General features: G+C 42.4%; 5 protein-coding genes across 28 annotated transcripts in view; 2 read left to right on the forward strand and 3 right to left on the reverse strand.

Annotated features, from left to right (window-relative positions):
- The first annotated feature begins 1,339 nt into the window (after nt 1-1,339).
- THRB (thyroid hormone receptor beta) lies at nt 1,340-165,378 on the forward strand. 12 transcript variants are annotated; one of them, XM_076331173.1, is made up of 10 exons: nt 1,354-1,383; nt 33,715-33,744; nt 76,435-76,505; nt 113,080-113,144; nt 143,784-143,884; nt 147,858-148,005; nt 149,810-150,015; nt 153,232-153,378; nt 157,969-158,227; nt 159,705-165,378. In XM_076331173.1, the coding sequence occupies exons 4-10, from the start codon at nt 113,138-113,140 to the stop codon at nt 159,944-159,946; spliced, it is 1,110 nt and encodes a 369-aa protein (XP_076187288.1). In that variant the 5' UTR covers nt 1,354-1,383; nt 33,715-33,744; nt 76,435-76,505; nt 113,080-113,137; the 3' UTR covers nt 159,947-165,378. The 12 variants fall into 12 exon arrangements, with proteins under 12 accessions (XP_076187292.1, XP_076187288.1, XP_076187285.1 ...); XM_076331170.1 differs by lacking the exon at nt 76,435-76,505; XM_076331169.1 differs by lacking the exons at nt 1,354-1,383; nt 76,435-76,505 and adding an exon at nt 1,541-1,593.
- A 37,097-nt stretch (nt 165,379-202,475) lies between these two features.
- Nucleotides 202,476-227,097, reverse strand: NR1D2 (nuclear receptor subfamily 1 group D member 2). Of its 2 annotated transcripts, none has more exons than XM_076331182.1 (8): nt 226,840-227,097; nt 223,153-223,413; nt 221,084-221,172; nt 219,982-220,126; nt 217,794-218,410; nt 214,158-214,343; nt 210,039-210,249; nt 202,476-205,583 (listed from the first exon to the last, which is right to left on the reverse strand). In XM_076331182.1, the coding sequence occupies exons 1-8, from the start codon at nt 226,853-226,855 to the stop codon at nt 205,387-205,389; spliced, it is 1,722 nt and encodes a 573-aa protein (XP_076187297.1). In that variant the 5' UTR covers nt 226,856-227,097; the 3' UTR covers nt 202,476-205,386. The 2 variants fall into 2 exon arrangements, with proteins under 2 accessions (XP_076187297.1, XP_076187295.1); XM_076331180.1 differs by lacking the exon at nt 226,840-227,097 and adding an exon at nt 224,644-225,750.
- A 16,011-nt stretch (nt 227,098-243,108) lies between these two features.
- Nucleotides 243,109-248,429, reverse strand: RPL15 (ribosomal protein L15). Of its 2 annotated transcripts, none has more exons than XM_076331184.1 (4): nt 248,362-248,429; nt 247,186-247,367; nt 245,995-246,131; nt 243,109-243,838 (listed from the first exon to the last, which is right to left on the reverse strand). In XM_076331184.1, exons 2-4 carry the CDS (start codon nt 247,355-247,357, stop codon nt 243,533-243,535), a joined length of 615 nt encoding a protein of 204 aa, XP_076187299.1. In that variant the 5' UTR covers nt 247,358-247,367; nt 248,362-248,429; the 3' UTR covers nt 243,109-243,532. The 2 variants fall into 2 exon arrangements, with proteins under 2 accessions (XP_076187299.1, XP_076187298.1); XM_076331183.1 differs by having other exon boundaries at nt 247,186-247,370; nt 248,362-248,417.
- A 136-nt stretch (nt 248,430-248,565) lies between these two features.
- On the forward strand, nt 248,566-265,177 carry NKIRAS1 (NFKB inhibitor interacting Ras like 1). 8 transcript variants are annotated; one of them, XM_076331185.1, is made up of 6 exons: nt 248,566-248,607; nt 249,468-249,560; nt 249,784-250,050; nt 250,264-250,390; nt 257,413-257,654; nt 260,477-265,177. In XM_076331185.1, exons 3-6 carry the CDS (start codon nt 249,832-249,834, stop codon nt 260,714-260,716), a joined length of 828 nt encoding a protein of 275 aa, XP_076187300.1. In that variant the 5' UTR covers nt 248,566-248,607; nt 249,468-249,560; nt 249,784-249,831; the 3' UTR covers nt 260,717-265,177. The 8 variants fall into 8 exon arrangements, with proteins under 8 accessions (XP_076187300.1, XP_076187302.1, XP_076187303.1 ...); XM_076331187.1 differs by having other exon boundaries at nt 249,861-249,916; XM_076331186.1 differs by lacking the exon at nt 248,566-248,607 and adding an exon at nt 249,168-249,270.
- Nucleotides 265,178-265,563: 386 nt separating this feature from the next.
- LOC143156936 (ubiquitin-conjugating enzyme E2 E1) overlaps nt 265,564-288,358 on the reverse strand; it is a 45,824-nt gene continuing 23,029 nt past the window's right edge. For all 4 annotated transcript variants that reach the window (XM_076331195.1, XM_076331194.1, XM_076331197.1 and 1 more), the window contains 3 exons: nt 273,044-273,176; nt 266,732-266,879; nt 265,564-265,715 (listed from right to left, as the gene is read on the reverse strand). In XM_076331195.1, coding sequence (XP_076187310.1) covers nt 265,618-265,715; nt 266,732-266,879; nt 273,044-273,176 — 379 coding nt within the window. In that variant the 3' untranslated portion in view covers nt 265,564-265,617. The remainder of the gene's footprint in view (nt 265,716-266,731; nt 266,880-273,043; nt 273,177-288,358) is intronic.

Here is a 288,358-nt window from a genome sequence, read left to right on the forward strand (position 1 = left end):
TGAGCCTGTAAAAATTCTGTTTGGATTAAATGATTTGCATTAAATGATTTATAACTGCAAGAGGGTTTAATATTCCTGTAATTCCTTAAGGAAAAACAAACCGATCTTATTCTTTCAAGTAGCTATTGCTTTCACGCCTGTTACTTCAGACGCCATCTTACTCGCTCAAGCTGATAGCTGTTAATGAGACTGTGGGTACTTCTTCCCTGCTTTCCCTGCCTCATGAATTAGAGATGGGTGGTTGGGATGCACCGTCATCTGAGCGTGACTGAAGGCCAGGGAGCGTACGGCCTCCCAAAACTGCCTGCCTTGCGATGAGCAAGAAGCAGCATTTGTCCTGGGCTGAGGCACAGCAATCGCGTTTCTGAGACTCAATTTCCCCCAGTTTTGTAGGTCGGAGGCCCGTCACCCTTCGTTTTGCTGTCAGAGTGGGTGTGCTGGTTATAGCCCACCTCATCCCTGCTGACTCCTGCACAGGTCAGCTGTCTGTAGGGCCGGTGGCCTGTCCACCTGCCCTCACGCCCAGCCCCAGGGCTGGGCTGGTTCCCTGGACCCAGAGATATGGGGGCAAAGGGAGAGCCCCCACTGGGCATCCCTGCAGAGATGGGACCTCCAGACGCCTGTGCCCACCGGGGCTGCCTGCACCCTTGTGAAGGAGGCCTCGTGGCGTGGCGTGCCTGTGAAAGCCTGTTTGGGAAAGACACGTGGTAATAACCGGGACAGCCCGGCAGGATGCAGGAGGTGAAATCAAAAAGCCCTTTGACTGTGTGCGCAAAGCCGCGGCTGGCCTGGGTGCCTGCTTCCAGAGGCTGAGGCACGGCCTTCTGTGCCTGCGGCGAAGTTGCTAACGGAGGCCGCTGCCTTCAGCCTCTCACCACGGGGGAGTCCTCGTCCTCCTCCGCCCATGCCCGTGCCCCTCTGTCAGGGTGATCCACGGGCGCACGTTGCGGCGTCACCGCCGCGGGATTTTAATTTCCGTGGCAGAAAAGCGCCGCGGGTCCCCCCCGCAGCCCCGTCGGCGGCTCCCACCACAGCCCGCAGCCCCGTCCCCGCACCCCGCCGCCCGGGCCCTTGAGGAAAAGGGCTGACTCGCCGACGCCCCGGGGCCCGCCCTGCCCGGGCGCCGCCCGCCGTGCCGCGGCGCAGCCGGGGGGATCCCGGCCGCTTGCGGGCGCCAGCCCCAGCGGCTCTACAAGTGGCCGTCGGGGGCGGTTTCGGCTCCGGCTCCGCCGCGGTTTCCCTCCGCCCCGCGCCCGCCTCCCGGCGACCCTCTCCGCGGAGCGGAGGGGCCGCGGGGCGCGTTGCGTAACGCTGCGCTCCGCTCCGCTCCGCCGCGCGTCGCTCGGGGCGGCGAGGAGGCGAGGCGGGTCGCCGCGGCCGGAGGTGAGCGGCGGCAGCGGCGGCGGCGGGGCGGGCGGGCGCAGCGCGGCGTGCGCGCGGCCCCGCGGGAGGCGGCGGCGGCGCAGGCGGGGGGAATCCAGGTCACGTCCGCAGCCAGACGGCGGCTGGCGGGAGGGACGCGGCGAGAGGCACCGCGCCGCGCCCGGGCGGGCGGCGAGGGGCGCGGGGCAGGCGGGCCGCTCCGCTCCGCCGGTAAGTCACTCGGGCTCCCGCTCGGCGAGGGGTGGGGGGCAGCGGGCCGCGGGCGTGGGCGGGTGCTCCGGCGGCGGGCAGGGGGTGCCGGCTCCGCAGGTTGGCGTCCCGGGGCGCCCCTGGGGCACGCCGCGCTGCCCCCCTGTCGTGGCCGTTGCCCCATCCCGCGGAGACTGCGGGGGAGGCACGCCGCGCTCCCCGGCCGCTCGCTATATTTAGCCGTCACCGGCGGAGAGAGCGGCGGCAGCGGCGCGCAAACGCTGTCGGAGAGAGGGGGATCCGCCGGCCCGTCGGGGCGCCGGCCGCCCGCCCGCAGCATCCGGGGGCGGCGGGGGTGGAGTGGCGGCCCGGCCCGGCGGGGAGGGCAGGGAGGGGATCCGCGGCACCCGCCGGTATTCATCACCGCGGGGGTCGGCGGTGCCGGGGAGGTGGAGGGGGGAGCGGGCGGTGTGCGTGTCTGCCGGCGTTTCCTTATTTATTTACGTTTGCAGCATAGGTGGTATTTCCCCGTTAAGAGTTTATCCATTGAAGTTTTATTTGACTTTCTAAAGCAACAACAACAACAGAAATCCGTGAAGTTAAAAAGCCAAATGTGTTAATTGTTAACTGAATATAGAAGAGGAAGGCTTGAAAGCTGTTGTGGGTGGATTGATCAGGCAGCATATGAGTAAGGAGGAAAAGGGAAAATTGTCAGCCTTAAGGAGCCATTTGCCGGTAGAAACGATCGCACCTGTTCTGGTGAGTGGCGGGAGCCCGATAGATCCGTGGTCCCCAGAAACCTTGTTTGCACTCTTATGATCCAGGCGGTGGAAGAGAAACACCGGTTAAAAGTGCTGTAATAGACACCAGCTCTGACTCAGGAGGGTGAATGAGACTTTTTTCCTACAGTATACACGTGTTCCTTTTATTATTTTAGCACGAAATTCATACATTCAGACTGAGCCATCTGCTAGTTATAGTAATATATTTAGCTTTTATTTACAAAACTTAGTCTGTTGTAAATATATGTTTGTATAATTGATAGACTGTGGATCTTTTTGTAAAAAGGTTTGTTTTCCTTTTACAGTTCAGTATGACTTGTGTGTTGAGACAATTTACTAGATTTTCTGGTTCCTGTTTGCCCAGCTCCAACTTCTGAATAAACATTTGAGGGGAAAAAAACCCCAACAGAGCAAAGGGTTTGTTCTTTATAAGAAATTTCTGTAGTAAAAAGGTAATTTTTAGGAGACTATTATAATCAATGCAATTGCGTTAGTTAGCAGTATTGCCTTACAGTGAGAGGCTTGAGTTCTTTCCCTTACTTCGGACTGTAAATAATGTAACTATTTAAATGTATAGCCTTTTTTAAAGTGAAGAAGCTGGACTAAGTCATGTGGAAGGTATAGCCCTTCATTTTCTCATAGAACAGCTGTTTAAGGCACAATAACAACAGAAGTTTTGTGAAACTAGATATGCCTACTTCTTTCCTCACAGGACTTTTTTTTTCTTTTCTACGAACTGGCTCAAAATCACCCTTCGTATTAGTCCTGGGACCCGTAAATTAGTCTCGGCCTTCCTTCAATCTATTTGAATTGGTGACCTTTGGATGAGCTGGTGTGTTCCATTGTTACTTGCTAATGATGGAATAATCTAGTCCTGATGTACCACTTGTGGAACTGAGAGTGCTGCTGCCGGATGGTCCTGAGGAAATTTAAACGTTTGATGGCTCCATGTTGGAAGAGGGAGGATTTAGCTGTGGTTTGCATCAGCTTTTAACTGTGTGGACTCTGATGTTCAGAGCTTGAAAGGGCTTAAACCAAAGTCTGTTAGAGGCAATGGAAAATAGCCCATTGATTTTTAGTGGTTTTGGATCAAGTCTTGTATGAGCTAGTGTTGAGCACATCACAGCTATTCCAAATTGTTCAGTGCTTTTGAAATTCTTTGCATATCCAAGTCATTATGTAAAGTCAAATTTATTGTGCTGTGTCCTTCTCCTGTGTGGGAATATTCTTTTGCTGAGTAGAAAGTGGTGGTGGTGTTTTTGTTCTCTCTTTTATATGCTACAGCATTAATTTTGTTATCTGATCTTTTTCTGTTACGTGAGGACAACATGTATGCTTTTTCCAAATTCCCCCCAAAATGGGGGGTTTTTGGAAAAAGTGAATCTGCTTTCACTGAAGGCTGCTTACCCTGCAGACAGGTTTCTTCAGGTATTTTTCAAAGAGTTTATGGTAGTGGGACATCTGAGGTCGTAAGATATGCTTTCTCTGATGTGCATATTGTACTTTGCTTGTTCAGTATATGGTTGTTTGCTGCTATTTTTTTTTTTTTTAAGGTGAAGGGGAGAAAGTTGTAAGTGATAACAGATACTGGTGTTCCATAAAGAAGCTTGCAGAATAACACATACCTGTGGTAGGCATATATCCTCTCCTGGCTTCCCTGTTGTTGATGATGAACAGGATTTTTCCTCTTGGCTATATGTAAAAACCCAGCCAAGAGAAAAGTAGGGAGGAGAAGGATTACTAAACTTAAATCATGGAAGTTTGTCAGTGTTTATTGTCTAGTGTAGCCTGTCTTGAAATTTGATTCTATTTGGAAGGGAATCAAGAGATGAAACCTCAAAAAACCCACCTGATTTGAGGCAGGACATCCTCCAGCAAGAATCTCATTTGCTACCGGAAGGGTGAGACCAGGAATTTTGGCTCCTTGGAAAAGGAAATTCTGGAGCTCATTATCTCTCCTCCATCATATTCTAGTTTACTGATTTGGGGTTTGCTTATTACTAAAAGTTGAAGAAGGCAAAAGAGGCATGCATATGAAAGAAGCTCAGGTAAATAGCCTGAGATGAGGGAGGGCATGAGAAGGAAGGTAGCACAATTTCTGTGAGCCCTTGTGTCTTGGATTTCCTTCTGTGACTTGGGAAGTGCTAATTGTTCCAGCCAAACTAATTTGCTCTTTAATAGGAGATGGCTGTCATGGCAGAAGGCAGAGCTGTCCTGCAGGACGCATGGTAGCAATGCAGAGCTGTGTATTTCCTCTGTATTGTCCTTTCTCATCCTGGATTTCCAAAACACATGAGAATCTGGCATCTGGAGGAAGGGAGGGGATACTGCTGGGGCACTGTCCACCTACCTGCAGGGAACGAGGCAGCACATCCATGCCATGGGTTTCTAGAGAGTATGGTCAGGATCTAAATTTGTGAATTTTCTGTCAGACAGGATCAGAGGACCGATCAGGAAAGGTTTTCTTAGTATTTCCCCACTTTGTCTTTCTTCCCTCCTTTCCAAATTTCAGAAGTGGCTACGTATACAGTCCTAGATTACCTCGTGCATGGGCCTATTCAAATAAATAACTAAATGCCGTTCAGTAGCTCTTCAGGTTTAGGCCAGCAGAATTCTGCTAAGTCATGAAGGTACTCTCCTTCTTCTATCTGCTTAACTGAAGTAAGGCCTCTGAGTGGTTGAAGAAGTCTGTACTGGAAAATGCAGTATAGGTATGTTAGTCCAGGGGCCTGCTTGGGTTAATTTATCCCATCAAAGAAATGAGTAGAATAATTCACGTGGCCATTAGTGTGGCAGTACTGCTTCTGATGCTTTCTAAACTTGTCATTGTGCAGTGGAGAAATACCCTGTCTTCTCAGGGATGAGCTAGTTTTTTACATATTTTACACGGACAGCTAAACAAGCAATGCATGTATTATGAGAACCTTTGTTATGAAAATCAAGGGCAGACTATGCACAAACTTAATTTCTGTGTAAAGGTTAAAGAATTGTATTTCTTCAGTACTCTGTTATTTCATCGGTTGTATGTGGTCCAAGAGGACGTTTTGAATAAAGTAATTGAATCTTGCATAAGTTGTTTCTCTTGTTTAATTCACAACATGTGAATGAGATCGTTTCCATTACTCATCACAACTACTTTACTTTAAACACGGTTATGGTAGGGGGACAATGCAAGTAAAAAGATTGGTTGGAAAAGTTGGTTCTGTTGTTAACCTTTTCAGTTTATGGTCACACTGTCAAAGTGCATGTAACAGCCTGCAACTAGACAGGATGAAATTATAAGCAAATAAAATGCCTTTTTGAAATATGAAAATTAAATTGTGTATTCAGTTCTGAATGCTTTTGGTCATAAAAAGTCTCATTTTACTCTGACCTTTTGTAGCTTATTAGAAATTAAAGGTCCTGTGAAACTTAAACCAATAAATTAGTCAAAGAATAAAGGAATAAACTACAGTTTTAAAAAAATTACTGTATGTCCTCAAGTGTCTTAAATATACAGAATTGTAATAATTTTTACTGATGAACTCAAACGGCAAATACTCTTATGTTATAATTAGATTATACGCATGAAAGCAGTGTGATCATTCTAGATTACAGAACTGTTCTGTGTCCTCTGGTGAACCTAACCCAATAAATTAGGGTTCTGTTTTCCATTGGAAGAAATAAAAGGACTGATTGTTAAGCTGCCTGATAGCAAGGTAGAAAACAGAGCAAGAAGATCAATGTCTCTTCAAGTGAATTTAAAGTCAAAATGTAAGTCTTTCCTTTGCTGGATGAGGAAGGAGTGAAGTTGGTGCATGTAGAACCAAATTACTTATATGTATGCATACACAATGCGTACTTTTCTTTCTTGGATAGAAGATCATTAATTCTGCTCACCTGCTAAATATTTTTGCCTCTTCTAACACTGATGTTTGAATGCCTTCTGGATTACTTCATGGGAGTTGGTAGGAATGAAGTGTAATCCACAGGTACAGCACCAGTGTTGCTTGACTGTAGGATGTGCTTTGGAACAGCTGTGGTGTAGGAGAATAAAGGAGCTCTTTGAAGAAAATTAAAAGTACTTTTCAACTACATAAGTAGTTGGGTCATTGGACAATTGCTCAGTATTGCTGGTATCTTAGTGACATGCATACGGATGAACCATTTTTAAAATATTCACAAGAAAAATACACTGTGAGTAAGAACAGCTGCTTTCATCCCCATTGCAAGTCGGCTTCCTTGAGTCACGTGTCATGTTTGCTTTCATTATCTACATCTGTACAATGTTCTTGAACTCTGGGCCTTTTCCTTTCTCGTGCTTCATGGATTTGCAGACCTTCACATCCTTCTTCCACTGCCTTGGCCTTGCACCTTGGCCTCCTTTATTATACTGTTAACTCTGTACCTTCCACCCATGACTTTGCGTTCTTTCCTTCGACTCAGCTATGCCAGCTACTTGCCACGTGCTCCAGCCAAGCTGTATGGAGTGCTGCTGCTACTGCTTCTTGGTTCCTACCTATAGAAAGAATGAGCACTAATAAATTGAAGATATTTCTTCTTTAGCATTGTTTTTACCTCTGGCCTTTAGCACAGTCTTATCATTCCTGGTCCATTTGCCTACCTCCGCAACTCTTGACTGGGAGGATTGCCTTCATGTGACGCCATACCATCTGTTTTCTAGCTTTACATTAAAATAATTTTATTTCCATGGTTTATTAAATTATCCCTGGCCCCCTTTTTTTTTTTAGTATTTCAGACATCTTTCAAAAAAATGGGTATGTTTGTGTGCAAGGTGCTTCAAAGTGTAATTAGGAGCTGTAGCATTTATGTATAAGGCTTAGAATAACTTTGTTCATGGCTTCAGGAAATGGAAGGGTTTATCTTCAGCCTTCTTTTTTAAGTTAGGTGTCTTACTTTCTATATTGCATTTATTCTCCTAAAAAAGATAAGGTGAAACACATTATCCAGTCAGATGAACAGGGAAAGATTCTGTACAGAGTTGTATCCGTGTAAACCCAGAATATACATGCCCATGCACATATGCATTAAAAGAGTATTAGCCTATAAAATATTTGTGACAGATTTCATTTTTAAAGCCAAATAATTACTTCCATTAAATATTAAAGTATAATTTTATTTCTACAAATATAGAGAAAATTATATCTGGAACTCAGAGTACTTCCTGTGCCACATTGAACTCCATGTATTTTATGTTGTATCTGTTTCACTGGTGTGACTTACTGAAGTGATTAGGTTTACTGAAGTGCTCTATGTGACCGGAATAAAACAGCTTAGTTGGGCCAGAGGGCTTGGATCAACTGTTTAACTGCATAAGTTGTTTGATCATTAAAGTTATAACGTCAAGCACTAAGGAAAAGAAATACCAGAATTAAGGTTGATTATGCAGCCTTATTTTGGATATCTTTGAGCATATGCAGATAAACTAAGGTTTAGAGTCCTTGGATGGTACTGCTTCACTTTTCAGGGTGCATAGCATTATGTAGTAATAGCCATGTTTGAAAACTACGGCTCCTATTAACTTCATTTGAAACTATGAAACTTCTGAATGTCTGATCCCAGGGAATGCCATTGGTTATGTAGAATATGGGGAGCCTGTGGTCCCTGCCTGTAAACTGTACACATGTAATAGTAATTTGTTCCTGGTTATTGTGATTTTTTTAGTTGAAAATCACTTAGCTCTGCACCATGAAGGGATCAAACCTGATTATCCACCTTAGCATTCAACTGCTCTCTTTTTTTTCCTTTCCTTTTTTTTTCCACCCCAAAGTCCCCTGCCTCAGATACTTCACACTTTTCTCCTTTGCCAGAAATAGGACGGGGATGCTAGAGACATTTTCTTTCCTTGAAGAGTCCTGTGCATGGAGATGGCATCCTCAACCTCATTTCCCCATAGAATGTCCTGTCAGTTGCCCTGGTTGCTGAATCTGGCAGATGTTGAAGGCAGCTGCCACACTTCCGCTGTTGGCAGAGTGGGTTGCACTGTCCTTGGAGTCTGCTGCCTGGTTCCCTCTGACAGGGTCTTCTTGCCACCAAAAGGGATAAGTCAATGACAAGAGTCCTGCTTGCCATTGTGTTGACCAGACCCTATGCTTTTGTCTTCTCATCTTTCTGTGTTACTGAGTGTTGGGTTCTTTGGTGGTGGTGGTGGGGTTTGTCCCCAGTCCCTGGATGCCTTTTGGCATCTCCGTCCCTTGCCCCCCCCCCCCCCGACTTGGGAGTTCTGCTGCATATGTATGTGACCACTGGCACGTGCTGTGAGACTTTGGCAAAAATGGTGATAGCCTCTGAAATGTGTGAAGCCTTCTTTCTTGCCAAGTAGGTTGCTGCACAAGGTACTGTCCTGATGGCAGCTGTCTTCATTTCCACTGAACTCTGGGAGAACCCAGAGACTACTCTGATAGTCAGGCCTCCTGGGAAGCCCTTTTGCTTTCATCCTCTGCCCAGGGAAGATGGATCTTGCCCACTGTCGCTCTCCCAGTAGGATGCAGGGCATGTGCTTGCAGCCATTCTGGCCATGCCTTTCCAGTCAGTGGATGGTGGGAGTGTGTTTTGCGAGGCAGAAGGATCTTCTACTGTGACCTGTTCAAGAGGCCTCATGTCAAAACACTCTTCAGTTTTGCGAAGGTAGAAGTGCTTTCTCTGCTAGGAGGTTAGGCGTGGGTGGGAATGATGTGGCCTGGGGCAGGGAAGTGTTGGATTCCCTAATTCCCGAGCGAGAGAGGGCTGTGGTCATACCCTCTATAGAGCTAGCCCTCCTGGTCTCCTCATCCTACCTGCAGTGATGTGGATAAGACGGCTTGCTTTGGCATAGGATACTTGGGAGGGGGACAGCTAGGCTAGGGTGCTTCCCTTCCTCTGCTGCTTCCATCTCCTTCTCTCTTCTGCCTTACTTTCTCTTTAGGGCAGATTGCCCATTTCATACATGGGCCTATAGGTGTTTGCCTTCAGCCCTCCTTTTGCGGCACAGCTCTGAGTGCTGTCAGTGTTCACTGTTTATGGTCAAACCTGGTTATGATCAAACATGTCAGCAGTGGTTGTGGAGTGTTCCAGCATTTTTCCCTCACCTGCCTGATAAATCCTTTATTATCAAGCCCTTCTTTTGCCTTCTTCATGAGAGACAGAAGGGGTTAGTGCCCAGCGGCCAGGCTTTGGCATCTGTTGGTGAGGAGCTTTCATAGCTCCGAACCAGAGGATGTGGAGTGGACAGAATCTTGCCAGCCCGTCCATATCATGGTTCTGGTCTGATGACTGGAAGAGGAGGGACAAGCAGGCTTTCCCCGAACTGCCCCAGACCGAGGGTTGATGTGCCAGGCAACTGCTCTCCCTTGGCTTCTCCTCCTTTGCCCCAGTCCGTCTCGGTTTGCCGGACTGCAGTCCGAGGAGCAAGGGGCAGGCACCGTGGACAGCTGGCTGGCAAGGGGCTGAACTTCTGTAGGCTCACTGGGCTCTCTTAGGGGAGAGGGCAGACCTGGCCACGCTTGTTTCTGCAGCCAGGACCATACCTCTGGCCTTCAGGCTCCGCACTGGCTTCTTTACAGTGCCTTTTTCCTGGCGTGGAGCTATGCATATAGAGAAACGTATGCATGCTTCCTTCTGTTTTCAGATTTCTTCAGATCTTCTGAAATACCTGATAGCTGGTAAATTCAAGAATCTGAATGAAACAAGTTTTTTTTTTCCAAATACTATAAAAATTTTTGTGGAGCACAAATAAACTTAGGCAAGCCCCTCTCCCCCATTTTCCCTTTCTAACTGGATTTTCACAGGGACAGCAGGATTAATTCTTGTCATAACGGCCTTGCTTGCCAAATTACAGGTTCTGTTCCAAGGAGTAGGAGAACTCAAGTAGTTGAAAGAAAGAGAGTCTAAAGTTTTGCATATAGGAAAATGAAAAACATTTCCTTCGGCTACTTGTGCAGAAATAGCAAGACCATTTTGACTGATTGTACACCAGCACAGGTTGCCCAGCGAGGTTGTGGCATCTCCATCCTCGGAGATACTAAAACCCCAGGTGGACGTGGTCCTGAGCAACCTGCTCTAGGTGACCCTGCTTGAGCAGGGGATGGACTAGACAGTCTCCAGAGGTGCCTTCCAGCCTCAGCCATTCTGTGACTGAAACTTTCTGAAAAAGTTCATCTTGAAATGGGCAGTCTGATATGAGGAATTGCAGTTCACTAGGTTAGAGATGAGTGAAGTAAAAAATAATTTAAGATAGATTCATTTAATGGGAAGTGTAGAGCACACTTTAAAAATAAGCTGGTCTGTCAGGCTTGCCCATAATAAATTCAGGGGAGTCAATATAAATATTATGAATTCATACCAAAATAACAGAGAGCAAATCTTACTACTTCTGTCTACACAAACAACTTAAGCTGCTCTGTAACTTTAAAAAGTGCCCTAAATGCACTTTCCATGCAAGTTGTGAGCTTACTTAAAACTTAGAACCAGAATTTGTGCTCTCACCTTTGCGCATAAGGGGCCAGTGCTCAGGATCATTGCCTTTGATCCCATAGAACGAGTCATATGGGCATAAAAGGTAGCCAGGGCTTGGCTGCTGTTTAGGAGTCATTTTCTGATCATGCTTTGCTCTAGGAATGTAAGTGTAAAAAGCCAAATTTGCTTAAGCAAACTACTCTATGAACCCTTGCCCTCCCCTCTCCCTTGACCTTTGCTGCCCAGTTTGGCTCCCAGAGCTTTTCCAGAGATCTCTTTCTTGGGTTACGTGTCTCTCCAGTGAGAAACCCAAGTTCTGAAAGCAAGAAAGTGGTGGAATTGCAGCCACAAAACCTGAACTCAAGCAGACCATCTTCCCTCTCCCATTACTACTACACCTACTCATGAGGCAGCCCTGTGGGGACCAGCGTGGACGCTGGCTGGCAGCCAAGGCGTGTATCAGACATCTCCTTACCTTTGCTCGTAGCTCGAGCTCATCCACAAATGGCAGCTGAAAATTCATGCCCATAATACAAGTTCACAGCAGTTTAACCCGTGTTTTGCAACAACACTGCAGGCTGCCTTTTTTCTAAAAGCTTTCTATTTCTCAATATTTTTTACATATTTTATTTCCTCAGCTTAGGAGGACTAGCAGGAAGGCTTGTCAGCAATTTACCTTGGATATAGAAGGCAAAGGGGAAGTGGATTGCTGACAGGATATTGCTCACTGTCCAGGCAAGCATAACGTGCAATAAGACGAAAAGCTTGGACTCCCCTTTGTGATGTTCAACTCCAAGCCAAGTTATAACTTGAGCTCAGTCTCTTTAAAGCACGTCTGTGTAGATAATAGCTGTAGTCCATTTTGATGATCATAAATCTGCAGGTGAATTAATTAAATGATGGTGCAAGAAAGATATTTAGGGGCAGACCTTTACCACTCATAAGTCCAGATCTACGAGATCAAATCTACGGTCTGACTTTTTAATAATGTTTTGTTGCTAAGGGTTTCCTGATACATCATGCCTAATCTTGTCAATATTTCTTTAGGTCTTGCTCCTTTAAATAGCTTTGGATGACTGGATCATCCTGTACTTTTGCAAAGATCTCCTGAAGTCAGTGAAAGCCATTTGTGAACATGGGCAGCTGAAAGAAGCAAATGCATTGTGTGCCCTGCACAGTTGCAAGCCAGTCTGTGTTTGGGAAATGAGAGTAGTACAGTATTACTATGTTTGCTTTGGAAAGTAATCTAATCTAAAAGAGCTTGAAACAATTTGCAAATTAGGATTGTGAAAACCTCAATATCATTTTTTCTTCTTTAAGAGAAAAAATATTTAAACCCAAAAAGAGCATTACGCATGAAGAATTTGAGAGCTTCACCTTGGCAGATGTTGCAAGGCATGGGATAGAATAGGACTAAGCTTTACCTATTGCTGTGTGAAGGTTAAGAGCTGCAATCTCTGTTAGGAGATCCAAATTTCACAACACTCGGGTGATGGTGTAACAGGAAGAAGGGTGTGGGCAAAACTACACAGCGACATATGAGTAATTCAAGACCTCACCTGTTTTCCCATCTGGAGAGCAGGGCTAAGTGGGGAAAGCAGATGGGCAGATCAGAAGTTACAGTTTGAATGCTTACTTTTGCTGAGCTTATCTGTATTGAGGATAATCTTTGGGGATTCGTGTTTGTTGCGTGCTTTTTGGATTTTTGGATGGATGTTTTTTAATTGAGTCAGAAAAAATGATGTCTGGTGTTACTCCTTTTATATACAATATCAGAATGGCAGATCTGAGCTACTAGGATATAGCCAGCAGATGCCAGCAGTCTTTGTGATACTTTACTGTTAATTTACTTAGGATGTGTTTTCTTCAATAATGTTCCTAGTGGTGAATGAGCTACCTTTTTAATAGTGTCAAAGGGGTGGAATTACTGTCTCATTTGCATGTGAAAAAGTCTCGATGAGTATCAAAGGCAGATTATGACCTTAAGTAGTGCCCAGAAGTGATATGTCAGAAAAAAAAAGTTACGATCCCAACAATGATTTTTGAAATTCAGTCAACATTATGTATTTTTCATAAAAACACATCTTCCTGCAATGTTTGAAATCAGGGGTCGGGACTCCAAAATTAAACTTAGTATAAGTACAGCTGAGATTGGCTTCAGTGGTTATTACTGCCTGAGAAATGAGAAAGGCAAGAATAAAGGCAGGTGATACAAGCTTAATATTTTCCAAAGTTTGACACTTCTGTGAGCAAAATGATCTGCTTACAGTGTGTTTTTAAGATAGAAATAATTTTATCTCCAGTACTAAATTTGGAATCAGTATACCCAGCCATCTGCATCTGTATATGTCAAGCCTAATATCTAGATTTAGGGATTAAATTTATACCCTGCTCGTTTGTTTTTCTTCAGGCTTTTGCTGTATCACTTGGGTTTTTTTCTGATATAATGTGGAATCTCATTGGTGAATTTTGTAGTATTTCTTGTTTACTGGTATCTTTATGAAAAACTTTGCAAAAGTTTGTAAAAACTCAGTGTAAGAGTCCTTATACCTTTATACATCAGTTAGCCAGTGGTATTAATATTTAAACCAATTAATGCTCTTCCCTTTTTTATCCAAGCTAATGTCTTCTAATCAACATTATGTAATTCAACAAATATAACAAAACCTACCGAATTAAGATACTGTACTCTTTTGTTATGTCTGGATGCGCAGCATAGCACATATCTTTGTATCTTTTGAACATTTTGTAGATCAGTAACTGAATTTCTGGTAGTAAATTCATTATATTTTTGAGTCAATAAATTTAATTTTCTGTCAACACTTACCTTCAAGTTATGTTTCTGCTGAGTTACCCATTGTTAATTAAGAATAATTTTATCTCTTTGGTTAACATATGAAATTGGGACATTATTAGGGTGTTGGCCTTGATGTTTCCGTAACAGGTTAGCTGCTTTGATCTGGCTGTGTTGACAGTAAAATTGGGTCTTCTGCTTGGACGTGTAGGAGAAATACGTGTTCGGTTAGACCGTTATCAAATTGGAGGAAGTAACTAGAATTGGTAAAGCAAAGACAGGCACAGTAATAATAAAAAAAGAGAGAAAAAATTAAGCAATACGGGGTCATGCAGAACAGTGTCACTTTGCTGATATAATTTATGGCTGTAAACAGAGGTTATGACGTCACTCTGCAGCAATCCCAGCTCTTCTCAGCTTTGTACCATTTTCCTATGGCTCACATAGGACCAGTCCTAGAACACTGTGTTCCCTTTTGTGTACCCCTTGTTATTTATTATTTTTTCTAACTAGAAGAGATTAAACAGAAGAGAGTTCAGGGAGGAGTTGGAAAAATAATAGAGGGAGTGAAAGGAAAATGACATTAGCAAAGACTGCAAGGTGTCTGCGTACGTATATTGAGGACGCATATCTGAATTGTCTGAAAGTAATTGTAAAGGGTAACTAAAAAGTGACAGTGTTTTTTTTAACTTTAACAAAGGGATCACTTATTGGAAGGGATGGATCTAAGCCTTTGGTCTGTGTGTGATGGTGTTATCCCCTTGGAAGTGATCGGTAGGAATCTAAGTTGTGTAAAGCACCAGCAACTGTATAATATGGAATGATGCAACTTTGGCAGGATGAGGGATAGGCAGCTACTGAAGTCTCCTCTTGTGTGATCATTTTTGATAGTTGTGACATGTTCTGGTTTTGAACACTAAATAATGCCTTGACCTAATTTGACTCTAGTATAACAACATTGAGAATATGGACCATTTACATCATGAAAAGAAAAAAGGAAAATACTCACATATAAGTATTTCCTATTTTTAGCATAATATTTTTTCTTAATCATACATTTGCAATAATATGAAGCAAAATACAGCAAAAATAGGAATCTGTTATTTTTGCCTAACGTAGGCGTATATAATCTTGTAAGTGCCACATGACATTTTAGATTTTATTTCATTTTCCCTTTAAGCTTCAGACTGGCAGTTAAAGTGCCCTAAAGGGGTCTTTATTCTAGTTGAAGTGTTCCGATTGCACTCATCTTTTCCTCCTTTTCCTTATCTTTATGGTAGCGTGTTAAGTTTTGAGGATTGTTGGGGAAGAAGTGCCATCTTTTCTATTATGATCATTGGCAGCTAAAGCTACTCGGTGCCTTTTCAGTGATCTTAACAATCATCAGTCAGTCAAAAAATGAGGAGTACCTCGTAGAATTGCAGGTTATGTGTACATGTGACCCTGATTCAGAAAGGTAAGTGTCTGTAATTTAAGAAACTTGTAGGACAGGTTGTGTGGTTGGCCATCTCACTAGCTGTCTGGTTCTTCTCTAAAAAATGCTATTTAGAATGTTAAGACAGTTTTTTAGAATCTTGTGATTTAAAGTCACATAATCTCAAAAAACCTGAACTGTGAGTAACTACATGGAGGTTGTAGATTGGTCAAAGCACGAGAGATTACATTTCAAGACCAGTATGCTAGGAGAAATACACAGGGAAGAAAGGGGAAAAAGCCCCCCGTCTCCATGTCAGAACTACCAGGTTTGGTATATGTTCCCCTAGTTGGTTGGTACCCCAGCTGGGCAGCCCTCCCCAAAATATGGTGGTTGTACCCAGCCTTGAACGGAGGTGTCATGGTAAAACTTTAGTGCTTTTCCCAGCTTCCCAAAGAAATCTAACGTGACTATTTCATCCTCATGAATTTTTCAAATATATCCTGGCTTCCTTAATTTCAGAATGTAGCATGTCAAGTAAAGAGCATTAGTCCTAACATTTGGACAACGTCCATTTCAACTTTCAATCTAGATCTTTTTCTAACACAGCAGCATTCACAAAGAAAGCAGGTTAGGTGCATGTTTTTTCCTGTGTTCACATAGTTCCTTACTGTCCTTAAATTTGATTGTCCTTAAATACTTCTTTTTTTTCTTTTTTTAGAGTCCAGGTTGTTCTGCTGTAGTCCTTGCAAGTAAACATTTCAGAAGGTTATATGAAAAGGCGCAGTTACAGTAGAGTATGTTTATGGTCTTTAACTCTTGCTGTCACTCCAGAGCCACCACTCTCAGCTGCTGAGATGTCACAAGGATCACTAGCTTCCATTTCAATTTTCTTTTAAAAGTGCTGATGAGCTTCACAGGTGTCTGGGAGGCTGTGCAGAATGGCTGGGAGCAAACTGTTGCAGGCAAAGTCCTTACAGACAAATGGTGCTTTGAATGGACATGGTATAAGCATATTTTTCATAATCTTCGTTCTCCCTTCATACTCCCCAGAGGAGCTTTTGGAGCCTAACAGTGAACTTAGAAATGTATGAGGTAGCATTAGAAATAAGATGCATGTGGAAGTAGCGATAATGAAGGGGAGAGTATTTCACCACAGTCAGTGATTGTCTGGAGATGAATTCCCCAGCAGTAAATTCTCAAAGTGCTCGGAAGTCATCTGATAACATCTAGTAAAAATGAGCCGTTTACCTGCATGTTGTAATTACAGTGTTAGATTTGCAGTACTGATTCCTGCCTGATTGCCAATACGTAGCATTTCAATGGTCTGCATTGTTTGTCAGGTAGTACAGTAACCCATCAAGAATGACAAAATTACCATGGTGTGTTTGTGTTGTGTCATCCAAATAAAAATGCCTCTTTCATTTGTTCCTGCATATATTTAAGATTGTATTTACCTGTTTGTATGTCCGTAAATGGTGCTTTACAGACATATGAAGAGAGATACAGTCTTTCCAAGCTCTTCTAATTCATTTTTATCTAGATATGGCTATTTTCTATAGCTTTCCTAATTTTTAACACTTTATTAGGAAAAAATGCACCTAAGTGATTCAATTTTCAGTGCTCTCTGTTTACCCATGTTAGAAATTATTCTTTAACTCTGTGTGTTTGCTTTTTTAAGGATATCATGACTCATTATTTACTCATGGGTAATCATCTTTAGTAAATAGTACATCTTGTGAGAGCTAATACAGAGCTTCGTGTGTATCAGTTAGAGAGACCCTTCGATTCAAAAGCTCCTGCCAGCTGTCACCCCCACAGCTAATATCACCTCATAATATAGAGCTAGTTACAAAATACCAAAAATAATGTTTGTGTTTAGAGAAGCAGGAAAGCTTGCGAATAAACCGGAACTCAATAACATGTATGGCTTCAGGGCTGCAGCAAAATATACTCGGGCATATAATACTACAGATTTCTATTTTGTATCTGATATCTTCCTACTATGTTTGGTTGGTATTTTATACTTTTTCAATTAATGAAAGCAAAAAAATGGCATAAAATAATTTAATCCTGTCCTTTTTCTGTTATGAGGAGGAAATATACTTTGTCTCTATTACCAGTTACTTTCCTTAAAATGATACTCTAGGTTTAGATTTTGAATCATTCCCTGGCTGACTAAGTGATGACTCTCTCATTTTGTCTCCTATTTATAAAAGAAGTGAAAAGATTTAGCTCATGAATTTTTCATACAGACTACAGACATACTGTTTGGGGCCAAACGCTGTCCTCGGTTACAAGTCAGTGTCGCCGGTTAGCTGTCTGAGTCAATGGCAGCTTTGTGAATGTATTTCAGCATAGTACTGAGACTTAAATGTTTTGTTTCTATCATGCATATGGGGGTAAGAATTAAGCAGATGATAGATAAACTGATTATAAAAATAGATAGGAAATAGAGGTTCATTTTCCAGTCCAACATGCTGCTGCCAGTACTGAAGCAAGAGTAAAACCATTACTCACTGCCCTGCGGGTGCTGCACCCTGCAATGAATGAGTACCATATTTTTAGATACCTAGTAACATCATGAAAAACTGAAGTTGAAGCAGAAGTTCAGATCTTAATTAGTGAAACTGCCTTTCCTTCTGCGGTGCTGCCAGCCAGAAAATCTGATTATATTTTAAACTTTCTGAAACGGACTTTGCCTTTTTACTTCTTAGGATCTGTCTGTGAAACCAAGAGTGAGGAAAGGTGTAGTACGGGAGGCAGGTTTACGTGCCTTCATCAACTGGTTTCAGGTTGGTAACATCCCTTCGAAGTTTTACTTTCAGGGCAGCCCTTACCCCTGTATTCTTTTGGCCTCCAAGATTTTCTGTACTTTGAAGTTAAAAACCAAGTTAACCTTTGACCAAGAATTTCAAAATCACCTGATAGAAAGCCCTTCCCTTTCTGCTGCCTGATAAATGAAAAACTCTCGTCTGCTTATAGGACTCAAAACGCCTCTGCAGAAAAGACCTGAGGCTTTATTAATTCTGAACTGCAGTTTTTCTGGATCATTCTTTTTAGGAGGAGGCATCCCTGTTAAGTGTTTGAAGCTCTTTGCTTTTTGACATGGAGAATAGAAAACTGGGCAAAAATAATTAGAGGGAAAAATGTTAGTAGCGCTACCGTGATGTGAGGACCTTACCCACAGCTGGGGTCTGCCAGGTAAATACGAGATTGCTCTCAGCCTTACTAGCTTGAGACCTGTCTGAAATAAAAGAAGAAAGTAAACCCAAAGAAAACTAAATGGAAATACAGCCTCCCCCTGTGTTTTTTGTGCTGTAATGAGGAAAAAATTCCCTTTGCGCTGAGACAGCTTAAGGGTTTTTTTTCCCATTCCTTGTCTCATTCAGCATCTGTGTTCTGAAAAAGGGCAGAGCATCGGCTGTTGCTGGTTTTGCAGTCCTCTCCAGCCGGTGGGCATAGGCAGCCTTCTCAGCCCCTGTACAAAATCTCAGTGGAAGACAGAGAGCGTTGTCTGGTTTAGGGTAGATGGTGTATTTTATATTTGAAATTCCAGTCACTGCTCCCTGCATGAGCGTCATGAGGTTTCTGAGTGAGTTTGTTAGCGGTTTCATGGATTTCTGTCCTCCTCGTGTAATGCTTTTCCAAACTGTCTTCGGATCCTGTCGTTGGGGAGCTCACAGGTGCGCTCATGTGCTCTGCTCTGTCTCCGGGAGGGTTTTTTGTCAGGGGAGAGCTGGGCATCAGTACCACCTAGGTAAGCCACCCTGGCGTGCTCGGTGAGCTAGCAGAGCGGCTGCCGCTGTCATACATCCACCTCAGTGCTCCTGCCAGAAGGCTTCTCACAGAGGCGGCTTTCCGTCAGATGCACGTGGTAGCATCAGCAGCATGGTTCAGCAAATGTGCAGTTTTTTGAGAGAAAGGGAGATTTCCAGGCTGCATCCCGGTCTGCAGAGCTGGTCGAGTGGTCGGCGTCTCTCTTCCACCCATAGGTAGTCCAGCAAGCTCTGCAGCGCCGTCTGTGTTTATATGCTGTATGCTTGTGCCTCAGATTGGGAAAGTCAGAGATTTCTGCTCATGATCTGGCTCTGAAAGCATCAGAGTAGGACATTTTTAGTACCCTTTCAGGAGGTGATATGTACCTGGAAGGGACATTCTGTCTAATGCAGGCAGCGTTGGTTTTTTGTGGGATACAAAGCGTGGGAAGGCAGGCGTGACACGAACTACCTGTTGCTATCAGGATAATGCAAGATCGGTCTTTTAAGAGAAATCATAAACATGTTTGGCATATATACACAATAAAGTGTCTCCTGTAAGACTCATTCTTCCAGTGTTGCCTAATCAATTTGGTACGTTGTTTTTGAAGGTTTGATTTCTTTTATGCCTTGCATCTCCTTCTGGTACTCAGATGTCTGGCTGATGAGGTCTTTTGATGCTGTGTGCTGTATTTATAGCCCTTATGAACTCGACTTGCAAGATCACTAGATTTTAATCACGCGCTCCTTTGAGTACTGAATCCTAAATATGCAGACTTGTTAGCACTTAAAGAGCTTTATTTGTCTATCAAAATACATTAAAAACAAGTCAGTCTATCAGAGCTGGCTATCTTGAAAGGGTTAGGATTAAGATATCAGCTTTACCCAGTGGCAGCACTGAGATGAATAACAGTAGATAGATGGACAGAAAGATTGGGAAAGAATTAACTATTAATTTAAGTATCTTGCAGTTATAAACTGATGTTTTACCAGAGCAGGTCTGTCATTATCTGTTTTGCTCTTTCTGCAGGCAGAATTTCTGCTGCTGAATTCCATTTTGAAAATCTTTTCAAGGATAATTGCTGCCGCGAAGGTAGATATTCTCACGTTCACTATGACGCCTGGGTTATAAAAATGGTGATGTCTCTAACTACCCATTTCCTTGCTTTTTCACTTTTTTCCTGAAATTTAGAAAAAGAGGTGTTAGGGAATGACACTGGTAAAATGGATTGACTATCCTCGCTTTTTGAAATCCCCACTTTTCTTTGTGGAATTCCCTGGATTTTTCCTCATCTTTTAAGTTATTTTATGTGGAGAGTTAAACTTCCTAGAGAGGTTGTTAGACATAGAATATGAGCCATGCTAACTAAACAAATAACAGTTCCTATTGAAGCCTGTCTGAATTGATGTCTGTGTGGCAACATAAACACAGAATGGAAGAAAACAGGAGTTTTAGAAGGAATCTCAAGAATCTGATAAGTCCCCCCTCTTTTGCTAGTAAAATATCTTAAAATGGAGAGAAAGCTGATAGGCGTTCTGTTAGAGAGAGGCAATATAATGTATAAAAGCAAAAGGTTAGCTTTTGGCTTACATAATATAGACAGGGGAAAATGTCACTGCAGATTATACTAGTTGCACTGAATGCTTGTCTGTTAAAAGCAATTGAGTTTTTTTCCTGCTGTGCTGGCATATAAAGCTGCTGTCTTCTGTGCTGTAGCGTTAAACCAACACAATTTCAGCTACATTGAATATTTTTTTTCCCGAAAGTCTGTGTCTGTCAGTCACTTTACAGAACTGGCTAGGAATTACGAATATAAAAGTTGTGCGGCAAGGAAGCAGGCTGCTGTCCCACCGGTCTCTGCTTTTCAGTGTCTTTTCACATGAATGCAGGATTTTGTGCTGTGCAACAGAAGCAATCGTACGTAAACTCAGGGCAAAGCAGAATTTAAGAGTTTTGACATGTCAATTCTTCAAGCCTTGTGCAGGCAAACTGCTACTTATGATAGTTTTGCTGGGTAAATTTTTTTGGATTTTGACCTTAGCATTTATATTCAGTGGTAGAAACACGATATGTTTGGTTTAAACTCTTAGAGGCACAGTGCTTGAAATGGGCTGATGTGGCATACATGCCAACACGTCAAAAAAGTAGACAAGCTTTTGTTACCGCTATTTTGATTTTTCTTCTAAAATACAGGCAGAAGTTGTTTAATTTGTGAGAAATCTAGAATATGATTTTTTTTCCCCCATTTAAGAAAGAAGCTTATTTTTGTGCGTTTTTTTTTTTTTTTTTTAAACTTGTCAGTTGAAAATCTTTGCTGTGGTGTTTTGCTTTGTTTTGTTTTAGGAAAGAAACCAACCAAAGTGGGCTTTTCATTTTCTCCAAATTATGGTGCTACTCTGATAACAGTTAAGGAATTTATTTTTTGCTGGTTTTTGATACTAGATACAGGATCTTAAATTTTCAAAAATGACTCATGATTTGGCATAAGGCCATTTTAGAGTGCATAACCTAAAACATCTGAAAGATGGTATTCAGTTCTTACTGGAAACAAGGTTCCATTAAAGACATTTCAGTTTGTCAGCGAAATGCCCAGGCATCCAAAATCACCACTTGTGTGTGCAAATACAGCTTATTAGATTTCCTTTCAGACTGTGATTGAAAGCTTTTCATAATTTGAAAAAGTTAGAAGATTAAAAGCGAACAAATTTTTAACATCTATCTGTAATTACATAATACAATGTAATGTGATATTATAATTTATTATATAATGTAATTTATTAGAAAACAATTGTATTACTGCCTGTCTTCTTGCAAAGGGAAGGCAAGCAGGACTAACTGATGGCTAGACAGCGTGTTAGGTTTTGCTAATTTGTATACTGCAGTCAGGCAGATGGTGTAGTTGCATAGCTATAAGCTATTATGATCTTGGTTTCCTAAACTCTAGACAATTCTAGCTGTAATTTTCTCTTTACAGTCCTTACAACACTGACTGTTTCAGTGGCTATTTCTCCTTTTTTGCTTTTAGTTGGTGATGGAGCTGCTACAAACAGGGGATTAGGCAACAGCAAACATCAGTTTGTCAGTCTGTGATTCCTTGGGGCTGTAGCGGGGGGAGGCAGCAGGAAAGAGGTCGCTGAGTGGCCTGACATAAAAGAAATTGGTAAATCTTACAGAGCAAGATGTAAAACCTAGCAAGGGTTCTCAAAACAGTGGCACCAAAATCAAAAGTGCCATTGAATGACAATTTATATATATCGGTAGGAAAAAGCGGAGTGCTGTGTTTATTCCTGCCAAGGAGACATTGTTCAGATTTTTGTCATCAGTAAATACCTATGAGGATAACCTGAATGAGTACCTTGTCACCAAAATACATCTACGAAGACAGTCCGTAAGCATGAGCTGCTTGGTGTGTTTCATTCCCAAACACTGGCTGTTTCTCTTCACTGCTAAAACAATGGGAAAAATCATTTGAACATCATAAATAAAAAGGTCTGATTTCAAATAGATGAGACTATCATAGTAATCTTTTGTGTTTACAGCATCACTTTCAGCATAGCATAAAATAAGAAATTAAAAAATTATTTAGGAGTTCACCATGGATGCATCCTATGGGACAGGTTTACAGTTCATTATTGTTTTGAGTGAAGAAGCCTGGTAAAAAACGCAAGGAAATCTAAAATGGTTCCATGAAACAGGCAGATGTTCATCAGAATAACCATAATCATAATAACTGTCAGCATTCGGTGGAAGACATGTTCATAGTTAATAATTTTGATTCTTCGTCGGTGAGGAAACCACAGAATATTCTGTCCAAGTTGTTAAAGATGCCATCCAAAATGCCGTCCAAGATTCTGATTAGAACAGAGTATGCCTTTTGCACAATGAGATGTTATGGCTGGATCTAATTAACGATGAACAATTGGAACCATGGGAGAACAAAATAAAATAATGATTCAGATAAGTTATAGAGCTTTTCCATTACATAGTCCATAGGACTGATCCCAAATACAAAAATCATAGGTTATGTCTGAAATAAAAAAAAAAAAAAACAACAATGTTGAAATATTATATGGAACAAAAGCTTTTCTGGTTTGTAAAATGAAAAATGCAGATTTCTACCCCATTGTAACTTAGCTGCAATATTCAGTTGCTTTGTCATATTATACTTCTGATGCATTTGGAGAATATAATTCCTTCCTTATAACCAGGAAGCAAAACAAGTATGAAAGCCTTTTCTGAACGAATTAGAGAAAAGAGAAGGTAGGGTATTTTGTGTCTAATATTGCCTATGGACATGGAATCACGCATCAGAGTGATCAGGCTGGAAGACTCCAAACCTCTGCCTCTCTCCCGTATTCTCTCTGAGTTGCTTCTCTGCCCCTCTTCTCTACCAGCAGGCTTTGAGCATCTCCTTTCGCCACCAGCTCTACGCTGATGTGGAAGGATCGTGGAGGTGATGTTACCCATTCCTCCCTCCTGTCAAATCAGGACCACTCAGCCCCCTTGTGCCGTGGGTTTGCTGCACATGCCACTTCATTTCTCCCTGTGCATTCCTGTCGCACAGCCTTCCTGCAGCCCTGTCTGGTTGAGGGATCTGTGCCAGAAGTCAAAACATTATAATTAATATATTTTAAAAAAAGTTCTACATGGGAGACCTATTACTCAGGGTATTGATGTCTGTTGCATTGGATGTGGATTTCTCTTGACCATCTATTTAATTGTAGTGCCTGTCTCCATCAAAGCAATTAGTAATAAACTAGTGTATTTTTTGGCATATATAGCACTAGTAACTGTTTCAGCATGTTGAAGGGTAACCTTAAAAATCCAATACGTAACTCTGCATGCTACTGCCCACCAATAATTATTTATTTACAAAACTTAAACCATGGTAATGAGTCACTGGTCTTAGAGAAGAGGTTTGGGAAAGTGAGTCCAGTTTTATTTACTGTAGTTTCCTGACTAATAGTCAGATTCTCCCATTTTAGTTTAACAATAAGCCAGTAGGATCAAAAGGACCTCAGGATAACTTTATACAAAATGTTTTGACTTTGTGATTTCCAGCTCAATGTTTTGTTGTGAGGAGATGTAGAAATCTTCCTGACTTAACAAGAACAGAAATTGTGGTAGCCATCAATAACTAAATGAAGAATGTGCACTATATTGTAAAATAACTTCTTGGCTAGATTCTGCTCATGGAATATGTCAAAGTGAAACTTAACATCCTCTTTAGTTCAGACAGAGGTATGCTGAAGTCATCTGATTTTGCATTTCTGTAGTCTTGGAACTAGCTGGCTGGCAGTTTGCTTCAGAGCATCCTCAGACACTGCTGTAACTGGTATGGGTCCCCCGGGGAATGTCGTGCAGCCAGCCAGAGGTCTCTGGTGCACAGGGAGTGCCTGTCCTCAGGAGGCTGCTGGTGAAACAGGAGATCCGAAATACTGGCTGCATCCGCCATGGGTTGGGGCATCCCACTCTTGTGTGTCCAGGTGCCTTTCTTGATCAGATGGACCAGCGCAAAGGCAAGAACGTGATCTTTGTCCTTGGCGGTGTGTTACTCAACTGATGCATTGTTGTTCATGTGCCGGGGGCACTTAGTGTCGGCAGGCTGATCTGTAGCCGGAGCGGGCTCATTGATCAGTTGTTCTGCTCGTGCTTGTCGTGCAACCATGTGGCTGCTCGGCGGCGGCTGGTGGGGGCTGCAGGCACCACCTTTTGGTCTCTGCTCCCATTTCACTGCCAAGACTTGCAGCAGCTGACATGCTTTGGCTGGTTGCTGGAGTACAACATCCGCCTTTAGTGTGGTTTACTGCTTTGGGCTCAAAGTTTGCTCTGCTCCTCTGTCATCATTTGCTAACCGTAAAACAGGTATATGCTACCAACTTCAGCCTACGTAGGAGAGCTTGGCAGAGACTGCGGGCATCCTTTAGGGATGACACACATTTAAAATCCCTTTTATGGTAACGTTATAAAAAGGTCCTTAGCGTAAATGGTGATAATGATTTTTCTTTAAAAAAAAATATTTTGCCTGTAGTATTTCTTTTAATATATCCTTATGCATAAACCCTCTGTGGTGGGTTGACCTTGGCTGGATGCCAGGGTCCCACCAAAGCCGCTCTATCACTCCCCTTCCTCAGCTGGGCACGGGAGAGAAAGTACAATGAAGAGCTCGTGGGTCGAGATAAGGGCAGGGAGAGATCACTCACCAGTTACCATCATGGGCAAAACAGACTTGACTTGGGGAAATTAGTTTAATTTATTACTAATCAAATCAGAGTAGGATAATGAGAAATAAAACCAAATCTTAAAAACAGCTTCCCTCCACCCCTCCCTTCTTCCTGAGCACACCTTCACTCCCAATTTTCTCTACCGCCTCCCCCACAAGTGGCGCAGGGGGACGGGGAATGAGGGTTGTGGTCAGTTCATCACACGTTGTCTCTGCCGCTCCTTCCTCCTCAGGGGAAGGACTCCTCACACTCTTCCCCTGCTCAGCGTGGGGTCCCTCCCATGGGAGACAGCTCTCCACGAACTTCTCCAACGTGAGTCCTTCCCATGGGCTGCAGTTCTTCATGAACTGCTCCAGTGTGGGTGCCTTCCATGGGGTGCAGTCCTTCAGGAACAGACTGCTCCAGGGTGGGTCCCCCACAGGGTCACAAGTCCTGCCAGCAAACCTGCTCCAGCGTGGGCTCCTCTCTCCACGGGTCCACAGGTCCTGCCAGGAGCCTGCTCCAGCACGGGCTTCCCATGGGGTCACAGCCTCCTTTGGGTATCCGCCTACTCCACCATGGACTGCCATGGGCTGCAGGGGGACGGCGAGCCTCACCATGGTCTTCACCACGGGCTGCAGGGGAATCTCTGCTCTGGTGCCTGGCGCACCTCCTCCCCCTCCTTCTTCACTGCCTTGGTGTCTGCAGAGTTGTTTCTCTTGCGTCTCACTCCTCTCTCCAGTGCTGTTGCACAGGGTTTTTCCCCCCCCCTTCTTAAATACGTTATCACAGAGGTGCTACCACCATCGCTGATGGGCTTGGCCTTGGCCAGTGGTGTTTGTCTTGGAGCCGGCTGGCATTGGCTGTATCAGACATGGGGGAAGCTTCTAGCAGCTTCTCACAGAAGCCACCCCTGTAGCCCCCCTGCTACCAAAACCTTGCCATGCAAACCCAATACACCCTCTCAGTATAATTACAGCTTTGTAATTCCCCATTATTTGTTCTCTATTTGTAACAAAGGATTTTTCCATTGAGTTACAACTGCAAATACCTCATAAACCCAGCAGCTGAGTATTATCTGTGATATACTGGGGGGAAAAAACAAGCAAATACCACTGTCTTTCTAAAAATACAGAAGTGTAAATGAAGCCTTTTTTATGGAGCATGCAAAATGGGGAAAATGCCACTTTCTCCTTTCCTGCTAGTTGTGCATTCAGAAGTTTTCAATGTGCATGATTGCAGTTTTGAATTTGAGTACTTTGATAGATTTTTTCCTGATCTCCTTTGGTAGAGATAAACATAAAAGGCAATTGCAACAGATTGGCTTTGATACTTTACTACCTAGTTACTAAACAAATGTCTAAATCTGTCAGTTTGTCTCTTAATCGGAGTTTAGCCCAATGCCACCTTTCAAAAAACCCTGGAGCTTCAGCATGCTTGACCTTTTAGCTCCAGAAAATAAAGCAAATATCATTTCTTAAGGCTTTTATCCTGTTAGCTTAGCCAGAAAATCTTGATGCAACAATATTTTGAATTTAGTCATAGTTGGTTATCACTAGCAAATGATGTCATTGTCACTAGCAGTGTTTAGCACCACCTCTCCACAAATGATGAAGACAAGTTAGGCAGCTGCAGAGACTAATTAAACGTAACTGTGTTTCAGTGAAGATTTGTATGTGCTGTATATACTGAGCATAGGGAGACATTTTCTGAAGCCCTTCTTAGAAATATCTGGTTTTGTTTCATTGTCTATTTCTCATATAGACAACCAAACCTGCCATTTGAAAAACACTTCTGAGCAGAATTGCTGGCCTGATGATTATACCGGGTTGTTGTACAGTGCTCCTTAAAATCTTCACTGTACCATAAATAAGAAGAAATTACTCCTCTCTCTAAGCTTGCTTTGCGTTGGCTTTCAAATGGCAGATTCCCATTTTATTTATTCATAGGGTATTTTTCATAGCTTTCAAAATGTAGGCAGAGCTTAAGGACATATTTCTTGCTCAAATCATGCAGTCTGTGCCACAGTTCTGAACTGCATTGGGACGATTTAGTGGGACATGTGCTATACGTGGGACTTAAATGAGGGCACATGCCATACAGGTAGAAAAAAAATAGAAGAAAGAAATATGACAAAAAAAGATCTTAAAAGTCAAAGATAAAGCAGTTAATGTACTATGGACTAGTTCACTATAATATTTTTTTTTTACTAGATGCATGTGTTAAACCTCTGCTTTCGTAGAACTTTCTTGCTTTAATTTTGGATGGGTATTACCATGAGAGCTGCATTCCAGTGTGCAGGTGTGATGGGTGTCGTCTGCCATCCCAAGGAGAATGTGGCACTACCAACTTAGTTATTAGAAAAAGTATTGGGGAAAAAATAATGCGTTCCAGATGTATCATGAGTTGGAGGCAGCCAGACTTTAAGCTCTGGGATGTGTTGGGTTGGGACTGGCACCCTGAAAAGGATAACATAACAAAGTCTGTCATGTTTTATTCCAAGGCTCAATAATGACATTCAGTGGCTGGGGATATTGTGCAGCAATATTTACTGTACATTCATCCTTGAAGATACTAGCCTTTTTAGTTCTGCCATCCCATAGAAGACAAACTAGGGGCAATTATGGCAACCAAAATCGTTCTCATGTCAGCAGGGTGATTATAAGCAGAAAAATACGTGCTTTCTGATACAAGGTTTGAAGGTCCAAGTCTTATCTCTGCTGTAGTTTATGCTTACTCAGACATACAGACAATGATTAAAATCAGGCATCTGGTGTAAAACAGTCTGAATCTAAGGGTGAAGTGTCTCACCTTGTTTTGGCTGTCCTAGCTTGTCTGCTTGCTGTTCCTCTTCAGTAAGCTGAAGGAGGAGAGGAGAAAATTCCAGGGTGCTGTTTGCACCACCGATCTCAGAAGTGGTAACTTCCACCCATAACTGCAGGATATGGTGAAACACATGTGGGATGAATATCCCTAAGGCCCCAAAACTTTCCATTTCACCACCTTCATATGTTGCGTTTAAAGCTTGAAAGTTCCCCTCAGATTTGACTATTGTTAGTTTTTTGTGAAGTTTTGGGCAATACTCAGAAAAGTGATGAACATTGATAGTTCAAAAATATATATGAAGGCTTCTTTTCAACATCTGGATGCCTTTCGTAATTGGGTTCTTGATCTTAGGCAAGGTTTTCAATTTAAGGTGAACAGAAGGTTTCTCATTGACTTAAATGTGAATTGTTGCACTTTTGGTGGCACTGGGCTGGACCCTGCAGAGATGACACCCTTTAATACCTTTCAGAGGGAGAAAAGAATTGGTTTTAGGGCATATGATTATGTTATGCACAGAGAGAATAGCTGCCTTTTTCTGAGATCTGCTTAGCTCTCTTGAATTTTATGAATCCCTATGTTAGAATAATACATTAGCTTTTCGTTTTAATGGTAGAAATATAATTTTAAAAAGGAGTAAAGAATTAAGTTTGTGGATTTGAAAAAATTATTTTTGGCACAGTTTCTATTTTAAAAGTAAATCAATTTATCTTTGTCCTTTTTTCTTAAGTCAAAGAAAATTGTGACATTAACTTTATAATATAATATACTGTAGTAGAAATTGAAGGTCTACTAGCCAAAGTATATTTTAATCTTGTTAATTCTTCATTAAAACAGAGATTTGTAATGGAAATGCTGGCAAAACAGGGCTATAGATATTACTGTCTGTGGACTCACCATTTACTGGAGAGGATAATAGCGTCTGGACAGTGTATTCGTAGCATTTTCAGTAAAGCAGCTGTGAGTTTTCAGCTCTTTAGGATGGACCCAATGAATATACAACAGGAGCAATGGTGATTTTTGTTTCCTCAATAAAAACTCTGAACAGTTAGGTCAAGCTACCTGGCTGAAATTTAAGACTTCTTAGACTCAGGAGGAGGACTAGCTTGCAAAAAATCATTGAACTTTATGATTTATATGACAGCCAGACATCAAGAGCAATAATAAATGGTGAGTGAAGAAAGAGGAACGTGCCTGCACATTCAGCACTTCCTTGGGGAGAAAGACAGACTTGAAGCAGTAGCTCTGTGACCGGTCATGCTGGTGGGGCAGCAGAACATGGACCACATATTCCTCCTGCAGTTGGCAGTTATGTGTGGGCATGTATAGCTGTGGGTGGGGTTATATGCAGTTTTTTGGCAATGATGGTTAAATTTTAATCTGTACATATGCCTTATATGGAGCTATTTTATGTGTTTTCTGCCTTCCAGCTATGATCTTGTCTTTGCTGTTCAATCTAAACATGGGCTTTCTTCTAGCCTTTTATCCTGCAGAGGGCATATACCCGTGATAATTACGATTAGCATTGATTAGGTAGTAAACATTCTCAGGATGCATCTGTAGGTCCTGGAGTTTAGGCTGTGCACACAGGCATATCTACAGCCTCCCCGCACCCGCAGAGACTGAGTCTCCGTAAGGAAGCACCAAACAATCCAAGGCACGCTGTGTAGAGTTTCAGAAATGAAAATGCTTGTCACAGTTTAGACTTTGGCATGCTGCAGTCATGGCTTTTCACTCTACAACGTGCATGGCACAACTTGCTAACTACCGCAAGTGCTGGAACTGTGAAATCAAATGGCCTTGAGTCAAGACTGGTGGAGCAGGAAGAATTAAATTACGTTTCTGTGCCAGCAGAGTTCCTTGCATCTTGAGGAAGAACTTTTCTGAGGGAGGTCAGTGAGATTTTCCCTGTTGTGGTTTTTTTTTCCCTGAGTTTTTTGGTTTTTTTACTGACGTGTTTTAATTCTTACTGGGAGCTGCTGAACAGCAGAACTGAAAGCCAAACTTATTGGAGTGGCTTTAGGAACGAATTTATCTCCTGGTCAGGATTCTTGGTCCCCCACCCCTTTCTTTTTCCTTCCTCGGCTCTGGCGGAGTGAGAACTTGGTGGCCTTTCCAGGCCTGGTTGGCTTTCTGTGATCTTCTGTGAAAAAGGAAATCGTAGTTGCTTTGCTCGGTCAGTCTCCTTGTGGACCTCTGAACATCAGAGCATCCTGCGGGGACTACAAAAGTAAACAGAAGCAACTTCTGGGATGATGGTGAATCTATCTAGAAGACTGAAAAGATTTGCATCTTTTTGTAACTTTAAAGAATTTCCCCCTAGTTGTTTCTTTCTCACTGAAGAGGTCTGTGAAGGATTTCAGGAGCCTAAAAGTAATTTTTAATAGGATTAATAGGATGTTCTTGGATAATAATATATGTAGAAGAAGAAGAGTAGTGCCCTCATCCCTATTATGATATCTGTTCAAAGACCTAGGCAGAATATGTCATTTATATCTAAATTTTGTGAAGTGCACCTGGATGCCTTTTCTCCTTCTGAATACTCGATAAGTGCTGAATCATTTGGAAAGAACTTGTTTTAGCTAATTGGGTGTATTCATTACAGGGATCAAACCCATGTTTTGGTTAATGGCAAGATATGTTGCTTTATCTTCAGCCTTGCAATTTCTGCTAAAAAACATGCAACAGAAAAGATGAAATAATAATGACTGAAGCTAAAAGGAACGCTTTTATGTGTACAACTTCTTGCAGTCCCAAATTTTCTAAGTCTGGTAAAGGAGGAAATTTTCATCTACATCTATTCTGCTGTCTAAATCGATTGGCAGTTTTAGTTTTCTGTGGTTCAACTGGAGTCGGTACTGATGAACAGCATCAGTAGCAAGGTACATTTTTAAAACAATCTCTGTCAGTAGGTTCTTTTCGTGTTAGTTTTAGTGTTTATAAAACATTCATAAGGAGTTGTTCTGAAAAAGATGGAGCTTGCAAAAAGATTTATGATTTTTTTGTATCTGAGTTGAAAGGATAATGTCAAATACCTTGTTGAAATTACAGAGCCTTTTGTCACCGAGTGTGGACAGTTGTCTGCTTAGTTTAACTTAATTGTATTGATGTGCTTTTGAGGCAGTCTGCTAGAATCCCTCCAGAGTGCATCCAAAGTTAACACATTTGGTGACTGGCAACAAGTACCATTTTTACTGTAAAGAGGCAGATGCTTAGAAATATGACACATCTGAATATTGCAATGAAAATGTCCTTTTTTTGTAGAGATCTTCCCCTCCATCTAAGCAAGGAGGTCATTAAGCATGAAAGCAGTGCAGGCAGTTAACAGGAAATGTTGTATTTTTATGTGAAAGCGAGGAGCCCATGTGAAACTCTTTGCCAAGGTGTTGGAGGCAAGTAAGGCAGGAAGCCTGACAAGTCTTCTGGAGGGGTTGTTGAAAACTCGGAGCCTCACTTACCCAGTGTGGTTTTGGGCATGCTGGGGTGGAGGTTATCTCCACTTGGGTACAAGCCATATCATCTGAAGATAGAGAGAAGCTTCCTGCTACCTGATGGAGAACAATAATGGGCCCTTCTTTCTCTAGGACGTGGTCCTCTTGGACAAATATCTACTGAGACCATCAAGCTAGGCAGGCAGCAGGGCCCATGAGAACCTTGTGATGGGAGGTGCTCATGGCCCCCATTATAGCTTGTCCTGTTATCAACAGCTAGATCAGATAAGGAAAGTGTATGCAAAGTGTTTCTTTAAGCATGCTAGGATTTTTTTTTCTGGGAGTCATAACTCCTGCCAAAGTCAGCTTTCATTCTTCTTTTAAAAGTACGTAGGATGAGTTAAATATGCTTCAAAGCAGCCTGTGCTGTGAGTGTTTCTAGCATACTTCGCTTCAGAAGCTGTGGATCTTGTCACAAGTCCAGGATGACTTTTAGTCATCTTCAGACTTGCCTCTGTACCTGCTCTGTGGTTAAAATAGCCTGTTCCCACAAAGAACCATTCTGGTCCCATAAACTTTGTGCTGTGGACCGCTGTAGTATTGGGACAGGTGAGTAATAAAGAATCAGAGACATAATATGTCCTCAGTTAGCTCTGGCTAGCTTCAATGGGTGTTTTGCATGAGAAAAGTACGAAGGATTTGGCTCGTGCTGTAATACATCCCACTCAATCCTATTGAAACCCTGTGTAGCATCCAGTGATACAATACCTACTGGTTCTGTCCCTTGATTACTGCATGCAAAACCTTTCTTAAGTTACCTCTCGTGGGTGACGCACACCTAAAGCCAGACGGGTAAATGTGAAGTAATATGGTGCTGATGCATGTTTTAATAGCTGATTATCAGAAAGAGCTGTAGAAAACTAAACCTATGAGGTTTGTATATATTTTACTAAGTAATGAAATGACCTTATAGTTATTCCTCTTCCTTTAAAGGTATACATGTGCAGGTACTCTGCTGTGGGAAATCAGGCATTGCAAATGTCAGCTCTGATGAGCTGATTCATAAAAATGACGTCTCATGCCTTTTCCCAAAATGGTTGATTAATCTAATGAATTTCTGCACTTCAGGAATGTCTCTTTTCAAGTTTACCTGTTCCATTTCTGAAATAGGCTCATTTCATAGGTCTCTCATAAAATACCAGGTGAACATACTCTAAATTAAGGGAGGAGGCACTTCTACTATTCACTTAAGCCTTGCTTCACTCAGATTGACAGTCACAGCCATTCCTAGAAGACTCTGTTATTAACCCCTTTTCCCCTCCAAAACACAGTATTTTCATTGTAGAGCAGAGAATTCATTTCTTCAACCACTGCACTGATCACATGCTTTGAGGCCAAGCTTCGAATTCGTCCTTGACAAAGATGAACAAGGTCTCTCCTTGTTTTCCCTTCATCTGTAAATTTCTAACCATACTGACTGATGGCTAATGAAGTGTACAGAAGGTGCTAGAGGTTGAGATGCTTTGCCTGTGACTCAGCATGATTTCCTCTGCTTTTCAACAAATACCAATAATAATTGTCAGGTTTTATTAGACTTGGCTTTTTGTTTTCTATTTCATGCTGTGTATTATGCTAATTCAGAAAGTAAAATAAGATAAAGTGTGATTCTGTTCTTGCATATATTAGTGGCAAAAAATTCCCATTTACTTCAGAGTTACCAGAATCCAATTCCCAATTATAATGCTGATGCCTGCAAATAGTTCTCCTCAGTTGTAAAGGACTGAACAAAAGTCACAAAGAAATGAAAAGGTAATTAATATTTTTGCAGGCCTTAAAATTCATTCATTGAGTCATGCCGGAACTTTTTGAGAATAGTCTTAAAGCTTTTTTGTTTTTCGGATTTCATGATGTATGTTGGTAAGCTATTGGCAAATGTGCCATTTAGAATTGGCTTAGTTGAAGCAGATGTTTAATGAAATGGCTCGATGCTTTCATTCTTCTACAACCACCACTGACCCTACCTGTTTTGGGATTGAGCAGAAAATAGCTGCTTTTAAAAAACCTTCCGGGCTGGGAAACTCTTTGAATGGGCATACTGCAGTGCAAGTCCATCTTATAATAGAAAATATCAGGTGTCCAATAAAAATAATAGCAATACAAATTCTGGTCATAAAAGACTGCTTGCAGTGAAAATAAACCTAAAAAGTGTGCCTAATCAGCCTGCAGTTTAGGTGATGAATTGACTAGATCAGTTGTTTGTATTGATATTTCCAAAGCATTTGACATGTTTGTTCAGAAGAGCTAGTTAAGATAGTAAATAAATAAAGGCCTCCGCCCCAGAGTGTTGAGAATGATTAACTCTCCAAAATAACGGAAATTTATTTCGGTTATGTAAAAAGAACCCCGTAGTTTTGGTGTTAATTGAAGTGAAACTAAAATAATAACTTCAGAAAGTACTTTTTACCAAATGGATCTTTAATACAGATTTCTTTACTCTTTTCAGTGAAAGAACAGAAAATGAAGCTCTAATAAGGTAAGATTTTTTTATTCCATGTTAGTAAGATATTCAAGTTAATTGGAGGTAATTTTTAACAAATATGCTCAGCATTTCCGAGTAGATCCTAGACATAGCATGGGTCAGTATGTCAAAACACAAAAAGCAAAGGAGACAGTATTGCAGAATGAGTGTAACAACATTTGACTATTTTTTATTGTTACTAAGCCACTATTTGTTTTTTTAATCAAAATAAGATACCTGCGTGGATTTGGCAACTTCTTTTGGCCTACAAGGAATTTACAGGTAATTATTTTTCAGCAGACTCTATAGTTTTCACTACTCAGTCAATTAAATTCTTCACTTATAAGGAGAACTTTTTTGCACTTTGAAAATTAAATATTAGAGTATATGCTGATAAAATAAGTAGCTTTCTAGTAGATTCTTGGGTTTTGAGATGCGGTGGTGGGAGTTTATGAATTACATAGTTAAATAAATGTATCTGTAGAGAAGGAGTGAACTTTCCTAGGAGTATTTCCTCTTCTTCTATGTAGCATGATTCAGGCTGCTGCATTCTGGAAATGGATTCTCTATGCATCTGCTAGATAAGCCAAAGGCAGAATAAGGTCTTTCAATACATTACCAACAACAAGGGGTGTTAAAAAAGGGGGGGTTATCTTTTTATTTCTTTCATTGCTAGCGAGGATGCTGACATTCATGTGCTGTGTTATCTAGAAAATGAAGCAGTTATGTCAAATAACATAACCAGGTGTACGATAGCAAGTTGTTCTGGCAGGCAGCTGCAGTATGAACCTGTTCAGAGCATTACAGAAATATATAATTACTTTTCAGTCACAGGTAATAGTTTCAATTTTAATAGCCATTCACAGGATACCGAGGAAGGGAACTGTTGTTGGTTACTGTTTTCCTTTCCTCCCATATTTGCCTGGTTTGGTTTTTATCGGTGGCTAAAGTAAAAGCTTGCAGTGTTGTTACCTGGATTTCACGCACCTATTTCAAGTCAAACGCCTTCCAAATGGAAGTATGATTAAAAGGAATGTTTTTTACACCTGCTGAGATCTTAAACTAGTAAAAGTTGATACATCCACATAAACTGTGTTCCTGATTTGCAGTGGGGCGTCCTTGGAATAGGGAAGAGGGAGGCTAAAAAAAAAAAAATCAGTTAAGCTGTGCAAAATGTAAACTGTTTGAAACCAGAAGTGAGTAGAAATGTGAAATATTAATGGAAAAACCAGAAGTGTTGTGAAAAAGTAATGAGGCGTCATATCACATTTTTTTGTTGTGGAAAATTTTAAAACGATGTTGTAAATAGCAGACACTCTAGCTTTGCATATTGTTGCTCTGTATTAGTATATGGAGAGTATGTGCACGTATTTGCAGTTACAAAGGTGTGTGCATATATAACATATCTCTGAGACAGCAAGATGCTGCTGTTCTGCACCAAATCAGTGTGAAGGACAGAAAGCCCTTCTGGAATAGGGCTAAGGATGCTAAGGAACTTCATAATGTGTTGAGAATCACTGGGTAGTACAGGGATTTAGTAAATGCCAGAAGAAATTCTAGTTCTGAGCAGTCTTTGTACACTGATCTCATCAGCGTCCATGATCCAGGGAGGATACAAGTCCTCCTTCTGTCTCCTTACCAGGATTCAGCCATACAAGAACTGGGCAAACGTTGCAAAAACGAATTAAGCTCGCTCTGTTCGTAGTTGATCACCTAACACAAGAGAGCCTTATGTGGAGCCTCTGAATGCTACAGTAACACAAATCTCTAAGTAATATGCCTAAGTAATACAGCATGACAGCGGTAGTGGAAATTTACTCATTTTGTTTCGCAGGGTCACAACTGGAAGTATTTTAGGGTACATATTGCTCACTCCTGGATTTCTGCCTTGGCAGTGCCTGCAGAAGTACTGGGTCATTCTGTTAGCAGGTTTTTTATGTGATTTTGACATGTAAGTAGTAGAAAACCACCTGCCATCAGCCATTTATTTCTTCCTGAGTTAACTATAGTATTTAATAACTACCGATCCAGTTTGAGCTAGAATTTATCAGTTAAGTTAAAAATGAAACTCTGCTGATTGCAGTGCTATTTATCCCAAATTTCCAGGTCTTACAAGTGGGTGACTGCTATGAAAGCTGGAAAAGCTTGTTAAAGAAGATGCTCAGTGCCTTCCCCTCGCACTTGAATTGACTTTTCTCTTTTAGTCTCTATAGTCAAAAGCTAGCTATAATACCACCGCAGCTGCTGTGCGTTGGATTCAGGAATCCATGTTTTGATTTGCCAAAGAGGCAAACTGTTTATCTCGGGTAAGAGAATTTTGAGGTGTGATGCGGTTAGTATCTAAAAATATCTGTGTAGGGAGATAGGATAGGGCTCCAACAGACAAAAACACAGCAAGATAAGCAAGAGGAGTTCACGTTGGAAATACGATACCATAGGTGTAATTAACCATTGGAAAGGCTTAGAAAGGAATGTGGTAGATCACTTGGAGTAATTAAATCAAGATTAGATCTCCTTTTGAAATATCTTCTAGTAGAGTTACAAGTTCTTGTGCTTTGTAAAGAAATTGCTGCGTGAGGTATTACGGCCTGTGCCAGGCAGGAAGTCAGACCAGATTATCCTAAGAGTTCCTTCAGGCCTTTTAAATCCACATCTCCACCGACAAAGGCTCTTATGTGGTACAGGCAGCCACAGGATTTCCAAAATCAGAGCTGGAGCAGGTCACTCTTGTTTCAGTGGTGAAAGGTGGAAAAGTCTTTGAGCAGATCCTTGAAGAAATGCAGTGGTGGGTACAGCGCCGCTGAGCTTGCAGGTTTTGTGTGCTGCGGTCATGCGTACTAGTACTGAGCCAATTTCTGCTCTTGTCTGATCAGTCCATAGGCACATCTTTCTGCATAAACTTCTAATATTTCACCTGACTGACTCAGTAGCTTGCATTTTGTATTGAGAGCACTGAAAAGTAATAATTTATGATGTTTATTGAGTCCCTTCTGTGATATAACTAAAATCCTGACTGAATTCAGCATTTCCTACAGTTCTTCTGTGAGCATAATGACATCACCTTGAGCACAGGATTTTCTATAGCCAAATGCTAGATCTGAAATGTTATTATCCATAAGAGTAGAAAGGGCAGGTTAAATTTTTAGCAGATTATGTACAATTCCTAATATAAAATAATCTGCTTTCCCCAAAACTGAAAATGAAATAACTTGTATGTTTGCTCTGGGGCCTGCATGGGGTACTGGGAGAGTGTGGAGGATACTCATCTTTCAGTTCTCATCAGCTGCAGGGAAGTGCATCCTTGTTTTACCGGGTAAGAGGCAGCAGATCCTTCCATAGAAAATACATAAAAATGGTTGATCAAAAAAGCAATTTTTTTGCTAGAAGAAGCATGAAACACTGTGTTGAACAAGAATAGCCCTGACTCCTTTTTGTTACTTTGATAAGCTCATTAATTTCAACATCCAAAATTAATCGGGAGTTACTGTGCAAAATCTTGCAAATGGAAAAACCTATCAACTCAGAATTATGTCATCCTAACTGCACTTACGTAGCATAACTTCTGTTACAGGAATGTACAATGTAACTCCACAGTAGTATGAGAGGAGCAATAGCTAAGAGTTGTGCTGGCCGTATGTGTGCATAAAAAATTATTCAGGAGAGTTTTCATGGAATTCTCGCTCTGTTGAAAGACCTGTGAAAAGCTCTTCCGTAAAACTTTAAGAAACTAGAGCTATCCAGGGTAATTCGAGGGTGAGCCCAGGCATATCCGAGGATTTTGTGTTCCAGAATACCTGATACCCAACCTGCCAGCAGGTGGTGGGGACTTGGTACCTGGCTTGTCGTTCCTGTACTCTGACCATCCCTACTGCTCTCCCTCCCTGGACTGACATGTACATATGGTTTACACATGGCAGTCTAAACCTGAATTGGGAAAATTATTAGACTAAACCAACAGGAAAACTAAAGCAGAGAAGAGAAATACCCTTGTGTTTGATAACCCAAAGTAAGGTGGCTGAGATAAGTAAGTCTGTGTCCCTGCACATCGAGGCTACGCCTGCTTTCATGGACATCCAAGAAAAAGAGAAAGGTGAGGGGGGGCAAAAGATTGGAAAAGGATAAAAAAAGGTTAATTACCCTTGCTAGTATGTAAGGGATTCGCGGCTGTGGTGAAGTAGAAAGGAGAGAAGACTTTGGTTAGTCAGGAGTCAAACATGTTTGGCTGGTTGCTGTGCAGTAACAGTTGTGATTTTTTAGTATGAAGTTTCTTATGCACCGTCTCTCTTGAAAATATATTACATACCTATGGTTTTCACAAATTCCTGATAGCCATAATACTGACTGTGGAGAGTATTTAAAAACAAACTTCAGGATGTCTTTTTTTCACATGTTTTTGCTACCACTGAGTCACTCTTAATGGATACTTCAGTTCTGAAAAGGAGTGGAGGAGGCTGTGCCACGGAAGAAAATTGCTGTCTCCATTAGGAAATGTATTTGAGCCATCAAATTGCTGGTGTTTCTTCTGTGTGAAAGCTTGTGACTAAGCCATTTAATGTAAAGGAAAACAGTCTTTTGTACCACAGAAGAAACACCTCTACTGGACAGTGGTACACAAGGCTGCAAAATTGATTTTGATTATCGCTGGGAGATTCCATGGTATTTCTTTTCTGTTCAGGCAACGCTGTAAAAGCACTCCAGATGACAAAAAGGAGGAGTTGTGCTGAGGTCTGGGGAGTTCCTTTGGCTCTTTTCCAATGCATTGCTAGTCCCGAATTTGTTACTTATATTGAAGAACTGCACTTGCTTTAAAAGCTCAGTTTTACTGCATTTAAAAGCTATTGAATCTTGTTTCATGCACTTTCATTACTTAATAACCCCTATACAAGAATCCATGATTTTGCCTGAGTAACTTGCTGTTCTCTTCCAAGAAATAAATATACCTTTTTTTTTTATTTTTTAAATTCACATGCTGGGTTGGAGCACAGTTCGGTGTAAAGAAGTACCCTGATGCTTATACTGTGCTCGCAATGTCTGCTCAGATGAGAGTGAAGCGTGCTGTGCTCACTGTTACATAACTTTGCAAAAAGTGTCGATTCAGGGAAATTCTGCTGCTGTGAGAGAATGGGAGCATCGGGAATGTTCTCTCCCCCTCAACGGAAATGTGGCTTTTGGTGACTAGTACATTTAAAAAATAGCAGATTGTGTGTATGCGCTCATTGACGGAGTCCAGCTTGAACATCACGATGATGTTCAGGGCAGCAGGTCCTGCTGTTTGCTGCAGCCCTGGGAGGACAGATGTGGCTCCAGTAGCAGCAGGCTGGTACAGCACATGTGTGGCTGCTACCAGAAGGGACTTGCAGCCGGACAGTGTTTTGTTTTGAGTAACCTTTAGAAGACTGCTTCTGAAAAATTGCCAAGTTGGCCAAACAGATCAATTCCCACCAGCGGGAGAGACAGCCGTTCGTTTGGCTACATCTGCTTCATTTGGCTGTGTGGGTTGTCCTGCTGAATGGAGTGGGCTCCTAGGACCTACCTGTGGAGAAGAGGGGCAGGTAGGACAAGGTGCACTGTGTCAGAAATTCTGTTCATTTTTTGGCATTATGGAAATGGTCTTGCCTTCTCAACGTGGTGGAAGGGTAGGTTGCTAGTCTAATTCTTCTACCTTTGTCATTTCACACAGTAGCCCCTCTATTTCAGCCCAGAGGGATCCTGTTTACTACAGAATATTTCAGATTACTGTACCCTGCTACTTACACTAGCCAAAGCCTTTCCTCCCCCAAAATATATATTACTGTGAAAGTGTATGAGAATGTGACATGCACTCTGAAATATCCATGCAAATTTACAGCTAATTACAGACATATGGACAACAAGGTGAATTAAAGGTTGGGAAAGTCAATGTTCACTGAAAATCATTAGCCCTAGTCTCTCTAAGCAACATGTACCCATTCTCTACCTTTTTGCTCACTTTAAGGGTCTGAGACCCCATAGAAAGCCTGTCTAGAAGCTGCTAGAGGTCTAAATGGTGTTAGCTAGATTTGCTTCTAGGTCATTCTCATTCAGCAGCGTCCTCAGAGCAAGCTTTGGTTCTGTTGTTTCAATTTCCTCGTCCGTGGCTTTAATCCAGTGCTCTTTCTCTAATCACATCCTATATACACTTGTCCTTTGAGTCCCACAGCTCTCCCTCTCTGCAAGTTGAGGGTCTGAGTTGTTTGCACTGTTGTGCAGGAGACTCTGTGAATGATTTAATTTTGTCAATTGAGGTAAACAGACAGTAAAAACATATGCTGCAGCACAAAATGTTCTCTAATCACTTATTTGACAAGAGCAGTTTAATTATTTAGCATAGCTTGTAAAAGTAATGAAGTAACATGAGACTTAACACTCTCCTATTAATTTTTCCCTGAGAGGTGGGAAAAGACTCCTATATTTTTGTGTGCAAACTGAGAGCGTACAAACTCATGAGATTCGACTGAGAATATGTAAAAGGGGCTGGAACCTTTCAGTGCTTCTTAATAGTTTCGCTAATAGGTAGTAAATCCAAGAGCATCCCACAGTTAGACAAGATTCTGCCTGTGTTGGCAAACCAGAATGCCGTCTGATGCTTTGCCAAAACAAAACAGAGTTTTCTTGGCCCGGCTGTATTTTTATTGAATGTGTAACTTAGTAAGAGGAAAAGCCGTAAGTCACAGCCTTGCTGAAGAGGTATCGTTCAAAATAATTTTCTGTAGCATGATAGATTTCATGTTGCTACAAAATAAATATTTAATCAGCGCTAATATTTTTGGTTCCCTCAGGCAGTGAGAGATGTAGAAGTTCTAACTTTTTACTCAAGTAAGTGCAAATGCAATCTAGCAGGAAGTTCAAAGTAAAATGTGTGTATATCCTAGAGGGTTTTTTTAAATGGATTTTAGGTGCAGCCAGCCAGGATTGATAGCTAATTTTATTCCTGACAGAGAACAGTTTATCTCTAAGTTAAAAAGCCCCTCTCCCCCCCAAAAAAGGAAAAGAACCCAAAAAGATAAATGTAAACCAAACTGCAAGCCAGCATGCCTGTTTGATTGATTTGAGTTGTATGGTGAACTAGATCAGTTAAAATTACATTGGAAAAAAAGAAGAAATACAGCCTCAAACGCTTTGCTTTTCAGTCGCAAAGCTGCCTCAGCCATGCCAGCCCAACTCGATAACTGAAGGGGACGGTCTCATGACTCTCCAGAGCTGCACTTACTGGTTAGCTTCTAATTCCTTGATCTTATGTGGTATACTGGGCTCTTTATTCAGGGGCTTCACTTGTGTAGTACAAAAGGATATTGTGCGCAGGGAATATTTCTTATCTGAGCTGCTCTGTGAAGAGCAGTGGCAGAGTTTGGCCCTTGGAGGGTATAAGCTCTCTGTGGGCTTGGTGCCGCTGAAGTCGGAGTGCGGTTGCGAGGTCAGACAGCTTCCTACAAAAGCCGCAGCTCCCGCTGTCCTCATCAGACAGGAGGATGGGAGATGAGGACTTACATTTCTTGCTCCTTCTGTGTTTTCACTTGGAGTGATTTTGTTTGCAGAGGGAGCAAGGACTAAATGGAGTCTACTGTATTTCTCCTTCAAATGTGAACTACTGACTGAGGCTCCTTCTGCTGTTTTCCCTTTCTGCTCAAGAGTCAGTAAGAGCTCTTCCCCGGTACCGTGACAGGCAGACCTGTATTTGTAATGAATCAGTCTTGAGACAGTTGTGCTTGCATTTAAGAAAACTTTCAGGACACATCTGCTCATTAATGCTCTCTCTCTTTTGATCTGTTAGAAACTCGTTCACATCCTTCTAGCCATCAGCATCTTTCATTGTCCTTTCACAAATTAACTTAAAAACCAATCATCCCTTCTTTGATTCAATAATCACAGGAAAAAAAAAGCAGAGGTAAAGGTAAAATAATAAAATTTCAGGGAGGGGAATTGTACGTTCTGAACTTAGACTTGAAGTGTATGTGCACCTCAAAGAAAGGCAGCAGGTTTCCATAAAGCTCACCCAGAAACCAAGGAAAATGTTCTCTGCCACGTCTGACTGTCACCACGGAAAAGAAGTACTGAATTTTTGCTGACTGTGAGGCTGTCAGGTTAAAATGTGTCCTTTAGTTAGAGTGGATGTGTAGTACTGAGAGAGAATCCTATTGAGCAGTTATGACAAGTTTTGACATTTCTGACTTCCTTTATATTAAGATGCTAACCGTACACACCATTAGTGTCACCCCCTGATTGGGGCTGATGCAGAGCGCCTTACTTGTCACAGTTACGGAGCAGGTTTGTAAAATGTAAAGACATACAGGATAGTAAAAAATTCATTGTAGAGCCACTTTAAAATAGACGTGTAGATGAGGCGCTTAGGGACATGGTTTAGTGGGCATGGTGGTGTTGGGTTGACGGTTGGACTCGATGATCTTAGAGGTCTTTTCCAACCTCAATGATTCTATGATTCTATGATTCTATGACAGTATTGACCCATCAAGATTTCTGGGTAAGTAGCCGCAATGCAGGTGTTCACTAGCTCTGAATTTCTTGAGATATAGGAAGTTGTGTTTTTTCTGGCCAAAATTCCATTTCTGAAAATGAACTGATTGGAAAATACTGGAATTTATGGGAAGAGCTACAGCTTGGCTGGCAGCCAAAGGTAAGTGAAAATGGCAGGGAGCGCTCACTTCTTTCAGCAACCTGTCTTCAGTGGGAAAATGGCAGGCTGACCATGGTGGGTTCCCGTTCTGCGTGGGTGGATTCGATGTTCTGTGTTTCCAAAAGTTGTCTAAAGGTAAAGCTTTCACATAAAGGAAGAGACAGAGGTTAAACACAAGATTGCTGTAAAATGTATTAGCATTCATAATTCTGTTTAAATTTTATTATTCCTTGCTTCCTTGAAATAAAATTAAAACAGAACCTGCAGTGATTTCTTGTTCTTATGGGATCCTAAATACTGGTTCTGATTGGCATAGTATCACACTCATTGTATCAAAACCTTTTAGATTCTCTTAACTTTTTCTGCCTTCCTTAGAATGCCAGCACAGTTTGCTCCAGCTAATTCTTAAATTAAGTGGAAATTACACAAATAGGAGTTACTTGAAGCTGCAGAATGATTTTACACTCATGCTTATACAATGAGCTGCACAGCTGACCAGAAAACAGTCCTTAATTCACAATTCCAGCCTGTTTTTCACTTTTTAAACTTCCCTCTAGTCTTTATGCATCGTTTTATGTGGTTTAACTGAAATTCTGAGAAGAGAAAGGAAAATGAACCATGGACATGAAGAAATGTGCAGGGGCAGATGAAGAGAGAGGTTTCATGTAGGAGAGGGGCATGGAGAAAGCAGTGCTATAAGAATGGTTTGATCAAAATGCTTGGGATGGTAAAGTGGCATATAGGAAGAATTAGAGTAACTGAGAAAGAATGCATGTCAGGAGCAATGCGATTTATTGAACTGGAAAAGTCTTCCTCAAGGACAGCAAGTGGCATAATTTTCCAAAGAAAGTGTCTCTATTCTTTGGGAATTGAAAACGTGATTGAATAAATGCTAGAAAACCTGCGCTGCTGGAGGTGAGCACTCTCTGAGCAGAAAGCCTTTTCTACCTCCGTATTCTGATTTGCTTGAGACAGCTCCATGAGTCTGGTTCAGACTTGGGATAAAACCATAAGGTATGTTTTCTCTCCTCTCTCCCTTTTCCCCCTAAATGTTATTATACTGCAGCTTGGCTCTGTCCGCATAGGCTGGAGCAGACTGTGTTGTAACTTGCTTTAGCCGCCTCTGAATTTAACAGCTTTTGGCTTTGTAAGCAATGCCTTAGGAGAACTCTTGCTCATCCGTTCCCTGAGCCAAAGGAAAACTCCTCCAGTAGCTTTCCCCGTGTTTTCTCTGGCTGGAACACATAGTTACCAATTGCTAGGTGAAGATACACTATCTTCAATCATCTTTTATTTTTGTATTTTTGGTTTGTCCAGCTGACATATTCTAAGACATCCACTTTGATTAGAAGGGTGAAAGAGCCCTTTCACAATGGATTTTTTTTTTCTTTTCACTGTACCCCATGTAATTAAATTCTCCTACTGGTGGGAAAAATGCTTTTCCTTGATGTAAATGTGTGGCAAGTAGTCGAATACTGAACCAGTCAGTATTAACGTTTCCCTGTTAAGCATACTTCTTCGAATATTTTTCATAACAAAAGGATTTATCTTTGGAATCTTGTTCAGAAATTTCTTTACGTGGGTTTCCTAGCCCTTCACGATTGGCTCTCAGGAAATCTGATCCTATTGGCATTTAATCCATTGCTAGAAATATGTCTACTGGGAACTTCTTAAATAGGATAGCAATAAACATTTGGATTATATTTTGCAAGTACAAATCACTAGCAGATATTTGCATATTTATTTGTTGAATTTCAACTTTCACTTCAGGTTAGATGAGACGTAAACAATTATATGCACCTCTGGCAAAGAATTAGTCTAAAAAGCAAGGCAAAGCAACACTGGGAATTCAGAGGAAGATTTCTGAAGTTTTAGAATGAACTGTGAAAGGCTTGCGCTTTGTTTTATCTCCATAAATTTTGTATCAAGTATGGAATTAATGTTTTAGGCTTTTACTCTGATAAATCTTTTTTTGTTGTTTTACTCTAATACATCTTTCTAAAAAATATTCATGGCAGCACTGGTCAGAGGCAGGGACTACACCTTCATCTGCATCGTCAAGGGAGAAAATGATCCCAATTTAAAGCCAGCTAAAAGAGTCCTGTTTTTTTGCCAGGGTCCATGGATAAGTCTCTGCATTGTACTTTGTAACAGAGGCCACAGATAAATGTGATCTGCCAGAAAGGTGTTAATATGTTTTCTGCAACTAGTTCAGGTGAAGCTGGTGCAGTCAGGTGAAGTGTGAGACTCCCTATACCGCCAACCTGACTGGTGGTGGTACACAGTTAGAGACTCAGGGACATCTTCTGGCAAGAAATGTCTAGCAGTTTCAGACTTCATGGTGGTTTTATGATGATTCGAAGGGAAAAAAACCCTTCAAACTCATTTTCACTTATGTCCTAAATCAGTTTTAGGCAGAGGTCTCCCAAGGTCAGTAGGCCAGGTACAACAGCATGCTTCGGTGACCTAGTGGAGGAAATACCTGTTTGGATGTATTCTTGGCCTGCTTCGTTTTAGGAAAATCACTGCGGAAATTATGAGAGAAAATTAATGTAATTAATTATAATTAGTATAGTGTTTATAGTGGATACACGTTCCAAATCTGTAACAACAGTGAAGGAGACTTCATAGCTTTCAGGAACTGTAGATTTACAGGAGCAATTAGATCACCTAGGCCAACCTCAAATATCTTTTGTACTTGGCATTTACTGTCCATTTGCATCTTTGAAAATCCTCCCAGTTATTGACAATTAAATTTCATGCCTGGATGCTTGTTTACATGAAAGCAATCGGCATACTCTTTCTGTTTGTGTCTCAGCGTGCCTTATTTATTTAGCAGCATTACTGGATTTTAAGTTCTGGAGATAAACCAAAGCATTAAGGGCATAAGGCTTTCCTGCAGTTCATTGCTTGTCCTTTCTTGCACATGTGGATATGCAGGAAAGCCTTGCACTGAAAGTGAAACTGATAAACTCCCAATTCTCAAAACAAAGTGCTATTTTTATTTTATAATAAAAAAGTTCAGATGATACTCTGCTTTGTACTCTGTTCCTACACATCCACATGTCCTTTGAAGATCTCTTCTTATTATTTGTCCCATAAAATCTGTGTTGTTTCAAGGGAAAAAAACAATGAAGTGCAGTTTAGATTGTATGATCCAACTCCTTAATATGGTTTCACACTTCGATGGGAATAATGAAGGAGTCTGTATTTTGATTTGCAAAAAGTTATCCTTGTTAAATCCTTGAACTGTATTTTCTTTTTAGCCCCATGCTTCTGCAATCATTTCCAATTTTGCAGAAAACTCCAATAATTATGTTCTGTATCTGAGGTTCATGTAAAGTTTTTTTTTCCTATTTCACAAGCATGAGGAGTTATCTCTTAGTACCTAGCCTCTTATCAGAAGATGAAGATTACTCAAACTAGGCTTACTGATCTCTGACATGAAATTCCTCCCACTACTTCTTTCATTTTCTTCTATTTAGGTAGGCATCCATTTTTCTTTAAGTTGTAGTAAAGCTTCATTTATGAGAATTCCTGCCCTCCATTGTAATTACTCTTTCTTCTTTTCCTTTCTCTGGTGTTTGCAGGACCTATTTGCAGTTGTCAGTGGATTAAACTTCTTGTAGCTGAAGTACATGAAGGAGGTTTTCTGCCTTTGGTCACAACGGAAACCTTTCACCTAAGAGAGCTTAGTTTAGACCGGGCAGATAACTGCCTTTCAGATGTTGCCAAAAATTTAAAAAGTCAGTGGCCAGAGGAGCCAGTAGAGTCTGGATGGGTTTTGTCTGGGCTGTTTATTTTTCCTTGAAGGCAGAGACAAGGAAGGATGTGCAGTGATGCAGCACTGAATGAAGGATAGCAGAGAAGACACTGAGACTGGATGCAGGAACAGAACGAGATTTACTTTCTTCAGTGTTACCTGCTAGGATCTATTTTTACATAGAAATGTCACCTGACAAAAGTCAGGAGAGAGCATATCCAAGGAGTTTAGATGCAGCTAGAGGCAGGGAGCTAAAGACATGAGGGAAGAGAAGAAGCAGTTGAGGTGATCTGAATGCACAGCTGTATGTAAAAATAGTAGTTGGAAGGGAGAGGTCTTTGAGGAAGCTGACCGCAGATGCATGTGGCTATAATCACAGCGTAGAGGCTGGCGCTAATTGGTAGTGGAGAAATCAAGTGAAAGACTGATTTGTTATGATGGAGAACTCAGGAGAAAAAGGGAGAAACGGATGACACCAAAGAAGAGTGGCACCAGAAAAAAGGAGGGTGAGGTGGAGATAACTAGAGACTTGAGGCTGAGGAGGAACAAAGATGCGATTAAAGAACTGGGGAGAGAAATTAGAAGATAGTTGGGCAGCAGCAGGGGAAAAAGGAAAAAAAAAATCCATGAAGATCTGGGATTCCTAGCGATATGAGGAAGACGCAGATGTGTGTGTCTGAAGACTCCTTTTCTTTAGGTGGAAAGACACATCCGTTAGCAGAGCTTAGCTAGGGGAAAGAGCAGTGTTTTGTCTTCCAGGAGCAAAGAAACGTCATACGAACATAAAGCTGAAAATGGCCCTGAAGAAGAAACTTGAGACAAAGATCTCAGCGTCACCATTGGAACAAAACAAAGATTAATATGTCAAGCCAGAGAAAAGTCTCCTAAAAGCTGTGGCGGGTGTGGTATCAGTAGAATTATTTTGATCTCTGAGAAGGAAGGTGAGAGAATGACAAGCTAATGAAGATCTACAAAGAGTCATGAAGAACTCGGGGTCATGCAGGCATTAAGCGGTCTTCATGCAATGGGCATGTCTGTACTAGTAAATTAAATGGTGCTAGGAAGCATTCCCAGGCCCTGGATATCAATTGTCTCTACTGTTAACTGTCCCTGGCCTAGTTTTGGTTTATATTTACTGGAACTCACCTGAACTATTCCCAGGTAAAGTCTGAGAGTTATCTTGGGATTATTCCAAACAGGCAGTTTGGAAGCAGCTACCCTGTTTTGGAGGGTGAGAGAGTTTAATAGCATGGCACCTTTCTGTGCCAGTTGGCCTCAACAGTCTTGGGCATGTTTATTTTGCTTGTAGAAATACAGCTGTAAATGGCTCAGTAGATGCAATCCCTTGGAAACTCAGGACACCGACTGTCTTGAGTGCAAGCTGTGACAGGCAGTGAATATGATTTCTTCTTAAAAAAGGTTACTGAACTGAGATGTTGATGTGCTCTCCCAGATTTCGTTTTGATGTAGCATGAGGACATTATAGAAGAGTTGGTTATACAAAATAAGCTTGGATGAAGCATGCATTTAATTGTTTACATTTAAATTTAATACAAGCATAAGCAAACGTAGGTCCATAAATAAGGCTCACTCTCACAGAATAACAGGCTGTGAAATTAAGGACACAGGGTAGTGAGGTTGGTAGGTAGTTAAGTTGGCTGGACTAAAAAGCCTAGACATTTAAAAGTAGAGAAAATATTTTCAAAAGTACTTGAAACTTGTATCAAAACAAGGGAAATCTCCAGACCTAAATGGATAAGTAATATGGCCCCTGGAAAGATAAATATGGATCTAGAATGGAATAGGGGTAATGTGAAGGTGATGGAGGCATGGAAATTTTATGATCATTGAAAAAAAATGTACAAAATGAAATTTCATGTGTTGTACTGTATATAATTCTGGGTTTTGAATTCAAGAACGATTTGAACTAGAACAGGTACAGAAAGAAAAGCGTTTCTGAGATCCTGTATCTTAGCAGAATAGGCTAGCAAAGTAAAACCTGAGGCATGATAAGATAGTCCTTAATAAATACATCAGGGAAAGGACTGCTAGAGAGGAAAGCTAGTTAATTAAGCTAAACAGTGTTGACACATGAGCAAAGCTAATAACAGATTTCAATTTTAGCAGAAAGCAGTCAATTGACTCTGAAACTAAGTTAGATCATCTGGGTTACTAGAGAAGCAGCATGCATCTTAACTCGCATTTTCTAAATGGGTTCATGAATGTGATCTGTTCTTAACCAGACTCACAGTTGGTGTTTTCTGAGGAACTTCAGAGTTGTGCAAGAGGAGTTGCACTTTCCTTTCAAATGCCTTAGCTTCTGAAGAGCCAAATGCAACATTTTTGGAAAGGACTGTGCAGGCTATTTCAGTGGTTCTCCTCCAGCGTATTTCCAGTCTTTCACCAGTCATCCCAGTCACGGATCCTTTCCTCTTCAGTTCTGCCCTTTAGATTTGCTCTGTCATGAGTTGATGTTGTATAGGTTCTTCATGACCCTGCCATCACAGGTGCTGCACTGGTGTCTTGAATGACATCAAGTGGTCAGCTCTTTGGGAAATCAAGCCCACAGAGCAAGTTTATCTGAAAGAGCTTATCTCCAGGCAATATAAGTTGTGTCAGACCATGTCAAACTGTTGCATGAGTTTTTTCACGGTGTGCTGTGTTGCTTGAGCGGAATTTCATGGAGAGCATTCGAAATGTGTAGCAGTGTAGTGTTGGGAAATGTTTTGTTTATGTGTGGCTGAACCTGAATGTGAAGTGATAATAATAACCCCAAATTGTGACAAATTAATTTTAATGTCTTTTTTATTTCTGTTGGCTTTTACATGTTTCTATAAATACTGTGTAGTTGAATGAATACCAGACTGATGAATGTGGAAGCCCGCCTGTCAGTGTCTCAAAGGGAAAGCTTTCAAATATAAATAGCCTTAAAAGTATAAATAGCGAAACCTCTATACTGTATTTATCACTGCCCACTTTCTTTTTTCCTTTCATTGCGTCTCCCATTTTATTTTTAGTGATGCTTACTTAAAATAGTTTCCCTGCTTTCCTGCTGGCGATTAGAAGGCCACTCTGGAATCCAGGTGATTTCTAAGCCAGATGGTGAGGAAAGTGTTCTTTACTTGAGCAGTGTGAGCTTGAAGTCTTGTCTGTCCAGGCCTTCTTTACTGAAGCATCAGTGTAAAATGAAACACATTTCATCCCAGCTTTGTCTGGTTGATTTCACGTACATATTCTTGAGTCAGTTTCAAGATGTGATTCCAGCATTGTTCAGGACCTCCAGTTCTTACATTGATGTTATTCCATGTCCCCCTAAGTTTGTAGCTCTGATTTTAGCTAACTTACTAGAGTCAATACTTTTCACTAATGTCACTATGTTGGTAGCCACAACGGGTTTTTTAATTTTTTTTTTTTTTTTAATTCCACAAATTCTAGAATGTGCATATGCTAGCGAACACCTCAGCTGCACACAAAGTGATGTGAGAAAGTTAAAGTTTTGATGTCTCTTGGGCCTTAGCTTGACTTCACTGTTGCAACCGCAGCCTACTGTCCACTTACCATTTGTGCTGTTACATCTTTTTCCTCTTTTGTGTGTGTTAATAAATATATAGTTGTAAAGTAGGGTTGAATCTAGCATAAGCCACACTGCTGTTCAGTAGGGTTTGCAGGCCAAAGCTGATCTTCCAACACTACTTGCTTGAAGAGGCCGCAAATGCATAACTTGGTTCTTTTCTCCTGAACTATCTCAAGGAAGGTAAATAAGTCTCATCAAGGACCAGCTTGTTATCTGTGCACTGCTTTAACCATTTCTGCCTCAAAATGGCAGGACAAGATGAAGTAGTTATGTGGGAGCTTCACACAGGAGTGATGTTTACCAGACAGCAGCATGGTCAGCCCAGTAGCTGGGAGTGAGGATCCACGCTGGAGCATTCCTAGAAAAGGGCCGTATGGAGGGCCTGGGGTCTTGGACCACAGCAGGACTGTGCCTGCTGCTTGTAGCTCTGCTGCACGGTCAGCCAGCAGCAGCTCCTGATGAGCATGAGACCAAGTGCAGGGTCACCCAGATTCCTTACTGGGGTGCTTTGAAGGTGTCGTCAGGGTCTAAGGTTCCCGCAGGAGAATCTGCTGTGCCCCAGGCTGCCTGGGCACTGTGACTGGACAGTGCAGAAATGCAGTTATTGAAGGCAAATAAGGTCACAGTTGGTCCCTTGTATCTCTGACTGAATGCTTTGGTCTCAACCTGAAACACTGCCATGGGAAGGAAGAGGAAGGAAGCAAGATGGGAAGTCTTATGGCAGAGAAGTAGGAAGCAAGTGGACTGTTTTGTGTCCACGTCAACAGCAGCAACAGGCTCCCCTGGCACTTCAGTGGCAGCAGCCATTCCCTCTCATACCAAGAGAAATGCCTTCTCCCATGTCACCTTACTGCAGCAGCCAGGAGGTATATATATGGATGGATGAGCCCCGCGGGCCCAGTGTGCACGTCAGCCATGCCAAGGTCTTTGCTTCTGTTTCTTGTGGTATTGGTGGAGTCCCAAGAGCAGTGGATCTGGGACCTAAAAGTCATTAGGATGAAAGGTGACGTTCCTGTCTCTCAGTAGAGAGACAGTAGTAGCCTTTGCTACTGTAGTCACCCCCATGAGACGACTTGTACCTTGAACTTCTTGCAGCTGTGGAGAGGCAAAGAAAGGAGCAGAAATGTGTTCTGCAGCTGCCTTTGAGAGGTGCAGGAGGCATTGCCTTTAGTCAGTTAGGAAATCTCTGAAATGGCCAGCTGCTGCTCATAGACTAAAGCAGTTTTCCTGCCCTCGTCAGGGGGAATATTTTTCCTGCCAGTAGGCCGTCATGGAGATGCCTCAGCTTTACATCTGAGCAGATTGCTAATGCATCCAGGCAATGACAGGTAAAATGGTCTGTGTTCATGTGGCTCCAAGACTTTGGGGAATCATGGAATCATTTAATCATCGATCTTTGTATTTATGCTTCAAGGCATGCCAGTGTCGGCAAGCTTTTTGTTAGTTTTAAATGTGATTTGTGTAGTCTTATTTTTATACAGTGCCTTGGGATGCTTACTGTAGAAGGCTCTTAAAATAGGTGTAACTTAATGTGCTGTTCAGACTTCTCATTAATCTGCTTGTCTTCATTCTTACCCAGAGGTAAAATACAAAGCCTACAGAGTGAGAAGTTTGGAATAAAATGATAGAAAATGGGGCTCTGAAATAAAGACATTTAGCACTGAGGACTCAGACTGGTGGTGGAGGAAACAGAACAGGATGTTCAGAAAGTCCAGGCCCTTTGGCATGAGTTAAGGAGCTTGGAAAATAAGAAGGGCTACAGTGAATTTGTGAAACAATGTTTGTCTCCCTAAACTGAATGCTGGAAAGCATCCATTTCACACTTCGCCTTTGCCAGCGCCCTGATATCTTTTGTAGCACTCATCTTCTGGCCTCTTTATTTTCAGAGAAATATTTGACTTTGTGTTTAGAAGTTATTTGTGCTTCCCGCTTTCTTGTGGTGCGAACATGATCGTGTTGTGGCTAAGGGACTAAAATTTGGAGTCTTAGTCTTTGGTCCTGCTGTACCGCACTGTTTCTGATGTTTGTATTTTGACTACAGCAATGGGCTTGAAAGACTCCACTTCCACTTTGCTTCACCAAGGCTGGGTCTACATTGGTAAATTAATCAGGGCCAGGACTTGTATATTATGATTGTCCATATTGTTTAATTTCTAGCACATTCCATTACATGATTTTGGCCCACGCCAGCTAGCACACTCCCAGATGACACCTGTGGCATGATGGCATGGGAGAGGGACTGTTCTCAGCGGGCATTATTGAACAGGTAACCGTGTCTTGCACAGAAAAAGAGTGTAGAGATGCAGATTTGAGCTGCCTGTGCCATTTCCCCCTGAGCCTCTGGATCCTGGTGCATTTTATACACTAGACCAGTCACTCTCGGGCTTAGCATGTGAGGAGGATGCTGAAATACAAGCTTTTGCTTCCTGAGTGCATCGCTAGCACTGTTATCTGCAACAATATAAAGCCACCTCCTCCTCCTCCTCCCCATGGGCCATCTGCTCAGGCTTACAGCACTTCCATAGTGCTAAGATCTTTTCTCTTTGACTAAGAGTCAGGTTAGGGGCACAACTCAAGTTTTAACGTCAAGCTAGCAACACAAAACCAAACCCTGTGAGCTTGAGTGAGCTTTCTATAGTGGTCTTCCATCGTGCAGCTCATTTGCAAGCACAGGTACAACAGTAGCTCACAAAGCCAGTGTTGTCACAGGCCCACAACAGCAAGTTAGAGAAATAATTACTGTTCTCATATGTATATATTTACTTACCACACAGGGCCACGGTAATTGCACATACAGATCATACATTTGCTTACACACATGGATTTTTTTTAACTTCACACCTGTAGTTCACTCTTCAGGCTTCGTTGGTAACACTTTACTTGAAAATAGGTAGTGTTTACTTGCCCCTGGGATTTCTAGTTTGTAAAGCCCTCTGCAGTTCTCTGTTGGAAGGGATCACTGAATTCCTGCGTGCTGCTGATGCTTTGGCTGAATGTGTTCTTCCAAAATGTGTTTGTGTAAGATATACCTATATATGTAATATTATTTATAATCCTTGGTTGCTTTCTTTCTGACCTTGTTTTCTGTTGTCTGAGTTTTTAGTTGCAAATGGAGACGTTATTAAAACCATGGTCTTCCTCACACACTCACCATTGAAAGTATTTTTTCATTTAGGGAGTACATGGTGTAGTACTAGGATGTACATCACTAGTAGCTGTAGGCTGTACAGACTTGTTTTTTTGTCTTGAAAATGATAGGATTGGCTGCACAGTGACCGTGTATTTAGCATCAAGATTTAAGCTCCTGAGCCGGTTCCATTGCTCTGGAGCAGCAATGGAAGAAACCACCACTGAGTCATTGGATTAACCAGTATAGCTTTTCTTCATCATGACGCTCTGTGTACAGCGCTGTTATCGTGAGGATTGGAAACACTGAGCAAAAAGGATTTTGTTGTCAGTGCTAGGTGAAATGATGTATTTACAAGCTGGTTTGGTGGGCAGTTTTCTTTTGAGACTAGTGAGGACCATGATGGTAACAGTCACGCAGAAATTGTTATGAAAAAGAAAAGGCTTAGGGAGGTGCAGAGCCTCATATATAAACTATGTTTACAATTGTTGCCAGTCTATGCACTGATCTCAGTATTTATTAGCTGAAGAGGCTGAAAAGTCAATCTGGAAGGGATTGTGCTGACTACCAGTTTTTGTAGCTTTTGGTTGTGCCAGCTGCAAAAATAGGCAAATCTGGCTGCAGTGGAAGGGCGTGATGGGGCAGCTCCAGCCCAACTGCTACCCTGGGGGCGTTTTGGAGGCTTTGGCTGGGAGCCGAAATGCATCTCCCTGGGGAGGACTGCATTGCAAACAGACCTTGCCCTTCCCTATCAGTGAATTCCTTTGGCAGCAGGCTGGCACCAGAACACCTAAAAATATTTATCATAAAGCTGCAATCATTTTTCCCCTCTTTGAGATGGGGATGGGGTTTGCATTATGTTCATTGATTCATATCTCACATATGACTCTTTCAAAAGGTCTCGTTATAGCAGCCACTCATTAGTGGTGGCACTGTACCTGGCTGAAGGCCAGGTAAAAACATGTTTCTCAATTTCTCACTCTTACATGGCCTAAACCAAACACTATAACAGCTCCCCATTGACTTAAGTGGCTGTTAGTTGGATCAAGCCACTCTGTTGTAGGAAGCAGGACTGGAGGAGTAGCTCCTGTTTTTCCTTGGAGTTTAGCTTTCTCAAAGAGCAGAAGGAGAAGAACTGAAGGGTCCCCTGCACCCCAACCCAATAGAATACCTTTGAAATAGGATATGTGTTTTACACGTATGAAGAGATTAGCATTAGAAGTAACTTAGGGGTAATAAAATAAGCCTTCATGAATGCTTCAGAGCACTTTCTCTTTTCCCATGGAATTATGGTCCTTGGCAGCTTCGTCGACTCATTGTGTAGGAAATGTCTTTGTGGGAAGGGGTTAATGCACAGGGAGAGGAGTCTGCTAAACAAAGCAAGCTTTCTGCTGCAAATTAAGAGTTTAAAAAAATTAAAATTACTTTATCTGTCATCCTTTTGCACTTTCTTAAATTGAGTTCATCTTTTGAAGTGAATAATTAATCTTTCCTGTCATTTTATTTACTTACTTTACATAGGAAGGGGAAAATGTTGGGATCATAAATAAGAAGTCTCAATAAGAGACGGTCTCTGCTTCAGGCAGGAATTGGACCACAGCAAATGTAGGTAGGCCAGTGTTAGTTCACATGAGCTATAATGATACATAAATTGTTGCTGAACTAAGTATGCAGGTCAATGTGTAGGTCTCTCCATCCCATACGGGATCTTACACTGCTGTATGTTTTACTGCTTTTAGGACCTGCATTAGCAAAATTAAAGTCAGTGCTGCTTTGCCTACCTAGCTCCTTCCTGAATGCAGGGGAAAAATACTTGTGAAATCCTGAGCACACAGAAAACGATGAGAGATCCACACTCCTCTTGTTGCAGTGATTTTTGGGCTTTTCTGCTCTTCCCTGTGGAACAAATTGCTGTGTTGCCTCAGTTTCATTAGTGTTGTTCAGACATCAGTTATCCAGTCCCTACCCTTGCACAAGTGCCAAAAATCACAGATGTGAAAATCTTGGACACTGTGATTTTTCACAGTGTTCATGACAAAAAGGCAGTTGGCTTCAGAGATCAGAGGCATCTTTGAATATGAAAAACTCTTTAAGTGTATGCTTTTTTTGTAAAGGCAATTGCTCATTCAGAAGACCACAGTCAAGTGCAAGTACCCTCAGCTGGAACCCTCATCCCTCTGCTGCAGCGTGGTCTTGCTCCTGTTTAGAGTCAATGGGGTTGTTTGAGCCACCGCAGTTCATTACCCAGGGTTTTCATCAGCTACTGAATTTTATTTGTTTTCTGGAGTTTGCTCCCTTAAAAATATGGTAGCCATCAGTAGAAAAACAACTGAAATAAGAAGTGTCGGACTTGTCTTCTTTTTTAGGTACTATATGGTTCTATAACAAATAAAGGGTATAGATTATTTATTTTTATTCAAACAAATAATTTGCAACAGCTGGAAAGGTACGGGAACAGCCATGAGCTGAAAATAAAATTTACAGTGCAATTCCATGTACATTGTTGGGGAATCATTCCCATGCAACCCAGCAATGGCACAGAGATTTCAGGGATTATGTTCAGATTAAATGTCAACAAGAGCTGAGCCTTGGCAGTATCCCAGGAAGGTCATATGAGGAAAGTCCCGAATTTTTACACTCAAATAAAAATGTGTTCTGCTTAATACCCATAATATGCTGCAAATGTTAACACAGCTAATGACCTGGGTTAAGAAATCTCATCATAACTTGATTTTTTAAATTATTTTTAAAATTTAAATTTGGGACTTTTTGCTGCTTTTTGGTATTTTAAGACTTTGTCAGCAATTTTATTTGGGGGTTATGCCTCTACTGTAGAATTTTTTTCTTAGTAGCACGACGTAAAGAAACATTAGTCTAAAACTTCTACAGCTCTTTAAAATTTCCATTTTCAAGTCACACAAAAATGGAATGATAACCCGCTAATACTTCCACAAGGATTATTACTGCACAGAAACATCCTTGTTATTTGTAAGATGAAATCCAAGATGCTACAATTCCACGGCATTTATGGGAGAATACTTTATTATTGGGAGGGAATGAAAAAATAGATACAGATAAATAGTTGGGAATTGTTCTTTCTTTTTTTAAACTGTGGTTGGTCTGTGCCATTCCAGAATACCCGTGGAATTATGAAGGAACATGCTGACAGTCTCATACTGCATTGAGAACGTCTTCTTTTGGTTTAATTTGATCTCTGTTTACAGTAGATTGATTTTAACTAGAACAGGACATTCTTACTCTGAGGGATATCTACACATGCAGTTGTATGGCCTTAGCTATACTACTTGAAATAAACACTATTAATCTACTTGCCATCTCTGAAAGAACTGAAACTATTTTAAAATTGATTTATGAAATCTCTCTAGTACTCTAAATGTGATCCTACCACTGGATGCAGTCAAGGGTATACAATGCTTTTTTATGCATCATTTCATTTGCTCCCTCGTACTAAACCCTGCAGTGGTGTGAGCACACCTTCCTGATGCCCCTCATGGGCATTGAGTTTTACTGCGAGAATTTTCATGAGACTTTTTTTGGATGCGACCAACATACTGAATCAAACCACAGCTGTTGGATTTGGTTTGCCAGTGAGCTTCAATATATGCTGCTTTGCTCCGGAATTGCCTCATGTGAACGGGAGCAAATCTTGGGAGTAATTAACCAAAGCAGCTGATGATTCTGTGGATTCAGGACTCCACCTTTCATTTCTAGTTATCTATACATCCCATATTTGTAAACCGGATTTTAGGTATACTGTATACACGTAGATACATATTTATATACACACGTATGCATGTGTGTGTAAACATATGTATGTATGTGCATGCTGAAGTTTATTTTCCCCTTCCTCCTGCTGTCTTTCCCCTCCTTGCCTGCTGCAGTGAGGCACCAGGGAGGGGAGAAAACTAGCTGGCAGAGGCCAACATCGCCATGGGAGGATCTACAAACTGATCTGCAGTTTATTAAAGATGGAAGTTGGGAGATAACAATTAGAACTGTCAGATTCTGGAGAGTGTCCCAGTGGTAATGGTGGGGTCAAAAATCAAACTGAAAAGTACCACGAGACGTGGCTGGCTGCAGGAGCAGGGCAGGAGGCTGGGTGACCAGGGTCCTGAGGCAGAGGTGCTGCTGAGTTTTGCAGTTAAAACTAACTGATTCAATCCGTTTGTTGTTTATGAAGGATACGGTATGCAACCCTCAACATGTCAACACTTCTTTAAAGTGCAGATTTAAGAAATTGCGGTTTAGAAGTCAGTCCTTTATTAAAATAATTTATGAATTTACTTTATTCATTTATATTATTTAAAGTTAAACACCTTAATGTTGTACCACTTATTGTTCTGAATTATGAAATTGGTAGGGTTTTTTCCATTACTTTTACTAGACCTTTATTTAAACTACAGTCAGTGGAATTTTGCCATCCTACAGCCTGAGACACACAGTAATAAATCAACCCTTATTTCCTTATTTGTTTGAAGCTAATGTGACAACAAATAGTCTGTTAGCATACATTATTTCTTTGTACTACAAAATATGCAAATATTTCAATGATTATACTTTTATCTCTATAATATTTTAAAAACATGACACAACGTGTTTCTCCAATAAATTGAGTTACATAAAAGCAGCTTCGTATCTACATAATGCTTTTGCAAAACACTCCCTCTATTTCAAGTTAAAATATGTGTTCAGCTTGGGAATATGTTCATAAAGAAACTTAATTTACCTTATTAAGAAAGACTTGTGTATTCTGTTAAGTTTCAGATTTACTTTCTTTTAAATAATCATTTTACCGCTTTCTGGACTCTCCTGCCTGCCCAAACTGCCTGGGGCTGGCAAAGATTTGGTAGTTACGGTGCTGCTGAGTTCTGCAGTTAAATTGAGTTGGTTTCTTGTTTATGAAGGATGCAGTTTGACTCCCTTGCACTTCTTTTTTCCCTTCTGTGAATTTTTTCTGTAACTGGATGTTTGTTTTCTACTATTAATCCTTAGTGGCTTGACAATGACACTTTTTCCCTCTAAAGCCTGTAGAACCATCAAAACTGGCGTTACCCCAGCGGGGTTCATCCAGCTTTGTACCTGTGCAGCGCTGTGTCGCCAGCATTTATTTAAGCAGGAATGTTTTAAGGGACTGCGAGGTCTTCTGGCTGGGCAGCCACACGAACACGGTGCAGCCTCACTCTGCATGTCTTGCTGCATGCCGGTACCTTGCTCAGAAAGGTGGGTGTCGCGGCACCCGTGGTGTTCACGAGGACCGCGAAGGCAGATGCGCCGCTCGGTACCTGTGTGCTGGGGCAGATGCGGGTGACCCGTGCGTGCTGGCCACCCAGCTTGGGTTTCTCGGGGCACAGGTCAGTGCTAGTTGAGTATTGAGTACTTAGGGCTGCGTAAGGTGGTATCGGTTGTGTCCTGAATTATTTGAAGTGTTTTATCCTAATGTGAAAAGCGAAGTATGCTAGGGAGGAGTGGGTATGTCTCCCCCTTTCCCAAAGAAGGGAAAGAAAACACATAATGATAGAGGAATTAATTTCCTCTTAACTCTGCAGCTCTGGCTGTACTGTCTCAAGGGTTTCTCTTTATAAAACCACATAGCATTACTAAGCATCTATTTACTGGGTGAAATAGCCAGGTGTGCTTTGTGTATAAGCAAGTGATTGTAGCCTGAAACATTGCTTCAGATGCTTCATGAGTCAGATCATTCATGGTTGCAATAATGAGATGATTTGTGGTAGGCTCCTCGTTGTGACAATGGTCCTTTGTTTGAAGTCTGTGTTGCATATGTGTTATACTTCCGATTTGCAGATTGTTTCTCTGCTAGAAAACAACATTGCAGGAGGGAACCGAAAGTGAAGGTCAGTGCTGCTAAATTCAGGATGTTACTCAGTGCTGGAACTAATTGGGAAGGCTCATAGTTGAGTTAAAAGCTTTTATCAAGACTTTCATTGAGATGATACTGCTTCCTATTGTTCCTGAGGTTGGTTTTTTTTATTTGTTTTTTACTGTGTTGTCCTTTGGTTTTGTTTGTTTGTTTTTTAACTCTATCTGCTGATTAGAACCGGGTAAATACTGCCAAGAGCATTTCGTTAGTCATGACCATGTAAGAGGTGTTCTCTCTTGATAGTGATGGTCCTTTATTTTGTTTAAGGAAGAAAACCCCAGCATTTCTTTAGTGTTTGGATTCAACTTAATTTTAACATTTACCTGTAATCTTAATTTTTTGATAAAATTATGTTTATTTCCATAAAATAACTGCTATCAAGTCCCTACGTTACAAGGTGATTGTCTCCCATGGCAAGGTGATTACACTTTGTGGTGGAAGCGTGACCAGACTGTTTTAGGCTTAGGTAGTGTTTTCTACTAGTCTATGGCTGGGATTTGTCTCCTGTACAAATGGGTGGTCAGGCTGAAACCAAGGCTTGTTGTGCTCCAGACCTTTCCCCCGAGGGGAGCGTCCCTGTGTGATCTTCCTCTGCCTTATGCGCAGAGCAGCTGGTGCGCTCATCTCTGGCGAGGCAGGCTGGGGAGCAGTTGCTACCGAAGTCTTCCTCCTCTCGCGGCATCCCCCAAAGTTTGCAGGCAGGCCTGGTGGCTGCATGGAGAGGAGGCAACCTCTGCCACCTCTAGAAGGATGATGATGATGAGTCAGTGGCGATGGCTGTATGTACGCAGTATTCCTGCTTCCCTTTGGGAAAAGGGAGAGGCCATCCCAGCCTTGGGCCAGCACTTCAGGGGAAATCGCCAGAGCTGTTTGCTGCAGTAGGAGTCTAAAATAATCGTGTTTCCCACGGAGGGTGTCAGCAGCTTGTAACGAAAACACAGAGCAAGCTTGGTTCCTGAAAAGCACATCTGAAACTAAAATAGTCCTTTTGTTTTTAATTCTTTGATGCCAGATTTTATCCTTGGAGCTCAGAGATTTCCTGATGTTTTCATTTGAAACTGTACTGCTTCATGCAAGGTGAACACGGTCTAAAATAAATCCGGTGCAAGCAATGCAGGGACTCTGTCCTGTGCCTGGGCATGTGATTTCCCCCCCCCCCCCCCAATTAATTACTTAATATATTCTACAGGGGAAGATTGTTTAGGTTATCTATGTTAGCTATGAATTTTCAGCCCCAGTGTAAATTTGAATTCCAGGTCATTTTGTTGCAAGTTAGCATAATATTTATACACTCACTTTCAGTGATAAAAAAGCAGCAGTTAATTGTTTGACAGGAAGAATAAAGCATTTGACTATTCTGTATTGTGTGGGGCGTTATGACAGATTTCTTTTCATTGTGCGGCATTCAAATTATACATCAGTAAGGTAACATCACATTATGTTATCTGTCTGCACTTCTACAAGCAATTTCATTATTTTAATAAAAATTTACAATGATCTGAAAGCCACTTTTATATATATCTAGTAATAAATATGCACATAGGATTTTGTATACTGTTATACAGATCTACGTTTTCTGCATCCTATAGCGAGAGATAGACTAATATTACTCTTGAGATACTTGCCAGGTAATTGAATACAAAAATTGCATTTTTTGCTGAAGGTTTTGGTGATCTCTGAAGGTATTCAGATTTTAGCCATTTCAGTTGCAGCTGGCAAAAATGCTTTCACTGAAACGGAGATCAATTTTTTGAGACTTATTTATTTACAAATGACATTAAATGGGAACACGACTTAATAATGTTGTTTGCCCTAAAGAGTTAAAGGGTCAGCATTTGCTGATTACCTTTTCCATACACGTAGATCAGGGCTGTTGAAATTGCAGGCTTTCATCTAGATTTGGACCGTGATTATGTTTGATCTTGCTATGACTACATGAAGTTTCTCAGATGTTGTTGGAAATGTGGCACTTCTTGCTGGTTTTTCCAGTATCTTGGAGAGTGGATTCACCATTCCTAGTTGTCAAGATTGTGCACGACTCTTGGATGGCCAAGAAGATGCAGATTGAGTGTACTACAAATAGCTGAACAGACCTTAGTAAATTAATTGAGTAATGCAGATTAATATAGTGTTATCCTGTTATTTAGTGCAAAAGATTATTTTTTGAATGAAAGGCAAAAAAATTTAAACTGTAGGATCCTGTTCTTGGTGAACTCCTTGATATGGCAGTTTTATTTAAAAAAAAAAATCCTGGTGTATTTCAGGAGAAATAATTTCTATGAAAGTGTATCAAACCTTTGTTTGATCAGAATTTAGTTACTTAGTTTAATAGGTATTCATTTATTTTTTACTATGCTATGCTTGAGGAAGCCCTAAGGATCTTATGTTGGTTGTAAGCATTATGAATGTCAGAAAATATATTGGGAGTCAGGGGTACTGACTTCTGACATTGCCCCCCCATTTTTAAAAGTGCAAAATAAGCAGTATTGTATGATATGTGTAAGCTGTAACTGTAGAGATAGGAAAAGATCTCCTTGGAGTTACTAAGTATCAAATTTCAGTTGTCTTATTTCTTCTTATGTTTTGAGAAGTTCACAGATTTGCATTTGCAGTTTTATAGCAAATACCAGATTTGAAACTCTCTTCAGCGGGACCATTGACACCATTACTGCATGTTCACAACAGAGCAAAAATCTTGAAAAGAAATCCCTTCCATTTCCAGTTTCCGTGAAACTCTTGAAGGGAACAGTTACATGAAAATATTTTCTTAAAATTCTTCAACAATTCCATTCAAAAATGACATTGTTAGCCTACTTGTTATCCTACTTGTTAGCTGAAGCACTACCAGATAATGATAATTCTTAGACCTGTGATTATTCATCACTAAATTTATTAATAATGCTACTATTTTATTCTCGTACTGTAGCTCTCCTAAGCAATCTGTGTATTGCAAGGCAGTCTGCTCAGGTTTTCTCTTTTACCATCATAGTGTGCTGCCTTTTTTTTTTTTTTTTTTTTTTAAATTATCGTATGGAAATGACATGAAATTTTAATACACAGCCTTAGCGTAAGGAGGAGAGTAAGATAAATGAGCCCTAAAAGCAAAAGGCAAAATGAAGTCTAAAATCTAAGTAAAGCTCTTAACTGAACTGAACTTTGAAATATTTATCTAGATCAGTAATGATTTCCTCTTTGAGCACTGTAAAAAAAGAAAATCTGGAATTATTTGCCTAAGGTCGAAGCATATCATTACTAGAGAGACGTCACTGCTATCTGTGGGTCATTCAGTGGTCAATATGTAACAACCATCTTATTCTTTATAGTGGTCATCTTATTTGTATCAAAATTTGCTCCTAAGAGCTTTACAAACACTGAGGAAAGAGGGATTTTTTTTAATGTGGTGGAATTAAAAAAAATAAAAAAGCACTACCACTAAAACTTTTTTAGTATACTTTTAGAAGAGCTTTCTTACACGCATGCTTTTAGCAATGCTTTGCCCAAAAGCATCTTTTCCACTTCTCTCATTTTTTGTCAATGTCCTGCAATAACTATACCTCAAGGGTGTCTTCACTTCCTTCCTACCTTCTCCTGGGTTTGCGGTTATTCCTCCCATACACAGAGACACCAAAATATTTGTCTACTGAAGTGTTTGTTCTCAAGACCTCTGGAAATCAGTCTTGCCTTGAGACTGAATTGGTCCATTGTTCCGCTTAGCACTAAATAAACAAAACATCTTCATGCTTAGTAGGAATGGAGATGTATTTCCATGCTCATGAACTTCTACAGAGAAATCCATTTGCTCAGTCTTCAATTATAACAACATTGTTGACACAATTTCTGGATCTCTAGCATCATTGTTTGCCATTACCAGGAGAATTTGGAATGCATGTAGAAAAGGCCATTACACCACACCATAATAAGGCTGTATTTCCCTGTATTCCCCTATCTGAATAATTCTAACTTTGAACAAGTGACAGTACCATATTTCTGTACCATACTGGTGAAATATTTAAACAAAGTTACAAATGTGAAGAGGGGCTGTTCCAACTAGTTTGGCCAGAAGACAACATTGTTAAGTCTTCTGCATGTACACACCCTTCTTAATCACTGAAAATTTCATAAGGAATTTTTGGCTTGCTGTGAGAGCTTGGCTGTGGAGCTGGAGTAACTGACCTTCAGAGCTGAAGAAGACCTTGAAGTCTATCTGGAGGATTATCTTCTGTACACAATAGAGATGGCCTCAATCAAAACTTCACCTGTCAGCAGGTTTCAGAACAACGAGTAAAGCAAACTGAATGCAGTTTTTGAACTTCTAGTCTTGATTTATTTTATTAAACTATTCCACTTGGAAAGATACTGGCCAGTCCATTTACAACAGCACCAAAGTGTGCATTGATCAAGGCAGATATCTCGGTAGGTAGAGTCACAGAAACCTTTTGGAAGCATTCTTTCATCTAGTGGTGCGGCGTGCGTGGAATCCCCCAGAGATTGCTGTCATTAACTACTCCCATGAGACTCCTAATGGAGAAGGCTTTTCAACACCAAGCCTGAATCACGAAGCGTGCTTTTGGTTGATTGCAGTCTCATGATGGGGAATGTAACTAACGTCTCGGTTCAGCTGCCAACACGCTGATGTCCAGTGATATTTGAGATGTCACAGAGGGTGACACTTGGCCTACAGCAGTGGCTCTAGAATGATGTCTCCTGTGGAAGATACCCCCCAATGAATGTTGGGATGGTAGCTGAAAACAGAGAGTAGAGTGTGATAAGCCTTGTGTTATTTAAATTCATCTAAGAATTTGGGTTTTTTTCTGTTTTCATCCTTGTGCCTTTGACTTTTTCCTCCATTAAAAATAAGACTTAAATGTTTATTTAAAAGGGGACCAGACTGATAGCAAAGATATCAACCACTTTTAACAAGAAATATAGTGTTAGTCTTGGTCTTCATCTCATGTAATACCGGCCAAATGACCAAAGCTTAGTATTTTTCCCTTAGTCTTTTTGATGTGGAGATCAGCAAATGATAAAATGCCTTTTACTTTGGCCGGTGATCTCCTCATTGTAAAATTGAAGACTTCTTAGGGCAGTTCAGCAAAGCTTGGCAATGCATTTCCTCTTGGATGAGAGCCAGAGGATTCCAGCATGGTCATTCTGGCACAGTTGGTATGTTTTATAAACCAGGTGTCTACATGTGTGTAATAAATCTAGTTATGCTGATAAATCCGAACAGATGTCCTGGTTTCGGCTGGGATAGAGTTAATTTTTTTCCTAGTAGCTGGTATAATGCCGTGTTTTGGATTTAGTATGAGAATAATGTTGATAACACACCGATGTTTTAGCTGTTGCTGAGCAGTGCTTACACTAAGTCAAGGACTTTTCAGCTTCTCATACTGCCCTGCCAGCAAGGAGGCTGGAGGTGCACAAGAAGCTGGGAGGGAGCACAGCCAGGACAGCTGACCCAAACTGGCCAAAGGGATATTCCGTACCATATGACATCATGCTGAACAAAAAAACTGGGGAGAGTTGGTGGGGGGGGCATGGCCGCTGCTTGGGAACTGGCTGGGCATCGGTTAGCGGGTGATGAGCAATTGCATTGTGCATCACTTGTTTTGTATAGTCTTTTATCATCATTATTATTATATTCCCTTCCTTTTCCATGCTGTTAAACTGTCTTTATCTCAACCCACGAGTTTTACCTTTTTTCCGATTCTCTCCCCCTTCCCACTGGGAGGGGAGTAAGCAAACGGCTGTGTGGTGTTTAGCTGCCTGCCAGGTTAAACCATGACACAGATAATTTAAAAGTATGTGTTACAGTGAACTAGACTGGTAATTTACCTTGTCAATAAAACAAAATACAAGCAGCATTTCTGTAATGTGTGTAACGTACAGTAATTCTGTAATGTAATGGCTCCGTTGTGTGAGCCACTTTTAAATTCCAGTTCAAGATGTTCTTGATCCAGATGTTTGTATGTTTTCTTTTATCACTAGCTGTCTTTCAGTTAAAATCTGCAAAACTGATTCTCATTCACAGTGCTACCAGTCAGTCGGGTTAACCAACAACAGCGCATGACTAAGGGTATAAAATTAGTGAGGAAACGGAGAGCTGAATCACACATAAAAAATATATGTAGTAAACTAAAATCATCAGTAGGGTTACATTACCAAAGAGTCACTATTCCAGGTGATGTTCCAGCCTATTCTTTGAAATCAAGAAAGTTTTTTGATCCTACTCATATCACATCAGACTGTTGCTAGTTAAGTTCCTAAGATTCAGCAATGTCTTAGGTATTCTGGAAATCTTAGAGAAAGAGACTGTCCATTTTACTGCAATGAGTTTCATCACTAGCATTGTGAGTTTTGGGGGTTTTTTTACACATTTTCTTCCAAAGTTTTAAAGTCTCACTCCTTATTTCAGATTAATGCTCTATATGAATGACCTAATTACCACCATATTCATTTGGAGTCCCATGACCTCCAGAGAAAGTTCTTCAATGTTCTGTAAACCTCATGAACAGCTGAAAAAAATTTAAGCTCAAATGCTGTAACCTCCATGTTTACTGTTACTGTGTTGAAAAATGAGGCTTTACAAGGAGACAGTTGTATGGCATTTACTAGTTAGCAAAAGTTCTTCTGAGACCCAAAGGGTGTGCTGTAGTTTGGACTCTGTTCCTCAAGTGCCTGAGGCACTCCAAGGGTTGCCTCCAACTCTGGGAAGAGCTAGCAGCTGTGACCAAAAATTTCAGAGATGCAGAGAGAACCACCACAGAAAGCCCTGGATTCTCCATCGCTTTGGGGTTTTCCTGGCTGGATGCCTTTAAGGAGAAAGTGTGCTGAAGTTGAAGATCCGTTAGTCAGGATCTGTAGATGAGTATCTATACAGTATAATTATATGTATATAGTATATCTATATTGTATCTGTATATTCACGGTCTATATATGAGTTGATTATTTAAGAGGTGTGGCCTGCGTAACACATTAAAGGATAATCCAATTCCTCTTTCTTTTAAATGCGAAATTTGGAAAAGTCCAACATCCCAAAGAGGCCACCTGGATGTGAGCTGAAAACTGGGATTGTAGCAGGCTCTTTTCCCCTCTGTAGGATGGTTTATCTTTGCACATGAGCCCTGAGAATATGTCTGACCCTGAGCAGACTTCTCCCAAGTGTCTTTGCACAGAGAGCGTATACGTTGCTCCTGTTGCCTCCCTTCCTCCTGCTCAGGATACCCAGCTAGAGCTAAGGCTAGCTTAGGTGAACTAACAGCTTTTTCACTTTATTTTCAGACTATTTTGATCACCCTAAGTTTAGGAGCGTAAATTCCCCTTGGAGTCTGTCTGAGCTGCCGGATGAGAGTGAGGCAGCTGTTCAATGCATCGTCTGAAAAAGTAGATGTATGAATCCTCTTCAAACTGGGAATACCATTTCAAGTAAAGCACTTCTTTTATGTGTCCTGATGCAATGACAGTCGGTTAATTGTAGAATCTAGTTGTCTTAGCTGTGTATTGTGAGGAGTCTGCAGATCTAAATTCAAACTTCTAAAGAGCATTAGGATCTATAGATAAAAGGCTCAATGCCCATGCAAAATACTGTGAGAACAAGTGGTGTATTGTGCTTAGATTCAGCTGTAATTACATTTTGTGACCAAGAGGAGGAAAGAAGCATGATTTACAGTGTTGGGATCTGTGATGCTTTTCATTTTGCCATGTTTTGGCATTGCAGCAGTTGTGGGGCTCTTTCATTGTGTACTGCAAATCTTTCCTAGATGAGAGTAATAAGGATGAAAGCAAGAAAACCATGATATTGATGACCGTGCTTGTAAGAGAGTTGTGTGATAATCCATTCTAAATCAAATGATGATGTACAATATACAAACACTTACCACAAAGAAAAAAGCATTGGGATGTCTACATTTGGGTGAAAAATAAAAGTCAAATACCCATTCAGTGATACTGCATTTCCCTTGATTGTCATATGTATAAATTGAAAATAATTGCACCAAAATCAGTGGAATTATATTACAACTCAACAAAAGATGGGAATTAACTCCTGCTACTTGTTTACTGGAGACCTGAAAAGTTCCAGTACACGTTTTGAAGGCAGTGTATGTTGTGGTCTCACCATACCTGGCATTAATGTGAATAGTTAAGAAATTGAAATTAATAGGAAGTGTCTACATAGCAATGAGTTACAGATCTGATGAGAAGGAAGAGAGTTCATGTGAATTAGGTTCTTGCACTGGGAGATGTAGGGTTACCAGTCTTTGGACATACGTGGGTGATAGTTCTGAGAACAGGTTCCAGTTTAAAGCAAACACTGGCATAGAGGTAATCTTTGTCTGATGGCTCCATCCTTTCCACCTGGTAACAGAAAGTAGTACATTTAGACAAGCAGTTATTTGTCATAGTTTTTATGTGTTACATGCACAGAATGGTTTAGACTTTTATATATAAAATATGTGTAAATCAAATAACGTAGAAGTTCGTGTATATGTTCTTGGTTTTTTTGTGAAATCTAAAGAAGTACCAAGATATAAAACTATTATAACATTTTTTCTTGCAGAATTAATGTTAAATTTTATGTAGAATAAAGGAAACATTCATAAAAACATTCTGCTTACCATTCCTATACTCAGAAAACTTTGAGTTTTTATTGTCTCTCTTGGCCAATGTGTAATGACCCAGCATTTCCACTGATGATACTAATTAATCTACCTGAGCTGTTTTCCTGAGTCTCTGCCCGGTCAGTGTGGTGTTGACGTGGGGTTAGGTGACCAAGCCTTAGGTGCCTGAACTTCTTGCAGTAAAGCTCAAGAGCATGCACATTGTGCATCAGAACATGGGCGCAATATGCAGTGGGTGTTATGCTTGTAGTATCTTGGACCTTATTTGAATAAAAATGTGGAGACTTTACGCCTTACAGACTGAAAATGAGTGGAATGAATGAAGAATTGGACCAGAGTTTAATTAATTGTTCAAACACCAGCTTTCAAGTGAGGCTGGATTGAAATTACCCTGCTTCTGATGTAGAATTGGAAGAGTTTTTAGAAAGCGAAATAAAACCGAAACAGGATCGAAAGTTACCATCTGGTTCATGGAGAACAATCCAGTGCTTTTGGCAACATCCACTGTGTATATTCTCCATAGTAATCTGATCAATGTAAAAATAGTTTGTCACCATATATTAATAATGTCTTGTGCTTGCAGGGATACAACCTCTAGGCTGCAGGTACATGGCATCTGTAAAACAGTGACACAGACAGTAAATATGACACAGACCAGATTAAGGAAGGAACAAAACAGGTTTTATTGATGATACGGTGCAGTTCTTTCTGAATACTGGAGGTTTTTTTGTCGCTGTGGAATACATGCAATACTAGCAAGCCCCTTCATGGTCGCCTTGCCTTGTGATATTTTTCAGTGATGATGAAACCCTTCCTCTTTCGTACCGGAAGGGAAAGAAGCTAATTAAGTCCTTTTACAAATACACGTGAAATATGCAATAAATAAAATCTTGTGAGAGTGCTGCTTAAGGTTATAGTGTTCATCTATTAGCCTCAGATGAAAATTCCAATTATAATCCCAGTGCTATGAGTGGTTTATGTTATGTGTGTAGCACAGGTGTCATAATAGTTTTCCTTCTCTTGATATATTGGTAATTTACTGAATAGTGGCATGAGGTACTGATTTGTTTTATGGCTGTCTGCGAACATTGTATAGTGTTAATGCTCCATATTCTTCAGACTGAAATGGTTTGGATGCCTTCTGTGTTTTATTGAGGTCTAGTGCTATATTTAAATGTGTTTTACTTTACTGATTTATCAGCTTTTCATAACCATATCTGAATTGTCTCAAATACTCTCCTATCCCAAATCATTCAGTCTGTGTTACAGTCCCTCAGACACCAAGTCCTGACAGCTGCCTGTCCTGTATGATCGTCTGTGCTTTTATTCTCTGATGGAAAGGGTAGAGAACAATGATTTAGCTTTTGGGTTGACATACACTTCAGACTTACTACAATACTATTCTCTTTTCATCTGCTGCTGTCATCCAAGTATTACAAATATCTCTTATTTCTCTCCAGTTAACCTCCCAGCTCTCTCAGAGGTGGGATGCTGTGTCCATTAGCCATATAAAAACTTGTTTTCTAGGAGGGGAAAAGAAGAGTTATTTCTCTTAGTCAGCCTAGTGTGGGAATTTGGAGAGGCAGAATATAATTAATTATTGAGCTTGAATTTTGGCCAAGGCTCTATTAGACTGAGAGTTACAGTTTATGAATTTCCTTCCTTCTTGTGGTGATAGGAGGAGCAGGAGGGAGACAAGAGAGTGGGATTTTATGCTAACATAGAGAGTTTCGACTCTTGCTGTGGCAATGTGTTTCAGTTGTCACTGTGTTAAGCTGGACTGCTTTATGTGGCTGTGAGAGGAGGATGGGGGGTAAAAATGATAGCACAGCTTCAAATGAAATTATTTGCAGGGAAAAAAATGGTTAATTATACATAAATCAAGCTCACAAAAAACAACCAGAGCGTGAAAGAGCTACAGTGCATGCCCTCTACCTTTCAAAGACCGTTTCCAATTCACTTGGTGCTTTGTGTTGCTTTTCTGAGGCAATTCTTTTCACTTTATGTGCATCAACATGCATTTTGTCATAATTTGTTGATGGTAACTTTTGGGCCAGATCTAGCAAGTCTCTAGTAGGCTGTTTAGCAATTAGATCAAATATTAATCAAGAAGTTGCAGTATAAGTTATAATATATTTTATTTGATTTCCCTGCTAGCTCTAGAGTTAATTTTTGTAGGGAAGAAATAAAGACAGTGACAAGTGTTAAGACTGAATGCATCCAGAATTGGGGGGGAGGAGAAGCTATGTATCCACCGAGGCCACTCTTCTACCACGTTACTGGGAGCATATGCCACATAAGCCAGTGCTAATGGGAATGGTTTTACACAATGGAGAAATGGGACTGGGGAGCAGAAGATCTGTCTTTGACAAATACATCTCTTGTGAGGTTTCAGTTGTGTTCCTTTTCATCACCAAAATTCTTCAAATGTTATCTAATAGTTTACATTAAAATGATGGAAGAAAATTATTCAAGGTCCCAACTTTTCTTGAATACCTTGTTTTTATGTATTTGTCTTCTTAATGCATGGTATGCAAAGTCCCAATACGTTTCTGTTCTTAAATAATAAGAAAAATAATAATTCAGAGAATTAGATCTGTTTTTCTTCTATCTCTAAGAAAATGCTTGCATTCTGAAAAGGTTGTAGCGCTGTGCTGTGTAATGGTTCTGCCGTCCTTGTAAAACGAGATGTACTTTGTCCTGTTAAAATTAGAACTACTTAAGAGACACCACAATTATTATGAAATTGCAAATCATCTCTCTCCTGGGAGTAGGTGATTTTCTTTGCTGAAGGAAAGTTGGCATTAATAAGCACATAATCAATGAAAATAGTGTTGTCATAATGGGTACTGAAGTTTATATCTGTGGGAATAAATTACATTGTATAGGGTAGGAAGAGAAGAAGGGTCCAACTTCTTGGACCAAGGGTACAGCCAGCATTCCTTTTCATCTTCTGCCTTTTAGACTAATTCATCGTATATCCAGCTAGTTGTGGAAAAGTGGAATTCACTGCTGAAAGGAGAACAGGTGAATGACATAGAAAGTGAGCTGAAGATTGGGAAAAAAAATATAATCAGTAGTTTAAATGAATACATTTCTTTGTATATTTCTAAGTACAATCTCTGGGTACAGCCTTGAGCCTCCAGTCACAGAAAGTTTTCTGCCTTATTTCATTCCATTTTGATTCTGGACCATGGTGTAGTTGCATGCGCAATGCCCGCTCTGTATTGAGCAACCAACACAAGAAGGGTAAATGATTAACCAATGCTTGCGGTTCCTTTCTGGCTGTTGCTCAAAAATCACTGCAGAAATCAGTGAAAACCTTCAGAAATTCTCCTGCGCTAAGACAGAGTATCTGTCCCGCTTGCCTGCCTGCAGAGGACAGCAGTTCAGGAGTTCCCTGTCTTTGCCACTGCCTTCTGGCAGGGTGACCTTGGGTGCACAGGCATGTCAGCGGCCGTGGTGGAGCAAACACGCTGGAGCTGGGTCTGAGCTGTGGCTGCTCCGAAGGCAGGGGCACAGGGATTTTGCCCGCACCGACTCTGTGCTGCTACTGCGGCTGGGTAGTAGGTGGCTAAGGAGGTGTGTGCTGGGCTACACAGTAGCTCTAGAGTAAACACACTGTTTGTCTTTCCAAAGGGTTTTGTTTAACATTTTGTTCTCAGTCGTGATTGGTAGCTCCAGCGTCCTCTCCCCAGGACTGCTGAAATGAAGTTGTCTATAGTTGGATTTGTAAGGAAACAGGGAAGATTTTCAAAGGCATAAATTTCCTTAAAAACCTCAGTAAGAGCTATCCTCCTGATTGCCACTTGAGGTACTTCAAATATTCGTTCTCATTTTTTGTAGGTAGGTTTCTAATCATGGAAATGGGGGTGTAAGTTGATAAACCCTTTAAAAAGAGCAATCTTCTCCTGATAAACAGAGGTTTATTTCTGACTGCAGTTATGGGGATGCTTAGAGTCTAAATAACAGGATACCTGCACGGAGGTGCCTAGATATTTAGGAGCAGCATGTTATAGCGGGTATCTGAGAATGTTAGCTTTGCGTTGTCCATTTCTGAGTTACCATGTTAGGATATCCTTTTAAGTGCATTTTAGTTTTAGTTCAGTGCTGTACACACACAACACAGAGTTTGCAAAGTGAAGTGCTCTACCCTACCCGTGACCCTGTCTAGCTGTTTCTTTTCGTCATAAACTCATTATCCAAGTCACTTCAGTCACCTAATTAAATCCTCTTCTTTTTAACCTCTTCTTCAGGGGATGCTACTCTCTGTTCTCTGCCCAAGTAGTCTATATGGGCCAGATATACCTTCTTTCTTCTCCTCTTTTCAGCAGGTTTTCCCCCTGGGAGCGTGGGTGAGCCTGGTCCTGCTCTCGGCCCCACCTGACCTCCATCCCAGGCTGCAGCACAGGCAGCAGCAATGGCAGGGAAGGCATCTCACCTTCCTCTCCTCATGTGAGGATGGTGCTTGTCACTGGTACCCGGCGTTAAACCCCATATCCAGCACCTCTCACAAGTTTGCAGAGGTTTGGAGTGTCATCAGATTTGAACTGGTTTTAACTGGCCTGGCAAAAGCCACTTCCCTGAATAAAAAGCACCTTCTGCCTGTTTAAAACAAGAAGGATATTTGAATTCTTGAAGGAGGAGCTACCAGATATTATTTTCTCACTGTAAAACAATGTCTTTTTTTCCTGGCTTTTATCTTGGAAATCATTGAACGGTTTTGGCTGATGTAAGAAAAAAATAGCCTGAGGCACACATCCAACATGGGAAGTTTCAGCCCAGACAATTAGTCTGGCAAAATTATAAGCAAATCGGATCTTATGGGAAGTATTGGATAATCCTTAGTAACAGGCTGTGTGACAGTTCCCACCTATGTGGGAATTTGCAAGTACACTTTCTTTTCAACATACATGCAATTTGCACACACTCTTATCCAGTGCATTCTGCTGAAATGCATATCACTTAAATAATCCACTTAACATGCATAAGAATCGCTCTATCTTAATATGACGGCAGCTATTTGCATGTGTTGGTAAACCTGTTAATTGCTTATCATCTATTTGCCTAGTTTGAGTTTTATAACAGCAAACCGAGGACCAAATGCTCAGTGTCCTTTATAACTACTACTAGTACTAGGCATATTAGGATAATTATAAAATTTTTGTCCATCCTCAAATGGTACAGTAAATTTATCATATAAAAGGTCAATAATTGAAATGCTATTGTGGCATAGAAAGCTGTCTTGCAATTAATGATTCAGGGAAACAATAACGTAGCGGAAAGCCTTCAGTCTTCATTCTTCTAATACATAATTTTGGTTATTTCCATATTGCGTTGTTCTCAGTGGGAGTCAGAAGAAGGCTTTGGCTGAATATCCTCTACCCCTAGCTAAGGGACTCTGTTGTGTTTTCATTACGTTTGCCTCACATAATCACTCACTGTTAACTTCAAAAAGCCTTTGATATTTGTGTCTGTGTGTGTCCTAAACAATAAGGTGATCCAAAATTGTGATTTATTGCCTTCTGACCTTACACATAGCTTTTCCTTGTGGAAAACTGAATATGAATATGTATATGAATCCGGATGTTAACTACAGCACAGATTACTTTCCTCCTGTGTATGGTGCCTGCATTCCTAGGCAAGGTCCGTGATCTGGTCAAGTGAGGCTTTTTTGTTTGGATGGCCTCTCTTGCCCACATTCCTTATAATAATTTTTTTCCTATATTCAGGTATGCTTCCCAAACCAACTCAATCTTTGTGGAGAGGCCTTGGTATTTACTGTGGCTACGGGTTGACGATGCGTTGCATCTAGCCTCAGTACTCCTAGGACCAGATTGAAAATGCCAGGGTGCTATGGCAGAAGCAGCAGTAAGCATGAACGCCTTTCCTTCAGCTTGTTTGTTCTGATAGGTTCACATTGTGCCACTGGGACAAGTCTGGTGTTGGGGATGCTGGGGCAGGAAGGCTGAAACCTGCCGGGGAAACTTAGAGAAGAAAGGTGGTGTGCAGAGAACACTGCCTTAAAGCTTATAATTTTCAGAGGAGCTGTCTGCAGGAATGCTGTAGGTGTGGAGGAACGATGAACTCAGGAGAAGGCTCTGGCTGCACCCTGGGATGTATACCCATTTATGGGAAGAGTCTTCCTCACAACATTATAGGTAGAGCTGTATAAATCTGGGTGCCTAACTGAACCCAGAAAATCATTGCCCAGCATTAAACAGTTTGATTCTGGGATTTTGAGTCCAGGAACCTCTGCTATTTAGTTCTCTGGTAGACGTAGTAGATACTTGCTGCTCTAAGGCACGCAGAAGGAGAAGGATTAAAAGACAAAAAGTAAGCAAAGCATTTGGAAATTCAGCGTATGCACGGCACATACAATCAAAGCCTGCTAGAAACCCTTCATAAGAGAAAGGATGTGCAGTTAAAATGGTAATTTGTTGTTTGGACAAGTTGTTTTGGGAGAAGGAGGGTGGTTCACTGAATCTTCAGATGGTCATGGCGAGAGTGGTGGTTACTTTTCTGGTTTTGCTCACTGTCCTGACACATGATCCTGTTTTGGCCAAGTTCTTCCTCCTCTGCTAGTCTTTTCAAGGTGGGCAGAGCCCGGGATCATTTTTCCTCAGGCACCATGCCTTGCAGTCAATCCTAGTGTGAGGGGAAATGATGGAAGAAAGGAGGCGGTGGCGGGGCAGGGAGAGAAGAAGAGAAAGTACAGTGGTACTGTACTGTTTTGTGGGAATGAATGATCATATGTCAGGGGAGAAGCTGGCTCTCGTGTGCATTGAGATCTGCACCACACATGCTGATGTGCTGATCGTGGCCAGTGACCTCATCCATGTGCAGGTCTGGATATCGCAGTGGTTGAGGTTTGCCAGCCAAGGACTGACTCTCTGGAGGAAAGTGAAGACTGACTGGTTTTGGCAGAGAATCCCTGCTCCTTGCAGAGTCACTTGGAGACCATGAGACTCTGTTACAGGGCTTTAAAGGTGGATGGCAGATGGAATAAGTTTCATTCCTCAACTAAACCTGCTTTCTATTTGTGCCTGTGTGAACTCATTCATTTGCATTGCCATACTGCTCTCTCTTTTTTCTTTTATTTTTCCTGGACTGTCTTATTACAGAGACCCCAAAATCCAATATCAGACTTCTAAGTCCGTTCAGACACAGAGGAGTCGTGATAACCTGTTCCACATGTAGGCTGCTGAGAATGTCGGTGCTCCCATGGAAAGCATCATGACAGTCTGGATCAGCTATTTTAAGTCTAGGCTGAAGCCTCTGTCCCTGCAGGTGCTCTCAGCTGGGTGCAGGGTCGTCGAGACGTCTTATCTGAACTAGGACTTTGTCCCTAGCTCAGCCTTTCCGTGCGGGGAAAGGCATGCTGACAGGAACCAAATGGATCACTCTTTCCTGGCAGCGCTACCCAGCCCTGCCCAGGATGTGCCAAGGCCTCATAAACATCTTGGGCCTTCTCTTAACGTAGTTCTGGGATGGCAGCAGTTGGTATTTTCATTTAGAGTGACTGATTTTTAGGTTCCTTTAATAGTTCTGCATCTAGCAGTTCTTGCTATAGTTTATTGTAATATATATGAAACTTCCTTGTGGTCCCCACAGCTCTTCAGTGAAGGTAGAACTGTCGACCCCAAGAGATAGAGCATTTTCCCATAAATTCTTTGCCCCATCTGTTTTCAAATCAACTGATGATGGAGGAGGGGGAGGATGAAGGGAAAGAATAGAATAATAAAACTCTTCTGTTGCATCACTTACAGTTCTCAAAGAACGTTTGTAAAAATCGATGTTGCTTTTCTTCAGGCTGCTGGGGGGCACAAGTCTTTAGTCAATTAAATCCTCATTTTTTGATTTTTTTTTTTCCTAGCAAGGCTTCTTAAATGTCTTTGTGCTGTTAATGTGTGTCTGGTGTCATTTTAAATGTCTGATATTAAAATAATCAGACAGGTCTTGTGTCTTTTTAGGTATATACTAGATAAGCAAATAGTAATGGAAAACATGAAAGTATTGTTCAAATTAGGAATTAAAAGTTGATGTAATCTGAATGTGAGCCACATAAGTCTGAATTGTCTGACTAGTTTAGATCATGCAATTGAGAAAATAATGGAAAGGAAACCCAAGTACATGTTAAATACCTTCCAATACTACATTTGGTTATTCTGGATAAAGCAGAATATTATCTAAAATTCTGTAGTCCTTTTTGTGATCAACCTTTCCAGTCTTATGAGGGCAATCAAGATAAAATCAGATCTGTGGGCTGCTGTTTTCCCCACTAGCTGTAAAAAAGTTATTCTGGTAATTTGTTCTTGAGCAGGTGAATGTGGCTGTTCTTATTGTAGTCCTAATTTTCATTTTGAGTAGAGATATTAATCAGGCAAGCTGTACTTGATTTGTGTTTCAAAAAAACCCCAACAACTGGTGGGATATCTATAGGCCAGATAGATATAATTTAATCTAAAGATACTAGCTCCTTTAATACTAAGTCATCCTTCTTCTCAGTGTAGTTTATCCCACTACTTCTTTCTTCCTTTTCAACTCCACTGAGGGCTGGTATCCTGAGAAGACCTCCATTCCTTGCGCTTTGTGTCTGACCTCCCAACAGTAGTACTTGTTTACCTAGAGAGATAATTGTTTTCTGGAGAGCATCCAGCTGATAACTTACTTTTTCATTAGACCCCTTTTTCTTATTAGTTATCTCCTGTTAGTTGATCTGTGTCATTTGATAAAACTAATTAGGTAATAAAAGACTGCTTCTGAACTCCTCCCTTTAATTTTGGCATGGTGAAATGTACTTCTTGGCACCTCGCTCTTTCCTCATAAAGACAGCCTTCAGTTGACAAACAACATTAATCCAAAAGAAAACAAGCCAGTTCATGCATCCTCTCTTGATATATCCCTGTGCCAGAACAAAATAGTTCCTAACAAATTATTTGTACCAAAGATAGTGACATAACCCTGGCTCTGTTTTAGAGTTTTGCAAATGTTTGCAGAGCATCTCAAGAGGCCAGGCTAAAAATACTCAATGAAACCATTCAGCATTCTACTAAAAGCATTTTGTTTCCTAGGACTTTCCTCCCTTCTGAAAATGCCCTCCCACAGCTGCATTACATTTATTAGAAGGTGATGCAGGCATAAGGTAGGAACGTCACATTTTATATTTTATTTTAAAATTTAGCCTAATTTTCACGTTTACTTTTTAGATTACGTACTTGTTAAAAAGAAATCTCAATGGAAGGAAAGTTTATTATTAGCTTCAAGTTGAAGTATACTCATCCAATGAGAAAGAGGCTGATAAGATTATCCTTCACAGAAGTTTTCCGTTTGAAAGTTTGAGGTGTCATGATATGCAGCATTTCAAAGACAAATAGCAAAGAATTGCCATTTCTATATGGCCAATGGCCTCTGCTACATCGTAATGAGGTAAAAATTGCCTGAGGACGCTGGTGGATTTTTTCTTGATTGCTGCATGTGTGCACCCTGGGAGAAGGAAGGTCTCAAAGCTTCCTTTGAGAAGAATACGGAATATGCTCTGCTCAGATGTGAGATCTGTAGAAATCACGGTAGTCATCTTCTGTTTGTGGTACTCCAGAACCTGGAGGAGAAATATGTCCAAGATCCTCAAAAGTCCAAACACTCAGCCCACCAGAAATTGGAGGGAAACAATTGTCCAGGTTTCAGATGTTTTAGAAACAGCAGTCGGTTCATGGAGGGATGATGAAAGGTAGGCATCTAGCTTGGCTGATGCTACACGTGACCTACCCAGACTCATACGGGGTCTGGAGCAGCCGGTGGAGGCCAGGCAGGATACCTGAGGTCATGTGTGGACAACTGAACTGAAGTCTTACCTAGCCTCGGTCTCTATCACAGCATGATTTCAGCCTAGAGAAAATCTGTCAAAGCCAGTGAAATGAAACCAACAGAAGGATCTCATGAGAATCTGGCCTGTGTTTTACACTCAGAAATGTCATCTCTCTTAAAGAGTGGCTTCTGCCTGTTCATTATTCAATGTTAAATGCAACCAGCACTTTGGTCAGGTCTGAAGAAGTGTTTTGATATTAGTTGCCTATTTACTGTGTGCTGGATTTACTTCCATGTCAGAAAGATGTACCGTGGGGATGTTCAGAATCCATTGTGCTCGCAGAGATTTGGAGTACTACATCTTCAGGGATGCAAGAGCCCCCAAATAGCAGCATATGAAATTTTAAGATCAGTAGTATGATAAACTCGGATAGTACCAGGGTGTGTTTATAAGTGAATCATGATAAATAAATTATGGGAGTGATAGTGAGATGCAGTTATAGCAATAAGAAGTGACTGCTTTAAAATGAAAGAAAAATTGAAGTTTGTACTTTCGTTTGTCCTAATTAGATTCAGAAAAAGTTTTGACTTCCTTTCTGCCCCTGAATATTTTTTCATATCTTCTCTAGGTGCACTTCCAGGCAGCTGTGACTCACGGGCATTTAGCTAAGATGCCTGAAATCGTTATTATCCTCTGGAGCTGCTGCTTTTCCTATCAGGAACACTCCTGAGCTATTGCAGTTTATAACCTACCGTAATGTCAGCTAAAATTTTTGGCTATTTTGACTAACATATCTTGTATCTCAGGCAGATTTGGTTCTGCATTTCTAGCATTGAACATAAAAGCTTTCCAAGCAAATGCCAGTTACCACTGCTAGTGAATTGAAAGCGTGAACTAGCCTGCCATTGTGTCAAATCTGATAATTGCTTTTTACTCATAAGCAGCTCTGGAAATCCAAACAACCAAGCCTGTTTGTCCTGTGTGCTTTCATTTAATGTACTGTTCATTTTCACTTCAGGTAGTTTCTCAGCCCTCCTGGATGAAATTCAGTGCCACGAGAAGACCCTATCAAAGCCTTGCATGAATTGTTGCAGTGCTGTGCTTAGTGGTGCATCAGTGAATTGAATCCTGTGTGGCGTGACTTAGAGCTTACTGTGAACAAATTCTCCGGGATTATAGATTTGCTAACAGGTAGTGTTGTGAGTCTCTGTATTTATAGGCAGCTCTGTGGTGCACAGCAGCATGACACCCATTCCGCCCAGGATCCCTTCCCCGTCTGGGCTGTGTGCTGCCCGCCTCTGCCGTAAGTGAGGATGTGGAGCAGTGCCAGAGGTGCTCTTGCCAGCAGGGTTATGGGCTCTTTCTGGCCTGACCCCAAAACAAGGGCACAGATAAGGAGCAGAGGAGGCTACAGCCTGGTTTTGAATGGAGTTGCTGTTGGTTTCCCTTCCTTGGCTCAAAGTTTAGCCGTGGCCTCTGCAGCGCTGTCAAGATCAGGTCCATGGGAAGGGAGAGAGGCTGCTCGGCTTTTACAGCTGCAGTCCTGTCCGAGGCACCGCAAAAATAAGCGAAGAGGTGCTGTTGAGCAGGAGCGCTGCTCTGGGTGTCCTGGCAGGAGACAGCATAGCACCTCTGCTGCTTTTTTGGCTGGACAGGACGAGAGAGCTCCCCTACCCGCTGCCTGTTTGTGCTGCTGACAGATGCTGCCTGTACAACTGATGAGATAAGCAAACCTCTCCATCCCCACCAAGCTCACGTGCAAAGGCAATGCACTTTAATATAACATGTCCTTTTCATTGCATATGAAAATTAAGCTGTTAACGTATTGTGGATTAAACCATTAACATCCACATTTTCACTCATATAGGGTCCACAAACACTATCTGTGTACAGGATTAAGAGTGCATAGCTGAAGGTGTTACCAGTGAACAAGGAGAGCTGTGTCCTTACTAGCTAGCAGCCGTGCAGCTTCTTCTGAATTCATGAGAAATCCTTCCACGGTGTGTAAGTAGTTGCAGTGACTTGTGCAGGATTTCTTCTGTAGTAGGGATTGCTGTTGTGACATTAGATTCCTTTCAGGTTTGACCAAGTTGTGCTTAGGTCAGGCAATTACTGTAATTTTTTTCTGAATGAACAAATCGGAGAAATGCCTAAACCTATTACAAGATTTTAAGGGGAAAACCCACCCTATTTCACTGTCGCGCTAGTGTGAGCTTTGCTGACAATTCAGCAGTGGATGACATTTTGCAGTGCTTTCGTCTGATGCTGAAAAAAAGCTTTCCGATGTATGCCAAAGTTACATGAAATACATGTAAGAGCTAAAATTGAGCACACCTCTTGCAAAGGCACATTAAAATTGGATGGAAAATATCCTAAATTGAGGTGCAAGTGAGATGTGGCAGTGACTTTCTTCTATGCAAAATTTAAGCTAGAAGGCAAAAAATGCTAAAAGCTAAATAATAGCTAGCAGTAGTAAACAGTATTTGTCTTCAAAGGGCCATAGGGATTTTCATGAAGTTCAAAAGATCCATAGAGGGAAGGGATGATTTGCCTTGGCTTACAGATACTGCAGCCGAAGCAAAGAAGTTAAGTAACTGTCCATAGCAGAGCCAAAATGAAATTTGACTCAGGTATTCCTGGTTTCTCGCCTTGTTCTCCGGTTGCTTGACTGTCAAGGTAGACTGACACCAAAATGTCAGGAAGGTCTACAAGTTCTTCATGATTTTTTGTTTTTAACTCGTTTAGCAACTTTGGTTCTCCGTAACAGACATCATTTGTACCACAGATGCATAAAAGTGGTTTGAGCATGTCCGCTTCCAAATATGTTTTATTTTTAGAAACGGCAGAATTTTCCCCTGTTCTTACCATTTCCTGTGGTTTTACTCTGGAGCATGATGGATGAAGAAGGCTGTTTGTGTGATTAAGGTATGAGAATAGAAATTGTATGTCCTGGGTTTACAGATGCAAGTCAGTATGGGATGGTCAGTCCCTTAAGCATACTAACAACAAGTGAACTTCCTCATCTGTAAAAGAATACTTGTCGTCTTAGAAGCATGCAGGAGAAGTGAGGCTGCGTTGAGATTTGTAAAGCCCTGTGGGATCCGTGTAGGAAAGTGTCCGTAAAAGTGATGTTAAATCAGTGAGAGGGTAGAAACAGCATGTTCGCCTGTAGTAAGCAGTGAGAGAATTAAGCTAAACAGGAACAAGACACACTGGAATGAGTGTTGACACATGGAGTTAATCGAGAACAATTAAGTCTGTGTGTAGACAAGATCTACATAGTCCATTTGAACTGCATGGTATTATATGAGTAAAGGGTGCAGGATTAGACCCATTGTTTACAGATTTACCTAATGCTTTAAACTATTTGGATGAATGGTGTTACACAAATGTTAGTCATAATTATTATTTAATTATGACCACATGTTTACTTTGAACGTAGTCCTATGCTTAATATGTAGGAAGGCCGGGATAATATTGCAGCTTCAGTGTGTGAGCTACTGTTTGCCAAGCAGCGTTTCGCTAATGGCTTCTCCTTTCGTGTGATGAAGATGCCTCCCTGGACTGTGAAGTTGCACTGGTTGTGGTATGTAATGGGCAAATAGCTTTCATAAAAATACCTTCAGCTAGAACATTTTGAAACAGATGCATCTGAGATAGAATGCTAACTTATTAAAATTAATGCTATTAAATGTGCTGCTTGTGTATCATTTAAAAATATCTGAGATGCCAGTATTTCATTCTGGTTACATTGAGAGTGCAGAAAGCAAATGTCATAGTATGATTCATAAGATCAGGAGTGCTACAGAATTTCTGTAGTTCATGTGTTGCTACTTGCATTTGCATTTAAATGTTTAAAGTGTTTAATCTAGTTTTTTTCACTTCTAAGCAGAATGAAGTTTTCCTTCTTTCACTCTGTGTTTTGAAGTTTTCCTTTGCTCAGATCTTCCATTTCAGATACTCTGGAAAGCTTAAGATAAGTTTGTGAGTGGCTACAGATATAAGCAAGGAAAAGAGCTTAGTGATTTTTTTTTTTATCTTTTCATTTTGTTCTTTTTTTAAGGAATCTGATAATAAATATAATTCTGAGGGTGTATAGTATGTCCTAGGTTACAAGAGATGGGATGCTGTTCTAGCCTTTTTACTGAAATAATGCTTTTTAAAGTGACTAAAGATAACGGAGAACGTTAGCCTTTTTTTTAGAATGCTTTTAGTGCTTTGAACGGAGACACCTCAGTCCCTCCACGCGTGGCATTTTACAATGATTGTCGGTGCTACTGAGAGGGGGAGAAAGACCTCTTCTGAGCATAGGCTGTGCACATGGACTTCCGTGAGGGACAACCTGGTTGATTCAAGAAATATTAGTCTTTCCTTTAACCCAATACAGGAATCTTCCGATTCCTGACTCTCTCAGTTCCTGAATCTCATATAGTGACTGCAGACCATATTTTTCTCATTGTTGAAGGCACTTGTTTTTCCCTGTGGGCCTCCCCTGACACACTTGCCCCTCGGTAGACCAGCTTGTGAACCCTACTCACCAGCATGTAGAAGACCCGTGAGTCTCCTGACCACGGCAGGCTTGAGGTGACCTGACACTTACCATGTTCACAAAAAAATCATGTGCTGCTTCTATGTTTCTGTACCTCAGTGGCCAGCATGGATTCAGGATTGTCCTGAATGCCTGTTCGCTTTGGGGGTAGATGACTTTTCCAATGCATTTTAAAAAAATAAAATATTCCATCATTTAAAAGTGTGCGTTTTCTAGGGGGAAGAGGGGAGACATGCTGATTCCTGTAGGAGAGAAGAAACTTTTTTAAAAGTCCTAGGTGTTCAAAGTTTACTTAAACTTTATTTCACACGAAAAGACATTCTGTTCTAGATGACTGTTTCTACTTGAAAACAAAGTATTTCGGTAGAGGTACTTCACGTTTTATTTGAAAAGATTTCTGAAAGGAAGCTTGGTTTTAAGAAACCATTTTGCCTCTTCAATTTATTAGTTTGGTGCAGAAATGAAGGTAAAAATAATTTGTGAATGCAGTTTCCTTGCAAGGGCTTGAGTTTCTGCCCAAGGCTCAAGCATTCCTTTGCCTTCCTCTGTGTTTTTCCAGCCCTGCCATACGATTGAATGTTTGAATATTGTAGTGTCAACAGCTCCTTGTATTTTCACTTGATACATTTGAGCAAAAGTTTTGACATTCAGCTGAAATGTTTGAGGAGCCATCACCAGCATAATTCTGCTTCTTAAGTAAATCTCATCTTGGTGCTTGAAATCTAAATGGATTAATATTTTTAATGTCTTGTTTACAATGCTGCCTATGAAAGCCTGTATTTGTCTACTTGCCAACCTTCCTTCTTGGCCAGGAACCGTTCTGGCGTGAATCTCCACACTGGGCTCCCATCCATTTTCCTTGAGTCTCTCTGGTTCCCTCCCTTTTCCTCAGGGGCTCTCTGGAATATTGTCAGAAGGGCTTTAATTTCTTGAGCAAGTCAGCTTTTTTTGACTCTAAATATTTCTGCCCCAGCCCTGAATTTCAGAGTTCGCCAGCCAACCACAGATAGCTTGCCCTGGTGGTGTTACAAAAAAACAGATCTTTTCTCAGGTTTTGATGAAAACAAACCTAAAAACAAGCCAGTGTTAGCTTTGTGAGTGGGCAGAAAAAGATGGTTAAGAAAAAAAGAAGCTTGCACTGTGTGTGTGTGTGTCTGTGTGTGTGTCTTGACAAAGTGCCCAGCCGTCATGATGGAGTAAAGGTGGGCTAGTAGATAACTCCTAGTGTAGATTATATACATTATAGCATGCATGCTACAGTATTTCGCCTGCAGAGCCATATGGGCTGGGAATGCAAAAACAAACAAACAAAAAACCTCCACAAAAAAACCCAAACCAAACTTGTGCAGTCTGGTGGCACTGGCTTAGATATGATTACTGAGGGTCTTCAGGGGTAGGCAGGCTCTTAGAGGAGAGTCAGGAGGCTTGCTGAGTGTGACATAAGCCCAAGTGCTAAAGCAGCAAGTAAGTTATTAGAAAGTAGAAACCAGGGGTGTATGATATCAGACTACATTACAGTAAAATTATGCAGCTGTAGGTATGGTGAATCCTCACTTCTGAGCAGGCCAGCAAATCCTCACTAGTGGTTATTTTGATATGTGATACCCTGATGCTAATCTAAGAAGTTGAATGCAAAGAAACCCCAGCAACAATAACAACCCTTAGCTGAGTGAGGAGCGCTTGGCAGTGCTCACTGCCTTCTTAGAAACGGAGAGTGAGCATGAGCTAACTCAGTGACAGGGTGCAAGGTTCGCATAGAGGGATGGACGGGTCTTTGCACAGTCCCCTCAATTGGGTACACGTGGAAGGAAGAGGTAGTGTCTCCGCATCGCAAGACTGAGACCGGTAATCAAACAGCCCCCCCAAATTGACAAAAATTTCTGCTTGGTCTGTCTTCAAATAAGGTCGGGGTTTGCTGCCTGGTCTGGTGTTAGAGGGGAGTGCAGCAGGGTGGCAGCCCTGGAGCAAAGCCTGGCCGGATCCCCGTTTCGCCTGCCTGCCCCTGCCCTCGGACGGGCAGGAGCCACCACGACCCCACGGTGGAGGAGCAGCCACGTTGCCCCTGCCATCAGCACGGCACCGGCCTGCCTCCTGCCTGTCCCCTGTCTCAGGAGCTGGACTCGAGCCTCCCGGGAGGGTCCCCCTGTGCTGGAGGTGAAGACGAAGGCGCTGATGAGAGGAGACAGCTGAAACCCCCATGTTCCTGACCACGAGGGACTTCAGACAGGGGACGGCCATACCCCAGGAGTGAGTGAGTGAACACGTGTTGGTGCGTGTAAGATGCTGATTTCCAAAGAGATTTTAATTTCTGGTTCTTAACATGCCATTTAGTTTTGAAAACATGGTATTACTCAAAATGAGATGGATTGATGAGACAAAATAATATTGACAATCTTTCATTACAGATATACAAGATATATGAGTATCCTTAATGTTTTATAGATTAGCGTGTCTGGCACTAAAAAATTATAGTAGTGCTAAAGAAGTATAAATAGCAGGGATAAGGAAAAAGGAAATTTGGATTTAATATGTGAAGCAGCCAAGTGTTTGACTACCCTTTATCAATTATTGGTCATTCTCTCTGCTGTTCAGAAATTATTTGGAGTTGGGGATTGTCAGGATTTTATTTAAAAAAAAAGTCTCCTTGCCTTTTTCAGACATCAGGATTACAAGATGAAAGTGCAAACATGAGTGTGTGAGTCAGGAAACATGCCAGCGGAGGTGGCTGCGTGAGCTAGTCTGTAGGTAAACAGAAATAAAGTTAATTAGCAGTTTTCTTGTATAGCACAGGCAGCTGAAGTCCTTCTCACTGGAAGAAATTTTCTTTTCCCATTATCCTTCAGCATTCTCTTGGAGGGATTGTCTCAAGGGAAGTGAGTGAGTCAGAAAATATGCCAAGTTCATGTCACGGCTGTTTCGGCATTTCTTTCTCTTGCTGGCCTCCAGGAGCTTTATTGGCAAGTGTTTTTAAAGGAAATGTTGGCACAGGAAGGCCTTATTGTTTATGTCATGAAAGTCTCTTGGCGTCTTCTGCCTTGTTATTTTCTCCCTTAAATGGGGAAATTAGGAGTGGGGGGGGACTGAGAAAGGAAAAGAGGAGAGAAGCAGAGTATTAACTTCCAGACTGTTGAGGGTTGCTACTAAAACTGTTCTCCCTACGTCAGGATGTATCTTGGTGAGTCCTCTCTTTTCTTTTTGTCCGTTGCTGCTTTGCAGGCTCTGCTGCAGCCAGTGGATCAATTTCTAAATGTATGTTTCCTCTTCATGCTTTTCAAGATGTGGCATTTAGAGAGCTTTTTGAAAGAAAGATGCCAGCAGTTTTCTGGTGGGCTCTCCTCTGCCAGAACAAGGCAGGGAGAGGCAAACGCAGAGCCCAGCCGGGGTCAGATCACTGCCACCTTCTCACATGTGAAGCAGGGCTCTGTGATGGGCTGTCGAGGACATTTCATTAAATTCTTTTCAGTTCTGTGTAAGGTTTGCATACAAAATACAACATGATTTACAGAAAAAAAAAATTGGGAAGTTCTGTGGAGCAGATGCGGTGGGTACGGACAGGAACAATAGCGAGACACTGCATGGTCAGAAATGCTGCTTGTTGGAAACCAAAGCAGAAAGCGAAAGCATTCATTTAAATATATACACATTCTTAAAAAAAAAAAAAACCAAACCCCACACTAAACTTATTCATATGCACTTAGGCAATTTTGGCATAACATAAAAGCACACAAAAAAAGAATTATGTCCAGTGCAGCAATAAAAGTTGCTGTAACCTATTACCCTCAAATTAGGTAAGAGTTGTGAAGTCTCTTGAGGATGCTATTAAAGAATTAAATGTTAACATTTAAAAAAAAAGTTTCAGTATTTAATATTTTGTGATTTGGAAAGTAAACTCTCTGCTTCTGATACGTCATGGCAGAAAGTCTGTTTCTAAACCAGGTTCGTTTTTATCTATGATATTTGCCTTTCTGATATTTATGTGTGCAGCTCAAAGATACAGGATGAAAAATTCTTTCAGGATAACATAGCAAAGATATACATTGAGATGTACAAAAAGAGCAAAACCCTATTTCTTCTGGATTTGTTACCAGCAGCAGAAAAAAAAAATATTAAGGCAAATGCCTATTTTTGTGAGCTCAACATACAGAAAGTGACACCTAAACCACTTTTCTTTGTACCCAGTTAAACTAAGGATTGTCTGTGGGATTAAATATCTATTTCAAGGCTGTGATGCAGTTTTTATGACGTCTCTTCAAACACTAAGTACTTGTTGGTACATAATACATCTTTTTATTGTGGCGTCTTACTTGCATTTTGGTGATGCTTTTTTGGAATGCTCTTTTTCAAAGGAAAGGGAGAGGGTTAATCTTGACTCTTAAAACCTACATTGTTTCACTTTTCAACTCTTTTATGTGTTTTTGTTTTCTGACCTACCTATTTGTGGGTCTATGCAAAATTCTGTAGTTTATAATAGTTTAATTTGTGGAAGCTTCTCCCTCCCTGCTGCTTCCAATTTTGCACTTTGATGTCCTCAGACCTTGCCTTCACTTTCAATGTATATACAATTGAAGAAGGTTACTTTAGAGTAAAAGTTCTCCCGGAACATGCATTTCTAGACCTGAATATTCTTAGAGATTGTTATTTTTTCAGATTTGGGATCTTGTTCAGTCTGTTACAGAAGAAGTAACTGGCTGCCAGCATTAGAATCCAGGGAACTGGAACCTGGATTTTGCTTGGAAAACATCTTTAGGAGAGGTGGCTGTGGCTCTTATATTCCTGCTTTCAAGTATTCTTACCAAGATGGATCCATAAGAATTATTTTGTAAAATTACAATCGTAAAGCCAGGAAAAAATACCCCTGCTAGTAAGCATTAGCTGATTTGTTTATAATTTCTTTGGATGTACATGAATCTGTAACAATAAAGTCACTTTTAAAAGGACATCCTAGTTGCATGTAGTATGTTGCAAGTGAACCATTTTCCGTATGTTGCAATTGTTATCTAGAATAAGACATAAGCTTTTTCTGTTTTTCTCTGTGTCTACACGTATATCTGTATCTATGAATATATTCGAATAGTTATAAGTATCTCAAAAGGTAAGCGCTGTAATACTTACGGGAATGTCACCATGGATTTTTCTTCTGTGTTAGGAATCCTGCATTTCTCTGTTCTAGCAGGTAGAAACCTTTGTGCTGTGTTCCTTGCATCTCATGTCATAACATGAGAAAAACCAAACCTTAAAACAGGGTGTGAATAACTGTACTTTGGCCTTTGTCTGCTATCCGCTTTACCAGCCAGCCAAAATTCTTTAGACATGACAGTAAAAGCGCAATATTAAATCATCAGCCTGTACCTACCGCTCTGATGTCAGATACACTGTGACAATATTGCTTTATTGCTATGCGGGAGCACAAAGTGAGCTCTGTTAACAGAGTGTCACAATGACATTTTAAATGGAAAATTACAATTTTCTGAATGAAAAGTTCAATTCAAAACCTCTTGGGTTAGGTAAGCCTGTGCTAGACCCAGGGGACAGTTCCCTGATGACCCTGTTTTCATCCTGGCAGACTGCTCTGTAGTGAGGTGCCTGGTGTTGCCTAAGCCAAGCGGGTAGGACGTGCTCCCCGACTGCCGGGAGCCAGTGGCCCTGCAGCCCTTGGCTGTGCCTGGATATCCCGGGGTCCCTGGCTGCACCTACGTTTCAGCTTCTCTGAGAGGCTGCAGGTCCAGGGGGTGCACAACCCCGGTTCCCCAAACCAGGTTTTCTTAAAACTTTGGCTAACAAGACATCAGCAACAAACACAACATCAGCAGGAAGGATTTTTGTCAGATGTGGAGAGAAACTACGCACAAAATCACCAAATGGTGCACTGTGCCCCATTCCCTCTTGGCTGTGCTGCGGGTCACCCCAGGCTGGGTGCTGCCACAGTGTCCTCTGGCTCCTCCTCTGAGTGCCTGGCCGCAGCCGGCCAGTGCTCCGCTCCTCCTGGCTTCCCACTCGAGGGAGGCACCACCGGCTTCTCTTCCCTCGCGTCCAGCTCCCACCTTGCCGTGGTGCTTGCTAGAACCTGTAGGTTTTTCAGACTTCGGTGTCCCTGTCGAGCTGGGTGAAAGCCATCCCACGGGCAGAAGGTATGGGGCAGACAGAGGGAAGGTGATGGTGGAGTGGCGCACAGCCACTCCAATAAATCTTACTTCCTTAGGGAATTGCATTGGAAATGTCCTTCTCCTCTGTCCCCTGAAGCTTTGAAGTCACCTGTGAGCTTGGAAGTCCTCAATTTGGGCTACTCCATTGGTATTGGGCTTGTTGGTTTCCTTTGCAATGAACTCTAAGCAAGCTACCTTCTCCATTTCGAGAGCTTTCTCCTCGCTCCCACACCTCCATTCATTTTTATTGCATTGGAGAAAGAAGGAAAGAAAAAACGGATATGGGAAATAACGATCCTGTAAAAAATTTTTTTTCCATAATTCATAACCATTCATCTTCTGACAGCCAAACTCTGTCACATGTGCGTAAAGAGCTGATCGATATGATAAGTGCTATCAAACCACAGCTACAGCTCAGCACTGCAGCATGGAATGAGTGGGAACAGGGAGTCAGTGATAATTTAGGACTGTGGTGTTCATTGTGCAGGCTAAACAGCATGGCTTAACAGGGAGAGGTCAAAATTCACAAGTCTACCCAGTTCTCCAAGGGAGGCAATGATTTGGGGAAAAAATGTGATCCAGTTATAATCTACCTGGATTTCCAAAAGTTTTCAATAGGGTTCTTTCCTGAAGGCTTATAAAGAATTAAAGCTGCCGTGCAATGAAAGGGAAACTCCTGTCGTGAACTAATAGCAGGTTAAAAGGTAGGAAGCAACGGGGAGTAAATGGTCAAGTTTTACAATGGAGGGAAGTCACCAATGGAGTCCTGTAGGCATCAGTCCAAGCGTCTGGGTGGTTCAACATATGGAAAAGGGGGGTGATACTGAAGTAATAAAGCCTGCTGACAGTGCTAGAGTCAACTGGGAAGAGTTGCAGAAGGATCTGGCAGTAGTGAGTGCGACGGAGTAATAAGATGGCAGGGGAAATTCAGTGATAGTAAATGTTAAGATTTTTTACATGGAGGAAAATTGCAGTGATAGTGGACTAGCGAGCACTCAGGAAAAAAGTGCTAGTGTTTAATAGATGCTTTTGTAAAGATAACAGCTGAATGCCCATCAGAAGTCAAAAACAAATGTTGGGAATTTTTAGGAAAGGGACAGAGAAAAATGCCATATCCTTCATGTTTCACTCTACATAGGACTGCATCCAAGTGATGCGATCTTTGTTCTGACCTGTGAGATTTTCATGTCTGTAATGTTAGAGCACATGCAACAGCACAGTATTTTCCATCCTTAGATGCATCTTCTTCTGGCATGATCTAGAACCCCTGTAATACTGAAGATAGACTCTGAATTTTATTCCTTTCTATGTTTTCAATATTAATGCCTATTAATATTGTAACGCTTTCATGGAAGGATCTAGCAGTTAATCTTACTGGTAATTAAGAAAGAAAAACATGAAGAACGTATCTGAAAAACAAAAAGAGTAAAGCCCTATCTGTATGAAATCTCATGCTGGGAAGAATTACAAATGTGAGTAGCTTTATGCCAAACAGAAGCCCTCCTTAATAAATAAGGATAGTTATGTGTACTTTGCTGTAGCGTGCCTGTCTTCCATTATGTTTTATTCCAGGATGTGTTAGTCTCAAAGGACTTTTTGAATGGGTGGATTCAGATGTATGTGCATACAACTGTTATACCTATCAAATCCCGTATTTATTCCTGAGTAATTTTACCCAGCAAAACTTGTGCCTGTAGGTATTAAGCACCAGTATTATGTCCATAAATATGTAAAATTAAGCACTTTGCCATAGTTGCTTTGCAGGTACAATAACTATTACATATTTTGTATATATTTCAGTTGTTCTCTTGGTTTCAAACTTGCACATTAAGTGTGATGCGCATACTGCACTTAATGATTTCCACTTTTCCCTCCCCATCCATCTGAAGATTTCAGATCTTTAATAGGAGAAAAAATATTCTAATCATGCTTTTATGAAGTCATTGGTCTTTGGATCATTTCGCTTACGGTTTTATGTTTTATATGATGTTAAAAGTTCCCAATTTCTAATAAAACAAATCTGCAAAATTCTTTATCACCTACAAAAGGCTCAAGATTATACTGACCAGACTGCTCTTCAGAATTATGTAGTTGCATTCAAATAGCTTAAACGATTATTATTGCTTCCCTGGTACAAAAAAAGATAGGGTATGATAATGTGGTTTTAACGTTCATTTAATATATATATAGAAGTAATAAGTAATTTTACAATTTACGTATATACTCCAATTTAAATAGAAAAAGATTGAAGTTGAAGAAAAGCAGAATAAACTTTGATTGATAATCAGTGTGTTTTTTCATGGAAAAAGTAATGCAAAGATTGCCACTGTATAAATAGATTGTGCATAATGAAAGAAAATGTTATTTCTGCATTACTTAATTTCTCATTTTCCTCCCTGACATTTTGAATCAAGTGTTAGTGTAGAACAGATTCAAAATATCAGAGGTAAAACAAAAAGCTAAACTTTGTCTCCAGGATCTAGTTTCATTAACTTGATTGGGCGTTACTCGGAGCGGATCCATTTTTAGCATATTGCATTTGCATACTGGCCTTTTCTGCGCTGTGAATGAAAATTGCTGCTGTGATGTGTTGATTTATCCCGTAAAATAACATTTAAGACTTAATTTAAATATATTCTTAGGTGAACAATAATGACATCTAATCCCTTACAATAATAAAAATGTCCATTACAGTAATAAATATAGATAGCTTCTAGATAGCTGAAAAAGATGGTGTTGCAAAGCTAAGTCTTATTTGCAGAAATGCTGACTGATATTCTCCTTCTGTCTTTGGCAGCTGTCACCAAAGTGCAGAACTGTTGAAAGTTTAACCATCTTATGCAGGATAGATCTAGACATTAAGTCTGAAACGGGGGAATGCATACATTTGCGTGTGTGCACATACTGACAACATTAATCTGGAAAAAAGTCAGCTAAAAACCTGAGATGGAGTAGCTACTCCAGGTGAGCTACATAAATGGACACTTTTATTCCTCTTTCAGTGTGATCTCCACATAGTTTAATTTAAACTGAAAGCAGACTTACTCCAGAGGAAATACTCTGGAATAGTTAATGTGTAGATTGCCCTAAGTAATGACTGAAACATATGTACATAACTATGTTGTCCTGCTGAGGTCCCAGGTGGATTGCATTGCAGGAGAGAGAACGAGCAACAGGAGTCTAGACGAGAGTAGTAAGAAATACCAAAGGCTTAGGAAGCTTGAGTTCTAAGTAGAGGTTTAGCGAAGCACAGCTGCGTAGTTTTGCAAAAAGATGATTGGGAAGACCGTGATAATAGTTCTCAGGAAATGCATAAAAGTTAGGTGTGAAGAAGAGGGAAAGCCAGCATTGCTTGTGGATATAGCAGGACACCGGGTGTTGAATTTGCAGTAAGAGAACTCTGTATTGGCAAAAATGCTCTTTAAAGGAAGAGATGAGCAATAGAAGAGGTCACTTAGGGTAGGTATGGCGTTTGAAGCTAGTGTAAATGGATCTGGATTTACAGGGGACATACACCAACTAGCAATCTCCTTCGGTCCAGCGTGGTGAGGTGTACGCTTCGTCTCATGCAAGACATGCTATAGTAGTTCCAATAGGTAACCTGTAGTGTACCAGAATTTATATAACACCATATAAGATGAAAACCCTTTCAAACTTCTCTGTCCTGCCCTACTTCACCCTGCACTTATTGCAAATCCTGCTCATGAATTACAGCAGTACCCACCGTGCTAGCCTGTCCATATGGACAGACTAAGTAGATCCACCGCTGGATTGGAGCCGATGCCTGCATTGAAAGAATGGACTTCAGACTTGTCGAAATGCTAAAAGCCCGTTGAAAGCTGCAATTAAGTTCTTAACGCAAGGCTTAAGGATGTTACATTGCTATACACAAATTGGGAAAATACATGCAGATTGTACTATTTCATAGAGGTTATTCGGTGTTTAACTTTCTGCTGTGTTTCTTGGAAAGAGGAAGCACGCTTTCCGTCCTTCACACTCGAACGTTCATTCTGAATGCCGTTTGCTGCACAGCCTACTGTGGCACCTTCTTTAATTAGCACTTGCTGCTTTTCTTCTTCTGAAGAGAATTGTGATAGCGGCAGACTTTGTGTCTTTACTACCAGCGAGAAGGGAAGGGCTCCTGTAACTTTTATAACTGATCAGCTGAGACAGTCTGGTTGCCCATGGTTCCTAATGAGCAGCACATGACACAGTGCAGAGTATTGGCAAGATTAATGAACCCAGATTTCCTTACCAGCAGACTGACTTGTGATAGCAACATAGAGAAGGAGTGAGAGCGTTAGACATACTCAGTAATATAGCATTATACTGAAATGAAAATCCTTTGCAACCAGCTGCAGAAATATGCAAAAAACCTAAGGTTTATATTTGCAAATCAGAATTCATGCAAGTGGTTGTGGACTGACCATTGCTAAAAGACTGAAGCCCTAAAGGGGGAATCCCCTATTGACCTTCTTTTGGGAAAGTATTCCCGGTCAGGAAAACAGAGCAGAATATGCTCCCCTCCAAAAATGTTCCCAGTTCTCTTGGCAACATCCAAGGACATTTTTTCTTAGTTAAAGTCCCTGACAGTACTTTTGTGACATCTTTAACAGTCCCCCTCATTTTTTAACAAGAAATTATTATCACATAAAACCCCTGAATTAAATAATAGTAATTCTGATGTCTCTTATCAATGGATTGCTGCTAAGCTTTCCTCCTTATTGGTGAAATTGTTTTCTACGTGCTATTGTTTGGAAAGCTAATGACACTTGCTACGGTTTCTGACTAAGAATTTGCAAATACCAGATTTTCATTTGAAGTTTCTGATTCGGTGGTACAAACAGCTCTAAAGAAGTGTAATCTTTTGGGTAATCTTTAAATGGTGAGGACACAGAGAGACTCATTTGAGTTGAAACACATATTATAACCATTCAAGTCATACTTTGGCAACTAAAGCGCTTAAAAACACCTCCTGATTTCTTTATATTTCCTCACTCTTATGGAAGACCAGAAAGATGAAACTTTAGGCGTCTATATGAAGGCGGAATGAAAGAAGCCTAGCAAACAGAATATGGGCTTTATCCTACGTTCCTTCAAGGAGCTGAGCACCTGCACACTGGAGGGACCAGTGACTTTGGAGATCAAAATGCTAAGCGCAGTACAGGAGTCCTTTGTAGGTAAATGCATGAAGGTTTTGCTTTGTGACACCCATTTCTCAGAGTCTGAAGGTTGGTTTGGTTCTTGAGGTTCCTTATGGCACTTTTACATGAACCTGCTCCAGCTGCCCATAGTGGGAGATGCCTTGGAGAGGAGTGGAAGCCTTGGAGAGGAATGAAAGCTAAGTCCCACCCCTAAGCTAGTCAGTTTGGGCTGGCAGCTCACACATCTGGAGCCAGGCAAGTCAGATCCGTCCCTGTCTCCCGAAAGCAGGAGGAAGTGCCCTATGCACAACAGATCATGTTTGCAGCACTGAGGCTTTCCTATTCCTGTCTCTCGTCTTCTCTAATTTGATCTCCAGCTCTGTGCCTCCTTGCTAGGTAGGTAGCATTTGCCACGGTGGGGGTCCCTCAGTGTCCCTGCTGAAGCTGTTCTTTTTGTATAAAATATTTAAATATGCCCTGAAACCACAGAAAGAAAAATGTCAGTCTCTTCTGGGAGAAATCTGTGCAGCGTGGAACTGAAATCAGCCTGGAGTTGTTATACGTGGATTTAAAAAACAGAACAAAACAAAATACCCATCAGCTGTGAAAGAATACTGAGAGAAACATATATTCCCCAGCATCAAGTGAGGGTTTATTTGGTGAATACGTAAAAACGTAAATTTCTTCAGGAGGTGAGTTACATGGTAATACAAATTTTGTAAGACGGAAGAATATTTCAGAAATCAGCTATTGAGTTCCAGAGCAGCTGAGACTTATAAACAATGTGTTCTCATAGCCTGGTAAAATTTCAGCTGAAGCCCTTGGTCTCAATCAGTGCATCTGAGTTGTGAGACGGTGTACTAGTGAGGGCTGTGGAATTGCAAATGAGCACCACGCTCCATCTTCTCCTGGATGGTGTAGGCAGCTTTCTGCTCTAGGCTGCTGCCTACCTTGCCTGCTGCCTTGAGCTCTCTCTGCTTTTCTGTGAAAGAATATAAGCAGTGGGTAGAAGTTCTCTTGAGTTAAATGGGAACAGGATCAGGCTATGATTCAGGATGAGACTGCTTGTTGGTTTTTTGCTTTTGCAAAGTATTTCAGTTGGGAATCTCATCTTTATCCAAGCCATCTGACACAGGGAACTGATGATCATTGTAAAGAGGAGCTTCACTTGTGATCGTTCCTGTGTACAGCTACCAAATGTTATACCTGGGTCCCAAATAAATTCTGAGTTTTAGATCAAAAACCTGGAGAAGTGTGATCACTGTTGCTAAGAATTATGGAAGGGCATTCACCCATATATTCGTCTTGGTTTTTTTAAATGAAATCAGTGCAAGTTCTTTCCACCTGATATCATTAATTTAAAAATCTGCTGGAAATTCAGTATTTTCTAATAAGAAACAGAAATCATTCTATCTGCATGTCAGAAGTTTTCCCCACAGTGCAGTAACAAAACAAAACAAAACAAAACAAAAGGCATGCAGGTTATTTTATCTTAATTAGCTTGTAAATATGATTTTTGACACTGCATGTAGGTTGATCTACTTCCAAACTATTGGCTATTTCAGTGATGCACAAATCCTAACAAATAGAGCTGCTTCTTTAGCAGCTTAAAATCTTATTTGTATTAAAAAATGCACTGTGTATAAAATATCTCTCTTCATGAGCAAGCGTTAAAAAAGAACGTATGTTATTGTTAAATATTCTAGTGGGCTGCTAAACCAAACAAAACACTGGCAACGGCTAACATCCCAAATCCCAGATTCCTCCTAGGAGTGCCTGGATTCTCCAGTGTTACACTGCTTTGTGCAACTCTTTGCATTTGTAGCATTTAACAGTGCTTTGCTCAGCTGTAAATGTGCTACGAACGCAGGAGGTGCTATTCAGTGGAGATTCAGTCACTGTCTCTGAGAAAATGGAACAGTTTTTCATTTAAAAAATCTTGTAGTGAGTAAGAGGCAATATATTTAGTGAAGTTTCTGGGTTTATATCCACTGTAGATGTCTTGGTGTGGAGCCAGTCAGATTTCTTTCTGCAAGCTGGTCTCTGGATTTTATTAAGTCTTCTTAATGAACAAGCCCCTTTTTCTTCTTCTTGTCTGTCTCCAGCTGAGAGATGTAGGACTCCCCCTTTTTATTTTTGAGGATATTGACTCTCGTAGACGAATTCTTTTTCCTCTCCGGTATCTCACTTCATATTTGAAGCAAACTTCAGAAGCCTAGCTGGCACCCGAAGGCAGCACATCTGTCTGCTGTGAAACTAAGCCTTAGTTATTTCACCCACCAGCATCAGTAGTCTGCACTCTGAGTGGGGGTATTTGGATTTGTTTATCACTGAGGATAATATGCTACATACTCTTTTTAAGGGTAATTTGTGTGGTATCTAAAGACGGTAATACTTACAAGGAAAACTCTGTCTGTATGAAACTAACTGAAAAAAGATCTAAGAGTTATTTTAGAAAAGTGCCAGTAGAAAAAACAATTTGAAAGGAAGAGACTTCTGTTTTCACCTAGTCCCTATTGTCACAAAAATAATGCTTTCAATGTAAGAACACAGTAATTTTATGTAGCATTTTTCTGAAGAAATATGGGCACTTCAGTTTTCATTACCCACTCTGCCCCTCATTGAATTTGAAGGCGTTAACTCCTTCTTTGGGACGAGGCAAGCAGTAAAGTGACTTCGGATGATTTTGCCAGCATACATATGTTGCGTAGAGGCACATAAAAATAATCGTCCCCTCCTAGCCAGTGAAATTATCCTGGCAAAGCCCCTAATACATATGAAGCTATGCCAATGAAAAAGTGCCATTGCCTCTGTCGGTTTAGCTGAAACCCTGTGGGGACATGATGCCGCGTTGGTGGGAGAGAGTTTCCTTCTGCTGGGGTGCGCGTGAGGAGGAGGAGGTCGGGAAGAGGCTGACGCTGTCACGCCTGGCACGGGCACCACCACGGCAACACCGGATACTCGATTCATCCGCCTCGGATGTTCCCCTGTGCCTATCCCACCCAGTCCTCCTGACCGTGCCAGGAGGTTGGCGCACACGGTGTGCTCAGGACAACAGGCTTGTTTGGTTGTTCTGATTTGGGACAACAGGCTGCAGTGGTCAAGGGCATTGCAGCCTGACAGATACCCCCAAGCAGCCCCGGTTGATGTTATTTGCATCTCCTATTATCCCATTTCTTGACTCTCCTTTTTGCTGCCCTTGTACCTTTTTTCTACACCCCATCATCCTCCCAAATAAACAACCTGCCCGTAATTGCTTTTCCCCCCCTTGATCCCATTTTTTCCACATCCATCCCAACTTGTTATACACCATTGCCTAGGGAATCCTGGCCGTAGGTGACATGATAGGTCCCGCTGGCCCCGCAGGGTTGTATTCCCCAGCAGGTCCTCTGCCCTCCCCTTCCCTCGTCTGCCACACTCGGCCATTTCTCACCAAGCTCCCCTTCACCCATCTGTGAAAGCTTTTGTTAGCAGCATTGGCAGCATCGCTCTGCCCGCGTGGCGTCTCCCCCAGGGGTAGGGGTTCCCACCCAGACTCCACAGGTGGGTTGGGATCAACATCTCAGATCCTACAGGAAGTTTTCAGCGTCGGAAAGAAAGCAGACCTTGGACACTGCCGTGGAAGCGGGAGAGTGGTAGCTGGAGCATCGCCGGCATGGCAAGATGTCAAAGGGGAGCTGGGCTCCGGCACTCGGCAGGCAAACCGTTTTGTCCCTAAAGATAACGTCCCTAAATGATGTATTCCCATGGGCAAATATTTTGGGCCCGATTTTGAAAAAGCCATCTCGTTGCCAGTGTTATTGCTTCCAAAGGGTAAGTGTCCAACAAAGGACCAAGCTCTTTGAACCTGGTGAAGGAAGTACAGTAAATAAGAGGGTGAAGCGAAGGAATAAACTCATAGAGGCAGAGGAAAAGGCTTTCCTTTGTAAAATATGAAGGTCTGGCCCCTTGCCCAGACAGACTGCATAAAGTAAGGTAAAAGTTGTATAAAGGTTGCAGGAATGACAGTCCCAGTAGACTTTATTGAGCCTGCTCAATAAAAATGAGCACACATGAAGTACAGAATTTGGCATGAGAAGCTCTTCTTTGTGTCCTAATCCATGCTAGAGGAACGTGGTACAAAATAGCTGACGCCAATAGAAAGACTCCCTCTGCTTCAGTGGGCCTTAGTGCAGACCTTTATCTTTTCTCTTACTATCTTAATGCTGGCAGAATGACTAATACAGACAGATATCCTAATGCTGACAATGACATCTTAAATCTGTCCTGGAGGATCGAACAGAATATTTATTTCTACAGCTGCACGGGGTTTTCATGAATTGTAGCCCATAACTGTACAAAAAAGTGTAAGGATGAATAAAACCAAAATGAAGAAATACATGTAAAATATAGGAAAAGGATATATGATTTAAAAAGAGAACTGGAAGAGAGACACATATTTTGGCTATAGCTGTTGACCACAATAGTTCAGAAATAAAGCCCAGCGTGGTTGTGAATTCCAGCAAATTGATGGATTGTAGTGATGTCAGTTTGTTCAGGAGAGAAGAAGGGTCTGTGTTACTAAAGCATTTCCAATGATCCAGTACTGTCAACTTCAGGCACTCAGGAACTGTGAGTCAGGTCATTACTGGCAACTCTGCTTTTTCATTCTGAATTTTTAAGACTTTTTTTGTTTCATTTTATTGTCTGTATGTGAGCAAGGACAGCACTTTATAGTCCGCTGTACCCTGGACTATAAAGCTGTAGTTTTTGTGTCTGTTCAGAAAATCCTAATAGTATACCAGTCTCACTTTGGAGAGATCTACAAAGATGTTTTTCAAAAAACAAGCAGCTGGTTTTAAAACATACCTCATCCTGTTTCACAAATCTTTTTTTCTATAATTTGGTTAGGATACCTCAAAGAAAATTCTAATTTTAAGTCATTATAAATAACTTCTTATGTAAGATTCTTCAACAACTTCACAGATACTAAAAAATAAGCCCTCTTCAGAAGCTAGTACATTTTGTGCTTCCCTTATAATCAAACTGCTTTATCGTTCAGACCAAAGTCTCTTAGTTAGTGGATGGCAGAACATGAAAATAAATCTGGGAATCCTGTTCTGATAAAGTTTTCCCATAAAAAGCACAGTTGGTTGCAAATACCTTCCATGGACAATATGAGGTGTTCTCTCATTCTGTTAATATCTTCAGAGTTTTTCTAATTAATCTATTTATCTGCTTTTCATAGTAAGGATAATTGGTTTGACTCCCACAAAAGAACAACTCGGAAACCTCCATGCTGTATTTTTTTTTCCACAGAAATTTCACTGTGAGCTTTTGCAATCTCCACATATTGTATCTTGGCACAAAACACTACCTCTGCTTATGGTTTGCATCATTAAATATCAGATTGGCTGCTCACTGTGTTTATAGGATACAACAAGAAATAGCCTGTTAAATCTGGCTGGTTGGTAAAACTGGTGTTTGTTGAATCATTGCGCTACTGTGTTCCCACATCATACAGAGAACAAAATCCCATAAAACTAATAAGCTGTAAAACAGAATTAACGTCAATGGCAAAGAATATGCCCAAATGCAGTAAATAGAGAATAACTTTTCTGAAGTTTAAATAAGTGATCCCCAAAACACTGAGAGTAGACCAGAAACGCAATCTATAAAACTGTTCTGAAGTAAAAAATGCACGCCCAGCATACATAATATTAATAATAGCAATTCTGATGGCTTATCTGTAGATCTTACTGGCATACTGTTGGAACTGAGATGAGTATTATCATCTCCACCTTATGGATGAGGAAGCTGGGTTACCGTAAGAATAAATTTTCAACACGGAACATGAGGTAGTGCTGACTCCAATTCCCATTGCAACTCCCAGCTTTAATTATTTTTCTGTGAGCTTCGTTTGTTTCTCTTCATTGTACAGAACTTGTTCTTTCAGCACAAGGTAATTTGGATAACATTGAATGTAGATTAGTTCCATATATTAATACTTACGAAACTTATTAATTCTAAAATTGCTCTGATAGATTAGCTCCTTCCCCATCACTGGATGGGAAGATGGCTACATCCTTAATTTAGGTTGGTGTGTTGCTTTTGACACTTTTAATGTTTTACTGCTCAAGACACTATGGAAAGCAACAGGAAAAGGATGTCTCAGATGCTTTTTTATCAGGTTTCCAGATAAGCCTGGTGGGAAATACCTGGAATATCACTTGTGGGATCGTGTATTTCCACTGTCCTTTTCAATATCCATGTGATGCGCCTGAGATAAATCATGGGAAGCCTCAGTATCAGCAGTGCAGAGATGACATCCCATTCTGCTTCTCTTGATGCGAGGGGCATAAAAGCTGTCTCTGAGCATCTGGCTAAAATCAAACTGCATATTAGATAAATAGAGGTGACACTAAATGCCAGAATGAAATCCACTGAAAAAGTAGCGATTTCCATCTTGTCTTGTGTTCAGGACTCATTTTGCTTGTGGCTTCTCCCTTGGCTCTCTTTGGCTTCTTTATTGTCTGCATTTTCAGGGCAATTTTTCCTGAGATAAGCAGAGAGAACTCATCTGGTAACTTGACTTGCATAATCCTCATGTTTGTGCCTTCCATCCCTTACTAGCGCAGTGCATTTACATAGAGCTTTAGAACAGAAAACTCTCAATTTCTTTGAATCTCTCTGTCGTGGTTTAACCTCAGTCGGCAACTCAGCACCGCACAGCCGCTCGCTTACTCCCCCCGCCCCCGGTGGGATGGGGGAGAGAATCGGAAGAGTGAAAGTGAGAAAACTCATGGGTTGAGATAAAAACAGTTTAATAATTGAAATAAAATAAAATACTACTAATAATAGTAACAATAATAAGAAGAATATACAAAGCAAGTGATGCACAGTGCAATTGCTCACCACCTGCTGACCGATGCCCAGCCAGTCCCCGAGCAGCGGCCCCCCCAGCCAGCTTTCCCCCAGTTTATGTACTGAGCATGACATCATATGGTATGGAATGTCCCTTTGGCCAGTTTGGGTCAGCTGTCCTGGCTGTGCCCCCTCCCAGCTCCTTGTGCACCTCCAGCCTTCTCAGTCGGTAGAGCATGGGAAGCTGAAAAGTCCTTGACTAGTGTAAGCACTGCTCAGCAACAACTAAAACATCGGTGTGTTATCAACATTATTCTCATACTAAACCCAAAACAGAGCACTGTACCAGCTACTAGGAAGAAAATTAACTCTATCCCAGCCGAAACCAGGACACTCTCCAATATGCTGCACCGCTGGGGGCACACCCCATTTTATCGCTGTCTTTCCCCTGGGGCTCCATACCGGGTCAGATTCAGTATCTTCCTGCTAACCTTTGAAGTCACCTGTGCTGGGTGTCTTAAAACAAAGTTTTCTTTGAATGGTGATTGCCCCTCCTCACAGCTACGTTCCTCAAGGATCTGTTCTTCATATGGCAGACACACAGGAGCAGAAGACAAAGATTGAGTCATTAGGGACGTGGCTTTGGCGTTTGGCAGTGGAGCCCCCGGATCTGATATCCTCAGGAATGAAATGCAGCATCCAGTTTTCCTGTTACACATTCACACAAACAAAATCAGAAACTAGAACGGAGAGAGAGATTAATTGGAAAATTGGCAAATTGGAGGAGGAGAGAATTATGTTTTAAAAGAAAAACGTGGCCCCTCCCACTAACTCAGGAGAGCAAAGAAACTTGGATTGATACCCTGGTGTTACCTTCGTCATATAGCCGTCATGAAGCACTGGGGCAGTATAGTATTAAGAGTTTAATGAACTTAATAAAGGGAGTGGATAAGATTCCACCATGTAATTTTTGGTGTGCTCTCTGGGGAAAGTGTGTCTGCTCATACTGGGGTTTTGCTCAGGACACTGGGAGGATGCTGCTTCCATACTTACCTACCTCTGTTAGGAGTTGAATGCAGGCAATGGTGGAACTGGAAAGATCTGGGGGTACCAAGTCAACAACTGGCAAACCAGGGAAGGTGAAAGAGCTGCAAATGTCCAACTCAAACCTCAAGCAAAGCAGGCAATGCAGAACAGGGCTTTACAATTGAATTTCCACGGCTAGTTCTTTCCCTGCCCTTCTCCTGGGGGCTTGGGCTGCTTGTGTGTTGTCTCCAGCGTGGATCTCTGTCTCAGTGCTCTTCCAGTAGTTTGGTTTTCTCTGTCAGTCTAAGCTTCTAGAATGCCTGCTCAGAGCCTCATCATCTCAAGATGGGTCATATTAAGATGGGACATACAATATTAAAGCATATTCAGAATAAAGCTGTTAGGAATATCTTTCTGAGCCAGTTCCATTGCTGCGTCTTTGCCCCCTTCTCCTTTTCTAAGCAAACGTAAGCTTTCTGATTGCATCTTTCCTCTCTATACAACAGATATATCCATTTACCAAGCTTTTGATGGCTTCTCTTCGACAGGCGGCGCTGTCCCTGAAGGCCATCCATAGGCCCCTCATTAAAAATTTAAGTCACCGCTTTGTCTCCTGTTCTCCTTTGCATCTTTCTGCAGTCCCTCATCTTCTTCCTCCGCACCTGTAAGCCTTGTCTTGCAGTCCAAGTGCTAGCAAAGTGAATGCAGAGATCGAGTGCTCTGCTGAAGTATGGTGCAAAGATGAACAAAGACGGGGGGGTGGCAAGGTGAGCTCCCCAAGCACACTGCCCATGGAGGTGTGGAGTTACTGAGATCAGCGAGGAAGGTGTCGGGATGAATGCAGCAATAGAAATCTGGCAGCAATGAAATGCCACACCAGAATCTTCTAGCCGTGCACCATGTCTTGGTAGCCCGTATCCAAAGGTACAATGCATAGATGACATAGCAAGCTGAAAAGGTTAATTACAGCTTCCTCACTGGACAGACAGACTGTCTTTTGGAAGGGTTACGTAGGTCTTACTAAGGTGTGCTCCGTAAACCCCTGTAATTTTATACACTTCCTTTTTTCTGGTAGGAGCAGGGAAGAAAATATTTAACATCTAGGCTAATCTTGGATTTTAGTATTGTTAATGAATTCTCAGAATAAAGTCTATGTGGGAAGTTCAGCTTGCTAAATCTGTCAGCTTTCATAGGTGTGGTCTTTATTTATTGTTTATTTGACCCATAGTTAAGTTCAGGTAACTTAGCAAAGATGTGGACTTGGGTTCATGCTGGAAATTTATTCTCACGTCTCATCAATACTAGATTCTTGAGTTTATTTAGTACTAAAGGGAAGGCTGACCTTACCAATTCATTTTGCTGTTCTCTAGAACATATAGCAAGCACTTTTTAGTGCCTTTCTTCAGTGTATAAGGGTCTAAATATGAAAAAAGTTATAATGAGTTGTGTTGTCTTTAGGGATTTTTTACCCCCAGTACAAGATTTATAATCTTTAGAGATGTTTCAGAAACCTTCAGAAATTATTTTAACAATTAAAAGGTAATTTCAATGCACAGAGTCATAAATACCCTAGTTTATTACAAAAGGCATAAACCCGTACTGTGTTCCTCCACGGTGCCATTTTATGAGACAGGGTGAACCTCATCTCCCCCCCGCTTCCCTCCTTGCAGCTGTGGGCTCCTGCCGTGCCAGCTGCGGTGCTTGCCAGCCACCTTGCGGGGCTGATTCAACTCACTAACCCAGCTCAAAACTAACCCAGCAAAAAAGTGAGTATATTTTCTGCAGGGTCAGTGAAGCGAGGGGAAGAAGGGGGGCTGTGCTACAGAGAACAAAATCTTTTATGTCTGTCCTCAGTTTTTATGGTGTTTTATATGAAGATATTAAAGCGTGTTGACTGTTAGCCCCATACTTAAAACTCCCCATGTCCCATGTGTTAGATTGTCTCTATTCTCTTTATTTAAAGTTCAGCTGTTAATATTGTTGTTCAATATTCAATATTGAACAATATTCAATGTTGTTGCTCTATTCTACTGTTAATAAAGTTGTGTTGCATTTCACAGAGTTTTACTATACAGCAAAGTAAGCATTGTGGTGATAGGCATTTTCTAGAACTACTAGCACAGTTATTCCTTTATTAAAAATTACTTCAAGAAACAAAATAATGCCCAATGTGATCTATATACAAGGAATAAAAAATGCCCTCCCATATTTGCAGTAAACTTTCATTCATTAGAAATACGCCATTAGACATGAAAATCACATCCCCTAAGGAAAGCAGCTTAACTCTTCTTTATCTTCAGCAGCTTCAGCAGTTTTGCAGAGAGCCACCTGTAACTCAGAGTGGTTCAACAGCTCCCCACTCATGACCCCATACAATCATACCAGGAACGAAATAAACCCTACTTACTAGCAATTAAAGTGATTTAATTTCAAACACAATGACAGATGCATAATGGGTTAATTACAAAATAAGTAATTAGCAAATAGGATGGAAAAGGTTAAAAGGTTGTGGACTTTTGTTGTTTGCTTGGAAGAGATAGCGAAATCATCAGCCATTAAACTTTTTCTTTTAATTTCTGGGCCTGATTCTATTATTGTTAGCTGTAAATGAGGCAGCAAACAAGAAGAGAGTTTAAAAAAAAAAAAAAAAGAAGAAATCACTGCTTTATCGGACATACTGAAAGGCCATTGTTAACACTGAGGCTATGTGGTTTATTTCCAGCCTGCACCCAAAAGTAGGTTTGCATCTATAATGTTTCTACTTAACATTAGGATATAAGCTTCTTCTGAGAAGAAGTAGTCATCCTCTCCACTCTCCGCACTGGGACCCCAATGAGGTCAGGAAAAGGGGTAGAAGGAGTGGTAGAGGTTAGAGCACACCTCTTAGGAAACTGCCTGCCTTAAAGAGTAAATGAGTGAATTATTTAGTTGGGAATATGCCGTAATGTGTTTGTTCTCAAAAAAAAAAAAAAGAGGATAAAAAGGAATAGAACATTGAACAGGGTAACTTCTGAGCTGTGAAAATCCTCAGCTGAAATCCAGTTAACTTCATGCAGTGCTGCTCATATAGACAGAGCCATTACAGAGGGTGCAAGCAATTTTCTGTTAAAATAAGCAAAATAAGAGCTTCTACTTCATTTTCACAACTGTTATTCCTTCTCTCCATGACTCCTGTCTGCCCAAAACCATAAGCGAATGGGCGTTTAGATAGTTTTAATACAGTCATATTTTATGACCACCAGCTTATTGCCAGGTAGCTTGAAACTCTTTATTTATAATAATTATAAATATATTTATGTGTCTATAAAACATGTGGTTTGTATTTTGAAATTTCAGAGGGGATGTTTGCAGAAAGCTTTCTCCAACTTGAGCCTAATTGTTACTGAAGTCATTGAACTTTTTCTTTTGAAAAACAAGCTTTTGGGTAAACCTCAGAAATAGCAATATGGGCTTCGCCATTTCAAAATATCAATTAAAACCAGGCAGGAATTCTCCTTTTTAAATATAGCTGCCCTCTAACCTAATTACAGGTCCACCAGTAACCATTAGCATAATTTAACCAAATTTCCCATAACAGTCACATTCTTCCATCATCCCTTGCTCTCTTTTGAGCATGGTTATCACGTGCTCACTGTCCTGTCACTTTGCCAAGCCATAGTTAACTCTCAACTGATATATGTCTGTCCAGCCCCTTAATCATTTAACTTTACTTGTCTGCCCCTCCTTTTTTATTACTCATACTTTTTTGTGTCTCTGGTATGCCTTCATCATGCCTCCAGGGACGTTACCTGCCTTCCTGCTTGACATAAGGCCTGGACCTACACATCCAGAAATGTGCTGTCCCCTTTTGGTGCGTATCACACTGTCAACGTCTGTCTGATGCCCGTTTCCCTTCAGCTGCTTCTGCGGTGGCAGGCGAACGCTCCAGGGCCACCAGTTCAACTTGTAGAAAGGATCTGCGCAGATTTTTAGCTAGTCTTTATCCCCCTACCATAGGTTTTGCTGGCTAGGGATACAGATTTCAGAAAACAACTAACTTCTTGTTCCGGTCCGTCACCTTAATTTTGTTGAAAATAAGCTTCTTCAAAGTTCTCCCCCAATTATAATTGAATTTAAGCCATACATTTCAGGTCTGGAATCTGTGTTGAACATTTCAGAATTCAGTGGTTTTGCAATTCAGCTATCAGTTTTTAGGACAAATAGATTCAGGTTTGGAAACTCATCAAGTCACACAATATGCAAAACCCATGAGGCTAAATCCATAGCTGTAACAGCATCTCTTGTTTTCTTTTCCAAAGGTTTCTGCAAATTTCTGTATCTTTGCACACTGGAACTCAAGGCCTGCAATATAGACAACGATTTTTCAGTATTTAGAATTTAGTTTTTAAACTAAGTGGTGACTCTCTGAAGCTCTGGTTAAGAAAAGCAGAAAGCCTAAAGCTGCATTAATTCTGCTGTTCATATCTGAACCCCTGAAAATAGCTCAAACAAATGCCAGTACCAATCTTTAGGGTAATACTTATCCCTATTCAGAGTGACATTTGTAGTTTAGAACATACTCATTTCTGCTCCGCTGATTTTCTGGGCACAGCGCATATAAGATGCATTGACAAAATTCATTTTTGTTAACAAGATTCATCCAGGTGCCTCCCTTCCTGACATTTAGAAAACATTCTTTTTCTTAATCTATTTCATCATGAGGGTGGAAAATCACCAGTTTCAATAAAAGTCTTTGAAATTTAGTATCTTTGGGATTATCTCATGTTAGTCAGTTGTAGAGATTTACTGGGTAATTCAAGACAGCCTTCATCTAATACGTGCTTCGCAGTGAGTAATAAGAGAAATTAGCATCGAAGATAAACTGTCCCTTGTTGAAATTTCAGGGAGAGCTAATGTTTCCTGAGCTGACAGAACAAACAAGAAAAGTTTTACGTCAAAGCTGTTGTCTGAATGAAACTCCCATAGGCCGGAGAACGAACACGTAAGCCATGAAGTGTCTCAAAGGCTCTTCAAAAAACACAGGAATAGTCTCTTAAATACGATGTCTTTTGTATTATCCCTTTTGATTTTCTATCATCCTTGGCCCTCCAGGATCCTTGCTCAACTGGACATTTATGCAAGTAGGTAGGGGTCTTTCTGAATTCAGGTCTAAATCTCTAATGATATAAATGTCTCTTAATGCACAGTTACAGATCAGCTACTCTTTGGCAAATCTGGCTAGCTTGCACTGTAATGCTTCATGTTAAGAAAGTCCCCTACAGGGAATAAAACGCTGCTTATCAAAATAGTGGCTAAACAGGGCTGCTTCCAGTTCTGTGCTCCTCTCATGCCCTCCTGTGTACATATGTAGTAGGCCGAAGCAAAGAGCTAGAGAGCTGACATTTCTGCAAGGGGATGAAGTAAAGCAAAGAGAAGGCTATGGTCCGCTATGCTGACAGGGTTTTAAGCTGAATATAAGCAGATTTCTTAGAGCCTTTACATCTTAGGACCAGTCAACAGCTCCACACCATGATTATAAGTGATTTGAGATACTCTGTAAGTCAGATAACGTTACTCATTTCTGTAAGTACAGAGCGAGAGAAGTGTTATGTATTCAGTTTTCTGCTGGATGCCCAGGTGGTTTAAAGGTAATGTTACAGTCTCCCCCTGCGTACTTTCGTTACCTATGAGACTGCCTTTCTAGCGCATTCAGGCTACCGGGAAAACAGATGGAAATACTAAAACTCTTCTCTTCTTGGTTACAATGGAATCAATTATTATATTTTCCACTAGCTTATAAAAGGATACATTTACCCAAATACAGGAAGACATTAAGTTCTGATGAAATCATAAAAACAACTTTCATCTTGCTTTTATCTTGCAATATTACATTTTGTGGTGCTCTGTCTATTTTCTGTAGATACTGCATTGAACACAACAGCTTTATCTTTCAGCCTGACCTGCAAACTGTATGTTAGAACCAAAGTCTCACCAGTGTGGGACTACAAGAGGAATTACTTTGTCCATCTCAATTAACGTTGTTCATCCTGCAGTTCTGCTTATTGAAACACAAGTGCTTTCAAAAACCTGTAAAGCAGTGAGGTTACTGTTATGATTTATCAGGCTTATTGTCTGCATATAATAATATTCTAGCTTTCATGCTGTAAAATAGCTGCTGATGCCTGCACAGAGCTGAGCACGTATCATATTATGGTCTGATCCTGACTGATGCAGAGCATCCATAATCTTCACTTGTTAGTGCTTAGCAATTTTTAGAGTATTTAAGAAGCAAGTTAAAATCAGAAATTCTGAGCCGAAGAGGTAAACCCAGTACCCTATTCTAAAGAGCGCGTGTTGAGAGTCTCGTCTCTGTGGTGAGGAGGAAAGAACAGGATTACACAGAACTACTGGATGTCCATACTAGAAAGCTCAGTAGCTCCTTGCCTTTCGATCAAGCGTTTCACGATAGACTGCGAATGTTTATATAGATAATGCACTGTGGTTTTGATTTTCTGCTTTACTGCAAGTTTTTATGTCATGAGTAGAACTAGACTAGCAATAAAGAGCACGATTCAAAGTCCACTTCTGAGCTTGGGCCTACAAGTCACTTCTGATGGGGGCTTTTAATTAAACCTATCTAGAAAACTAGATAGATTTTTATTTCTCATACGATGCACAGTTGTTTAGTATGTTTTATAAGGGAGAGAATACTGCTTGCTCATTATATAGTTATCATGCACCATAAGCCATAGCCTAGTACATTTTTCATTGAATATGTATTAGTACAAAATCCTCTGTATAACTCTGCTCTAAAATACTAATCATACTTTGCTGTTAAATATTGAAATACTAAATATTGAAAAAAAATTAAAAGTTCAGTTAGGCATCAATACAGCCTATAAGCTACCTTGTCATTTTTCCTGACGTGGAGTTACTTCTTTGGATTTTTCACTGAAGGTTAAGTTAAAAGTGAGAGCAACTTTTGCGGAGGGAGTTTCCAGAACAAAATGTTCAGATGACATGTCCCATAATTCATCACCCCCAAGCCAAGGTAGCCCCCAAGAAAAACAAAAGTGCCATAACTTGTGCCAGGGCAGAGTGTGAGGGGCCGGCATCCTGGGGCGCTCGGTCTGACTGTGCAGGAGCTTTCCCCTGCGCCCCATTACAAAACCTATGTGCTCTGCTATCCCGCTCTGCACCCTCGCTTGCTCCCTGCTGCATCCCAGGACCGGGGCAAGATCCCACCTGCCCCTGGGTCTGCCAGCACCCCTCCCCTCTTCTCGGCACAAGGCTTCTCTCCCTGGAGGCAGCCCAGCTCCCAGCAAGCGTTGTGTAAGAGTGTTGTATAAGGGTGCCGGGGATGAGCCAGAGATATGAGGTGTTGCAGGTAGGGTTACAGGAGGGACTTGTGCAGATAAGCCAGGTCACCCTGTGGCCCTCCCTCTGGCTTTTAAAAGGGGATGTGAAGGGCAAGGAGCCGGGTGGCTTGCCAGTGCTTCTGAAAGGTGCAAAATCCCTTTTCCCACCTTGAGAAGAGACAGGAGGCAGCAGTGCTGGTCCCCCCGTGCTGCCTGAGGCAGCCCCTTGATGAGTGGGAAGGGAAGCCTGAGGCTCACCAGGAAGCATGCGGTTCATGATGCGGACAGGGACTGGGATTAAAACCACAAAATTACTGTGCCCCCAGCCTAGGGGAGACTGGCAGCCACCATCTAAACCTGAAGCAACAGAATAAGGTCAAAAGCACCCTCATCCCCAGAGCAGTGCAACCCTTGCATATACCCATTGGTTAATCCGATGCATTTGTGTGAAGGAGGAGGCACTTGGTGAGAGTGGGAGAATGCTTAACCACATTGATTAATGTTAATTGGTTAATCGCCTTTCATTATGGGAAAAGAAAGTAAGTGCAGTAATTGGCAATATGGCTTGACAGTGTTTCTAGTTTGGAGACCAAAGCCTGAGAATTAATTCCAAACATCACCTTTTCAGGCTACAGGAGATAAAGATCCCAAAGATGTCTTTTTATTTGGGGCAGAATAGGAATATTCTTTTCCTGGTGCAGGGCTGTAGATCTGAAACACAACTCAGTATCAGAATGGAAGGAGCATTTTGCTACTTTTGTTTGAGGTATCCAGTATGAATGTGAGGACTACCTTGTTAAAAAAAAAACAGAAAAAGTAAGGTTGAACTCGAGTGACGGAGAAAGAGCACGTTGCCCGGTCTGCTGCCTTGGCTCTCTGGCGGGGAGATCATACGGGATGTGAGATAGCAACCTCTGAAGTTCGTGCTGCGTGCTCAGGGCTTGTGACTCAGAGCCATGAGACCTCGGCTAGCTCTTTGTGGGCAGATGAGTGCTCAACACACGAAAGATAATCTAATGAAGCCTGCTCCCTGTGATGTTAGCAAAGCTGAAACATAAAAATTGTGTCACTTTTGGCAAGAAAGGAACTTATGCTGCAGTGTCCGTGAAGACTCCCAGACATTACTGGCCTGATATGGTGGGGCCTCGCCTGTGATTCATCTGCATCCTTCCCATTTGTGCCTGTTCATGTACTTTTTAGTTGTAGCCTCTGAAAAAGAATCCGATTTTCTCCAGGATCTTCAGCATCTGTGCCTTGAAGAGGAACTTGCTATAATTCATGTAGACACCACTTACTCTTGTTGCTCATGTAAAGTAGCAACTGTGCTGGGCCTTCAGAAGACAGTCAAGGTTTGGGGTGCCAGAATGGGTTAAATAGCGCTGTACTTTCACAACATGTCCATCCACATGCCACATTCTTTAGAAGGAAAAATAGGAAATTACTTCTGGCATATAAAGTGCAGGATAAAAGCATCCTTTTCAAAACATTTCCGATACGTTTGGAAAGATTATTAAAATCGCCATCAGGTACAAAGCAGGTATTACAAACGGGCTCGATTACTATGTATCTTTTGGTAGTTGCTAAATCGACCTATTGGAGATGCTAGATGGGCAAGATGCTGTACATTCACACAGCAACACCAAGACCTGCTCCGGCAAGCTTATTTTCTAGACAGGTAAGAGGAGAAAAAGAGGATGGACACTCTCCATTTTAAACTATGGGACACAGGAAGACTGTGCCAAAGCCAGATACGTTAGTATAATGCTTTAAACAAAAGACTATCTTTTCCTACAGTCATTTCATAATTAGTTTTTTTACACAAGTGACAGCTGCCTTCATGCCAAGTGCTGGTCTCATCAGGGAAAATGGCAAAGCTCCCAAGATAGCTAGAATTTTTCTCTTTATACAGAATCCATTGAAGAACTTTGTTATGTCTCCCTTTTTTTTTTTTTCCTCCTTTTTAATAGATTGGCACAAAACCAATAATTTTAGGATTAGTAACTAATTATTTACAGGAGCGGCAGAATTTTTATTTAAAACACTCAACTGTTTACTTCAAGAGCACTTGTGTGTCACTGAGTCACCAAACCACAATTAAATTCTGGGAAATGGCTTATTGTTGAGGTTCACGGGGTCCCATGACATGGTGGGATGGGTCAGAGTCTGATTTTAATTGGAGGCCTGATCTAAATTTGTATCCTTTTTAATCTTTTGATTGACAGACTGTGAAAAATTTTGAAGTTCCACAAGATGTCAGTAGCAAAAGAAAGATCTCGTATCGTCGCCTCTGGTTGTGGTGTTTGTGCATGGCAAATATCAAGCAGAGTACTTGCTTTTCCCTTAAGAGTTTAAGGAGATGATACTGTCTTTTCTGAGAAGAGCCCAGACGGAGTCTCGGGTGGTTTGCTTGGAAGAAAAGACAAGGAGATAAAAATACATTGTAACATGTATGCTGGAGGATATTTTACCAGTTCGTGCTCTAAAACTTTCAGTAGGCTTTGCTTTGCACTTGCTTTACAAATACAGTAAACATTATGGGGTTGGGTTTTTTCCCCTTTTTTCTTGTTTGTTTGTTTGTTTGTTTTTTCTGGGGTGGTGGTGGTTTTGTTTTGTTTTGTTTTGTTTTGTTGAATCATGAAGCAATTCTGAATCTTGGAGTAGCAATTAATTTAGTTTAAAGATTTACCAGATATGCCCGGTTAATGTAATGAGGCATAAAGTGATGACAAAGATAGGGAATACGTTACGGAGAAGACAATAGAGCTGTTAATTCAGAAGGTCGAGATTTGCATGGAAAGACACCCCACCCCACCCCACCCCAGTGCTGCAGTGCAGACGTGGGTCCGGCGTGCAGCGCGGGGAGCCTGCCGCCCCGCGCCGCGCCCGGCGCTTCGGGCTCTCCCGCTCCCCTCCGGGCTGCTCCCGCTCGCCGCCAGGGGGCGCCGCCGCACTGCACTGCGCCGCACCGCGCTGCGCGGCGCGGCGCGGCGCGGCGGGGCCGGCCCGGGGGGCGAGGGTCGGGGGGTGTTCGCGAGAAAAAGCCCCCGGCGGGGGAGCGTCGCTCCCGCCGGCCGTTTTGGCGGTGCGTACAGGCCGCGGCTCTCCCTGCGCCTCACGGGCGGGCAGCCGGCCTTTCCTGGGCGCGGGGGAAGGCTCTGGCTTCCGCCCCGTCTCGAGTAGCGGGACGCGAAGCGGCGCCCGGGGCGAGGGGCCGGGGCGGTGCGGGGCCCGCAGAGCGCGGCGGGGGCGTCCCGCTGCCATCTTGTGGAGCCTTTGAAGGGTGATTGCAAAGCCTCGGGTGACGGAGCTCCCGGGAGGGTTTTCAGCCCTCGCCGGTGTAGTGCTGGGGGGGTTGATGAGCTTAGGTGAAACGACGACCCAGATACATTAATTACGCGGTACATGAGATTGCTGCAGTTCACCTGCTTTCTCATTCTGGTGTTGTTGTCTGTGCCTAAATAGGGCAGATGCACTCGATGTCCTTTTAGCCTGCTGTTGGTGAAGAATATTTATTTCAAGGACAAGGAAGGGAAACGCTCCCCGTGTGAGGAGACTGGCTGAGAGGAAGTACAGACAGAGCTGTGGCGCTGAATGGATGGAGAGAAATAAAACCCAGAAGTTCGTTAACAAAGTAAAGCCCAAGGGACAGTTTCTTAACATAAAATGTCAATCAGGACAATCTAAGAGAGGTTGTACTTCCCCTATAAAACGTCACTTGCATGCTAACATTACAAGATACATGCTTCCTAATGATCAAGACAGCGTGACTGATCCCAGGCTAGTTTTCCATTGGCATTAGTGGGGTCAGTTGTAGGCCTGGGATTTCTTATTTAAAAATTCTAATAAGATCTTGTCTCTGTTCTGGAGTAATGCCTTTAGGATTGTTGCTGCTCGGGTTGGATTGTTGGTGCTTAAACTAGGGAGCAAGCGAGCCGGGATCATCCAACTGGGCACCGTGTTTTGGGCTGGGATGGCTGAACGAGGGTATGCTGCCTGTGATCCCTCTGTTTGAAAAATGTTATGGCTAGTATAAATACAGATACTGCTGAAGGATGATGCCGTAACTGGTATCAGTGACTTTCTCTCCGGACACAAAATTAGCTTGCAGGGCTTCGGTCTTGGCTACCAGACAGAAAAGGAGTATAGTTAATATGTCAGTGCGTATGTATGGACATATGAATGGGGGAGGCAATCTAAATATGAAAACCACGACTTTAGGATGCCAAATCCAGTTCCTTACAGCCGCAGTTATCTCCTTAATAAAATAGAGGATGCCATTGTTCAAAACTTAAAGTAATAAGTACATATAAATTAGTTTTCTACCAAATGAGTAAAATTACTATTTACATCTCCAAACTTTGTAAAAGTTGATAGACTTCTGAGTTTCAAATGATTAAAGAAGAATCAGTGTAACTGTAGACAGAGAATTTCTAATTCCTTTGAATCTTCTCTTCTTACTGAACCTGAGAGTAATGGGCATATATAATTAGAAACTGTAAAGTAAAAAACAATTAGCTCCTAAAGTTACATATTAGACCTAAAGGAACTTCTGCAAAAAATTAAGGGAAAGTGTTCCATGAAGTGGGCAGAAGCATTTTTTTTTCTGCGTCAGTAGCCGCCAGCTTTTTGACCTTGCTTCCAAATCCCTGTTACCCACAGCTCCTCCAGTCCACCAGGTTTTGGACCTGACTTGCATTCATTGCCTCATGCAGTTCAGCAAGGTGCATTGAATTTAATGTATTAAGCCATCAAACGTGGACTGTGGTATTCAAGATCCAAAATGTTCCATCCTGTTTAAATGTTAATGGTATTCTGCAGATTTGCATTTATGGACGTATTACATGGGGTTTTTTTTCCTTTTTTTGGCAGGTGACATTGGTGACGGAAGAAGAACAAGAATGATTACATATCCATAACTCCCAGCAGTATGTCAGGTAATCATATTTCACAGGAGCATCTATGCAATATTTCTTGCTTTGCTGGAGTGATTATTATTAAATGTTCACTGCAAAATACTGCTTTAACAAGTTCTGAATACATTGGTGCTGGGAATTGAAATCTTTCCTCTACCCAGAGCGTAGAGATGTGGGGCACATAGTAATCTTCCCCAACAGTTTTCCGCTAAAACTCTTATTCTCCTTGGTTTTCCTTCAGAAACAAAGTTGTGTTTTGTTCTAAACGCACATTCCAACTTCAGCATTTCTGCTGAAACTGCCAGTACAGTGGCAGTTTCTGCTGAGTATGTTGGCCTAAGTTATTTTGTAACATGGATATATCCCCTGAGGTTCAAAGTGAGACAGTCAAATTCATTTTACATAGATTACCAAGTACTCTTCAGATAATAATTGACTAGGTCTGCAGGTGGGCTGAAGATCCAGAGTTGAAATGACCATTAACCATTTTAAGCCCACTTAGTTAAGCCCTGCCAGTTGCAAGCATTTGAATGCTATACATAAATTAGCTGTGTCAAAAACCCCATATATTCTAATCCCAGAACAGGTTGACTAAAAAGATGTACTTATTAGGTGGAGGTCATATAGAAAGCCAGAGAATTTCAGACTTCCAGAATTTGTTTTAGTATTCATCAAATTGCATAAGAAAAGAAAACGTTCTGCTGATGCCGTTTGTCAATGCATATTTCAAGAGCCAAATGCCATAAATGGAACCTTTTAAAAGCCTGTTAGTAAAATGCAGCATGTGCTACATAGGGAAAATCGTAACAAACAAGACTGAATTCCTGGTGTTATGCTCAAGGGACAGTTTATTTTTACTGACTGGGCAGATCAAATAACCTTTGCTTTCCTCTAGAAGGCTCCCATCCTTTTGTGTTGGCCAGCAAGGGCCACAACTGGTCTTTTAAGTTTAGGGTCCTAGATAGGAGGTAGAGAGTAAAGTTCATGGGGAGAAACAGAGTATTATTTAAATGCATTCTCTCATAGTAAAATGTGTTATTTAATAATATGCAAAGATGTGTCATTTGACTTCTGTTTTTACGGTTTCTTTGCTGTCCATTGAAGCAGAGGTTAGGCACGGATGCATGTAAGATGGAGGTAGAGGGCATCGAGGCTTTTTGTGGAATAAAGTGGAATACTTGACCCCTGGTTGGTGTGTCAGGCTCTGGGTTAGCATCACTGCCACATGAGTATCAGGAAGGAGTTAGTATCCTTAGGCTACATTGGCAGGGCCCCCTAGAGTGTTTCTGCATTCTTCTGCAGGCATTCTAGGCGTGATAATTTCATTTAGCAAATACCTGTTTTGGAAGAATTTAAAGCATTGACATGTAACTCGGTCTTTCCAGCTCTCTGTTGTGCTCTCTTCTGTCTCACGTTAAACTGTGGTTTTTGACCTTTTACCACAGGGCTTGATTTTGCTGTGGTTTTGCAGGAGCAATTAGTAGCTTGTGCTGTGTGATGGCAAGAGATGGGGAAGGAAATGCAGTGTACCCACTTTACCCTCACCTTATCTGTTCGGGGTGTAGCTTCCTATGGAGGGGGGTTTTGTGGAGAATTCCCACTAGCACTCTAAACAGACTGGTCTCACTGGACTGCCCCCTGGCAGGGCAGCTCTGCTAGGCTCAGTGAAACACAAAGCCTAATCGGGAGGACCTGCATTTTCTGCATTTCTTTTGAAAGAAGTGAGCAGAACAAATACGTGCAAAGAAAATGATCGCCAGGTGAAAAAAAAGGTTCGTTGCAGAAGACGACTATTGGTACAGCTGTAGATGTCCAGCACTTTTCATTATAAGCAGTTTATATTTTCTGTTTCTCATTATAGGGATGAAATTCCCTACATGAGTGTGAATGTGAAAAGAAGCATGGATGAAATAAAAATCTTTCAAACTCTATAGGAACTGCATAAATACCACCATCCAGAGCCAGACAGGACACCTTTCCTAATAAATGAAAATGAAAGCTTAGATTCTGTTACTGAGTCACTGGGATACAAGAGCGGAATCTAATCCAAAACCAGTTGGATTAGTTGCCTAAAATAATAGGCTGTATTATTCTGATTTTTTGATAGATAATTTCTCTGCCCATATGTTACATTTTTACTGCAGTAAGAGTTTTCCTCTTGTAGGCACTGCCCAAAAACCTACAGTTTCTAGTGGAATCTAGAGAAGTTTTTCTGACAGAAGATTGTAGAATTTGGCCTTTGGTAGTAAAGCTAGGCTTTACCACATTTTGCAGTTGCCGTAGGAAAAATATTTTGAATATTTTGACATCTCAGCTTTAAAAACATACACTGGTGTGATTATTTTATGGCACACGTCTATAATTGTATGTGCTTATAGCTTTTAATAAAGAGAGAGTTCAAGTTTTCTGAAAATATTTTGGGAACTTCAAAGTTACGGGTAACATGGAAGGATTGGAGAAGTGTGGAAGCCCTTACTTAAAAGTGAATAAAATGAAAAATAAAAAGCAAAATGAATGCACCAAGTACAATTTTTGCATGCAAAAAGATAAACTGAAAGGCAAATGTTGAGTTAATGAAGTCCAAACTACTCTTCCTTTTTCTTAGAATGCAGTCAAAATAGACTTCACACAGCAATACAGGTGGAGTTAATGAACACCTAATATTGGGTACTTGATGACATTAGAAGCTGACAAGTGAAAAGCTGGACCTACAGGTTTTGTAAACACTGTGCTTGTCAGTATACTTTTGCGACTATGCCAGTTCTAAGTGTCAAAACTTGCCTAACCAGTTTCACGTACACATAACTCAGATGATGACCAAACATGGAGATAAAGGGATGCTTCTGGGGAGATGCAGAGCTGGACATAATACGTCTTGCAGTTGAGTACTGTCTGAGACAGACTCATTCTGTTCTCATAAACTGAAGCTTGGTACATCCCTAAAATAAATAGTTTTCAGATGAGTGATCACATACATAAACGTAACAAAGCAAATCTGAAAGGTTAGCTTTCCTGTTTTGAAATGTGATTTTTTTAAAATGTTTATTGTCTTTTATGATAAATGCTGCAGCAGATCTGATGCTTTTAAAGAACAACATCAAAAATGCATTTAGGGAATGTAAGTAAAATATGTTTGGGGTTTTTTTTAATAGAAATAAGTGGAAAATGACTGATTGGATGCTTCCCCATAGTTTATCAGCAGCTTTACAGTTGGCACCAGCAATTACTGTCCACAGAGTAATACCTGGAAAAAAAAATCATAAGCATTTTAAAAATTAGTACTATCTTAGCAATAACTACAGGTCTTTCTGCCATACATTAGCACAAGAGAATAGGAAAATTAAAAAGTTGGAAAGTATTATTTTCTCATTGAGAAGATAATGCTTTCAAATAAATAAGTATGTAACATAGTTCATTAAAAAATTCTTGCTGTTTAAATACTGTAGTGAAGCTTCTGGCTTTAGCATCAGTATTCACTGGCGATAATCATTATTCACTGGCAATAATCTGTCACTGAAGGCTTCCTTCTGTAACATTTTCTCCCAAAATGCAGGACAAGCCCTGAGACAGATCTTTATCTTACTTCATTTACTGGAGTGAGAACTGAAGAAGGAATTCAAGAATGGGTTCTAAAAACCAGAAAATAATATTTGTAGAATACAGCAAATGTCATTAATTTCACCTGCATGGCAGATGAAGATCGAATGTAAAGAATGTAATAGCGGTGTCAGTGAAGTCTGCAGCAGCTCTTTCACTGACTTCAATAAGGCCAGGATTTTACTCTGCTTTTACTTGGAGTTTCATAATCGACTCAGACATTGTGCTTCTACTCTCAAATATTCACACTGTTCTATTTGGTAATGACTGTAAAGTTAGATCAAGATAGGGATTATAATAAAATTAAGTGCTTATATAATATAATATAATTTAAATGTCAAAAATGCATATTTTCAGTGAGTAGAATTTAATATGCAGCATTTCTTGTAACAGGTCACTCATTTGGAGAAGAAAATTAATCCGCTTTTGTGCAACAAATCCATTTGAAAACCAGTGTCTCCAAGGGTGTTGCATGTAGTTTCCAAGAACTGGGAAAAGTAATAGGATAGGAAAGGTACCACCTTTTCTTCATGAGTCTTTCCACTGTAATGCTCATTACCCTGTAAACTTGCCATTAATTCAGATGGAGAATAGTTTATTGTGTAACATCAGTTGAGAAATTATTTCTCCTGAATTTCTATGATGATTTTCCTAGGATAATTTAATTTGACATACATCACTGTCTGACACTTCTTGTCTGCCAGACCATGATAAAATCCAACTAACTCACGTGTATTATTTCTTTTAAGTAATGGACTTTTTAAAAGGACAGTAAATACTTTAATATAAGGTTTTGTTATGCCAGGATTCAGCAGCTTTGTAATGAGCTTTTGGGGATTTTCAAAAGGTTAACAAGATTTATGTTGTGGGATGTTTTTGCATGAAGCTATGAATCACTCCATGATGGCTCTTATTACTTAGAAGCATATTTTTGAATATGCAGTTAAAAATATCACACTTGGTAAGTTCTAGGTTACAGACATTCTGGTTTAATTTTAACTTTTTTGTTTTAAACTTTAGTATTTTAAAAAGTGCTTTCAAAAAGTGCTATATAAATACAAAAGTTTCAAAAGGTAAGTAGTCTGTATAACATTTTGGAATGTTTCAATTTTTTATGCAATTCTTTAATAATGTGTTGGGGTTTTCTTTCCGATCATGGGGGGAAAAAAGGCTCTCTAAAGAGTGTTTTTTTCTTTAGAAGAAACATGAAGATCTTATGTCTCTGTGTTTCTAAAGGTGTTTTAAGTTTGGTATTTACAACTCATGGATACCTGCTATATTTTCCAGATAAGATACACACATTTTTCAAAAAATTTGAATCTGGTTAGATTTCACAAAGAACAGAGAAAACACACACATATTTTTTTAGCTTTGCAACATCTGCTAGCCATTTTCTTAAGTATGTTTCATTATGTTAGTGCTGATATTTTTTTCCTTTTCTTTTTTTTTTCAATAATCCATCAGTATACTTAGTCCCTTTCTATAGTAATTTATTTAAACCAGAGGTGCTTCTTTTTGTTAACTTGTCTTTCTGAAATTTATTTCTGATGGGAGCAGACTGTTGTGTTTGAAATTTTGAGTATCGTTCTTAGACTGTGTAACACCGTGTTTCACTGCTGCCATCGGTTAGAAGGAGTGCATAGTGTTGACAATATAAAACATACTTTTTAATTTTGCAGGCAAAAACCTTTTAAAATAGTTAATGAAAAAACCCAAAATGTCCTTGTGTTTCTTCTAAGTCTTCTCCACTAGCCTATAGAATAAAACACTTTCCTTTGCTGTGCTTGCCACAGGAGTTGCAGCCTGCCATTTTATGGTCTTCATAAGCCTGACCACAGACTGCTGCTCAGTTCTTCTGATGACTGTATGTCAGAGCAATGAACTTACACTATTTGTCCTTGATATGCAGTCCTATATGCAGAGAGGACTGTAATTTTTTTTGTGCCAAATGTAAAGCTGTCGATGGACTATAGGAAAGCTACTATCCAATCAGGCACTTTCCAGTTATTTCCACATAAACAAAATACCTTTACATTCCCTAAATGCATTTCTGATGATGTTGTTCAAAAGCATCAGATTTGCTACAGCACTTACCATAAAAGAAAACAAATGTTTAAGGAAATGTTTAAAGGTTGCAAAACATGAAGGCCAGACTTTCAGATCTGCATTGTTACGTATGTGATCACGTGTCTGAAAACTCTTTAGACCTGTACCAAGCTTCAGTTTATTACAAGTTTTAAAGAATTCTCTCCTCACATCCCAGTTTGCCTGTCTTTCTGAAGAAGCCTTTGACTGCATTATTTGGGCAAACTTTATTTGTTTATTTATTGGTTTTTGTCTTTCACAAATTATATGTTTGTCAAGACTGCTAGTTTTAGTACCTCTTTTTTTACCTGGCCATTGCTCAAACCTCAGTCCTTGAACAGGAGGTGTTATTTCAAGATACAGGGTATCTCTTTAAGCACTTCTAGAACTAAAATAGCTTCAACTGTTTCATCATCTTGAAAAAACAGGAGAGCTTCAATTATGTGCACATATCCCCAGGATTTGCTGTTAGTAAACAGTGGCCAAATACACTGTCCATTCCTCAGTGGGGAGGGGTGGAAGGTCTAATGTGGGATTGAGGAAAGACCATGTGAACTGATTGGAAAGCTCACGGCAAAAGCAGTACTCAGAATCAAGATTTAACAGAATGGTGGTAGTGATTTGAAGTGATTTGTGGAAGTGATTTCTCAAATGGTTTCACTGTAACTTACATGTTTTTAAAGATCTATTTTATGGTATTTTGATCCATAATCTGGAAATGGTGTTTTGGCTTCTCACTTTTATTTTAGTAGGTTCCCAGGCATTAAAAGAATTGCCTAACACAATATGAAGAGAGTAAAAATCCATTAACATTCCCATATTCACACAAGCAGTAGTCCGCAAAATAAGTCCTGGAGAGGTGGATCGCTGTCTGTTGGGCATCAAATTCATCTTGGTTTAAAACAAACAGAGGGAGGTGGTTCTGCACATTAAAGAGAGACAGATACTGGAACTCCTTGCCAAAGGGTGTTCTGAATGCAAGAAGTGTACGCAAGAGGAGACTGAGCTGCACTTCAAAGAGAGATCCCTTGCTACAGTTTAGATAGGCTACAGGGGCTCAGGCAATCCCTTGGGCTGACAAGTAGCTGGGGATTGGGAGACTATTGGTGGGAGCTCTCATATATGCTTGCTTTGTTCTTACTCTTCCCCGGGTATCTGCTTATGGCTCCTGTTGGAGAACTGTAACCAGGTGAGCCCTGTGGTTTGAACAGAGCTGCCGTGCTCAGGTATACCTTGTTCTCAGAAAAACTCTCTCCAATGTGTTGTACAGAACTACGAGAGGGTCAAATGCATTTAGCATCTATGTGACTGTATTGGTTAATGTCACCTTTCTAGTTCCATTGTGTATCCCAGTATCTTACTGCTTTTTCCCATATACCTTTGGTCATTCGTTTCTTTCAGTATTTTTATTGTATCTGTAGCTGTCACAAGATTCCATATTCGGGTACACAACTCCTGTTCATTTCTCTAAGGAAAGGGTTTCAGATAGCTCTTTACATACCAAAACCCTGAACCATTTGCTTCTCTGTGCTCAGAACCTGCCTCTGGTTAACTTACAGATAAGCTGTCACGTTCTTCTGGATAGTCTTTTCCTCTGATTAATTTTTTCTTATGTTTAGAAATTTGAGCATAATGTCAAGCCCAGGTTCTTGATGAGATAAGTATCTCTCTCGTACTACTTTAATAGTTAATAGAAATTCAGTGTGTTTTTAAAAAACAATTACACCGGTTCACACTGAGGAGCTCATTAAGATATCTGTCAGCAAGAACAAGGATAAAGCTATTACATTGTATATTGCAAGTTTCTTAATGTTACCTTTTTTTACACATTAAAACTCTTTACAAAGTTTATTGTAATATCTGCGCACTTTTCTTTCATGATGATGTAATCTTTGTCCAAAAGATTGTTTGAAAATACTGAAATTTAATTTATATTGAAAGCCATATTCTAAAATGTAATATTTAAACATTTTATAATATTGCCACTGTTAAAGTGACAGTCCTGGATTAAATAATCCTGGCTCTGTTTACTTCCACAACCATACACATACACACGTTTCTGAAATACTGGAAACCACCTAGTGGTTCCAGTAGACCACTAGTTCCACCTGCTAGAGTCCTTTTCTCTCATTGTACAATTTTTTCTTATAGTCACTGTCATTTTTACATTTTAAAATTTAGGAAAGAAATCACATGTTCTCAAAGGTTTTATTTAGCACATTATGTGAAGGCAGGGTTTGCATATTTATAAAGAAGAATCTGGCTAGTCTGTATTAGCTGTGCTCCATCCTTCTGCTTATTTAAAGATCACAAGAACCTAGTTTAAAAGTTGAGAAACTCCGTTGTGAAGTGTTTCCCTGTTTGAGAAGGAAGAATAAGAAGAAAATGCTGTGGTACTATTTGGGAGAAAAGGGGAGGAAGGGAAGGGAGAAAGGGGAGGGGAAGAGGAGAGGAGAAGCAAAAAAATAAAGGAAAGAAAATAAAATGCTGTGAACTGACAGCAACATTAATAAGAAATGAAATCTTAGCCTTGTCTGGCACAGATGGTTTTATCATTCCCAGCACAAACATATGAAAACTTTACATGCTTTTACTTATAGTTACTTTGTGTGCTTTAAAATGCTTGTACAAAATATGAATTGGGTTTTAATTTTGCTGGGGAGATGTCCTTTAATTGTAGCTTGCTTGCTTTTTTTTCTGAAGTCATTAAGTAAAAATCCTCTAGTGTTATTGGACTGGGTCCATACAAAGCTAGGCTGCTTGATCAACCTACTATGCACCCCTCAGTCCTAATCCTGATTACATTTGCCTTAGCTGATCTCTCTGAAGCCAACCCACTTCAGTGTCCTTAGATGCTTGCGTACTTCAGTGTTTTAAAAAAAAAAAACAAACCAGTAAAGTGCTGTTGCCCTTGCTGCTCTGTTTTCAGGAAAGTTCAAATATGAGAAGAGGCAAAACTTTATATAAGAATCGTTTTGTCAATCTTTTGTTTTGCAATCAAGTAAGTTAATGACAATTCAGAGACTGCTAATATATTCACCTACTGCTACTATTTTGATCAGCTACAAGTTGAAATTCTTACAGGCTGTGAGCAGTCTTGGAATGTAAAATAACTTTTTGTTGTGAGAGGAAGTGTCTTTGTAACTGTAAAAATAGCAATCCTCTGACATCCCAGAACTGTTGATTTACCTTTTGCCTCACAACTAAGTGCTAGCCTGTTGCTGAGGGTGAAAAAGAAATGTTTGCGCTCCCCAAAAAAAGTGTGAGCAATATAGTCTCTGAGGAGCAGGGACTGATTGCCTGTGTGGTCGCACAGCAGCTTTCATCACCAATGGATCTAGCTGTCAACTGGAGCTACTGCGGTATAAAGCAGTAATAGTAATAACTAGTAATAATGCAAATACCAGCCTTGGGTGTAACAGGGCAGATCCTGAACGAGGAAAAATGGGTGTAGCTCTCAGGGCACGGCAGGGAGGATTTAATACGGTGCCTCTAGGGTTGTTGTGAGCACAGGGAACAGGCAGTCTTTTCAGAGTGCTTTTTGGTCCTATGCTGTGCACCCTGAGTTTTTGTCAGGATCAAAGTTCCGGATAGGTACACAGCTCATTCCAGCAAGAAACGCTGTCCTCCTGGCTGGCTGGCTACCACCTCCCATCTTTCTGGAAGAAACAAGTTACAACTCCCTTCTCTTGAGATGTACTGAAGAAGGGAGAGGCTTTTTGTATCTCTTCCTTTACCACTATCGGCAGATACTAGCAGAGAAGTAGGAGAAAAAGCATATAACTAAGATGAAAACAAATTAATTGTTCCATTGTTTTTATAGCCCTTTATATACTGACATTCAGATAACACTGCATATCTGAGAACAGGCCAACCTTTACAATCACCCATTAGGAGTCTTTGTCTTGGCCTGTAATAAACAATTTCTGAGGGATTCTCCTCGCCTGTCCTTTTAGTTTAGCTCAATGGGCACTTCATCTACTGAAACTTTTCTGCTTCTATAAAACAAACTTACCTTTAAAGACACTCTGATGGGAACTTGAGAAAGTCTTTTGAACTGTTGACTGCTCAGATGCCAATTATTGCTACGATGTGCTGCTTTTATATCTCTGAAATTACTTGATGATTCCTTTACTTATGTTGACAAGAAGAGCTCTAGGCCCTTCTTATTAGTCCCTCTTTACTCTGAAATAGGGCCTGTGGTTTCAGTCATGATTCATCCCAGTAGGCTGTACCGCTTTCTGCCTTGATTATAGCCATTTTAACAGTAGCTAGAGGGAGAGAGAGAGATGCTTCTCCTACAATTAGGGAGCTCAAGCAAAATTACATTATCATCCTTTATCAAGGGTTTTGGTTTGACAAAACGAAGAGCAGATGTAGGAGATTTAAACTTCATTTTCTGTTGCAATACAAAAAAAAGAAAAAAGCTTTTGAGAAATTCAGGCAAGATATGTTAAAACAAAAGGAGTAGAACAAATAATGTAGTCCTGTGGTGAAACTGTAATTTAACATTTTAATAAGTTGAATGGTAATTTAGGACATACATATCTGCTGCACCACAGTGTAGGAAGTATAAGAAAAGGAGACAAAATATGAGACCCCTCAGTGGTAGTTCCTTACAACTTAATCTTCATCTACCAAAATTTGAATGTCAAATGTCCCTGGTGACTGAAGGGAATTTGTGAAATAAAGTGGAAGCTTGTAAAATTAAATAAACTGTAGCTAGCATAGGAGTCAAAATAGTGAGACAAATTTCTGAGGAAACTAAAGGAAAAGAGAGGATAAAGCTGCTTGATGTTGGGTTAGCCTTTGTGAACTCTGCCTGGGCAAATTCCAGATGATGGAAGCTGTAATAGAATCAGTTTCTTCTCATAGTTCAAATGTGTCTAGAATGATATTTTAAAATCCCACAGATGTTTTGCAAACAGAGAAATTGGAAAAATAAGTTTTAATTTTATTTTTTAAGTTAAGGAGGGTTTTAGAGTCCCTTGCTAAACTTAAAAATCTGTAAGCCTTGTGTGACGTCCCCTCTGAATCCTTGGGGAACAAAAGTTCTACCATTGCGATGAGTGTATGTTTTCTAATTAAAATCAAACGTAAAGCAAATCCGCATAAAATAGGCTAAAAGGCAGCAAAGATGGCCTTTAATATCAAAGATAAATTTGGGAAAAAGATAGAGAAATTTTTACCTAACAAGATTGAACAGCCTGGATTATAAATCACTGATCTCATTTCCAGGACTAATAGCAAGAACTGAGTAACTGAGGATATAACTGACTTTTTTAAACATGGTCGAGAATTGTGTGGGGTCAGTGGTCTGCTCAAGAAATCGACAAAACATAGAAGGATCTATTTATGAGTGAATAGTAGAAATGCCTATCTTTTTAATATATATATTGCACATGCCTGACTCTCGCATTTATATAAAGATGCAATATTATCCATGCAGGGAGATAACTAGAACGTGAAGGAAGACAAGGAAGAGGAGAGTAGCCTTGTACTGAAGGGTACGTTATCTGAGGTTACACAAAACCTGGTGGAAGGGTGGGTTATAGTGCACAGTTCCTCTCCATGCCAACAAGAGTGAAGTGGCCAAGTTTGGTTCAGATCTTACAGGGAAGTTCTGTGCAGCTCCCGGAGGGTCTTACCAGAACAATCCAGTCTCTCCCTCTGAGCTTAAATTTTTTATGAAGTCTAGAAGATAATAAAAGTGTTCAAATTATGAGAAAAAAAAAGGTCTATATTCTGTTATTTTAATTTTTTTAAATTGCCTAGTATTTTCTGGGTTACTTTCACTATTCTATTTTATTATTCTCCTACAAGTGATATTCTCTTGCCATATTACCTGCATTTAGAGTTAGTTTTTAATTTTACTAAGAAAACCAAGTCTGAACTAAGAGCAGATCTATAAAGCCAGAAGTAAGTAGGTAAGTGCAAATTCTGTAGTTAACTTACCTATGCATTCAAGTCTCTGATGCCAGATAGTTTCTCACAGAAATTCGTGTTACTGATGTCCAGCTGAGATACAGTGAGTAGAAGGAATGGACTTTTAACTTCAAATATCAGGTGAGCTTACACTCCCAGCAAAAAAAAAGGTATGCATTTGCATTTAAAATTAAATAAGATATTGAGGAAAGCTATATATACTATCAGGGATTAACACCGGATAACAGTATTTCATACTAACCATAATCAAGTCTTCTGAATATATCCTATATTAGCAATGTTCCACTTAACAGAAGTCTTAAGACAAAACTTTCAGAAAGAGCAACAGTATGACAGGTCTGGTAACTGAAATCCAAAGTTATCTGTAATAATTTTTGTCAGGAAATTACCGACGTAGTATGCACTTGTTCACTAATATGTGTACGGATTACTTTACTGAGTGAAATGTATGTAAAATTAACTCTTCTGTCCATTAAAATAGCAGAATCTTACTCTGATTAAAACCACAGTGATATCAGTCATCAAATGTCTGGAATTTGCTATTTTCTATATGCAAGTTAAAAAGCTATTTTGTATTTGAATATTGATACATATAAAATAAAATAATTTCTTTAAATGTGGAATACCATCTCTGATGTGTCATTTCTATAGCATTTAGGTTTGCTACCCCAAAATAGAAAATGGGCTATATTTAGTTTTACAGATTTATCAATTAGTGGTATCTCAGTTTCTTCTGTATCAATAAATAAATTTGCCTAATCATTATGACTAATTAGATCAAATCAGGCAGCTTTAGTGTTGTTCATTATCTACACTGGACCCAAATGTCCAAACTCCTGTGATAAAATTAGCGTCTCTGATAGTCCACTGTGACCACAACTAGAGAAAGGCAGTAGGTAGCAAAAGCGGAACTGCTAAGCATGCCCACATAAGAATGTCACACTTAGGTAACAGAGTGTCCCTCAGGTCAGCCTACGATAAGAGCAAAGTCAAACAAGGCTGAATCCTTGATGTTTTGTGTTTTAAGTATCTGAAAATTGTTCACGACCAGCCTCGACCTACAAGACCTCAAATGATCATATGAGCAAGGCAATAAATTGGTGGTAACTTGCCCTGAGGCCCATGTTGTAGTTGTGATGTTGTGAAAGTTACATCTAGTGTTAGCCTGTACACCTAGATCTGCCTACTTGTTCAGGCTTCACAGACGGGAAAATTTTATATTTGCTTGTACCGAAGGGGAGCTATGGTGGCTGAATGGGCATGGCTGAAAGGCTCTGCGTCGTATCAGTGCGGTCAAGTGGAGATGCACGGGAATACCATGCCATCAGGAGAGCCGGGGAACCACTTGCTTTCCAGAACTCCACACCTGAGCAAGATTTTGGCAATGCCAACAGTTTGTAGCTCCGCAGTATTTGCCAAACATCCAGGACGTGGCCTCCTGTCATGGGACAAACTGATTCACCTTCCTGACAGAAATCAGAAATGGAATGTAGCGGGCATAGCAGAAAACCGTTTGTGTAGGAAAAGACACTCCAAAAATTATGATATCCAGAGGAATGGACGGCAGCTTTCGCAAAGTCAACATGCTTCAACTTGGACTAGCACAATTTTACAGCCAGGCCATACAAAAGCAAACTTTCAAGTCATGTCAAGTGCCCAGGAATACCAAAAAGAAGAAAAAAAGTGTAAAGGTAACTGACATTATTATGCAGAGCACAACAAACGCTGTATTGAAAAAAAAAACAAACCAACAAACCTAGGTTGTTATATCTTTGTTTATGGTCAGGGGTTTGGCCATTGGTAAAAACATTATTATGTGGGGGGTGTTTTCTTGTTACCATTTTTTTTAATTGTAATTATTTTTTTTCCCTGCAGGGACAATTTGATGATTTTTAGTATTCCTTTTTATTCAATTTAATAGCTTTGTGAAGAGCCCTGATGACAATGTGATGAGTACTTACTGGGGTTTTATGTGTGATACCTCATATAAAATAATATCTGTTCCTTTAGCCCTTTAAAAATTTTATTTGTCTCTCTCTCTGTGGTCTTGATAAGCTGATCAAAAATCTTTTCTGAACCTGGCCTTTTTAAATAAAGCATATCCTTGATATGTTAAAAATGCAAAGGCGAACGAACGCATTCTTTTACTGCTTTCAGGGTGTTCATCTCTCACCTGTGACTGTGTTGTTTGCTTTTCCTTCTTTCTTACTATTAACCATCCCCAAAGCCTCAGTAAGTGCACATACAGAACTCAAATAAATGAAACTTCGTTATGAATATTTGCCTCAGTAGTCAGGAGAATTAACTGTTTTCTTTCACATAGCTTTTTTGTTCACATCAGCACAGCATTGAAGGAATTCCTTTTAAGAATCACAGTTGCTTAGGTATTAGAACAAATTTAGTGCTTAAGTTATTTTTACTCCTTTTTAAACTGTGATAAATAGTTCTTCATTGTTCTTCGCCTAAAAAATAATTACTGCATATTTGGAGGGAGGGACTACAAGTTGTTTTCTTTTACTTAAGTCTTGCATCACTCTAGGAAGAAAGATTACAGTGTCAGGAAGGATATCACCTCATGAAAAAGTTAAACTGGTCTAAGTACCTGATTTCTTTAGATTTAGTTGCTCTTTACCTCAGAATGCCTCTTTGCTAACAGATGTCAGGTGTTGATCGCTTTAACGTCTTACTAAGGGCTGTCAGGAGGCTGCCAAACCCAGACAGTCCCACCCAAGAGTCTTTTAATTATGTTGGGTCAAGCTGCATTAGCCGGCTTTCTGCTCAGTTTTATTTTCGAACAAATGGAACTTTTTACCTTAAAGTTTTGATGTGGAGTTGGGGTAGGGAATGACTCCAAAAAGGTACATGTTTTAAGTATTGGCAGTTACTTTCTCAACAGATAAGCTGTGTCATTAACTGATGTCTGCTAGCAGGGTCTTCCAATTATGAGATACGGGGAGACTTAACAAATTGGGTTGTCTGGGTCACAGGTCTATAATTACTCTTAGCAATATTTGCTCAGAGACCATCCTAAAAGTTGTCAAACACTATTCAAGAATTTTGTTAGCCAGTTTGTTGGCAAACTGTGTGCTACTACCTACATGTGTCATGAACAGTGCAAGGAAATAGCGCAACAAAAAGAACGAACGAACCCTGGAAGATTCTTGATCATGAAAGAGCAAGCTCCATTCTCTTTAACCAAATTTATTCAAGGTGTCAAATATTTTCAGGGAGAACTGGATTTGTAGTGAATCTGAACATTTAAATATAAACTATGACATTCTTTGTTATCCAAACAGACTAATGAGTCTGAAGTGTTTCGATAAAAGGCACATCACACTGGCATTTTATGAGTCACATACAAATTTAGTGGCATGTCATAATTGAGGCACAGCAGGTTTTGTGAGAGAAGCAGTTTTAGAGAAAGAACTAACTTAATACATGTTGAGAAAAGAGGTGTGCTATTGTGTAAATAAGCTCTTCCTCAGGTTTAAACCAGGAGCAGCTAGTTTGAAGCTTGCTGCATCTGTTGCAAACCCAAATAAATTATTTTACGCCAGAAAGCTTTAGCTCTTTTCCCCTCAACTGTATCACTTGCTGTAATAAATATAGTGTAGACAAAATGTCAATTTTAATGTCTTTGATTCCACTGACACATGCTCCAGGAACCGTCAATTGCTATTATAACTTTACAGCACTAGAATTCCATAGTTCTACATACTTTATGCTTTAGTCACAAGTAGAGTTTTCAAAATAAGATAAATACTATATAGAGGTCATTTTCTGTTCTTGTAAGTGCTCAGCATTATTTTGGATTCTGATGCTTGAGGTTTTCTTTCTTAGTTTAATCTGTAATACTACTGTCCATGAAGGTTGGAACTGATGTGATAATCTGATATGTAGATTCCTCAAACAATAAGTTTGCATAGTTATATTTCTGAGGTATCATTTTGAGTCTCTGATCGTAGGGCATAAAGTGAATGAATAGGGTAGTGCAAATATATACATTAAAGAGAGGTGGTAACTCATCATGTGGGGACAGAGATAGCTGTATCTGACAAATGATGTGTGTTGCAAAAGCCACATCAGTACTTCTGCTCAAAAGCTGATACAGTTTTCAGTATATTGTCTTTATGACATGAAAAGACAGGGACTGTCTGGGATATGTTCCATTTTATGTGGCGTGAATCCTGAAGGTGCAGATTTGCCTTCTCCTTGAAGAGCAGTGATCTAATTTTTTTTTTCCCCCCATAACCGTCATCGGAAGTGGCCGAGAGAATGCAGGCAATGAGAAAATCTATAAATAGGAAATATAACAGTTATTTTGTAACCTGTAAAAATACGTATTCTAAAACTAGGAGCTCATAATTCGAGTGTGCATAACTGTTAAGAGTTTAGGAAGGTATGTTTAATTCTTGAAACTGCATGTTCAAATGTGCAAAACTTTTTGACCACATACTGCATTTTGATTCGTCTGTATGCATAGAGCGTGAACACAACCAATGTAAGATCCTTCCATGTGGTCCTTCAGAAGCGGCTCTCTGCCCTGACTAATTTGAACGCTCTGCAATACTCCCCACATACTGACACTGCCGAATCTTTTAGAAGTGGTGTGTAGGGGCCCTAACTGCTGCACTGAGGTAGCCAGGGCTCTAGACCAGGGGTGCACAGTTTGAAAACGGTCAGGAGAATATGACTCTTGCAGGTAATATGCCACCTGCACATTCCCCCAGGTAGCGGAGGCAGACAACAAGAGTGGATTGCGCTGAATGACACTTCTTTTTTGTGTCGGGGATCTCGGTTGGTTGGGGCGTTCCGTCGGGAGGATCATCCACGGGAATACTGTCTTGCCTTAACATTTCCCTGGGTTCATTTTGGTGGTTTTTGTAGCTGAGTTAAGTCACAAGAGAAGTGCCAGCTTAGTGGGGCATTTGATTGTTCATAATGAAAAGTTTTAGTCAGAGTTTTTAAAACAGGAGTCGATGAAGAGCTGCATGGTCTATTTTAAGGCAGTCTCTCCTGCAGACACCTCCTTTCAGGCATTCTCCGCCTGACTTCTGCCCACCCAGTGTAACATCACCGACTGCACTACACGTACTTCTGATTTACACCAGGGTGAGTATTTCAGAACCTCTGGGGCATTCAAGACTCATGTTCAGCAAGTAATTTCTGCCTTTTTTAATACAATGAACTGACACCTCAGACTGTGAAGAGTTCGAACTTTGGATCCTCTTCTGCCGCAGTATCAAAGTTTCTGTTTTATCACTGGCCTGTTTGCTCGCACTGGAGTTTTTATTCCGCTAGTCATTGATTTCCATGTGTTCAGATAATCAGACACTTGTGAACTAGTAAAATTCCAAGTGCGATACTACATTGCTGAAGGCAATGGAAGCTCAACATGACATGATTTAAAGACTTCAATATTCAAATCAGAATACAAGACAAAGAGAAGTCGTTAATACTAGTTTCCACTCCACTTTCAGACTTCTGATAAACACCCCGTCTGACTGTCTTTTATCAGATGATTTAATTCAAAATGGTACATGAAAGGGACCTACAGGATTGGACCCTAAGAGTTTAAAATGAAAATATTTTAGGAATATTTCAGTTTTAATAGGGATGTTAAATCTTTGCAGTGTTTTTTGAACTGATTTGTTTCCAAGGGAACAACAATCTGCAGCGCTACAAACCTCTTTAATGTTAGCACATTACAGGTAAGGAACTCCATTCCCTGGCAGTTTATCATTCTTTTTTTTTGTCAGAAAAGGCGCTCATCCATTTTTCTTTTTGTCCTCATTCTTCACAGTTTGCAGTATTACAGTAATTCTGACAGAAGTAGTACATATGACAGACTTCTAAGCAGTATTGACATAGCACTAGAAAATAAAAAATGTTTGAGGGATTTATTTTGGAACAGAAAGTAAGTCACAGGCTGTGCCACGTCGAGATACCGTATCCTCAGGTGCCATCCTGGCTGGGACAGCTCTGTCTACACACAGTCTCAGTTCTGTTTAGTTTTTAGTAACAAACATAAATCAAATCGGCAGGGGGGAAGAACAAGAGAAGAGAAAATTCATAGGAATTTTGACTCATCTGGCAAAACAAATCCACATGGGGAAAAATTCCCACTAAGAATTTAAAGCCTAGTTCTCCAAAGCTTTTCTGGGTGGTGTAAAAGTATCTAGGTATTCTGCTCTGCTAACCTGTAAAATACAGCTTCACCTCTGTGCAAGCTCTCACATAAATTCCTGTTAGCTGCACAGGAGATCATTTTGTGGTAAATGAACAACCCACGTATTGCACTTGTGGAATGTTTTCTTTCCGCGGAGTGTGGAGAAGTAAGCTCGGCAGGTTGTATGTGTTACATTTGTATGTATTACCAACCGATCACATAAATGGGTACGGTTTGGGGGTTTCTGTGTAAACAACTATTGCAGAGTTTCTTGGGAAACATGGGCATGTTTTTATGAAGTGCTGAACATCCATTCTTGAAAAATCGAATCTTGCCTAAGGCGTGCTTTTTATCACAGACAAAATGACTGTTTGTACAATCTAGATCATGGGCCTGAGCTAAAATGAAAATTAACTTTTATTGTGTGCTTATTCACATTGTATTTCGCAATGCTATTTGTTGAGTTAGATCTTTGGTTAAAACCAGCATGGAGAATGAGGGTTCATTTGTGGTTTACTTCTGGGATTTCAGTAACTATTAGTGCTCTTAATGAAGTAAGATGTTAGTTTAAATTATCAGAGTTTTAGCAGAATAAGCTCATTTTGGAAGCAGCTTCATTGACTTCAGTAGAATTGGTTTTGATAGAGTTCATTTTGACATACCAAATGTATTATTATTTTCTGAGCAAGTTAATAAGAAATGTGTGCTAAAGATGCTTCTTTTATAGTTAGAGGGAAAAAAAATAAAAAATCCAAGCATGAATTTTAACTTCTCTGATCTCAGAAACACTTACCCTGAACTCTGTTAGCCTGCACATTAGATACTAATTGGCAACGCTTCTTATTTAGATAGGTTAGTTATGGTTGTATGTTGGAAGGGAGAACATTTCTCCGTCGGCTCTTTGCATTAGACTGAAACATTAAACAATATTGGATAGGGAGAAATATGTATATGTCATGCCCAGTTCTTACCTATTTCACTGAACTTTTGAGGACCATTTAGGTGTATGTTCGTCAAGGTTGTTAGATGTATACTTAAGATCTTAGATGAAAAAGGGCCAACCTATATGGTAATTTTGGCAATGCTGTAGATTGTTTAAAATGAGTGAAATAAGAAAACTAAGACCTCATTATCAAATCAGTACTAATTCTGTTTCCTAATAATAAGAGCAGACATTAAAGCGGGATACCATCTTCTTACTGACTTCACAAGTTTTACCATATTTTAGCTGTGCTGTAAAGAAAAAAACATATATTGCCTAGTAAAAACCAAATAGCTAATATAAGTTAAGAATAAAGTAATTTCTTTTAGATCAAAAAGAATGGCTGATTAAACAAGGTATATTAACTGTATTGAGGTTTGGGGTGCATTAAGCAATTACAAGATCATACAGTTTTTGTTGTAGTGGCATTGACATGTTCATAGCTCATAGGTGAGGCAAAACAAGCAAAAAACCCTCCTTACTCTACTCAGTCTGTTGTCGAAAAAGATACACTTCTAAAAGTACTTCATTACTGAAACATAAAAGATAACAAAGCAGAATAGTAAAGCGATTAGCTTATTGATAATATTTAAGCAGTGCTCTTTTTGCTGATTTTATTATTTTGAAGTTTCCCACCTGTTGAACTCAATAGAAATTACCTCCCCAAATCACTGAAATTTAGAAAAGCTGCTTTCCCATAAATGCATTACCAGGCAGTGGGGGGGATTTATGTATGTGTGGAAGGCTGGAGAGATTCATGCATGTAATTCTGTAAAACAAAATCAATAACGCTGATGACAGATTAAGTTGCTAAATTTTGTAAAACTAGACTACTGCTTGGGTCATCAGCACAGCACTATTGGATTTTCTATGGTTTAATGCTGAAAAACAGGATTATTGATTTTAGGATTTTCAGCGTATCCCCTCTGGGAGTTCTTAAGCAGTCTTTATAATGCTTCACACTTAAGTTGACAACTGCAGTGACATAACTGTGTCCTCGCCTTAGTAATCATTTTCTAATCATATTGGAAAAGGCTGGAAATGGTTTATAAAATGATTATTCCAGAGAAATGGGGGAACAGGAGGGTTGTCGGGATGTCGCTTCTTTGTCTGGTGGTCATTGCTACCTGCCTGCCATCTTCCCTTGGAATTAACTTACAGTCACAGATTAAGACCTTTGACTGTCATAAATCTGCTTCCCAATATGTTTGACTGGCAGGGGAGTTCACAAGCCGCCCCAATATAAATAGGATTTTAGCACATCAGGTGCTGCTCCAAAGTAAAACGGGCTGTTTTGCAGTCGACTTTGTTGGTGTATATTCATTGCTCCTCTCCCGTTCCATGTGTATGCATGCCTGCGTGTGTATGCATGTGTGTGTGTACGTAAAGTAGAAGCTGAGATAGGGTAACAAAATGAACTACTGTATGCAAGAAATATATGAAGTGCACCCAGCTGCCGGTAGCAATTGCTACATGCAGTCCTCTGATTATTGCACATACATCGAAGATAATCAGGGTTACAGCAGTTGTGATGCTCAGGTCCTGCACAGTAACAACATATATATGGAACAGGCCTGGGCGGTGAATCAGCCTTATACCTGTAGTTACCCTGGAAACGTGTTTAAAAGCGAGTACTCTGACATGGACATGGCCCTGAATCAGTACAACCAACCTGAATATTTCACCGAAGAAAAACCTACTTTTTCTCAAGTGCAGTCGCCATCGTACTCTCAGAAGAAAGGTAGGGGCAATTTATTTAAATAAGAAAAAAAAAATAATCTCTGTTTTTGTTTTTGTTTTGCTTTAAACTTACAGTTGCATCAGTTGGCTCAGATACATCTTTGAATGTGAAGGCTGCCTGTTCAAAATTGAAAGCAGCAGTAACATAGGTTGCTAGGTGATTGTAAGGTTTTCTGTGAGCGATGAGGATTTCCAAGCACTTTTTCTTAATCTGTAAAAGACATTTGCAAATATATTGCTTGTTTTCTGCTTTTTGGGGCTATTAAATTCATTTGCTATTCACGAGTGAGCTAGATAAGAAAGTTTCTCTTCTGAAATGTCGTCATTATATATTCTGCATCTTAAAGCTGTGTTTCTGGTTACATACAAACCATTTGTGTGAGTCCTCGTTATCAGTAAATGTGAACTCTGTTTACTCAGCAACTCGGGCAAAATATTTTGAAAATAATGTGTGGGAAAACGATTACGTTTAATAGAGTTACTGTCTCTTAAGTGAAAACCATGTAGTTTCTGATTATGCAAAGCAAAAAAGACTGAAAATTCAAGAACATATCTGTGCAAGAAAGACTATTCTGCATCCAAAAAGTTAATCTAATCAATATGTTTGTGAAAGATAATCAGAGTGCAATATCTGCTCCCTCAGGGTTAAATCATTGCCTGTTTTTAGAATTTATTGTTTTGCTTTCAAGTAAGCAAAGCAGATTCAAAAAGAGCCCAAAATACCGACAAACACTTGGAAATGTTTTCAGTGTTATTTGTTCTGCACTCAAGCAAACTGACACATACAGAGTATACGTTCTCTGTGTTTCTTTAAAATCACATTATTAAAGAATAAAAATACACAGTCTGTTGCACCAACATAATGTCCTTTTTCTATTAAGACCAGATTTTCTGTATGCAGTTATCCGAAACCCAGATGAATCTGATGTAACTAGGTAGATAGAGAAAACACCATTTACTACTTTTAAAGTGGCTTTGTAGTAAAAAGTAGACTGTTTAATCTTATTAACTACATGGAAAACTGAGATATTTTCCTTTGTGCAGGCAGTATTCATTAGCACTTGGTGCAATAAATCTGTATGTTCGGTAGAAAAATGTCTTAGTTTTATACTTTGAACAGCATTGTATTTCATAATAAAGGAAATATTTTTTAAAATCTTGTTCTAGGAAGCTGTAAGAACACAATCAAATTGTAGACTAAATGTAGTTGTGGATGATGCATGTTTTTGTATTGTGCAACATTTAAAATGCTTTTTAGGGCTGTTTATCTGCTATTGGGTTTTAACTAATGAATTCGTAATTCTTTGTAGACTTCCCACAGGTGACGTCTGCTCTGTTTAAAGTTTTTGTACTTGTTTGGTTGAAGGAATACAGAGTTGTTTTTATAATCTGCTTGTCTGCCCTTGTTTTCTACTACCTCAGTTTCACTGAGAAATGGCAGTGAACTTTGGGGGAAGCCGGCTCTCAAGCAGGCTTTTAATTGCTCATTCACGGAGGCTGAGCAACGTGCTTTGGGATTCTTTAGAGCCTTATTACTGTGATAATCAATAAAAAGTTGCCTCCCTTCTGTCAAACCTTTGCAAATGCTGAGTTTGTTAAGCAGAAGAGATCTAAGCTGTGTGGGACATCTGCATCTTCTCTTTTTTTTTTTTTTTAATTTCCATCTTTTAACCAAGCTATCGTAAAACTAACGACTCTTTTAATCCTGTCCTAAGAACAGAAGGCTCTACACAGGGCATGTGTGTCTGTATTGATCCAGAATTGATTTTGGGGGGGACGAGGGAGTTTGTTAGAGAAGCCTTGGTAATAGCCCATTAAAGCAAAATTAAGTGCCTAAGTAGGTGTTCATGAGGAGTCTTGATTGTTGCAGTTGGTATTTCTGTTAGTTCCCTGAAATTTGTAGTAATCTCAGTAATATGCCGTTCGAATCAGATTGTACTTTACAGTAGCACATGGAGTCTTTTCCTATCAAATTTTTTGCTAGGTATTAAATAGTTAAAGTCTTCTTTTCCCTCTGGGAAGAAAAAAACATCAACATTTTACATGCTGAAAAAATTATCATTTATGAAGGGGAGTTTAATTACTTCTCTATATGTCACTTTAAAAGAATTCAGAAAATATCTTTAAAAAACAAGAACCAAAGACCCCAACAATGTGTCACTAAAGGAAAAAAAATAAGTATTTAGAAAGTATAGCCAGTTATTCTAAAATATAAGAAAACACTTAAGCTGCTCCAGTTATTACAGTACATTAAAAACTATTATTTCCTGATTATCTGTCACAAATTCTGATGAAAGACTTGAATTTTAAAGAAGAAAATTGTGCTCCAGAAAATCAAGGGGTGGAGGTGTGCTTTTAGCTTTGCATCTGCTTGTTGCTCTGTTATCTTTTGTGCTGTAGTGTACGCTGTTAAAAGGTAGCAGCACAATATTCGTGCAAGAGTTTACTGTTTTATTAAGGAAGCCCTTTTGGACCTGATCCTACCGTAGGAGACAGGCAGCCAGACACGCTTTGTTTTCTACGTGAGTCTGTGAAATCTGATGAGCAGAACAGGGCTCGCCATCGTGAGAACGAGGTTCTATTCCCAGTTCTGTCCTGGAGAGCTTAAATTGGAATATTTTTCCCCTCTTACGGTGCCACCGGCCGTGGTGAGCTCGGAGCACTGCACACTGGACGGGTGATGCTCCGGGGCAGCCCGTGCCACCCTCCCCTTCTGCAGATAGACAAAAGCATCCCTCACACCGCCCGTACAGTGAGGAGGAGTACCCAGTGACAGGGTAGAGTTAGTGCAGTCAGGAAAATACAAAAGAAATATGTACAGAGGTCCGGAAACCTCAGTATCCCCACGTTTGGTGTGTGCGCGGTGTTTTGGCCATTTGGACAGCGTGGGAAATAGGTCTGCAAAGTTAAAACCGGGATGAGAGTTGGCTTTCACGTCCCTTTGCACAGTCATTTCCCAGACAAAGTTAAGGAAGGATGCCCGCAGGTGTCTATGAAGTTAGGCTTTAACTTCAGGCTCTGTGCAGGCGGACCAGAAGTAATCAGAGGCTGCCCCCCAAACCAAGGGCTTGCAGGTGGGAATTCTTCAGTCGGGCTGTAGCAGTGCCGGCTCCTCAGCCCGGCGTCTCGCCTTGCTTCCCAGACACAAGGTGAGGTTAATGCCGCCTTTTTAAGGGCTCTTGGTGTGGTGGGAGAATGGGGCTTTGAAAGTTATTATTGTTGTTATTATTATAACTGTAATTGTCATTATTATTCCCCTTTATATTTTCTCAGGCAATTTACATGCAGCTGAGAATGCGTACTGTATGACTGCTAGAGTATGCCACTGAATTAGTCCAAACTGAGTTCTCAGCGGTGTGAAAACATTAGGGTACTTTCTGAATAGCTAAGAAAATGCAACGTGGAGGTTATGTCAAAATGTCTTCTCATCAGTGCAGAGAGTATATGTGCATATAATCAATTTACAAAAACACCGAGCATTTGTCATCTTGGCCTTTGCAGCAGAGCAGCTCCCAGTATGTTAACAGTTATTTTGGGCTTAAAAATGATTAATTTTGCTCTTCACCACCCATCTAAGGAGATAGCACTGATCAGAAAAAATGCATCTTATTCAGCAAATCATTATGCATTTGGAATTACATGTTTCTTTTTTAATAAAAATGTCAGTGGAAAAAGTGTTTTCAGCTCCTTTTTCTGTAACCCTTCCACAACCAAACGAAGGATGGGAAAGGGAACTAAGTCATACTTTGCTTTTGCATCAGCAGTAAAACTGATGTTCGGTGAGGCTTAGATTTCTAAATAAGTAAGTTACTTGCGATACTAAGCTATGGTCTCTAAAAACATTTAAATAATTTGGGGGAAAAAAATTGCGTGGTCTGACTCTTACAGTAGTGCATTTTATACCTGCAGTTGGTAATGGATGCAAGTACGGTACCGATCACAGCAGTTTAAGTGATAACACAGTTTGGGCTAAAATGTTTTCAGCACATCTGTGCAAAATGCACTACTGTTGATAAGGTTTCTGACTCAGCCCAAAGAACAGGGTTAATCCATAGAAAAGTCATTGAGGGAAAAGAAGCTATAAAAAATGTTCCAAATTCTATCTTTGCAGAATCTCCTGCCAAATTTTAGTAATTCCCGCAATCAAAGAATGTCAACAAAGATCAAAATTCTGGACAAGCAAGGCAGTTAGCTAACAAGAAGTGTGTGAATTTGTTTAACAACATTCTCGGTGCTTCCAAGCTCAATGGAGAAATAAGCAATTTTTCTCAGTGGGAGCAGTTTAAAGAAAGTGGGAAACAAGGATCAGTGTATCAACCCAGCCTTTCAGATCAATATTGATAATAGCACAAACAAGAATGGAGTATGCTTTTTCTCACTCAGCTGTATGCTTTCTCCGATAAACACTCTATTTAAGCTTTTTATACACAAGCGTATCAAGAATGATATCTGGATGGTTCTTTTAATTTTTTCTAATTTGCAAAGAGTTACAGTGTGACTATGGAATCAGTAGAACAGCAGTATGAATTTTCTTTTCAGTTCTAATACAGTTGGGGATTCTCAAGGTAGTAATTAATTTCATCTTTTTCATTTTCATACTGCAGTGTCTAGTAAGTGAATGCGAGCTTACTGATAAGTCCTGAACTCCTCATTTTAGTGAGTGGTCTCTAGTCACGGAAACCATACCAGATGGGAGAAAGAAAGATTTCAGGGAATATATTTAACACATGACTCTGCCAGTGTACGGTGAAAATCAAAATACTGAATAATGGTCTTAAAACACAAGTGTCCTTGTGCAATAGCAAAAAATGGCTTTTTCTGCTTGCAAGGTATAAGCCTATGGTGAATCAGAAACAAGCTAATGAGGAACATCTGGTGCACAGACATAGTTTGTTTGCATCGATGTCACTCATATCCCTGTGTGGTAGTCAAATACGGTTTGGGTCCTAGAATTTTTTTAAGGTGTGGTTTAATCCCTAAGCCAATATTATGTCATCTGTACAGAGAGAGACCTGGAGATGTAAAGTCTGTGCAACGATACTTCAACAAAACTGAAATCGGTTCGTTACTTTTCTCAAAACAAGTTTTTTTTTTAATGTGTGCCAGGTACAGAGGGAAAAAACAGTATCATTTTTCAGGGGTTGTTTTCATTTAAGTAGCTTTTCTTTGCCTTGTTGCGGGGGGCGGAGTCAAGAATAGCCACCGAGTGTCTCATTAGTGTCTCTCCAATCTGTTACACTGTGCAGGGTCACATATACTGCTTTAAGGTATCATTCCTGCAAACGGTAATTTGAGAGTGTAGGCATACAGTATTAATGAAACAGAGTACCTCAGATGACTGCATAGGTTAGCAGATCTCGTTCTGACCTTACGGCTGCTGGGGCAAACTCTGCGCGTTTTCCTGTTGAAGGGAATTGTTTCTTGCCATACCTCTACAAAGCTGCAGTTACATTTTAAAAGATACTGTAAATCACCATCAAGATTGGTTATAATGGATTATACAACCTATTCTTCTAGATACAGGCAACTGGTCCTGCTGAGTACTCAGCCTTGCCAAGGCAGTAAGATTAGGCGGACTGGCAGGTGGGAGTCTGGGGAGCAAAGGAGTTACTTCAGGCTGCAGGGGAGACACCAGACATGGCAGGTCAAGGTCATTCATTGGTGTTCTCCGCTCAAAGCAAAGATCCAAGGTGGGTATTGGGATGAACAATGTCAAGTCATACTTGACAGATAAAGTTAACTTTAAGGATCACATTATGGTGCGTGAGGATGCTATAACACACCAGACAGAGGCTTGAAAGACCAAGGAACCATACCGGTTATTATTGTACAGTTCAATGAGATTGGTGTTGCTTTTGAATGGTTCCCCTTAGCTATTTACTTAGTAGTTTTTGACCAAGAAATACAGGATGAAATATGAACACCAGAAATAGGAGCCTACCCAATGTTCCCATGAGATTTGTCATCATTCTTCTTTCATAAGAGAGCACGTGGGTTATTCTGTCCAGACAGCACCTGCTTCTTCCACGCAGGAGTTTTTAATTTTGGTTCAGAGTTATTAAACACATAAGATGCCAAAGTACTTGCTGATGTGAGAGGCAAGTCCCTGTTAGTCTGCCCCTCCTCTGTTTTCCCCAAGTGCTGCAAGGAGTGAGAGAAGTCTGTTGCTCTGCTTCTTCTTCAAACCATCCAACACACAACTCCGCTGCCATCCACGGCTTCCCCAGGTATCTCCATTGCACTATTCACAGCTTCCATGCAGGTACCAACTTTAGAAAAACACCGTTGAATTCCCTCCTGCTGATCCTGTTTCTAACTCTGAGTAGCAGCACAAATGCACTGAGGCTGCTTATCTGCACGTCTTACAAATGAAATTGCAGTGAATTTATACAGAGGTCACACTGGGTACTTGAAACTACTAGAAATTATTTACAGTGGACATTACAGTTCGTACGAACTGAATGTAGGTCCCCTTATTCCTCTTGGCATAATGTCTGTTTGTCTGAATTATATCTTTTTAAAACACTGCTGAAGGTCCAATTTTCTTACTTTCTGACCCCATTAGCTGTTGGAACGAGGGTTAAAAATTTACAAAAGTGTGGATATCACTCTCAGATTTGTAATAGAAAGAAAAAAGATATTTATTGCACACTTTTATTGCCAGTGATTTCTTGGGATAAGTTTTCTATCCATGTTTCCTGTTGAATCAGTAGAAGAGTTCAAAGTATGTGCTTACCTTGTGACATGGGCACAGTCCTGGAAAAGTGATGAACATAACATTTAACATTTAAGTAGCTTAAATAGCTGGCACTTAACACTTCCGATACAGCAAAATTGGGAATGTGGTTGGATGCAAGGATGCCGTTTTTAATTTCTGACTAGGAGTGTCTGTGGGAAATTTGTCTTTTCTGCTAGATTGGAGACTGTTTCCTGGGTTAGATAAAGTTACGAAACCAAGGAGATGGACACCAGTGGTTACATGTGCAAGCTACTGTATATATTTAAGAAAGCGGTTTAGACAAGTGGTCTGCTCCTCCAGTAGAACAAAGCTGCCATTACATGAGCAGTACTAACCAGATTATATACTTAATGAAATATCAAGGCATTTAATTCAGAAGTAATTCTTGAGGAAGCAAACCAGGGATACTGAATTTTAGAGGACATAGTCTATGCTACGCTAAGTCTGCGTTTCATGAATAGCAGTAATCAGCAATAACAAGAATCCATTAACCTTTACGAGAAATTTAGTGGAAAATTCTGCATCCCTTTGCTGACTCTGCTGCCTCCTCTATCAGCTCCGTGTTGTGTGTGTGTTGCATGTGCAGAGGCAGGTGTGAGCAAAAGGGGGGCAGGATGGAGATAATAGCCTCTGCTAATCCCCCACTGGCATAATGTCCATTAGGAGTCAGTGATGTAAATTAGAGTTGAAACCCCGCTGTCTCTCTTCCCTCAAGGTCACAGAACCAGCTCCACATGTCCACCAGCCTTTATCCAAACGCAACTTGTTCACAGTGGAGAAATACAACCTGAATGTAAATCTGATCTTTTGCCATATTACAGACTGGTGTGATACATCAGTAAGATCTCTGCTCATTCCCCGACTCCCCTTTCAGATGACAGTAGGAGTATTGGCAAACCTGAGATGCAGGTACCCGGGCATGGCTTCAGAGTGCTCCTGCTTCCCAGCATTGCAGAAAAGGGATGTATGTTCCTCTATAATTTGAGGTTCTCATAATTATGCTCAAACTAGACATACAAAGTAGACCGTACAAATACTTTCTGCCTTCTTCTTTACTTTCTCCTAATCCACTCACCAGCCCCCAGAAAGTTCAATTATTTTCAGCTCAGTTATTTTCAAGTATTTTCTCTCTGATTTGGGCTTTTCTGTCTGGAGAACCTCTGGCAAGTGCAGCCCTAGGAAGGCACTTTCATTTAAGCTGTCTGTTACTGAGCTGACCCTCTGGCATGTTAGTCACAGGAAGATGACGGCCAACCCCTTTGCAGCATCTTCCAACAGCCTTCTGCTGCCCTGAGTCTTGTTGCTGGTTGCTGTCCGTGAGCCTGTGGTGGTGCTGAGTCCCTGCGCTGTACCAAGCCATACTGGTTTGAGGGCTGCACAAAGACAACAAGCTTGGAGTCCAGTCTAACGTGTGATGCTACAGATGGGTTCAGCGAGCCAGCGGCAAGGGATAATGTTACAGGCAGCCACATCCAAAGGACTCTCCCTCATTGCACTCATAATTTGCGCTCAGCCAGTTGGCAGGTGATGCAAAACTGGGAGGAGTGGCTGGTGCACCAGATGGGTGTGCTGCCTTTCAGAGCAACCTCAGCAGGCTGGAGAAATGGGATGAGAGGAATCTCTTGAAGTTCATCAAAGGGAAATGCCAAATCCTGCACCGGGGGAGGAATAATAAATGCAGCAGTATGGGCTGGGTGCCAACTGGCTGGAAAGCACTTTGCTGAGAAGTACTTGGGGGTTCCTGGTGGACATCAAGATGAACATGAGCCAGCAGTGTATACTTGAGGCAAGAAGGTCAACGGCATCCTGGTCTGGATTAGGAAGATCATCACCAGCAGGTCAAGGAGGGTGGTCCTTCCTCTCTGCTCAGTTCTGGTGGAACACATCTGCAGTGTCGGGTTCAGTTCTGGGCTCCCCAATACAAGAAAGACAGGGACATACTGGAGTGAGTCCAGCAAAGGGCCACAAAGATGATGAAGAAACAGCGTCTGTTGTACGAGGAGAGGCTGAGAGAGTTGGGACTGTTCAGCCTGGAGCAGAGAAGGCTCAGGGAGGTCTTATCAGTGTGTATAAATACCTGATCCCCCAGGCAGAAGACAGAGCCAGACTCTTCTTAGTGGTGCCCAGTGACAGGACAAGAGGCAACGGGCACAAACAGAAACACAGGGAATTCCATCTGAACACAAGAAAATAACCTTTTCACTGAGAGGGTGACCGAGCACTGACACAGGTTGCCCATGGAGGTTGTGGAGTCTCCATCCTTGAAGATATTCAAAAGCTGTCTGGACACAGTCCTGGGCTACAGGCTCTAGGTGTCCCTGCTGGAGCAGGGAGGCTGGACAAGATGACCTCCAGAGGTGCCTTCCAACCTCAGCCATCCTGGGCTTCTGTGAAATATTTACGACACTTTAATAATCTTACGCGGTTACACAAATAGCTGCACTTTCCTCTCTCCCCTCCAAGTGAATCTGAGATCTCTATGTTACATCCTTACAGAGGGATTTTTCAGAAGGAAAAGTTATGTACCATAACTCCATTAATTTTGAGTCATGGGAACACTTATTTTGAAAGGTTTGTGTTTTACGCTGTTTCAAAGTTCTCTTTAGTTTAGAATTACTTTTTGGTTGCCATCAGAATTGGTTTGGTTATGTTATCAAAACAAAAGTCATTGTGGGAAAAGAACCAAGCATTGCCAATGTTTTTCATAGCAGTAATATTTGATTGCACTTGTTGCGTGTCTGGTAAGCCACTTCAGAAGAGAAAATGTCATTCTAACGCATGCACGTACACACACACACATATTTGAGTGCCCACGTATTTTGCCCTAAATTCAGGCTATATTAAATGTTCCTGCGGAACACGCCCAGGTAAGGTATGTTCAATACTGCTTGGGCTGTCTGTTGCTGGTACTTCTCTAACCACACCTGTGGAGCTGTTTTGAAACAAACAATCTCTCAGTAAATATTTCTTACGACCAGGTCCCTGACTCACCCTGCAACCTGGAGTCTCATCTTCAGTATACACGTATATCGGGTTTTTTGTGAAACAGAAAAGAGAAATATACTGTATATCTCGCTGTTATTTATTTTTTCACATCAAAGCTTTTGAGGTAAAAATATTTATTTTTCTGAGGTAGTATTTCACTCAGGAGAGAGCAATCATGTTCTGACTTCTCCCTCTTGACCAGTAGATGCTGAAACAGTCTGAAAGGTAGAAGATATTCTAGACTATGTTTACATAAGTCTGTAACATAGTATGAGCTTTTTATTCAGGAAATTCAGTGAGTTCGGAAGTATGGGGCTGGTAGACAAGATCTGCAATGGATTTTAATATGTTTTTATATCAAATGTATCATATCATTTTATATCGAGTTTACATGCCACATCCTCTTTTTCTTTACAGGGTATATACCCAGTTACTTAGACAAGGATGAGCTATGTGTAGTATGTGGGGACAAAGCCACCGGATATCATTATCGCTGCATCACTTGCGAAGGTTGCAAGGTAAATGGCAGAGTGGGAAAGTGGGAATCAGAAATAGCTCTCCAGCTCCTCCATTATACAGACTTCCTGAACTGTGCTGTCAAATTAAACAAAGACAGATTAGAAGCGAATAAGAACATCCAGTACTGATGATAAGCCCTATCTGGCTATGCCGCTGCTCTTCATATGCATAAGGAATAGAGTTGATTTTTGCAGTGTTTGCTTCTGAAAAGAAAACGAGAAATTTAGATTTTTGTTGTTGCTGTTTAACTGTTAGCTTTTACATTTCCATTTTTTAATGTTTCTTTGGCCGTGTTCTCAGCCAGCATACATCAGCACACTCCCAGCACCTCCAGTGAAGCTGTTTATGCAATAGCTGAGATTCTGCCTATGGCCATGAAGAGTCTGTAGCGATTAACAGTGTTCCAGTGCCTCTCATCGTCACTGCGAAGAAGCAAAAATCAAAATCCCTTCCACATGCTCATACAACAGTAACATCCATCACTTTGGGAAGCATTGACACCCAGTTAAACAGTTTCAAAAAAATTTTGGCTTCTTTAATTTAAGCACATTGAAATGTGCTTTCAGCCCTAAATTGCATCTCCAGAGCTACATGCAAAATTAAAAAAAGAGATTGCTTTGGGCAAGTAAATAAAAGAAAAAATTGAGTAACACAATCAGGCACATCTTACATGATTTCACTGCCATAAATTTGCCTGAATAGCTTGAGATTCTGTAGGAAAGCTATTCTTTCCTGCAGAAAATAAAAAATTATTATGTTTTTCTAAACAAATGGGACCACACATGTCATGGACTGGTGTCATGGGACTAAGCCACAAAAGTCGTATTCTGTTCATCCCCAAAGTCTGGAATATTTGGATCTGAGATTTTGGGTTTGGATTGGCTTTAGAGCTCTCCATCACCCTAACTCTTGTGTTGAAGTAGTTCCTTCAGTTGTACAGCATTGCCCTAAGTTACATTTATGAAATGCAGAAAGACCTAAATATCCTATGTATAGCAGGTTCATGGTAATATTCATAATGGTTTTATACACATATATACATAATATGTATGAAAAAATATTTATATCTGAAAAAAACTGGTACTGAACAAGTGATTCTGACACATTTGCATCCCATATACCAGATGATAACAATACATAAAATGTATGAATATGACTTAATTCAGATATAATGAGAAGTAAGCGACATTGTGGCATTATGAAATATCTTTTGCTCCCAGCTGAACAGCTATCTCTCTCGCCAGCTTTCCTACTAAGGTTTTTGTTACTCCAACTGAAATATTTCTTTTTATGCCTACCAGCTATTTTAAAGATACAGCATACAAAATCTACTTTTATCTTCAGATACCGTTCCTCTGTCTGATGTACAATTTAAAATAATGCTTATGTGCACAAGGAACTGAGCTAACGATTTGCAAAAAGTAATTAATTTCTTTCTCCTACTTATAGTTGGCTTACAACAGACCATTTTGTTTTGTTTCGTTTTGATTTGTTGTTGTTCTTGCAAATGTATTCATTGTACAAGGTGGGTTTTTTTGTGTGGACAATTTCAACCCATGCTTTGGAGGATCTGCATACACACTTGAAGTTGTATGATTTACCAGCAAAGTTATATGTAATCAATTCTCAAGGAATTTGACATTTACTAGTTGCTTCCACTCAAAATCGCTTTAATTTTGTAACAGCATTAATCAGGGCTGACAGCCAAAAATTTGCTTTGGCAAGTGCTTTCATGAACAAAGCATCCTCACACATGATTTCTGAAGAGTAAATTGAAAGGAATTTAAACACAAATAAACCAACAGTGAGTTCTGACATCACTGAAATGTTTCTCCAGACTGTACCCATTGCATCTATTGCTATATAGGTGCATAGTAAAAGAATTTAGGAAAAGAGTAGTTGCCTTACAATAAAATGTGCTTTCTTTTATTGATGAAAATAACACTTCTGTGATGAAGTGTTTGGACAAATATAGAGAGCAGCTTCATTATCACATTGTATCTAGAGGTGATCAAAGAGGTTTTTTGCAAAAAGTTTCTGAGAAAAAGTTTCTGAGACGTGCAAAGAAATGGGAAGATGAAATGTGCTGATGAATCTGCTTCACCACAACACAGGTGGTGAAGAGCCTTGCCATTGTAAAGCTAGAGCTAAGTTAAGTCCCATGCAAGGTTTGGAAAACAGAAGTTCAGTACCACTTCCTGAGATTTTTCCATCTCTTGCTGTAACTAGAGATTACTCCATGTCCCTGGTTGGCCAGAGCCATCTTTGATCTTCAGGGAGGAGAGGGGCAGGTCCTGTCTCTAGGAATTGACAACCCTGTCACAGGGTTGAGAGTGGATCCAAATCCAATTGCTGGGGAGATGAGAGTTTGAGACCTGATCCAAACCCCACATAAGGACATCTTGCCTGTGATTTCCTGGATTTTGGCTCGACCCAACAGGTCCCAGTCTTGCAAAGGCTCACACACATGCTTTATGCAACTCAGTTTAATTGAGATTTCAGGTCTTACCGTTACTATGGCAGAAAGAGTTGTACCCTTAACTCGAGCTGGATCTTGTAAGATAAAACTCTAATGAGGACAAGGCTCTTCATTGTCTTCACTGGAGTTAGGAGCTCAAGCTGAAGACTTTTCCGTACGTCTTAATTCAACATTCTGTGTTAAAAGAAATTACACACTGCTATAAGATTTTACCGGATGTTATTTAACATGATTAAAAACAGACCTTTTGCCTAGTGAAGTGAAGAGACTATTCATTAAACAAAATCCCAGCTGAAGAGACTATTCATTAGGTAAAATCTCATTTGAATTTTGCCATTGTTTTCACTGAAACCAAAGCCATTCTCAGTGGCCTCAGTCAAACAGGACCGGGGTTCCAGCGTGTTCTCTATGTGAAGGTGGTCCCAAGCTGCATTGCTGAATGTAGACAGTCTCAAACAATAGTGAAACTTGAAATTAAAGTGAAGTCTAAATTTCTTGCTTTACAGCCTATCTTGTCCATATCTTGCGGTCTTGGGAAGTTTATCCAGCTCTTGCGGAAGTCAATGAAAAAAGTCATGTTGAAATTAGTACCAGGATTAGGTCCGTAATGTTCAGAGATAAGTTGTATCTGATTTCTTTACCTAAGGCCAGGGTCTATGGGGTGTATAAATCAGTGAATTCAGCAGAGCTACATTAGTTTGCATGAGCTTAGGATCTGACCTCACATCCATGTTGCAGTTGGCAATATAGATCTATATTATGTTAGGTAGGTAGGTAGATAGAATGGATTTATGTATAGAGGGGTTTTTATTGGTGATGTTTGTTTTGAATAGAGAGGTCTGTGCTAAATACGAATTAAATCCTCTTCTCAGAAATACAGATAATTTTAAAATTATGAATCCATTATTTAGAATGAAACTCAAAGATTGTGTAAATTGTGTTTGCAAAATTCTTAGTATTGCCCAGATTTGGTTGGTTGGTTATTTGGCTTTGATGAAAAGAAAGGAGTAGAACTGTTTGTCCTTAATCCTTTAGTAGCACATACAGACCACCATTCTTACTATTTGCAGAAGCTGCTTTTTAATTAAAAGTATGTATATGCCTCTTAATATCCTTCAAAACGATTATCTAATTTAGAAAGGGGCTCAAAATAAACTCTCTAGTTCAAATACAAAAAAAATTAACACACAGAAACATAAGACTTCAAGAAGACTTGTAGACAGCATTCGTCCCTCAAGACAGCATTACTTATGCCTTTACTTACCTAAGATGTCTATGTTTTTAATTTTTAGGGAGGAAATGTTTTGTGAAACTCAGAAAAGAAACGCCATACACTATAAAACTGGTTTGTTCTTTTCCTTTTTGAGAGCTTCATGGAATGAAGTATGTTATCTTGCATACTTAGGTACATTCCTACCAAACCAAAGTGGCTCTCAATTTGAAAAAATTGCACAGTGCTAATGCTTTCCAATGTATTTATTTATTGCACTTAGGGTTTTTTTAGAAGAACCATTCAGAAAAACCTCCATCCAACCTATTCCTGTAAATATGAAGGAAAATGTGTGATAGACAAAGTAACAAGAAATCAGTGCCAGGAATGTCGTTTCAAAAAATGTATCTTTGTTGGCATGGCAACAGATTGTAAGTATATTTTTCTGTTTTTCTTTCTTTTCTCTTTTTTTTTTTTTTAAAATGTGTGTGTTTGCTTGAAGTATGTTGATTGGTGAAGATTGTTAAAGTAGAGCAGAACTGCCAGCACTTTTTTGTTTTTAATAACTTGTACCGGGGAATTATGCTCATTGCATCAAACCACTCATAGGGCTGTAATTTTTTGTTTATCCTTCACCAGACTGCACCTTCTCCTGGCCTTACCAGGCTGAGTAACAGTAGGAATTCACTCTTTGGAGGAGAGGAGGGAGAAATGCATCTGGATGGACAGTTTGCTTGAAAAAAAAAATCTTGTTTAGAAAATTCTGGAGGATGTGAAATTGAATGTCGTCGTATGAGTCATCCTGCAGTTGTTTGTTTTATTTTTAGCCCTGAAGAAGTTATCTACTGCAAAGAATTCGACTCTCATTCTAAAGAACTAGAACATATGGCTGTAAGATTAACCCTTAGGGGTCTTCTTTTCCTGCCATTGCACAGGGATTTACACCAATAGCTTCAATTAGTGCAAATGGGAGGAAGTCACGTAAATCCCCCTGTGCGTTAATGTTAACGGTTGTTGCCGGCATAATCCTCTACAGAAGAACTGAGGGGAAAAAAGGCCCAATAAACAACCGAAAAATATTCTAACTCAGTATTTTTCATTGGTAATGTCATGTATAACAGTGTCTTCTGTCTAGAGGGAAACAGAAGAAATGACACAATTTCATTTTAGCCAGGTAGACCTTCAGGAGGGGGGGCTGGATAACTCTGGGTCACCGGTTCGCCTCCAGCCCAGTCTGACGCATCAGGCAGTGGTGAGCATCGGCCAGGTAGCGGCTGTACAGAGTGAGAAGTTTCTCCGAGTCTGGTTCCGACCAGCAGGTGCCAATACCATAAAGCTGGTATGGCCTTTGTGGGCTGCGCCTACGTACGCGCCAAAGGAGCTGTCACTGAGCACAGCAGACAGGCCAGCCTTCCCCCAACTCGAGAAGGGTTTCGCCCACCTTTGAGTTAAAATGTGTGAACAGAAGCGCGTAAGCAGAGCTTTCGTTGCTCCTGCCTGCCTGCCTGCCACCAGTTGTGGATCAGAATGGTCCTCCTCTGCTAAAGCGGGCCAGTCTGTTTAAAGGGCCTATTCACGTTTGCATGGAAAATGAGATAAAACCTTCAGCGGTGGTCAGAGACGTGCAGCCCTGGGGCCTGTGGGTCTGGCATCACTGGAAGTAGCGGGGCTCTAGGGGGATGCTGCAGAACGGCGTCATTTGTAGCGCTTAAGGAAAGAGCCAAAGGCAGATTGTTTCTGATCGTGTCATGCAACAGGTAGTTGAGCCTCCTGTGAATAAGTTCTCCCACTTTCTTAAATCCACGTTACCTTCTGCTGGCGTACAAGAACACATTCTACACAACTCAGAGCAGTGACTGTACTGGTACTACTTTAAAGAAAACAGAAGTGCATCTTTCCCAACATGAATTACTCCAAGTCCGTTATAGGAGCACTATGAGTCTTCACAAAGCTTTTACATATTAGTTTTATTGGTGGAATAAGCCACTGAAGGCAATGGCAGTACACAAAACATTACCAGAAGGGTAAGTCGTTCTTTGCAGTCCAGGTTTCTGAGAAAATGAAGTTTGGAGGGAGAAATAAAAGAACTGTGTCACCTGCGGGTCTTATCAAAGTACTTCTTTACTGATTAGTTGAGGTGTTTGTAATCAATTAGTATCTCAGGCATAGAAAAGACCAAAGTTCGGACAGCCTTAAGAGCTTCCTGCCATTTTTGTATGCTTTTTCCCCTGCTAGTGGTGTTGGATGACAGCAAGCGGTTGGCAAAGAGGAAGCTGATAGAAGAAAATCGAGAGAAGAGACGTCGGGAAGAGCTGCAGAAAACCATTGGGCACAAACCAGAGCCAACGGATGAGGAATGGGAGCTGATCAAAATTGTTACTGAAGCACATGTGGCCACCAATGCACAAGGAAGCCACTGGAAGCAGAAAAGGAAATTTCTGGTAAGGACTGTAGCCTTTTACACTGCTCTTGGAGCCAGGTTGCTTCCTTTCTTCTGAAGTCCCTTCCCAACACTGCAACCCCAAAGAGCGTGTGTCTGCCAGTGTATTGACATTTATGAAAAGTGGATTCTTTTTATAGTTACTACTTGCTTATTCTTGCCTGAAGCTCAGTGTTTGATCAGACCATGTATTTCAAAAGATAAACAGTGTGTTGCTAAGTTAAGGCTTACCCAGCTGGATACTTTTAATATGCTATGATAAAAAGTAGAAAAATTGTTTCACTCCTGATTAACAACAGTAGCAGTCTATAATGCATACCATACCTTTTTTAATATATTATATCTAGGGATAGTTGTCTTTATTAGAGAATAGCATACAACGTATTGTAAGTGTTAAAACTATGTAAAGTTTTAGGTGAAAGCTGATATTTTTTATTAATAGCTTGTGGGTTTTGCTTCCTTGTTCCAAAGTGAACACATTAATTAAAATAAATTTGGCAAAGAAAAGTGAATTTCAATGAAAGCAGGATGATACATACACTATAGCATTGGGATTGCAGAGTACAAGACGACTTAAGTTTTCAGCCTATAACTAAGGATCAGAAAATAAACGGTGATTTGTGATGCTCAGCCTCAGAAAAGGATTTATTTGATTTTTCCAAATCAATTTTTAGAGGAAATAAGTGCAGAATGCAAAATGCTTATACAGCACAAAAGAAGGATTATAGACTGCGTTTCAGGAATACACAGGGGTCTTTAACAGTCTGTGTATACCAAATCAGATAGAGAATACTAATTTTTCGCAAGCCTACGCTCCTGCTGCCTAATTCACCATGGGAATCTCGACCCACTGTTAAATTGCTAAGAGAAATTATATATTCAAACCAGCTGATCCCTTTTATAATGTTTTGTTAATTCCAGTGGCACTGTCTAAATTTCTATATGAATGGTTGAATGTTTGTAGTAGCATGCAGTTGGGAAACCACAGCCAGTGATTGCTGGCAAGAAGCAGCAGAGCACTTTCCAGTGGTGCTGCACAGCAAGGTTTGCGGTGCTGGTTTTAGCAGACCGAGAAGCAGCTGCAATAGTGCATTTGGTTACTTAGGCAGGAGTGCTGTTCCTTCAGTATCTCCTGGTTTGGGATAAAGCATGGGAGCTTGAGGTTGGGGCTGGGAATGAGGACACGGGCAGAAAGCTGATAGGGACTGGGCCAGGTAAGAAGTGGTCGGTGAGGGACTTCAGGCTCTGGAGACAGTCACAGTGGAGGGGGGAGCCTCCAGCAAAGGGTGCCCAGAGGCAGGGCATGAGGTGATGTAAAAACAGGGCTACTGGGAGAGGGGACGGATGGGGCAGAGGCAGAGTGGCAGCTGTAATGGACGGTTCAGAAACCAGCTGTGACTTCCACAGCTGGTTTCTAGGCCAGACGAAACTGCCCTCAGTGCAGCCCTTGATGCATGGCCTCCTCGTTCTTTGCAGTGCTCACATGCTGAAGCCCAGTGGATTGAAGGCAAGTGTAGGGAGCTCACTGACACCTTGCAGTGAGCACAGAAGGGAAAGTCCAGGATGGCCTGCCAGCCCCAGGTGGAGGGCTTTGAAAGCCCCTGCCAGAAGCTGTTGAAGAGCAAGAGGAGCTGACCGCACGCCCCAGGAGCTGTGGGTCAGTCCTTAGGCAGCTGAGGCTGGTTCTTCAACGGCAGGAGCTCCTTTGAGGTCTGGACCTCTTTTTCTATTGAGGTGAGTTAGGTGGCAAGGGCTCTCCAGTTGCATGCCCTTCTAGAGTGTGTTAGCTTTAGCTAGCAATCTTGACTTCTTTTGGCTTCCCCAAGAAAATACGGTGTTCTCTCTTTTTCTCCCTAACAATGTTATGCGTGGTTTTAAGCATTTGGTCTTCTTGCTTGGAAGTGACGAAGGTTGTTTATCATGAGCACACAGACAATGTGGTTTAGTTTCCCAAGATTCAGGGAGGGAGGGAGCCTAGAACTGGGATTATTTGAGTTTTTTAGTAGGAACCGTCAGATAATTGAGCCCAGTCCTCTTCATTGTTCCTTTACAATTGGTGCTTGCTTTATTAACGCTTTGCTGAGTTTTTTCTTGAAAGAAGTTAGATTTGGACTCAGATTGGTGACAGAGCTGTGGAAGGATCTTTTATGATGTGTTGCTTTAAAAAACTGGCAAGCACAAGTTTTTATTATAGACGGCACTTTCAGCACCTCCCCTGTTTAAGTGCCCTTATATAAATGTCATGAAGTCCATCAGTCTTAAAGGCCTTCTTCTCTGGGTCTTATCCAGTTTTTGACTCTCTAATGTGAACAAAATGAAACCTCTGCATGGTGGTTGGCAGGTCTTTTACAACTGCACTTAGCAAACAGAACAGCTTTGATATGTCTTTTTTTAAAATACACAGTAACATTGACGAGCTGTCATAAAATCAGGTGAACAAGTTGAAATGCAGTTGGAATAAAAAACACTCATCGCAGATTCTGCTTGAAACTATTTCATTGTATATCCCTATTGCAATCCTCAAAATATGACTTTTTTTTTCTCTTTTGGAGAAGCCTTGGGCTGAAGTCATGCAGAAGGTGATTTTCAACCAAAATTTTACCCAGACGAGTTCAAATTCTAGTCACTTTATCCAGACTAGCTTTGTGTTAGCCTATTCTTAGTCATCAGTTGTTTTAGCCTAGTTTTGGAAACAGGCCTTGGCAGTTGCCTGGAGCTCTGTGATACCAGGCAATCTGTTCTGGGGAGGATTTCAGAACTGAGTAGGTGAAAGAGCCCAATTCTGCAAAGCTCTGAGCATCTTCTCGGGAGCAACAAGACACCTCAGCTCCCTTCACTTTTAGAAGAACTTGAGAGTTCTCAGCACCTGTAAGAAACAAGAACATGCCTATATTTTTAAGCAAAAAATGGATAAGCTACAGCCACAAAATATTCAGATACGGGCACAAGGAAGAAACTGCATGTGCACAAAAATGCAGCTGCCCACACAGGATGGGTAGCAGCATGCCAGTCACCCATTTCTCTGTGCAGTCACCTCTTTCACAAATGCCTTACAAGCAAATTCACATTTTGTGACGTAGTGGGCATTACTTATAAAGTGAATAGTGTTATTTTTTATTTTAGCATATCTTCCGTCGCCAAGCAGGACTTTTTAAGAGTATAAAATACTTGCTCTAAGATAGATTGTTCCTTTAAATATCTTTGTTTATATCCTTAGCCAGAAGATATTGGGCAGGCACCAATAGTTAATGCCCCAGAAGGTGGGAAAGTGGATTTAGAAGCCTTCAGCCAGTTTACAAAAATTATCACACCAGCGATTACAAGAGTGGTGGATTTTGCCAAAAAGTTGCCTATGTTTTGTGAGGTAAGAAAACTTCCTTGCAGTCCTCATTTATATGCCTGTTGTTAAAAACTATTCAAAATACTCCTGGCATGAAACTAAAAAATTCAGTATGTTTAAAATCAGAAAAACTCAGAGACTCAAAATAGATGGGACTAGAATAATCTGGATTTTTATGAGTTTTCTTTTTCCTGTGATTACTAAAATCCTGATTTTGTTCATCTAGAAGTCATCATGGTTCATTAGGGACTCGAATGTGTCTTTAGAAGTGGCCTTGAACAAAGCAAATGAGCAAAAAGAGACTGTCTAGAAGCATCTTTGATACATTTAATCAGATCTTCCAGCACACAGCTCCCTCTGTGCTTTCTGGCTCCTTGGCAGGTATAGTATTGGGGAGTTGGATCTATGCAGTAACAAAACCTTCAAATACAGGAAAGCATTCCTATCCAGGAATGGCACTTGCCTCATTGTATTCCCTAGGCATGCTTTTCCTGAACAGGGAGGTTGTGCATAAAAGAGTCTGTAAGAGTAATGGATTGTCATTCCAGGTAGATACTCACATGTAAAACATACAGTAAATAAATAGACTCACATAGACTTGGTTGCACATTAGGAATACAGAGGCCCTAGGCTGATCTCATTTATACCAAGGTATCATTTTTATTGAAGGACCAGAGGCAATGACTTACGATATTTTTTTCCTAACTTAAAAATGTTATCAGAACTGCAGCCTGAAATAATACTTCAGTCTTAATAATCTTAATAATTTTAATAATTTTAAGTCTTGTAAGTCCCTGAGGATCTACAACCATGGGAGTTTTAGTATGGAAATAACCCCAATCCAGCCATGGAAGGATGCCTGCCTGCTCACCCATGCTGCAGAGCAACACTTGACTCTGCTGGTGAAATGCCAAGTGAATGACATTCAAAATGGGAGTGACCGTGGTCATTGAGTTAATCGGGCTCCTTAACTCAGCAACAGTGTTTTCTCCTAATAACTAAACATCAGTCAGGAAGGAAGTTTAAGGCAGCCATAGTATTTTACTCTTCTGTGGCTGGCAGCTTTTCTTTAAGGTCAGTTAAGGAGAGCTATTTATGTCCTCTGGCACCTACAGAACGAGAAGAGGTAAATATCAATAGTTGGCATAGCGTAAATAGCTCTCCCTGGCTAACCTCAGCATTGGCTCCATCATCCAAGAAAGCATGAAATAGTGGCCAAGCATGAAGATTTTAAAATACAAGGAATGTGTCCATAGATAAAGAGGCCCCTGCAGCATTCAGTGTCTGAGGGAGTCTGTGTCCTCTGATTTGGCATTTGTTGGTGGGAAGTTGCAGTTACATACCAAGGTAGTCTTTTTAATTTAGAAAGCTTTGCCAGTCACACACAGACTGCAGTGCCCATCTGACATCTCCTACCCCCCCCCCGGCTACCATGGGCCCACTTGTGTCAGAGCCAGGCAGGAAGCATGGATGAAGAAGTCAAGGCGTCGTTGGGCATGACCTCTGTAAGTTACGCAGCTCAGCTAGGACAGGCTTTGTTTACAGCTGGGCCACTGTGTAAACCTGACACCCGTATACAGCAAGGTCTGATGGCAGAGTGAGGGACAACTCCTCATGAACACAAAGGAATAGGACAGCTGTCCTCCAAGTTGTCATATAGCTCCCACTGTAGCATAAAGAAAATGACAAATGTTTGCTCCTTTTTGAAGGGGCATCGTCTTGTTAACTTTTTTTAAGTTACGGTTTTTAACCCCTATCTTTTTCTTAGAAGAACCACTGTGTGAGCTGGGGATTTGTTTATGAGAAAAAGCCCTCCTTTCTCCCATAGGACCCTCAGAGCATTTAAACATTATCTCAGTTCTTAATTTCTACAGAAGCTCAGGCTGAGAGTGTAGTAAATCTCTATGATGGAGGGGCATGGCAAGGAACATCCATGGCCACTTACATATTCACGGCTACTTTTCCTTCTTTCTCTCTTCTTTGGACACACGCACAAGTCATCAAAGCACTGTGAGTGCTCAGCTTAGTTTGTGTGCATCCGTTGGCCCATGCCTCAAAGCAAGAATCTAATCCCAGAGTAACCGAAGTATAACGAAAACTTCATTTACTTCTCAGCATTTCTGCTGTTGTTTCCTTCTTGCATTTCCCTCTGCTTAGAAGATGAAAATTGAGGAGCATTTAATCAGTTCGATGTGACTTTAAGTGTCACAGGCATCAGTGGTTCCACGTTGAGTGAAGCTGTGTAAATACCCTTCTAGGTAGCTCAGCTCAGCTTCATTCCATGGTGCTGCATTACACGTGTGCTGGCTGCCAGTATGCCCTGCAGAGGTGAGCACCTCAGGTTCCTGCCTTTCGCTTTTTCTCCCTGCAGAGAGAGAAGGAAAGGACAACATGTGGCAGATAATCAGTCACATTTGTTGACCCCACTCCTGGAAGGTGCTCTGGTAGCAATGCTCAACTGATGAGCGTAGGTAGCATTGAAACCTGCATAGTTGGGAGCAGAACTGACGTTCAATCCCACTGTCTTTGGTAGCTGCTGCCACTGGCTTGGCATCCGTGAAACAGGTGTCCCCTGTGTCCTTCAGAATTAGGAAAGCAGGTGAAGGACGGGCATAGTCAGATCACCACTACCATAAAGAAGTTTTAAGAAGGTTAAAGTAGGCGGAGAAATTCTCATTGCTTTAATGGCTCACTAATAAAACAGCTGAAGCGTCACGAAATATCTTCCCTACTGTTATCTGTCTGTTTCTCTTTCACCATTCTTCCTTCTCCTTAGTCTTTTTTTCTTCATTTCTCTTTTCTTCTGCCTTCTCCCTTCCTTTCTTTCATGTCCCTTTTTTCTCTGCAGTTACCTATTCTGATATCTCTTCGTGGTTGCTCTCACACATCTTTTCTTCTTTTTTTTAAATTTTATTACTATTTCTTCCTCCGTTTCTTTCCCTACTTCAGTCTCAGCAGCCAAACAGTGGCATTGTCATTGGGTAGTGAGACTGCCACTGTGCCTGTACAGCCTTCCCCACGCTGCTGCTGAGCTGAGTGTGATCCGCAGAGAAAGTGATTTGCCCTGAACAGGATGAGTCATTTTTCTTGTGTATCAAACACTTTGCACCTGAAGTTGGCATTGCTGGAAAAATAGCTGCATGATTCAACTCCTTTTTCTGACTGGGGCTGTCTTTGTCCTTAAAACTCTTCTCTAACAGGCAACTGCTTTCCACTTGTGTTAGGTAACTGGCGTTCACTCTACATCATTTTACACCAAATCAATGTATTTGCTTTGCGAGTACGCAGTTGCCATGTAAACCTGTAGTTGGTGGGTTTTTTTTCATTCTGAATTGCAAATCAGGTAAATATAATAACTTTATATGAATCAGAAATTGATGGATTTTTGCCTCCTTTCAATCCAAGTAGAAGTGAATTGCTTTTTCATATACGTGACCCTTTGCTGTTCATTTAGTGACAGTCTCAAAATAGTCTTGGTTGTTTTTGCTACCATTGAATTACCTATGAAAACATAAAGACATGCTTTACAGAACCCATTCTCCTAATGTGTCAGCATCCTGGTGACACTTTATAAATACAGAACCTACCTCCAGCAATTCGGACAGCTTACCTTTTTTAATGTTGTGGAAAAGACAAGTCTAGCCATGTGCCCTGAAGATCACAGCTTATGCACCAGCGTAAAAGCTGGAGCTATACCATATATTTTCTGTCTGTCCAGCAATAATGTAGGGAGTCTAGGGAGCCTTACTAGGCTAAAAATAGCTTAATAAGTTCTCTGTTGTTTAAATAGGCAGTGAGAATTAAGAGTACATGCCCCACTGATTGAGGTATCTCTTCTAGATACAAAAATGTATTACATTCCTTTTATTTAAAAAGCAGTCCACTCTTACGGACCCACCCAAATGTCTTTCTTTTCCTCTGGTCAGGTAAGAAATAAGCATGGCTGGCAGTGAGTTTAACTGGGATGGCTGAGGTCTGTACCAGCCCCAATTGTAGGTTATTCTGTTATGCTAAGTTGTAAGCTGAGGGAGCTCAGGACTAGAAGGGAGAAGGGTAAACAGCTGAGAACAGTGACCACTTCAGCCATCTCAGTTATATCCACCCCTGTGGGAGACAAAACCAATAGTATATGTTACCACCAACCTGGCACCTGACAGGTCTGCTTCACCCTTCACACTTCGTGAAATGTTCTGCAAAATAGAAAGCAGGTTTATTGGGCTTAACTTTATAATGCTCCCACAAACTGAGCGGTCCCACGGAGAGCAGCACTTCTGCAAGTTGGGTCACTTCACCTCAGCGTCTGAACCAGCTTGGTTTGCTTTGAGTATCTTGCCCAGGACCACTTGCCTACAGCTCTGTCATCACTAGGTTTCCTAAGGGTGTGTGGGGATGTTAACCTGCCGGCAGTTTCTGGAAGCAGGAGTGTGAGTCTTGGAGGTTTCCGCGGTGCACTGGAAGTAGTCGGTCAGCAGCGTGTTTGGAGGGTAGCTGCACTATGTGAGGTAGCGTCCTGGGGTGTGAACGGCAACTTCATGCTCATGGATTTATTGTAGCTGCAAAACCAACTCAGTTTGAAAAACACATCTTTTTCTTTACTGTTTGTGATTTCTGCAGCTGCCATGTGAAGACCAGATCATCCTTCTGAAAGGCTGCTGTATGGAGATAATGTCCCTCCGAGCAGCAGTTCGCTATGACCCCGAGAGTGAGACTTTAACACTAAATGGGGAGATGGCGGTGACAAGGGGTCAGCTGAAAAATGGGGGTCTTGGCGTAGTGTCTGATGCCATTTTTGACCTGGGCATGTCTCTTTCTTCATTTAACCTGGATGACACCGAGGTTGCCCTTCTTCAGGCTGTTCTGCTCATGTCATCAGGTGAGAACAGAAATGTATTGGGACTCCAACCATTTTGAAACTCTTTCTTTAGTCTTTGTCACAAGCCTCTTTTTAAAAGAAATAGGGTATGTTAGATCTTGCAGTGCTGACTAGAGTAATGTGGGAGAAATTCTCTCTCAAAATGCAGCTTGGAACTAGTTTGGTGAGCACTGGGGAAAAAATTTGGAGTATTTGGAGAGATGAGCGTAACAGTGGCTTTGGTAACACACCTTGCTCAGTTTAGTACTTAGGGAGGAGGCAGGGATCATCATCAGAAAGAAATCAGATCTGGTTCTGAGCCAATTTGCCTTGAATGAAAAACTGATAATTTAGAACAGTTGTCCTTACAGTAAGTTCCCTCTTCCCCTAGGGGAGGAGGGTGGGAAGTACAGTTCATACACATTTCCATCAGTCTCATATGCTTAGTTTGACCTGCTTTCTTGTTTTCCTACTTAACAGCACCACCGCTTGCTAATGGGCATTTGAGAGCTGTGCTGTTTCCCCACACTGGGACCATTTGCAACTGGTCTCTTGGTGGTGTCATACAGAAGCAGCACAGACCATTTCATATGATTTCCAAAGAGTTTCTTCCCTTCTCAGATCGAGTATGTTTTCAAATATGCTCCCACTGACTGTGCGAGCCCAAAGAGGAAATTCCATTCTTGGGCAGTGGCAGATTTGGCAAGGTTTTGTTTTAAGACCACTTTGAAGATTGGGCACTAAATAACAATGCACAGACAGTGATTTACAAGCATTGACTGCATCTGAGACAGAAAGGTTTCCACATGAATCACAACACAGCACTTGACCTTCCCAATCAAAACATTTTGATTTCTTTTTGTTCCCTACACAGTGATATATGAGTAGGGATTTCAGAAGGCAGTTCAGAGGACTTGCTTTCCCAGAAGTGTCTCCTGAAGAGTGACTTGTGAAAGGCGCTTTTCCAGCACCTATCTGGGTGCCGGTTGAGGCAATCGGCCAAACTTTTGGCCTTTGTTGCTCCTTGGTGCTCCATAACAGTTTCCTTTGAAGCTCACCTGTGGATCAAAGCTTGATCAAAGTATTGGTCAGACTGTAGAGAAACAGATGGGAAAGAACTGTAATTTAGATATCTGACAAGGAATTTTTTTTTGTTCTTTATTAGTTGTTTTACAGTAAGGTATAGATAGAAGCCTTAGCTGAGATCAGATATCTGTTGCTCTAGTCACTGTAAGGAAACAATTCCCAAAGAGCTATACGCTAAATGGGCAAAGCGGGCAAAGGATGAAGAAAAGGATTATCTCCTTGTTTTAACAGGGATAGTACTGATAAGTGAGGAGCCCAGGGTCAAAGAAGTTGTTTGTGGCAGAGCCAGATGTCCTTGGTCTCCCTCCTTTCTTTCCTAACAACAGAATTGTCCTGGTTTTCCTGATTTATGATCAGGAATTCATTAAGGTAAATGAGTAATAACGGCAATTCTGCTTCTTTATACCTGCAGACCGCCCAGGCCTTGTTTGCATCGAGAGGATAGAAAAGTGTCAAGAGGGTTTCCTCCTGGCATTCGAACACTACATTAATTACAGAAAACACCATGTTGCACACTTTTGGCCAAAACTGCTGATGAAAGTGACAGACCTGCGAATGATCGGAGCCTGCCATGCCAGCCGCTTCCTGCACATGAAGGTGGAGTGCCCCACAGAACTCTTTCCTCCGTTGTTCCTGGAAGTGTTTGAGGATTAGAGAGACTGGAGCGGTTCTCCACCCCCCCGTCGCACTACTGGCTGTCATTTCATCCCGTTGCCCGGTTCTTCTCACCTCTATTTGTTCTTCTTTCGTTCTCTTCTGTTTCTTGAGGCGGGGTTGGGTTTTTGTTTGGGTTTTTGTTTGGGGTTGCTGGGGGGCAGTTGTATACACATGGATGAAAACATCCCTTTAATGCGGGTACTTGTGACTATTGCAATTTGTTCTTCAGTCCTTTGATGTGAATGCTTTGACAGCTTAACAGTGAAAATACAAACAGACCAATCTCATTCACCAGCACTTGCGTGGTCACCAGCTCACACACATCATTGCTTGGAAAATATGGGAGAGAAACTGAAGTGGCAGAAAATAAATTGGCCTCCAAGTTAAAACAGCTATTGTTAATTTGACCCTGGCAATTCTGTCTAGTATTATCTCATTTTGCAGGGCACAAGTGACCAATTCATGAGATGAAATTTCTAGTCTTCATGGTTGTTTCTGTTGTAACAATCACCATTATGATCTAGGATCTTCATCATCATCATCATGATCCCATCATTATCTGAAGATTGTTCCAGCAGATGCAGTTTAATTGTGCCCCATAAATCAAGTACTTAAAGTAATGCAGAGTGTTAGAAGGGACTGACTCATTTTTTTTCCATGTGTATAAGAAGGTAAGATCCTTCAGTTCTTACTACATTCGAACTCCAGGTAGCTTCACTGGAAGGTCTGTTGGAGTAAGGAGGGGAATTTGATCCTCTGAGGTGCTTTTCCTGAGAGTGAAGAGGTCTGCTTTTTCTGACGTGCGTGGAAAATTAGTCACTCTGAGGGAAAAGGCTCTGTGTCAGGATAGCAGGCTTTCCTCAGAGTTATTCAGGGATATGAATGCTCACAGAATGAGGACAAGGAGAACGAAACATACGGGGTGACCTTCAGATGGGACAGAAACCAACTGTGTTATTAATGACACTAAAGACTGTACAGCTTTATCCCAGTAATACAAATAGTGTTGCTTGGCAGTAATCTTTTGTTTTATATATATATATAAAGTTTATATGCACGTATATATATAATTTTATATATATATAATTACAAATCTTCAGCAGATGTCTTAACCATATTTCCATATTTTTATCTTCTCTCTCTCTCCTTCTCTCACCCTCTCCTGTGCGTGTGTGCGTTTATGTGTGTTGATCAGCTAGGTTCTCCCTCCTTGGTGTCTGTGTCTGTTTTATTTGGCTAGATTCTCTCTTGATTCCTTTAATTTATTTCCACTAACTGCACTAGCAGGAACCGAACTGAGCAATGACAGGATGTCCTGCTGCCGAAATCTGCAAGCCAGTACTCACAGTCCTGGAATGTTTGGAGGCCGGTGTTGAGGGCATTATAGGTAGAGGTTCCTCTCTGTCATCCATCTCCATTCAGGGGTGTTGTCCCTAGGTTTTATAAACTTGATAGTAAACCATTCTCTGAATTTGTATGATACATCAAAAGCATCCTTCTGTTCTTCCTGGGAACCAGAGACAGTTCACGTATTTTGCATTTCCTCATACCCCACGTTCATTCGCATTGTGCATTCATTTGTACCAGTTTCTTTCTCTGCTATTTATTGCTATATTTGCCTGGCAAGTCGGTGGGCATTGTTAGGGTGGATGTGTTGACTTTCAAAGCTCATGGCCCGTATCTAAATCCATATGTTCTTTGTTTATCCCCTCATGAAAACATGATACTCAGGAAAACTTATCTTGTAGGCGGAACACAGTATGTGTGTGTCAGGGGTTAAATTCTTTCCACCGCTCTTACCCTACATCATTGAGAAAGCATTTGCAGTGCTATTGGCTATGTTTTCAGGGATATGGAATCTTGTTCTCCCTGTTCTTTGATACCGTATGCACCTGTGATGAGTTGTGAGCACTGACGTTATCACTTAGGGGTTTGTACCCATAATTTTGTGAGAACATAAAACACAATGGGGTGTTTAGGGTTTTTTTGCAGGTAGCAAGGAAGACAGACCATTGGAAATTTGTTCTTAAATGTTTGCTGAAGTTGAAGAACCTCTGTTGTGGGCTGTGTTTGCTCCATCTTGAAGCATATGTGTTAACAACATCAGTCTCTATCCAAATTCCTTGTAGAGCCCTATGTCTTGGGGACAAGGAGTTAGGAACTTTCTAGCTTTTTGGAACAAGAGGCCAGACAATGTGATGAACTCACATGTACTCGTGCAGAATCTCAGATGAGCAGCATCCATAGTCAGTAAAGAGTGCTAGATATCTGATTTGGGGGTGGCTTGATAGGGAACTGATAGCATATAAGGAAAGCCAAAAACCAGCTGATCCATTACTTGCATCTATACCCACAATGGCTTGCAAAGAAAAGAGAAATGTGCATGTCTTTTGGAGTTCTGTTCTGCCACAGATCTTAGCATGGAGTTCCTCCTGAAGCCAGTGCAAGTATCATCTCACCTGTTCACTAAATGTGAGCTTGAGTTAGCGTAAAAGCTTTTGACTGTGCTGCGGATGAGACCCAAGAGAAAAAATATCACGTTTCTCCTAGTAGTATTCACAGTGATCTCACTAAAAGGTCCATGATGCTTCATGTATTTTTCAGAGCTTCAGTTCCTGGGGTTGTGCTGCTGTTTGAGAGGTTCAGTCTGTCATCAAGGTCAACAATTCTTACCCTTTGGGCTATAAAGAAAATGAGTAGACTAAATGTTAATTATTTAGGTGGGAAGTCACTACCCAACAGTGACTTAGCTCATAACTATTGGGGCCCTCATAACTGGCTTTTGAACACTTGGGATTGTCAGGACTGCATTAATCAAAAAATAAATAAAGATCAGAGGTTAGAAAAAAATGTGAGAGTTACTGGATTGACTTGGGGAAGCAGCAAGAGATGAAAGAACTTGAAACGCCCTGGGCAGAACTGCAGTTTGAGACAGTGCTGAGAATTAACACTTTGCACACTGGCTGCTGTAAAAATAATTGCTCATACAGGAACTTGTCCCCCAAGGTCTACCATGGCAAGTTACAAAGTTTTAAAGCAGCCTGCATAAATGGATGTCTGAATTCAGGCACGTAAGCTGCATTTAGGCATCCGAGCTAACGGCCTGACTTCCCAAGATGCTGATGCAGTTTGGAGTTGTGCTGAATTAGGATTCAGAAAATCAGGCCTCCTTCCTTAGGTGATTGCAGATGGACTGAAGTGCCCAAAATCAGGCAACCAACTTTGACAGGTTTGGCAGTGCTCTAAGCAGAAAGGACATATGCCAACATACTTTTCTAGCTTTTTAGATTAAGTTGGAGTCTGGCACTGATTAACAGAGGGGGATTAGTAGTATTCCTCAATTGAAAACTAAGACCAAGCTCTTAGTTTGACAGATTTGATGTACTGACATCTAATGGCCCCTGATCTCCTACCAGTCTTTCTTACTTTGTGTGGTTTCATTGACTCCCTCAGTACGACTCCTGATTTATGTGATCGTGAGAGCAAAACTAGATCACAGGAGGATGCTCTTGCAGACTCTTACCAGTGGATACTGACCTTAGTTCTACAAAGACATACTTGCCTTTTAAATATCAGTGGTCTCAAGCCATTGTAGGATTGAGCCACTGGATTGACCATCTGAGTGGCAGACACCAGTACTGCAGTCAGCACCCTTTGTAGTAACTGGCTTTCCCAGTGAAATAACAAACGTGCACTTTCCAGTGCAGTCCAGTCTCTCGTTTCTGATGGTGCCACGTAACTCTTATGTTTGCTTTGTGGTCTACGTGTGGGTCTTACACAGAAGATTCTTCCTGTCAAACCTGATTGTCACCATTCATGGTTTTGCCCTAACACGTGCGTATAGATACTCATTTCATGTGTAATCTCAGTTAAGTTATGATATTTATAATGACATACGTAGTGCGTGATAATGATTTTTGTTTACATTCTGCCAAAATGTAGACATTAGAGTTGGACCTCCAATGTCCAAAATCATCCTTGAGCAGACTGCTTGCTTCTTCAGAGGCAGGCATCAGAAAGAGGAAAAAAACTGCCCAGAAAGACCATTTATATCAGAAATCTGCCAAGACAGGGCTGTTGATCACAAGCGGAGCATGTCATTGCTAGTGATGTATTTTTATGCTATGGAACTCTAACCTGTATGTGTCATATTGACTTCTTGCTGCATGAATCATAAATTATAAAAATCAGTCTTATGGTTTTGAGATGTAGCCAGCATTCCTAAGGCTAAACCTTTTTCATTGACAGAATCAAAATCCACAACCAAGGAACATATTCCTCTCACTGTGAGAGCAATTGAAAGTGTTCAACATTTATCTTTTCACAAAGGAAGAGGCGACAGGACCTCTTAATGTGTCTTGTTATTGTGATCATCTGGAAATGATTGCCAGATGTTTCCTTTTGATATAGCAATGAAGTGATCCGTATTTAAATTTTATAGAGAGAATTTTATTCTAGTGTGATAGAGATTTATTTTCCACTTAAAGACTCAAAACGGTGTGAGCACATTTTTTTACTACGGTATATTTTTCTTTAAAATTAAAAACAAAAAAAAAAAGGTTTGGCCTTATCACAAAGTTTTAGTGTGTCGTATAGATGTTAGCAAATGCAAAGAGTATGCATTATTTGTGTGTATCCACATTGACTGATGTCGCCTTCAAAAAGCAATATTGTGCAGGTAATAAGTTGTTTGTGACTGTCCATTGCACAGTTTACCTTCTTTAAAAGCTAACCTTGTTTATGCACAAGACAATCAAATGTAAATCTACATCAGCACCCAGGTGTAGATGAAATTTATGTAAATTACTGAGCACAATGTAAAACATTAAAAGACACTTTATTTAATTACACATTTAATGTTGGTAAAGATAGTATCAGGGCATGAACTAGCTGACATACTGTAATTTCTTTTTCTCTTTTTCCTACTTCCTTAGCACTCTTCAGTTTTAGTTTGCTCATAAATACATCAAATTAGTCACTCATAATTTTTTTGAAGAGAAGGGTGGTTTGGGTTGTTTATTTGTTTTTATGAAGTTGGTTGGGAGGACTTCTTACTTTGTCTATGAGGTTTGTGGGTTTTGCTTATTTGGTTTATTTTTTTATATCAGTTTTGTGCCCTGAGGGTAAGGCAAACATTACACCGTATGGTAAAAAACAAAGTACCTTGGATGATGTATTTTTTTGCAAACAGTGTTAAGAGTTATGCTAGATTGGTAATATTTTTTCAGCCTAAAATATATTAAAAAAAAAAATCTGTGATCACAAATGTTTTAAACTATCTAAAGAGGAAATTTGTATATTTGGGGGAAGAAAATAATTTTTACATAGCTTTTGTATGCAGATATTAAAATGTAATTATGAATATAGTGGGCATAGATAACTGTGTAAGCTTGAATTCTAAAAAAGAAAAAGCTTATAACTGAAAAGTGGTCCTGGTGTCTCCGTCTCTTTGTTGCAGGCTGTTTCGTCAGCTCTGTCGCACACTTCCAAGCCGCTGGAATGGGAAAAGTAGGACCCAGAGCACAATGTTGTATCAACTCTAACCTGTTCACATTTCTATCCTTCTGCATCCTTTTCATCACCTACCTCATATCTTCTCTCCTGTCCTCCCCTCCCTTGGGCACCCAGCCGAAGGTTTTCACTTCCCCACTGTTCACATCAGCCAAACTTAATTTACTCCAGTGAACTGACTCTTGATTTATGTCTCACTCAATTACATTTTTTAAGGGAACGCCCTTTCTTTTCTTCTCCGTTCCCAGTCTGCACAGGGATGGTGTGACAGGAGCAATAGGCTTCCCGTCTCTTTCCATACCTCAGTCTCCTACCTGTTGGAGAAGGTCATCTCCTTCAGATGTTCTCTCTGTTCTCATATTCCTTTGCAGTTTTGATTTCTCCTCCAATTCTTTCATTCCCCTCAGGAAGAAAAGTAAGACCTAGAGTCTGGATCCAAAATCGCTTCTTGGCCTGCCCCAGATGGGAAACCTATTTAAGGCTGTTGCTTCACGGTGATTTCCACAGGCATTTACTGGCGGACTGCCAGCTCCTGTTCCTGGTCCCCTTCCACGTGAGGCACTGGGAGCCTTCAAATGGATGCTGAGCTCCCTGACCCCGCTCTGCTTGGTTGCGGTGGGAGCGCCTTCCCCACGCCAGGCTTGGTGTCCCTGGGGAGCACTGTGCCGGCACCTTGTGGATTTGTTCCCGCTGTTGCCCGTGGGAATAGGGCCTGCCTTCAAAGGCAGAAGCTCCATCTGAAGAGCCTGAGGGAAAGCATGATATCCATGCTCTGCCTTAAATTAAATCCCCTCAAGCCCTTCAGTTCAGGCACCTGAGTGAGGAAGTCTTGCCAAAGCCTCTGGTGGGGTTGCGCTGAATTAGCAGTGACGTGGGCTGCTCAGGCCCTCCAGGACCAGCTCTGGAGCAAGGAATTGATTTGCTGTGTAACAACTTGTTTACTCGATGTGAAGAAATAATTCAGCTCCCACAACCCCCAGTGCATTGGCTGTGATGTTTTCCGGCTTTGCTTGTAGTGGTAAAGTCTGTGTTTTTCAAAAAATAGCGTGAGGTCTGTGGAGAGGAGCAGTATTCTGGCAGCCATGTGTATTTGCTTCAGTGCATATTTACCACTGCAGAGAAGGCCATAAAAGGTGGTTAGTTCTCCCCCCAAGCACTGGCACTGCCAGTGTGTTCTCGGTCTGTTGTGAGCTGCCTCATGCATCCTGAGCCTGTTGTTGATCATATAGCCGCAGTTTGTCCTTCCTCTTAGTGACAGTGAGTGAGGGTTTCCCCCCCTTGAAAACTGAGCCACGTCCGAAGGATTTTCTCAGTGTGAACTTAGGAGTCTAACATTAAACAGCCACGTATCTTATACTCGTGGTCGTGTGTGCTGTGTGGTATTCCCAATAGCACCGATGGTTTCAAAATGAAGCATGTTCATATTAAGAGTGACTTCAGATACACCACCTTTGAAATAAGTAAAGGATAAGTACAAAAGTCTCTCCACTCTATTTATCATACTGCACCACTCCTTTACAGTTTACCAGGTAGAGAAGACTCCTTTCCAGATTGGATCACAGAGCGTCTTTCTCTCCTCTCTCATGCCTACGTCTGGGGGAGCACTGACCCTGCAGGTACTGACTCAAGCTGCCTTGGTAGGCACAAAGAAAGATGTGCCAGAAAACCCTTTTGCCAGGGTCAAGGAGCAGATTTCAAGAAGAATTAAAAAAAAATGAGGAAGCCCCTTTGAATCATTTATGAGAGCTTTGAGACTTCTGAGGTCAAGGAATACTGAAGGACTTGTGGGATCCCTGAGTCAGAGGTCCCAAAGGGAGACAAAAAAAGGCTCCTAGGTCATCCTGACCTTGTGGTGCCTTGGAAAACCACAAACTTGGAAAAGTGGTACAAATTCAATACCCTGCTGTGCAGAACCAGGGTGGCCTTCTACAGGGAAAACAAGACAATCTATAGTGGATTGTGTTTGGAAAACACAGTGTAAAAAAGTCAAAAAGGACATCAGCAAATCAAAAACAAAACCACAAACGAGTCATTTCCCAAATGCCATTGGAATTTTAATTTGCAAGAGGCTGAGTGCGTATGGGGGTAGCTTTAAGCAGTGTCTCCCTGAACAGAAATGCTCTAGTTGCAAGAAATAAAAGCAGTTTTGCAAAATCCAAACAAAAGCGGGCTTTAAAGGGAAAAAAGTATGTGTTATATGTAGCTGCAAGGTCTCTGATATCTCCCTGCTCAGAGGTAGGAGCAAAAAGGGGAAGAAGTTGTCTTTGCTGGAGTAACTACAGAAGCAGAAAGCTTCACTGCCTGATGTAATGTTTAAAATGGAAATGAAAGCTTGGGCATACCTTAGGGTATATATAAAGTTGCAGTAGGAGTTGGCTAGAGCTGAAAACACGTCCAAAGTGACGTCTCAAAGACATATTCTCCACTCTAAGGAGCAGGAGCCCAGGAAAATAAAAAGTTAAAAGTCGAAGACCTGAAAAAACCACAAATACAGCAATATCTGAGGATGAGACAATTCCTGGCAAGTGGGTAAAGCACTAAAATAAAATGGAGACTGATGTAAGACAGAAAGAGGAAGCAGCACTATTAGAAGAACAGAAAGATCAGAACAAAATGCGTGCCCAGGGGTGAGCAATTCAATGTGCACAGGGACTTCACATGGTCCAGACAATCCTAGATTTGTTTGCTCATGATGAAAACATGCATGCTGGCTTTAGATTGTTATTCTTTTTCTCCAGAATTAGCCTTCTTGGGAAAAGGCAAAGGGTAATGTAAGCTAACCTTGCACCTTGGATTGGTGTTTACTAAGGTGTAAGAGAGCAGCTACGACAACTGCAGGTAATGGGCTTTGCAGCTTTGTCAAAGAGCGTGGCTCTGACCATATGTTGCATCAGGGCCTGCTTAGCCAACGCGCTCTGAGGACCGGTGCTGTCAAAACTGTAAGGAAGATACGGAGAGAGGCTGAAGGGTCAAATATCATCTCCCGCTTTCGCATGACTAAATTACAGGCTAGCATCCTTCAAGCTGGGGCCCTGGATGAAGAGTGAAATATGTTGAGTTCCTGTGTAGTCAAATTTAAAGATCAAAGCTGGAAATAATTAATGGGTCTGAGAGGCCAAATCGTGTGCCCTCTGAAGTCAGAGCTGTAGATAATGGCAAAAGGTGAGAGAGCCAGGCTGTGGTCTTGGTGAAGTTGTTCCTTGCTCCTGTGAAGTGTAGGAGAGATCACAGGTACTATCAGTTGCTTTCACAAAAGGCACAAGAATGTGTTTGGCAACTATGACACAAAAACATAATCCACAACTTAAAAACAGCACATCTTGGCGAAGCAGGGCAGAATCAGTGAATGTGAGCAGCAGAGAGCCTACGAGATGCAAAACCATGAACATCCCAGAGGACTGAGTCAGAGAGGGGCTGGGAACATCTAACTCAATGCGCTTGTGTTGCCAGGAGTTCCTTTACTTCTTCTGGGCAGGAATAACTGTCCTCTTCAAAGACTCAGAGGAGTCTGACAGGCATCAGCTGCCAACGTCTCCCCTTACCTTCCTCGCCCTCTGCCAACAGCGGGTAAAGGTTTTGCCCTGGAGCTCCCCTGCTGCGTCCCCTGGATCCCCTCGGGCTGAGCACATGTGGTTTATCAGGGCAGCTCTAACGCAGCAATCTTTGCCACCTCTCCCCATCTCTCAGCGGAGGTCTCCTGTGCTCCCACCACTGGTGTCTGCAGACCAGAAGCCACAACCTTCTGCTAGCCTCTTTGGGCCCTTCTTCACACTCTCCTTTTCAGACCCATTTGCAGGAGAGACTGCTCCCGGCTGGAGAGCCCAGCTGGGCCAGGGCGCCTGTGCTGTCCCCAGTGAGATCCCGGGCTGGCTGCCCTCTCCTGTGGTGAGCCCCTGCTCTCTGGGCAGGCGTGAAGTCTTGCTCTGAGACAACTGCGTCTCTTGATGGAGAGCACAGGGCTTGGACCTTAGTACTGGATGCAAACCTTGAGGTATGTGGGGCTGTCCAGGGTCTGATCCTGCATCTCTCCACCTCAACACCTGCCCCCCACAACAAGAAAGATGGTGCTGACAAGCCAGCCTGCAGAGCAGAGAGGGAATGGTCTTGCCCGTCACAAGGAAGAGTTCAGCAGAGTTGCTCTTACCCTGTGCATGTGTCTGGGCAGGAGGGATCTACTGTCCCCTTCCTGGCATGGCTCGTGCCTCTGTGCTGCCTTGGCAGCCTTCCTCCAGCTTGTGGACCAGAAGAAATGGGGCAGCGCAAACTAAATCTCTTCTGCAGATCTATCCATGGCAGGAGTAGTCCTTGAGCCAGCTGGTAAATTCCTGTGGGCTGTAGGGAGACAAAGTGTTCTGCTGGAAGGAGCAATAGGCCTTTAACCCTTCATGGCTGGGTTGCATGGCTTGGATGTCCTGTAGCTTGTGTCAGCCTCGCCCTTTCACTGCTGTGCTCATCCTGCCTAAGAAACAAGTGGGGCAGCTTTGCCTGCCTGCTGTCTGACAGTGGTGGGGATGTTTGCAGGGGCTTCCAGGAGGTGTCAGAGCAGGGCTGCGAGACCAGCGTGCAGCAAAAAGGCACTCGAGATGGATGGCAAGAAGTGCGGGGAAAGGACTACAGTTGGCACTTGGGTCGTGCAGATCAGGTTTGAAAAGCCAAGTTAAACAGTCCTGTCCCAGCCCTGACTCTGCTGACCACGAGGGCAAGAGCTGCTCTAGCTGAGCTGCAGGACCCTGGTCTCAAGCAAAGTGGGGCTGGTAGTGTGCTGGAGGCTCCTGCTACGACTGCCAAGTGTCATTTTCTTGCCTCCATGATGCCCAAGTTGTCTTTCAAACGTAAAAGTTGGTGCTGGAAGTGCAAGTCGCTGCTCTGTAGTGGCACTGGAGGCAAGTGAGAAGTGACCCATCCTCCCCAGCCACCAGGCACTTTGTGAGCCATCTCTTCATGGTCAGATCCAGACGCACGGGGGGCTGACGCCGCCACTTCAGTGCAAAGAGTGAAGGCCTTCACTGCACTCTGGATGACGCTGGTAGTCCCAGCTGAAGCTTGGTTGTGGTTTTTTTCCGTAAGTCTGGGCATTTCATCCCTGTGACCCAAATTCCCCTCACCAAACACGCTTTGGCCATGAGGCTGTGCAGGGCAAATGCACTGCCGAGCTCCCCAGGGAACCAAACGTACTTTTGCTCTTTTGCTCTTGTCTATACAGATGTAGCCTGAGGTACTCCAGCATGACCCCCGAGAGCAGGACATGACCTGCATTTGGCTGTACTGTGCCAATGAGTAAGAATTGGTCCATTTTCTCTGCACGTGCCTTGAGGAGCTGGAGATGTGGGGCATGTAATAGACGGTAAGCCTCTCTGAGAGGTATGCCAGTGAAGCTGCCACAGCACCCAGAAGCTTTAACCTTCTCCTGGCAGATTCAGGGTTGTTATGAACTAATACAGCCCAGGCCTCTGCAGTGCAGTGCTGATTCATGCTAACCGAGGCCCTGGCTCTGCTGCAGGTCCAAAAAAAGCCAGGGCATGCCAGTGGGAAGGAAACGCCAACCTCAAGCTGCTTGACCAAACAGAGAGCAGAGGGACACAGTGGGCAGCTAATGACTGTTGTGCGGCACCTTGCCAAGTAGCTGTGCCAGCTGGTGGTTTGGCTAGTGATAGCTGACAGAGACCGGCTGATTTATTCCCAGCCAGGCATGAAAGCTGAGATCCCAAGCTGCAGCAGGAGGGGCTGAACAGAGATGTCCAAGCTGCTGTTGCTGGAGGAGCAGGAAGAGGGAATGGGCCACCAGCTCCAAGAGAGTGTCTAAGGATGACAAATAAAATTTACAGACACCCTCTCGCTAGGTATCTGAGGTGGAGAAGTAGCCAGTGCCCCAAATGTTTTCAAAGAGACTGAGTACAAGGAGGTTGGCAATGGGCTTTGCCAGGGTGCTGAGAGCTATGGCTCATGGTTAAACACTTCAGGCTGCCCTCAGGGGGTCTGACTTAGGTCTTAGTACTGGAAAAAAGTGCTGGGGCAAGGAGGATAGCTTGGTCTCCTGATTCCCAAAGCACACGCCAAAGCTGCTGGCCTCTCCTTCTTCCCAAAATGGGCTCTTTGCTCTCTGTGTCCACACCCCAGGGTCTAGCCCTGAGGTTCCCCCATGGGATGGAGCCGCTGAGCACGCTCTGCTCTGGCACAGCCAGGTCCCTCAGAGCCCATCTTTGTGACTGCCTGGACAGTGAACAAGGTGCTTTTCCATTCAGTCAGCGGCTGTTTTATCTATCGTGTGCAGATCATCTCAGTCCTAAACACTGTTCTCTTCTAGAGTTAAATCATGTCAGGAGAGGAGGGTTTCTCTGCCACTGCCAGGTCACTGGCCTTTTTCTGGGCCTCAGAAGAGACTTAGGAGATGTTTGACTTCCTCAGAGTCAAGATGCTTGACTTCTGCAAAGTCAAGTGAGCCCTTCTCAGCTGTTGACGTTTTGTGTCTGCTGCAGATGAAACTCTCCTCCTGCCTGATGTATATTTTAAGCAGAGAGGTTGATCAGTAAAAGGGAATGCTTGTCTGCACTGACCATTTGGCCTTCACTCCTATATGTCACACATACGCACACACTGACTTCGGGGCATTTTCTTTTTCAGCATGTGGTATTAGCTCCTGCCCTTGGATCGGAGGTCAGGTGCCAAGGTCTTGTAAGAAGGAGGGCTATTCCGGGTGGATGCCAGTGCTCTCCATAGAATGGAAATTGCTGTCACTCTAAAAGTACTGCAGAAACTTATATTCTTTGTGAGAGGGAGCAGATTTTTCCTATTGCATGAGTTAAGGATCAGTTACGAAAACCTTGCTCTTCGCTGCTGTTGCAAACTGTGGGATGGCTCAGGACTGCATTATTCTTGGACCAGATTTGAAGCAGTCTAGCACTGAACTTAAGAGCATATTCTGAGCTTTAATTTGCTTGGCCCTAATTTTAGAAGTTGATGTTATATTATTGTATTAAGAAATCTGCTTCCCTCTGAGTACCATCATGTCCCTGAAATGGGTACTGTGTGGTTTGTACTGAATTTTCCCATTTTTTTCCTCTGTCACTTCAGGCCCACTGGACATAGGGTGCCAGGAATAACTTTTGTATAATGCAAAGTAACTGATGACTAATAATAAGACCCAAGACTTGAAACTGTTTTCATAATTCCCCTTCTTGAAAGGAGAGGTTGAGAAATAATCTCCATTTCCCTCCTCTGTGTATATATGTGCGTAAAATGCCTTATCTAATACAGAAATGTATCCTTCTGCTTCTGCATTGGAGCATCAGTATTTTAATGATTTTTAAGTGCAAATATGGTAACTAACAGATGAAAACTACAGCCTGCAACAAGTAAACAGAGAGATAAGTGATAGCTTAAGGTTTGTTGAGTTTAAAGAGCTGACCTAACTGCTGCTGATGGGGTTGGGTTCAGACCTAAAAGCTGTTCAGAAATCAGGTGGCTGTAGAAAAATATCTTACTTGCATATAAGAGTCAGCCATTCCCGTGATTTATTTCAGTGGAGCTCCTTCTGAGTGAAACATTTATTTTTTTCCTAAGGTGGGCTTAAAAGCATTGAGAAGTGATATGTTTGTGTAACAATCAATGAAAGAACTTTGGCCTTTTTCACCAGTTTTATGAAGCGCAGCAAATACAGGGAAAGGTTTAAAGGCCCAGTCTTGCTAAACCTTTACCCCTGGAGCTGGGCTTACCCATGACAGCAAGAATTTGTCTTTGGTAAAGTTGAGCCAGTTGAATTTTGTGTATGGGTTAAACTTCGTTGAATAGGTACAAAGATCTGTGTGGAGATTCTGCCTGTGGTTCAAGCCCATGAACTAGGTACCAGTTTAAGCTACATTAAATCAAGAGCATTTCTTTTCCCCGGTCACCTCTGCTTGGCTCTGCTGACTGAATGAAACCAGTAAAAGCCTAAGGACCAGAGCTACATCTCGGCCTGGCTGAGGTGGTTATTTGCACCCACAAAATGGGTTTCTAAACTGCTAGCAGGGAAGAACAGTGGCACTGTGACCTTGGCATCATTCACCCTAAAACATATTAAAACTATAAAGCTCTGTGGACTGGGCCAACGGTTGTGTCAAGTGCTGGAGAAGAAATGATGCCTGTATGCCTGTGCAAGGTCTGCATCGCCTGGACAGCGGGTACAGGCCCTAAGGGCACTTGTGTTGCACTTACTTTATGGCTCCTACCTCCGAGCCCATCATCCTTGCCTCCACAGAGAGTCCCACTGCTGTCAGTAGAGCCACTGAGGCAGTCAGACACTTGCAGAGTGTGCGAAGACATGAATCTGGCCCTACTGTGGTATTTCAAAGATGGTAATTCCTAGGGGTGAAAAAAGGCGATGAGAAGAAACGTACAGTTTTATACACAAAGATGCTCAAATAGCATGAAAAGTCAAGCATGGACAACAATCCCTTTTAAAAAAGAGCTATAGAAGTCTGAAAATTACCCCGTCTGGAAAAACAAAGGAAACAACAGCAACTGGAGGCTGCTTGTGATCCCTGCTGGTGATTCACGACAGAAGAGTGTTTCCCTGCCACGATGTGCACCTGAGCAGAGACTGCTGCTGCTTTGAGTCACAGCACTCCACACCACCCAGCCCCTCTGCACAGAGCCAGCGTAAGGGGGCAAAAGCCCAAAGGAACTGGGTTTTACAAAACATCTCATTTTGTTGGAAAGCCAACTTTCTAGCTAACCCAGTTTGAAACATCACGTTCCAACCAGCCCAATGCATAGTCACAAATGAAGATACAAAATGAAGTGTTTTTTACTGAGCCCTGATTTTGTGACAGCAGTCTACAATGCGTGCCTAGCGTGCTGGATGCCTGGTCAGACCATGCCAGCTGTAAAGCAGGGCAGAGTGTTTGCACCTCAGTTGTTTAAAATGTCGGGACTCTTCCCACATGGAAAGGAGGGTGCATTATGCTGTGAATGCTGATTTTGTACCTAGGCAATAAGCAGTAGCTTTTGTGACAGACACACCAATGAATAGATGCAGGGAGCCATTTATCATCCAAAATTTCTCTGCTGAGAAATACAGCCTGGCTATGAGTCTTGATGCACCAGGATTGCTGTCAGAGCTTCTGTAAGGGCCAGGGTGATTTTAGTCTGATTCTGCACAGACTTTTTTGAACCGCTCCATGGTTCTTGCAGCACACAGCTGGTGTGGACATGGGTGAGAGAGTAGGAATTTTTGCTGCCTGAAAATCGTATCATATTCACAATACAAATGTCAGTTACACGCTTTGTAAGTGAGCCTGCAGGCAGGCTGAGCTTGTCCCTTTGAAGAGTCTAGGCACAGAAGTGCACTCAGAAGCTCAGGTAGTTTCCTTTGGATCTTCATTTGTGACTGCACATTGGGCTGGTTCAAAGATTACATTTCAAACTGGGTTAGAGAGAAAGCTGGCTTTCCAACCAAATTAGATGCTTTGTAAAAACATTCTTCTTTCCAGCAACTTTCTTGATTCTGCAACCCAGGCATTCTTCTTCAGATATAACATTGCAGTTTAATCTGGGACTGTAGCATGAGCATGAAAGTTGGGAAACAAGCACCTTCAGCTGGAGCAACCCAAAACCTGGTTTTGGAAATACAACCATAGGATCACATGAAGCTTGTTGACAATTATCTCCATAGCCAGACTACCTCTCTCATTCCTTATCATCTGTCCTCTTTGCACAATGCCAGAAACTGTCGAAGGAGCTCCAAGCGCCAACAAGCCCAGCCTGTGCAGGAGAATGGGGACACATAGCATCCCACGCCACGTGCTGCTAGAAAACATCTCTGACATTTCTAGTAAAATAACTATAGGAGAGAGGGGAATTGAAAGCTTTTCTTTCAGCTATCTTCTTTCCAAAAGGACTTTGCCAAAACTACAAAGTCACAGAAAGAAGAAAAATCCAGCTAAGCTAAACTACAGCACACCCCAGGACAAGGAGCTTGCCAGACTATATGATGAAAAAGATTTAGAAATTACGTACTCAGACTTACCCTTCTGCCTCCTCCCCGCAGCCTTTTGATTTCACAAGTTTTGCTAGGAAGATTATAGTTTAAATAGAGGAGCTTTGCCCAAACCAGTAGCAAAAAGTACTGGAGAGCGCTGAAAACCCCTTAAAGCGAAAAACAGGAAACTCCTACACCACAGGAATTCTGAATGTTCAGTTTAAAGAGGATTCATTGATTGGAAAATGCTAAATATTGACTTGAGGGTTATAAAAATGACAAATGTTCAGAAAAGAGGACGAGATAAATTTTTCAAAAAAAGAGGAGTGAGGTAGTCCAGCTAAAAACCGTGTTTTGCCCTTCGGGGGGGAAATGTGAAATTCTGTGACCATGCAAAAAGCCTGGGATAAGTGTTTAAAATTTCACAGGGTGAGGAACTCCATTGAATACTAGGCTTTTATGGCCCCTAAAGCTTGAAAAGGGATGGTGAAGCCATGCCATAAAGGCCAGAAAATGTCCATTTACTTTCTTCCAAGTACCAGACAGTTCCTCCAGAGATGGGAACAGACCTCAAATGCCTGTCACAGCCCCAGTCATTGCTGCCTGCTCTCTGGACATCCCGCAGAGCTAAGTTGAGGGCTGGTGTTTGTGGAGGGCAGCAGCGAGCTCTTCTCTCAGCCCCAGGCTGGTGCCCACCTTGCTGCTGATCAGGATGCTGGCCACGGGTCGGGGTGAGGGCTCTGGTTTCCAGGAGCAGAGGCTCCTGCTCACTTCTTGCACAGCCCAGAGGCAAGGATCTGGCATTGCGTTGACTGGGAGGAACACCCTCATCCTCTTCCAGGCGTCAACAAAGTTTGCAAGGCCTAGGGTCAAGCTGAATAGTACGGGCAGGAGTAGCAGGAGGGTTAGGGAAAGAAGTGGCTGCCACACTTCATTCCTTCCTGGGTGTTAAAAGACCCCCAAAGTCAGGTTGAAGGCTGGGACACACAACCATTTCTGAGCTCTCCTGCCTTTTGATGAGCCCACCTGAACCCCAAGCTCAAAACCCTGCATGGCCTGACACCACTGGCCCCATCCCATCACTGCACCTAAGAGAGACGGAGACAGTCTGGAGCTTCTGCACCACATCCTGGTGTGTTCAGCTCCATGGGACCACGCAGAAACATAGTTCATCAACTCCTCCTTTACCAAACATTCAAGTTTTTGAAATTGCCACCAAGACACAACCACCTTCCCCAAAAACATGGGGGAGCTCAAACTGGCCCAGGACAAACAGGAGACATCTCCAGCCTGAACTGCAGCTCCATGAGCCTCCCTGGTCTCCATGGCCAATGGTGGGGCTGTTCCTCCCATCCTGGGCCCAGATCCCAACCCTGTCCTCAGCTCCCACCACACATGAGAGAGAGCAAAACCATCAACTTGCTAGCTGAAAATACTAATTCCTACCTGGCCTGTGCCATCACAGGTCCGCTTTCCAGCTATTCCTGGTATGCAGACCCAATGCTCCATTTTCATCCCGCCCCTACACCATCTTCAAGCATTAACAGAGCCCATGCTGTCCTTCTGTACATGGGAAAGTCACTTCTGTATTTTACATAGTCCTGTTTATTCTGTTTGATCTTTGTTGATTTTTATTGCTGACTTCGTTCTGCTTTTCTGTAAAATGTGATGTGTTCCTTACTTGCAGGTACAAATTTCACTTCTATTTGCTTTCCTTGACAGGGATAATACTGTACTTTTTAATTCTACATAAAAGTCCTGTTGCAGCCTGTAGTAATAAATTAAGTTGTTCATCACGTATGGTTTGCTTTTATGATCATGTGTTCATCCACCTTGAAAGAGTGGGATTTATGCATAAATAATTGAGTAAATTAACTATCTAGGAAATCTTAGGTAGAACACAATATGCTTTTTTGTACTGAAACTTTAAATCTGCAAAGCTGTAACACAAGAAGTTCCTGTTCTTTCTCACCTTTTTGTATGATAGGACAGCACCTGTTACAGCCAGACTCTGTGCTAGGCTTGCCAATCTCTCAAGAACATGAAAATCACAAGCTTCATCAGATCCACTGTGTCATTGAAGGAGATGCCCTTCCAGGTGGGCATGGGCACTGAACTGCAGTCCCCCAGTACTCTGGCTTCTCTCCTATTCTGCTATCATCTTGCTTGTAAAATGTACTCATTGACAGACTGCAGACTAAGCCAACCAGCCTTTTCTGGCATGTGAGGTCACTGACCAAAAAAGAGCTCTCGTCTCCTTGTTTTCAATATACTTTGAAGAAAAACAGTAGGCTGGAGCCAAATGATAATCTGTTCCCAGTGTGTGAGATCTGACAGGTCTAAAGAATATATGGAAAGAACTGGTAAGACTTCATTTATATGCCAGTCAGTACATGTCCTCCAAAGTATACCTGTCTTCTAGCCTTATCTCGCAATTAAATACAAAGAAAAATTATGCAACGAGAAGATACAAAAATGCCAGAGAGCACATAGACTCTCAGTAATAACTCCTGATCATTGAAGATCATGATGGCAGACAGCAATGCAAGTTCCCTGAGCAGTTACAATAAATATAACACAGAATCAGAAGCCGGAGGAGCTTCTACTATTAACACTTCTTTAATTAAAATGTCCCATACATATGGACAGGAAAGGAAAGAAACATACTGTGGGGAAAGAGCTGCTAATCTCAGCACAGTATAGAGAAGGTGTTTATAGTTTGGCACCCTCTCGTTTTTTCCTCTTAGGATGTTCTGTGTTTTACACTGTAAATACATTAGGTCCTTTCACACTGGTATTAAGAGAATTTAAGAGAAAGATGGAAAAAATGGCAGATATTTTTAGAAAACATATAATGAGTAAAAAGATTGCACAGGTTAGCATCAACAGTCTGAACTTCTTTAAACTGTGGAAAACCAGAAAGTGACAGCTTTTGGTTGCATCTCACACATGTGCACGTTTATTACCAAATGCATCTCTACTGCACTTTTATCCTATTCCAACAAAAGATAATAGCTGTTCCCTCAGCTGGCAAGACCTTTACTTCTCCTATGCCAGAGTAACTAATTGTAAAAAATCTGATTTCTCAAAAGATTTAAGTCCCCTGATTCCCGACTTTCTCCAATGTGCTATCTAAAACTCCTGGCTTTAAGGCCTTTTTCACAAGCCGCTTGTAAGGCACATTCCGTTTGCAGCGTAATCTGGCTCCACCAAGTGACAATTGTTGTGATTGCTAGTCTACACCTGCAGCTAAGATAATACAAATCTGGCACTAGGTACTGCAACAAGCCAGTAACATCAGAATTCCATTGGAGAGCTTTCAACTCCAGTAATCAATGCCCCTTAGATTATTGCACTGTAATACCTGTGGAACAAATCGCGGTGGGGTAGAAGGGTTGCAGAAAAGGAAACTGTTTCCCACAGACTAATTTCACAGCCTTCCAGATGCTGGGTGAGGTACATACCTCTAGAAATGTGATGGGAACTTGAGGAGAGTGTAGAAATGACCATACTATGTGGTCTTTATCGTACAAAGGTCTGAAAGAACATGCATTGGAAGGCTCAAAAAAGTGGAGAAGCTTGCTGACACGCAGCCATGAGGCAGGATGGTCTCATATCTATTCTGCATAACTGTTGAAAGAAAAGGTAGAAAAGGTGGAACAGCAGAGCTGTTTTTTCTCATACGATGCCAGTGTGCACGCAGAGCACTGTTACTAGTGTTCCTGTCCTTCGTTGTGTTACACTCCGCTCCACCAGCATCCAGCTTTCCGCATGCTTTTATTATATGGTTAATATTCAGCTCTCCGATTGTGACAGGTATTAAAACAGCTTTACACTAGGATACTCTGTTTTACCTACAGGTGAGTTGCTTTCTGTCATGTCAGGTATCACCATCGTTGAAATCCACTGTACAGATCAGAGACATTTTTGTCTCGTTATACCCCTGTTCTACTTTGAGCTACTTGATCACCAGGAAAAATGGGGAATAATTAGTGGACAGCCACATATCTTTAAATTTTTAAAAATTTAAAAATGTTTTAGAAAAGTATTTTTAAAACACTATAAAGAAACAAGTTTTGATAATTAATATCCTATTCAACAGTTACTGGGGGATAGGGGGAAGAAATAATACAAGTCTTTTGGCCATTTACTTACCGAAGTCTTGCTTCAGTCATGCTGGGTTGTATGTGTGTGTACCTTTATGGGTGGGGGAGGTGCTTGAGGCATGCTTTGAGTTGAAGGTACTCGGAATTTTGTGTTTGCTTGCTTCTGGCTGCATGGTTTATTGTTGCTGTGTAATGGAGAAAGTGAGGGGTCTAGTGAACGGATGGATGATTTAAAGATATACACTCAGTGGAGGAATTCAAAAAAGTGAAGTGCTAATATACATTTTATTGACTTCTGTTTCCCTCTTTACTCATTATATATACCAACATTATACATGTTACTATTGTATTACCAACAATATTAATGTTACTCATTGGTATATGTATTTTTGTAACAGTGCCATGGGATTAGGATATCCCTTTTGGTGTTCTAGATTTTATCTGAACTTAGACCAGTATATGTTAAAAGTATTAATAATAAATTATGTCTATAGTAGAAGAGACAACTGTTATCTGACCTATATAGTAACCCCTGTACGTATTTTCTTCTGTAGAATTCTCTCATAAATAGATCAAAATGTTTATTCATCTTTTACTTACTTATTTACACTAAACTGGTGAATAACTGAAAACATTTTAGAATAAATCTGTACATCAAGAAGACAGTGATACAATTAATGTAGCTATGATGATTTAGAGCATATGCACGTTGCGTTAATGAGGCATATGTTGTCTCATATTAAATTAGCTCATGCTTGTTTGCTTTTATTGTGCATGCAGTTTCAGTTGTGAATATGCTGAAGTAGATCATTGAAAGAAAAACATAAAAAGTAAAAAAAAAAAAAAGGTCCAGAAAAATTTCAGCCATAGGAACTAAAATGGTATTCTGTAACTCCAGAGGTAACTGACAGCACCACAGTCCTGCTTGCCATTCACTAACCGGTCTCTCCTTCCATCCAGAGGTGGGAAACACATAAGTGCCTTTCCAGCTAAGGAGAGGAACACGGAGAAGACTTTGCACTATACATTTGATAGTACACGTAACAGTGTACTACATTTACTTTTTTCTCCATTCTTACAGTTTGCACCTTCTTGTATCCATCACAGTTTTTGACCTATCTCTTGCTTTGATAAAATTGATGACATATGGATCATATCTACAATCCTGTCCAAGCTGAGCTACCCTGATGGTTTTACGCCATCATTGCCGTTGCCTGACGCAGGGCATGAGGCAGCTGAAGTCATGGGAGGGGTATCATCTTAGCTGAGTTTCTGGAGAATACCCAGCTGCCTGCATCAACAAAAGCTTGCTATGAGTCACCCATGCATGGTGGTCCTTCTGCCCTGGTCATTCCCTACATGATCAATGGGCATCACCAAAAATGAGTTGAGAAAACCAAATACAGTGGGTCTAATCATTTGACCTGACAAAGCTGTTGAAGTTGCTTCTGTTATAGAAATCAGTAGAAATCTTTAAATAATTTTCTACCAAGGACTGTGTTACCAATTTCTCTTACAAACATCCAGTAGAAATGTTATAATTCCACTTATTTGAAGACTTTGATCATGGAAGCAACCAAAGCAACTAATTAACATTGCATAGGACGTTTCAGATCCAACTTCTTGCTTAGATGGGAAAAGCAACTTTCTGACTTAAAAGCACTTTACTTAGACCTCTCGCAGCACATGTTGGACAACAGCAGGTAGCATCAGATTTGAACTGATGAGACGTGTCTGGAATCACAACTCCGATTCCTTTAATTTAATGTAACTATATGATGTAACTATCCATATGACTCAGTAAAGTGAGGTCAAACTTGAGTTGAGGTTATATTTTTTAATCCTCCACCAAGTCTGGTCTCTGTAACAACTCTTTTGCCATATGAATACACCTACCTGCAATAAACTAATCCAGACACAATATAGCATCATCTTCATAGAGAAAAACATTAATGTCCTTAGAGTAGAGAGTCAGCTGAGCTAGAACTATTGACTACTTGGGAAGATACATTATAAAAGTACCAGAAAATACAGAGGAGGTAGCTTGCAGATTAGGCAATAGAGTAACAAAGAAATGCAAATGTTTTAACATATGAGCAATCTAGAAATGAGCACAATTTGGTACCAGTTTGTCAGTACCATTAATACCAGAAGTAAGAAAAAATTATGAGAAATTATTTTTTCTTTATAAGTATACTTTGGGGGAAAAAAAGGAGCGAGTAACTAGGACTGCCTTTGGATAGCCAAGTCGAAAGCAATCGAACACAGTTCATTTAATCCGAGTCAGTGTATTCGTGTCAAGCAAATGGATGACTAATGGCTAAAAGACCTTATCAGCATTGCTAGAAACCACTAATTGCTAGTTGGCCAAATGCAAAATGTGTTAGCTATAACTGAGGCAAAGTTTATAGGGAAAAGCATTATTTTGGTTAGACCAGCCACTGTTTGGCTGGAAAAACTAGAAAGATTAGTCTAACTGAATTATTAATCAACTAGATCATTTTAGAGGCAGCTGTTTGCAAGGGGCCACATAAAGATGTTAGTGCCTATTGTATGGAGGGATATGCCTAACTATTGGGGTAAAAAAGAGTGGGAGGTTTGTGGGGTGTTAGGATGAAGATAATTGTACAATATCATAAAACTAATACTGTGTCGAACACTTGTTCCTTAACATCCAGTAAAGTCCTTTTTTGCCCCAAGCTTGTGGGGCCTTGGGGGCTTTTTGAGGTTTGTTTGGAAGGAGGTTGGTAGATGTTTGTAGGAGCTAAGAAGAATGAGCAGGGGGACAGAAAGGAGAGGAGGGGAGGGAAAGTGAAGAGAAACTAAAATGCTGGTTTGGCTTTCTGTGACATTATGAACTAAAACAGAGGCTCTAATTATCAATTTGCTCATCATTTTTCGTCTTGAAGCCTAAGAGAATATATGACTCTTTATGGTATCATCTTGTATCTCAAAAAGGGATCTTTGCACTGGATAATGAAATGTGTTCCCACAGCAACTTATTTGATAGAAGGAAAGTGAATCTCAGCTTTTCAGTGCAAATCAAGTTAAATAAATAAACAGATATACACCACTGTAAAAGCTATGCAGACAAAGCCAGTGATTTTGAGCTGAAGAAACAAAAAATACAGAATATTCCAAGGAGTGGGTATGCATAAATGGATACATAGCATGACTGTGGTTTCCATTCTCAATCCATAAGAGGCTTTTCCAGTTTGAAAGATGTCCCTGCCCATGGCAGGGGGTTGGATGGACTAGAGGATCATTAAAGGACCCTTCCAACCTAAACCATTCTATGATTCCATGATCCTATGTTCTGGGTAAGTACCTTTTCTTAATCTGTATTTACATTGTAAATTCGATACGGTACACTTATTTTTCTGATTGGACAAGAGAAGGAACCCAATGCACTAGAAATTTTTTGCTGTCCTAAAAATGTTGTTATTCATTAAACTCTACATTTTTTCCTTGAAGAAATTCCACAATGTGCTGCTGGAGACGGTGAAATTCTTGGAAGTGAAATGGAGGTTGATAGTACCAGAAATGAGCCTTCTCATTTTATTTCAGAGGTCTGCCAGCAGTCTGACAATGCCATTTCCTTAATGAAAATGGCTCCAGACAAAGGTAAACAAATCTAAATAGAAATTGTTTCTAACATAATTACTGCTTTTGAAGTAATTTTCACTTACTATCATAAAAAGAGTACATTACTGTCAGTAAAGGATAAACCTTTTGAGTGGAGATGCCGAGCAGAATAGACCTTGAAGATGGGCTTTCTTATATCTGCAGTCTATTTTCATTATCTACCGAGCAGTTCAATAGAGACAACTATTGTTCAGTGGTGCAATTAGTATTTATGTAATCAACAGCTGTTACAAAGTAAAAGATTTAGAAAACCTATTTAGAAAAACAGATGTGGCCTGCAGCTAAAATTCCCAAACTGCGGTAGTTGAGAGGAATTCGCAATCAGTAGTCCATTTCTGAGTTGCTTTCTGGAGGATGTCTTAAACAAAGATTATTTTGGTTACTACATACTGGGTCATACAAGTCTTTCTAGAAAATTCCTATCAGCCTAATTGTTTACAGGTTCCAAATATGAAAAAAACTCCAAATTATTTTTTTTTCAATTATAAAGTTATGTATCAGATTTTCATCTGGACAAAGTAGTGTCAGAGCTGGAAGATGCTTTTTTCAAGTGAAGAAGAGAGGCCATTTTACAGTATGTTACCAAAAGCATGCCCACTGGGCATTACTATTCAAAGATGAGAACTCAGGATGTACTTTGTACGTGTGACTTGGACCATTCAGAGACACCTGATTCAACAACAGAGTTTTCTAACTGGGGGGCAGTTGGACTTGAAAGTTTAGAGAAGTGCACTGTAGGAAATATAATTCCAGTATTTTTCCAAGATATATCCAGGATGAAGCAATTGGAGGTACATATTGAGAGATCTTAAGAGGATCAGCGTAAATATTTATTTAATCTTACTTGAAAGTTGCCTCTGATATACAGCTAGGAGTTCCTATCTGACACCTTCACAGACACTGTCTTTTAAGATCTACATTTGCCTGAATTATCCTAAGTACGTAATGATACAGCATACCTTATATTTTTGAATAGGAGAAACTTCTGAGCCATTTTCTGGTGTTGTCAAAAGTGCTTCATCACTGCAGCACTGTGAATGCACAAAATTGTCCCAGAAAGTGAAGACCCAGCAGCTCCAAAAGGCATGTGAATTGTGCCCTTACTACCTCTCAAAAGGCAAGTATTGAAAGGAAGCTATCTTAGTGAATTTAAGATGAAAAGTAAGTACATCAAACTATCTTTAAATGCAGGCTTGGAGGGAGAGATACCTAAATATGAAGAATACATTCTTAATTAAAACATTTACAGAAGGATTGGGTAATAGCAATACAAAAGAGTTCAAGTAGAAACAGACTTGCTGCATTGCCAAACGTTGTATTTCATGGTCTACTACGTGTTGGAGAAGGCCTCCTCGTTCAGATGTTATCTCTAATCTCATATTCCTTTGCAGTTTTGATTTCTCCTCCAATTCTTTCATTCCCCTCAGGAAGAAAAGTAAGACCTAGAGTCTGGATCCAAAATCGCTTCTTGGCCTGCCCCAGATGGGAAACCTATTTAAGGCTGTTGCTTCATGGTGATTTCCACAGGCATTTACTGGCGGACTGCCAGCTCCTGTTCCTGGTCCCCTTCCACGTGAGGCACTGGGAGCCTTCAAACAGATGCTGAGCTCCCTGACCCCCCTCTGCTTGGTCGCGGTGGGAGCGCCTTCCCCACGCCAGGCTTGGTGTCCCTGGGGAGCGCTGTACCGGCACCTCGTGGATTTGTTCCCGCTGTTGCCCGTGGGAATAGGGCCTGCCTTCAAAGGCAGAAGCTCCATCTGAAGAGCCTGAGGGAAAGCATGATATCCATGCTCTGCCTTAAATTAAATCCCTTCAAGCCCTTCAGTTCAGGCACCTGAGTGAGGAAGTCTTGCCAAAGCCTCTGGTGGGGTTGCGCTGAATTAGCAGTGACGTGGGCTGCTCAGGCCCTCCAGGACCAGCTCTGGAGCAAGGAATTGATTTGCTGTGTAACAACTTGTTTACTCGATGTGAAGAAATAATTCTAGTACCACAACCCCCAGTGCATTGGCTGTGATGTTTTCCGGCTTCACTTGTAGTGGTAAAGTCCTTGTTTTTCAAAAAATAGCATGGGGACGTTTGCAGGGGCTTCCAGGAGGTGTCAGAGCAGGGCTGCGAGACCAGCGTGCAGCAAAAAGGCACTCGAGATGGATGGCAAGAAGTGCGGGGAAAGGACTACAGTTGGCACTTGGGTCGTGCAGATCAGGTTTGAAAAGCCAAGTTAAACAGTCCTGTCCCAGCCCTGACTCTGCTGACCACGAGGGCAAGAGCTGCTCTAGCTGAGCTGCAGGACCCTGGTCTCAAGCAAAGTGGGGCTGGTAGTGTGCTGGAGGCTCCTGCTACGACTGCCAAGTGTCATTTTCTTGCCTCCATGATGCCCAAGTTGTCTTTCAAACGTAAAAGTTGGTGCTGGAAGTGCAAGTCGCTGCTCTGTAGTGGCACTGGAGGCAAGTGAGAAGTGACCCATCCTCCCCAGCCACCAGGCACTTTGTGAGCCATCTCTCCATGGTCAGATCGAGACGCACGGGGGGCTGACGCCGCCACTTCAGTGCAAAGAGTGAAGGCCTTCACTGCACTCTGGATGACTCTGGTAGTCCCAGCTGAAGCCTGGTTGTGGTTTTTTTCCGTAAGTCTGGGCATTTCATCCCTGTGACCCAAATTCCCCTCACCAAACACGCTTTGGCCATGAGGCTGTGCAGGGCAAATGCACTGCCGAGCTCCCCAGGGAACCAAATGTACTCAGGAGTGCTTTGATCTGGGACATCAGCAAGTGCTGTGTGGCTTGGGACATTTTGAAGCCTGAGTTGGTCAGTGGAGCAGAGAGCAGAGGGACACAGTGGGCAGCTAATGACCCACCGGTGGTTTGGCTAGCAGTAGCTAACATCCCCCAGACTTTTCTGATTGCCCTTTGAATCAAAGCTCTTCTGGGGCTGACTGTTCATTTTGAGAGCCAAGGACAACTTCAAGTCCTGGGCTGCCCTGCACCAAGGGCAAGGGAACGCATCAGGCTGGGTATATTCATGGTGAAATCACCATGTGCCTCAAGCAGCCCGCAAGCATGCAGCCCGGGGAGCCTGGAGCCATTAGAGGTGCGCTCCGGCACTGGCACAGGGGCTTGGTTGCTGGTCTGAACTCAGGGTGGAAAGGGCACACAGAGACCACTCGGGGTGCAAGGCATGGGATTCTTCTTAATTTCATTTTTATGTAAAGTTCTATTAAAATATCAATAGTGAAATTAAGTAATCATCCAATGTTAATTATACCTTGTCACATTTCTAGCCGTGCTGATCTGGTCTGATCTGACGTGCCTCTAGCCTTGGCTTCAGACAGTTGAATGCACCTACACACTCCATTATTCCCACGCGTGTGCTTTTTCCTGAACTGGGCATGATGACAGGGTTTTCAGCTTCAGAACAAAGCTAACAATCTGCCCCATTTTTTCTTTTTTGGTGGAAAAGAAGGCGGTAATAAGGATTTTAACCAGGAGATGTCAAGACAAGATAGGTGTCTAGGACAGGACAAGAGGCTGGACTAATAAACCAGGTTTTGGAATCACTTTCATGAGCCAGCCACTGCAGGGCTACACTTCTACTCAACTAGTGCAGCAAGCCAAGCCCAGCAATATTTTCAGGACTACTTTTGCAATTCCCCTGATTTTACTAAGGAAGTAAATAAGATCTTCTTTTTCCTTTTTCTGGGCTTTAGAAAAGACTTAGAGGATATTTGACTTTCACTGCTGAGCCCCTCTCAGCTCTTGAGGTTTCTAACCGTCAGCATTGAGAAGGGAGGAATCCCTTTTTGTGGTGTGTCTGCTGCAGATGAAACACTCTCCTCCTGCTTAACGTGAATGTTATGCAGAGATTTATCTGTAGGGGAGATACTTTTCTGCACTGACCATTTAGCCTTCGTTTCTACATCTCACACACATGCATACCCTGACTCCTGGGCATTTTCTTTCTTAGTGAGGGGTAGTAGCTCCCGTATTTGGATCAGAGGTTAGGTGCCAAGGTTTTATAAGAAGAGAGGGGTCTATTCTCTGTGTATGCCAGTGCTCTCCACAGAATGGAAACCATCCTCACTTTAAAAGTACTGCACTTGCAAAAATGTATGTTCTTCGTCAGACAAGTAAAGTTTGTCTGTTGCTTTTGCAAAAAGCCAAAGGAAGTAAAAGTATGGATGTTAGTGAAGCCTGACTTTGCCCTTGACACAAACCTGTGAATCGTGACTAGGAAGCTGGGTGCTTGATCAGACCATGGCAGCCGTGGGGCAGAGCATTTGCACCTCAGTTGTTCAAAATGTTCTTCTCACATGAAATGGTTGGTTATTATGCTGTGAATGTTGGTTGTGCACCAACATTATGTAGCATAAATGACAGCTTTTGTCGCAGACATACCAGTATATTGATGCAGGGAACCATTTATCATCTAAAATCTCCCTGCTGAGCAATACAGCCTGGCTGTGAGTCCTGATGCACCTGGGTTCCTGTCAGAGCTTCTGTAAGGTCCAGGATGATTTTAGTCCGATTCTGTCCAGACTTTGTCATACCGCTCCACGGTTCTTGCAGCACACAGCTGGTGTGGACATCGCAGACTGCCTGAAAACCATGTAGTATTTTTTAAGGCTGCAGGCAGATGACTACGCCCTGACCTGCCTTTAACGGGACATAAGAAACTGCTGGGCATGACATGAGCAATTGCCAGACATGACAGCTACCAATGTGAGAAGCCATATGTAACAAAAGTTACATATAGCGCCGTGAGGAATGGATGGATTTCACAGATGGTTAAAAGTGAATTATGTGAGGAATAACCAGGCTTCACGGATAACTGTAAGGGAGGGTTGGGGACCTTCTGGAGAGTGGAATCTTGTAAGGCCTACAGTGCCTATGTAAGAGTACCAGTAATGTCATGTAAGGTCAAGATTATCTATGTATCATTATCAGAAGTACAGAATTTGGGTATGGATGTAGCCAAATTCGGACTGAGGGGGGAAAAACTAATTAGGGATGGTTTGTTTATTTGAAAGAAGACTGGGGTGGAGAAAGGAGGATCAAAACATGAGAAAAGAGGTAAGAGATGTAAATGACGTAATCACAGCTGTCCATGGGTACCTGCCCTTTATTACTACAGCCTGGAACAGGACAATTAGCCAAACCTGTTGTTCTGATCATACCGTGCATGTTTGACTTGTTTCCACAGTCAGGAGGCCCACGATGCATTCAGTTGCCAGCAGAAGAACAGCCAGGATGGACAAATCGAGCATCCCAGTATCACCATGTTGGTACCTGTGTCCAGGTCTGATGGTATCAACATTGCCCTATCAGCCTAACATCAATATTCACGATACAAATGTTGGTTACATATTTCATAACAGGTTGATTGCCCTGCTTCAAAATGCTGTGTGTGTTTTACTGACTCAACTTGGAAAGTTTCTTGTAACTTAGGCAAGATATAATGGGGAGAGCAATGAGAGCCTCCAGGAAGGGTCTGTAGGATGAAGTCCGCAGCTGTCCCTTTGAGGACTCCAGTCACAGAAATGCACTGAGAAGCTCGGATAGTTTTTATGTTGTTTCCTTTGGATCTTCGTGACTCCAGCTAATCTAAACTACAGCAAACCCCAGGACAAGGAACATGCCAGACTATATGATGAACAGGATTCGGAAATTACCCATTCACATTTACCCTTCTGCTTCCTCTCAGCAATCTTTCAATTTCACAAGTTTTGCTAGTTTAAATAGAGAAGTTTTGCCCAAGCCAGTAGCAAAAAGTACTAGAGAGCTATAAAAAATTCTAAGTCCTACACCACAAAGATTCAGCTGAGCACTTTGGTCATACAGTATATCATGTGCTTGGTACATGTTCATTACTGCACCCTGTATCATGCATTCTCCTTACAGCACTCCATGTCTGGAAAGTCAATCTTGTTCGTTGCCTCGCTTACCTGCTTGTCACAAAATGAGCATTGAAGGGGGAGGACGGGGCTGTCCTGTCTCAAATATATTGTTTGTAAATGGGAATCTAGGGTTGTAGTTCAGTGAGAGATTCCTTGAATAGGGGTTTCTTCATGTATTTCTCATTCAGCCCCTGGGCCTCGACCGCACCAAGTGAATTCTGCTCCCAGAGCTCCAGCTTCTCTGCCTGCAGCTCTTGAGGCACACTGGGAGGTGAAGTCTGCATCACCTCTTACCCACTTGTCTCTTGTCTCCCTTTCAGTTCTGGCCTGGGTTATGCAGTGCACTATGGTTGCCATTTGGGTATAGACCCTGTTCAGCATTAACTGAGACTGAGATAAGAAAGGGATTGATGATGATAGGAACTGGGATTCAGGAGGTCCAAAGTACATTCCCACCTTAGCCAGGGATTCTTTGTGTGATCTTGAGCATGGGTCTTAAGCTAAACTGTCTGCAAAATGGAAGTAACATATCCCTGCCTTCCTGGAGCACTGATGGTACAGAAATAGCATGATAATGAGAGTCATATTTACACTTTTAAGAGCAGTGTAGGACAGCCTGGTCTCTTCCATATGTGTCACATTGAATGTCACCCTTTGGATACAACATTGTTAGCAAAACTCCCTGCAATTGCCTGAGTCAGCTTGGCTTGTTTGAATGAATTCCTCCGGATGGTGGATTAAATACAGCTCATTTTATCAGGCTTTCCTAGGCTTTCTGACAGGGTAATTAACAGCAGCACACGCAAAGCATTAGGAGGTTTTGCATGGCTCTTATTGTGAAACAATTGTAATGATGAAACATTTTCATCCGAAGACCTAAGGACTGAGTTTATAGGGTGTTAATAAAATTAATTGAACGGAGTGAAAAGAATCTCAGGGAGGGCAAGACCTTTCCTTCTGGCAAGCATAGGTGTTTTGCAAGTGAGGTGTGCTGTGCTGATGGAGGAACAGAAGCAATGAAGTAAAAAAGGCTGTTGGTTTCCAGGCAGAGAATGGTCTGGTCCTTGTTCTCCAGCCACTTTGTCATGTCTGCAGCAGACAGAAGTGTCTTGAACTCCTCCAGCTCTCCCTTCTCAGTATGCTGCAGTCTTGCTGGCATGTCTTACTGCCAGGAATGAGCCATGTGGAACAGAAAGTTTGCTCCTGCCTCTGCTACACTTGGTGTTTTTCTTTCACAGGTCAAGTAACAAAAATTCCATCGATATTTTCCCTGTGCTTTCTTGAGTTGTTGCATTAATGGGCATATATTAATGCTGAGGAAGAAATGCTTATAGTACAAGTTTTAGGTTCAGGATGTACTTCTCATTATAGTAGTTGATGACTGACAGCGCTGGCAGGATAAGGTCCACGGTTCAGTCTCATTAGAATGAGTTTATTATTGTGCCATTCAGGAGGCTGCATAAATTGTCATCACTGGTTTTATCTCAGGAAAAGATTAGCCTCCTCAAGAGACTGGCATCTTCATGCTTGATGTGAGACATAACACATGGAGTTGGAGGAAGGCAAAAATACTACAGGTTGAATATTGATGGGAATTGAAAGCGTGGCAGCATGGAGCAGTTCTCTGATCTCTCCTAGTGTCCTGCAAAGGACAGCAAAATTAATTCTGCCCTGCAAGTACCAGGAAGATGGGGGAAGCACAGGCATCATGAATAAATGAAGAAGGGAAATGAAACACACAGGAACTAAAAATTATTGTATTTTTTAATCCCGGTTTCTTAAGCAGCCTGCAGTCATGCACTCTCGCTCACGCTCTCTGTCTCTGTTTTTGTGTGCCTCTGTTGGTTTTACCCTTCCCTCCCATCAATAACTTTTAACTCTCAGTGTTTTCTAGAGGAATTGAGATCTCAGAAGTGCCTGTCAAGAGGCCTCAAGGTAAAGGAGAGGCCCTGTTCCCCTTACTATGGTAAAAGACGAGCTCAGTGCTTATTCAATAGAAAGGCTTCCACGTGGGAGGGAGAGAAAAAGGGAGAGAGTAGATGAATGCCCAGATTGCCGAAGTGCTTCAGTTAAAAATTACATGAAGTCACAGCTAATTACTATCAATGTGCTCAATGCTTTTTGCAGCCCATGATATATTCTTATTAGCAAGCATGGAATATATTCTTTAGCAGCAATTAATAAGGTCAGATAAAATGTACATAATTTAGTTCTAAGGCTGTTGGACTGACAAGATGAAGGTATAAGCTTCTGGAGGGGGAAGAGAATGAGAAGAGGAAAAGGAGGTTAACAAGTTATTTTAAGACTTTAGGCCTCATATTAAATTTATTTACGTTCTTTCTTGATAAGGATGATGTGAGTTGTTTACATTACTTAGGGGTGCCACGCCCCAGCGTTTCAAGGGCTGCCAGGAAGGTTTAGAAAAAGAGGGCTTCATGGTTGAACTACAACTCCAAAGGTTCAAACTATTAGCTGTAGGGTATGCTAAGGGGCATGTGATCTATGGGCCCGTGCAGCTGTGTAGTGGTTTTGAGGGATGTGTGGCATCCAAGTGGTAGACTTTGGAGTCTGAAGAGGGATTTTGATGCTTTTGAACTGTATCTAAATATTATTCCTGCACAGGTTTGTGGTTTCAGAAAGTTCAGAGGAACAGTTTACCTTTGAAGAGCTTTAAAACCAAACTGTCAGGTGTATTTTTTTCATAATTTACCCCTGCCCTCAAAGTGCTCTAGATATTCTGCAGATAGGTAAGGCCAGGGGGATGATTGAGCAATCTTTATTCACATTAGCAGCATCAACAGTAAGACTTACTCTTCTCTGAGGGATTTATGATCTCCTTAGAGAAGGGCCAGCTAAAGAAAGGAATACAATAAAGTGGTGGTGTGGGAAAGCTTAGCTGTGTCTCTCTCAGCCAGCATCTTCTGGTTTGATCTCACTTTGCTGTTAATTTTTATATTTATATTTGGCATCTTTCTGAAGTGGTTCTTATCACAATGGAAGCACAAATCATGTTAATTAATGACAGCAGCAGCCAAAAAAAAAAGGAGCTAGTACTTCTTTGCCATAGTCAAGAGCTCTTGAAAAACTTGTCCTTGATGTTGTTTTGGCTGAACAAAAATTAGATGCATAATCACTATTAGACTTGATTGACTTGATCTTTCGTTCTATTACACCGATGAAAAGTACATGGCAGAAATTCTTAGCCTTGTACAACTATATTGCCCCATACATATATTGCTAAATAGCTGAGCATCATCTCCTCGACTTGGCCATCTATCACTGAGGGCGTTGAAATGTCTGAGGTAGTCCACAATAGCTTTAGCATGATGGAGAAAAAACCCTTCCTGTTGATGTAAAATCTCTCTCAGGCACAGAATTAGGGTATGATGCTGTGAATCACAACAGCACAGCTGGAGAACCCATACATTCAAAACCTTTGGTGACTTCTCATATTCATCTGCAATCATCCAATGAGCATGAGTTTAAATAACTCTCTAACCTCAGATAACAATTCACGCTGCTCACTCTGGGATGCTGTCCCCCTGGCCACACGCCAGCAGCCAGGTTCCGAGAGACCATGAGTCTTCTTCAGTCACAAGTAGGCAGCAGCGCAGCATGTAGGTGCCCACCTCAGCAGAGAAAGGCGCAACTAGCAAAGCTCTCAGCGAAGGCTGCCTTGTGTATCGTTAAATTCATAACCTATCAGTCATTCAGTGGTTTCTCCCCAGCTCTCCCATACCAGCCAAACATTTTCGTGTGGGCTCAGATCTGACAGTGAAAGAGAAACAAAAAAATTACCACCAGAGTTTATTCAGTTCTTTCTCTGTCTTCAGCTGAGCGATGATGAAAATGTTGTATCTGGCTCACTCACCACCAGCAGCAAAGCAATGCAACTGGCTTAGCAGGGACACATAGCTGTTCTCCTAAGAATAAGAATAGGATGATTCTTATAGCTCCTGGATAAACCACCTGTTGCAGGGGTGTGGGGTGATTATGGCAATTTAGACCAAACTAGGTAAGTAATTAACTTTTCAAATCTTTGCAAATCCTCTTGGAGCTTTTGAATCACCTTTATATGCAGCCAGAAATTTCCCTCTGAATGTCCAAGGGTGGGAAGGTTGCGGGTCAATCTTCTTGACCTTGTAATACAGACACCAAAAATCTTTGAGTGGTCAAGGGCCACAGGAGATGTACCACAGACCACAGAGAGCCAGAAGTAGGGGGAGATGGCAGCAGGTGCCTGTATGTGGGGTGAAGGTGGGCAAAAGGTATGGCAGGGTCTCAGAGAGGTCTGGTTTGAGAGCCGCTCTTGGCTTACTTTCTTTTCCAGCTGAAAGCTCCAGTTATCCAGCAGTACCAGCACAGCCCTATGACAGGCACATGGTATCTTGCCAGGGAAGCCATTTTTGAACTGCAGATCGGGCCCAAGGGACAATACTGGCGTCACAGGATAACTGAAGGACAGACTTTCCTATCTGCTGCTGCTATTCATCTCAAAGCTGAATCAGGATTATATGTAAACAAGGAAGAAGGTAAACTGGGTTTCCCCAGCAGCAGCAGATCAATGTAGCCTGAAGATTTTAAATGCGTAACTGGTCCTGCAGAACCACTTACAAACTTTCTTTAAAAGTTTTCCATAGTTCAGAGCTGCTGTCTTGGCATGAGTTACATGGAGCAAAACTGTGTTCTTGCTCTCCCACCTGAACAGATGATCTCAGCAATCTCTAGTACAGTAGTCTGGTGTTGAGTCAATAGGTAGAGAAACCAAGACACTTCAAATGGTTGACTCAGCTTAAACAGCTTAAAAGCTGTACCTGAAACAGCTGGGTCTATGGCATTACAGAGCTCTCAGTCATATACTGTTCAGTTCTTGGTACACGTTTTTTCTTGGTCTTATGACAAGTTAACCCTTGATTCTTTTCCCCTTGTTGATCACTTTGTCTTTAATAAAATACTATCGGTTGCTATTGGGCTTCCCAGACACAAGTTGGACTCTCAGTGCAAACACAAGAGTTGCCTCTGTTGCTAACTCTTGCCGGTGTCGTGGGAGTGGTGGGATGGGAGAGGCTGCAGAGGAATATGTACTTTAAGGAGGGGGAAGTGGAGTCGATCAGCAATAAGCAGGCAAGCTTGAGTAGGAGGGAGAAAGTTCCAATAGCCCTGAGTCAGGCAACATGAACTGAAGAAGGTGGCCAGAGAGGCAGGATGCAATGGGACAGGGGATAGGGGACGGGGGGGACACATGTGCCTGAAGCTGGTTGCACACCTGCTAGCTGGCTACTAGAGGTTTTTTTGGCAGGCAGGTGAGGAGGGGGCTGTGTGGAGCTGCTTAGGGAAGGAGTGGCTAGGTGACTAGAGGTGCTAGAAGATCAGAGCAGAGGTCTCTGCTCTTTGACCAGCAAGCGGGTAGAGCAGGAACAAAGTAAGCTGTAGAAGACACAATGCAAACGTAGTTACCTCATCTGGCAAGGATGGGAGGTATTGCTGGATGTGGGACTGCACAGCAGGGACTTGAGAACAGGCACAGCATAGCTGAATTCCTCTTTTCTCTCGGCTAAAGCCCAGCTACAGAAGAATCCAGCAGCACCCTCTGGAGTTGTGGCCTGGCATAAGCATGTTAAGTAGCTGCTGTTTATGAGAGCAGTGAAAATAATCCAGGGGGCTCGCTCCGCAGCTCCGATCAGTCACACATGAAGCTTTGTTTATGTCTTCCTACGCAACCAAATGAGCTGTGATTAACAAACACAGGCCGTTTCTAGCATCACAGAATAGACTTGCTGTTAATTAAAAAAGGGGATGGAGAGGGAAAAAAAGTTATCCAGCTCCCCCCTGTGCCTCTTCTCTGTCTTTGCTTTATTCTCACTCTTGCTGACAGTCTTTATGCCCTGTCTCCCAGCAGTGATAGAAAGGTATTTGATTCTACTAGGACTAGTTCGTCTTATAGGACAAACATCATCCCCTGGGAAACTTAGGAGTTGCTAGCGCTGCAAGTTCATGCCTGCATGCCCGCAGTTGACGGTCTCCATCAAGTCCCAGGTGCTGGAATCATGTTAGAGTGCGTGTGTGTGTGTGCACTCACGCAGTGGCTGGGGATGGGGAACCTCTGTGTTTAAAAATGAAAAAGTTAAGTTATGAGCCCTCCTGGCTTGGGAACAAAAAAAAAAGAAACTCAGAGAAAGGTGGATCCTAATACACAGCTAAAAAAAGTCAACAAGAAAAAAAGGAGGAAAATTAAAGGTGTCTGGTATTATTATTATCAGGCCCCAGACTGAAAGGAAGCATAGAGGCTGGTGTTGAGCCCCATTCTGTAAAGGGCTGCTTGCTCTTGAGGCTCATGCCCTCATCTTTCTCTCGCTGGAAGAAACTGTGGCCGCGAGGGGAGATGTGGGGCAGGAACAGCGGGTGAAGGCAGAGAATGTACAGAGGCATCTCTTTGATACACAGGCTCTATAGCTGCAGCACCCCCCCCTCCCCCCCCCCCAAGTGCCCAGCCCCAAGAGGGGTTCAGTAGACTACGTTGTAGTCCCGATTATGCTCAGCAGTGATTTAGGGCTCTTCCCATCTTTTAACTCCCTCAAGCTCACTTGCCCTCTTCCAGGTCCTGTGCCATAAGCACAGTGCCCGTTTGCTGGGCTGATGCTCTCCCCAGCTCCAACGCAGAGGCTGCAGTGAGAAATGGCTGTGCATCGCTGAGCAGCTGGAAGCAGTTATTAGCCGAATTTGGCATCTGAGCTGAACTGTGGATGCATCTGGGTGGCTTGAATTGGTCTTAATTATATTTTTGTTTTATTGTTTTCATTTCGAGCTGTGCTCTACCACTACTCTCAGTATATCTCTGTGCTGTACATTTTCTTTTCTTGCAGCCCCGGGTAATTGCTCGTTGTCGTGCTGTGTTTGCCATTTTAATTTTTTATCATCTCGGTTACTTTCTTTTCTGTTCCCCTTTTGATTATTTGGTTATGTCATTCCCATTTGCCTTGACATTTCAATAAATTCACTGCTACATTATCTTTGTCCCTAGAGCTGCAGTTTATCCTTCTCTTCTAATGTCTCTGTCTCAAAGCTGGATATAAACTGTTTATTTTTTCCTAACAGCTTCCCTTTTGGGCTGAGGAGCAAACAGCAGCAGAGAGCAGCGCTGCCGCAGCCAGCAGCGTGCTGTGCCGCAATCCTGGTGCCAGAGTGCCCCCTTCCAGAAATACTGGGGAATAACACGGCTCCTCTCCCTTAGGGGAGGAAGAAAAACCAGGCAGGACTCTGCAGCTCACTGTCTGGCCATAGGTTAATGTCCAGGTACTTAGATGAGACTAGCTAAAAGGATGCTGGTGCAAATGGTGTGTAAGGAAATGAAGTTTTTTGGACTCTACATTGTCAGGTTGAGGGAATGCCCTTTATCTGCTGGGTTTTGCACTTCTCTCTCTCCCTGAGGTGCTTGTATTTTCCTCCGTCACGCTTGCTTTTTGACCCCACCAACTAAAAGCTCACAGGAAGAGGCTACTCTGGGCAGCGAGCCCGGCAGTGGGCTGGGGAAGTGGGCTCTCCTCCTGCGCACTCATGCTGTGCATGGGGAGGGTGTCCTCCTGCGGGAAAGCACTTTTGCCCTTTGCAATAGCTGATTCCACCCTGAGCAGCTAGTCTCTGTTTGGTCAAGACTTTGAGCTCTGGCAGGCACTGACAAATCTTGCTCTGTGGTTAAAAACTGCTCCGAGCTGGCGAGTCCACCCGCTTATGGAGGGAATGGCCTCTCGCAGCATCAGCAGGGTGGCACAAGTGGAGTGGCTTGCGGGCCTCAGCTTCGGCTACTGCGGAGGAACATCTGGCAACTCAGTTTAAAGGGCTCGATGAAGATGGGGTTTGGGTGAGTTGTTGGCCTTTGTGCAGAAGCCGGGGGGCACAGCCAGGCTCCGGAACCCAGTGTCTCTGCTGCAGAGGCAGCAGCATCTGGGGGAGACGCAGGATGGATAGCTGCTGGGTGGAGAGGCGAGGGGGACAGAGGAGTATGATACTCTCTTAACCTGCCTTTTTTTGGGCTGAGTAGTGCTTACCCTGTCACCACCCTCTGAAGCAAGGTCCTCACAAATGGTTTGGCTTCCATACCAACAAAATGACTAAGACCTTGAGCTGTGGGTTGATGTGTGAATTCACTCCAGCAGCCCTGTGTATACAGATAGCCCTTTCTGAAGTGCTTGCGTTGGAGACATTTGGCCATTCAAAGCTAAAACACGGACACCAAGACAGACCTTCACGTTAAAACTGTTCTCAGCACAGGGGAGGCTGTGGTCATACCTGCATCAAGAGGAAACGTGAAGGAAACACTGTCCATGATTCATTTGAGGGAGGTGTGAACCCGTACGGTTCGTTCGTAACTGTAACACTAGGTTTAAGGTGAAGTTAACAACATTATGCAATTCATTTAAAATGTTGTTCTTATTAGACGTCATTCATATATGAGAAACACCATTTTCCTTCAAGGTACTCCTTTTAGACTTTAATAAAGTCCTAGTGTATTAACGGGTTGAGCCACCGGAGTCTTGCTCTCTCTTACATCTTTTAACACCCTCCAGAGAAGAGAAAACCCACCCTGGTAGCTACTTGTTTAAGTTCCAGTGCAAGAAGGTCCCTTGCTAATACGTGGCAGCTCTTCAGCACTTCGGGCAACACAAAGGCTCCTGTCAAGGCTCTCCCAGCAGTCAGCTAATGAAAGCCCACGGAATTCATATGTGGTAAGCACTGTGTTATGCAGCAAGGGAAGCTCAGGCAGAGCAAGGGTACGTGACGTGTCCGAGCACTCATAGCAAGTGAAGGACAGACTAGAGACTAAAACACAGCTGTTCCTCTCTAGGCCTCATCTTTACTAGACCAGTTTATCATTTTAGGCCATAGCTGCAACAACACTGGGAATGTGACCCACAGCCGTGTGGTCGCCCTCACTCAGGTCTTTCCACTGTGAGCCTGGCCAGCCAGGGCAGCACCGCAGGCTCCGAGGTGCTGCCTCAGGTGGCGATGCACACTCCTGAGGACACCTTCCTGTCCCCAAGCCAGTGGCACGACTGCTGAGCCTGAGCGTGCATGAATGCGCATGTCGGTAGCATGGCTGAGCTGGGAGAGCACTGGCACGGAAATACGGCTGCACCCCAGCAGGATGAGGCTAAAGCTGATCTCTCCTCCGTGGAACCTCAGTAGCTGGTAGACATCAGGTGGTTTGTAAAGTGCGAAGTACTGTGGTTAGGTCACCGGGCTGAACTAGCAACTGAGCCTAAATTATGCCAGTCTGTAGGCCAAGAGGCAGTCATTGCTACGAGTAAATATGTGATAATGAGGGTATGTATGTATGCATGTCTGCAGACATATGTGAACAGGCAGGCAAAGCTGTGCCCTGGCTCTGAGTGTCCTGTAGTTTTATTTATTTATTTTATTTCCAATGAAACGCTAGGACTAAAAAAGGAAACTGTTGCAGCACTAAGGCAAACTTAGCTCTGTCCTAACTCTGACAGCACTGTTTCTGGCCATGTTGGGGGTAAACTGGGTAAAGAGGCAAAGCAAATGCTTACCATAGCAGCCATCTGGGGTTTGTGCCAGGCATGTTTGAAGGTCAAGCCATGACTGGAGAGCCACACCACAGACAAGTATGGCACGGACATCAGAGCATGCAAGCACTTTGCTTTTCAGCTCCAGAACTATTTTTAAAGATCCTGACCTGTTTGCAGACCTGCAGAAACCTGGCAGGTGGGAAGGAGCAAACACAGGGAACTTTTCCATTATTTGAAAAGAATTACTAGCTGTGGATATAGTCACCTAGCCTTATTATCCCCACCCATCCCATCTTTGTCTTCTCCTCCAGCCCTCCGAACGTGACACTCTCTTGTCTTGGCTCCAGTGCATTAGGAGGCTTTTCAGGGCCAGATGTACCTTGTGAGCCTGGCCCAGGAGCTGTGGTGCTGCGAGGCAGCTGGGGGAGGCTGACGCCCCCCCAGCGCCGGAGCAAAGGCTGAGCCCGCGCGGCTCCCTGCGGCCTGCTCATTTATGCCAAGGAATTTTTGGCTGCAGGTGCCAGGTAATTCCTGGTATCGCTGGCAGGCGATCCTCCTGGCTATTCGCAGCAGTGCTTTAATTCAGCCCACCCATGCTCACGCAAGGCTCCTGTGCAAGTAGAGCCCCGTGCAGGGCTTACATGAAATTAGCTACCCAGAAAGTTTTGTTTACAGTGAAGTTGAAAAGTGATACCCCACTTTGTCTTAGAAAGCAATGGAGCTTCTCCTGTGGTGAAGCACCTATAAGAAAAATGGTACTTTCATGCCCAGGTTTATCACAGCTTCGGCTGTGTGCAAATAAATGAAAAGAAAGCAGCCATTGAGTGACAGAACTGGGTTTCCCGATACGTCGTTATTTTAGCACAGCTCCTCTGCGAGGCACATGGCAAATGACTGTAAATAATTATGACTGAATTTCCCTTGTGAAATGTAAGAACCAGCATTTGTGTTCTGATGCATTAACCCAACAGTTTTGCTTAGACTCTTATAAAGGGACCAACAGGACAGATGCTCCCCTGCAGATGTCAGGGGGGTCAGTTTGGCCCCACGCCAAACTAGCAACAAGGGAAGCCTGTGCATGGGCATGCAGAAGGCAAATGCACACTGCACAGTAGGAAATAGGGCTGCCAAGCCACACACACCATTAAGCGGCATGAGAGGAGGCCAGAGAGGTTGCTGTTGGGCAAGGATAAAAAGGTGAAAAGAAAAAAATCCTCCTTGCAGCGGGGACCGATCTCTGCACCATAAGCCAGCCTAAGAGGTACTAGTTTAGACGTCGTGGAAATGCAGCACTGTTAAATAATTTGTGTCATCTGCCACTAGGGACCCAGGCACACATGTTGGGTGGCCATTTATCCATGTGTTTTCTCTATCCCGGAGTGTTGCGCAGAAGAGAAGTCAGCTATCGGGATGTCTCATCTGTGCACAGATCTGGGTTGCTTCCTGGGGCTTCTGCACCTGCATTTGGGCCAAAGAAGCGGAGAGGAGGGAACTGAGGGGTACCTGAGGTGCTCCTTGAGATCCTCCCATATTCTGGGACTATGCAGAAACCGAGTCAGTCTCCAGCCTAGGTCAGAGGCAATCTTCAGCTGTGTGCTGGCAACTGACCCTGCCAAAGTGGCATAAAAGGGGGCATTAGTGTCAGCGTCATTTTATAAACCGTCACCACTGCTTATGCATCACACAGCTTTGAGTATCTGCATTAAGTAAATGAAAACCAAGGCAGCAATTATCTAGCCTTGCAGCTAATTCAGGGCTGCCTGTGTGAGGTCTACAGAGCAGACCTGTTGTACAGCAGTAACCCAGCAGGCCTCTCTAGATGTGCTTCATTTTGAGCTGCAACTTCTGGGCCAGATGGGCTTTTAACACGTTGTATTTGCCTCTGCCTTTGTACCACCTTATTAAGTAGCACTCGATGCAGTTGCATGAAATAATTTGAGCCACAATCTTCTTAAGCTGAGGTATGGGGGGGGGGGGGCAGACAGAAGGGCCCTTTGAGAAGATACTCCCCCCAGTTTTAAGCATGTAACTTTACAAGTAACCCCCTGAGGGTCCTCCTCCAGCCAGAGGCAAAGGCTTTCCTGGGGAGCAATGCAGGGGACCAACCATCATGGATGGTTGCTCCCCCATGCAGCCTGCCTTGGGGATTCAGGCCAGGCAGGAGCGGTTTGTTTCTATGGCTATAGGAGACAGCAGACTTCAGCCTTCCATCATTGCAAGCACTGCCTTAAAACAGAAGTGCTAGGGTGTACATTTCCAGCAGGTATAAACTGCTCTGTGAAAGGGACTGACACGGCAGAGCAGTGTCTGCATGGAGGAAAGCTTTGTTGGCATGGATGGACCTGTTTGTTCCTGATAACCAGGAATGTGCAGCCTTGCAGCCTCCACGCACGCCTGCTCAGCTCCTCTCGCTGGCCATGCGGCTGTGTCCTTGACCAACTTTCCTGCCCAGCGAGCACAGCCTCCGCAATGTTTTTTCCAAGCTGCCCGTTGTAGCTCAGTCGGCTGTTGGGGGTGGGCATCTCTGGGCTCTCCCCATACCTGGATGTTCCTCCCTCCCCACTCCACCCTTCAACCTTGAAAAAAAAAAAGAAAAGAAAAAAAAAAAGAAGGTATTTGCTGATGAAGGCTCTGGCAGTTGCTCGCTGTCTCATCAAAAAAAAAAGGAAGTGCCAATTATTTCCTTGTACGAACTGTTTCTGTAACCAAAGTGTTCTGTGGTTCAGTTGCGAATGCTGAATCCCTCTCACCCTGCACGCAGCTCGTGGGTCACGAGCCCGAGCAGGAGGCAGCTGGCTGCCCACACCCTCATCAGTTTATACTTTCACAAGCAACAGTCTTACCTTTGTTTTTCTTTGTGACATTCACCATTTCCTCGTGGAACGAGGACAGAGACCGGGCAGGCTGCTGTGGGCACGTTCACACTTGAGTCGGCACTGCCGACTCCAAGTCTAGCAAGTTTCCCACGAACAAGCACAAACGCTTCATGTCCCCATCCCCAGAGCATCTCGCTCAAACTGGGAGGGTGGGAGAGGGGGAATGGAATCATGTTTTTACTGGGAAGCTTCCCTGGCCGGTTCCCCCATTTGCTGTGATAAGGCTTTCACAGCCAAACAGGGCAAAATTACTTGTAGCCCAAGCGGAGCATCCCGGCGAAAGCTGGAAAGAGCTCTTCCCAAGGACCCCCCAGGCCCTGGGACCTCCGTGGCTCGCAGCCCTGCTCACGGGGGCTCAGACTTGGCGGCAACAAGGGAAGCCATATGCAAACATGCCACCAGAGAAAGCATGCCAAGGAAAAAGAAAGTGGTTTTGTGCTGTTGTTTTTTCCAGTGCTGGCAGTCATAATTTTGTTTCTGTTTTGGGTTTGGGTTGTTTTTTTTTTTAAATACTGATGGATAGAGCATTTCCTGGAGAAGCTTCTCTTACCTCCTAAAACAGTAAACACTTCAAACTAGGAAATCAAGCTGGAAAAATCAAACAGACCTTTGCCCTTTGTATGCCGTTTTCCATCTACCTCTTATAACCTAGCTTTAAGACTGTCTTTACCAAAAACTAAACTGTATACATTTTTTCAATTACAAGGTTATATTCTTGAAATGTAATGAAGGTGTTTTAAAATAACTACCTATTTTAATGATGCTACCCAAAAAGATTCGTTAACTGTAATAAGCGAAGTGCACCAGAAAACCCCATCCAACCACCTGGCAAGACAGACCAGTATCACAGGCGGACCGAGACACAGGCTCCCAGCCACTGTGCACCAGTGCAGCCCCCGGGACCTTACAGCAGCTGATGTTCTCATCCATTACTACTGCTTTGCTCATCTCAGCATGTTGTCCTCCCCTCCAGGCTTTGTACAGAAAAATACAAAGAACACAGAAACACAGTTTAGCTTGCTGACATAATGCCCATATTTAATATTTTAAAACAAGAACAAAATCAAGAATAAAATCAAGAATAAAAATTCATTTAAGTCATACAGTACATTAATCTTTCAGCAATGACCCAATCTACAGTACTTAAATGCCTGGCATGAAGTCTATTATCTCAGCATTTAACAAGTGTATAACCAGTGACACAGTAAAAGAAGAGCTCACAATACACAGCTAACACGATGAGTTTCGGTTTTCTTCTAAGAGTCCAGCTAGGGTTTGTAACATGTGGGTCACTTTTGAACCATACTTCTATCAACTTTTTTGTTCAGTCAATCTCTTTGGGGCTTTTTTTCTGTTATATGAGTTTTTCCATTATGTACAGGAAGATTATTTCAAATGAAATTGCACAAGTTAGAATATCTATCTATAGGCATACATGGTCAATCTAACTAAAAATTTAATAAGCAGTAATTACTCAGTCCTGGTTATACATTCCTAAAGGCTTAATAATACAGTTTTAAGAAGAAAAAAAAAAACAACAAAAAAACAAAACACAACAAAACACAGTTGTAGGGTGGCAATCTCTGTAAGAAGCCTCCTTCCCTCCCAAAACAACCAAGGGTTAACTGTACTTTCCACATTTGAAATGGGGTCTACAAAGAAGTCATTTCAGCTCCTAAATAATACAAAACACGTGACTGTGTCCTTTCTAAAGTCCAAATGGTTCAATGCGAAATTCAGTGAAGCTCTCAAACAAATAATACTGGTAGGATGGCAGACTGTTAACAGAAATTAGGACAATATGCCCCGATAGCACACTTGGATAGCAAAACTGTATGTATTAAGGGGCCATTATCCAGTGGTTAAAGTAGCTTGAAGCAGGAAGAGAGCTCTCCCTGCAGCAGCTGCGGAGGAGGGGAAAGGGTGGGCTCTTCTGCTCCTTAGCCAAGGCTAAAGCCAAATTTTCCCCAGCTTGTACTCAAGCACCTGCCCCCTCTTGCTCTCGGCCCCTTGGCCAGCATTCCTTACCCCTTTCCGAGGAGAAATCCTCCAGCCCAAAGGTGACCGGAACCGTGGCGGGGCACGAGCCTCCCCTCTGCCCGGCTCCTGATGCTCAAGGGCAGGCAGAGGTCTGCCTCTCCTCCAGCTCCGCGGCAGGCACGAGGGCTCCCATCCACTCGCTGCTGCACGAGAGCTGCTCCTGTACGGCGAGGAGGAGCTCTGCAGTCCAGCGGCTTTCCGGCTCTTGGCCTCAACTACTGCATACATCTAAATGCAGTAACAGAGAGGTCTCTCCCTCCACAAAGCAGTGTTACCAAATGCTAGCGACCCAGAGGGCTACCTCTAAGGTAAATTAGCTAAACACAAGGGTAATGGAGCATCTTCTTCCCACATTAGCAAAACATAACTAATTAACACAACTGCTTTGACTTCTTTTAATCTCTTTTCTGGTGCCAGGTCCTGCTATAAATGGAGAAAACCCATAGAGAGCCACTTTCCTCTAGGAAAAGCAGCAGAATCTTAAGCCTTGAGGATCTGCTTTGTAATTTGCTACTGGCATAAACAACAAGAAAAGTCCCATTTGTTTGTTTAGTTTTTGTGGTGTTTTTTTAAGAAAAAAATCCAGACCATCCAGTGTACCTTCTCTGCACACACACACACACGCACCAATGGAGAGCTCCAGAAGAACAGGCATGGGAACCACAAAGCCCAAATTGTGAAGAGACATGGGGAATCCCACATTTCTGTGTTCAATTCTCATTTAGCAATGAAGCAGCAAAATGATGCATTGCAAGAAATAAATGGTCACAGAACACACATACACCCAAACGCAACCATGGATAAGTTTTTTGCATTTTTTTTTTTTTTCTGATAGATGCTGTTACTCATCTGATAGTTTCTTTCTGGCTGTGCTGAAGTTTTTGAAGAGCATGTGGTGCTTCTTTAACCTTTATCAGAATGTAAGAACCTCAGTGGCAATGGACAATCAATCTCATTAGTGCCACAACCAACCATCTCCACTTGAGATTCTCGACGATCCCGTTCTGGAAGTTGAAGCTGACTCTGCCCCTTTGGTGCCACTCTTTTTTTTTTTTTTTTTTAAATTAACAAACACAGCATATTAATGCAAATTTGATGTTTTCTAAAAATTAGAAATGCTCAGATAATTAGTTCAGCAATATGCAAAGTGCATCTATTTGGTTCTTTCCATAGATCACCTTCTGTTGTAAGTTTAAATTCCTTCACAGTTTAAAATATTGTGAAGAAATTATATGTATACTTTATGTATAGAACTATTTATATACATACACATATATACACACAACTTTGTACTTTATATAGCCATAAACACTCATTACTTAACTATTTATATTATATACACATGGCATGAACACACACTCAGTGAAGAGTTGGTGCAGGCTGAAATCATTCCATTGGGTTTAATGGAATAACAACAGTGAAACCATGAGTTATCAAGAGACACAGACATACATCTATTAGATAATTGAAAGACCAATTAAATCAGCTCTTCCATTTTCCTATTAGCGCAGGATTGTTCCCACCCCATTCCATGCTCCGTATGCACATACACAGCTATTTTGTGTTCAGTTTACATGAGAGGGCAGTGGTGGTTCTTTTTTCTAAGTGAAAGAACAGTCCATATTTACTCGGGCTCATCACAACCTCTTCTGCAGAAGTGCAGCACAGCTGGGTCTGGACGTCTTGGAGGACTCTGAATGCTGCGCCACCGTTAGCTGAAAGCACCTGCTGAAGCGTTATTGCATGGTTATGGGACAGCTATCAATTGTTCACAGTCTGTGAACTCTCCCTCTCCAACAAGTGGTACAACTGTATAAATACATATTTTAGCACAAAACAGTTTAACACGAGGCAAGTCCAAGTACAAATGAGACCTAAAGGCCTATGGGTGAACTTTAAAGGCCAAGAGTTCTTCAGAGTGCATGTTGTTTAAGGAACGCAAGTCAGGTAACTTCAAAAGAAGTTTTGTGAAAATAGAGGCTTCATTTGGGTGATTTTTCATGATTAAGGTCCTTAATGCACGGATTAGTGTTTCCTGAAGTGCCTCCACAGAATTGACATTTTCTATTCCAGAGCGATCTAAAGCAGGGGTTGGGGGGAGGAGAGAGAGAGAAGGGAAAAAGAAAAAGAGAGACTGAACGGATGTAGTTTGCAACATAAAGCCACTGCAAGAATCACCCACCAAATTAAGCAGCACAAGAAAAATTAAATACTTGTGCCAGAAGTTTCAAACTCACATACCAAAAGTCTTTCAAACATTATTTAGCATCAACTTTGCAAAGTATTAATCTCACACTGAACTGGCAGCATTCAATCACCTTTTCTGTAATCCCTTACCCATGTTTCCAGAAAAGGACAGATTGAAGCACGCGCTTGAATATTTTGCTGAATCACAACTTAACGCAAGGAGAGAGACAGGGCACACCGAAGTAAAAATTTCAAACGTTTCTCAAGGCTGGACACAGAAGCCTGAACTTAAATTGGAGGTTCATGGTTGAGGAGGAAATCCCACTCAGGGCAAGCCACACTCTTATCTGCACAATAGGATCCCCAGGGGCAGAGGGAGTACAAGCCTGGACATGATGGCACTATTTCTGAGTGTGTTCAGAAGCACTTACAAAATGAAACATGATGCACCCAAAAATTCCCAACTGAGGAAGAAAACAAGAATTTCAATGTCAATAAAAATATTATGCTTTCACATACAGCACTCACCCCACGCCCAAAGCATCTCTTTCAAGAAAGCTTATTTAAGAACATGCCTGTTGTCCTTAGGTGGAATCTAAGTAAGCAGCTTAAAAGGATGAATTTTTAAGCAAAACATCTCGCCTAATAACCATGCACAGCAGCTGTTTTTTCCAAGCTGTAGCCTCTCTTCTTAAACACTGTGTAAATTCAACAGGGCACATAATACACGAGTGACAGACACAAACAGAAATGTGCTTTGAAGTGTACATAAGCAAAGCACTTTGCAGAACTGGGACACAGAATGACAACAGCTTTCTGGAGTAGCACTGAGTCAGATCGTACAGTCAGGGTGGGAATCCCTTCCTTATGCTGCCAGTGTCAATCCAATAGGACTTCTCAGGTGAACAGAGTCTAGGAAGTCCTCTGGGTCTATTCAGTGCAGTTCTCTACCACTATGGTAAAAATCATTATGTAATCCACTTAAGGATCTGTCTTGAAGCAGTTAAACATGTTTTGTTCCTTTAGAAAGATTGTTCCAGAGCCTTCTACTCTAACAACTAGGAACTTTGATTAATATTAAACAATGTTTATTAACACATATCCCACTTTTCTGTGAAGATTGTCCATTAGGTTTGATAGCTGCTCTCCAAGAGAGCACGAGTGAGGAGATGCCTTTCTGCCTTTATTTGTTAAACTATCTATCCCACTTGCCCCCCGCTTTGCAAAACCTTTAGGTTTGCTCTATCCTGAGCAGGGATGATGACGTTTGCACAGAATATGCCAGATGAGGTTTCTCAAGAGCTCTGTACAGTGACAGCAGTACTGCCTTGCCTCTGAAGGCAGAATAACGCAGTCCAGTTTTTCCTGGCTGCCTCGGGTGAGTTATTGTAGCCTCTTCTCTGCAGTTAGTCCAAGTCTTTCTTCTCCCTCTCAGTCTACTTCCAGTTGCTCCCAGTGGCCAGCAGAAGTTTTTGTTAGTGCTATCCCAGTAAGAAAGAATAATAGAGGGTGTGTATTTTACATTCTTCTACCACAAGGCATCATCCCTCAGTTAAGAGATTATCTGGTCTCTAGCCCTGAACGAACTACATTCTTTCAGCTTTGCTTCTACCTCGCTTCTTCCTTCTTCAGTGCCCGTGATCCATCTTGCTATCTTCCCTCCATCTTCAACACGTCCAGCTAACTGAAGCCAGAGGTGAAACATTCTTTTATTTTTGGAATGGTACCAAGGTAATTCCTCAGCACCACCAGAAACACTCTCACATCTTCACTATATGGTCCTGCTTTTTCTTTCTTTGCCATATGACACCAAAACAAGAGGATGTACACAGTTACACACATACCTTGCTACTACCCCCGCTGCTTCTTTCTGCACATTCTAAATATCCCTCATAGGAGTAGTTATTCATCCAGTGTTATGAGGAGATGCTTCTGACAAGTGTTCTCCCCACTAGCACTATTTAGAGACTTATGAACATTTTTTTTTCCACTGGCGTTTTTTTAAAAAAATTAAAACAATTGAAAGTCTTTTAAAAAGTTTTTAACTAGCGCAGCATGGTATTTTATATTCTGGATCACTTAATCAGGATTCAACAGTCACACACTCCTGCCTCCTTCTGGAACTGATGTAAATCTTGACTGCTCTACTATCTGCCTTTCAATCTTCTCTTGAGTAACTTTCATTCTGAGATGAAGAAGTCTTAATGGCCTTATTCTTCCACCTTCAGTTCTTCTTTCAATTACAGCATCTTTTGCCTTTGCCTGCATCTCCACATCATTCTCTGATGCTGCTCCTCAACTCTTCCTCCTTCTCCAATTGACCTCCGCCTCCGCTTTATGGGAAATGACTCTCTGGGTCACACTCCTCCTTGAGGGGTGGCGTGCAGGGGATGTGTCTTTCAAGATCTGTTTAATCAACAGGTGCCCAAAATCCTTCAGTTCTACAGGCACCTTCTCCTCCTGGCAAGGAGGAGCAAGCATCTTCCCCAGGAGCTCTGCTGGGGGCACTTCTGTTCTTCTTAGGTACCTGCTCAAGCATGAAGCTTGCTCGCTTACTCACTTGTGCAAGTAACGACTGCAGCACTTCAATTCAGTTGCAAGCTACAGAATGAAGTTGGTCTGAAAATTGCTGGACTTGCAGTGACCATCAAGGTTACTATTGTGTCTGGAATATGGTACAAATGCAAGTTTGGGCCCAAACGCTAAAAGACTAATGACGTTGTACTTTATAAAACCCTAGAAGTATTTTGTGAAGATATCCAGGAAGGCTGCGATCAGACTGCAGATCAGATCACAAGGGAGCTAAGATAGGTAGCAATAATGTCCAAAGCTACGATCTGAAAAATCCTCAGCAGCTGCAAGAAGCCTGAATACCAAACACCTCCTCTTTTTGTCCTGTTGCACGGCTCTGACATTACATGCTGTACATGTTACATACCATCCCTAAGCTAAGCCCTACGGGAAGCTAGCAACAGCACAGAGCAGTGCTTAAAAGGCTGGGGGGGGGGGGGGCTGGCTCTGTGCTAGAAGCACATTTAACAGCACAGATACAGCCACTTACATTCAAAACAGGTGGCAGAGATTGTGATAGTCTAGGGCCCAGCAGCTGAGCAAGCAAGAAGAGCGGCTGTAGCCTAGTTACAGCATTGCACAAGGAGGGAAAAGGCCTGGTTCTCAGTCCTTATTTTAAAGGTTGTCTCCAGTTTTTGTCAATTTAGTTTTTGAAAGATAAAATATGTAAAGCAGAGTCTGGAAAAGCAACTAAAACCCCAGGTTTCTCTCTGCTACCTGAACATCTTCACTAACAGACTACAGTGCCATGCTTCCTTCACACTGCCTTTTGTTCTGGCTTTTGAAGCCTGCAAACTCTGTACCACCCTCCGCTCCTTACCACCGCTTACAAATTGAAGAGGCTACAGCTGCCTCATCCTGTGCTCTCACATTTCAGTTAGGCCATGCACAAAGCTATTAGACTGAACTGCCCTACCTTGTTTACAGAGGCTTCATGTGCCGCCTACAGCACCGTGCCTGGGATGCCCCTCCCTGCTAAGAAAGATGTGGGTCTAAACCACTCGTGTGGAAGAGGTGCACTTGTTCAAGAAGTGAGTGGCCCCCAAATGCTGGCTTGTTGTGTAAGTGGGCACTACTAGCATTCCTGCTAGCTACCTCCTTACCCAGCAAGCAGAGATTCTTGTATTCCAGGCATTATATGCAGAGCTAATGTGCCTAATTTGAGGCTTTAGATAAGAGTACAGAAGTAGGTGCTTAATCCTTCTTTGCAGCTGGGCCGGGGTGTTTGGAATATGCAGGGACTGAAATAAGATATGAGGCCGGTGAAGATGTTAGTGAATTGGCAGACCTTTAGCGGTAAGAAGTCACGATGCAGATGAATAGGGTTTTCTTGCTGACATAGGCAGAGATCAAACTGTTGCATTTAGACTTAATTATGATAAGCAGTAGACTTCAATGACAATACTTGGAAGTAAAAATACCACCTTATCCCAAGACTTAGGCTGTGCAAGTCAGGAGTAATTTCACTGATGTTGTCCTGTGAAACTTAGATGAGTCAGACAAATAGTTTCTAAACTGCCATCAGGCAGCTATGAGATGTATTTTTGCATTCTACAGAAAGTAGTAGGAAAATGTAAGCCCATTGTCACATTTTTCCAAAAGGCAGTATTAGAAAGAGCAGGTATGTAAAAGAGTAAATTACAGGCTGCTAGTAGCTTAAAACCTACTACATTGCACTTAGACGTGAAATAACAGGGTATACATTTTACAGAAATCTTTTAATAGAGAGCCATATTAAAAATTTGGCAAAGGTGCAAGTTAACTTTCTCTCCTTACCAGCAGATACCAGGACAACCGCTGTAAACAAACTCATTTCCTCATCACTAAGTTGCAGGGCATTTAGTTTCTCACTAAATTCAAACATTGAGTTGAGCAGATCACCAGCTCCCATTGAATGCAAGTCATCCACACTGTACTTCTTTCCACTCAGGAAGGTGACGGTACGTTCCTTTGCATCAAACAAAGATGCAAACCGTACCATTAAAACCTGGTGAAAGAAAGAAAGAACAACAAAACATGATAAATATAGGTGGATTTCTAGAAGAGCCAAAGAAAAAAATTAAACCTTTTAACATCATTCAAACTGTCTCATTAACCGCTGTACAAGCATTCTATACAGAAACTGTCAGCATGCTATTGAGCTGTAAAAAACAGTGCAAGCTCTGGCCCAGCAGTCTGAGAGAAACAAACAAGTGAAAAAAACTAGCAAGTGGATGCAGGGGAGGGGCTATGGCACGAGAGGGAGGAAAACTAAAATTCAAGCCTCAAACAGCCTGAGCCACAAAGACAATGCCATTCATAAATATGCCAGTAGGACAACTCGCTTAAGCCACCGAACAGCCAAAGGCATACAGAGCATTAAAAAGAATGTTTTCTTGGCCACACTTATGAGGAACAAAATGAAGGTATTGAACCAGATTCTTGCTTGGCGTAAACTGGATCAGCTTCATTGAAACAATGCTGATTTACACCACCTGATGATCTGGCCCACTAGGCATTCTTTGGGAAAGTACCATGCCACATCGCTGTACCCACAGGAATGTTAATGAGCTCTGGTAGAAAGGAGCCACATGTACGGCCTTCAAAAGGCTAGGGAAGCAGGGCTTGAAACGGCACCTGGTCTGTAGCTGCAGCTGGGAATACCCCTTTGGTATAAGCACCTGGGCTGGAGCAGTTGACATGTGCTGAACTTACCCCTCTGGGCTGAAATTTCTCTTGTGGTTTCTCAGTCGTACTGTGAAATGTTTCCCTCTGGAATGGCTTGTAAAGTTTCATTTGCTCATGTTCAACAACTTTATTTACACTTTCAAGGTTTAAGTTGCACAGAACAGCCTTCTTATTTGGAGAAAATAAACCAACTGACATTGGTTAAAACTTCAGACTTGCTGTAATCTCTTGGTGTGACAGTTGTCTCTTCTCACTTACCCTACATAACTGCATTAATTTAAAAGTTTACTACAGATGAGAGGAGAACCAGGTTTTCAAAGACTAGTGCCTTTGACAAGCTTAAAAAAGGAGGGTTCAAAAAAAAAAAAGAAAACGTTTGAGAATCCAAACACCATTCGTGCACATTACATGACCTGCTCCTAAATTTTAACAGCCAAATGACATGCAGCAATCTTGATGGACACACGAGCACTATGTGTTATTCACCTTTGTCAGCTAAGCTATATGTCCTTTGACGACATTAACTACAGAGTGCAAGAAACCTAGGCAGAAACCTAGATGCAGAAGCCCTCAGAATACAAAAGGAGACAAAGGGCAGACAGACAAAGCTGAACTTGTGCATTAGCAGGGACCCACCAGGTACTCAACAACCTTTCAGTTCAAAATGGTATTCCCCTTACAGAACTGGGCTTTAGAAACATGAACTTTAAATAATGAGCAACCAGTATTAACACTGGTATTCAAAACTGAAGCCCATGAAGCTGTGTTGACTTAATACTAAGGCAAAGACCTCGCCCATAGATTTCAATGTCACCATTCTAACCCAAGAAGAACAGTTTAGACTATGGTATAGCACGATTGATTCATCCTGTTTCACTTCAAGCCAGACTCCTATTTGCACATGCTGAGGATATATACCTGATCAACCTTATCACTGACCATAGCAATGTAAGCTCACAAAAACTTCCACGCAGGCAAGTGCTTGCTCACCTCCCCACCACCTGCAGCCAAATTACCAAGTTTGTGAGTCTGCGGAGAAACTGAGTCTCTACCCCAATGGATCCAAGGCGCTTGTTAGCTCTACCATCAACTACATTTGGAGTGGGGGCTTGTAGAGGTGGGGGAGGACCCGTTCAAATCCAGTTGAGTTCCTTATTTTAGGCTCACTGCTGTGTCTGAGCTGGCTCCCATACAAAACCATGCAAACGCCACCATGATATACTGAGCTCTCCAGTACACCCAGTTCTAAGAGGGCTTTTTAGCTTACATGTGTGTGAATATATATAGCTATGCTGCTTCTGCACCAACATTGTCTCCATGTGTCTTCTTACCCCCAAACAAACAAGCACTCCTTGAATACAAGCTGCTGGTAAGCACAGTGCCAAGACAGCCACACACTTATGCCCAAGGGAGCCAAAACAGGCTCAGAGGCAGTATTTTTACTCAGGTTCTTCTATTAACATGCAGATGTTAGGATATCCTAGTTTAGTTACCCAGAAGACAGAAATGACCTTGTATGCACCAGGCTTTCAAGATGCTTTTGCCTCTATTGCAATGGTTTCATTAATCCTGTTTTGGTTTTGTTTTGTCTTTTTTTCCCCACTGCTCTGCAGCATTACTTTGGGGTTTTGTTTTTTTTTTCTGTTGCTAAGATGCCACATAGGCCTTTAACTACAGGTACCAGCTCACTAACAGAAATCATTAATGTTTCTTATAAATAAGTGAATAGGGGTAAGCATGCAGCCATACATTATTATTATTAATTCCCCTGGATATAGAAACCTTCTTATCAGCAGTGCTTGTAACTGGCAAAAAGGCATACGAATGAGGCTTGAGAAAAGCTTGAGGTGAAGAAAGGCCAAGACAAAACATTTTACTTGCAAAACATAAAGGTTTGGCTTTACGTTATAGGAACAGTTCAAGCCTGATTTTCCACCCTCCTCGAGGGCACTGGACAGTATACCACTTTGCAGAGGAAGGAACCAACATTTTTGTGTAATGTGAACAGCAACGTAAGAGGCTGTAGCTGAAGAAGTGAAAATACAGCCCTTAGCTACAGGAGTTGTAGATGAATTTTAAAAGGTCAAGAATAACAGCAAAAAATACATGACAGCAAAATGGAAGAAACAAAGAAACTGACACGCTCCAGGCACCAAGTCTTCCAGTATAACTTGTACCTTCCAACCCAACAATTATCCATTTTAGAACCAGGCTGTATAAATGCAGACGAAAGACCCAACACATTACATGAGAAATGTCTTCAATTCAGGTAAATATGAAATCCAGCATCCCTCTTTGAAAGAATACATCAAGCAAACAAGAGCAAAAGCATCACCAACCCTGCCCTCCCCAGAAAAGCACAGTAACATTGAATACTTGGGACTTGAGCTCCCCTGGCCCTCTATGTTTAAACTTCACATTTGAATACTTATAAAATGTCCACGGTCTCCAACTGACACAAGAGTCTGGAAGAGCAACCAAAACCCTAAGTAAAGGTCCTCTGGTGAAGGTCACTAATTATAAAACAGCACCGAGCTCTCTGGTATCATTCCCCATTTAACACCACTAATTCACATATATGTCATGCTTGCAAATGGGTGAAATTAACCACGAGGACTGGTGGAATTACTAGAGTAAGTCAGGCTGCAGCTGGTACACGGTATCTACAGAGCTACAGCAGTACAGCTAGTTATCAGTGTTACTGCTTTGGAGACGGAGGCTTCAGCAACCCCCAGTTGCCAGCAAAGGCTAGTGGTGACTGGTCAGGATGGATGCTCTGGTTTTGGCAGGTAGCACAGTGGCAGAAGGAAGGACATACGGAGTGAAAAACACATTCCTCTACAGAACTGGTAAGTCAACAGACGACTTTCTAAACTATCCCCCTTCCAGATGCTGTCTGCTTCTCTCCAGGCTAAGCAAAGGTAGCTATCAAAGTAACTGCTGCTATACAAAAATCAAGAAACTCCTCATTAGTCATTTATTAATGCCCAGGGAAGAGGAAAGGGTAAAAGGGCTCAGCACTTTTGAGCTACTTGGAAGAGGGACAGCTCACCAAGATTTGACCAAACAGAAGCACTGGACACCATCAGCTTAAGGAAAGCTCAGAGCTAGCATCCATGAACAAGCTGGTTTTGCCTGATATAACCCACTTCTATTTATTTTTGTTCTTAAGGGGGTCAGACTGATGCACAGCTTGTCAGGTCCACACTATACACACAGTGTTCTCACCTCAAAGGTCCCAGCCTTCAGAAGATTAACCTGGTCATGTTGGGAGAGGTCTCGGAAACCTGGGATGCGCTTAGCAAACTCCACCACTTCCTTCACCGCAGGGGTAAAACTCAGGGAAAACTCTTCCCAGACTTCATGGCCAGACTTGTTTGGGTCCACGTGAGGAGTCTTACTCATTGGGCAGACCTGATGTTTACAAAACATATGCAGAAAACAACTCTTAAAGATATAATTCCAAATACTGAGAAATACCTGAAAGAAGCATGTTTATTATTCAAGTAAACTTTGCAATAATGACATAGAGAAAAAATATCAGTATTCCTCAGTCAATTCCCAAAGCAACTGGATTTCACCCCCTCCCTTTAAAACAAACAAACAAATAACAAAAAAAACCCATGGCGGTCCATTAGCAGTCCATTTTTAAATTTGCTGACCTTGGAAACACCAACGTTATTTATAGAGAAAGACTTGAGAGAACTCAGGTTATGCTATTCTTCCCTCATGTCATTCATGCCTGACATCTGCATTTCTCTTACTTGGATTATCCCTGTAATCTCACAATTAATCACGATTTCACAATCAATCGATTGTAATCTTACAGTCACTACTGCATTCATTCTCATATATCTTTCTTGTTTTGCAGGCAACTAAAGTGATTCAGTCAAGGTGACAAAGGTGTCAACACCAGAGCAAGGAACCGAGCCTTGGCTGAGTCACAGGTTTACACCCTTATTACCGGGACAACCTTCCTCTCCTACGTGTTTGCTTTTATATGTATGACTGAAGGAGGACCCAGGAACTGGTACTCCAATTTTGCTCAGTCACAAGACAACAAAATGCTCTTTTTTTTTTTTTAATACAAACATACAGCAATTTTTTGTAGGAAAGTCTGAATCCATTATAATGAGATCAGACATATCAGTCAAGGCTGACTGCCAATAAATTCCCTCTGTAAAACCCAACCAGACGTTCTGAGATACTTTCAGTTCTGCTTTCTAAAATTTACAACTTTTAATGAAGTTTAAAGCTTTTGATACTCATTTTGCCTGTCATCATCAAGGATGAAAATTCCTTTAAAAGTATTCCTCACAAGTACACTAAACAGTATGTAATCCTACATAATGTCAGCAAAGCAAATAGAAAACAGTTGAATAGATTAGTAATTCCTCAGAGATATGATGCTTTTGCAGGGCATCTTGAATCTGATAGTTGCCTAGCAATCCTTTGCATGGAAAGTCCTAAGATCCATTACAAGAATATGTTCAACAGGTATATATGCGTGTGTGTGCGTATGTGTTTGGCAATAGCTAGGGAAAACAAGATGGAGATAGATAGATATACATTTCTGTTTTGGTTTTTTTTTTTCCCCCCAAATATCAGTTACTAGCTGGGCAGTCAATATGCAGAAAGCTCTCCCCAAAAGACAAGGAACAGAATTGCAGATTTCTTGGTTCAGCTGTGAATCACAACATTTGTGTGCCTAAGGACAACGCCCAAAACCAAATGATTACTTGTGGGGTAGAGGAGGACCTTTTCCATAAACTGAAAATCATAAAATATTTTGGCAAAAGGAAAGGTCCAGGCACACAACCAGAAGCACGGCAGACACTAACCACTGCCCTGTCCATGATACTGCAACAGTTCACACAGCTGTTGTTAAAAATACAGTACACTCTGAAAATAAGGAATGTCTGGTTCAGCACCCCACTCTGAATCAGACACAAAAAGCACTTCAGTTTCTCATCCTACCATGGTTTACCCTAGCTCCCAGGCACTCGGTCCTGAGGGGAAACCGCCACTTTCCACCCCTGTGTATTACATCTAAACTCTCTTGAGACACCTCTACCCAGGAATCCTTCCTATGGGAGGAGTTGTCAGCTTGTGCAGTCACTAGCTCTCTTTAGAGGAACCTCTTCAAGAATGACCTGTTCTGCTTTTCTGGTTGTAGGGATATTGAGTAAAAAAACCAAACCCCTGAACATCTGTGTGCATACTGGTTCACAGCCTAATTACACTCCCTTACAGCTACTGACTCATTTTGGTTGGATCCTGCTCTCATCGAGTTCTCTGGCAAAACCCTCATTCGTGTCAGGGACGCGGGGGAGCCTGCAGTGCTCTAATGGATTTGGGTTTGTTTCCTTATTGTCGGCTGCGTTAAACCTCCCTGCAGCTGCTACGCACAGGTCAAACTGACTGGTTGGGCCTCTGCAGGCAGCGTCACTCCCTGCCTGCCCATACTGACAGGTTTAACCTCTGCTTCTCAGGAGTGCCAAGAATGCCGTTGTAGTGACTCCACATACTTTCCCTGCAAGGAAGAAAGGTTGGAAATGATTACTCTGTGCCATGGTGTAGTGCCCGGAGTCTGCAATTAAGGTCAGAGCCTGCTAGGGATGGCATGGTCCACATATGCAGTAGCCAAAGAAGGAAAAAAAAACCCAAATAAACAAACAAAAAGAAGACAAAAAAGGAAATCCACCATCAAAACAAACAGCCTTCACTGTGTGGAGACTTTCAGGGGCCTTCAAGTACCTCTGAAGACTCTTTACAAACTAGGAGGAAGAAAAACACCAGCTGCTCGAGTACTTCAGAAAGGTCAGGGGCTCGCACTTCTCAACAGGAGCGCAGGATGAGAACGAGGATGTTATGTTCTCTCATCCCAGGCAGTTCCAGCGATAAAGAGAAGGACAATCTATTTTAAGGGGCTTACAGAACCGGTTGCCTGAATGGCAGAGAAACAGCTGGTGCAAGGCAAACAGGAGGGACCTGTTAAGGAAAGGGAAAAAAAAAAAAGAAACCAAACCCAAAACCCATATGCAAGAAAATAGGAAGCATCCTTGTTAAGAATTCAGTGAGAAAATGCTCTAGCAAAGTCATCTAAGGTACCCACAAGTGTGTTCAGAGCCTCACTTGTGTAAGTACTACAGAAAAGACCCTGAACTTCTCTCAAGTGGTTTAGCCGTGCATCTTCCTCCTGCCTCTGTTCAGATTTGAAGGTGTTCTAGAGGAGAAGGATGCATAGCCTGTGAGTCCCACCGAGCCTCTATTTTAAATTGCCTATAACAGAATAAGCCTATCTCCATTAAAACAGAACAAAACAAACACCAAACAAACAAACAAACCCAACCTACGTGGCAAGAGAGATTTTAGAACACACTAGCAAGGCGTGCAGACTGGCTTAAAATCCTAGCCCTAAGGTTTCACCCCAGACACTTGTTCTGAATACCTTTAGGGAAAATACAGCATATCTGAGCATGTAGATTATTTTAAAGTGCAGTCTTCAAGAGGATTGAGTGAAGAAGGGAATTTATAGACTCCTAACATCCATTTTCATTTTTAAGTCAAGCCAGTTAAAAAACCCATGAGTTTTCTTCAACCAATGCTCTTTGACATTAGTCTACTTTCAGGCAGCTAAAAAACTGAGCCAAGAAACCCCATCACTTGTATGACTTCAAATCCTCCACACAACTCGAGCCATTATTCTCCATCACAATTTGCACTATCAAACTTGTGTCACTATTTTAAGGTTCAGCAGTTGTGCCAATTGTGTGCAGTTTCACTGACTAAAGAGGCACAGCTGGATCACACCCATCACTAAGCCTTTCACTAAGTCAAATCAAACAATTGATATCAATATACCAGATGCATTCTTCCTCCAGTGCTGCAAGAGTAAGTGGTATTCTTGTTTGGAGAAAAGCCATCTTCTGGGATCCTATCACACAGTCGCTGAGTATAACCACTGGTGAAGTTCATACAGTGGCCATTTGTGAAACACATGGCATGTCCACTTGGATAATGCATTGCGCTTCTCCCTTTGTACTGTCCACCAAGGTGCTGCTCACTTTCAGGGTACTGAGGGCCACCGAGCCCACTAACACAGTGCTCGCTGCTCAAGATGTACTGCTCAGTGTTCTTTGACACTCTCTCCCCACTCTGGGACTGCATCATCTCTGCTGGGTTTTGAGACTGTTCTTGGTTGTACATGAAAGTGTCTTTGTGGGCCCTAGTGACCATGCCGATTACTTCTTCCTTAGCCATGTCAGCGCTAGGAGGGGGAGAAGGGCTTTTGATGGTTTCCCGCTCTTGTTTGGGCTTGGAGGAAAGGTCTTCTTGAGGTGCTTGATCTTGATGTTCTGTTAATGCTTCATTGGGTAAGTGACTGCTGAACTGACTGTTCATCATGGTTTTCATGGCACTCTGCATTTCAATCAGCATCCTCTGTTTTTCACGTTTGGGAATACGGCCAAATCGAACAGCTACCAAGGTGGAGAAATGAAAAGTGGTAGGAAGGAGAAGAAAAAAAAAAAAGTCAATCCTGAAAGTGTTAGCCCACACACAGAATACACACCCCAACCAAAAATCTTGCCTTTTAAGGGAAGACTTTAACTGCTCTCACCAATACTACAGCAGGGGTATTACCACTGAAGTCAAGAAGCTTCCTGGGCATAGGATAGGCGTGAGGTATGAAATGTATGCTGTGGTTTACATACAAAGAGAAAGCAGCTCTAAAGCACACAATCTCCAAAGCCTTTTCCCCTTTTGCTACGAACCTGGCTATAGACTATGTTGATTGTCAGGCTTTAAGATGGGATCAATTAAATCAGTACAACTTTGTGAGCTGACAATTAGCTGAATGTAAACACAGTTCATATCACATTTGAATAGAAGTCCTACAAGACAGCTCCTCATGGACCAATTATATAACTTGCCAAAACAGTTAGGAGAATCAATGCTGAATAAAGCTTACCTTGGCAAATTTTCCTGATAACTTTGCCTTGACAAGGACATTTTCTGCTGGCAAGGGGATAGGCATCATTGTGGCTGCAGCACTTTTGACCCTGTCCTAGGGAACCTACAACTGCCTCTACCATCCTGTCCAACCACAGCCTTACAAGGGCTTATAACCAGTTTCGACTGATGTAATTATGTTCATGCAGTAATCCATCATTAATGTAACTAAATCTCTTTCATTAAAGCAGGTGCAACCTTATGCGCAAACAAGTGCCTAGGGGATGAAATAACTCCTATGCACGACAAGAACTCGGAACAATTATTTAAAATAAGTTTTAACACTCCACCCACTAAATTATTAACAGCCCAAGAGTCCTAGTTCTTGTGAAATAAATACCCAGAGAAAATTAAAAAGTGAAACAGAAGGAAGAGTTCTGGTTTGTGACAGTAAGTTGTAGCAGACTAATGAAATACACTTTCAGCATTACAGTTTAAAAAAAGTCACAAGGAGTGGATAGCCAGAAAGGTGGTCAGAGACACAGCTCAATGTTACCCTTTCCCGCTTGCCTTCCCCCTCCCTCCAAGAAAAGGAGAAGAAGAAGAAGAAAAAAAAAAAGGAGCAGTTAGCAGTTATATGCTCATCCCATGCACCCAAACCTAACTCTTTAGGCTCTATAATGATTACTCTAAGGCTATCAGCTTGGGCAGAATTCCCTTTCGTTGAAAAAGCAACAGTAACAAAACAACAACAAAAAAAGAGTCTTGTTCAGATTCAGGTAGGATACAGCTATAAATATTAACTCATTAAAACAAAATTGAGACTCTTGTTACAGCCATCCCCCTAACAGACCACTGCAGCACATCCCACTGCATTAGCCTCCAGAGACGGGAGGACAGCTCTGCAGCCAGTATTACGTTACCAGTTCAGGAGAGTCACAGAGCAAGAAGGCAAGCTGATCTAAATGCTCTCAGACAGGGAACCTGCCCCTGACAATAGGGCTGGCTGCGTTTTCTGCCATTAAGACCCTTAGCAATTGGTTCTGAGTTGGGCAGCAGATTCCCTCTCAGAGGATGACTGCTCATCAAAGGAACGTACCATCTCTTGACATCCCAACAGACAGGCATTTTTTGAAACGACACTGCTGGCACCTGTTCCTATTCATTCTCATTATAGAGCAGTTGTTATTCTTCAAGCACTTCTTATACTGGATGTTTTGCTGAATGCTTCTTCTGAAAAAACCCTGTAAAACAAACAAACAAAAAAACCCCACAACTATTATTACAGCACATGTCAAATCCTCCTGCCAAGATTCACCTCTCCGCAAGCACAGAAAACCTCACTGCGTCTCATCAGCTGCTTCAGAGCCATCAACCCCAAGTGATTTTAAAGAACTTGCTACTCCTCATGACTGACTTCCCCTTCATGTGTGATCTGTGTATAATGCAAACTAGTTATGATTTCTAATAACAGAAGATGCTGAGTTGTTCCCTGCATAGTCAACACCTAAGAGCAAAATATCTCCAGTATTACCTCTATCACTGTACTGACAGTTTATAAGATATGCCCTCAATCTTCTATGACATCAAATGCAAAGATGAAAGTCAAAATCAGATCTTTTGACTTCAATCTCCATAGTTTGGCAACAAAACCATCCTGTTGCACCATATGACCTTCAAAGGTGGTTCTTTCACATAACCCGTAAGTTGATAAACTCCTTCACAGAACATAACATTTGCAGAGTTACAGTATCAGAAAATACAGATCTACTGATGCGTGAACGTGCAAGCACCCAGTTCTGGCTTTCCCTGTGGTAAAGAATTGCTTTTCCAAAGCTGTTTTGTTCTGTGTCCCAGCCCAGATGACAACTCACACCCACTACCTCTTAATGCAATTAACATTCACATCTTGCGTGACATGGTTCTTACCACCTCTGTCTCCAGTTCTTATTCTCTGCCGTACACTCCAGGTCAGGCAGGGTTGGACAAGGGGTGAGAACAGAAAGCACGCAGAGTTTGGAAAATGCTATGTACTGCTAAGTGGTTTGCCTTTTCCTACAATTTATACACTGTCTGAAATTTCTCAGATTGAAGTTTAACAGCGAAGCATACTGATTTTTTTCAGCTGTATCACCCCTTTTCCCCTATGGGGATAACTTGAACATTTCACCAGCAGAAAGGTGAGCAGAAATATAACTCACCTTGCAGCCCTCACAGGCATGAACACCGTAATGAAATCCTGAAGCGACATCTCCACAGACTTTGCAAAGAAGAACCATGCCATTAAATTCTAGAATCAGAACAGAAAAGTCAAAAATATAGAAAACCAGTGACAGCTGCAGGAACATGTTTCCAGCTTTTAAAACCTGGACTAAAAGCAAAATATGTTAGGTCAGTCCAAGATACAAAAAAATACAGCAGAGGAACAGACAACAAGAATGCACAAAACCCCTGACCAGTTCAGAAGGCACCAGTGCAAGGGAGGGGGGAAAAAAGACAAACATGAAGCACTCAACAGAACAGGGAGAAAGCACGTATTCACTGGACTTTCAATCACAGTAGCATTGTACTCAACTGTAGAAAAAGAAAGTCTGCTTACATTTACGCACTTTTAAAAGGACCATTTAGTCAACTAGGCCACCAAAGTTTGGGCTCAATCTCTTTTTCCATCAGGACAAGTAAGCCCATATAAAGGCTACAGTTTCCCCAACAGAGAATAAACACCTTTTCTTAAAAACAGAAATATTAAAGGACACTTTATTTATTATATGTTGTAAACAAGCCATACACTCTACTTATTTGATAACAATTTAGGACTGGTAACTCAGCCACATCTACGTATGTAAAGATTACTCATTTGAGTGCATATCCAGAATGGCATGCTTGCACCCTTGAACTTGAATATACCTTCTCAGCCCTGTAAATATGCTCACGGTTTGGGTTTTTTAAGTTTCTCCCCACCTATTTTATTTCAGCTTGTCAATAAGGATTTTTTGCAAGTCCTAAGTGATGGTCTAACATTGGTTTCACTGGAGCCAATAGGAATTTTACCAGTGACTTCAGTAACCACAAAGTTACCTTAACAGTGAGCAACAGAGACAGCTGGAAATACTCCCGCAGAACCATATTCTATGAGAAAAGTAATTTATTTGACATTTGGGTTTTATTTGTAAAGAGGAACTAAAACTTTTTTTTTTTAAGGTTTTGAAAAAGAACCAAACCACAAGATTTCCTTTTTTTTTTTTTAAAAAAAAAAACAGAGCTAGTATTGAGCTAAAATGTTATCTATCTATCTATACATCTGAACAGTTTACAAGAGGTTTCATCTTCAGGAACCTCTGCCCTGATACCAAAACCTAGTTGCTAGCAAATTTTTAGGAGGAAGTAAAGGTTCTTACTAAGAACTTAGGGTAGGAACACTTTAAAAAAAAAAAAAAAATACTTTTAAGGTAGAACTGTTAGATACTTATTCTAGCTTCATAACAATTCAAAATGATAAAACAATTCTGCCAATAAAAGAATTCAGCTTTCAAAAGACTAAATTCCAGCTGAGTGTTTGTTGAAACACTCTTTCCAGTACTCAGTTTGATTCCTGCCCTTCCAAAACTGTTCAAATATAGTTCTTTATCGTTGATCTTCTCTGATTACTGAAAAAGTGTGAAGCAAATAGCTGGAGCTAGACTGTTAAATGTATTTTAAAAGACTATCCTTTAGTTCCAGCTTCCGAGTACTTTGTTTTTTACATCCACAAATCAAGACTTGGAATCAAAAAGATAAAGGTCCCAGCTACAGCTATGTAAATATAATATAATGTTTTGATAATTTATTTATTTTGTTCCTCAAAGAAATTTGGGGGGAGGGAAGGTGAAGGGGGCAAGGGAGGGAGTATAAAAAAAAACAGAGAAACTCGATTTGCAAGACAGCTCCATAAATACTCCTGAAGGCAATTTCTGATTACTATTACCTTTACTTCATTGCATCTTTTTAACCAAGTGTGATTTTTATTCAGATCAGATTTTCACTAGTGAAAACTGAAGTAAAGCTGGACTGTATTTATGGACTGTTTGAAGTTAGCAGCAACGGGACCTCCATCTATTAGCATTTGTATGGCAATACCATATCTATTACCATACATATAACGCAAAAAGATAAAAATGGAGGCTTTGCTGCGTGCCTTCACAGCGAGCCACACGGAGGACCTGGTTGTAATATATGGGGTTGTAATATATAAGGTGAAAATGGTGGTTTCAGGAACTTGCACCAAACATACTTGTGACTCCATTATGGCCTTTTGTCAAACCAGCAACACTCGACTGGTTTGTTTTAATAGTCTCCTCCAGCCGATCGCTCTTCAGTGCCCCATCAGAGCCCTCGCTGCTCCGGCCGTTGCAGCCACTTTCTGAGGAGGAGCTGTTCGGAGAAGATGGTACAGGTGAAGAGGACGACTGGAAACCGCTGTCTGAGCTCTCGCTGTGACATGAGGCTGGGCTAGATGCCGAGCTTGAAGAGCTGATGTAAGCTATCACACCCCCTAAGGCAAGAGAAAAAGGCAGCACGTAGTGACATAACAAGCAGACATGCACCGCTGCCATGTGAGCCAGGCCGTGACCCAGCACCACCAGACCCAGCCATCACGTGTTCCTGGGTGCACTCCTTTCCCTCCCTCCCTCCCTCCAGCTTGCTTCTCTCCATTCGTTTTCAACAGCTGACCTCCCCAGTCTGCCCCATCCCCTTCTCCCATCTTATCAGTCTCCTCCGATCCAAGTCAAGATGAAATGGCAGAACCGAAAGACGGAGCAAGAAGCCATGGTGCCTGGCAGGACGGGGCAGCGGGGAGAGGGCACGGGGCAGCCCAGGGCGGGTTTCCCTGGCCACCCTCTGAGCAGAGCTCGTCTGGAGCCACAGCAAAGACAGGATCTTACAGTGCTGTAGAGCCAGAATGCAAACAAGCTAGGTTAGGGACAGAAATAGGGCAGAGAGAAAGACTTCATGCAGGCTACGCGCCAGAGGCACAGAAAGGAAGGGCTGGGAGGTGCTCACGATGCAGAAGGGAAGGGGGCAAGGGAAAGAAATAGCACTGCGGCCTGGTTAGCCTGCTGAACGCCATTTGTCCGACTGCAAGCCTTTGTAGCGTTTCTAGCAGCAGCTGAACTCCGACTGCCAGGCTGCTATTTGCAAACAGCCTCTGTCCTGCCGCGTCTTGCAATCTGACACACTTGAGAATCCCTCAGATGAAACAGCTTTTTGTCCTCAGGCAGACCTGGGAGCAGTTCTGGCTTTTCACAGGCTCCTTTTTCTTGCTTATAAGCAAGAGAAATTGTTTTCACTTCATTTGAGTTTGTCTCCAAGACTGAGCATTTCAAAAGTCAATATAAAAACATTTGATATTTCACACAAAAATTTCAACAGTGAAAGCCACACGACTGTTTTAAATAAATTACACTCAGCATCGTCTCTGTTTTACGCCTGTATCACTCTGTAAAGTCTCTTCACAGACAACTCGGGACATCGCAGCAAGGAACTCCACACACCAATAAGAATTAAAAACTTTAAAACGGCCATGCACTAACTTCCTTTGGAGGAAAAAAAAGCATTGGTGTCAGTAGAGTCCTTGATCAATTGAGCTGGCATGGCAGGTCGGGGCTGTAGCCCCTCACGTCAGCCATCGCCTCCTCACAGATAAAGGCTGTTACACCTATTAGGCAGCACTGTTATACAACCCTGGAAATACCACTGCTTGCAGGTAGAAATTCTGACTTACAAGTTTTCATTACTTTGATCAGCTGTAACAGTCCTCTTAGCATTTCTGCGGCAGTTTTACTGGTCCATTCCATCTTTAACATTTAATTTTTTCTACCAAGGAAACGGCTACCAACACCCCAAAGAGCGTGTAGCCAAGGAGCCCCTGGCAGAGCCGCCACAGAGCAGAAGTCAGACCAAGCGGCCGTGTGACACGTGCGCTACATGCAGACTGCTTCTCACGTTCCTGGACGCCGGTGCCCCTACGCCCCACCACAGCGGTCGTTCCCGCACAGATTTTTTAAGAAATCCTCCACGCAGTGTAGCACGCATCCAGGATCAGGTTTTTGGAGAAAGGAGGGTTGCAACAGATACACAGGTCCCGCAACGGCATGAGAAAAAGACACTGTCCAACACCCGTGCTAGTGTAAGACACCACCTGTTTGACAACGGTCCTGCTATCCCCTGGCACCGCGTGCGCCTCTGCCAGGTGCCAGGTCAAAGCTCACAGTCCACCTGGTCCAAGGGAGGCACCGAGTTTCTCAGCAGGCGCCATCCTTATCTGCAAGTGGCAGAGCAGGGCAAGCAAACACGGCTCCTGCAGGGAACTCCACATTTCTCCACGCTGCCACCTCGCCCCGCTATCTTTAAACCCTGCCTCATAAAAAGAGATTATCTTTTCCCTCAAGGGTAACACCAGTGTCATAGGGGAGGATGGAAAGAGTATGTCCATGGGGGTTTTCACCCCTTGCCTTTTGAAAGCCTGAGGAGTCCAGATAGCTGGGCTGCTCCCGTACCCTTAGAGAGCTTGGTAGTCTTAACTGTGTCACAAGATTCCTAGTATTTTTGTTATTTTGGAAGTTACATTTCCCTATGAACCCGGTTTTTGTTTGATCAGCAGTTAAAAGTTGAATCTCATGCGCAGCACAGGGCGACAACTCCAAACGAAGAGGACAGACACAGCAATCTCCCACACACCCCGGAACCCCGCAGAAAGGGACCCCAACGCTTGGTGGATAAGGCAGCCCTGGGCCTATAAACTGATGGGGCTTTGCTTAGGGAACCCCGCGGAGGGCGGTAGAACAAGTCCTTTTGGCTACGCTGAGCCGCGCTGCGCTGCTGCGGAGGCACGTCAGGCAGGGTCACGGGGTCCTACCTGGCAGGGATTTACTTAAGGGGGGGGGGGGGGGGGGCACCGTAACGTGCAGGTGTTTCATTTACACAGAGATTTAGGAAGTTGTAACGACGCAGAGGCGCGGAGGAGGCGGCGAACTTGCTACGTTATTAATCGCTTCACCCGGCCCCGAGGATGCTGCTGCGGCAGGGGCTCCCCCGGCCGGCACCCCCGACATCATTTACCGCCCTCGCTAACAAAGGAGGAAAGCAAGCAGGGAGCGGGGTCACCCTGCCCGCCTCCTGCCGCCGTGCGGGCAGCTGCCCGCCCGCCGCGCCGCACCGCGCGGCGGGGCCGGGGCTGCGGCTTTCCCTGCCGTCAGGCGGAGATGGGCTGGAAAGGCCCGGCCCGGCCCGGCCCTGCCCTGCCCCCGGCCGCCCCCTCCCCGTTACACAACGCCGCCCCCGCGCACCGGGCCGATCCACGTGCGGGGCGCACGGGCAGCCCCGCCGCCGCACACGGCCGCGCGCGTGCGGGCCCCGCGCCCCCGTCGCAGCGCCCCCCCCCCCCCCCCGCAGCGCGTCCCCCGCAGCGCGTCCCCCCCCGCACCGCGCCAACGGCCGCCCGCTCCCCCCCCCTCCGCCGCTCCACCGCGGCCTCGCGCGGCGGGGGCGGAGCCGCCGGCGCCGCAGCGGCGCGGCCCCACGTGTCCCCGGCGCGCCCCTCCGCCGCCGCCCCGAATGTAGGTCACGAAAACAGCGGCCGCCCGCCCGCCTCACGTGTCCACGCCGCCAGCCGCCCCGCGCCGCCGCCCCGGCACTATTATGCAATCCGCGCGTCACCGCCCCGCACGGCCAATGAGCGGGCACGCCGCGCGGAACGTAAACACAGGGCGCACATGGCTCGCCCGGCGGGTCCATGTGAGGCAGCGCGCGGCCGTCCCGGCCACCAGCGGGGCCGGGGCCGGGCAGCGCCGCCGCCCGCCGCGCTCCCCCGCCCCGCGGCGCCCCGGCCGGCGCCCGCCTGTATCCCCCCCCACCCACCCGGCCCTCCGGGACCACCCCGCAGAGCCCCCCGGCCCGCAGCGGCCGCCCCGCCGCTTACCCGCGCTGACTTCCATGGCGGCCTCCTCCCGCAGGGGCGGCGCCGCGCTGGGCTCCGCCGGGCCCGGCACGGCTGGGCTGGGCTGGGCTGGGCTGCGCTGGGCTCGGCTTGGCTCCGCTCGGCACGGCTCCGCTCGGTCACTGTCTCCCCAGCTCCGTCCCCGCCGCAGCCCTACATGCAGCCGGCGGGAGGCGGCCGCGCTGTCGCCTGTCAGAGCGGCTGCTGCCCGTCCCCGCCGCGGCGCCCTCCCCTTTACAACAAAAGCGATCGGGAGCCGCGCAGAGTGCGGCACCGCCGGCCGTCCGCCCCGCCCCGCCCCGCCCCGCCCCGGCGGCCCGCCCCGCCCCCGGCCGCCCCCCTCACCCAGTGACACACTTTCCGCGCCGCCCGGGCCGCGGGCGGGAGCGCTCACGTGCGGCGGGCGCGTGCGGGCGGCGCGTGGGGCGGCGGGGGCACTGCGGCGGCGGGGATTGCCGCGGTGCCGGGGCTCGCGCGGGCGCTGCGGCGGTGCCGGGGCTCGCAGGGGGTCTGCGGCGGTGGCGGGGCTTGCACGGAGCGTACGCGGGCTTGCAGGGGCGGCGGGACCCGCTTGCAACGGGGCGTGCGCGGAGGCCCCCGCCGCGGCGTCGCCCCCTTGCCGGGCGCTGCGGGGCGCGGAGGGGGAGCCCCGCTGAAGTCGCCTCCGTCGGCCGGGCCGCGCCGCTGCGGCAATCGGCGCGGCGCTCGCCCACCGCGGCTGCAGTGCAAGTACGTGCCCGCGGCGCCGCGGGGCACGGTGACGGCCGGCGGTGTCAGCATCCGCCGGCGGGCTGCTCCGCCGCCGAGCATCGGCAGGAAATGCCACTGCTCTGATTGCCGCAGCTGATTAGCTCTCTCCTCTCCCGACCACAACATCTGACAGGTCCGAGCACGGGTGCTCCGTCCCCTGTCAGCCGCTTGTTTTCTCATTGCAGGGGAAAAGGAAAATCCGGGAGAGACCCCTTCGCTAGCGTACACACACCACTGCAGCCTAAATAAATGCAGTTAAGTCTCTGGGCACAGCCTGCCCCCCCCCCCCCCCCCCCCCATGGGGGAGGGATGCGCCCCCAGAGGACCTACTGCACCTGGGTGGTAAAGCAGGGATGTCCCCGCCGGGGGGGGCCGCACCCTCTCCCATCTCCCGCTCCCAGAAGGGAACCCACAAAGAAAACCCACCACGACAATAAGGAGGGCGGGGAATGGGGTCTCCATGAAGTGAACGCAGAGCCCAAAATGAAGCTTCCTCGGCCCCCGGGAGGCAGAGGGAGATGCGTCGCTTCATGGTGTATTTTGACCTCCAGACTGAGAAGGAGGCGGTGGGGTTAAATGAGGTTAACAAGCAGAGGTTAAACGCAGCTAAATGTAGTCTACGGCCTCCTGATTTGGGTGAGTTTCCTCTCTTCTCAGATGAGGTAAACAGGTCAGTTTGGGCGAGCTTCCTCACTTCTCGAATAAGGTAAACGGGTGAGTTTTCCCGTTTTTCCGCCTCTGGCCAAGTGGCTGGGAGGCATCCAGCTTTCCTCTTGGTCCACACAGAGCACCCACCGCCACCTCCAGGCCCTCCATCCCCCATCCCCAATTTCCTACGGCAAAAGCTTCTTGTCGTCCTCGTATTCCCAGTTCTCCTCCTCATACCAACTCCAAACTACCTTCCTAAGCCCTGCCACGTTTGCCCTCTGGCTCTCTCGCACAGCCCCTGCCTGCTCGGCTGGCCGCCAAGCAGTGCTGCCTGCCCTGGGCATGGCCAGGTATGGGGCACGATGTCCCACCCTCCCTCCCCATGCCCAGGGCACCTGGCTGGGTCTCCGTCTTGCTCCTCCGCCTGGCTGCTGGTCTTTGTGGACCAAGCACAAGTTTGATGTGTTTGAGATTAGCCCATCCTGCCATGTCAAACCTCTCAACAGCTGAACTTGGCCAACAAACTCAAAGGAGAAGATAGTGTACAAATCACGTTCTCTTGGGAAACCAAGCTAAACATCACGAACAACAGCAGAGCAAGTACTCTCTGCCCGTGCATTCTCTGTCTCTGGGATTTTTTTTTTTTTTTGTTATTTTTGGATTTTGGCAAAGCATTAAAGATTAGACACAATGCTTACCTAATATTTACTAACCAGTGGGTTACCACCCCTACATGTTCACCGAGACTGCTAAAAAAACTACAGAACTTCAGCTCTTGCTGTTGGATAAGGCAGGAGACTTCAATTTGTAGGCGGTCATGGAAGTGATGCACTCAGAGGTGAGTATGCAGACACTGACACTCAGACCAAAGGTCCACCTGGCCTGCAGGCAGTCTCTGGTGCTCAAGGGAGGCTCCAGGTTTTTCGTGTCCATGGACTCAATTCCTGAGAGTGGCCAATAAAGGGAAGGACTGCTCCTCCACTTCCTTTGTGGGCAAGGACAAATGCTGCTGCTCCTGCCTGGCGGGACAAATGGGAAAGGCAATGTACACAGCTTCGTAGGATGCCATAGGGAGAGGCCGTCACACTATTGTTCCCAATCTCAGTCTCTCCTATTTACCGCCAGGCCAGGACTTTGTCCCTCCCAGAGTGATTCCAGCCTCTAATATCTTCTACCATCTGCTTTTGAGACTCTCGGGGATCATTATAGCAGTTTCAGCCTCCTCTTGCCTCTGGCGCTGCACTTTGCAGCCCTGGAGCCACCCCCCACCCATCTTCAAGAATGCCTTTATTTTGCTTCTGTCTCATAACTCAGATCAACGCCTTCCTTAATGACCTTGGACTGCTCCCTGTGCTCCCATACTACATCCTCTCTGGTTTCTTCCCTGAGGTGGCTCCACACACACACGTGGGTTGCAAGAGCCAAGCACTTCTCTTAGGGACGGAGTATGGCAAAAGCAAGTAGTGGGCCCACCACCCAGCCTTCCACTCAGGATCCTTGTCCACAACATCAGAGGAAGCCAAAAGGTGTGTTTCCTGAGAGGGTCCAGCAGGTAGAGCTGGCTGTGGGTAGCCACAGGATGGTGCAATCAGTGTTACTCCCATCCTAGAGTTCCTAATGGAGAAGGTCTCAGAAATGGCCCTGTCCGCTCCTACGCTATAGGTCTGCTGGTCAGCATGAAGGTATGGACTGCTACAGTAGTCCATGAGAGGCGCTTCAGTGTTTGGAAGAGAAAACCATCGTAGAGAGCATCAAGGTTTTTATTCTGCCCTGTAATCTGGGGGAAGACAACGCTCTGCCAATGGGTCGCGATATGAGAGCCAATTTTTTCTTGGAGCCTCTTTCCACCTACCTCTTCCAAATCCCACACAAAAAACCACCTGGCATAATAACCCGTGGCTCTGGGTGCTGACCAAGTCATGGTGCCTGGGCTGCTTCTTGAGGGGCTTCTCTTTGACCCTAGCTTGGCCCCTAAAGCTCTAGTGTTACTTGCTGAGCTGTCACTTCTCTTCAAGATGTGATGCTCGGTGGATATTCCCTGATCCCCACGAGGAGACATGATTCCCTCCATGTTGTTCACCCCTCCACGAAGGGCAAAACGAATCCTGGCATTATGGAGAGGCAGTGTACTGCTGGCATTCACAGTGGCGTGGCACCTCTCCAACCCAAAGGACGGGCAGGCACTAGGATGACCACCTGAATAGTGATCGGGAGTCCTTGTGTTTGGTCACTCCTCTGAATCCTTCAGCCTCCATTTGCTGAGGGTCCTGCTCTCTGCAGAAGTCTTGTGGTTCTGGGAAGAGACTGAAGTGAGGCATTGATACGGCAAGGGGCAGAAGAGGGGAAAAATCACAGAGGGTGGGACAGAAAGCTTCTACAACCCCCTTCCTCCCCCCCGGGAAGGAACACAAACATTTCCTCCTCTTGCCCCCCACCCCACAAATGTGGAGCAGCTAAAACTGCATGTTTAAATTCCAGAGGTTGAAGAGTGACTCCCAGCTGTGCTACAGACTCTCCTACCTCTGGATGGGAGACAGCACAACAGTGTTGCAGCAACTAATGCTGACTTAACTGTTAAGTGCAGTTGATAGCTGGATGGTGGGACAGGATGCACTTTGGCCACCTCACCAGAGGTATGTGGAGGCTGATGACTCTTTTTCCTCAGGCCTGAAATGCTGGTGGTTGCTCAGGTCGGGACAGAATGCCTGCACCTTTCTGTGCCTGTGGAGAGGCCCTCCTAATCCCAGTAAACATCCACACACCAGCCAGGAACGTAGGAGTTTCCATCAGCAGGCATTTGTCTGCTTTTGGACGAGCTGGATTTCTTCAGTGCCTGGCACATTTACAATAATATTAATATGATACCCAAACATATACTTTGCAAAGAGAAAAAAAATTGTTTACATGAAGAGTGCCAAGGAGCAGCACCTTTTCAAGCCCCAACAACTCCTGATGTTTTCTGTTTCTTTGTTCCTTGGAAATAAGGAAATAATCCTCAGGAAAAAATTCCTAACCTCTTATTTGTCTTTTTGACTGATGCTCAGAACAATGCTGACATTTGCACAGATCTGCAGTGAGTCCAAGTTCTCTTCCCTGGTCATTTACAGCTTACAATGGTTTACATATAATGAAACTTATTTTCCCCCATATAAAATACTTCGTCACTGTTTTTCTGTCCGGTCAGTCTGTTTGAGGAGATCCTTCTGAAACCCTCCGTAATCTGTCTGTCCTGAATGATTTGTGCTCCACAACTGCAGGTGGAACTAGTTCATACAAGTACGCTTCTCTTAGGTGAGGCAACTGATACCAAACCTATCCTTGCATTTCCAGCTTCTTTAAAGCAAAGATTTACTTGCTATCTTCAGTTACTAGCTTAAATATTGCCCTCTAAAAGTCATTATAATGATAGCTATAACCGTGACTTCTTTCCTACATTAAATGATATAAATAGCAATAACTCGTCTAAGTACTCTCAGCCTCTGGAAGCCAGTGGAAATTTTTCTATCGATTAGAGTCGGCTTGGGTCAAGCCCTACACAGTGTTTTCTGACCCCTTGCCCTACTTATTCTCCATTTCTATTTCATGTATGTATCTAAGTCTTCAGATTGTTGCCCTTTTTTCTCTCTCTCTGTTGAAGAGAAATCCTGATAAGGAGGTCCCAGAGGTCTTTAGCTTGTCATCACATCCCTTCACAGGCTGAATGTGTGCAGAACGCTTTAGGAAGAAGCAAAAGCTAAATATAGAATCATTTAAAGCCTACCCATTAAGGGCATGCCTACATGACACGAATGCACTAGCTTAGGTACCGGGAGCCGTGTAGTCACGGAGCTAAGTATAACCGAAACAGAGGAACTGGCTCACAAACCATTCCCCCGCGTGCACATCCTGTCTCTCAGCGCCAAGTATCAGAGCCTTGGAGGAAGGTATAAAGGCTCTAATAGACAGTTATATACTAACTTGCCCATAGGGTAATTTTCTTCCTGATTCAGCTCTTTAGCAGGCGGTTTATGGCCTGAAGCACGTAACACTTCTGCTTTTCTCTCTTACCTAGTGTTATTGCAGGTGTGCTTTTTATTCACATAAATGGATAATACAAGTGGCCTTCTAGGCTGGTCAAAATGATGGGAAATAACCTCATGCAATAGTGACATATTACAACTAGCCTCAGCTGCCCCTGCAGATTTTAATGGAAGGTGAGGACTTGGACCTTTAGTCCAGAAAGACAAAGCATTAGTTTTGCATTAATTAAGCCTATATTACATGGCTTAATTAATGGCCAGTAGTATCACTGGCCACCTTTTCCTTTTTGTGCTATAAGTTACTTAATCTGCTGGTACATCATCTATTTATCCAGAAATAAAATCATCAGCTAATGAAACAAAGATGAGAATATTTATTGCTTGGTTGGGCCAATCGTGATTTTTGGGAGAGAAGCAGAATGGATTGTGCAAAGGATGCATAAAGAGCTACCCTTTACTTTCACTGAAACACCGAGACTTACGTGACTTAACTACAGGTGATTTCTAACAACACATTGTACTGTCTCGGAGAAGACATCAGCAGTGTTGCATCGAAGGCACAGTCAGCACACAAGCGCTGCCTTTCGCTCTGTCAGCTGCCAGTCCCTTCTCCCCACCACCCAATCCTCTCCAGGGGCAACTGCATTTCTCCCTCTGGTGTCCTTTGTAGTAAACATCTTTCTAAGACTGGATTTTCTTCTGCCTTTTTCAAACCCTCTTATATCACAGTGTCCTGCAGAGCATCTTATTTCAAAGCACCGACGCTCACCAGGAAGTTACCCAAGCTGCAGGCTGCCAGCGATCACGTCGGCGTTGCGTGACACTGGCACGGTGCTGGCCAGTACATCCCCAAGTGTGGCGGCATTGCTGTCACCGGCTCAAAACCATTGCTTCAGAAGCCATTTCCCTTCTGAACCCTCCGGGCCTCCAAAACATAAATCCAGTTTGCTTTTTCTCTTCGTAAACTATGTTAATCCTTGGAGCGATGTAGTGTAACACAAACGCAAAGCTCAGTCCTGGGCAGAACAGAGATGCAAATGATGCCTTCTCCTTGTCTTGGGAAAACTCTGCAGGTCATATGGAGGGGACACAAAGCCAGAAATGTCACCCACAGCTCCTGCAAGGTTTTGCGTATCGCCCTTGCTTCTCTCCTCTGGAGCAGCACAAGCTTATTGTGATTACTGGCATATTTTACAAGGAAAATCCCAGAGAAAACTCAGCTCAGTCATGAACAGAGGCAAATGCTACCCGTATCTGGGCCCTAAATAGCCCAAGATTGTAGAAAACGAACAGCCTTTCATTACAGGTGCCATTGGTCCCTGTGCATTGGCCCCGAGAGAGAGGACTGCCTTTTTACATCCAGGCAAAACAAAGGCAACTATATTCAAATCAGTAACATTTCTCTGGGGAATAAACCAAAACATATTTTGGCCCCAAGAATTATTACCTGTAACTACCCAAAGGATAGCTGGCAGTTTAAGGGCCCGGACAGCTTCAGACTTTCAGCAGCTCTATATAGTGCAGTGTTTTTTTTCCCGATCGCTGTCTCACCCTGGCTAACTTGAAGGTCAAAAGATGATCTAAGGCCTAATGCTTCAAGGTGCTGAGTTGTATCAGGAGATGATGCATGGAACACCGTATCAGACGTTGTGTCCTCCTGGATTAGGCCCAACTGGTCAAATTCTTGTTCCGAAATGCTGGCTTCTCTATTCTGCTAAGAGCCTGAAGAGTTAAAGTTATTAACTGGCTTCTGAATAAAATGCATTAGGAATAAATATGCTTTAGGATAAACCTATTAAATGGATAAAAATGCCATTACCACTGGTGAAATATGATTGTGTGACCTTTTAAATAAATAAGCCTGCTATGCACCAAATTATGTCAGATAATAAGCTTTATACATGATAGAGTCATGCAGTAGGTCTCAATCTTCAGGCACTCAATGAAATATCGCTAGCCATAAAGGGCTTCTGAAATGTTACACTAAAGAAAATTGCTTCCAGCTATAAAAACTTAACTGCTAAAACAAATGTAGTTTCCCTCATAAAATTCTGTGCAAGGCATTGGTAGCAAGAGTGAAAGCCTACTAGAAACAAACCTTAGCTATTCAAACTATTTTGCAAATACACAACGCTTCTTAAAATAACTTGGATTCCAGATAAATCTGGAATAACTCTATTGAAAGCAAAAAGGTTGTAATCATGTAACGACAGCGCAAGATCCAAATTATTTTTGCAGGGTCTTAGAAATACGTTTGTGGGATATCTCTGGATACAAACATTGCTGTGGATCCAAACTAATCTGCACTTGTCATTTTGGCACTTGCACAAGCAGTGGAAATACTGACCCCTCTGGCTGTCCTGAATCTTGGGCCTGTCTGTGTTATGCCTCAGAGACTTGCCCAGATTACTCCTGACACAATGATATTCCTATTAAGGGACCATTTGTATTTGATGTGATGGAAACAGAGCTGGATATTATCTGCCTCGTGAATACAGACAGACATGCATTTAGTCAGATTCAGCTATCAGCTTCACGCACGGCAAAACTGGCTCTCTACAGTAAGTCAGAGTGAGAACTTTCTGCTCTAAACCATTACAAATAAGAAGGAATGAAGCAAAGTCGCTCATTCCTTCTAGTGATCATGGGCAAACCAACAGAACCTCCTGGTGAGGCACTTACAGTTTTAATAAAATCATCGTGGTCACTTCATCTATTGTTACGTGAACATCAGCGAATACATGCGATTCCCAGCTAGGGTCTCAAACACAGCTCCAAGGACTGAAAATACTCTTGGAACTCCCTGCCACAATCAATTATCTTCTCCAAAAGGTGATATCGGACATCAACAAAAAGGAGCATTCCTGTTTCTTCTGGGTTTTTTTCTGAACTGGGAGAATGCAAGCACATTTTTGAGGATAGAAAGGATCTTCTTAACCTCCAGCTACAAACACTGACAATTTTCACCAACGCTCAGTGCAGTACAAACTTTTCCAGGAGGGGCACTGTCGTGGTTTAACCCCAGCCGGCAGCTAAGCCCCACACAGGCGCTCGCTCACTTCCCCCCAGTGGGATGGGGGAGAGAATCAGAAGAGTAAAAGTGAGAAAACTCATGGGTTGAGATAAAGACAGTTTAATAGGGAAAGCAAAAGCCGCGCACGCAAACAAAGCAAAACAAGGAATCCATTCACTACTTCCCATGGGCAGGCAGGTGTTCAGCCATCTCCAGGAAAGCAGGCCTCCATCACATCTAACAGTTACTTAGGAAGACAAACGCCATCACTCCGAACATTCCCCCCTTCCTTCTTCTTCCCCCAGCTTTATGTGCTGAGCATGACGTCATATGGTGTGGAATATCCCTGTGGTCAGTTGGGGTCAGCTGTCCCAGCTGTGTCCCCTCCCAGCTTCTTGTGCACCCCCAGCCTGCTTGCGGGTGCGGTGGGGTGAGAAGCAGAAAAGGCCTTGACTCTGTGTAAGCACTGCTCAGCAGTAACTAAAACGTCCCTGTACTCTCAACACTGTTTCCAGCACAAATCCAAAACATAGTCCCATACCAGCTACTATAAAGAAAATTAAGTCTATCCCAGCCAAAACCAGCACAGGCACTGAAAGAGACATAGCAAAATTCAAGCACACAAAAGAATCCAGCTTTGCCCCAGCTCCCAAAAAGCAAAAAGATCACTCTCTGAACCTTAGCCATTTTAACCGTGAAGAAACAGGTACATTCTCCACAACTAGTTTTAGCGCTTTCGCTAAATAGAGCAAGGCACACCATGCTAAACACAACTTAAATGGGACCACTGCAAAGGAATGGGTGGCATCATGAGGCTAGCAGTGAAATTTTTATCTTCCCTTCCTGAACCACTGTAGCACAATGTCCAGAAACAAGTAATAGGTCTGTTCCGGGCAGCAGCTCGGCTGCATCCTGAAAATGCCTCCAGGCACTTGCCATTTTGTTTTACTGCAGTTCCTCAAAACTGGTCAATTGTAAGCATAAATCTCACAGAGAAGGCACATTATCAGTGGTGAAGGACAACTGCTTGTTATATAATCCTGCCAAATCCTTGATACAGCAGTTCTCAGCCAACAACCGTCTTGCTCTGAGTCATCTGGAAAGTCTCTGGTTCAGTGACATCCAGGAGCAGACCATCAAAACAGGTTAGATTTCCACTTCCCATTTCAAATTACAGGAGGCACCTGTGAGTCAAGGCAATCATTTTCTCTTTATCTACCTTCAGATGCCATTCCGCATACGGATGCAGCCTGTGCTCGTGCTGAGCCAGAAGCCCCGTGGGAGTTCCCAGCTAGGTCTGGATGTCGCAGCTTGCAGCTGTCCTGGGTGGCTGTTGGCATACAGGTCCCGCTGCAGTTACTGAGCAGGAACAGTCCGAGGGCAACCGCAGTGTGAGGAAATCCTCACCCTGCTCTTCAGAAAACCTGAGATGCTACGTGTGGGGCTGGACTTGCTCCATGCTCACCAACCTTTCTCCAAACACCCATCACTGGCCCCTGTCAGAAGCGGACACCGTGCTTTGACCTCTGGACTGGCCCTGCACGGCTGTTCACATGGTGGGAGTCCAGGCACTGCCAAGCGCTGTATCCCCTCTCCTGTCACCAGAGCCAGGGGCTTGATTAGATCACACTTTTTTTTTTCCCCTTTGAGGCAATGCCAAGTCTTAATCTGGTCTTGGGTCACGGATGTCAGCGGGACATATTACACTGGGTCTATCTTTGAATTAGGAAGTCTCCTGCCTCAAAGCTGGCCAGCTCAGACCTACTGCTCTCCTACCTCTTCTCCTCCCCGCCGTGCCTGACAGACAGCTGGAGTCAGCTCTTCTGACAACGGTGTTGGCACTCAAAGCTGAGAAGCTCATTTTTTTTACAAACCCAAACGACTACAACTTTGGCAATCTCACTGATATTGAACAGCAACAACAAAAAGAACCAAGTCAGCAGCAAGCAGTACTCTGTTGCACAGGGCTGTAATAAACCCAGGAGAAACGAGCTGGGTCAGGTTGGGTTGGCTGGTAGGTGCCAAAAGAGCTGGTCCAGGGTTACCACTTCAGGGGCCAAAGGGGGGAGAGATGGAAGGTAATCGCTTCCCCGGTTCTCCGTCTCACTCCTCTGCATATTATGAAATTGCTTCAACCTTTACTGCTGTTACAAAAGTCCTATGAAAGGCCCATACAATTCAATATTCAAATTGTAATGCAATTAATATGATTTTAGGACAATTTGCAAAATCTGCAAAAAACATCAAGTTTCAGTGTTCATTATGATCTGGACAAAATTCCAGTTCTGCAGTTCATTTCTGCACACTCATAATCTGGCTAAAATAATTATTCAGGCCCAAAACAAATCTTTTTTTTTTCCTTATTTTAAAATTATTTTTCTTAAAATAAATTAAAACTTCAGAATGTTGCCAGAATGACACCTACGAGAAGGCAAGATTGTTTATTAGACAGGTATTTTAAAGTTTTCAGTCCTAAACGGATGGGACCATCACTGGAGAAAATACAACTCGTGTATGCCATATGTTTTCCATAGTTTTATGATTCTTGTATTTTTATTAAACTAGCCAATGAAAATAATAATTATAGCGGAGTTTTTCATTTAGCCTCAGGAGTCAGAACTGTGATTCTGTTGTTCACAGTGGGTTGTTTTCTTTTCTCCTTTTTTCCTTCTCGGCAATGTAAATCATAAATCTAAGAATTGGGTTTCCAGTGTAACCCATGATAGTAATTCATTTATTTTTTGTTTCCCATGGATATGGTATAACTGTTGCTTTAAAATGCTGTTTGGGTAAAACAGGGTCCAAAACCCAAACAGCAAGTGTAGTCTAAAATGTGTGTCACACATAAAGGGCAGTTACCATCTTCCCAGTACAAATCATTGGCCTTGACATGAAAAACTTGGTATCTCACTATCAGTTCATATGGGCTTTTAGTCTGTATCTGTTAAGAACGGACAACCAGGCACCTGTCAGAAATAAAACTACCTACGTGGGAAATAGATTCTTCAGATTCCATAGAATCAATTGAATCATGTACTTTGTATAAATAATGTACGTACAATTCTATTAAAAAAATCAAGGAAGTTCCTTTTATTTCCACCTCTTTTCCTAAATTTATAAATATTAACTGGTTTATATCTGTCTGATTTTTATTGTGTAGCTGAATCTTTGTGTCTTTTTCTGTAAAAAAAGACTGTAAGCAGATGTTCTCCATCAACACCTGTAGCAATAAGTTGTAAAGAAAGTGAAAATAATTTGAAATTTTCTATTTTACTTAAAAGCTTTACTATGTTTAACCGTGCGCTGACAAAACTGCTTTCCAAATAGTTGCAAAAAACTTAGCAACTTATAAGACATCATTTTTATATATAGCTCTGAATGAGCTGAAAACACAGAGCTCAAAACACATTATTTATAAAGATTGCATAACTTGCTATCTAAACTCATCTGACTAATCATGAAACCTGTGAGAGAGGCCGGTGGATTGTAACAGCAGATGAGTTGAAGAGCCGCGATTCTCATACAAGGAAAGGGTTCAAATAATTGCTTATTAGTCACAGAAAAACAATGCTGGAAGAAAAATGTATGAATAAATGAATGAGTGAACACGGGACTAATGAGCTATTTCCTCCACTTGGCGTATGAGCTCTCTGGGGATGGCGACTCGTTTTTGTTACACGTGTGAACACAATGCAGAGTGTAATAGGGTCTCGGTTTCTGCCTGCTGTTCTATCGACACACAGCCCGGCGATGAGGCCTGGAAGACAGAGGGCTCGAGTGTTGGACGTAGTGCCTTTCACAGCCTACGGTTCTCAGCACCGACCGAGAACCGTCCTTCTGCTCTGCGTTTGGTGAAGTGCAGCCGCTGCCCAGTCTGTCGGGGTTGCAGATTAACACCAGAGACACGGGCACCCTGAGCTAGTTCTGTGCTGAGCCTTAGGTCCAGCCAGGTTTATACCCCGAGGACTGCATCACGCAAACTTGACTGCTGAACCCTGCAGGACCCTGGCTAGCCATAGCCTCCTCTGCAACGCATTCTTGTCACCAGGCAGCACCGGGGTACTAACAAGCCCAGCTGGAAGCCAGGTGATTTGTCCTCTTCTTCTGCCTTCTCCGTTTCTTTTTTGCCTCCAGCGTGCCTCTTGATTGTTGTGTTTCCAAGGGAACTTCTCAACTTGCACATGGACATTCAGCTTGGGTCCAGAGGTATGCCTCTACGGCCCTTTCACAAGGTACAGGCTGCAAAACCCATAAGAAGCCAGCTCCAGCCCAGCATATTAACTAGCCAGGGTTTTTCTAAAGCCTGGTACCAGGAAGGCAATGCAGGGAGACCTGAGCAGGCTCGGAAGGGGGCTACCTTCCATCTGAGAGAGCGCTCTGAGCCAGCATTGATCTTAACAGAGCCAGGCTTAGTTTAATCACTCATCTGCTCCCACTGAGCTCCCTGATCTCCAGGATACCCCAGCTCTCAGTTTCCCTGAATGATGGAGAGTTGACAGTATTTAATGAGATTAAATGTCATCTTCATTACAGAAGAGCCTTTAATTAGAGGATATCATTGAACATCATTTGATACCGAAGAGAAGCATGCTCTCTTAAATTTCAGGCAGTGACAGGGGTCCCAGAAGGACTGGGTTCCAGTCCTGGCTTTGCCAGAGGCCTCTTCTGGCACATTAGGTAAGACCAAGATAGCCACCGAATTAAAGGTTGCATAAGCAGTGTAGCTCAGGCACTTCCTAACTTCAGGGAGCTAGACTTTGCAACCTAAACACTCTGTGTGTAATTGTTAAATTGAGGCTGATTCAGAACCTTGACACATGAAGAGAAGAACAACCCACAGGCTCACCATCCTTTTATACAGCTTTACATTCCAAGCAATTACTTGAAAAGGATTGGATCAAAAAGTTGGTGCTTGCTCAAAGCCCCAGAAAAGTGTCCAATTCAAATCCAAATTGCTTTTTTTGTGGCTGAAGCAGTGTTTCCATCACTCTGGGTATTTTGGCTTGATACTCTCAGAACTAGACTTGTGTGTGCTGCAAAAGAAAAGAGCCATACAAGGGCAAAAAAGATGGCTTTTTTTCCCCATCTTGGAGAGAAAGTAGATTTAAAAGAGTAGGAATCAGGCTCTATTTTTAGACTCTAGCTTTTTAATTCATTAGCTGGACGGGACTGTTCACATGCAGTCACTTTTCTCACTGGGTCAAGGCTAGTGAACAACTGCTGCGTTACAAGGACAGAGATAAGTGAGCAAGTCCAGCTATTACTCTCCTCCATCGCTAATTACTTCATTCTAAGACCCCCACAAAATCACCAGTGACATTCAGTGACCTTCTGCTGCAAGGAAGAAGCCAACCGCCCCCTCGGTCAGCATCTGTGCCTACCACGGGCAGCGCACCGGCGTCCCTCGCCCAGCAGCACACAGCTGCCTTGCAGAGACTCCCAACACTTCAGAGGCAACGTAAGGAAACAATTACACTTGCTGTTGATTAGCGTGGTCTGTACTTTTCAACTTAGCTAGTGTTGCCAAGTAATGAGCACTTCTATTAGCTACGTGGAAGGGAGTCTACTACCTGCTTATTTAAAGAAATTGCTAAATCACACAATCCGTTTTTACACATCCCACCCTTCAGGACAGAATTAGTTTCTAACAGGAGCTGAATTACTTGCCAGGCCCTCACCTTCTACCAAAGGCTAAGCGATTAGTTAATCTAGGTGGCTTACACAAAAGTGAAATCCAGCCTAATAAAAGCTTACAGTCAACTATTTTCAACAGCACCTGGTATCAGGCTGAAATAGGCTGGTACTGTACAGCCCCATTTCTCTGCAGTTTAACGGTGGTGCTCATTTTGTCTTGCCTAGAAACCAGACAGCTCTTTTAATTATGTCTAAAACATGCCTGTTCAGACTGAGAAATAAGCAGTCCTGCAAGCAGAGCCAAGTAGATGGCTTGGAAATCAATTATTGGATTCCTCCGTGTCTTAATAAATTTCACCAGTGAAATTCCTGATGCTTCCTCTTCCCTCCCCCCAACCCCCTTCAGCTACAACTTAGTATCCATGTTTCAGGCAGACTCTTGGTGTATAAGGAAGGTTGAACTCAAGTAACAGCTTCTCACCAGGACTACTGTCTCAGATGACTGATTTTCACCAAACTCGTTACGGAACAGACTTGCAACCTCTGTTGAACTTGCACAACAGGTTCAAAAATCAAGTAGGAAAGGCAGAGACCACATGACCTCTCTCTAAACCTGCTTTCCCAAGCTAACAACCCCAAATAAAAGTTTTTTCCCCAACGTTTTGCCTTTTTTAAACAGATTTTAATAAAAAGATAATTTGCCTTTCCTCTTCACACAAATACTGCACTGCAATTTCCCCTCCTTCCAACCCAAAACACTGTTTAACAGAGCGTAAGATACCTCCAGTGTGAGAAGATGCTAAGGCTACCTGATTTCCTGCAGACTTGGGATGAGCTGTATGTACCCACAGCTCCTGCTGAAGACAGTACCACCCGTTTCAAATTCCTTAGCTAGTCTGATCAATACCATACCCTCTAAAATACACTTTCATCAGTAGATTTCAATAAACTTTGGAGGGGATAGTATTTCCCCCCTTTTTTAAAGTTCAAAAAGCTACAGGACCATGGGGGTGAACCTCACTCAGGCAAGTCTCACTGAAGACATCCCCCACGCGCCGAAGTTTTGAACCCTGGCAAGTGACACAGCATTAATGCTGACTGCCCAGTCACCTTCCCCATCAATGGCAACGGTCCCGGACGGCTTAACGAGCTCTAGTGCAGTATCATCAGACTCCTAGGAGTCCGACGATAGGGAACTTCCATTTCCTGTCCTACACCATCACAGGGGCTGCTTTCAAGAATCCTCTTCTTCCTAATACTAGTTCCTCCCTCACAGGAAAGGTTAAAAAAACAATCTCCCTTCTTTAGAGGAGCAGATCGCACTTTTTAACATAGCTACAAAAGAATCCTTTTTAGTTTTTTTTGCTTGTTTGAGCCAAACAAAACATGGCAGGGGATTGCCCTCTTGTGCTATTCTTCCTGGCTTTATGAACATGCTGCCTAGAGTCTCTTCTTCAGGCTACAGTCCTCCTGTAAGAACTTAAAAGAGCAAAGTAAGTTAATTTAAGGGCAAATCTTGGACATTTCAGTCTCGGCATTAGTTTTCTGTTGTTTAAAAACTTTTCCACATCCCAAGTTGAAGCTCCAGGAAGACACAGCTACTTCTTGGGCCTTGCGTTGATCCCTTTTCCTACCACTACCCAATGGACGCGGTACAAAATCTGTGGAAGCTAGGACAGCCGTGCAGCTAATTTCCCAGAAATTGTAGTTATCCTCCTCTCAGCATTTTCATGCAATTTGACTTCACGCTGAAAGGTCACACTGTAATTTCAAAAAATGTAGCTTAAAATACATTCATCTATAACTGTCATCCAAATGTGATTATTTCTACTACCTGACCACGCAGAATAAATCAGAATGCAGCTCTTTTAACACCAGAGAAAGGTTCTCTGTTCTGGTATCAAAAGGCAGATCTAAGAAACACTGTCTCCACTGCAAAATGAACAGCCTGGAATCTTGCACAAATGAAGTAATACCTACTCTACAGTCAATATTTTATTAGTCAGCCTGAAACATCACATAGTTCTTTGTGAAGTGTCCATATTTAAAATACTGCACACTTTAATGAACAGAGCAAGCCTTACCTTTCTGTTCTGTGCTTAGTCGATTTAGCCTATGTTTGCAGATAACACAGGCTCAAGAGCTGGTTTCATACTGAAGACGTACAAAAAAACAGAACTTGAAAAATAAAATTGCCATTAGTATTTAATCACCTATAAAAAATAAACTAGCGCTTTCATTTTACATCTCATTGCACAAGATCAAAACTGGCCTTCAGTCTAAGCACAGGACACACAGACCCCAACTTACAAGACAGTGAAGTATACTCAGACCAACAGAAAGAAGAACATGGACTAGCCATTAAGCTTTCAATTCACACTGCACATGTCTTTTCAGTCCTACCAAAAGTGAAACCCATCGCAGAACTCCATGCTTGGGGCCTACAATCTTCACAAATATCAAATTACATTTTCAAAAACCTTTCAAAATATGGAAACAACTGAACTCCTGGAGAACTCTACACTTCTCCACATAAACCAAGAAGCAGCAGAAGCACTTGTTAAATTCAACAACCTGCATCAGCTTTATTAGATCGTTACATTTACAAGAATTAACGGTAACGGTGCAGCTGCAGGGTATTGCGTCTTCTCCAGGCAGCACGACGTGAGCCACCAATGGTGTGGTGGAATTTGTGGCCCTTGCCAAGACCACGACTCTTCCGCCCGGCCGATGTCAGCCCACGCATCTCTCTGTGCTTGTGAACGGGTTTGGTGATCCATTGGGTATCAGGGTTGCGCCTGATGGTCTTATGGAAGGGATCAATCAGGATCACTTCGAAAAACTTGTAAGTGGAATCTTCACCCACCCAATACGAGTTCAAGACTCTCAGAGCCCCACAGTGACGGCCAGCACGTTCCTAGGGGAAAAAAAATAAATGCAAAAGGCTGCAAAATCATGGATGCAGGGCATTCTTCATGCAGAAAGATATGAATAACTCAAACCTAAAATTTTGTAGCTGCTAGAAATTTCAGTTTGCCCTGAGAGACCCTCTCTTCCTAAAAGAACTGTTCCCCTTCCAGTTGCAAAGGTGCAAGAAAAAGTAATAGCTGAAAGGAATGCTGTATTAAAAAAAAAAAAAGGCTGCTTGGATTCCTACATGAAATGGGTTTTAAAGAATGTAAGGAGGAAGGTGCTTGGTTGACAAAAGACAGAACTACTTTGTACACAGAAGCACCCAATAAGTAAATACACAGAGTTAAAAACAACTTTAACGTGAAGATGAAGAGCACAAGCTGCACTTGGGGCCACGGAACAATCTTTTGTGGGAAGTTATGAAAGACTGATCGATTTGCACATCCAAAGCTACAGGGGAGAAAGACATTTCTGCAGAGAATAAGCCCGTACTGATAGGAGAAAAGAAAACAGCTGATATAACAAGTCTTTGTTCCACTGCTGGTATATTAGTGCTTGCTATTCCTATCCTCACTTGTGGTTGGAAAGAAGCAATCTTAGTTTAGAAAACAAAACAAAGCAGAAAATATCAATTATGCAACTCCATCTGCCTCTCCTGTCAAGAATGCTCCTTATTTAAAACACTAAAAGTGTGTTTAATCCTAGGCCTTTATCATCACCATGGGAAAGTATGAACCAATGTAGCTCACCCATCTTCTGTCCCAGTGCAATCCCAACCTATTCCTTCAGTCTTCCACTAAACAGCACTTGACTAGTCATTTTCTGCATATGTAATAAAATTCTTTCAAGTCCTTGTTTTATTCTGGCATGTGAGTGCAACACATACATTAAACATTAGAACACCAACCACCCTCAACCAGCTTCTGTGTGGGGATGGTAGCTACAATGGAGGTTTTCTATTTCTATAATATTTCTATCGGAAAAATCTAAGTCTTCCAGGAAAGAGCGTGTCAGATTCAGAAAATTTTGAACTAAAACTGAGGGCCAACAACCTCTTCCATGAGCTGTCACCACAAGTGAGCATGTGATTAGCCATCAGGTATCTGGTAATAGCATATATGAAGAGCATGCCATGAGCACTGAAGACACAGAATTGCATTTTTAATTTAAACTCATCATCTGTGTTTCTTTTAAATTAGCATGTCCCATTTACGGGTTTTTTTTTTCCCTTTTAAAAAAACACACCGTATTCAACTTGCTGAAGTCACTTAGGAATATTTTTGAAGTCCTGGGAACAGAATAGTCTTCTGCTTCAAGATGGAAAGGCAATGAGCAGTCTTCATACTTCCACAATGTCTCTTTTTTGAGAGTGCAGACTAGTATTAATTCTAACCTGCTGAAAGAGTTTTTTCTAAAGGCGAGAACTACATCTCTTCAACACTACTACTGTGACATTATGAAAAAGATCTCATCAAATGAGTTTCCATTTTGAGTACTTCAGCAGGTAACATCATCTCACCTAAAAGCAAGTTAACCACCAATCTTTGTTCTTGTGAGGTACCAAAGGTTTTTATAAAGAACCAGAAGGTCTCTGGCATGCTGCTTTCAGATCCTGTGATACAGCTAAGTACACTGTGCGGCACTCCTACTACACAAACAGGTGCTACAGACTTTAAGACAGGAACTCATCTGTACTTTGTGAAAAGACCCTTACCTACAGCTGGTAATACATACAACGTGGCAGGGAACACAGAGGTGGGATTTAGCGATGAGTGAAGTCAGACACCTTAGCATATTTGAATTTTTATTTCTCATGCCTAACCCTTTATTTTACTGGGGCTTATACTAGTTGTATGTCTGTTTTTCGTTACAAATACTGTGGCATACTTTAGAAATAAGTATACACTATGAATGTCAATAAACCACCTAAGTAGTACTTTCCCCAGACCCCATTTGTAACGTCTGAATAGCTTTTTCATTTGTCTTAACACAGCTTTTCAAGACATTCTGGAGCTTTCCTGCCATCAATATTCAAGGTCTTTTACCCAACACATTAACAAAACAGTTGTTTGGGGTTTTTTTTGTCTCTGAATATTTTCAACTTTTACAGACTAAGACCTTCCTACCACCACATTTCTGAGCAATAACCAAAATAGTCACCTCTGCTACAGACTGAAGACTCCGGGCAAACTTCAGCTGGTTAACACCATGATGCACAGGTTTACCATAGGTTGCACCTTTCGGGACTGGGCGTTTCCGACCACCACGACGAACACGGACACGGTAGATAACATAACCTAGAAGAAATGATGACTTAGGAACTAGAAGAATTCTGTAGTGTAGCAAATGCAAATCACAGCAAGGCAATTTTGATGCCCATACTGCATTTCCAACACCAAAAGCTTCACACGAAAATTAGATCAGTATACCAATCTTCACCAAAACATACAACTGGAGGTGGCTAGCAAAAGATGTTTTTGTTACTTCCATCACAGCTGAGTAAGGGAAGCGATGTCCTGTCACAACTATTTTTTACTTCCAAACCAGAGTTTATGGCACCTTTCCACTATGCAGTTCCAAATACACTAAGAACAGCTACAGCCTCGTTGTAACACAAAAAACTCCCACCCTGAAAACACCCAAGAAAACAACCACCCCAAAACTGAAGTCCCGTATTCTGATAGTAGCATTCATAAAGCACTGAGGCACAAGCTATCCATAAACCCTGCTGAAATCTGATCACTGAAAAATGAGGAAACTAGACAAACTTCACAAACAGTTACAGAAGCGTAGACTCTCGGCTGTATATTTACGTAGTGAACAAACATATTGTTTCAAGGATTTGCTCAAGTTGCAGATGGACGGCCACTTTCCCCAAGTTTCTTTCACTGACCAGTAACTGTCTTCTAATGACAGCGCAAACTTCGTCATCTTGCTTACTCAAGCACGTACAGCTGTAACAGTCAAAGCAACGCATGACAAAATCTGTGTGGATAAAGGACACCCCCCCCGAAACCTAGGATACTAAAAGCATTGGTCAATTCTGCAGTAGTAACACAGCACAAGAGCAAGAACTAAAGCCAAAGCCCACTTGATCTCCATCTGCCAAAATGGCCACAGAAGCCGTGAATTCAAAATTACACGAAGTACGGTTTTGGGCTGTGGGCACTGCTACCAATTTAACACGTTTATAATACTAAGTTCATTTCACGCAGGACACTTCAGGTTGTCGGGGAATATTTAAGTTTCAGATTTTGTTATTTGACTATCACTTAAGGAAGGCAGGCAGCTGACATAAAACTCAGTCGCTCCATCACGAAGCACAGGGACTTCACCTCTAAGCCTCGTTACCTTGCTTGGCCTTATATCCCAGCCTGCGAGCTTTGTCTGGTCTGGTGGGCCGGGGAGCCCGGTGCAAGGCAGACAGCTGGCGATACTGCCAACAGCGGACACGGAGGAGGAATCGCATCACATCCGACTGCTTTTTCCTCCATAGCTCCTGGATGTACTTGTAGGCACCCATGTTTGTCTACCTGCTGAATGGAGAGGTGAAATGAAAGAAGTGCACCAAATACGATTCCAGATTTGAACAGCTTCCAACAGAGACACTGCATAAAACCACGCACGCTAACACCACTGACATGTAGGATGCTCTCAAGCTTCTTTACACCACTGGCACATCTGGTGACACGGCTCACACCTGGCAGCCTCCAACGGGACACGCAGCAGGTACCATTCTCAGCCATTTTCTTCCTTTTCGTACGTTCTTAAGCACTGAACTCCTCAGCTGAGGATTTTTCAGATGTCTATGTCAGATACTACCAAAATCGGTAGTTAACATCTGAACCAAGTTGTAAATATTCATCTATAAAGAAGCATGTGACTGTGAGCAGTGTGGTCTTTATTTTTAACGTTTTTTTATATTTTATTTTTTTCCTAAAAGCCTTTGAGCTCTCACACACCTGCAGCATTAGCAGATGTAAATGAACTCCATCAAGCCACCACACAAATCACCATCAGAAAAAACGCAGCTCGTTTTATTTGCACAGAAAAGACCTGTTCACGCGTGACTTTCCACGCCTCTCTCTGCCCAGCCATGGCACAGCTCTTGCTACCCCTTCTTTGGTTGCATTACGGCATAAAACACCACAAACGGACCGCACACCCGGAGTCAAACCAGGACGTGTCATCGACCTGCACCCGCTACGTTGCGGTGTGCGGCCTTCCCCTCGCACCAGGCAACCCTGGGTCCGACTGAGCGTCCCCATCCCCTCCCCGCCCTACAGCCCGGGCAGCCGGGCTGCCCCGACGAGGCGCAGCCCACGGGCCTTCCACCGGCCTCCCAGGGCCCGCGGCCCGCCCGGGCCCCGCTCCCCGCGGGCCGCGGAGCCCCCGCGCCGGGGGAGCAGCCCGTTGCACCCCGCCAGGGTGGCGGCGGGCGGGGGCGGCAGCGGGGCGGGCGGATGGCCGCCTCGGGCCCGGGATGGAACCGGATTGCGGGAAGGCCGAGCACCGACAAGCCCTCACCTGATGGCGCCCAGCACCGGAAAGGAAGAGGCCTGCTTCCCACAACCCCTTGCGGCGGCACCGCGCTTCCGGCGGCCGCAGCGGCGCCTCATGGGTAATGCAGTCCTTGGGCGGGGGGCCGGGCCGCCCTCCGCGCCCCGCCCCGATCCGGCCCGGCCCCCGCGCCCGCCAATGGGCGGCAGGGGGCGGGGCTCGGCCCGCCAGGCCGGCGCGGGTCAATGGAGCGCTGTGGGAGGCTCGGCCCAGGTGCGCGCTCGCGCTGGGGCGGGGGGGCGGCCCCGGGGGCGCGCGGGGCTGCAGGCGGGGGTGCAGGCGGGGGTGCAGGCGGGGGTGCTAGCCCCGGGGCACGGCACGGCCGGGGGCCTGCGGAGCTGGGGGGCTGGCCTCGGGGCAGGGGCTTTGCAGGCTGGGGCATCCTCTGAAACACCCCCTCCCCCCGCCCCGTAAGAGACCCAAACTAGCTAGGGATTGGGGCGGGGCGGGGGGGGCGGTTGACCTAAAAAAAAAGTACTTTAAAAGAAATCCTGAAAAGGACCCTTAAAAAAATCCTTAAAAAATAATAATTAAAAAAAAATCATAAAATGAAATAATAAATCCTAAGGGGGAAAAAAGCCCTAAAAACAACCCTAAGGCCTCTTCAGTGTGTGGGGGGGAGCGGTGCAGTGCCCTTGGCTGGCGCCAGGGAGCCCCCGGTGCTGCAGGCCTGGGGGGGGCTCCCCGGAGGGGGGCTCCCCGCCGAGGTGAGCGTGAGCAGCAGGTGCTGGGGCCGAGGCCCTGGCTCTACCCGTTGCTGTCGGTGCCGACAGGTCCCCCAGCCCGATCTGCTCACACCCCTCCTGCGTTTGGCGCTTCGCAGGTGCCCGAGCGTTTCTGTGCCTCCCCCTGCGCGCCCCCTCCGTGCCCACAGAGGTGAATTTGCAGGAGCAGGGAAGGGGCCTGGTGCTGAGGAGGCTTTTGTCCCCCTCTCTGGCTCCCAGCAGCGTCCCCAGTGTGCTGCTGTGGAGGTGTCAGGCCCTGCCGGGAAATCAAAATGGGAATCAGGCTTTCCCTGCCTGAAAGTCCCTCCTGCCTGCCTGCGGCTGCGGGGTAACCTTTCTGTTTTTCAGTGTATGCTTTGCAGAGCACCTGGCTTGTGAAGTGTTACCCAGTTAAGCTGGAATCAAGACAGGACAACGCCAGCCCCTCCTGGTCCTAAAAAGGTACTCTTCAGCTCTCTCTGTGGCAAACTCCTCCAAACAGTGACCTGACAGTTAGGGCCTGCTGCCCTGCCATGGCTCACTTGCAGAGGGAACTGCCCCTGGCTTCTGGGGGCCTCCTGCTAAAACCAACACCTGCCCATCCAAACTGATTTAAAACAGACCAAAAAATCTGCTTTTGCATTTGCCTTCCTGTGCTTCTGCCTTTAATGCTCCTATTTTCTAGCTCCTAGTCTGTAAAAGCTAGAAACTTCCTGTGCGTGAAATAAAATGGATGGAACTGCCGTTTTGTCGCGTTTCCAGAAGCCGTCCTGATACCACCAGACACCATCAGGCCCGCAGCAAAAACACGAAGCCCGGTAACGCAAGTCTTGCAGTGTATACCCACACCAACAAGCACAGCCCCTGCCCCAGAGGGTTTACACACTTCAGCGCTCGCAAACAGTCTCCCCAAGCCCGACGGGACAAGCGTGGAGGCTGCAGGCAAGCATCGGTACCGATGGCAGCAGCCAAAAACCTTAAAAAATGGTGTGGGAGGAAACTCTAGTCCTAAAAATATCAGTCGCTGGTGAGCGCCTGGGAGGGAGCTGTGCCTCCGAGTCACCCGCTGCTTCGTGTTTTGCCTCTCGCCTTTCGGGGGCTTTGCTTCTGTCTGGTGCCGAGCTCTCCCACTGCACCAGGCTAACAGACTCCTGTGTCTGCACAGGGCTCGCCTGCTGACTCTGCCCTCTCGGGAAAGATGGGAAAGGGCTACAAGGTGGTGGTTTGTGGAATGGCCTCGGTGGGAAAGACTGCGATTTTGGAGCAGCTTCTCTATGGAAAGCATACTGTTGGTGAGATATTTTTACTTTTTGGGGGGGATTGTTTCCTTTTCCAGAATCTTGTTCTGTGTGGGCCCCCAAAAAGCAGTAACCGAGGGCTGCAAACTGCACTGAAGTGAAGGAGGAAATTCATGTGGTTTCGTTGCATCTCTGGGCAGTTCTTGAAATTCGTAGTCCCTTGCTTACTGATTTTTAAAAGAGGCTTGGAGAAGAACCCTTTCCACGATGTTCCCAGTTATAAAATACATGAATGTTTAAAAAGAAACAAACACAGAAAGTAGGTGATGTGCTTGCTGCATATTTACATAATATCTCGTTCCCTGAAAGATGCTGGAGATGCCTGAAAAATAAATAGATATCACATGATGAGGTATGGAGGGACTGTTTAGACTTTTGTTCTGTCTTAAAGCTTTATTTTGCTTGGTTTTGGCTAATATTTAATCAAAGCGCTGAAAAGAAAAACAGCTCTGTGTTAGGTCCCACATTCTGTGCTGAACTTCGAGGGCCAAGCTTCTCAGCTCTCAAAGAAATCCTCCCATGGAAAACGGACTTGAGAGAGGAGCATGGGATGTCTGAGACTTGCTGCGCACAAAAGAAAGGGAATGAAGGCAAAGCAGGCTTGTTTCCCTCTGTTTCCACATGACTTGGCTTTGAGAGGAATGGCAATGATGAGCAGGCTGATGAATTATTCCTGCCTCACCCAGAAACAAGGGGTGGCACCAGGGGTGAATCTCAGAGCTTTGACAGAAGATGTCTAGTCCATTTGTATCTTTTCCTTGGGCCGGTAAATTAAATGTTGGGGTAAGTTATTGCATAAACACTAGGATTTCTAGAATGGTGCTTTGCAGGCACTGTGCCTTTAAAATGTGTGGATGGGAGGAATTTGCTGGCAAAGCGTGATATAGAACTGCGTGCTAATACCCTTGTTTAAAAGGAGGATTTCCTCTAATGTTGCAGCAACATCTGTTTCCAGCATCCTACCGAGCCCTATGCACGTAGCCTCGTGTAGCTTTCAGCGTGAAGGTTGCAAAAACTGCAGGCTGAAGGTTTTTCCTTTTGCTACCGACCTGCCTCTGCTCCGCGCTCGGTGATTGTCAGAGACACCCGAGCAGCATGAGCAAGGCCACGTTGCTTAAATCGTATTGCCTTGCATTACTTCTTGACCTGAGCTCCTATTAGCGACCCAGGCAGGAAGGATACTCGGGTGTTGCTGATCGGAGGAGCTATTTATGGAACCAGCCATGTACACGATTATACAACGTCATGGATACTGGCTGACATAACCGGAGAGAGGCCTCGTGCCCGGGGTTTAGCTGTGGGTGTCCCTCTGTCGCTCCTGAACGCTCTGCTCCAGCTCAGCCATTGCGCAACGCAGACATTCCCCCTCTCTCAAAAAGATCAGTTTTCCTTTCTCGCAGCTCTGCTCTTATTTTTCGGAGTTAACAGTAAGGGAGGGAGCAGCTAGCGGAGGGGGGGCACAAGGGGAGAAGGAAGAAGGTAGCCTCCTGTTTTTTATGGTTTTGGTCAAATCTTATTCCCAAGACATTTGGAGAAAGAGGGCAAGTAGCAGAGTCAAGATCGGAGCAAGGAGCGGGCTCGTACAGAGCCACTGCAGTGCCAAGGGACGAGCGGCCACGGCCCAGCGCTTTTGATATCACCCGCGTGTACCATCAGGCATGTTCTGGGGGGTGGACTGATATGTTGGTGTTTCTGGCAGTCCCACTGAGTGGCCACCGTCCTCCCTGCCTCTTCCTTAGCCCCCGGGGCAGTTCTGGCAAGAGGGCGCCTGAAGTATGGTGAAAACGGTTCCCAGAAGATCTTTAGCTACTGCTCCAATCAGTGTTGATTTAACCCACTAACTGTGGAGGCAGGACAACACTGTGAGGGTCTCCCTGGGCAAGGACAGAGTTTGAGGACTGGTGAATCCTTGATTGCTCCTCAGCTGAGCGGCTTTAAACTGCAGAGACCTGCTGCTGGTGCTACCATTGCAGGGGTGGTCCCTTCACGCTTAAAACATGATTACTGAATCTCAGTCCTCGTTTCCTAAAGCTTGTGAGCTCTAGAAAGCTGACATGTACATCTTGGCTGCTGGCCTTTTTGGCAGGAGGCGAAAAGGAGTAGTGTGTTTGCTGAAAGCCCGTCTGTTCAGCCCCAACTAGCAAGGCAGATCAGCAGGTATGGCAACATGGACACAAGCTGTTTCAAAACCTGTGCTTCCTGACTGACGTCAGGAGCAGCTCTGCGGCCGGTCCGAGGGCCGGGAAGAGGGGATGGGGTGCTGTGGGGAGGACTGCTGAGCCAACGCACGGAGTCTCTCTGTTCCTGATGGCATCCACATCCTCCTCCCAGTGACAAGAGGTGTGCTCGAACTTAGTTGCAGGCTCAGAGCACAAGGTCTGGTGCCATCCTCCGAGGTGTCACAGCCACTGACATGGGGGTCTCCTCCTGGCTGTAAATCAGCCATGAGTCTATGTCAGTGCTAACGTGCCTCCTGTTGACTTTCCTGTAAAAAGGAGTGGTGGCACAGCTGCTATCGGGGAAGCTATTAGTGTCCTTGGAGGTTTCACACTGCTATATAAAGCCCTTGGCTTTGAGCCTATGCTCCTAACTGTGTGCTTGGTGATGGTGCTGTAAACCCAGTTGCACTGTGTTTTTCTTCCTAGAAAAATGTGTACCTTCATCTCTCCCTGGCTTGTCGTGGATGAAGTCCCTAAGTGCTGCAGTTGCTTACATGGTCAGCAGCTAGCACTCTTGCAAAGGCAAGACTGCTTGAGGTCAGAGGAAAAATTACTAGGGAGGGAGGAATACCCCCCAAAAAGGAGTATCTGTGTCCCTGGAGCATGTAAGCAACAATGTGTGGTACTGGGCTTTGTGCTAAACTTTAAAACTGTAAGAGGGCCTGTTTGGCTTGGGCCCTAGGATGAGAAAGGAGGGGGCAAAAAGATGAGAGATGCTGTTAGAGCCGTGTAAAGTAACGTACGTATTGCTTGGCAGCCTCTCTGGTTAAATTGAGACAAGGAATCAAACAAAACCTGGAAGGAGATGTTTGAAATGGGTGCAGATTTAGCTTTGAGTCACACAGGGACTATACTGCCACAGGTCGGGCCAAACAGTTGTTAAGGCTTGCATGTATGTATACGGTTGCCTGGTATCTGGGATGATCTCTCTTTGGGGCTTCAATGTTGTGTTTGTCCAAATCCTCCACCTTCTGTTGCACTCCTGAAGAAAGAGAGGCCAGTCTTTTCTCTTTGGTCATGAAATGGGTCCTTGACTGGCAGCAGAAGTTTGTCCCACTAAATACCTGTGGTACCTGGCACTGTTTGGCCTGAGCTCCCTTGAGAGAGCTAACAGGAGAGGTGCTGGCTTAGCTTTGGCATGGGATGTATCTGTAAAGAGGATAGGTGTTTTTCCTTAAACAGTGCTCCTGTTCAGTGATGACACAGAAAGGAGTCTTCCTTCTGCCTTTAAAATATCTCTGACCCCTCAACCTATGGTAAAGCTTATCAGCTAAGCAGGAGGAGATGAGAACTTTCCCTGTAGAAAATACGATTTTCCTTATCTCTGCCTCCTGGCTGCATAAACAGCTAGTGTGGTCAGGTTATTCATAAGGAGTTACTTCAAATCATCTTATTAGCTGGGAATGAAAACACCATATATTACTGTGGTAGAACCCATAACGAGAGAGAATTTGCCTCACTTGGTCTCAGCTGGAGGGATTTGGGGTTTTAGCTTTCACAGCTCCAAAGATGTAGAGGCTAATTAATCAAATTACGCATTCTTCCATCTTTGTTTCTTAAATCAAAACTATCTCCTGGAAGAGCTGCAGTCAGCTTTGTATTTTAGAAATGGATGAAAATGGAGCTGAATGTATGCAACTGAGGGTCACAACTGTGCCTACTGGTTGGTGGGACCAGTACTTAACTAGCAGCCAAATCTAAATAGGCCAGCTCCTGTTAAGTCCTGTCCAGCTCTTCTCCAAGTCAGGGATCCTCTGATATGCTGTCGTTTGAGATCTAAGTAAGCAAAGCCTGTTATCCTGGAGTTGTAGAAACGCAAGGAATAGCAGACTTTAAGAGCTATTTGCTAAATTCCTGCTGGGAAGAGGGAGGGAGAGATTACATAGGAGATCTTCAAAAGTACTCAAGACACAAAATTTGCACTGCATTTACGTTCGAGATTCATTTGGGAACTTCTGAAATTCCAGCCATGAAATTTTGCTTTATTTTGGTATTTGCAATATCTCTGCCTTGTCTAGCCTGAGTGTGCAGTATTCATTAGTATATTGAACCTTTTCTTTTCCTCATTGGGAAACCACCAGGGGTTGAAACACCACCCAATTTATGACTGAGGCTTCCCCTTGCAGCAGTTGGTAACATAGATGAAGATCTTTCTGCCTCTCCCAAGACTTGCACCAGCTACGTAGGCACTAGAGAATGGTATCAACCTCCTGTCTATTCCTCCCTTTCCTCCCTAACTTTCTTCATCTTTAGTTTCCAAAGAAACCACGAGATTGTTCACCGTCTTGTTAGTTCCCATTTCCCCCTATAGCTTCTGAACCCGAAAGCTGGTTCCATCTGCCCGTTATCTGTGTCACAGCAGTAGATATCTCATAATACATTTCTGTAAATTTAGAAAAAGTGGTAGCAGGAGAGGGAGAAAAGGCCCACGATAATGCTCTCCTCCGAGGAAAACCTACTCGAGCTGGCAGCAGTCTGCGGGGCAGTAACTCCCCAGCACAAGCTGCCCTTCCCCACCCAGGTAGTGAAGGTGGGAGGACACCTGGGGATGCCAGCGAAGGAAAGGAAAACCGTGGTCCTTGTGACAGGGAGGATGGGATGGTGCCAGACACCTTCCTAGGACACTAGGCTTTCCTGACTAGTTCTGCCGCTCGTACAACTTTCCCGGCACACATTTGAATGGAGACTGGTAAAGTATGTGAATGAGATGGTACTAACAAGAACTGTAAATATGGTTGCCAGCAAGATGTGGCTAGCATGCGGTCTGGGCTTTGGAAGCAGGGCCTAGAATAAGGTGACACAGGTATGTCTAAAAATTATCTGTGTTTGCTTAGTAATCCACTTGCATACACTCCCTCCCCCAATGTACGTAGGTGAAATTTCACCTCTGGAATCTGATACTGATGCATAAATTCCAGTTCCCTCCAAAGTGCCCCCCCCCCAATCAAAATTTGTTGCTCTATTCTGCTGACTTAACTCCTAGATCTTAATTTTTCCTCTTTGTTTTCAAGTAGGATGTTGAAAGACATAATTTTCACTGCTACTTTTAATGCTATTAGGAAGAGACTGTCACAGGAGAATGTGGATATATTAAAGACTGTTGAATTACAGTGCAGCATTTAGATGGTAAAAACCTGTACAACATTATTCATTGCTTTCTAAAAAGAAAACTTAGGTACTTATGGTTCAGTCCTTCTTGCCAAAGTAGTATTTACTGATGCTAGATATTTCCTTGACCTGTCTGTACAATGCAACGAAGCAGAGCAAGAAAAAATACAGTGCTATACCAAAAAGGGCTCCATTACCTACTTCAGTCTTTAAAAATGCCCTTGTAACACATTCTCCAACGGCACAGAATGCCTTCGTGCTTCCTCTTTTTATTAACCTTTGTTTTGTCCTCCTGCTCTTAGTTTCGCTGTCACACGTTGGCATGGCTATATTTGGAGGCGAGATAAATTAATTCATTGCAAACCTAATAAGAGTTTGATCTATGAAGACTGCACAGAGAGGGGCAAAAAGAACAGCTTGTGCCACTTTCCTGCACAGGAATGCTGCATACATCATGGGAAACCATCAGCGTGGGTGGAATGCTTTAGCTTGTTTGTCAATGTGAAGTATTTTGAATAGTGTCATTGAATATAGCAAAATCCTTATTTTCACAGGCCAGATAATCCCTCGTGTTTTCTTAAACAATGCACTAATATGGTCCCTTTTTGGCAGACAAAGAGTAATGCGGTGCTCATTATTGTGGCCCTGCAACGGCAAACAATTCATGTATACAGGAGTGCAGCGGAGGCAAAAACGTGGATTGCAGAGGGTTTATATGAATACTTAAAACCGGCTCTGAAAGTGGCCCAGCTACACTAGGGGGAATAGTTTGTTGGGACCTGTAACCTTATGCAAATGCATCCAGGGGACCACGAAGCTAAGGTGATCTATGTGTTTTCAGGTTTGGCTTGGAAAAAATGTTTTAATTAGTTCAAAGTAAGCTGCCTTGAATTACCTCACATCTACCGTGGGGAGAGAGGAAGGAGAGCCAGTATGCAGATAGTTACCATGAAGCAGGTGATATATATATATATGAAAGCTTGTTACCTTGTGCATGCTCTTACCTTACAGTAAATGAGCTTGCTCCTATTAGCAAATCTGAGTCATTTTAGATCCCTAAGGGATAGAAAAAGCTCATTGTGTATTTGAGTAAAATAGCATGCAACTTTGCTTGCATGCAAACATCCCCTTCCCTTTCTGGCTTGATTTCACTTGTTGGTTAGTTGTACCACCAACACACATTCATTTCCAGAATTATTCCTTTGACTCCTGCTTCTGCCATGTGATCCAGCTCAGTATGAAGCAAAGAAGTAGGCTCAAGATGTTAGTACTTGACTGTCTGGTGTTCCTTGGCTGTTCTTCCAAAAGGGTATGTTTGGGCAGGCCCGTTCGCAGCATGTTTGGCACAGAACTGGTACACTGGGTGGTTGGAGTTTGGGAAACCTGGGGGAAGAGCCATATATCTTATCCTATCCTGAATGTGCATCTTGTGTAGATTAATTTTACAGGCATAATCATGTGCTCATATATTAGATGGTTGTATTTACACAGTGTTGCTATTGTAAATAGCTGGTACGGTGATCTGTGAATACAGCCCTTCATGGGGATGTCAGGCAACGTTGAGTCCAGGTCAAGTCACTCTGGAAAACATGCACTGAAAGCTATTGTGGGGTAAAATTCTGCTGTACTGCAAATAAAACTGGTGCTGTGCTTACACCAAGTTGAACTTTCCTGCTTGTTTTAAAACAGGCTTAGAAGAGGGTGCCACAATGGAAGATGTGTATTTGGCATCAGTGGAGACAGACCGAGGTGTGAAGGAACAGTTACGGCTTTATGACACCAGGGGTCTGCAGGAGGGCGTAGAATTGCCAAAACACTATTTCTCTGTCGCTGATGGCTTCGTTCTCGTGTATGCCGTGACCAGCCTCGAAGCTTTCCAAAGAGTTGAACTGCTCAAAAAGGAGATCGACGTCTTTAGAGACAAAAAAGAGGTAAATGCATGGTGCCTTAACTGCTTGGCTTACCGGTGTATCAGTGATAGGAAGTTAAGGTTGTAAAGCATAGATTTTGATTCTGTAAAACTCTCATACAAAGGAAAACTAATGTACCCACAGCCTTGGGCAATCCAGCAAAAGGAAGCTTTCTCATGCTGGGGAAGCTAATTCACGTGCCATGCAGGTCATGCAAAAGAACACTTTTTTTTTTTTCCTCCTTACTTCCTTTACTACAGCTAAAATTCAGTTAGCTGAATGCATCAGCCAGGACACTTATGACTAATAAAGCATATGGTCTACAGCAGTGCAGTTCATATGTTTTTTTAGATATTGTACACAGGAAGTCAAGTGCATAGAAAAATATAACGAAGGGCATTATCTTTGTTTGTTTTGTATTCATGTACTTGATGGCTTACAAACTAGTGTAATTGACAATGGGTCTCCCAGACAATAGTCAATTGGCAAAGCGGCTTTAATGTATTTTAACAACCATATTGAATCAATTCAATTGTGTGAAATGACTGCTCTATTTTCCCTTAGAAAGCAGCTAGTGTTTTCAGCTGACAGTGTTCCAGCTTAGCTAAACAAATACAACTTGCATGTGGCATTAGCATTATGGCTTTTCTTACAGTATCTTTATATTCTCAAGTAGTTTTCCCTGTTAAATGTCTTTAGCCTACAGCTTTCCAAGCGTCTATTTTATGCTGTTAAAAAAAAATAAAAGTGCATGAAGAATTAATTGGATAATGGTAGGGAGAGACTTCACAAAAATGTAACTTGTTTAGTACTGACAGCACATAGGGTGGTGGAGGAAGGCAGGCTTCGAGTTTGACAGCAGCCAAACGTGCACTCACAGGAGAGGTATGTTAGCTGGTAGGGCTGGTGTGAGCTGCAGATTGTCACGTATATCAGGGATATGGGAGTCAATCATAACTCCCCTGCAGGGCAAGGAAAGGTGGACAAGCAGGAAATCTTTCCCAGGCGCTGTGTTTGTGAGGGCCCTGATTTGTTACTTTACAGCATGTTGTAATGCAGAGAGGGAGTCACAGCCCCAACAGGATCTGCGTCCCTCTCTCTGTGTTACCTGCCAGAACTCTTCTCTCTCGTTGCACGCAGGTATTTCAGAAAACAGCTAATTTGCTTACCCTCTGGGGGAGTTTAAAGTTGTGATCCTGACTGAGGATAACATAGTCAAAAGAGTGGTGCCCACAATAAGCTGGATAAATTAGTTTTATTCCTGTGATTTCTAGTCCATGTAAAATATGCTTTGAAGCAGGTAGAAGGTGACATCAGGAGTCCTACCTTAAGATAGCATCAGGAGGCTTAAAGTTTGGGCTCTGCCAGAATGCATCCTTAACTGAATTAGGGATGTGTCTCCACACATGGTGCTTTGGAGCTGGCAGAACTTCACCTTGTTGAGTGGCACAGTCCCCCGTTGTGTGGCAGATGACAGAAAGCACTGATGGCTGGTTCCTTGCCTCTGCTGGCTGCGGGGGCTCTCCAGCACGCACCTTAAAGCCTGGCCAAATTTTAAACTAAATAGAGGTTGTGTTCTCTCACACTGACAGAGCTTAACCATAGGTAAAATTCAGTTGGAGCATGCGGTAAATGCGCCTGAAGATTATAGCTTCTTTCAAAGCCTTCGCAGAGGGAAAAACATTTTTTCCAAACACCATGGATGGGCTGCTATAGAAAAAGAAAGGAAGCCTCAGACCTCACAAGAACAGGACAAACATCTCTAGCTGGAAAGAAACAGAAGACATCCTGGAGTTAGCCTGATGAACAGGAAAGAGCAAGCAGGTGTGGCCACAGCAAAAACCCCAATCATCAGCAAGAGAGGACTTTATCACTTGATCTTTGTCAAACCACTGGCGTAGAGATGAGACCAGAGTTTGATTAAGGACCTTGAGCTATAAATATAGGCCTGGCTTCCCCTAAGAGCTGACGCTGGTAAAATATTTTTAGAAAACGGTTAACTTGAAGTTACTGCTCCTGCCTATTTTAAGTGGCCAGCACCACCTTCAGCACTTCCTAGAACTGAAGTACCGGGCAGGCCACTGAGCTCAGCCACACTCTACCGTCTCGGTGATACAGAAGTCGCTTGATTGATCCTGACAACGAAGGGTCTGACTTGATACAGCTGCGCTGCCCTAGTTAGCTAACCGGCTGCTCTTGAAACTGCTTCCGAGAGGATGGTGCCGGTCCTTATCTGACTCTTTCAGCGACAGAAGACTGTCCGCTTAGGTCCCTCTAGTGGCTTACGGTGCATGTGGGAGCGGGCAGCCAGCTGGGCTGGGAGAGGGGCGCAGGGGCTCAGCCTGCCCGGCTGCCTGCCTTGTGGCAGCGCTGGCTTTAGTTGTATCGCGGGCTGGGGCTTGGGGAAAAAAACAAGCTGGGCGAAATCCACAGCTGTGGGGTCCAGGCTTTCTCTGCTGCCATGCAATTTTTCATCTCTCAAGCATCCGCTGCTCTGACCTACTCAGATGTCACGCTCTTACCATTTGTCTAGGGCAGCTCAATTGCCGAGTAAACGGAGAATAGGGCTGTTTGGCTCTCTTGAGTATTGTTTCCCTTTCAGCAATCAGGGGGAGAAGGGGAAGTCCTGCACATCCTATGATTAAAACCAGCTCCCAGCCCACAAGTAGATGAGACTAATTCCAATCCCAGACCCTGATCTTTCAAACTACATGCAGCTTACCTTGTGCCGGTGCTAAGTTAAAGAACAGCTCTGAACTGTGTTGCTACTTGCCTGCCGTTTAAAAGCATTGTGAGTGGTGGATGCTTTTTGTATAAAGCTCACCCTTTCGTTTTGTTTGTAGGTAACAGTTATTGTCTTGGGAAACAAAACTGACCTCCTGGACCAAAGGCAAGTGGAAACAGAAACAGCACAGCAATGGGCAAGGGCCGAGAAAGTGAGACTGTGGGAAGTGACTGTGACAGATCGGAAAACACTGCTTGAGCCCTTCACCTTCTTAGCCAGCAAACTCTCCCAGTCCCAGAACAAATCAGCATTTCCCTTGCCTGGAAGGAAGAGCAAAGGGAATAACTGTGATAACTAAACTACCTTAGCATTGTCTGCTGCTGCCAGGTCACAGACGAAGTCCTTTCTGTGCCATTTGCTTATCACAGTTTCACTTAAAGCAATAATCTCATTCAGCAATAAAATCAGCAAGCTTATGGCTAAGAGGTATCCTTCCTTCTCATGGACTTGGCTTGAAAAAGTCATTGGTGGTAAAAGCCTTAAAAAGCACTTCATGAGAGGAGTTATCTTGCACCAAGGGTTATGGAGGATGGAGGGATAGCCTCTCTAGCAGGGGCTTTGACTATGCCTGGATACAGCCATGTTGAGGAATAAATCACCAAGCTTATCATTAAGCAATCCCCCTGCAGATCTATAGCCTCTAGTCATAAATAGTACTAGCTGCAATAAAGCATTCAATTTGGAGAGAGGATGTTTGAAATGGCAACAGTCCTTTTACCTTGACCTTAAACAGGGCCACAGGGCTTTTTGATGCTGCAGGAGGCTGAGGTCAGTGTGTTGTTGCAGGAGAAAAGTTTGGGGCAGGAGGAACAACTACCAGCAAATTTAGCTGCTGAACTTCTGCTAGTGTCTGGAAGAAAAAAAAAAAAAAAAAGAAAAAAAACAAGTCTTGTGGGAGATATTAGAGCAGATCTACCCTGACATGAAGCTTGTCAGCAAAGTCTGGCAAGTAGTGCTTTCAGCTCAGGAATTTATTTGTACAAACCAGAAAAGCTCTCAGAGCACTCATTAATTTAACTGCGACCTGAAGGACAACATAGCTGTACGTGGTTTTGTTCCAGCATGTCCAGTACAAATCAGTCACATTCACACAGGTGATAATTTTACTGAGAAATTATACTGAGCAATTTTGTATGCAGGAGGTACTGCCCGGGCTCTGCTTAGTGCATTGCGTAATACTCCCACCCAGCCGTTCAGCCAAGCTGCGGTAATCCACCCTCGCTATGAAGCTACAGGCAGATAACAACCGGTACAAAGTGCTGTACTGCTTTGTGAGAGGGGGCTAGGGAGTGTAGGAGGCTGCCTTTTGGGAACATCCCCATGGCAAACACCCAGAAATACCTGTACAAATGGCCTTGGTCTTAATACGCCGCACATTGTCCAGCAGCAGGAGGCACAACTGTACATGCTGTATTTGACTCCCCACGCTGGTAAGCCTGTGCTGCAGGAATCGGCTGTCCTAGGTCAGCCTGTCAGTAAACTAAACAAAATTGGATATAGAGGGACAGAATAAGCAACCGTTCCCAGACAGAGTAGCCAGCTTTTGGCCTCTAACAACCTCTTATATTAATTGATATTAGCTTTTCTTTATATTTGAAGACAAGAGTGGGGAGAGGGAGTGAACTGAAGTACCCAGTTCCCTCATTTTCCACTAAATAATGCTGTTTTGAACAAATAATGAGAATTTCACTGTGAGTCAGCAAAACCACGAGCAATATTTGCACTGTCATATCATAACTGCTGAATAGTAAGTGTGCTTAATGATTACAATTAAGCTGTGTGCTTATAGCATTGCTCTTCCTGAATACTGACAAAGTCTGTCAGCATTACTAATGTCAGAGCAGCAGTACAATTCACTAAAAATTAAGCAGGTATTCCTACCTTTATAATGAAGGTAAACGAAACTGTTTATGTGCTTTGCTCAATATAGTTTGGATTGCTGTGGCCAAAGAGTAAGATAAGAGCAATTATGAATGAGCAAGCTCTTGTAATGCCCTGCTAGAAACATACAATTGTTTCCATTGCAACACTGCAGCTGAGTAAGCACTGTAGCAGGACCTCCCCCAACCTGGCTAGTAATAGTCATTGTCCCCACCAATGATGCAGAACAACACTCCCTCCTCACTTATATCCTACCGAACACACGTGTACTCAAGGCTTGTCCCTACCCAGAAGACTCCACGTCTGCCTGCGTGCTTGGGAAGTGGGGGTGACTTCAGAGCAGCAGCCATTCTCCTCCTTGCTGCAACCTCTCACCAAGGAATTGGTTATGTTTCTCCTCTTCAGCTCTGCAGAACCCTTCTTCTAGGAGGGACTTGATTCAGCTTTGGATCAATCAAAATAAGCAAAAACCTCTGCTAACTGCACATCGTCACTGAAGCTGACCCTTGAGCCAAGGGAGTGCAGGTTGACAAGTCAGAATTAACTTAAAATGTGTGGAGATGGAAGGAACAGAGATGACTGGTTCCCGTCCAGTTCTGCACCCCGCAGGCTCGGTGCCAATTCCACTGCCAAGACTGATGTCACCTGTAGGCTGGCAGAGCCATGTCGTGTGAGATTAGCTTGCTCACTCGCTCCCCTGGACACTCAGGACTTGACAATGTCTTAAGAATGGCAAGAGGAAAAGGGATCTTCCGAATGACTAAGGCCATTTTTCCAAACAGGTTACATAAAGGCAAACACATTATCTTTGATTTGGTTAAATTCATTAGAAATGAGTTTAGATCATTTTGGGCATTCACATAAACAACCACCACCCACTGTTTTCTTTCATAAGCTTATTCTGATGCTTTTTAAGTGCTCAAATCAATTGTCTTTTCTAAATACCATAATATTTTATTGACAAGTGATGGAAAATGTAGTGTCTCCCCTGCAAACAATCTACACACAGTGGCTGGTACTGAGTAAAAATTAAACTCACTGTAGTACAGTTTTACATAGGGTTAATAAGTAAAGTACAGAGTATAATGTAGTAGCTAAAGGGCAGAACATGTATTTTGTTCTTACTATTCCACTGATTCAAAACCTGTCCTGGGTCACTGGGATCACTTACCTACTACAGAGCTAGACAGTCCCTTCACAAGATAATGGAGAAAAATTATTATAAAAAAGAAAAATAAATTAGTAAATTGAACCATCTTTCTCTGTTCCTCTTAAACTTCTATCCTGCTGAATAGAATCATAGAGTCATTAAGGTTGGAAAAGACCTCTAAGATCATCGAGTCCAACCGTCACCCCAACACCAATAAATAAACACTGTGCAGATCAGTCACCCCAAATCAGCTCCCTCCCCCTGCCAGCTACAACAGTTAATTTGGCATGTCCTGATAGCATGAAGCAAGGAGCCGACAAAAACCTACTGAGATTAAGCCATTTACCTCCTCACTCGGTAAGGAGAGGAGGAAACGATTACCAGAGATGCTCCTGGCGTGATGCAGCTATATACCAATAATTTGCCTCGGCTGAGCCAAACAGCTGAGGGAGCTCATACACCAAAACATACATTGTGTCAAAAGAAGGCAGTTCAGCGGATGAGGCTAATGTACTACTACCCACAACCACCCAGCAAAGGAAGGGTTTGTAATCTAACAGATTACTTTGGACCAAGTTAGATTTGATCTATATATAGATAGGAAGAGAAGTATATAAATAAAATATATACAGAATTTATTTTAAAGTACCAAAACAAATCCAAGAGTGCAGATGACCACATAGCACTCAGATGAATGTCGCACGGTGAAGTACTTGCCGTGTGAAAATGAATCTGTACTTCCGGCCTTTACCTTAAGGGAGTGGTCAAAAATGCCATATCCACAACTAACTGCCCTGTTGCTACACACCTCAATGTAAACACCATGTCTCTAGGAGATAATCTTTGTAGGTAGTTAAAGGATCTACAGATTAAGTCTCCTTTACTCTCCTTTAAGGTGTCTTCTGCTAGCTTACCAGGACACGACTCCTTCTCCTCTTCCAAGTGGGAATAGACCACTCCATCAGAAAACCATGAAGATATTCTCTTCTTCCTTTTACCTCCTGCCTGTTTCCCTTCCAGATCTCTTACACTTTTCCAGCTGTACTTTGAAATGACGTGCCAGTCCTGAAAAGCCAACGCTGTGAAAACTTAAGCTAAAAAGTAACTAGCGTGGACTCTGTGGCAGGTTAGCTCCTCATGGGCCAACATGAGGAGCCTGCACAACACTTACACAGTAAACAGTTGAAAAAAGTCTTACGCTGTCATTCATTGTATGCTTGTCTAGAAGTATTTTCCCAAAATAGCAGCAGTCGATGCACTCACCTCCAGATCTCCCTTGTCCTTATCCATACTGTAATCCTCAAAGCGTACTGGGAGACACTGTTCTGGCAAAATGACAAAGCAAAGCACTAAGCAGAAATCTTTTCTTCTTCTTTTTTTTAAACATCTTTTTATTAGCACAGTAACAAATGCAGACTTAAGTAGCCCACAACATACAACCAATCCACTGAGTGACTCCTATTCCACGCCTTACAGTTAAACAGCTTAAGGTATTTCACTACAGGTTACCGTAAGTCCTGATTAAACCCTTTATTCTTTTCACAAAGATAGATTGGCTTATAAAATAATACATTAACTACTTCTCATTTCATATATGAGGCCATATATCCACCTCTCCGTATCACAGATCATGAGATGACAGTCTTTAAAAAGGATTTGTTAAATACCAATGTGCCCTCCATAGGGGAAAACAATCCCGACATCTTTTTACAAAAAAAAAAAAAGAAACCCAACCCAGAACAAAATAAGCCCACCAAACCCAAAACAAAACAAAGAGCAAAACCTGCGTGTAGTCCTGAAAGGACTTTTACATAAATGTCAACATATGTACCTGTACAAAATTAAGCTGTTGTAATCTTTTACATATTGCAAGCAAACTGAAAACCAAAGAAGTCTAAGAAGTTTACATTCTTCTCAGTACTATGTGTGAGCTAATATTGCTGAACTAATTACAGTCTTAAAATATGCTATTCCCAATCCTAGCTGTCTACTGTAGCAAGATACCTTAAGTTACAACAACAAAATCTTAGGAAATAAAAGACTGAATAAAATCTGTTATAGAAATACCCTACTCTTTACCAGCACCCTCCCTCCCCCCACCCCTTCAAAATCATAAGCAGCTCTTTCCATCACAGACGAATAATGTAAGAGTTTGACGAAAATCCAATTTATGTAGCGTATCTTTTGGTCCATTGTCTGGCCATTCTGTCATGCTCTGCTCTGTTAGTCATATACTGAGTGGCAATACTTCCAACCAGGGGGTCAGCTGAAAAGAAAAGAAAACAAACGACTTATTTCAGACAAGTTACCAAATAAAAACTTAAAAATAAAGCTGAAGTGTGAATTTAATACAAGGGAATCACACAGGTAAGGCACATTACAGCAATCTAAATATACTGAACTGATAGTCTGTATCGTCACTGATTTGTGTGTATTTATGGTGACATACTAATCTTTTACTTAATAAAGAGCGAAATGACAATTAAAGTTTTAAGGAATTTAAAAGACAACAATCCAATAGTCATATTCTGCATTACTGAGGTCTTTCACCAATTCATGCATTTCAGGTTTATTTTACCCCTTCTAAAAGCACCTGGGACATACTCGTTGCTAAGTGTACTTGTATCATTATAAATCTGCCTTCTAGGAAAGATCAGATCTCAAGGAGAGGTTTTATTTTTCCAACAAGTTTATTTTTATTATACATAATAGAGTGTGAAATCCGGTGTTTCTCTCATCTTTAGACACATATAGAAATACAACCTGTAAAATTGACTTTGGAAACAAAGACATATTCCTCTTAACTGGCGTGGATAACGGGTGGGTTAGAGAAGCAGCGAGGACTACTTGCGGCATAGTTGGTCACTGGTTTTAAATGGATGATGGAACGTAAAAAGCTAATCCCCTTGTTTTCAGAACTGCGTTTGTGGCTCTTCTAGCTCCGTTACTGAATTACTACAGTCCTACAGACCAGCGAAGAGTGTTTAACCCTTACCCAAAACCAGAGTTGGTTTGGAAGGGGAAGGAGTTTTCATGTGCAGGAGGAGGACCGCCGCTTTCCTTGTGGGTCAGCCTGAGGAGCGGTGAACAGCAGGCAGGTAGGGTGTATCACCTCCACCACCTCCAGCCCCTCTCCAGCTGCCCTGGAGATGGAAACGTGCTGTGCTGGAGGCCAGAGCCATGCTGGCCGAAGCCAACAGGATGAGATGAGGGCCAAGTTATTCGGGTGCCGGGTGGGGTGCAAGGCGGCAGGCGGCCTGCCTGGCCATGCAGGGGACTTACCCGGGTTGCAGTCTGTGAGGAGGGAGCAGATGGAGAGGAGAACTTTAGAAATGGTTAACGCTGGGCTCCAGTTGTCTTTTAAAATGTCCAGGCAGATGACGCCTTGGCTGTTAATGTTACAGTGGTAGATTCTTGTCCGAAACGTTACCTGCAAAAAACAGCTATTAGCCGGCGTGCCAGGGTACCACACGCGATGCAGTAATACACCACCTCAGCTGCAATAATGACGTGACAGGCAGTAAGAACTGAAGGGAAGGGAAAAGGGCCCACGCAGGCTGGCGGAGCGGAGGGCAGGAAGGCCGGCCTTTCGGCTCGGGTTCAGGGTGACCGGCGGAGCCGGGGCGAAGCGGGGCCGTCAGGCTGGCACCCGCCGCGGGGCCGGGCCGGGCGGGCTCCCCGGGCCGCCGCCGCCCTCTGGCGGCCGTTGGCGGGAGCACACCCGCCCCCCGCCGGGCCTGGCCGCCCCGCGCCGCCCCGCTCTCCGGCGGGAAGGGAACGGCGGGGCTCCCCGACACCCCCACCTCGGCCGACCGCAGCCGCCTTGCACTAAAAGGCCGTTTCCCACCCGTAGTTCCAGGGTAAAACAACAGATACGGCCCGGGTACATCTCTGATGCCGGAGGCAAACCAAAAAGAGCCCGATTTAAAATAAAAAAAATAAGTAAGAGTCTCACGAGCGCGGGGCTGGCAGTACCGTTTCCAGCCCTTCCGAGTACCCCTGAGTGGTGTTACACACGCCGTGACAGGTGACGGCACAGGCTTCCTATCCGAAGGAAAGGGAACCGAAACGTAGAACGTGGGTGACTGATGGGAGCCCTGGGGTGAATCACTGCGGCCTCAGCATGGGCTCACGGCTGACAACACACATACCATCTCCCTGCAAAACAACGGCCAAGTTTCCAACCTTGGCTGCTTACGGTCACTGCGATACCCAGGTTGTGGGGTTTTAAAATTTTTTTTATTACCTTTTGTCTTTTTGCTCACAGCGGCAAAGGGGCCTGGGGCTTTGGTACCAGCATTTCTCTCCTGATGGGCTCCTAAGGACTTGTAAAATCCCCCAGACAGGCCAGGGCACTTGGAATCACGGCTCCCACCACTTCTAAGAGCTCAGCAATCGGGGGAGTTGGTTGGATTTTATTATTTTCAAATTTGGGAGATGTGAATGAGCCGGGCAGCTTGCCACAGAAGTTATCCGAAAGGAAAACAAAAGCACTGCAAGCTGTTTCCAGGAGAATACAATGTGACCTGCAGAAAGGCCTTACTCTGACTCACTGGATGAACAGTGACAACAAATTTGGTGGAACTTGCATGAATTAGGATTATCTGCGTGAATAAAGGTTAGCGGGTTCATGCCCTAAATCCTCAGAATTTGTCAGCTATCCACACCCACAAATTTTATTGTCTGTTTATAGGTCACAGGGGTATTTGCGAAACACACTCGGTAAGCGTGCGGTATGACAAGAACACACTAGTGCTTTCTCTCGAGATTAGACCAGCCCACACATAAAACTTGCCAGCCAACCCTCATTTTTCCTACCGTCTTTCTGATGCAAAAATTTTGCCTGTGGACTCTCCCTCTCGCAGGCTCGGGGAGCAGGCACCGGGTGGGGTGACACAGCTACAAAACCCCAGTGCCTGGCGTGTCCCCTTGCACTGCATCTGTGCAGTGTTGCCAAGAACGCTCCCGATGCACAGAGCACACGGGCTATTTTCAGACTCGCAAAAGCAGTTACTTGTCACACAGGAGACACCCACACTACATGCTTAGGGAGACACTCTGCTTTGTTCCTTGTAAACTGCTTGGATTTTAGATTAAAACAGGAAGCAAACAAATAAAAAAAACCCCAAATCCCTACACTTTTGCACATTATGGGTGGGAACAGCAAAATGTCTGCAAGACAGTGGAGATGTGTCCCCCTCCCACACCTTCTGCAACAAGCTGCAACTCCAAAACCAAGAAACCCTGCTGCTTTCTACCTAGAGAACCTTAGAGGTATAGCAGGTAAGAAACCAAAATGACCTTTGTTTCCTAGACCATCTAATCTTCAGAGGAAAAGCAGCAATGACTCCCTACAGTCACGTGGAAGTCCATGTACATCAGCCTGAGCAGAGGGCGGATCTGACTGTGTGGTACCTGCCCCAACCCATATTGTTTCAGGCAAAACAGAAGTTTGTGGCATTTGCAGTCGCTGGCAACAGCTCTGCCTTGGGTTCCCGAGCAGCCCTCAGCCCAGCCCCACTGCTTGCTCAGTATTTCTCTATTTGACCTGCAGCTTTGGTCTCCTTCCAAGAAGGCTTCTAAATGTAGGTGAGGTAATAATTTTAACAGATTAAACACTTCCAGAAGGGGAAGCGTGGAGTATTTCCAACTTGATACAATAAGGACCAAATTAATCGAGAGGTCAAGAGTTCTAATTTGTAAAGACAGAAAGTTGTTAATCCTGATTCTGAGCACAAAAGCTAAAGACTCTGTAGGCAGTCTCTCAGTCCAGTTGACTAATAACCGATAACAAAGCACGAATCCTGTTTGCCTTTAAGAATAAGACTTACTTTTTAATTATTATTCGTGAAGGAAGGGAAAGAGAGAAAGAAAGAAGACTCCCATGTATTTGCAGAACAGCCTGGCTCCTTAAGAAACCTTAAGATATAATCCTTAAGGGTTATAACCATGGCACCAAAAGCAGTTTTCTACAGTTAGAGGAGCTCTACCTACCCAAAGCACTGTGGGAAAAATCTAAATTTGTTTTCACTTAAGCAGCAAGTCAGAACTGGGATGGTGTTAGACATGTAGTCCAGCTGTTTGCCATTTACAATTTTTGCTGATGGTACAAAAGCCAGCCGTGCAGGGAACCCAAATGAAGCTGGGAGAGGGAGGGGAATTGGAGGCCCACTTAAAAACAAACAAAAATATTTAAAGTAAATGTTCATTACACCTTAAAGAGGGGGGAAAAAAAAAAAAAGAATCACATAAAGCTAGCAGATTCAGACCAAAACCAAGGGAAACTGAGTTACTTAGAAGGTAGTACAATGTATTCAGGGTCAAAAGAGCAGCACATGGAATAGTAGAAAAATATAGTGTAACTGAACAATCCTTTGGAAATGTCCCACCTGAGATTACATTAATGCAGTAACTACATAGAGTTAAGCACAGCTCTTGAAAAGGCATAAAAGCAGCTAATCTCAACCTTAACCTGAAGTGATAGCAGAGGTTAATTTACACAGGCAGCAAAACGGGAGTGGGGGGAAGGAAGTGGTTAGAGGTTATTAATACAAATGATCAAAGCACACACCAGGTCAACACAAGCTACTGTTTTCACCTCAATAAATGAAATCTAACCCAACTATAATGTAACTCTTGGGAAAACGTCCATTGTAGTAGTATAAAAGAATAGCAATCATCTTGAGGACTAAGTACTGAACTCTTAAATTCTAATTATACTTGTTTATTGGATTCTCCTGAATCCAGGCCCACCCGGCATGTGCCTGACTCAGTTGCTATCTGAAACAAAGGCAAAACCAGAATACCACACAAAATGAGAAAACATAAAAGCAGAGAACAGATTAACGCTAACATCTTCAAAGCGTTGTATGGAATGCTCAGTAAATGCAAAAGAACTCCATTATACAGGAGAGAAAGTATCTGTCCCTGTATCAGATTTCTCCCACTGAAGTTCCTAGTACTGTGCAATGCATTTCCAAGTCAAATTTTAAGACCTTTAATTTCTCCAGCCTCAAGTACAGTAGTGCAGTCCCTCTTTATATCCTTCCAGGATTCTGTTAGTATCGCTTCCAGCACAGTCCTCTGGCTCTCCTATAGCAACATCCTCCCCTCAAAAGTTTGCTCCAACATACTGAATCAAACTCTCAGCTGGAGCTAGACCCAGTCCTCAAAGACTGCACCTGTATATCCTTCATCACACACCTCTAGGATGCTCGTCAACCACACAGCATTTGTCAATAGTGGCTATGCCTCAACACCTTCTATCACGCATATTCCTAAGGCCTTGGAAGCCTGCCAGGATAACCAGTTTCACCTCACTTTATTTAAGAAGGTAAATCCTTTAATGACATTTCATTTTCAAGTTATGAAATGTGTTCTATTATAGGCACTTCACCACGGGGCAGCGCACAGCAGCAACTGTCCTCATAAGAATTACCAAGGACTCAAAGAGGCAGTAGAGGTTTTCTTCCACCCGTCTTGCAAGACTTACCAAGGAAGATTCAAGGGAAACTAGTCCTTTCACTCTAGAGAGGTTAATCTTTTCAGAGGTCAAGGCTTTTGAAATGACTTTCAACCACTCTACTGCTCTACTAGTGCTTATCATTCAAAACGATACACTGGGTTTTGTTTCAACTAGCTGTTTCTTTATTTCTTGCCCTAAAAGACAAATATAGGAAGGCTATGGTAATTACATTAGTCCTACCACTTCCAGATGACCCACAAACATTTACAGTCACTGCAAGCAGTTGGGCAATCTGAAATCAACAAATTAGTGGGAATAAAGGAGAAGCAATGTGATAATTATATTTTCCACATTATAATTGATTAACACTAGTGTAGGTGTTAACACAGGAGCCACTGTAAGAGTCTTCAGTTCTCAGCAAAAGAAAGGTTCTTCATTTTAAACCTGAAGTACCCAAGTAGCACAAGTACGTTCTATTAGAGCACTGCTGCGCTTTTTCCTATATCCCATCTCAATGTGACTGAAGCTATATGTATCTTACTTCCATACATATATATGGTTTGTAAACCAACTTGGACTCTGCTAGATGAAAGACTCCATTTAAATGCAACTCTGCTACAATACAGTGAATCTCCACTAAACTAGTCTTTTAAGGCCTCACTCAGTGGTGCCTGGTTTTTTTTATTCCCACCCTTCTTTTCATCTGGGTGAGGGTTTAGATCCAAAGACAAAGGCAAAGAGATCCCTGTTAGAAGCGCAGAGCAGAAAGCAGGGCTGAGCTGGAATGACAAAACTGTATCTTTGGTTCTGCATCAGGGAACTTGGCATATAGGGCTGTCTCAATACCACTAGTAGTTATAACATGGTCTTCTAAGGCATCAGGCTGGATAAGCCTGGGACGGTAAATGCTTCTGACCTGTAGCATAGAAAGCAAAGGTGTAGCAAAGCACACTTGGGAAGGTAAAAGCTCCCTCTTTAAATGCTTACTGGGCTCATGACGTAAGATATTGCATATAGTCGGTTGGACAATAAATTATCTAATGCAAACTAATGAAACCAAAATAATGAAAAACTATTCTGAACTGAATTAAACTCTACCACAAGACACAAGAGAACCATCTGTGCTGCCAGAGAACCTCCAAAGAGGGATGGACAGGCGTCAGCAGGAAATCACTAGAGATGTCCCCAAGGTAGACCATGATGTTTGTGAATCGGAGCCCTAGCTTAGGGGTAGAATTTAAGCTCCTGTTGATAGTACCAGAAACCCTGAAGTTATGCTAGCAAGAACAGTCAAACAGTTTCCTTAATTTGGGAGGCTTCTATTAATTTGGCTGGTATGACCAATTAGCATTGTCTCCACTGAGATGGACTGATGGCCTGAACTATGGCAAGTCCTCTCTACTGAAGACTAGACCAAAGTCTGAAGATGGGGCAGTCACTGGCATTTATCTCATCAATGCAACGACTTTTAAGTAGAAGGTTAAACATGCACATAAATGCTTTCAGATACAAGGCAAACATGAAGTGTATACACAACCACCTCGTCTTGTAACCCAACACTCTTCCTCTGGCCAAGTATGTGAACCACAAGATAACATTCACTTACACTGGTATTTGCCTTGTAGCATTGGAACATAACAACACTGGAATATAAAAGCTTCACAAATATAACACACCTACAGAAAAAGTTTGTTACTGTACAAGTAGTGAACAACACAAGTACCCAACAAAACTGAAAAATTAAATACTACTTTAGTGGCTAAAACACACATAACTGTTATGCTTATGGTAACTGAGTGGTTTGAGAAACAAGTATTTGCATCCTTTCTCCTCTCCCCAAGTTTATTTACTTTTCAGTTTCTCAGTCCTGTCCTGATGCTTGCACTAATTGCTTAGGACCTCTTGTAAACAGAAGCAGGGAAAAAGAAAACAAGCTCTAAAATAGTGATCAAGAGGATTGGAAAAGCTGTTAACATGAGCAAATAGAAACCAATGTAATGTCTAAAATGAGCTTAAGCACGTTCTTAAAGAGAGTGGCTTTCAAATGGGCTGCATTCCATTAACACTGCTTGCTACTTGATGGTCTGTTGAGCGTTCATGACTTAAGATGTCCGCTACAGGTCTCTTACCTTTGGAGGCTTGAAAGGATATTCTGGTGTAAATGTGATGTCAAGGAAGAAAACACCTCCTTCATAGACTGAACCTGGAGGTCCTAGAATGGTTGATCTCCATTCGTAGATGTTATCACCTTTGGGGCCAGCGCTAAGAGAGAAAAACACCAAATGGTTTAGGAATATTACCACAGTTCAAATAAATATGACCTCTTGCATTCTTCAAGTCTGATATGGAAGAAAGTTTTCAGTGTCACACTTCATACACCACCTGAAGTAAAGACAGGGATTAAAAGTAGATTGAACGCTTCCAAAACCTCAGAGATCTTACCTGGACTTATCCAGTGTTCCAGACTGCTTAGCAAAGCTGAGAAACTAGAGGTGGGGTATGGTTTTCAGCTTCTCTCCCCTGGCATTTATAAGAGCAGCATTGCCCAGAACTACTCCTAAACACGCTACACAATTTCAACACAACGGAGAAGTTAAGTTTCAAAGAACAATTTCCTACTGTATTTCAGAAATGGCTCTTTCAGCTCAGCCTTAATAAAACTGTTATCAAAGACCATAATAAATAAATAAAGGACTTATGTTGATTTTATTAATCTTGTGTGTTCTTTAAAATTAAAATATAAAATATATTTCTGTATTATTGCTAAACCAAGGCTCATGGTATAATCGAAGGAAGCCAAATACATGATGATACTCTTAAATGTCAAAATTTTCTACACTTTTATCATTTTGCTACACTGATTTCTAAAACTCATCCCATTGATATTGTTTGTATTGTGGAACTGCTTTTGTAAGGGGAATTAAAATCACTGTGTCAAATTAAAACAGCGCTTTCTCAAATCAGCTTTGTCTAATTCTAGATTCTCCCTAACTTGCCAGCAGCTCACCAAGAGCAGTACAAACTAAAGGTGTTGCAGAACACAAATGTCTGCTTGTTGAAAATTAGTTTTACTGAGATCCTCAGACACTTGTATTCTGCAGTGTGCCATATGTCACTGAGTAGTTCTAAGTACAGCTCAACCTATAAAGCCATTAATGGTTTAGGACTCCATTGCTACCTCTTTCTTTCTGTGCTGCTACGGTAGTATTTTATCTGTAAGATGCCAGAGCTGAAAACTCCCTTTGCATAAAGGGAGGTGCTGACACAGCTTTTTCCATCATGGATGTGCTATGACTTTGGAAATCTCTTCTCCCCTTGTTCTGTAAAGGGCTGGATTTTAACATCCCTAATACAATGAAAACCAGCCTTGCTCTTCTTTCCCCATTCTTTTAACAAGGCTAATATAAGACAGAAGGATTAAAAAAGGCTCTTTTCATATTATAACAATCATGGAGCAGTATTACTTGAGAGGGAAGGCAATCCAATAAATTCAATATATATATATGACAATGTGCATTTGATTAATGTAAAGGGAACCAGAGTAATTGCTAGGTGTTAGCAACAGTGTTACAAATAGAAATACAATTACAAAAACATAAATTCTCAATGTAACAACAGTGATCAGACATGCTTTTTTCCCCTGCTCTTTGCAGTACTGGCGAACATGCTCTTGACAGCAGGGGAATCAGGGGAGAGAAAGCGAGTTAATTCTGTTATCAAACCTAAAATTTTATTTTCAGATTAAACTAAAAATAAAAGTTCACAATATGTTGGTGCTAAATAGTTCAACAATAGCGAAGCTATGACTAAAAGCATGCTTCCAGGGGAAGGAAAGCATGTAAGAAAGCAGTAAAGGGAGACAGGTTCTCTGCAAACTGACGCACCAGCCACTAGGGAAAGATTTCTCTCCTCGGAACACAAAATCGCACGCAGCTCAAGATCGGTACTAAATTAAAGTAAAAGCCATTCCATCCTGAACACTCGTGGCATCCCGCTCCACCTTAATGACTTGTCTCGGTCCTATGCAGGTCTATATATTTGGACGCTCAGTACTCTCCAGCTACCACTTGTGCATTAGACTGGAAGAGCGTTGTATTTCGACAGGAAGCTCTACCTCTTGAAAGACACCAGCTTAACTGTGAAAGCTTACTGAAAAGGACTCTCTGGGGCGCCCTTAGCCACCACTCCAAGGAATCACCTCTTTATGTACATATTAGCAACCTACTGACACACTGTCATTACTGCAAGTTGCACCGGCGACCATCCTCCCCTCCCTCCCCTAAAGATGAAGCTACTGAACGGAACAGGTACTTGAGCTTTGTTAGCACCGATTTACTGTTGGAATTTATATCATGAGAACTGCCCACTGGGAGCACTTCGGCACTCAAGATATGTGATGTGCAATTAGCACTGAATACAGCCCTCTGAACCAATGAGAAATATTTCAACATTTTGCATTTCATTTCCAGCTTCAACCCAAAGGACTGTCAATAAAAAAAATCCCACAGACTTAAAAAATAATATATTACTATTTGCAATAGTCTTAGAAATCACTTGTATCCTATTAGGTTTCCAATTAGAGCTATCACTGCATGCAAATAATATACTGCTAGACCTCCATATTAAAAGAGTGCAACATCTTTGTAAGACATCAGTAGACTTTAACAGTGATGTACTAAGCTTAACTTTTAAGCTTTCCATAATTCAATTAACAGAGTGAAATAACTGTAGATGTCCAATTTTTACATATTAACATTGATTTCTTATAAAGGAAAGACTGAAAGAGGAAGATGCAAGTCAGCTTCAGAGTGCAATATTGCTCGGATTTAAATTAGGATTAGGCAGCTCAACAAGACCTAGTGCTTCATAGAAAAGTGACAATACTGGACCACAGCATAAGTGCAGTGGCATTAACTTTTGGTGGAGATACAGCAACTGTCAAAGGTTAAAGATTACATTCTTTGTTTAAAATCCTTGCAATTATCTGCTTCAAAAAGAAATTCACTGATGCATAGATACAGGGCTCACAGGCACAGCTGCCACCTTGCTTGATGTGTGTCACCACTGCTCAAATTAAGTGTCTAGATCTACTAATGCAACATTTTGAAGCTGTCCAACGTATGATCACTGGGAAGACAATTTTAACCAATTAAATAGAAATTGTTTCCACTGCAAGACAAGAGTATGAGAGCAACAACTTTCTGTATTGTATTGAACTCAATAGCTCACAACTGCTTCAATTCCAAAGAAAGATATGAGAGACTGGTAATGCAGACTGAAAGATGACATCTGAAAGAAAACTGAAAAATCGAACTCATCATTATTATACCAGGTAGCACGTTATATACAACAGTGCAACTGAGATCTCTCTTCCCTGGCAAAACAGTGATGTACGCAGTGAAGATGCGCTGCACCCACTGTAACAACTGTTTCTGATCATTCCCAAGTTGCTGCTAGCTTATCCTCTGGGCAGATGTTATGACAATAACGTCCAGTGCCAAGGTAGTTTTTGTTCAAGGACTACCTCCCTTTCTAAGCCTACAAGCAGCAGTCTGAATCCTGCTGGTAAAGGCAAGGCAGAGAGAAAAAGTCTCGGCACAGGTGAGACCAAGCTCAAAATTCTGCCTGGGCCAAGTCCCAGCCAGCCTTGTGTTGCTTTGGAAAAACCTCATCTTGCTCTGCCTCCGTTTGCTGGCAGGCGCCATGTTCTTTCTCGATTTAAAAACCAAACAGATAAATTAGAAACGCCTGCAGCAGAGGCTGGGGAGCAGAATGATGCCTAGGTAAATTGGCTGCATGCTCAGATGCCTTGCAGTACTGAGCAATTGTGAACATAGGACTGTCTCAGGGATTAAGTGTTCATGGAGAAGACACGCGCCTTTTCATGTATTAAAAATGCTGAAATGACAGACAGTCTGCAAGAACAGCCCGCCTGTGGCTTTTTTGTGTTAAGCCAGGCAGATACAACCTCCACCTCAGGCATACATTACGTGATACCACTCTGATATTTTTGGTGCACAAACTCAGCTCCCTCCTTTGCCCGAGCATCCCTGGGCAAATCACCCAAAGTATGCCTATGCCATGGAGGGAAGGCAGGATTTTTTGGTGTTCACCACTTACAGCTAATGTACAAAAATCCCTGGGGACGCACTGCTGGTACTTTCCAGGAGAATGACTCAGAAAAAGCCCACTGTTTATGTCAACTTGCTAGTACATTTGGAAACTACCTTGTCCTTTCTAGGAGTTGACCACATGATAACATAAGCTTTTCCTCTAGTGAAAATGCAGCCCAGTGAATACTTCAGTTCCTCTTCTTTGAGATACGGAAATCATGCAATAGCAGGTCACTGTAGTGACAAACGAATCAAAAATTAGTCGATGCTACAGACACTAGGTTAATACCCTGCTATATCAGAGAGGCATGTATTCCTTTTAAAAGCTAACTAGTTTAGATAGTAGTTTAAAAATGCTAGAGACGGCTATTCACCACGGTGGTGAGAAGACAGGCAATTTCATGGTATGTTGAAGTAAATAATAGCTAATGAAGAACTACAATGTTTCAGTTAAAACTGCAAGTAACAAAACCACCAACTCATACTCCAACTACTCCATATCCCTAGATTCTATTTTTGAGGCTATTTTGCCCTAAACAAGAAGAGTCTGATGTAAGTAGCTATGCTGTTTTGAAGTTGCACACTTGCGGAAAATAAATAGAATTTCCAAAGACACTGCAGACATGACCTTTTCCGAGGGACATAGCTCAAATCAGAAAGCAAACAACATACTAACAGCACATGGGAATTCCAAGGTGGCAGAGAATCTAATGATCTCCAACATAAAGCTGCACCGTTACAAACTGATAGCAACGTCAAATTTTTTTTTGTTGTTTTATTTTGTAGTAAGAAACAGTGAATGATTGAACATGGAATTGCATCTTGGTCATATACACATCACCTTACTAGGCAGCTTTAGCAAATATTTAGTTGAGTGTTAGAGGGTCTCTTTTTTCCTTTCTTCCCTCCCCCCCCCCCCTTTTTTTTTTTTTTTTTTTTTTTTTTTTTTAAGATGCAAGCCCAAAATGCATTAGAAATTTTGACTGGCAGGGAGGCAGCATATCAATCTCATATGAAGTTCTGGTGCACCTTGATTTTCCCTCCTAATCCACCCCATTCCTGACCTCAGGGTAAATATGCTTTTTTTTTTTCCTGGTAGTCCACCAAGTGGGTCCACGCTGAGCTTTCTCACCAACATTGTTAGGCTGAATCTGGTGCAGAGATTGCAAAAGTACCCCAGAAGTCCCAGATCAATGGGGGAGGCAGGTGCAGGGTCTACAAAGAAGCAGGACAGCTCATCTAGCTTAGCCATTGAAAAACACACACTTATAAAATCCCTCATTCAAAGAAATTTTGCTCTACAGATCTTGAAGCAAGCTGTGTTAAAAATGGTAATGTCAAAGAACAGAGTTAAAACCAACCAAACAAAAAAGCAGCTAATCCTTTGGCCACAATGTCACTTCAAAAACTTCATATTAATGCATAGCTCTAGTTTTAGAAATAAATTGTCACCTTCTGCACATGCTTTAGCTACCAAAATGTATTATTATTATTTTTATTACTATAGCACCGAGACACTCCATTCACAGACAGGACCCCGCTATGCTAAGCATGCTACAATGCAATCCAAAGACTCGTGTACACAACTTACACAGGTTTTCAATTATAAAATAAGCATTAAAACATTACACAGTTATTAGAAGAAATTCAACCACACAAGACAGAGGTAGTTAAAAGGATACCCTGGGCCATCCATTTAATTGCCATTTTTTAGTCAAGTAGTTTAAAAGTGGGATATAATTTTTTTGCCTCCCACTTTTAGTCAAAGAATGGAAATGAAAGGAAAAGAAAGAAAGAAAGAAAAAAATCACAACACAACAAAACCCCTCCTGGGCAACCGTGGAAAGTTAAAGGTAACATACTGAATTACCATGTGACTACGTGAATCAGAGTGATATTTTTTGCCCACTGTCATTATACACAGCCAAGCTGCTCCTCTGTGTTAACATTAGCTAAAAATGATGGATTGACCATAGGTGAAATGCCTGTGAGCTCAATGAGAGACACAGAGAAAAGACAGCAAGAGGAAAAAGTTGCAGCTGTCTTTAATTAAAACATAAGAAGGGAGCAAAGGAGGGAAAGGAGAGATAAGTGAGCAAAGATGGAACATTATATTGCTACAGCAATCCAAACCATAAAATTGTGATAACAAAACTTAATTCTCCTTCTAAGGCATGTTCAGGGGCATGGTTTTCAAGTACAAAGCAGTAAATACTATTATTTTTCTTGTAACTCATTGAAGGTACTGTATTTTCTGCCTTAAATTTAAAATGGCAGTCACAATATTATTGCACAAGGGTAAGAACCTTACAAATCCCACATTTCTAACAGAGAAGAGCACGGACAAAATTTCTGGTTTAGCATCTGGGAAAGCTTTTCCCTTAAGTATCAGACTAATGTAAAATTGGGGAGGGGGGTTTTGAAAAATTGCACATAAATTGCACAAAGCTTAAACTGGAGGATAAACGGTGCAGCGAATTACATTCTTACAAGGTTAAAAAAGGAACTAAATAACTAAACAGCTTTGATAATGGAGCTGATAAGGTGTTATGCAGGATTTACGAGACTTCAAGGAAAACTGTTTCAGGGGGATTTCTTTGTGGAAAGTGAAAAAAAAAAAGAATACATTTTCCAGTTTATATAAAAAAATACTTGGCAATAAGATCACACAACAACCAAGAGCCTTATCGTTGCCAAGATCCCGCTCTTTTCAATTACAACAGGAAGAGGAATGCCCAGGAGTACTTGCAAATCCAGGACCTTCACCTGAAATATTTCAGACTCTGCAAAATACTACTGTGAAGTTACTACTAAACTACTTGGTGAAAAGGCCAACCCTCTTGAATAATTTCACTGCCAAGTTTGATTTTTAAACCAGGCTTCAAAGATTTAAAATAAAATCTCAGTTAACAGGGAGGTCAGAAGGAGACATGATATTCTCAGGAGTGTGCTGCAGCTCTATTTAGTTTAACAATAATCACTTCAATTTAGGAGCAAGTGCTCATAAAAAGGTTCAAGAGAAATTAATCCATTTAGCATTGGTTCCAAAATTGAAAATAAATCCAGCCTGCTCAGCTCTCAAGGGCTTCCGTTTTTCTTTGCAGTGGCTTCTTCCTAGCCTGCTCCACCTCAAAGCACTGGAAGTTTGTCCCACTACATGTAGGAACATTTTCAGTGTCCAACATGACTACAGAGAGGCCGACTGTTTCTGCAAGTCTGTGGCTTTAGTACGTACAGTACGCAAATACAGAAAATGTTAGACTTTAAGTAGTCAATGAAATTATTTTCATTGTATGCAAATCTGTTTTCCTTTTCTTCTCATAGTTATAGCTTGACACCATGACCAAAAATTAAATAAATTAAAATGTACTGGCTTATATTTGACCTTGCATCTCCCATTAAATAATACCCTGCACAAGAAACAATGAAACAAATTGGGAAAGAGTAGAAGAGAATCTGACTCGCCTAACAATTAGCAATGGCTTATTTAAAATGACAAGAAGATGCGATGGTAGAAACTGTGCTCTGCCAACTTAACCTTGTGTTATTTTTACATCAGTTTCCTTCCTGCCATTTGTCAACTGGACTATTAGCTGCCGACATGGGGACAGAAATTCCTTCACATCATCAGACCTCATTTCCAAATTTAGTATTTATGACACAGAAGCGTAATTTACAATTGGTAAGCAAAACCAGGCAGTTTCACAAATGCTGCATTTTTGCAGCGACACCATTTGATCTGGGCCTCCTCATGTTCCAACAGGTTTTTCAAAGTTGGTATAGAAATAACTAGTAAACCTATTTGCTTCTGTAATTTTAATGCTTTCGTAAAGCAAACATACTCCTAAAGTGGTTGCCCAGCATCAAACTGATAGTCCTGTATTTAAAGACAATAAAAGAGAATCAATACTATTAATGACTATGAAAGCTCTTGTGTCACTAATCTCAAATGTAGCATACCCCTCAAGAGAAAATAGAAGCTCTACTTCCTCCTGGTACTTATTTGGACATAGTAGGTTCTTCACACATGGAAAAGAAACTACCCACTCTGACAACAAACCAGTTCAATAATGCCCCATTCCCCCCCATAAGCAGCCCTGACTGTGCTACATTAAAACGATCAGAGGGCTCTCCCCTAAATACCATGTTTTATCCACTAGAGAAAATGGAAATCCACCACAATTAACCTGCCATTCCAGAATCAAGCTGGGACTTACATCTGTGTTTCTGTCCTCCATGCCCATCTCCTGTGCTGTCCGTATCAATGTGGGAATATGAAAAGTGGTCTCAATAAATGGATAAGAAAGCCCAGCACATCATAAATATTTAGGCACCCTGTAGTACATCAATTGTAAAACTGCTAAGTTTGGACCAACGTGATCTGGAGGCTTCTGTCTCTTCAAAAGTCACTTGCCCTGTTTGGGGGGGGGGGGGGGGGGGGGGGCGGGCGGGGGGCAGGGAAGGGGAGGTGAAGAAAAAAAGGATTCCACCTATTTCGTAAGACTACCTATCCAGCATTGAGATAACATAGTGGACTGGTACCTTAGACTATCATCATCAGTTAGCTCTATGGATTTCATTGTAACTAGTAATTCTGTAGATCAAGAAATGCATATGCTAAATAACTTGGATCGAAAGGGCAACAGCAGCTACAAACTAGCTTGGAAAAACTGGTCCCAGAAAGTTAAAGATGATGTGTAACACTTGGCAAGAAGCCCCTGCTATGCTGAAAATTGAAAGCAGACAAGACTCTTGAACTTCCTCAAACTAGTAAGGACATGGTTCTTGTGGCTTCTCCCAACTGTCTCCTCAAGTAGCTTTCTTACTTCCATGGGGAGGAAAAGGGCTATTTTAAAGAGGGCAGACAATGCATTGCCAAACTAGAGATACACTACCATCTCTTGCACTGAACTACAGGAATTCTGTTTAAAGTCTGTACTCAGAACAGATGATGCAGTATTTTGAGATTGCTAGTTTATGCAACTTTAAGTTATCAAGAGAACATCACCTAAGGAAAAAAAAATCTGCACATGTACCACATGCTCTAAAACTGATCCTCCTGTCCCACCACTTACCTTCCCTACCTACCAACCACCTCGCCCTAAAAATATGCTACAAATTGAAACAAATCCATCAGCCAGTCAACACCGACAGTCTCTTTCCCATCAGATCAAGGATAGGTAGAGTCAACGTTACTCAGAGAACCAGGTCATCCCATTGTCTTGGCTCCGCATCATTCTATTGCTTCCCATCAGCATACCAATGCTGATACTGATAACATTATGTTGCTAATCAAAATATATTATGTTTTGAAGGATGCATCTTAATGATACATGAAACCTAGAAAGAAAAAAAAAAAATCCAATCTGGATGTCTTCCCCTTCTCCTTTATCTACATTAAACTCTTTACATTAACTCGGTTTCCTTGCCATTCACTAAACAAATCAAGATCACTGCATTTGGATTAACCTATTTCACTGCAGGTGATAACAGCAACATTGAACAAACCACCCAATACCAAAACAAAATTTGGTTACTCAAAAAAACAACAAAATATTATCAGTTATGCTGCACTACCCAGAGCATCTCTTTACTGATTTTCACAATTCTAAGCTATCAAAGCTGCCTAGCAGAAAAGTCATTTGAAAACACTGCCTTTGAGTTTTGAAACTTTAACGTGCACAGACTAGAAGTTTTATGAGATGTGAGTTTACTATTTTTTTTAAGTAAAACAAAATTACCTACGCTTTAATATAGCACAGCTGCCAGCCAGCTACATAGCAGTCACTAAAAATTGTTTATATACCACTGCAAGTTGTTCTCATTAATAAGTTACAAACAGGAGACAGTCAATAGCTAATCAGCATTTATTGTAGCATTTTCTTACGTAAATATTATTCTGAAGCTGACAAAAGCTTGGAAAAAAAACAAAACCAAAACCAACAACAATCTTTCAAGGGATTTAAAAACAAAAATAGGCTTTTGATTTCTTGATAGCATTTTCACACGCATAAGGATGGCCTGAATAGGAATTTGTGGTGGCCTTCTAAAGTTGTGTTTATTTTTTTTGTTTTCCAAGTATTAGGAACATTAAATTTCATCCACATTAGGAGCCACAAGAGGACTAAGCAGTGCTCTTAAATCATGTATACAGTTTTGGGGCCAACTTGCACGCCTTAACTTGAAGAGGCTGATATAGTCCATCACAAATTATCTTTTTTCTCCAGAACCCTATTTGGCAATTGACGTTAAGTAACTTCCCCCAAAGCAAAAACAAACAAACAAACAAAAAACCCACAAAAAACCCCCCCAAAAACCCCCACATCACTGACTTTCAAACTTCCCAATGCCTTCACTTCATGACATTTTTGTCTGGAAGTATCTCCTGAATGTAAGGAAACATTAAAGACAATGAAGTGCCAGGCAATAAGAGTTTCAACTTAGGGCATTACATCACTTGCACCTTTTACAAAAAGCACGCCACATTCACACACATAAAAGCCAACACAGGTGTCTGCTCCTCCCTGATTTCCACCAAAGAGAGAAGACTTAGCAACAATTTAATAAGCTGGAAAGACAACACCCACGGATGGCAGTTAAATTCTGCTGACAGAGGTCCGCAGCAGGCAAGTAAAAGGGAACTGCCAGGGAGCACAAGTAGTCCAGGCATCCTCCTCAACATCACTCCTGGTCCCACACGGCTTGGAAACTTTGCTCCTTCAGCTGACCACTAACATTCTTAGTTTAAACTAAGTTTCAACCTTTTGCTGTCATGAAAAAAAAAAAAAAAAAAAATCATGCTAAGTTTACACTGTAATTAGCTGAAAACACTGATGTTAAATAATACTTCAGGTATGTTCCCAGGATCTGGAGGCTTTTCTAGTCATTAAAAAAAAAAAAGACATATTTTCTCCATAAACTTCCTGCGCAACCCATGAAGTTCACAGAGAAGGATCTTTAATGGCATTTAGTAAAGATTCACATTTCTTTATTGGATGGTGTTAATTTAATTTCTAATAATGCTCGCATGAGATTTTCTATTACATTTCATAGAGACAGAAGGAAGAAAGCACACCTCAGACACGTGCACTGTTTCAGAGACAGCAGTTTACATTTTCTAACCTTTTAACCCGAGCGTTGTTGAAAGTAACACCTTAAAGCAAGAGTGACAAGATTAGGAGAGAGTTCCTGGGTATGTTTTGAGAGTTGTGCATCACTTTTGTTATGCTGTAAACCATTTCCATACAGACGGCAACAGAAATTAAGAGGCATGCCTACAAAACTTTAAAACTGACACAGAGATAGATGTACCATTTGCACCTAATCTTACACTATTAATTTTCTGAAGAAAAACTGAATACGTTACTTACAATTAGGCACAAATATGAAACCGGCATAATAGCATACAGTAGTATGGCAAAACACCTGGAAGAACTGACAGCCTTAATACCTACGCTTGATGTAATTTTACATACGTATCAATATAAGAAGAGAAATAAATCCATCATTAGCTACAAATCACAGGGATTTGGGGTACAAAGGTAGGGAAAAGCGCTGTAAGAACAAAGAAAAATGATTTGTTTCCAGTCACTACAGCTTCATTCACTTTGATTTTCCTCACTAAAAGGCATTTCAAATATTCCTTTTAGTGAAATAAAGATGTTCAAACAGCAATATGTTTACAATGTAAATACATTTACACTATTTACATTATACTAGAAAATTCCTCAGCCAGTCTAGGCAATCCTATCTGAACTTTCAAGATAAAATAAGGAAGAGGTATTTCTTCATTTAAGTTTCTATGCCAAGATCTCAATTCAGAAAGGACAGTAAATAAACCCCCTAGAGTACAGTCGTCTTCATAAATCAGTAAGAACAGACAAATTCCAAAGGCAGCTGACACTCCCATCATTAAAACAAACTTTTAATAAATTTATTTTATAATGGGTTCTTAATCAAATGTAATTAAAAGTTATGATGAGACAACTCTCTTTTTCCAATTAAGGCAAACTGCCTGAAAACAGTTCTCTTCTGCTAAGCCTGTGCCTGTCACAGAAGAGTAAAACAGATCACACACAAAAAATCATCCCGATGGTAGTATCATTCACAGAGTAGCAAACTAACCAATACTAACATGATTTTTTAATTCACTCTGTATAAATATATGTAAAACTACATCTCACGCACGTAACTTTCAAGCCATGAGTTAACGATACCACAAACATGAAATTTGATTAGGCAAAGTCAACCTTACACCAGAGTATGTATGCACTCGTTTTCAGCTTTAAGACTCAATTCTCTGAGACAGATATTAATTTGACAAAAACATTACGGGAAATACTTTTGGAAATTACTCTTAGAGGTGCTTTTGTCACATATGTATATACGTGTGTGTTTCATAATGCACAAAACATTTTATAACATGACTTACAAAGATTTTTTTCTAAACACAGTTTTCCCCTATAAAACAATGTTAAAATAAAGCTCTGTCCACCCATTAGTATAATAAAAGTAGTATTACTGGAAAGACTTTGATCACGGGTCAAATGCAAATTTTGTCACAGAACTCTGTTCCTCTACTAGCTTATCAAAAGAAATACAGGAAAATCACCAGGCTGGATCAGATCTGACGTCCACCTATTCCAATGCCCTGTCTCTGACTGGTTTCAAATGGGCCAAAGATGAGCATCGGAAGGCTCCTGCCAGGTCTTCTGCTTTCCCCTGCCTTAGCAACATCCTCAGCGGCAACTGATTGAGCCTCAAAAACAGGCATCTACGTTTCCTTTCTGAAATGAGTATTATGAATAAGCTGCAGCAATTCTGTCTGGTTTTGCCCTCCACAGAAGTCTGAGTCTTTTTGAAGCTTGCTAAATTCCTGGCTTCAGCAATGTAATACAGCATGGAATCCCTGTGTCTAATTTCATTCTGTAAAAATTAAATAAATTAAATTTCTCTATCTTTTAATCTCATTCCATATGTCTTTGTTCTTGTATTAGAAGACAGGAAAATAAGCTTCCCGTCTGTTTTCTCTAGAGAATAAAAATAAGGAAAACAAATATTCCGTCTATTTTCTGAAGGAAACAATCCCTGTATCTTCACATGAGAACTCCCCCAGTTTCTTTTTTAATAATTTCCATCTCTCCTCTCCAAATTCCACCTACTTCTCCAATATTCTTTTTGAGATAAAGTGGACAGTATTACACAAAAGTTGATGGACAAGACATTACTTTGTATGTATCTATATTAAGCCTTTTTCTCATTCACATGCCAGAAATACGTCCTGCCCTTCCTTTTTCAAAATGGGAAGACTTATCACCATAGGTATGCCCTTAACGAGCACTAGGCCAGTACAGAATAAGTTTCTTCCCTGCTTTCAAAGACAGACGTTTGCAGCAGACCATATGCTGTTAAATTTGTTAAATTTGCCTGTTGGAAAAGGACCTGGGGGTAGGTGCTGGTTGACAGCCGGCTGAACATGAGCCGGCAGTGTGCCCAGGCGGCCAAGAAGGCCAATGGCATCCTGGCCTGTATCAGACATAGCGTTGCCAGCAGGAGTAGGGAAGTGATCGTGCCCCTGTACTCGGCACTGGTGAGGCCGCACCTCGACTACTGCGTTCAGTTTTGGGCCCCTCACTACAAGAAAGACATCGAGGTGCTGGAGCGTGTCCAGAGAAGGGCAACGAGGCTGGTGAGGGGTCTGGAGAACAAGTCGTATGAGGAGTGGCTGAGGGAACTGGGGTTATTTAGCCTGGAGAAGAGGAGGCTCAGGGGAGACCTTATCATGCTCTACAACTACCTGAAAGGAGGTTGTAGCGAGGTGGGTGTTGGTCTCTTCTCCCAAGTAACTAGCGATAGGACGAGAGGAAATGGCCTCAAGTTGCGCCATGGGAGGTTTAGATTGGACATGAGGAAAAATTTCTTTACTGAAAGAGCGGTTAAACATTGGGACAGGCTGCCCAGGGAAGTGGTAGAGTCCCCATCCCTGGAAGTATTTAAAAGACGTGTAGATGAGGCGCTTAGGGACATGGTTTAGTGGACATGGTGGTGTTGGGTTGACGGTTGGATTCAATGGTCTTAGAGGTCTTTTCCAACCTTAATGATTCTATGATTCTATGAAATATCTGTCTTGTTAGCAAATACATTTGTCAAGTACTTGTCTTTCTAGAAGCCAGTACTTCTGTATCAGTCTGGGCTAGTTGAAGTCAATGACAAAACTCCCATCAAATTAAGCAGAACAAGTTCATATGCAATGCAGGACATAGAGAAATCTTTTGGGAACCTGGAAAAAACCCGCAGTGACTGCAAAAGCTAGATTGCTGCAAGGCACTTTGATTGGGGGTTTGCTTCATCACACTTAGCCCAGTCAGTAATTATGGCATTCCGCATTCTCACACTTACTGTCAGCAAAGAACACTTTTGAAAGTATCCTTGTTGCTTCTGCATCCCGTAAAGAACAGAATATTGCATTCTTTATGGAAGAATAAACTCTAAGAGTTTGTTATCAATCAATGCTGCAGCTGAGCATCTTAGCAACAAGCAACATGCTTTGCTTCTGTCATTAATCTGACTGCAGTTTTTAGATAATTACGGAACAGCAGAACCTTACAAAGGAATGCACACAGCTCTGCAAAGAGAGCTGAACTCCTCTACAGGAGACATTTTAAGGTTCTTTGCTTTAAAGCCACATGATTTATTCAAGTTGCCTTTTCTAAACTCCCAAGAAGAGAATCTAAAGACAATAAGTATTTTGGCTAATGCCCAGGGATTTCTAATCGTTGTTTCTGTTACACTTTTGCTCAACTACTTTTTTCTTTTTTTTTCCTAATACTACAGATTTGGGTTTGTTTTGTTTTTATTTTGGGTTTTGATTTTTTTTTTTAAAAAAACAAAAACCAAAGCAGCTTTAGCATATCAAGAAGATATTTCTCCTCCCTGGCCCACATGTGTAGGAACTGTATGGTTTAAAGCTCTACTGAGATTTGCAGGCATAAATGTCAACTACAATAGTCAAACCTTTTAACATATTTATTACTTTGCTCCTGATATTTTTCCACTCTGTGGAATTAATTCCATAACTTGAAGTGCCACTTATTAAAAAGCCAAGACATGGTAAAGTGCCTGCTACCATCATTACTTCCTTTACAGAAATATAGTTATTTCACTCATCACAGCATACTCAAGTTTAATCAACGTTGTGGCTCTTGCTCTGTGTAGGTATTAATCATTCATAAGTCCTCGGATTCTATTGCTCACTTTGTAGGTCATTTCTATAGGCATTCCTGTGCAACCTGCTCAGACATGATGCATAATGGTCATTCCTGGGATGAGCTG

Source organism: Aptenodytes patagonicus, chromosome 2 (assembly GCF_965638725.1).
Source record: "Aptenodytes patagonicus chromosome 2, bAptPat1.pri.cur, whole genome shotgun sequence".
Classification (NCBI taxonomy): Eukaryota; Metazoa; Chordata; class Aves; order Sphenisciformes; family Spheniscidae; genus Aptenodytes; species Aptenodytes patagonicus.

Coding starts and splice junctions, on each gene's coding strand:
- THRB (XM_076331167.1), top strand. CDS start 125,995: ATGGTGGCTGAATGGGCATGGCTGAAAGGCTCTGCGTCGTATCAGTGC. Junction 148,006..149,809: donor TGTTGGCATGGCAACAGATT/GTAAGTATATTT, acceptor TTCCCCTGCTAG/TGGTGTTGGATGACAGCAAG. Junction 153,379..157,968: donor AGTTGCCTATGTTTTGTGAG/GTAAGAAAACTT, acceptor TGATTTCTGCAG/CTGCCATGTGAAGACCAGAT.
- NR1D2 (XM_076331180.1), bottom strand. CDS start 224,725: ATGTTAAAGATGGAATGGACCAGTAAAACTGCCGCAGAAATGCTAAGA. Junction 214,344..217,793: donor CTGGAGGAAGAATGCATCTG/GTATATTGATAT, acceptor TGTAAACATCAG/GTCTGCCCAATGAGTAAGAC. Junction 205,584..210,038: donor GGTTGTCCTGGTATCTGCTG/GTAAGGAGAGAA, acceptor CCCCTGCTTTAG/ATCGCTCTGGAATAGAAAAT.
- RPL15 (XM_076331184.1), bottom strand. CDS start 247,357: ATGGGTGCCTACAAGTACATCCAGGAGCTATGGAGGAAAAAGCAGTCG. Junction 246,132..247,185: donor GGGATATAAGGCCAAGCAAG/GTAACGAGGCTT, acceptor CATTTCTTCTAG/GTTATGTTATCTACCGTGTC. Junction 243,839..245,994: donor GTCTTCAGTCTGTAGCAGAG/GTGACTATTTTG, acceptor TTTTTCCCCTAG/GAACGTGCTGGCCGTCACTG.
- NKIRAS1 (XM_076331185.1), top strand. CDS start 249,832: ATGGAACTGCCGTTTTGTCGCGTTTCCAGAAGCCGTCCTGATACCACC. Junction 250,051..250,263: donor GAGGCTGCAGGCAAGCATCG/GTACCGATGGCA, acceptor GTGTCTGCACAG/GGCTCGCCTGCTGACTCTGC. Junction 257,655..260,476: donor TCTTTAGAGACAAAAAAGAG/GTAAATGCATGG, acceptor TTTTGTTTGTAG/GTAACAGTTATTGTCTTGGG.